At 43.6% G+C, this 269,483-nt stretch overlaps 2 protein-coding genes and 1 long non-coding RNA gene across 12 annotated transcripts; 2 read left to right on the forward strand and 1 right to left on the reverse strand.

Moving 5' to 3' along the window:
• Window positions 1–29,713: 29,713 nt before the first annotated feature.
• On the forward strand, window positions 29,714–32,415 carry LOC112059709 (uncharacterized). The gene is made up of 3 exons (XR_002888984.3): window positions 29,714–29,929; window positions 30,116–30,190; window positions 31,394–32,415. It is a non-coding gene; the product is annotated as an uncharacterized LOC112059709 (long non-coding RNA).
• Window positions 32,416–59,631: 27,216 nt separating this feature from the next.
• Window positions 59,632–109,483, forward strand: CEP72 (centrosomal protein 72). Of its 5 annotated transcripts, XR_255951.3 has the most exons (15): window positions 59,632–59,769; window positions 66,636–66,763; window positions 68,318–68,510; window positions 72,219–72,333; window positions 77,412–77,590; window positions 78,362–78,465; window positions 81,321–81,372; window positions 82,031–82,243; window positions 84,613–84,920; window positions 88,174–88,312; window positions 91,958–92,160; window positions 98,129–98,255; window positions 100,774–100,888; window positions 103,438–103,549; window positions 106,823–107,500. XR_255951.3 is itself a non-coding variant. In XM_005296514.3 (14 exons), exons 1-14 carry the CDS (start codon window positions 59,709–59,711, stop codon window positions 106,977–106,979), a joined length of 2,091 nt encoding a protein of 696 aa, XP_005296571.1. In that variant the 5' UTR covers window positions 59,632–59,708; the 3' UTR covers window positions 106,980–109,483. The 5 variants fall into 5 exon arrangements, 4 of the variants coding, with proteins under 4 accessions (XP_005296571.1, XP_005296572.1, XP_065440131.1 ...); XM_005296514.3 differs by lacking the exon at window positions 100,774–100,888 and having other exon boundaries at window positions 106,823–109,483; XM_005296515.3 differs by lacking the exons at window positions 82,031–82,243; window positions 100,774–100,888 and having other exon boundaries at window positions 106,823–109,483.
• Window positions 109,484–118,782: 9,299 nt separating this feature from the next.
• Window positions 118,783–242,411, reverse strand: TPPP (tubulin polymerization promoting protein). Of its 6 annotated transcripts, none has more exons than XM_042841973.2 (6): window positions 242,152–242,289; window positions 241,363–241,485; window positions 209,162–209,476; window positions 139,495–139,648; window positions 125,770–125,960; window positions 118,783–121,561 (listed from the first exon to the last, which is right to left on the reverse strand). In XM_042841973.2, exons 3-6 carry the CDS (start codon window positions 209,473–209,475, stop codon window positions 121,540–121,542), a joined length of 681 nt encoding a protein of 226 aa, XP_042697907.1. In that variant the 5' UTR covers window position 209,476; window positions 241,363–241,485; window positions 242,152–242,289; the 3' UTR covers window positions 118,783–121,539. The 6 variants fall into 6 exon arrangements, with proteins under 6 accessions (XP_042697907.1, XP_005296574.1, XP_005296575.2 ...); XM_005296517.5 differs by having other exon boundaries at window positions 241,227–241,485; XM_005296518.5 differs by lacking the exon at window positions 241,363–241,485 and having other exon boundaries at window positions 242,152–242,405.
• Window positions 242,412–269,483: the final 27,072 nt, after the last annotated feature.

A 269,483-nucleotide genomic window follows, 5' to 3' on the forward strand; every position in this document is an offset into this window, starting at 1 on the left:
GTGCAGCTCTCTCAATAGGTCTTGTGGGAAGGGGCAGGGTGAATGGAAGGCATTCTGGGTCCCTGCTCAGTGCCCTGTGCTGCCCTATTACTTCCTTGTTTCTTTTGTGGCATTTTTTTTTAAAGCCCCTGCTGTCTGGCTGCTTTCCCTGTCATATCTACAAGCAAAGGGAAAGGGAGTTTCAAACTTCCCAGGGCTTACAGGGGGAGGGGCGGACATCCATTTACTTGACGTCAGAGCAGCGGAGATGCTGGCCAGAGTGGTCACTTTTGGAACTGTGGGATATGCTTCGGAGGCCAAAAGGTGTTTACGCTGGTAGAACGTGTCTTCACTTTCACAACAGCACAAAAAGAACAGTGGTAAGAGCTATATGCCTCTTGTGAAGGTGGGTTTCTTTTTGCGTTGAAACTTTTGAGTTTCACCACAAAAAGTCATTAACAAGTGTAGATGATCCCGTGGTTTTAGTGCAAAACAGGACTTTTGTGCTTTAAATGCTAAGTATAGATATAGCCTAAGTGTATCTGCTTTAAATTCTTTAGAGAACGGAGAATGAGCATGCAAACAAGCTCTGGTTTGGGATTTCCAATGGAGTCTTCATCTGAGAGGCTCTGTAGCCATCCTCACAAGGGTAGGATAACTCTTCCCTTATTTTCCTTCTACCATATACCTCCCTGAAATCTTAAACCATATATTAGTGATGACTAGAGCTAAGCAAATAACTAATATTTAAGTTCAATAGCCAGATCAAAGAACACAATTTGGTAGGTTTTGAACCAAAACTGAATGTTCTCAGTTTCTCTCTTAAAAAAAAAAATTGTTCAGGTCCAATGAAAGTTTCAAAAGTCAATTTGAACTGACATTTTCTCAATCAAGTTTTAAAACGATTCATTCTGAAAATGTCAGAACAAAATATTTGGATTTTTTCCCCCCAACCAAAACTAAGCACTAAATTTAACTCAAATGTGAATAGTTCCAATGCTTCGAAAAAAACCCTATTTTTGCAAATGCAAAATATTTCACCCTGCTCTAGTGATGACCAATATTAGTATCCACCATTCCCTGTGTTTGTAATATCATGAATAGTGTATTGATGGCAGTGCTAATTTCTCTGCCTTTTCTAAGCCCTGAGGGTACAGTAATACATTTTAGCTGCTTCATGCTGTACCAGACACAGAAATCTCTACTGTTATTACTGAATCATTCCTTCAGACAGCTGATTGGTCTCTTGATTAAGACAGAGTTATCTCTCCCCTTGAATTTGCTAGTTAGTTGGTTTTTCAGGAAAAAAACAGACACAAGTTTGAATTATTTAAAGACAATTGATCAGTCTTTATGAAACCTTCCATGTGATAGAAGATTGGACACTCCCTTAATAGCTTCAGGTAATGTCACTGAAGGTAGCAATCTCAATAGAAAGTCGATGCCTCAGTGAAAATTTGTGCAATCCCAAAGTCTTCAAATCTGCTTTCAATTACACCTGTATGTAACTGAGGGTAGGATTTGGGTCTGGAATTAGAATTAGTCTCCACTGCTATGAAGTGAAATGAGTAGAATCTAGTTCCTTGTCTTATAGCACTACAAAACCAACATAGCGAACAGGAGTCAAAAGGGTATTTCAAATGGGTTTTGCCACTAGAACAAGCAGATCAGATTCTAAATACACACAGAGAGCAAATCTGGAGTAATTAAGAACAGCACTTTAAAATGGAATATTCAATCTTACACTTTCATTACTAGTGAAACAAGACTGTGCATTTCACTCAACAGACAGAGTTACTATTTATACGTATGTATACACACACACACACACACTAGTATATATAATATTACACACACACACTATCAAATTCAGCTGGCACTAGATTGCTAGTTCTTTAACTCCAAAAGCATAGGCTTCAACCACTTAGGTTAAACAAGATCTCCGTTCACTAATGGTAATGCTAGGTGCTTTATATTCTGTGTGGACTAGCAAATGGGGGATGTTGCAATACACACATAAGACAACTTGGAGAAATGACTTGAGAATCAACTGTCACAATGGAACAGCACTAGCAGTAGGATTTTCAAGGCTACTATTGTATGGGAGCTCACAATCACATCTCTTAGGTAGCTTTAAAAAACTTGGCCTAGAAGTGGATCATTAGACATTGATATTGTTACAGTTTCTGCCACACCGATGGCTAAAACCAGAATGATCAGAATCTAGGAAATCTGTGGAATCTAGTCGTAAGTGTAAGTGCTCCACTATCAACTTCTTGATAACTTCCCCTCCAATGAGCATGGTTGATGCTGGATGATAATTGACAGGGTTCTTAAAGTCCAGGGAGGAGTTTTTGAGCAAGGGACTAATCCCTGCTTGCTGAAGAGCAGCTGGCATCTTGTCTACCTCAAGAAAGCGGTATCGGTGATTGTACAGTGCTTAGCACAATGGGGTCCTGGTCTATGACTCAGGACCTAGTCCCTGCAGTAATTTAAATAATAAACATCAATAAGAGACCCAAAACTTCTGAACAGTTTTTCACCAGCCACAAGTGACATGGGATCCGATCACAGTCACTAGATGCTACTCTCCCAGCACATGCAACATATCAATAAGGAAAGATGAGCAGAACTCAACCAGGGCAGACGGTGCCTAGGACATGTCCATGTCTGGCACTGTGCCCATGAAATCAACCACCACTGATGTAACCCAGTCAATTTTATCTATGACATACGTTGAAACTTCCTCACTGCAGGAAATACTCAACTTTGTTACCAAGTGCTGGAATCACCAGTGTGCCACCATTTGGGACATTTTCACTGGTGTAGATTTGGCAGATGCTACCACAGTGCGATTGTTCTGGCCCCTACCAAAGCCATGGCCCATGAGTGCCCAACAATAGCTCATACTCACATTATCAGGTTGTGGCATACTGGCACTATACTTCTATGCTCACATTACATTGTTCTCCGAATTGGCATCACTACTTTTCTGGCTGACCAGTGCACAGCACAAAGGAGACCCATTTCTGATTGGGGCCTCTGTGTGCTACCAGAGTAAAAATATTTACTGCTCCTAATAGGTCATTAGAGCAAGCTGAAATTTAATTAAAAAACATTTCATGAAAACAAAAATATTTCAGCCATTTTTGATCAGTTCTACAGCTTGTTGAAGCAGTTCACAAATTTTACAAAGGGGGGGGGGAAATGGTTTCACAGAATTCCCCTCCCCTTTTTACCAGCTCGATACAGGACACCACTTTATGCTGACTCAATGCATCATTATACAGAATATAGATCTGTAAGGCTGGAAGGGATTGCCCCCCTGTGCTGAGGCAGGACCAAGTACACCTAGATCATATATGGTGGCAGTGTCATGCCACAATGATGCAACATTTATCCCCACCTCCTCCATTCTGACTGCTGAAATGATAGGGGGATTCCGTTCCCTCACCCTGACCAAGCTCATGGGAGGAAAGGATTATCTTCTCTTCTCCCCACAGGCTAACAGAAAGGTGTGGAGGGATTTCCACCCTCTGCCTCCTCAAGGCTGCTGAGCTGGAGGGAATTCCCTTTGCTCCTGAAGGGGGATCAAATTTGCTCGCTCCTCAGAGTAGGGAAACCTTTATAGCTTTCATATCACTAGTTCATTGCTTCATGGTTTCTTTATGTGCATGGCACTAGAGCGAATCACAAATTTTGGAAATGGTGATCATTACTTCTTGGACAATCTGCAGCAAGGGAGATTCAAGCTAGATACTAAGAAAAGCTAACTATCAGGATAGTTAAACTCTGGAATAGGCTTGCAAGGAGGTTTTTAAGAACAAGTTGGATAAACATCAATCAAGGATGGTCTAGGTTTACTTGGTCCTGCCTCAGCACAAGGGACTGGACTAGACAACCTCTCGGGGTCTCTTCCAAACCTATGTTTCTATGTCCTATGATTTTTTGCAATTTTTTCTGACACATTTTTGCAGTTTTTCAGCCAACTAATAAAGTAGTTGATGTTTCTCGAATTTTGATGAAAGTGCTCAGGAAAAAAAAACTTTTTTTCCTGCATTTTTGACCCTCTCTATGCATAATATTAAAATAGACTTTAATTAGTCAAGATTACTTACCAATCAGAGATGAGGCAGCCACTAGGATCCAAAATGTAATGAGATAAGGCACATGAACCGCAAGCCAATCAAAGGTGACTATCTGGTATCCCTGGCTGCTGCTCCCACTGCTGCTGTTGCTGCTTATATCTACAGCATTTTCTAATGTCTCTTGGGAGGTTTCAAAAGCCACATTTGGAATGGTGGATTCGGAGAAGACACTTCCAGCCAGGCTCCTTGGACGGCATGCCAACCATGCCAGGAGCACAGAGGAATACAGGTTAAGCATCCCTGCTCTCATTATCAGAAATGGCAGGAACGTCCTTTGCTTGATTTTAAACTGGCTGTCTTCTTTTCTAGTATCCTGCTTCAGCTTAATTTTAAGCTCTTCTTCTACACAGGCTTCACAGCTTTGCTTCTAGTTTCCTTGAGGTCCAATTTTTAACCCTTTTTGCTATCTACCCCTAGGCACTCCCTTTTGTAGTGCTGAACTGTCTCTTATGGAGTGTGTTGTTTGATTCCTTAATTCTGCAGCCCTGAGCCCTTAGCTCCTGATGCAGTGCTGGAGGTGAGAGACCTCTCCCAGGAGGTTCCCAGTCCCCTCTTCACTGCTGGTTCCTAACTTCTTTGGAAGAATGCAGGACACCTTTTATAAGTGAGAGTGTTTGAATGGGAGGAGGAGTCTGTCACAGCCATGTACTACTACAGTATCTAGTAATGATCTTCAAACCATTCATGACGTCTGCTTTTCCCCTTATTTATAGATCTATGGGCATGTGCTAAGATTATTATTTACTACTTCTGTTCATAACGGTTATAAAGCAATAAGTGTTGAAAGCCGGCTACTGTGAGCCGTATGACACAGACTTTGCCCCTGTTAGAAAGGAGCGCAGCTTAATGCGAGATTACTTTGTGCGTCTTGCTCAAGATAGAAAGCAAACACAAAAGATTGCTGTGTTCGATTCAGCGTATGCCATCAATGGATGGAATTCCTTCTCAGCCTTTTCATCTTTAGCTGTTTTTCACTGGTAAGCCCAGGCTTACTGGGCAAGACTATGATATCAAGGGCTAGATTTTGCCTTTAGTCTCAGCCCTGTATCACTGCACCACACCAGAAGGAAGCCTAGGAATGAATAGTGGCTCAAGAGAGTGTGCTTCCGCTGCCAGCATGTGATGGGGGGAGAACCAAGACTCTTTCCACTCCCCCACCCACTTGCTGGCAAAGGGGAGTATCAAGTGTGCAGCCACCACTCTCCCCCACCACACCCAGGCCACAGACTGGATGGTCCTGCATGGCTGGGCAGCACCTTGAGGGTGGGGCCTTACTTCCCTGTGCAGCCAGGTAGGATCAGGACACAACCAAACCCTAAGACAGTGCAGCACGATCTGAATTTAGAAAATGGATGCTCTTTTTTCTCTCTGCATGGAGTTTGAAATATATTAGTGCAGCTGGCACTAGTATTTAAATACAACCCAACGGGCCTGAGGAGTCCTTCAGCCCTGCTGACTGAAGTCCTGTACTTATCCCCAGAATATGTACAGCTGGAATTGTGGCAGGGCCAGCTTCCCCACGCTGTCTGAGCAAAGTGCCTCAAGCTGTTCTGGCGGGACCATGCTCATGGCATGTGGCGGGGGAGAGGAAGTAATTCAGTCTCTATAGCTCATTTAATTCTTGGCTTCTAAAATGAGACTGCAAACAAGGATGACAATCACTGGAAACTGATATTGATTTCTGATTTCCTGCCCCTCAGGAGCTACGTCTGGACCCACTGGCTCATAGGTCAAATAGTCACCAGTCAGTAAGATGTGTTGTTCACTATCAGTTTTAGGGACTATTTAGCAAAAATATGTAGCTTTGGAGGCACACATTTAGCTGGGGGAAAAAACATCCCTCTGTGTGGGAAGTGCTGAACTATTCTGGGAGTGGGAAGCTGTGTAAATGAGCACCTCACCCCTCATGCACCAATCATCCCAGGTCTCAGAAATCAGTCCCTCACTCTCTGACATGACCGTGCACAAAGCTGGAAAGACTGCAGTCATGGAGCTGAAGTATTCCCCTCAGACAGCTCTAGAGTGGCGAGAAGAAGAAATGGACTGATACAAAGTTGGTTTTCTTCATTTTTTTTTTTTTTTAAGAAAGAAGTTAGTTTCAGCTGGGGCCCTTCCCACCCAGGATTACTCTTGTCAGGTATTGAGGAGGGGCTAATAGCTCTGACTGGTGAACTCCCCATTACATCACTGCTGTGAGATAGGGCTTCCTCTGCTGCTTAATGTCAGTCCAGTGAGAGATGAGGAAATCTTTGGTAAACATATCCAAATGTCCCATTGCCTCTCCCTGCCTGACCATGCCATAGCTGTCAGCCAGAGAGAAAGAGTATGAAGCATACAGCAACTAGGGTGATGGTCTGCAATAGTCTATGATTCCCCCCCTGCTAAGGGGACTGGCATATGCCACTGTGTTAAGTCAATTCAGGCATTGTTTGGGTTCATTTAAGGGGGAGAACCAATCACTAGCAGGGACATACTTCCACAGTTGCAGAGTCGAAGAGGCTCCCAGGCCATGGGAATTAAAGGACCGAGCCCACGGGTCTAGAATTCCACCTTGTGTATATACCTGACTTTTCAGAGCTCTATCTAAGCAAACAAAAAACCCTCTGAACTAATTTCTGGACTAAGAGTTCCTTCAGCTTGTTTTCCAAGTGAGTTTAGTGCCCCCCCCCCCCCAAAAGGGTGGTTTTGTGCAGCTAAACTTCCTGTCAATCAAAAAGAGGAATTTTAGTCTAACTAACAATTTCATCCATTGCAGCCAAATTCCCCCACGTACAGCCCTTTTGTAGCGTGCTTAGGAAGTTACTTAGGGTATGGTACGTCTACACTGGCAGAGTTACAGTGCCGGCAGTTACAGTGCTGCTGAGAGAGCGCTGAAGGGAAACCGCTGTTGTGTGTTCACACTGTCTGCTGCCTGCGCAATAGCGTGTTCACACTTGCGGCACTTGCAGTGGTATTCAGAGCGGTGCACTCTGGGCAGCTATCCCCCAGAGCACCTCTTCCTCTTCTGCCTCTAAGAGTTGTGGGAAGGCAGAGGGGGTCGCGGGACATCCTGGGTCCCATCCCAATGCCCTGTGATGTTTTGCTTCACATCCCAGCAATCCCTGTGCTTCCGTCCACATTTGGCGCCATCTTTCAACGGTTTGTGTACTGCGCGCTCTGCTCTTCGGTCTGCAGGAATGGATCCCACACTGTTAACCAATAAACAGGGAGGGATAGCTTAGTGGTTTGAGCATTAGCCTGCTAAACCCAGGGTTGTGAGTTCAATCCTTGAGGGGGCCATTTAGGGAACTGGGGTAAAAATCTGTCTGGGGATTGGTGTTGCTTTGAGCAGGGGGTTGGACTAAATGACCTTCTGAGGTCCCTTCCAACCCTATGATTCTATGCTGCTTGCTCTCACTAACGTGTCAGTGGAGTTATTCCTTAAACTAAAAAGGCAAGAGCAGTTCAACATTGATTTCATCACACCTAGTAGCTATGACATGAGATTGTTTGTGGCATTCATAGATGTGCTGACCACAATGGAACACTGCTTTTGAGCTCTGGAAACAAGCACTGAGTGTTGGTATCACATTGTCATGCACATCTGGGATGACGAGCAGTGGCTGCAGAACTTTCGCATGAGGAAAACCACATTCATGGGACTGTGTGATGAGCTTGCCCTAGCCCAAGGACACACAAATGAGAGCTGCCCTGCCGTTAGAGAAGCGCGTGGTGATTGCACTGTGGAAGCTGGCTACTCCAGACTTCTACCGATCGGTCACTAACCAGTTCAAAGTGGGAACATCAACCGTTGGACTCATGTTGATGGAAGTGTGCAAGGTCATTAATCGCATCCTTCTCTGAAAGACTGTGACTCTGGCCAACGTGCATGACATTGTGGATAGCTTTGCACAAATGGGTCTCCCTTACCGTGGAGGGGCAATAGATGGCACGCATATTCCAATTCTGGCACCAGACCACTTAGCCACCAAGTACATTAATCAGGAGAGGTATTTCTCAATGGTTCTCCAGGTGCTGGTGGATCACCATGGGCATTTCACAGACATTAATGCAGGCTGGTCTGGAACGGTGCATGATGCACACATCTTTCGGAACACTGGTCTGTTCAGGAAGCTCCAAGCAGGGACTTTCTTCCCAGACCAGAAGATCACCTTAGGGGAAGTCAAAATGCCCATTGTGATCCTGGGAGACCCCACCTACCCCTTAATGCCGTGGCTTATGAAGCCATACATGGGACACCTTGACCACAGCAAGGAGCAGTTCAACAACAGGCTGAGCAAGTGCTGAATGACTGTTGAGTGTGCTTTTGGCCATTTAAAGGCCCGTTGGTGCTGCCTATATGGGAGGCTGGACCTGGCCGATGACAATATTCCAATGCTTATAGCTGTGTGCTGTATGCTCCATAATATTTGTGAAGGGAAGGGTGAAAGCTTCACTCAGGCCTGGACCACTGAGGATCAGTGCCTGGAAGCTGAATTTGAACAGCCAGAGACCAGGGCTATTAGAGGGGTACAGGGTGGGGCCATCAGGGATGCCTTGAGGCAGCAATTTGAAGCTGAAAGCCACTAATATTTGTTGCTATGCTCGGGAGTGCAGTGCTTGTAATGCTAGTAGGTGATTGTGATTGCTGTAGACAATGCACTATGAAGGTTTAAGACAATTGCCTGTTGCTTTGCTTTCAATTAATAAAGAGTGCTTTCAAACCAAAACAATTCTTTTATTAAAAAACAACAACCAGAGGAGAGAATCAAACCAAAAAAAACCAAAACATCAGCACTGAGGCATGGGGGAAGGGAGGAGATGGGGTCCCGGGATGGTTAAAGATTTGTGTATGTCCAGGGATCATATCCAACCTTCTCCTTTGAAGTACAGTGCAGCAGGTGCTGTACTTCAGCGTGGCTAAATTGCAGAGAGACTAGTGCTAAGTGCTGTGGGTACTGGGAGTCTGCAGTGCTGGACTGTGACCGGGAGGAGTGGAATGCAGCGAGTACAGACTGGAGCCAGGAGGTTGATAAGAGTGTGTTGGTGGTGTCTGGGCAGGTGCACGGGAAAGAGTTTTGCAACAGCGGCTGCAAGGGAGTGTGGACGCGGGGCTGCTCAGTTTGCAGTGCTAGTAGCGCCTGGAGCATGTCTGCTTGGTCCTCCATAACGTTTGAGAGCCGCTCCGTGGCTTTGTTCTAGCACACAGCTTTCTCCTTTCTGTCCCTCTTTTCGCTGTCCTGCAACTCCTTCAATTCTTGTTTTTTGGCCGCTGAGTACATCATGACATCATGCAGAAAGTCCTCTTTAGTTCTTTGTGGCCACTTTCTAATACTGCGCAGCCATTAACCTAGCGATAACAAAGAGGGAGGCTGGGCTCCCAAGGTAATATCTGTGAAGCCAAAATGCAACATTTTACAGAAGCAGCATTGTTTGCAACACACAGACCACTGATTCAGTGATTTAAAACACAGCCACTATTCACATACCTATCACTAACTGGCTGACCCCAGGCAAGCACACATGAGCCACAAGATCCCCAAAATGGTGAGTAACCGCAGGGGAAGGAGAAATCAGTTTTCCAGGACCATACTGTACACTGGGCCTGTGGTCTTGGGGAGAGCCAGCATTGTAGGGGTGGGTGCCTTATAACCATTACTGTCACATTTTCCACAGGCTGTGTTCATTATGGAAGATATCTTGCTGCTGTGGGTGAGCAGAGAATCAAGTTAGGGTCTTCTCCAAGACTGTGACTTCTGGCCTGGCCCTTATGCGGCTCGCCTGTTTGCAGCAATGGTCCCCCTCCTCCCCCCGTGATGGCAGAGTGGCGCAGGAAAGTTACCCTTAATGAGGCAAGAAACAAAGCAGCTCTGCCAAAGAACCTGCGGCAGTGGGTTTCCATGAGAGTTTCCTGGAGATCTCTGAGGCAGATTCCTGTGAAGTGAGGGAGTCAATCAACAGCCTGTTCCACATCTCAGACTAGGCATGTGGTACATGCATCATATGGACACAAGCCAGCTTTCTGCAACCCTCCTGACCCCAACAACTCGCTTCAGCGATTCCCAAAATCAAAGCCACTTACCAGGGGCCTCCTCTCCTGTTTGCGCTTTGCCAAGCTCTGACAGCTGCCACTGGCTACGCTCCTCCAGGGTAGAGAAGAGCTCCTGGCTCCATGCATCTCTGATCTCCGAGTCATCCTCTGCCTCTGGGTCCCCCACCCCCTCCACATCCTTGCCAAGATTTCCTCCTCCTGGTTTGGTCCACTCTCGACTGGCACGCAAGCCACTGAAGTATCCACAGTGGAGGTAGGGTTGCCACTGAGTATCGCGTCCAGCTCTTTGTAGAACCGGCAGCTCGTGGGCGCAGCTCTGGAGCGGCGGTTTGCCTCCTGCGCCTTGTGGTAGGTGTTCCATAGCTCCTTCATTTTGACCCTGCACTGCAATGTGTCCTAGTCATGGCTCCTTTGTGTCATGGATCGTGAAATCTGTCCGTAGGTATCACAATTCCTATGGATGGAGCGCAGCTGGGACTGAACAGCCTGCTCTCCCCAAATGTTGATGAGGTCCAGCAGCTCAGCATTGCTCCAAGCAGGGGAGTGCCTGGTGCATGGAGCAGGCATGGCCACCTGGAAAGATGCTCTGAGACTACTGCATGCCTCACCAAGCAAACAGGAAGGGGACTTTCAAAATTCTGAAGGAATTTAAGGGGTGGGGCTCACGGTTGGTCACCTGAGGGCAGGGCAGTAGAGTTCAAACCGATGATCAGAGAGGTGAGAACAGGCATTGTGGGACACCTCCTGGAGGCCAATCGCAGCACTGTAATCAACCAGCGTGTCTACACTGGCACCGTGGCACTGTACCCCCAACACAGAAAGCTCTACACCTCTCATTGGGGTGGTTTTTTTTACAGTGCTGCAACTGCGCAGTGTCTGCACCCTAAGTGGCTTGGCCGTGTGTACACCTTGGGAGTTACAACACAGAAAGCTGCTTTATTGTGCAGAAACTTGCCAGTGTAGATAAGGCCGTAGTGTGCCAAAACAAGGCCAACCCGGTTCACCTGACAACCCACACACCCAGGGCATGCAGCTGTGTTTTTTTCTATTCAAAGAGAGCCTGATTCAGGATTGGCCCCACGGGGAAAGCCACTGGCATAGAAGGCCTTCCCTGCCAGGTATGGAGTAAGGTCCATTGGCTCTGCACTCCCCCCCTCTCCTCACAATAGCATTTTGGCGATGGGAGGAGTTTGGTCAGGGCAGTCCTGTGCTCTGGCTATTTCTCCATTTGCTACAAGACATCGTAGCAGCATTTGGTTAGGGTTACCATATTTTGTGCCTCCAAATGGAGGACACTCCATGGCCCCCGGCCCCGCCCCCAGCCCCACCCACACCCCCGCCCAACCCCGCCCCCTCCCCAAAGTCTCCGCCCCCTCCCCTGCTTCCCGCGAATATTTGATTCGCGGGAAGCCTGAAGCAGGTAAGGGGGGTGTGGGGGGAGGAGGCGCGGCCCAGGCTGGCCCCCCGGCGTTTCCAGCCTGGGTCAGCTCGGGCCCTGGGGTGCCGGCCCCGGCCGACCACCCCCGGCCCGCCCAGCACTGCCGGCCCCCGGCGGCCCGGCGCACCCCCCGGCTCCCGGCCCCGTGGGCCCGGCTCCCCGCGGGCCCGGCCGACCCGGCTCCCCGCCGGCCCGGCCGACCCGGCTCCCCGCCGGCCCGGCTCCCCGCGGGCCCGGCCGGCCCGGCTCCCCGCCGGCCCGGCCGACCCGGCTCCCCGCCGGCCCGGCCGACCCGGCTCCCCGCCGGCCCGGCCGACCCGGCTCCCCGCCGGCCCGGCTCCCCGCCGGCCCGGCCGACCCGGCTCCCCGCCGGCCCGGCTCCCCGCCGGCCCGGCCGACCCGGCTCCCCGCCGGCCCGGCTCCCCGCCGGCCCGGCCGACCCGGCTCCCCGCCGGCCCGGCTCCCCGCCGGCCCGGCCGGCCCGGCTCCCCGCCGGCCCGGCTCCCCGCCGGCCCGGCTCCCCGCCGGCCCGGCTGACCCGGCTCCCCGCCGGCCCGGCTCCCCGCCGGCCCGGCTGACCCGGCTCCCCGCCGGCCCGGCTCCCCGCCGGCCCGGCTGGCCCGGCTCCCCGCCGGCCCGGCTGGCCCGGCTCCCCGCCGGCCCGGCTCCCCGCCGGCCCGGCTGACCCGGCTCCCCGCCGGCCCGGCTGACCCGGCTCCCCGCCGGCCCGGCTCCCCGCCGGCCCGGCTGACCCGGCTCCCCGCCGGCCCGGCTCCCCGCCGGCCCGGCTGGCCCGGCTCCCCGCCGGCCCGGCTCCCCGCCGGCCCGGCTGACCCGGCTCCCCGCCGGCCCGGCTCCCCGCCGGCCCGGCTGACCCGGCTCCCCGCCGGCCCGGCTGACCGGCTCCCCGCGGGCCCGGCTGACCTCCCGATTTTCCCGGACATGCCCGGCTTTTGGGGATTTCCCCCCGGACGGGGATTTGAGCCCCCAAAAGCCGGACATGTCCGGGAAAATCCGGACGTATGGTAACCCTACATTTGGTAGCTGGGTGCAAGTTAGAGCAGGGGGTTGTTAACTGTCCCTGAGGCATCTCATGATCAGGTAAACAATCTACCTCCCTTCCTTGTCAGTGCAAAGATTAATTAGGCCCAGATAACAAAGACCTCCTCCTTGGCTAACCTTTGGTGAGGGCCTATCCAGGTTAACAGCACCCTCAGCTTTGCATTTCTAAGTGTAATCCAGCCTATGCATTTAACTACCAATCCCTTGAACAGTCGCATTTCATTTCCTTAAAGAAATTTACAAACTGCAAATAGAATTTAGATCACAAGACACAATACTGCCAATGTGCTGATACAATGTAACCAGTGTACTCCTCAGCAGGAACAGGCATGTCAGGTTGCTAAAAACCAGAGAGCCTCTTAGACTGCAGTTGACATTTAACTAGCCTTTTGAAATCTTTGACATGTACAGTGCAAGAACTAATGGGGAGGTCACTCTGATAGTGGGTACTGTACTTTGGAATTATAATCTCCAAGTCTTTTGTAATATGATGGATTGTTTTAAAACAGCTTTGATGGAATTAATAAATGGTGGTGACACATAAATTAAATATTTAAGAAATAATTCTAAAGCTACTTAAAGGTGTAGAAAAGGTAATGCAAGGTCAAAAGATCTAATCAGTGAAGAGTCACTGAAGCCGTGATCCAAAGCCCACTGAAGTCCATTAATGGGTGGAATATTTGGGTTCTGTATCAACCTGAATAAACCCATAAATTGTGGCATTTGTTCAGTCCCAAATAAAGCCAAAGTCTCAGGGTTGATATTCAGTTTGCTTTGGCCAGTTGGAGGCCTCAGGTGAAGTAGCAGAGACAGCAGCACTTACCGTTGCTTCTCTACCCCTCTTCAGCAGTGAATGCTGCTGCCTCCTGGTTCAGTTCTCCACTATCTTGTGTAGTCAGTTACACCCGGGCAGAGTAGATGTAACACACTAGACACATTTTACACCCACTTTGCACAGGTGTGACTATGGAAGGTGCATGGCCCTGAACCTCCAGCATCCCTCAGTTGCCAGTAAGTAGCTATCCAACACCTGCTGCCACCCTGCTATTCCCCAATCTAATAAGAACCCTCCCTTACCTTCCTTGGAACAAGTAAAATTGGGATAGCATGCCTCTCTGGCAACAGATTTAATTATATATAACATTTGGAACCCTTATTCTCAGGCAGCAAACCCTGGATGCAGCTGCTCCAAGGCTCCTGCATTGCTTTCCCATTAGTATGATCAGAATGGCCACAGACAGGAAGTTGTTGGTGTAGCCGAGGTTAGCTTCCTCTACACACATTTTTAAAGAAGCAAAACACAAAACTTAAACGCAAAGAGTCACTAGCATAGTACTAGTGACTAGAAACCAAGCTGGCACGAACACCTCAAGGGGAGATATGATTGCTCTCTATAAATAGATCAGAGGGATAACCACCGGGGAGGGAGAGGAGTTATTTTGATTAAGGGCCAGTCTTGGCAGAAGAACAAATGCAGATAAAACTGGCCATAAACAAATTTAGGCTTGAAATTAGGCAAAAGTTTCTAACCATCAAAGGAGTGAAGTTCTGGAACAGCCTTCCAAGGGGAGCAGTGGGGGCAATAAACTCGACTGGCTTTAAGACTGAGCTTGACAAGTTTATGGGGGGGATGGTCTGATGAAGTCACCTTCAGTGGCATGTGGCCCATCAGCAACTGCCAGTAGCAAATATCTCCAATGGCCAGAGATGGGACACTAGATGGGGAAGGCTCTGAGTTACAGTGAATTCCAGGTGTCAGGCTAGTGCAGAGACAGGCAAACTATGGCCTGTGGGTCACATCCGGCCCACGGGACCGTCCTGCCCGGCCCTTGAGCTCCTGGCTAGGGAGGCTAGCCCCCGGCCCCTCCCTGGCTGTCCCCCCTCCCCTGCAGCCATGCCGCTGCACAGGCAGCGCTCTGGGCGGTGGAGCAGCGCACTCCTGCCGAGCAGAGCGGCAGCGTGTCTAGCTCCGGCCGGGTGGCGCAGCTGCCAGACATGCTGCTCTGAGCAGCATGGTAAGGTGCTGGGGCCAGGGGGTTGGATAAGGGGCAGGGTGTCCCAGGGGGCAGTCAGGGGACAAGGAGTGGTTGGATAGGGCGGAGATTCGGGGGGGGGGGTATGGTCAGGGGATGGGGAACAGGGGGGTTGGATAAGCATGGGAGTCCTGGGGGGGGGCTGTCAGGGGGCGGGGGTGTGGATAGGGGTTGGGGCAGTCAGGGGACTGGGAGCAGGGGGGTTGGATAGAGGATGGGGTCCCAGGGGGTGGTTGGGGTGCGGGGTCCCAGGAGAGGGCGGTTAGGGGACAAGGAGCAGGGGGGAGTTGGATGGGTTGAGGGTTCTGAGGGGGACAGTCAGGGGGCAGGAAGTGGAAGGGTGCAGATAGGGGGCCGGGGCCAGGCTGTTTGGGGAGGCATAGACTTCCCTACCCAGCCCTCCATACAGGTTTGCAACCCCAATGTGGCCCTCGGGCCAAAAAGTTTTCACACCTCTGGGCTAGTGGGTCTCGCCCATGTGCTCAGGGTCTAACTGATCACCATATTTGGAGTCTGAAAGGAATTCCCCCCCAGCTCAGATTGGCAGAGACCCTGGGATTTTTTCCACCTTCCTCTGCAGCATGGAGCACGGGTCACTTGATAGGCTGAACTAGAGTAAATGGTGAGGTTCTATGGCTGTGAGGTGCAGGAGGTTAGACTAGATGATCACAATGGTCCCTTCAAGCCTTAAATCTAGGAGTTAAAATGATGCAAGGAAACTGTATCAAATACAGCATTCCTCAGGGAAAGCTAAAATCAAGATTAAAAGTTGGTCACTGCTGCAGTTTCTCAACAGTATATTACAAGACTATCACACTACTCATTTTGCAAGCACTCTTTACAATGCCTACAGGAAGCATGCTTAATAGGTAATTACATGTATACATGACACTCAAAGCAGCTATTGCAAAGTTACTACAATAACTCCTCACTTAAAGTCATCCCAGTTAATGTTGTTACATTGCTGATCAATTAGGGAACATGCTCGTTTAAAGTTGTGCAATGCTCCCTTATAATGTTGTTTGGCAGCCGCCTGCTTTGCCCACTGCTTGCAGAAAGAGCAGCCTGTTGGAGCTAGCTGGTGGGGGCTTGGAACCAGGGTGGACCGGCAGCCCCCCTATCAGCTCCCCACTCCCCTAAGTTCCCTGTGCATCAGCTGTCCAGCAGGCTATCAACTGCTGGCAGTTCAGCTGTCCCTCCCGCCACTGCCATGTGCTGCTCCCGCTCTCTGCCTTGGAGCTGCTCCCAGAAGCCTCCTGCTTGCTGTACGGGGGGGAGGAAGAGGGGGGCTAATGTCAGGGTGTCCCTCCTCCCCCCTGCTCCTGCCCCCCGCTTACCCTATCTCCACAGAGCAGGGGGAGACACGACAGGGCTCAGGACAGAGGGAGCCTGCTGGCAGCAGCTGCTGTCTCAACTTGCTGATCTACTTAAAAAGGCAATGTACTTAGAGTGCGGTCAGCGTACTTAAAGGGGTAATGCGCATCTCTCTCTCTCTCTCTCTCTCTCTCTCTCTCTCTCTCACACACACACACACACAGTGTGTCTCTCTGTCTCTCTCGGTCATGCTGTCTCCCCTCCCTCCATTTGTGCTGCCTTGTAGAGTGTGAGGCTATATTAACAACGTGTTAACCCTTGAGGGCTCAGCTGTTCTAGTTCATCATTTAGCAGTAAGGCATTCCCTGGGAAATATCCCACCCTCTGACTTCACCACCTCAACCAAGCTTCACAATCATCATTGCTGTGTACAGTATTAAATTGTTTGTTTAAAATTTATACTGTGTGTGTGTATATATATATAATATAGTTTGGTGAAAAAAATTTCCCTGGAACCCCCCCATTTACATTAATTATTATGGGGAAATTGGATTAGCTTAACATTGTTTTACTTAAAGTCGCATTTTTCAGGAACATAACTACAATGTTAAGAGAGGAGTTACTGTATAGTACTACTCAATAAATCAAGGTATTTCATTAGCTAATTAATAGTGTACTGCCACTCTTCAGCCTCACACAAATACTTAGTTATCTGACCAACATGATAATGTACTAATCTTATTTTGAAAGGAGCTGTATGTATTCAAACAATACAATGGTTGGTTGATTGCAATTAAATAGCCTTGCTAAATCCCCCTTATAAAGAGCAAAAAGAGTTCTCTGGGATTGCATCTACATGCGGACAAGCGTATCTTCACACTAGCATAAGAGGATAGGGTGTTTTGAGCACAACTGCCATGAGAAAAATCAGTGCTTTTCCTCAGCTCATAATCTAGCAATTGTGGAACAGCAGCTTCAGCCATCAAAAAGGAAAATAGGAAATCAGATTTCAGAGCCATTGAGAGTGACTGTAGTTCAGTGGTGAGCTCCTGACCAAAGGGCTAGTCAATTCTCTAATCATGAATGAAAAATATGTTGGGGAAAAAATGGAAGTCAGCATAAACTCAATGGGCTTTCACCATAGAGATGGGACAGGCAAAAACAAAACCCCCTTATTTGAAACAAATTGGTAAGTCACTGAACTGCACATAATACAACTGGTGGTGGAGCCAGCATCACAACTCCGAGTATATGTAGTGGGAGAAAAGATACATGAGCTTCTATAATGCAAACATGTCCACAATTATAAAAACAGATTAGGGATGAATATGTTAGTACAGTGCTTCTCAAACTTTTTTTTTCCATGGACCACTTGAAAATTGCTGAGGGTCTCGGCGGACCACTTAATGATCTTTCCAAATGTTGTTTGTACTGTTAGCTAACTATTGTAAAGCGCTTTGGATAAAAGTGCTATATAAAAAAAACTTAATAATGAACTTTTTTTGTTCTACAAATAAAAGCACACAACTCATATTTTGAGATCAGTAGTCTTATCTTTCTAATGCGATGGATGTGCCCTCTCTCCCCCACTGTGGCAGCCCCCAAACTGGGGCTGGAAAGGGGGGTGTCTCTCCCCCACCACAGCAGCACAGAGCTGAGGCTGGGAAGGAGGGCCATCTCTCCCTGGCAGCCACAGCCCTGGAGCTGGGGAAAGTTGCCTCTTTCTCTGGCCGCCTCAGCCCTGCACATCCCAAATTCCCCCCATTCCCTCTTCTCACCCCACTGCCCCCCACCTACCCACTATTCCCCCCCAAGGCCACCACCTCACCTTACATGTGCATCTTCTCCAGGGTCCAGGCACCTAATTAGTGGAGCCACACCTGCGTGGCTCCATTAATTAGGTGGGTGGCCCTTCATTCTCTCATGTGCAGCCGCCCAGGCAAGCACCTTACAGAGAACTATCTGCAGACCACCAGAATGGAGCTCATGGACCAGTTTGAGAATCTCTGGGTTAATGCAATTGATCTAGTAATTTTCCATGCTTCATGAAAGTTCACACATTTATGCAATTATATTAGTTTACTGTGAATTTATAATTGCAAGTGCGAGCAGCTAAATAGTTGTACAAGGCTGTAATTAATTGAGTGTATACTCTGCTAATACTCAGCTGGTTTTCATATTTCTGACCAATATGCATTTACATGGTGATATGTGTTTTACAGTTGGCTGTTTTATAAGGATCTTCAAGAGCACATGTTTTAAATCAGCATTTCTCTTATTATGTAAAAAAAGTCATCCTACCAGTTCACTGTTTGGATGGCAACAGCATTCACCAGTCAGACCACTCAAAGTTCCCCATTCATTTGTTCAACACCAAGCAGTAAAAGAAGATATCAACATGGAAAATTTGCCTTCGACTGTCCATTTTCTAACAGAGAGCCACGTGCTGCAAGAAGAACTCTAGTCGAAATGATAAGAATGGAAATATTCTGAACTAACATTTGCTTTCTAAAACAACCATATTTCTAAATGAATGGCATTTCCTATAGCTCTATAACAATGAAGAACTCACACCATTTGTGCTATATCTGCTTTTTTACAGACATGCACATCCTTGCATATAGCTGCATTTCAGCTAGTCCCGTTGTCAAAGTAATGTATGGACAGCTAGGAAGCATAGGAAAACCTCAAATCAATGTGTGTGTTGTATTTAACCTTGCTCTGCATTTTTTCTACCCTATGTAGTACGCAATAAGCTAAAACTCTGTAAGAATTTAAATGAAAGAATACTTACTAGTGTACTGGATGACTAATGTTAATTTTCCCAAGCCCGAGTTACGGGAATCAAAATGTTTGTTGAAAGGGCCTTTTGTTTAACTACCATAACTTGTGCAGGGGAACAAATCATTCACACATTACTAATGTAAAGGTCCAGGAACAGTCCATTAATGGGTGGATCTTAATTCATGTAGCAGTTTCTGAGCGATTAACCCTTGCATGTGATAGAGGCACTTGCTGGTATAGCACTGAAGTACATGCTTCTGGCTGGCCATTTGTATGTGTTGTGTTTTTTAAACTCTGTTGAAAACCTCTCAAAATCAACTTTATCTCACATTTTGTTTGAGCTAAAGTATGAGGCAGGCTAATATAAATATCACTGGGATAATTATTGACTGTCACCTTAGGTCAAAGTGGCTCTGCTTCTGTTAAATGCTCCACTGCCTGGCGACAAGTACCAAAATCAGGTGAGTGCAAGTCACCTCAACCCCCCAAACAAAGGTCAAGTCTGACACAGGGGTGCTGGAACAATTTTTATAGTGGGGGTAGTAAGAGCCATTGAACCAAATTGTAAACCCTGTACATGATGGAATCCACCGGGGCGGTGCTGCAGCACCCCCCACACCCCTAGTTCGAGCACCTATGGTCTGACAGGCAAGATGTAGTGGATATCTGCAAGGCAGCCTTGAAATAAGTGTCAGTCTGTGTGTCTCTATTAAATAAAAACCAAGTGAGAGGCAGTAAGCACTGAGTAGCAGCGGCAAAAGAAGTACTCATCCGGGTATTCAAAGTGTGCTAACCAGCAGCACAACCAGTGATATGATAGCACTCTGCAATGGCTGGTACGGGGCTATCTGGAACTGGGAATGGGCGACAGGGGGATGGATCACTTGATGGTTACCTGTTCTGTTAATTCCCTCTGGGGCACCTGGTATTGGCCTCTGTCGGAAGACAGGATACTGGGCTAGATGGATCTTTGGTCTGACCCAACATGGCCACTCTTATGTTCATCCAGCCCAAAGGGAACTAATAATGCGACTAATGTTGCACCTGTCCTAACTGCATCAATGCAACAGAGTAACTGACTTCCAGGACTTGTCATCCACTGAAGATAAGAAGGACACGGTACAAGGAGGATGAGGAAACATGGTACAATGATAATCAAATGCAATCATAGAGGCTGAAGTGCTTCCCAGTGGGTACACCCGAACACGGAACCTTTTAAGTGTTGAGAAGGAATACAACTGAAACATCTCCCATGAAGAGAATAAGAATTACCTTCTGGAGACACTGGCTGGCACAGAGATACATTGTAGAATTAATGTCCAATCCAAATAAAACACTAACTGACCACACTGTACATATAGGACAATAAACAACAGAACGTGAAAAATGGAAGATGAACCAGAGCCACCATCCACCAAGAGCAGCATTTGCAAATCCCAAGCTTGTGATGAGGCACAACCAGTCAACTCGGCAGTGAGTAAAGTGACAGACATTGGTGAAGAAACAGAAAGCACCAAATGGGCACCAAACACAAAGCACTTTGGCCAGAATGCACAAAAAGAGTTAGATACTCAAGTCCCAGTTTTGGGACAGACAGGACTCTTGCTGAACCTTGTATGGGTCTAAACTCTGTCACTACCTAAATTTTGCAGTAAAAGCTTTCCAGAGACCTATGTTTCTGCTTCTGAGCATACACACTGCTGCCTCCCAGTAGGCATCTGGGCATCAACCTTCTGCATAAGCCCCTGAATAATTCACAAACCAGAGGAAGACAGGCATTCAGCCACCTAAATCACATGGGAGGCCTGATCTGGTAGGTGTGCTCAGAGGGCACTCTTGCTCTCTCTGGCTCAAATGACAGCGAGAGCGAGGCATGAGTGACTCTATAGCATGGTGATCAGAGCACTCATCTGAGAGGTGGGAGAACCAGGATCCAGTCCCTCTGCTCTAATGATGCTTTCATTATTTACCAGAGTGCAAGAGCTTCAACAGGAGAGACTGAGGGAGCCCCACATCAGAATATCCCATAGCCCAGTGGTTGGAGCACCCTCCTGAGAGGCAGCAGATCCCTATTCAAATCCGTTCACCCCCTCAGGAGGAGGTGGATTTGAACTGGCAGGGTCTCCCCCATCCCAGGTAAGTACTCTAATCACTCAGCTAAAAGTTATGATGGAGGGCCTCCCTTCCCCCCACCTTCTTGCTAAAACAGCAGAGGCACCTAATGCTAAGAGAGGGTTTGCAGGTAAGAATTGCTAGCAGAGATAAGTGGCTAAGTCTGGGCTTCAGGAATGCACCTATCTCCAAGACATGGCTAGGCTTAGCATGCACCTCTGTTGCTGGCATCTCCCACTGGCTAGTTTAAGTGGATCCCTGCTAGCATGCAGCCTTTTGTGAATCACACTCTAAGGCACCTATATCTCCCCATTCATTGTAAAGGGAGCCTAGGTGCCTAACTTAGGCTTTGTGAATGGCAGTGATTTTATAGGTACCTAAAAGTTAGACGTTGTGATGCTGATTGTCACAGTGCTTAACTCCTTTTGTGCATTCGGGCCTTCATCACTAAGAAGGAGCCTGCCTGAGCCACATTGCCCCAGGAAGGCAAGGCCAAAGCCTGAGCCCCTCACCTAGGGCTGAAGCACTTGGGCTTTGGCTTCAGCCCCGGGCCCCAGCAAGTCTAACACCAGCCATGAGAACCCCATTAAAACGGTGTCCCGATTCACAGTTTGAGAACCACTGGATCAGAGCATACAGGACACAATCCTGCTTCTCTGAAGCCTCAATCTCGTTACATAAATACTAGCACCAGATTAGGTGAGGGATGTGGCATATGATCAGTTCTGAAAAGGCAGGGTCTGCTGAAAGCCCTTTTAAAAATGGCTACTAGCTTTCTATGGCTGAGGCACTTCTAGGCTCAGGACTCTGGGAGAGTGCAAAAAGAGTTTTATCCTGGCTAAGTGGGTATTACCAGCAGCAGTCTCATTCAAACCAGAAACCCGGCCCAGGTAAAAATATGCACAACAATCCTGGGTAGAAAACCAAACACAATAGTCCCACAGCAGGCCTACCTTCCTTCAGGGAGCCTTCTCCTTTTAACTGCCCTTCCAAGTCTGACCACAAGTACAGGTGTACCAGGGTGGGATTAATGAGCCCACAGCAGCAACTTAACCTTTGCTAAGCCATTGTGGAGTATGCACACCTTATCCCACTCCCCAAGAAAATAACTGTAAATGGTCAATCATCCCAAGTTTCCAACATCATTTAATGTGGATTTGTCTGGATAGATGTATATGTTTGACTTTTTCTGAAAAAAAGACCCCTTTGTTTTTCAGAAAATGTATCTGGTTTTAGTGGTTCTTTTTTAAACACCTTAACTTGGTGCTATGAACAATCTGTAGCAGCTGACTGAGAGAGGCAGGATTTGCAGGAAGCTGCAGCATCAGTCACTGTGAAGAACACAGTTTTGTGAAAATTTTAGTCTTATGTGCCTTGCAAGGACAGTTGGCTGAGGGGGCACAGGTGTGCATAGGTACTATTTTAATCACTGGCTGTTGCAGCTGCCAAAAATCAGTCTCCTGTTTGTGCTGATATTTCAAAATTGTTATTCCTGCTGGGAAAGGGCTAGGAAATGTTTGTTCACTTAACAATGACTTCGGATTTAAGTATTGCATGTAATGTTCAAAATCCCTGCATAGAACAGGGGTGGGCAAACGTTTTGGCCCGAGGGCCACATCTGGCTGGAGTGGGGCCAGAAATGAGCAGTTCAGGGTGCGGGGGGGGGGATGAGGGGTTGGGGGTGCAGGAGTTTGCTCTGGGCTGGGACAGAGGGGTTCGGAGGGCAGGAAGGGGATCAGGGCTGGGCCAGGGGGTTGGCACATGGGAGAGGGTCAGAGGTGCAGGCTCTGGGCAGCGCTTACCTCAAGCAGCTCCCAGAAGCAGCGGCATGTCCCCCCTCCAGCTCCTATGCAGAGGCACGGCTAGGTAGCTCTGCACACTTCCCTGTCCGCAGGTGTTGCCCCCACAGCTCCCATTGGCCACGGTTCCTGGCCAATGGGAGCTGCGGGGGCAGTGCTTGGGGTGGGAGAAAGGGGCGGAGCTCCCTGGCTGCCCCTACGTGTAGGAGCTGGAGGGGGGACATGCCGCTGCTTCTGGGAGCCGCATGGAGCGGGTCAAGCCCCGGACCCCGCTCCCCAGCGGGAGCTTGGGGGCTGGATTAAAACATCTGGAGGGCTGGATGCAGCCCCCAGGCCGTAGTTTGCCCACCCCTGGCATAGAGGAATTGGTGCCATTAGTCATGTTTATTTTCCTGAAGGAAACATGCAGAGAGGTTTTTTAACACACATTGAGCAGAATGACCAAAATAATCACAGTTTTGTATTTACCAGCCGCCAATACTCTTGCATGTATTCATTATACCTGTATGTTGGCCTATACTACATTGCAGTGTGCCAGTTATTACTTCTGCACAACCAGCTGTGCTACATTGGCATTCAGTATTTAACTGTTATCTTTTAGCACACACCAAGACCTTGTCTATACTGGGAAATGATACTGTTTGAGAACATGTGCTAACTAGCACTAAAGGTATGTCTACATTTGAGCTGGGAAGTGTGATTCCCTGCTCATGTTGACATACATGTGCTAGTTCTGCTCAATTTAGCATGCTAAAATGTAGCCAGGGTAGTATGGGTGATGGCTTGGGCCAGCTGCCCAAATCAGTACCCACCTGAACTACCATAGCTACACTTCTATTTTTAGCGTGCTACCTCGTTTAAAGCTAGTGCACATATGTCTACCAGACTGGAAATTATACCTCCAGCTCAAGTGTAGATATAATCTAGTTCAACACTTGCTGTAGACAAAGACAGTCATGTACAACATTATGCATCATGTCTTCTGGTCATGGTTAATTCTAGGGTCCACTCCAGAATTAACCACACACAGCTGACATGTTAGACACCATAGCTTTTATCCACACTGAGTGCAAAGCTGTATTTAACATCATGTTAGTTAACACTTATTCCAACAAAATAATTCACACAAATCCCAGTAGGTCCTGCTGTACAAACTACCAAAAACTTCACCTTGTTTCAGCGGCTGCTGAACTGAGTCATTTGCTCAGTGACATAATGAATCAGTAGCAAACAGTATCTTTTCTTACATTAAAATGATTTCTCTGAACACCTTAAGAACATCAGAATAGCCATACTGGGTCAGACCAATGGTCCATCTAGCCCAGTATCCGGTCTTCTGACAGTGGTCAGCACCAGATGCTTCAGAGGGAATGAACAAAACAGGATAATTATTGGGTGTTGCATCCCCTGTCATCCAGTCCCATTTTCTGGTAGTCAGAGATTTAGGGACACTCATAACATGGGGTTGTGTCCTTGACCATCTTGACTAATAGCCATTGATGGACCTATCCTCCATGAACTTATCTAATTCTTTTTTGAACCTACTTATACTTTTCCAATCCTGCCCCCTGGCCACAGGCGCCAACTTTTTCTGCGCCGGTGGGTACTCATGCCTCTGGCCCCGCCCAACTCCACCCCTGCCCCAAAGTCCCCGCCCTAACTCCGCCTATCTGTGTCCCTATTGGACCCCTCCCAAAATCCCCACCCCGGCCCTACCTCCTCCCCCAAGTGCGCCACGTTCCCCCTCTTCCCCCCTCCCTCCCAGGCTTGCTGTGCGAAACAGCTGTTTTGTGGTGCAAGCGCTGAGAGGGAGGGGGAGAAGCAGGACACGGCAGCGCACTCAGGGGAGGAGGCAGAAGTGGAGCAGAGGTGGAGGTGAGCTGGGGCATGGGGGGGCGGGGAGGTGCTGGTGGGTGCAGAGCGCCCACCAGCTTTTCCCCAGCCCCGGAGCACCCATGGAGTCAGCGCCTATGCCGCTGGCCTTTATATAGGGCATGATGTGGCCTGGTATCTCTAGCACTAAAGCAGTGCAGGGAGCATATCTTTGGGCAGAATTTAGTATGACTGGAAGCCTGTACCCAAGGGCCCAGGATGGGAATATCAGGTGTGCTGAATGCTGGGACTGAGCTGCAGCAATAGAACTGTGTGAACCCAAACCTAGCATGGTAGAGTGTTGGGACTGAAGTTAACTGGCAGCACTGAGGAAGAGTGGAAATTAGCCTACCAAGGGTGAGATTCTGTGCTGTGCCTTTAAGAGGCGTAGCACAGAAATCCTGGGCTGCTCTGGAGACTGGGGTGGCCTCCAGAATAATTTAGATAGTCCTGGGGGCCTGTCTGAATTCCGCCTGAAATGTCCTCCTATGGGTGACAGCACTGCTCAGTATTATGTGCTGTGGCCCCACCGCACCCCAGGGACCTCCCCCCTACACTAGGACTAGCAAAGGGGTCCTTGGAAGCAGACTTACAGCTATCTGCCACAGTGCCTGTGCTGGAGGAACTCTCCCCCAGCCAGATCTCGGCAGTGAAGGGGCTGGCGCAGAGGTGAGAATATTACTAAGTCATCTTCTTCAGGAATATGAAATTCATAACACATTAAAAAACAAGAAGAAAAGCAAAGCTGTTATTTCTTTCACACAGACCCGCATTCTGATTAGAAATAAAGGGCTCACTTTTAATTGTTTTTTAATCAGAAGGAGCCTTCCTTCCTAGCCAGTTGCATAAATGAATGACCCATGAATTTCTGGGTCAGCTAAATACATCTTGTATTATGATAATTTGTTCCAGGACCATATTTGTACATAAGAAGATTTTTATAATTTCAGTTACCTACATTCTTCTTTCCCAGCCTCTTAACAAAAAAAACAACAAAAAAACCAGCCCACTGTAATATGAAATTTGTTGTAGCCTGCAGAGATTTGTTGTTATGAGTATCCTTAAATGAACTAGAGCTTCTGTCCAACTGATGTGTAGGAGGGAGCTAAGACGCCCAGGTATGCTGTTGATTTAGAAAGCACCCTCCTGGGGATTTTTATCTAGTAAAACTATTTAGGACATTTGCATTAAAATACTCCAGTTATCTCACGGCCTCCTAGTTCTCTATTCTTCACTTTTGCTAATGATATCAACTTTCTTCTTTTCCCAGTGTTGATTATATTCTTGATTCTAATAAAACTGAATAAATAGAATGCCCTTATCCTCTCCCTAATTGTTTCCATCATTCAGTTTTCACTCCTGACTTCTTTGGATATTTTAACTAGCCTGTATGAGATAACGTTTTGCTTTGATAGTCATTAATTAGGGTAGGGATAGGGTCCAGAGTGACCTAGACAAATTTGAGGATTGGGCAAAAAGAAATCTGATGAGGTTCAACAAGGGCAAGTGCAGAGTCCTGCACTTAGGATGGAAGAATCTCAGCATTGCTACAGGCTGGGGACTGACTGGCTAAGCGGCAGTTCTGCAGAAAAGGACCTGGACATTACAGTGAACGAGAAGCTGGATATGAGTCAACAGTGTGCCCTTGTTGCCAAGAAGGCTAACAGCATATGGGTAGGAGCACTGCCAACGGATTGAGGGAAGTGATTATTCCCCTCTATTTGGCACTGGTGAGGTCACATCTGGAGTACTGTGTCCAGTTTTGGGCCCCCCATTACAGAAAGGATGTGGACAAATTGAAGAGAGTCCAGCAGAGGGCAACAAAAATGATTAGGGGGCTGGGGCACATGACTTACAAGGAGAGGCTGAGGGAACTGGGGTTATTTAGTCTGCAGAAGAGAAGAGTGAGGAGGGATTTGATAGCAGCCTTCAACTACCTGAAGGGAAGTTCCAAAGAGGATGGAGTTTGGTTGTTCTCAGTGGTAGCAGATGACAGAACAAGAAGCAATGGTTTCAAGTTGCAGTGCGGGAGGTCTAGGTTGGATATTAGGAAACACTGTTTCACTAGTAGGGTGGTGAAGCACTGGAATGGGTTACTTCAGGAGGTGGTGGAATCTCCATCCTTAGAGGGTTTTAAGGTCCAGCTTGACAAAGCTATGGCTGGGATGATTTAGTTGGGGTTGGTCCTGCTTTGGGGCCTCTTCCAACCCTAATCTTCTATGATTCCATGATTCTCTGAATTCAGGTTTACGAACAATGGTGAATGTAGCTAAATCTACAGCTGTTGTCTTAAAGGGATCCCATGGCATCTAACTTATTATGACTGTAGTGACAGTTGAAGACTGGGATTTTCAAAAGGGACAAAGAGTTAGGCGTACAAATCTCACTGAAATTCAATGGGAGTTAGGTGCCTAACTCCTAGACTCCATGGCAAAGCCCAGCCTAAAGCAATATAAGGTATGTGAAGACTTTTGCTGTGCTGTATGTTTCATCATTCCGGACCAGATCCTAGAGTTACAAGGTGTTTTGCACTGCACTGCTGGTATACTCTGCTTGCAAAACCTGTAGAAATCAGGGCAGAAATCGTGTCTTCTTATTTGTCTGTAAGCAACCACCACACTTTAGTGTGCTATATGAAGCCCTGACTATCTGATGAGTTGTCTGCTTTATACTGCCCTTATGGCAGAAAACAAACCTGTAGCTGGTGGAAACAACCATTGGAAGATACCCCTGCACAGGGGAATCCTTGAGTGTCATAGAGCCTCTGCAGCACTCTGAAGCCACCTCACTCCGGGCCAGTGGTTCAAGGGGCATGACCAGGAAAGGGAGTGTCACCAGGACATCCCCTGCATCTGGTTGATCCCTGGCTGCTAGGACTGCTCTTAGAGGTCATTGACTACTGGTGTAGATTAAAGGAGCCATTAGACTACTTTAATTTAGGACAGGGACTGGACGAGTGCCCACTATCCCCAGGATTTGGGAGGCACAAGGTGACTTATAATCACCTTACCACACTCCCGCCCCTCTCCAGACTTGCACCGAGTGCTCCTTGGCCTGTTCAAAAAATCTTGGCCAATAGATAATATTAGAATTTCAAAACTGCAGAAACATTGAGCATATAATAAAAGCATTATATGGAAAATAAACCATAAATTACCAAATCTCCTCCCCCCCACCCTGAAAAAACAACAACTCTAGTAACTTTCTGTTGCTTCTTTCTTCTACAGAATGAAAAGCCAAACTATGCAAGTTATGAAATGAGCACCAGTCTCCAATATTTACAGACCTCCTCCCCCCATCATAACACAATATGGTACTACAGTCAGTCCTTGCAATGCCAAGATGACAGCAGACTGAGGGATTCTGAAATGCTTCGGCAATTCCTTCTGGCTTTTTTTTTACATTGTTTCAATGGTCTGAAAAATCATCACCTTTTGGTGCAGTGGAAGCTCAGAACAGGCTGAGTGAAGACACCAGTGCTGCCATTGTTCCAATGCACTGCCATGGTGCAGTCTGATCCCTGTCACTGGCAGCCAAGAAGCCAGCCCATCTATACTATGCACGGGCAATATGTGGCTGCTTAGGGTTTGCAGAAATTGGTCATTGTAGCTGACTGATCCTTGTAAGTCAGAGTTGGGCAAACTACGACCCGCAGACCACATCCATCCTGTGGGACCATCCTGCTGGCCCTTGAGCTCCCGGCCAGGGAGGCTAGCCCCTGGCCCCTCCCCAGCTGTCCCCCATCCCCCGCAGCCATGCTGCCATGCGGGCAGCGCTCTGGGTGGCGGAGTGGTGCAATCCTGCCGAGCATAGTGGCAGCGTGTCTAGCTCCAGCTTGGCGGCGTGGCTGCCAGACATGCTGCTCTGAGCAGCATGGTAAGGGGGCTGGGGCCAGGGGGGTTGGATAAGGGGCGGGGAGTCCCAGGGGGCAATCAGGGGACAGGGAGCAGTTGGATGGGGTGGAGGTTCTGGGGGGGGGCGGTCAGGGGATGGGGAACAGGGGGGTTGGATAAGCATGGGAGTCCTGGGGCGCCTGTCAGGGAACGGGGGTGTAGATAGGGGTCGGGAGACAAGGAACAGGGGGGTTGGATAGGTATGCGGTCCCAGGGGCTGTCAGAGGGCAGGGGTGTGGATAGGGGTAGGGGCAGTCAGGGGACTGGGAGCGGGGGGTTGGATAGGGGGTGGGGTCCCAGGGGGCGGTTAAGGGTGGGGGGTCCTGGGAGGGGGCAGTTAGGGGACAAGGAGTGGGGGGGGTTGGATGGGTTGGGAGTTCTGAGGGGGGCAGTCAGGGAATGGGAAGTGGGAGGGAGTGGATAGGGGCGGGGGCCAGGCTGTTTGGGGAGGCATAGCCTTTCCTACCCGGCCTCCCATACAGGTTTGCAACCCCAATGTGGCCCTCAGGCCAAAAAGTTTGCTCACCCCTGTTGTAAGTGCTGAACTGAAGTGGACTGTAATTCTCCATATGATGTATAGTCAGTCTGTAGACTACACTGGATGCCACTGAGTCAAATACTTTAAAACTGAATTTTAAAAAAGGATTGATTCATTAATTGTATGACCTTTAACAACAGTCACACTTGGCAGCAAGCTAAAATAAGAGTCATCAAATCTCATGCTGCAGGGCAAACTGCTCACTTGCAGGGCTCAGAAAGGAATTCCCACCCCTCCCCCCCACAATGTACAGTATCGCTGAGTTAGCTAGATGCATTTTGGGATTTTTTTTATTTGCAACTGAATCAACATGTGTGGTCTGATTTGTTATGAAAAATCCAGTGTTCCTTTGCCACAAGTCAAAAGATGCATCAGAACCAATAACGTACACAATATTAAAATTCATGATATAAACTGCATTCCTGCCTAGAACATTTAGTAATTTAAAATATGTCTCCCTTTTTACAATATTTCTCCAGTTTATATCTGAGATGGTCACATTTCTCATGACTAATGTAGTTTCTTCATATACCTTCTGTTTTGTTCCTGACACCAGTCTGTTTCTTTGGGCCCATCCTTGCACCAGCGATGGGGACTTTTTCATATTAGTCTATGGGCCTGATTCTACAGTGCCTGGAACCTGTGTAATCATTAACACCTGTGCAAAGTGCGTGTAAAATGCTACTATTCTGGCTTGGTAGCATTTTATAGCCACTTGGCATTTGCCATGCACATGGCAACTATACAAGGTGCAAGGCAGAAGAAACTGAGGTCAGAGATCTAATTAATCATTGAAATACCTACTCAATTCAGAATTTCTCAACTAGCCACACACTGTGTAGAAAAACCCTAGAAAACCATAAACCCATCATTGGAGAAAAAGAATGATCTAGGGAGAACAATCCTTGACATTATTGAGCAAGAAGGTGGGTCTGGTACAGAGAAACTCTGAAACCCCAATTTTACAGGCAGAAATAAATTCCATTCCCTTACCCAATCCTATATGACTACTACTGTTCCTATGCCTATCTCCTATTTATCATTCAGTGTGTTCTATGCTGTCAGCTATTTTTAGGTCTCCTTAATTCTCCTCCTGTCTTCTCTTTTTTTAGTCCAGACTGATAACTGTTTCCTGGAACATGAGCTGACAGGATTCCAAATATTATTTTAGTGCCCCTGAAATTAAGGTAAGATATTTTTAGCTGTTTTTACTTATTTATCTTTTTGGACTATTTTTATGGGCTTTGTTTTATCTTGTTTAATGTTTTCCAATTCCTCTGTCATTACATTTCTTCCAGCCAATCAGCTCTAATTTAATGTCTTCCTTATTGTTTTTTATAATCTTGCTTGAGCATTGCTCTCAAATCCACATGTTGTAATTTCTCTTGGACACACTGTGCCCTCTGCAGTTTAGTGTGTCTCAAAACCCAAATCTTTTTTTCCTCAGCCCCCTTATAAACAGTATAGGGAACATTTTCAAAGGCATAAATGGCAGTTAGGTACCCAGCTCCCATGGAAAGTCAGTGGGAGGTAGGAACCTAACTACCATGTGTGCCTTTGAAAGTCTCCCACTATGGCCTTAAACCTGCCCTTGATTGTGCAGGTGTGAAGGAGGGGAAAGGGTAGAGGTAGGCATGACTAAGGGAGGAGGTGGCATCCTGCTGGTAGCTAATAATAATATCTAGATCTTTTCATCCATAGACCTCAAAGAATGTCAGTATTGTCCCCATTTTGCAGATGGGGAAACTGAAGCACAGAGTTGTGAAATGATTTGCCCACTATCACCTAGCAGGCCAGTAGCAGGAATAGAACCCAGAGTCCTAATCCTGTGATCTAGCCACTAGACTACACTGCCTCCTTATATCTAAAATATGAACCACAACAACCCAGGGATGCAATCTGCTGTTAAAAATAGTGTGGTTAGGCAATATCTGCTGAAGATGTATGCTCCTACTCCAAGGAACAGTATCAAGTACACCAGCACCATTGTGCATAGTGGTAATCATTAGGGACACATTTTATGCTGAGATTGCAAAATGTAGCCAGCTGCATTTCAACGAGACAAGCTGCTATAGATGCTATATGGAAGTTTTACTGCTCAAGGTCTTATGATCAGGAGTAAATCAGGAAAAATTCCACTAAATCAATGGAGATACACTGGCATAAAACAGAGGAGAATTAGGCCTAATGGGTTTTTCTATGCAGGACTGCATATAGGCTACAAAGTTCTTTCTTCATAAGATCAGAAAACCTAGACATGACCTAGGCAATCCCCTTTCAGCATGTTGTACTGTTTCTGGGATGAGTGGGTCTTCCCAACAACTTTTCTAAACAGCCCTCAGATTACAAGAAATTGACAGCATTCTCTAAATAACCATTTCTTTGATCAGCTGACTTCAGACCAGATCCAGAGAGCACACCAATGCCATAGAATTAGCTGCTCACTTCTCAGGGAAGATGATGCTGGATAGCTAGTACCCAGAGAGAGAGCGAGAGAGAGATACAGGACAAAGAGCTTCGTCGCCAATTTCTAGATGTCCAAATTCACATTTGAGATGAACTGAAGAAGGTGATACAGAAGGTCTTCTATGCAAGAAAGTCAGTTTCCCAACAACTGGGCTTCACTGAGAAGCAATGTGGTTTACAGGATCAAGCACAGGCCATGGGACGAGGACTGAAACTTTGTAATCTGGGCTTTACCACTGATTCACTGTGTCGTTTAGCAAATTACATAGGACCTGATTCACTATGACTCATCACCTTGTACAGTCATTCACAGCAATGTGTAAAGTGGACATGTAACACTACCAAGCCAAAATGGTAGCATTTTACACCTATTTTGCCCTGGTATAAGTCACTACATTAGGTGCAGGGGAATAGTGAATCAGACCTTACTATCTTAACCAAGGATGTAATAAATTCAAGATAAGAAAATAATAATACCTACGTCTTACATAACACATTCCACAGTAAATCTCAAACAGCTTCATGAAGAAGTACACATTATTATCCCTCTTTTACAGATGGGAAACTAAGGCACAGACAGGTGAAGTGACTTGCCCAAGGTCACCCAGCAGGCAGTGGCAGAGACAGGAATAGAATCCAGGTTCCCCAGTCCACTGATCTATCCACTGGGCCATTTAGGAATTTCTAGTTCTAAGTCCGATGTTGATCTTCAAGGTCACTCAGGCAATATTGACTCTGGCCTTTTTCTCTCTTTTTGTCTTAGTTTCCCTAACTGCATAAAGGAATAGTACTACAATTGGCCTACATTGCAAAGTGTTATGAGAAATAGTGTTTGTATAGTGCTTTGAAAAGTGTTGTGTGTCTTGACCAGAGCTGCATGTCACTGTGAAGTGATATTACTGTTAAAAAACAAAGTCCTGATGCACTGAAATTACAATGCCAGTTTTAATTCAATGAGTAGCCTTTTTGACTTGTATACATTTGTTGTAAAATCCTAATAAAAGTAATGTAAACAGCCCCTTGCTTTGAATGGTATTATTATCTTAAAACTACATTTAAGGAGAATCTTTAGAAAACTGGCAGAACATCCAAATACTTTACCCTGTGCTTGCTTCACATAATAACAAAGTTTTGGTTCACTCCCTTTCTTTCAAAACCTGCATTAACTATGATTACTGTGTTTCTTTGCCAAGAATCATAAAAAAAGACTTTGGATAAAAGACTCTTTAACCATTTAATCCATGGAATAGCAGCTTGGAATTTGCATGAATACGTGTACAGATCAGGTTGGCTATATATTTTACTTGGTGCATTCTATCCTGGACAAACCATACTCTGGGCAAAATCTTCCTGACATGAGTTCCTGTGAATCTCTGTTCACCAACAAGTCTGAACTTGTTGGTGAACATCTAAAACCTTCCCGTGCCTATGTTTATTGTGTTTTGTGTGAGCACGTGTGCGTGCTTGCACTATGGGTGTTGTAGTTCTGGCTGTAGAAAGGATTTAGGACAGTGGCATTTCCCTTTCATCTAGTTAATGTTCACTCAGTCTGTACTCTGATGTCTGGGGGCTTGGGATAAGGTACCTTTTCTAGTTGTGACACTCACGTATGTTGATTTCAAACATTACGGCATCATAACTGGGTCCAGCCATCTGTGAAGTAGAGCTGGGCAGGAAAGAGTTTTCCCATCGTGGGAAAGTTTGAGATTTCAAAACCGTTTCTATTCCACATCAGGATGCAACTGAGACATTTTCAAATTTTTCACAAAAAAACGAGAGACCCACCCCAGAATGGCCAATAGCCACTGTGGTTAGGACACTCACACAGGATACGGGAGACCTCAGTTCAAGTTGTTGCTCCAAAACAGGAAGAGCAGAAACCTGAACACAGTTCTCCCAGAGCACAGGTGAAGGCCTTAACCACTAAGCAATAGGCTATTCAAGAGCAGTAACTCCCAACCTTTCCAAACTACTGTACCCCTTTTAGGAGTCTGCTTTGTCTTGCGTACCCCTCACTTAAAAACTACCTGCTTACAAAATCAGACATTAAAATCCAAGAGTGCCACAGCACATTATTACAGAAAAATTGCTTATGTTCTCATTTTTACCATATAATTATAAAATAAATCAATTAGAATATAAATATTGTACTTACATTTCAGTGTATAGTATATAGAGCAGTAAAAACAAGTCATTGTATGAAATTTTTGTTTGTACTGATTTCACTAGTGTTTTTTATGTAGCCTGTTGTAAAATCAGATAAATATCTAGATGAGTTGATGTACATCCTGGAAGACCTCTGCGTAACCTCAGGGTTGTACCCCTGGTTGAAAACCACTGTTCTAGGGGACAGGTCGGGTGGTGGTGTTATGGAGAAGTTTCTTTCACTTTCATTTTTGACTGGAAATTTCAGTCTAGACATGAAAAACCTTCCTAACAAAAGTTTCATCAAAACTAACGCTTCCCTGCAAAAACTTCCAATTTCAACAAATTGGTGTTTTCTGACCAAAGAAAATCCAAAAAGCATTTTGTCAAAAAATTTCCACCTGTAATCAGATGCTCGGGTATGTGTATGGTTATATGACATGCGCTAGATCAGAGGTGTCAAGCTCATTTTGGAGGAGTGGGACAACTTTCATGTTTAATCATGGTTTGTGGACTAGGTTATAAACTCAGGGCTAAGTACTCCGCACAATATACAGTGAAATGTACAGAAGTTTTCACAGAGATCAAGAAAAGAATGAGTTTTTTATATTGTAATTAAATGTTTAGTTTAGTTATTTATTATTTGTTCAGCGCTCAGTGGAAATATCGGCCCTTTTTAGGGAACTGCTATTTCAGCCTTTTGTTTTTTCTCCTTCTCCACCCTCCTTTCCCTGTATCTCTCCCCATTTCCTGTTATGGTGAGTCTCATCTGTTGTTTTCTCTGCATTTCCTTCCCCATAGTAACTCCTAACCCAGTGTGCTTCACTCCTGCCCACTACCCCCATTCCATCTGCTAAAATGATCAACAAGAAAATATTAATGTTGACACTCAATTGTCATCATTAGAGATGATACTCCACTAAGATTTATAGCAAATGGGGAGTTTGCTCTATTTCATTGCTTTAGGCTGATTGCCGACTCAGGCAGATATCACTGTATCAGTTATAGCTGGTTCCCATTTGGAAGGTTCGCTCTGCAGACATGAGGGTTGGACGAGTCTCTTCACCATAGGCAGGTCTTCTCAAGGCAAAGCTTTGCATAGCAGCCTTTTCTCATTTGTCACCCCATGCTGACAGCCATGCTGGCACTTAGCTTGTCTGCCTCATCCTGTGGCTCAACCCTCTGGCCAGGTCACTTTTAGTCCCACCCCTTCTGGGATAAACTGAGTCCAACAACACAGCAATAGTCTGGCAGCACCACACTAGAGATTCAGCCCAACTTCTTGCTTTGTAGACTTTCAAGTCCTTGGCTCTAGGGCCCTTGCACCACCACCCAAGGTGGGTGGGTAGGGGAACTCAGACCCACCCCCTACTTGGGGCTTCAGTTCAGGGACCCTGTATGAATGGAGAAGGTCTGTTTGGTCAGCTCCTCTGCTGTATCCCTTGTCTGTTTCCTACCATGGCCTGCAACTAGGCTTTTCTTACAGTCTCTTACCAGGCTGACTCTTCCATAGATCCCCAACAAGAGGAACCACACAAGTTATGGAGAACAAAAAGGCCCCACACCAGGCCTATCTACCCCAAGGGGGCTCTGACATTTAGGAGTCTCTGGTTAGAGTCGGGCCCCAGAGGCCTTCCTTCACAGGGCTAGCTCAAGAGGTCCACTCCCTCTCCCAATCAGCATCTACTGAGATGGGCTTTTCCTCTTTTAACTCCTCCTTCCAGGTTTGACACCTCATCCAGATTTAATGGGGTGGGCCTCATTGGGCCCACAGATTCTCATTAATCCCTTCTTAGTCAGTGTGGGATCTGTATACCCCATCACAGATGTTGGGTTATGTCCATTTTGTATGTTGTGTATAATTTCAGGAACCCATATTGGTTCCCAAAATGGAGTTTGTGCCCAGGTGACCCAGCTGATCACAGTTTTCACGCTTTTTATTTCTCCTCAGAAGTGGTAAACAACTTCTGGATAAAACTGGGTTTTTTTACTGCCTTTTCCACAGGGTTTCCCAGAAGGGGTTTTCTGCTCCTTCTACAGGGTTACCTGGGCAAGGTTAGATACGTCTGTCCTGAGCTCTGCTCAGAGGTTGTCCATCTGAGTGACAGCAAGGGACTGTTGCGGGTCTGACTTGCATTTACCTACCCATCCTTGTGGTAGAGAGGACTAGAGTTTTCTTTTCACAGCTCTGCCTCCACTTGGACCTGCAAGGAGAAGAGAAGGACAGACAGCCACATCCCACTTACCATCATCCATCTTCAGCTACTGTCCCCTGACATACCATCTACTCTTCTTCAGACCCAGAGGAACATCAAGGGACTCTCTGGAGCTCCTCTCTGATGGCTTTCAACTAGCTGGAGGATTGAGGTCCCAGGTAACAATTGAAGCTTAATCTATAGAAGAAGGTTTCAATTGAGGGGTTTACTTACCTGTTTATAGGGTTTATTTTGGGGAATCACTGTATTGCATAATTTTACTGTTTACTCCCTCCTTTTCTTTGCCCTATTCATTGTACACCAATTCTTCAATACACTTTATTTGTTTTTCACCTTATCTCAACTGACTCCTCGTTATTCGAGGTGGGAGGGACCCTTTGTGGGAAAATCAAACCTACCAGTTGACAGATGCTGGACAGGGAGGGTAGAATCTAAGGAAATAGGAAGCATAGGCCCACATATATTTCTTTGTCTTTCTATCCTTTCCTCTAACACAGACGGACAGAAACTTTTTTTTAAATGAAAGCTGAGACTCTTTACAATCTGGATCTATCAGGCAGGCCACATAAATACAAAGTAATTAAGATGTATATCTATTTGCCCAACATTTATTCAGGTGTGTACTGAATTTTCTCTTCTGAGTCTGAGGGCTGTATTATGTCCAGCACTACATGTGTGCATAAGGGGAAGAAGACACAAGGAACCTTCCTCCTTATATATGCTCCTGTGCCAGTGTAAAGCTGGTGTGCATGTGTTGTAGAACCTTTTCTGTGTTGAATCTATATAAGTCTGCTATAGCCAGGCTTGGCTCTCTCTAGATCAAGGTGTAGCTCTTCATACTTTTAATCCTGGAGGTCCCCAGTTCAATCCCTGGTGTGCAGATCAAGAGGGCAGCCCTCGTGCAAGGATAGGGCACAATCTGTTCCTTGTGCTTGCCTGACACAAGGCTGGCAGTAGGATTAGCCTCCCAAAACTAGAATGGGAAGGGACCAGATTACATCCCCCCAGACAGCGGAGTGAGCTTTGCCTTAAAAGTAGTGTGTGCTGGATGCTTCCAAAGCAGCTGGAGCTCTGGGAGGCACTGTGGCTATGTTAGGCTCAATGCCTCTGGGAGTTGATACATCTTCATCAGACATACAAAATGGGACTGTGCATTAAGGAGACACTAATCATTTTAATCAAATTCAGGGCAATATCTACATTTTCTCATGAAGATTTATTGATTGCAGTTTAAGGTTATAAGTTTGTGATCATCTTTTAAATCTTGTGACTGTGAGAGAATTTTTCTATTATACACCTCTACCCCGATATAACGCGACCCGATATAACACAAATTCGGATATAACGCGGTAAAGCGGTGCTCCGGGGGTGGGAGTGCGCACTCTGGTGGATCAAAGCAAGTTCGATATAACACGGTTTCACCTATAACGAGGTAAGATTTTTTGGCTCCTGAGGACAGTGGTATATTGAGGTAGAGGTGTATCTTATTTATATTTCAAAATTCTGCAGTGATGGAGACATTTTGCTTTTGTAAGTGCCTTTAAATAAATGCAGTTTTTAAAAGGTTACATTGTGAGGACTTCCCAGTTCACCATCCACAGATAAAATAGGTTGGAAGGGGGGAAAAAATACCTTACATACTTTGAATTCCATTCACTCGGTCCACTTGTTTCCCTGTCAACATCACGTTAGCTCTTGGTAATTGTCCTTTCTGCAAAGTAATTTTTAATCAGCTCTTTGGCAATTTCACATAATTATTTTCTCAAACCAAATTTCATCCCATGCTTACCTGAGTGAATATTCACTCTCCACTATCACTCTTCGAGGTCCTTTGCTTTTCTGCTGTCTATAGCAGATTGCAGTGCTTTCAGTACTTTGGCACAAAATGCATCTGAACTGGAGCTGATTGGTTATTGGTGATCCCAGTGAAGCTGATTTTGTTTCAGCTGATCTGAGTTAGCACTCCCAGAGTTTAACTTGAAATTTGGGATTAGAATGAATACTAAAATGTTTGAAAAACCCTTTGGCAAACTTGGACCATGTGCTGAAAAAAGCCTTAAATCAAACAGTTTAGAGTTATAGTGTGAACCCCAAAGGATCTGTATTACTGATCCCCACATGCCCTGTTTCTTGACTTCTTATTAAGACCCATGTCAGTAGCAGTGCGTTAGTAGTATCCCAACATGAACCTAACCAGGAATGGGAAGTAAATGGATTTTTAAGTGAAACTTGCAAGGGCCTAGTTGACAGAATTTAATCTCTGGCAAATAACTTGCTGTAACTCTCCCTGTAAAGAAAAACTTCATACAGCAACTTGATTCCAAAACTACTCTGCCATCTGCAAAGCCGAGGTCACTCAATGACTTTCTCTGATATCAACTAGAAGTTTTGGAGTGTAGACAAAACCAGAAGTCTGTACACAACATTTCATTATAAAATCAATTACAATGATTAAAAGAAAAAGTGCTAATACATCAAATGTATCACATATTTACCAGCTAAAAAACCCTGCTTATGGTGCCATATGGAAAGGTGTGTACAGTTATCTTTATTGATGGCAAAATGGATTATTATCAGTCTTTAGAAATCTAAATTAACACCCACATGATGGCATTAGACCAATTAATGACTGGACCTTGTCCCACTCGAGAGAGCCTTCTATTGTTTCTGGAATCATCCCATAGATCTTGGCCTCACTGGCCCTCCTTTCTCCTTTTATTATAAAAGGACAAAATGTTTAGGCAAGGCAGCTTTGATATTCATATGTAACCAACTTCGGTGGTTTTCTGTTTCATATATAGTCAATTTCAGGTCTTCTCCACACCCTCCTTTCCCACAATAACACTTTGGTTTCTTTCTCCCCTCCCCTGACTTGTGTGAGTATTTACATACATGTTATTCTTGTGCCAGCTAAATAGAACCTGATTCGTCTTTCATTTTGACTGATGTAATTTGTCTTGGTCAGACCAAGTGAATGGATAGTTCCTATATTTATGTTTTCTGAGGTTTGTTATCCCCTATTAAGGCCTGATTAATCTGCATAAATTAATTTTGATACTAAATTATCCATTCAAATGGCTAAAATTCTGTGGTAGATGAAATATTCCTACCAATATTTAGTAAAAAAATCAGGCAGAATGAAGGGGAAAGAATTGGATTTTTATCAGGGTTTAAAATACCAGGAATGGATGTTTTGCCAAAGAACGCGATTTAATGTCCTGATAAGTTTTTGAAATAAAAGAGCTAATTTGGGGGAAATAGATATTTATATGATTTGAAAACAGCAAAGCCATCAGTCCCTAGTCATTGTGGGTCTAAACATTGTATCACTGAAGTCTAAGACAGCTTTGCCCTTGACTTCAGTGGGCACAGGATCAAGCCTTATTCGATACCGTGTTCATTAGTCTCTATTTTGTCTTAAGCAATGGGCGTTTTGAATAGTTCCTTATCAGTTTCTTCCACATTTGGTTTAATTATTTCTTAAACATAGTTTTCACCCTGTGAGTTATCGTCAATTAATTGAAAAGCATGGTATAAAGCCCTTTGTAGTTGGCAAATATTTTACGTATTTAGTCAGGGTCATGAATTAAATGGCCTTCTATGTTCTTAGTGGATGCAACTGATTCTTTTCTTGCCTATACAGCATTTCTACCTATAATTTGTGGACTCAATCTCCATGTTCAAAGAAATATTGTCTAGAACTCAGAAGTGTTTCTGAATGGTAATCATCAGAGGAATTTTGACTTTCCCTCATCTTTTTCCATGCCTTTAAAAAGAATTTAACCACTTTCTTGATTTTTCCCCAAGGACCAGATTCTGCCATCCTTACTCACACTGAGTAGTACCTATTCAGGCCTTGTCTACACTACAAAGTTTTGTTGACAAACACTGCAATGTGACTTTTGGTGGCAAAAATGCTGTTTTGGCGACAAAATAAAACCACTCCGACAAGAGACATAAGGCTTTTTGTGCAAAACTTTTGTCGACGAAGTGCCGGTGTAGACACCACGCTTGATTTTATCACTTTAATTGGCCTCCAGGAGGTGTCCCACAATGCCCATCCTGACCGCTCTGGTCAGTGGTTTGAACTCCACTGCCCTGCAGCCAGGTAAACAACCATCCACCCCTCCCCCTTAGAAACTCCAGGAATTTTTGGAATTCCATGTCGTGTGTGCTCGGTGTGGAGAGGTCTCTCATCGCATCTTCCCAGGTGACCATGGCAGGTTATCGCAGCAAATGCTCTCCCACTTGGACCACTGCGGAGCTGCTGGATCTGCTCAGTACTGTATATGGAGAGAGGAGGCTGTGCAGTCCCAGCTGCGCTTGAGCCATAGGAATTTTGATACCTATGGGTAGATTTCTCAAGGCTTGTGCGAAAAGGTCTATGATCAGGACACACTGCAGTGCAGAGTGAAAATAAAGGAGCTGTGGCAGGCGTACCATAAGGCGAGGGAGGCAAACCATAGCTCCAATGCTTCACCTAAGACCTGCCGGTTCTATAAGGAGCTGGATGCTATCCTCGGTAGCGACCCCACCTCCACTGCCAAGAGCCCCGTGGATGCTTCGGAGGGCTTGTAGGCAGCGGAAGAGGACCTAACCTGGAGGATGAAGTCATTGATGAAGAGGTGGAGTGAGACGATGATGTGGATCTCCCAGCAGGGTCGCTCAGTGGGGCAGGCAGCCAGGAACTGTTCACCACTCCAGAAGTGTCTAGCCGGTCTCAGCAGTTGCTCTCCGGTGAGCAAGAAGCAGGAGAGGAGACGCCTGGTAAGTGGCTCTGGTTTGTGTAATGCGGAGGTGGGTTCAGGATATAGAAATGTAGAAGGCTGGCTGTGTTTCTGTGTGCTGGACATTTCCCTTTGTAGCTAATCAGTACAGCGGAATAGGGTGTTGATGAATGCCGAGATCTCATGGGAATCCTCCGGAGAGATCACCAGGAAAGTTTCCTGGAGGTACTCGGCAATCCTCTGCTGAAGGCTCCTTGGCAGAGCTGCTTTCTTTCTTCTCCCATTGTAGGAAATTTTCCCGCGCCATTCGGCAATCACTTGTGCAGGGACCAAAGCAGCACACAGGTGAGCAGCAAAGGGACCAGGGAGGAAGCCACAAGCGTGTAGTAGATGTACCCTTACTTCTCTGCTTACCCTCAGCAGTGAGATATCTGCTACAATGACCCGCCTGTGGAAAAGTGTGGGAGAATTTTAGATTTTCCCCCCTAGTCGGCTGCAACGCAACCCTTGCAGAGTGCTCTTTTTTCCATGTAGAGCGCCCCCACTCCCAGCCACCACTCACCATGCTTTGGGTATTCGCAGAGTTGTGTGCTTGCCAAGGGTCAGTGAGAAAGTAATTGTTATGTTACCAGAGGTGTATTATATTGAAATGTTTCAATACTGTGTGTGAACTTAACAATCATGCTTCTGTGCACTGTTCCTTCTGCTTTGGCAGATGTGGCCTTCAGGAACACCCCACACACAGCAGCAAAGTGTCTCCGCCAGATAAGAAAGCACCCAGTATGGCGCAAAGAAGACATGTTCTGGGAGGTACTGCACTTCTCCAATGCAGAGAAAAGGGAATGCAAGGAGTGGAAGGAAGCCGAAAGGCAGGACAGAAAAGAAAATCAGGAGTTTGTTAAGGACACTACTGAGCAGATGATTATAGTAATGGAGGAGCAAACGCAGATGCTGAAGTGCTTAATAATGCTGCCCTCTCCTGCAGCACATCCAGAACTCTTTTCCATGCCCCCCCAAATTCCGCCCACACAATCCTTTCTGCTTTCCGGGACTTCTCAGTTTCCCATTCACTCCACCCCCTCAGACAACTTTCAAAACGATAGCTGGACCTACGCACAGCTCTGAAAATCTGCCCTTTCCTGGTACCTCCTTTCCTACCAAGCATCTTTTTGTGGGTGTGTGTTGTTTCTTGTTCAATAAAAGCAAAGTTTTTGAATGGTAACTCATCTTTTTTTGTTTCCTACAAATTGAGATAGCAGACACTACCAATACATACACGGGCAGTTTAATCATTTGCTTACTAAGCAGTCTGTCTCAACACCCCACCCTTGAGCAAATCTTTCACCTTTAGCTTCACAAATTATGCAACATACAACACGCAGCTATGACCAGGGGAATATTATCCTCATTGAGGTCTAACCCACCATAAAGGCATCGGCAGCAGACCTTTAATCTGCCAACGGCACATTCCACTGTCATATGGCACCTACTCAGCCTATTGTTGAACCACTCCTTACTGTTGTCCAGATTTCCCATGTAAGGTTTCATGAGCCACTGTAATCTTCTGGTTGGGAAAGAAAGTCCCTGCTTATAGCTTTCTATACAGGCCAGTGTTCCTGAAGATGCGTGCATCATGCACCTTCACAGACCACCCTGCGTTGATGTCAGTGAAACGCCCCCTGTGATCCATAGGCGCCTGCAACACCATGGAGAAGTACCCCTTCCTATTGATGTACTCCATCACAAGGTGGTCTGGTGCCAAAATTGGAATGTGTGTGCTATCTATCACCCCCTCCAGTTAGGGAAACCCATTCCTGCAAAGCCGTCCAGTATTTCACACATATTTTCCAGAGTCACAGTCCTTTGTAGCAGTATGTGATTAATTGCCCTGCACACTTGCATTAACACAGCCCCAACGGTCAACTTCCCAACTCCAAATTGATTCATGACTGACCAGTAGCAGTCTGGAGTCGCCAGCTTCCACACAGCGATTGCCACAGGCTTCTCTACCGATAGGGCAGCTCTCATTCTGGTGTCCTTGAGCCGCAGTACTGGGACGAGCTCCACACACAGTTCCAGGAAGGTGGTTTTCCGCATCTGAAAGATCTGTAGCCGCTGCTCGTCATCCCACACCTGCATGATGATACGATCCCAACATTCAGTGCTTGTTTTCCGAGCCCAGAAGCGACGGTCCACCCTCTGCAGCTGTTCCGTGAATGTCAAAAGCAATCTAAAGTTGCTTCTATCCATATCATGAAGCATGTCAGGCCACTGGGAGTCTTCTTTAGTTAGGAACTTTGTGATTAATTGCACTGCCATCCGCGACATCTTCATGACAGTTATCAGAGTATAGGAGAGCAGTGCAAGATCCATCCTGTCTCACAAAGATGCCGGGGCGCACAGCAAACAAGGGCCATTGAAAAATGCCGTGAAAGAAAGCCGGAAGCCCATGGAATGCTGGGACAGAAAGCAATGCATCATGAGACATTGAGCCCGGTCCCAAGATACGCCGCAATCCACTCCGCCTTCCCACAAGACCTAGCGGCAGAAGGTGTCAAGCTCAACTGTGGGATAGGTATCCACAGTGCACTGCTCACACTGTCGATGCTAGTGCCCCAAGTGTGCATGTGCTCTGCTGACAGAGGGAGTGAGTGTGAACATGCAAAGCGATTTTTATTATAGCGCTTTTTGAGTGTCAACATAACTTTTGTTGACAAAACTCTGTGGTGCAGACAGGGCTTCAGTGAGTAGTCCCACTAAAGTCAGTGATTTCATCAGCACACAATACAACTTTACTGAACCTACTGTTAACCACTATCATATATATATATAGAGAGATACCTATCTCATAGAACTGGAAGGGACCCTGAAAGGTCATTGAGTCCAGCCCCCTACCTTCACTAGCAGGACCAAGTACTGATTTTTGCCCCAGATCCCTATGTGGCCCCCTCAAGGATTGAGCTCACAACCCTGGCTTTAGCAGGCCCATGCTCAAACCACTCAGCCATCCCTCCCCCCTCCTTCAGATATGTTGCATTAAAGTCTATGGGATTCCTCATGGAATAAGAGGCAGAATCTGGCCCTAATTTTGAAAATTCTTTTAGAAGTTCCCCCACATTCATGTGGTTTTTGCTACTTTCCAATTTGACTTTCAGAACCAATTTCGCTGCATCTTATAAAATGTCAATAGAAGCATCTGGGGTAGAGTTAATTTCAGAATACTCTGCTGTAGTTTTAACTGATTGATGACAAGAACATACTGGAGTAAAATATTTCCATTTCCAGAATCTGAGAATTTTTTCTGATTGTGCTTATTTGGATCCAGTTTGGTGCATGGCCAGACCAAATATTCATAGAGCCTAAGCCGATGAACAGATTTTTTAATTATCATCAATGAAAGAGAGAAATTTTGGAGTATGACTCGCATGGTATTTCACAATGTTTTGTAATTCATTGCATTTACTAACAATTTTAAACATTCTTCCTCCATAAACATTTGATTTCTAATACCTTATTGCAACATAACTGACAGGGTTAACAGTAGGTTCTGTAATGTTTTGTTCTGTGTGCTGAGGAAAGCTTTGACATCAGCTATCCATCCAAAAACAGCCATCCTAAGAGTAGCTGCAGTATGTTCCTGCAAGAACTCTTGAAATGCAAAATTCCATAGAGGAACAACATGAGGACAGACATGACATCATATGGCATCACTTACAAACTGCTTGTGGGCATTACTAGTAAAAACTGGACATCCCTTCTGTAATTTTTCCTGTTATCTTGGCAATATTATATGCTCTGGGCTGAAGTCTGAAATTAAACAGTTTAATTCTCATTATTTTTAAGGTTTTCATACAGCACTTAATTTGTGTCAGGGCACCTCTAGGCATAGCAGGTCATAGCCCCGGCACCTCTGGACTTGCTGCATTGCTGTGAATATAAAAAAATGGCTTGCACCCTGGCATCTCTTTCATTACAAATTAAGCACTGCTTTCATATTGTTCTCCCATAAGAATTCCATTGTTCTTCATTTAACTCTAGGCCCTTCATTCTCCATTCATCTCCAACTTTTCACCCCATTAGCTGTACAGAAGATTTGAGCCCGAATCAAGCATTTATATGGAACAATTAAGAGTTAAAGGGCCAGTTCCTCAGTTGGCATTAACTGGCATTGTTCTGTTGAAGCTACACTGACGTACACAAGTTGAGGAGCTGGCCCAAAGTCTCTAAGATTCTACTTCTGCATCCTTTGATTGGAAAGCTGTATAAAGTTTGTTCATAACTGTAAATAATTTTTTTAAAAATCAGTGTTTGCTAGTTGATACTTATTTTTCATTTGCTCAGAAGACGTAAGTATCTCTTTGAAACAAATCCCCAGGAGCCTAGATTTCAGTTTTTATCTATTCAAATGTCTATATGTTGTTTGATCATCCAACTTTAGGCCATAATTCCTTCATTGAGAGGTCTGTCTGTACCAAGGATCTACCAGTCCTGCCTACATTCTAACTATTATAATTGTTAAAGAAAGATTTATTTCTAAATATCTTTTGTAAACTAAGGAAAGAGACACTTCTAATTATTTCAGGTTTCAGATCAGTGTTCTAAGCCTGTTTTAAGGTCTGCCAGGGGTTCATGCACACTTTCTAAGGTATGCAGCATTTAAGTGCAGCAGGCCTTCCTGCTGATTGTCTAAAAAGAACCTCTACCCACTTAAAGGGCATTAAGAAATCCAGAGATGTCAACTAAAAACGTATTAGTATAGTTCTATCAAGCAGGAGAACATTATATTCTAATTAACACAGCTGGCATCTCCAGAAAGGAATGGAATGTACATGTTTCTGAAAGAGTAAACAGCTCTCTATGGCAGGGAGTCCTGTATTTTTCCTTGATAGACTGATTGGAAAGAAGTTTTCTCAAATTATAGGATCAGCCCTATGTGGGAGTTGGACAGCGTCTGGTTAGGGCCTATGCAGAGGGAGTTGCTGGTTAAACTGGCTTTAGGGCCTCTCTGAATGGCCATTGTGGCACAAGGGAGCCAGAAAAGAATAAAGAACCTGACCCAAAGTATAAGTAGACATGGTCCCTGCCTTTTAGGAGGAAGACACAACAAATCAAAGAATAACAGACCAAGGTGGATGGATGGATGAGGGAGGAGATGAAACAACAGAAAATTATAAAGAGCTAGTTAAGGATTGCAGGGAAAATATATGAGCAGCAAAATGGCAGGATGAGCAAACAATGCCATACGGGTGTTGTTAATAGCATTACAGCACTGTGGCTAATTAACGGCTTGCATTGTGTCTTCCAGTAGACAACTAACCAAGCTGTTACCGAGCCTAACAGTAGTGCTGCTGGGTTTTTTTCTGTGTAATGTTCTGTTTTTTTTGTCATTTCTCCTATTATACCTAGGACAGTTAAGTAATGCTGGTGACTGGTCAGTGGCTTTCTAGGTATGCAAGACAGAACTGTGGGGGAAAAAACACTAGCTGAAATAAGAGAAAAACTCACTCTTCAGCATAAGCCTTAGAAAGTCAGCAACCAAACTTCCCCCTGGTATGCAAGAAAGGCATAGCATCATAAATTTAGACAAAGTTTAATGAGACAAACAAACCTACTGCAGGACACATACCTGTCAACCAACTTCTGGTTCCTTTGTCACATTTGAAGCACCAATATGGTAGCCAAAAGACCTGATTCTCCTCAAGTTACCCTGCTTAAAGCAGAAGTAACTCCACTGAAGTTAAGGGGATTTCCCTGTCCCCCATTGCCCCCTCTAACCGCTGGTGGTCACCTAGTTACATCCAGTTTTGTCAATTTAGTCATTTTTCAACCCCGCCCTCCCCCCCAGTAAATTCGAACACCCTTCTAATTTCAATTCCTGGGGAAAACACAACTGTCTATAGTGGTGTAAAACCAACATAAATGAGAGGGGAATCAGGCCCAGAATGTTTAAGAGTTTATAGATATGCAAAGCAAGAAGTAGACATTAATAAATAAAAAGGTATTTTTTTTTAAAAAAAGGTCTTTTATAAGAACAATGAAGAGGAAAGGACAATCACTACGTAATTAAGATCTTTAAGGGTATGTCTACACTACGAGAGTACTTCGATGTCACTTAAATCGAATATGTGGAATCGATATTAGAAAGTTGAACGTGTGTTTCCACACTAAGGACAGTAATTCGACTTTGTGAGTCCACACTAACGGTGAAAGCGTCGACATTCGAAGCGGTACACTGTGGTCAGCTATCCCACAGTTCCCGCAGTCCCCGCTGCCCATTGGAATTCTGGGTGTAGCCCCAAAAGCCTTCTGGGTAAAAAAAATGTGTCCAGGGTGCTTTTGGGTAACTGTCGTCATCCGTCCATCACTCCCGCCCTCCCACCATGAAAGCGCCGGCGGGAAATCAGTTCGTGCACTTTTCTAGTCAGTGACAGCGCGGACGCCACAGCACTGCGAGCATGGAGCCCGCTGCGACCATCGCTGCATTTGTGGCCGCTCTCAACGCCTCACAGCTTATCATACACCTTTCCCTGAGGCAGATGCAGATAAGTCAGGCGAGGAGGCTACGGCACCGCGGTGAGGGCCTGAAGTCTGAGAGTAGCACAGACCTCTCAGAAAGCACGGGACCCAGTGCCGAGGACATCACGGTGGCAATGGGTCATGTTGATGCCGTGGAACGGCGATTCTGGGCACGGGAAACAAGCACTGAGTGGTGGGACCGCATAGTGCTGCAGGTCTGGGATGAATCCCAGTGGCTGCGAAACTTTTGCATGCGGAAGGGAACTTTCCTGGAACTTTGTGAGTTGCTGTCCCCTGCCCTGAAGCGCAATGACACCCGGATGCGAGCAGCCCTGACTGTCCAGAAGCGAGTGGCGATAGCCCTCTGGAAGCTTGCAACGCCAGACAGCTACCGGTCAGTCGCGAACCAGTTTGGGGTGGGCAAATCTACCGGGGGGGTTGTTGTGATGCAAGTAGCCAAGGCAATAGTTGATGTACTGCTGCCAAAGACAGTGAACCTGGGAAACGTGGAGGCGATCATAGATGGCTTCGCAGCGATGGGATTCCCAAACTGCGGTGGGGCCATAGATGGAACTCACATCCCTATCCTGGCACCGGACCACCAGGCCAGCCAGTACATTAACAGAAAGGGCTACTTTTCCATGGTGCTGCAAGCACTGGTGGACCACAGGGGACGTTTTACCAACATCTACGTCGGATGGCCGGGCAAGGTTCATGATGCTCGTGTTTTCAGGAACTCTGGTCTGTTTAGACGGCTGCAGCAAGGTATTTACTTCCCGGACCACAAAATAACTGTTGGGGATGTGGAGATGCCTATAGTCATCCTCGGGGACCCAGCCTACCCGCTAATGCCCTGGCTCATGAAGCCCTATACTGGCGCCCTGGACACTGAAAAAGAACTCTTCAACTACCGGCTGAGCAAGTGCAGAATGGTGGTGGAGTGTGCTTTTGGCCATCTCAAGGGGAGATGGAGAAGCTTACTGACTCGCTGTGATCTCAGCGAAACCAATATCCCCATTGTTATAGCAGCTTGCTGTGTGCTCCACAATCTCTGTGAGAGCAAGGGGGAGACCTTTATGGCGGGGTGGGAGGTTGAGGCAAATAGCCTGGCTTCTGATTACGCACAGCCAGACAGCCGGGCGATTAGAAGAGACCAGCGGGACGCGCTGTGCATCCGGGAGGCTTTGAAAGCTAGGTTCCTGACTGAGCAGGGTAACTTGTGACTTTTAAGTTTGTGTACAGAGAAGCTGAACCTGGCCCCGTGTCTTTACCCAGTTAATGTTGACTATCCTCTCCAGTTACATACCCCCTTCACCCCCTTCCAACACACGTTTCGAAATAAAATCACTTCTACTTTGTTAATGAACACTGTTTTCTTTACTACTGTTTTCGCAGGAATGTTTTAAAACTGGGACGCAGACTGTGTTGGGGAGGGGGTGTAGTGTAGTGACGCAAATGAAGCTTCTAAACTCAAGGATTGACAGGCTCCGCTGTGGTGGGCTGCTTCTTTCAACGGAGCCTGTCACCCCTCCTGATCGGGACTGTGTGTATGGGGGGACTATGTGACTTTGTGGCAGGGGGAGGACGGTTACAGATCTCCTGCTGCGTGGCTCTGTGATCCTGCATAAGGTCCGCCGCTTACGATCTGTAACTGCCCTCCCCCGCCACAAAGTCACAGAGCAACTCACCCACCACCACATAACATGAAAACCACCTCCCAGACTGACCAGGGTAACTAGTAACTGCACTGTGTATGTGCCCTGCTGCTGTACCTGCCCCCGCCTATGTACCCTGCCAAAGGTGACTGTCCTGTCCAATTACCAACCGCCTTTCCCCTCCTCCTCCAAAAGAACATGATGGAAACAGTAGTTAACAAAAACTTATTTTTTATTATCAACTACACATGGAACTGGGAGGTGATACTTGGACGGGGGCTTGTGTCAGGCGGGAAGGAAAAAACTTTTCAAATTTTGGGGAATGAGAGCCTTCTGCTACTAGTGCTCTCTGCAGGGGTGGAGTGAGAGTTACCACGGACTCTGCCGCCCCTCCTTCTTTGGACTTTGGGTGAGGTGGGTATGGGACGTGGTGGCGGGGGAGGGCGGTTAGAGATAGACTGCAGCGGGGCTCTGTCCTCCTGCCTCCGTTCCTGCAGAACATCCACAAGGCGCCGGAGCGTGTCCGTTTGCTCCCTCGGTAGTCCAAGCAGCGTTTGAGTCGCCTGCTGGTCTTCCTGCCGCCACCTCTCCTCCCGATCCATGTTTGCTTGGTGCATTTGGGACAAGTTCTCCCGCCACTGGGTCTGCTGTGCTGCCTGGGCTCGGGAGGAGGCCATAAGCTCCGAGAACATGTCCTCCCGTGTCCTCTTCTTCCTACGCCTAATCTGCGCTAGCCTCTGGGAGTGTGATGCCAGGCTAGGTTGTGAGACAGTCGCAGATGTGGCTGTGGGAATGGGAAAAAGGGAGTGAATTCCTCAGAAAGATAAATGTAGTTGTGAACAAAGAACATAGTCTTTCTCTGTGAACAAGACCATGCACAGCACCTATCACATGCGCACTCAGCACAAGGTCGAATTCTCGGCCTTCGCATTCAGTGCCTGGGGTCTTGCACAGCACATTTGAGAAGCGGGGCAGCACAATGGAATTTCTGTTGCAGGCAGACATGGTAAGCCGTAGACTTGTGGCAGCTTAAAACTTTAATATTAGCACTGGCCTCATTTCACATTGAAAGCAATGTCAGTCCCTGCTGCCAGCAATCCGGCAAGCAGGAACTCTGCCCCTGTCCCACCCCCTCGCGGCTGTCCCCGGGAACGATCCCTGTAGCCTGCCCCTCTCCCGCCTCCACCGCGTGGCTGCAAACCAGCGGTTACAGTTCTGTAAAGGAACGGGCAAGCAGTCCCAACACTAACATTCCCCTACCTAATTCAAAGCAGGTCACCATGAGCGACATCACCCTGATGAGGATCTCTGACAGCGAGAAAGAGAGAATGCTCCGGGAAAGCCTCCAAAGACCAGGGCCGTATGCCGCCCTGCTGTGCAGAGCAATGATTCCCGAGTACTTGATTGTCTCGTGGCGCGGCAACGTGTCGTACTACGGAGGACCCAATAAGGCCGCTCTCCCCAGGAACCTCATGCAACGGCTTTCCAATTACCTCCAGGAGTGCTTCATCGAGATGTCCCAGGAGGATTTCTGCTCTATCCCTGGACATATAGACCGCATTTTACTGTAGCTGCAGTAGCAGGGACTAAACAGTAGAGCGGCTTGGGCAGGACAATCATGCAAAACCGGACATTGCTAGATTTTTTTTCAAAACTTGCACTGCCCATGACTGAACCGTTAAGCGCCTAGGGCAAAGTAATCATGAACAACCCATTCTTTTAATTGTTAAAATTCCAGTTCTGTTAAAAATAAATGTTTATATGTTTACAACACTTACTGGCTGATCCTTCCCCAGATTCTGTGTCCGGGGTAACGGCTGGGGACGGTTGGTAGGGGATCTCTGTAAGGGTGATGAAGAGATCCTGGCTGTCGGGGAAATCAGCGTTGTGAGCGCTGCTGACTGCCTCGTCCTCCTCATCTCCTTCCTCATCTTCCCCGTCCCCTAACATGTCCGAGGAACCGGCCGTGGACAATATCCCATCCTCAGAGTCCACGGTCAGTGGTGGGGTAGTGGTGGCGGCCGCACCGAGGATGGAATGCAGTGCCTCGTAGAAACAGGATGTCTGGGGATGGGATCCGGAGCATCCGTTTGCCTCTTTGGTCTTCTGGTAGCCTTGTCTTAACTCCTTGATTTTCACGCGGCACTGCGTTGCATCCCGGCTGTATCCTCTCTCTGACATGTCTTTAGAGATCTTCTCATAGATCTTTGCATTCCGTTTCTTGGAGCGCAGCTCGGAAAGCACGGACTCATCGCCCCACACAGCGATGAGATCCAAGACTTCCCGATCAGTCCATGCTGGGGCCCTCTTTCTATTCTGAGATTGCACGGCCATCACTGCAGGAGAGCTCTGCATCCTTGCCAGTGCTGCTGAGCTCGCCACGATGTCCAGACAGGAAATGAGATTCAAACTGGCCAGACAGGAAAAGGAATTCAAATTCAAATTTTCCCGGGGCTTTTCCTGTGTGGCTGGTCAGAGCATCCGAGCTCGTACTGCTGTCCAGAGCGTCAACAGAGTGGTGCACTGTGGGATAGCTCCCGGAGCTATTAGCGTCGATTTCCATCCACACCTAGCCTAATTTGACATGGCCATGTCGAATTTAGCGCTACTCCCCTTGTCGGGGAGGAGTACAGAAGTCGAATTAAAGAGACCTCTATGTCGAACTAAATAGCATCGCAGTGTGGACGGGTGCAGGGTTAATTTGATGTAACGGCGCTAAATTCGACATAAACGCCTAGTGTAGACCAGGCCTTATTTCACTCTTACTCAGCAGTGCTTATTTCTGTGAAAACATAAATTTTTACTACGTTACTTAGCTCAGTCGCGTTTCCACACCACGGGCCCAATCTTGCTCCTGTTGAATTTAATGGGAGCAGGATCCAGCCCTATTTGGAAGCTTATTTTTCTGATTGTGCTGAGAAAAAGCTGAGTGCTCAGCACTAGCTTCTCTACCTTTATTTTATCAACAGGCAGCAGAACTTTGAACCATAATTTAGAAATGGTTCCAACACCCACTAAAGTCAGCAGAAAATCTCCCATTGACACCAGTGGGAGTTGGATCAAGTCCTTACAGAGTATTGGGCAACTAATTTTTAAAAGACATATAGAAAGTGTGGGGGACTGAAACAAATGTGGTACCAGTCTTAAAAAGAATAAAAGAGCTGTTCTGACAATCAATGTTCAGTAAGTCTAACTTCACTTAACATGGTTGTTTAGAGAGGGATGGAAGGGGGTGCTGATGAAAAGGCTAGCTACTTTAAGATGGTCACACACAGCTTTTCTTTTGCAATGAAATAAAAAATTTGATCAAGTAACAATTTAAAAAATTTCAAAAATCTCATTTACCTAAACTGGAGACTAAACCTGTTGTTACAAATTGGAATTTAGAAAGACTGAATTTCACCTGAGGTATTCAACAAAGTAAGATTTATAAGCATTCATCTGTACTGAATTCCTAGACCATAAAAAATATGTTGAGTCACAATCATATTGTTCCAGTTCAAAATCAATGCAGACCAAAGTTAAAATATGTCTCTCATAGCAATATTCCATGGCTAATTACTTCTTAGATAGCTTATCTTTCTCTAGTGTCAACAGAGAAAATGTTTTAAGAAAATCATTTACAAAGGTTAGTGAACAAGGTTGTTAAAAAATGTAAGAGCATATCAAAAGGCAGAAAGACAGAGGTCAAAATTCTTCACTGATTCACACCTGGTACTATCTCATTAAAATTAATGGAGATGCAGGGAGTGTAAGCCAATGGGGAATGAAACTCATTGTATTTCAGGACATCAGAGGGGTCAAAGGAATGAAAACAGACAACATTATTGGTTTCTGTTTTCAGCTTCTATTTTCTTTTCCTTTATTATTTGATTTTTAATAAAGGAAAGGCCCATTGCAAAATCTTAATTTTGTGTGAGCTGTATTATGCAGAATTACATCAATACCTTTATATGACACTGAATTTTAGTATATTTTTTCTCATTTTGTTGCTGTTATAAAGTTTTTTTCTCCATCCAAGTTGTATTTTGACAATTCTTTTAGCCATTCCAAATATGCTAGAGATGTGTTAGATTTCTATTTTATGAGAATTTCTCATTTTGCTACTCAGGCCTGGTCTACACTATGACTTTAATTCAGATTTAGCAGCGTTAAATCGAATTAACCCTGCACCCGTCCACACAACAAAGCCATTTATTTCGAAATAAAGGGCTCTTAAAATCGATTTCTGTACTCCACCCCGACGAGCGGAGTAGCGCCAAAATCGATATTGTCATTTCGAATTAGGGTTAATGTGGCCGCAATTCGATGGTATTAGCCTCCGGGAGCTGTCCCACAGTGCACCATTGTGACCGCTCTGGACAGCAATCTGAACTCAGATGCACTGGCCAGGTAGACAGGAAAAGTCCCGCGAACATTTGAATTTCATTTCCTGTTTGCCCAGCGTGGAGAGCACAGGTGACCACAGATAGCTCAGCTCATCAGCACAGGTAACCATGCAGGCCGATAATCGAAAAAGAGCACCAGCATGGACCATATGGGAGGTACTGGATCTGATTGTTGTATGGGGAGAGGATTCAGTGCTAGCAGAACTTCGTTCGAAAAGACAAAATGCCAAAACTTTTGAAAAAATCTCCAAGGGCATGATGGAGAGAGGCCACAATAGGGACTCAGATCAGTGCCACGTGAAAGTCAAGGAGCTCAGACAAGCCTATCAAAAAACAAAGGAGGCAAACGGTCGCTCTGGGTCAGAGCCGCGGACATGCCGCTTCTACGCCGAGCTGCATGCAGTTCTAGGGGGGGTCGCCACCACTACCCCACCTCTGACCGTGGATTCCGAGGCAGGGATAATCTCATCAGCTACACCTGAGGATTCTGCGGACAGGGAAGAGGAGGAGGAGGAGGAGCTTGCGGAGAACACCCAGCACTCCGTTCTCCCCAACAGCCAGGATCTTTTTCTCAGCCTGACTGAAGTATCCTCCCAAGCCAGTATTCAAGACCATGACCCCATGGAAGGGACCTCAGGTGAGTTTACCTTTTAAAATATAAAATTTGTTTTAAAAGCAAGTGTTTTTTTAATGATTACTTTGCCCTGAGGACTTGGGATGCATTCGCGGCCAGTACAGCTACTGGAAAAGTCTGTTAACGTGTCTGGGGATGGAGCGGAAATCCTCCAGGGACATCTCCATGAAGCTGTCCTGGAGGTACTCCAAAAGCCTTGCCACAAGGTTTCTGGGCAGTGCATCCTTATTCCGTCCTCCATGGTAGGACACTTGACCGCGCCATGCTTGCAGCAAGTAATCTGGTATCATTGCATGACAAAGCCTGGCAGCGTATGGCCCCGGTGTTTGCTGGCATTCAAGCAACATCCGTTCTTTATCTCACTGTGTAATCCTCAGGAGAGTGATATTGCTCATGGTAACCTGGTTGAAATACAGGAATTTAATTAAGGGGACAGAGGTGGCCATTCCTACTGGGCTGTTTGCCTGTGGCTGAAAAGAAATCCTTCCCTGCAGTTAGCCAAGCGTGGGGTGGGGGGAGGGGAATTGGCCCTGAGCTTTTCGCGTTTGGCTAGCAGGGATCTTCCCTGTTACCAGCCACGCGGTGGGGGGAGGGGTACAGCGATCATCCCAGATAATTCATGGCGGAAGGGGGGAGCAGGGCGGGGGGGTTAGTTTGGTTTCTGCAGGGATCTTCCCTGATACCAGCCATGCGGTGGGGGGAGTGATAAAGCGATCATCGCAGAGAATTGGATGGGGGGGGGGGGTTAGTTTGTTTTCTGCTGCTGGTTAAAAGGAAAACCGCAGCAGTCAACGGGCTTTGCTTGGTATGTGGGAAAGGAGGGCGCAGAAGCCGAAAGACAATGGCTTACCATGGCTGCATGCAAGCTGAATTCTGTTGCTCGGACCTGCGTCTGTGATCTCTAACACCAAAGCCACAGGCACTCAATATTAAGATGGAAAATGCGACCTTGTACTGAAATCACATGTGCTATGTAATGTGAATAGTGTTGTTCACCATGAAAGAGTATAAGCATTGTTCTGTAAAATGTATCCTTTTAAAAACTTCTCTCCTTTTTTTCAACCCTCCCTCCAGCAGCTGCAAATTTTTCAAGCCTCCCTCTTCCGTCCTGAAGGCTATCTCAGATAAGGCGGCGGAGAAAGAGGACGTGAGACGAGATGTTCACGGAAATAATGGAATGCACCCGCAATGAAAGAGCTCATTTGAATGAGTGGAAGGACACGGTATCTAAATTTAGGAAAGATGCCAGTGAACGTGAGGTCAGGAGGGACGCTCGAGATGAGAGGTGTCAGGCTGCAACGCTGGGGCTGCTGCGTGATCAAACGGACATGCTCCGGCGTCTGGTGGAGCTTCAGGAATGGCAGCAGGATAACAGACTGCTGCTGCAGCCGCTGTATAACCTCCCTCCCCCCTCATCATGTTCCATAATCTCCTCAACCAGACGTGTAAGAACGCGGGGTGGGGGGAGGCTCCGTGCACCCTCCCACTTCACCCCAGTGGACAACCCAACCAAAAGGCTGTCATTATATTGAATTTTTTCAGTGGCCTTTTACTTCCCTCCTATCCTCCTCCCAAACCTCACCCAGATTACCTTGTCAGTTCTCTCCCTATGTTTATAATCAATTAATAAAGAATACATGATTTTTAAACGATAGTGACTTTATTTCCTTTGAAAGCAAGCTGGGGGAAGGGGTAGAGTGGGTTCCTTACAGAGAATGAGTCAATAAAGGGGGCGGGTTTTCATGAAGGAGAAACAAACAGAAATTTCACACTGTAGCCTAGCCAGTCATGAAACTGGTTTTCAAAGCTTCTCTGATGCACAGCGCTTCCTGGTGTGCTCTTCTAATCGCCCTGGTGTCTGGCTGCGCGTAATCAGCAGCCAGGCAATTTGCATCAGCCTCCCACCCTGCCATAAAGGTCTCCCCCTTACTTTCACAGAGATTGTGGAGCACACAGCAAGCAGAAATAACAATGGGGATATTGGTTTGGCTGAAGTCTGAGTGAGTCAGTAACGATCGCCAGCAATCTTTTAAACGGCCAAATGCACATTCTACCACCATTCTGCACTTGCTCAGCCTGTAGTTAAACAGCTCCTCACTCCTGTCCAGGCTGCCTGTGTATGGCTTCATGAGCCATGGCATTAAGGGGTAGGCTGGGTCCCCAAGAATAACTATTGGCGTTTCAACATCCCCAACGGTTATTTTCTGGTCCGGGAAGTAAGTCCCTTGCTGCAGCCGTTTAAACAGATTAGTGTTCCTGAAGATGCGAGCGTCATGAACCCTTCCTGGCCAGCCCACATTGATGTTGGTGAAACGTCCCTTGTGATCCACAAGTGCTTGCAGCACCATTGAAAAGTACCCCTTGCGGTTTACGTACTGGGTACCCTGGTGCTCCGGTGCCAAGATAGGGATATGGGTTCCATCTATCGCCCCACCACAGTTAGGGAATCCCATTGCAGCAAAGCCATCCACTATGACCTGCACATTTCCCAGAGTCACTACCTTTCGTAGGTTTCAGAGTAGCAGCCGTGTTAGTCTGTATCCGCAAAAAGAAGAACAGGAGGACTTGTGGCACCTTAGAGACTAACAAATTTATTAGAGCATAAGCTTTCGTGGACTACAGCCCACTTCTTCGGATGCATATAGAATGGAACATATATTGAGGAGATATATATACACACATACAGAGAGCATAAATAGGTGGGAGTTGTCTTACCACCTCTGAGAGGCCAATTAATTAAGAGAAAAAAAACTTTTGAAGTGATAATCAAGCTAGCCGAGTACAGACAGACAGTTAGATAACAAGTGTGAGAGATTCAATGTTTGTAATGGCTCAACCATTCCCAGTCCTTATTTAAACCGGAGTTGATTGTGTCTAGTTTGCATATCAATTCTAGCTCAGCAGTTTCTCGTTGGAGTCTGTTTTTGAAGTTTTTCTGTTGTAATATAGCCACCCGCAGGTCTGTCACTGAATGACCAGACAGGTTAAAGTGTTCTCCCACTGGTTTTTGAGTATTTTGATTCCTGATGTCAGATTTGTGTCCATTAATTCTTTTGCGTAGAGACTGTCCGGTTTGGCCAATGTACATGGCAGAGGGGCATTGCTGGCACATGATGGCATATATCACATTGGTAGATGTGCAGGTGAACGAGCCCCTGATGGTATGGCTGATGTGATTAGGTCCTATGATGATGTCACTGGAATAGATATGTGGACAGAGTTGACATCGGGGTTTGTTACAAGGATAGGTTCCTGGGTTCGTAGCAGCACCTCAGTGATTGCTTTGGCTATTTGCATCACAGCAGCCCCCACAGTAGATTTGCTCACTCCAAATTGATTCCCGACTGACCGGTAGCTGTCTGGCATTGCAAGCTTCCACAGGGCTATCGCCACTCGCTTCTCAACTGTGAGGGCAGCTCTCACCTTGGTATTCTGGCACTTCAGGGCAGGGGAAAGCAAGTCACAAAGTTCCAAGAAAGTGCCCTTACGCATGTGAAAGTTTCGCAGCCACTGGGAATCGTCCCACACCTGCAACACTATGCGGTCCCACCAGTCTGTGCTTGTTTCCCGGGCTCAGAATCGGCGTTCCACGGCTATAACCTGCCCCATTAACAGCATGATCTCCAAAGCACCGGGTCCCGCGGTTTGATAGAATTCCATGTCCATATCCTCATCACTCTTACCGCCGCGCTGCCGTAGCCTACTCTTCGCCACCTGATTTTGCAGGTTCTGGTTCAGCATAAACTGCACGATAACGCGCGAGGTGTTTACAATGTTCATGACTGCTGTCTTGAGCTGAGCGGGCTCCATGCTTGCCGTGGTATGGCGTCTGCACGATTCACCCAGGAAAAAGGTGCCAAACAGTTGTCTGCCATTGCTTCCCTGGAGAGGGGGGAGGATATACCCAGAACCACCCGCGACAATGTTTTTGGCCCCATCAGGCATTGGGATCTCAACCCAGAATTCCAATGGGTGGAGGAGACTGCGGGAACTATGGGATAGCTATGGGATAGCTACCCACAGTGCAGTGCTCCAGAAATCGACGCTATCCCCAGTACATGGACGCACACCACCGAATTAATGTGCTTAGTGTGGCCGTATACATTCGACTTTATACAATCTGTTTCCAAAATTCGAATTATATAAATTAGGATTAATCCTGTAGTGTAGACATACCCTAAGAGACATACTAGTACCCATTTCTTGGCATATGTTTAAAGATTTAATTAATCTACTAAATCTAAGTATATAGACCAGGAGGCAGAGGAAGTTATATCTATTCATAATTGTTACCTTTGCATTTACTGCTCCAGTACTTCTGTAATTTGTGACAAAAATATTATGTGGGACAGTTTTTAGCTGATGATTTGTAGCATTTGCACAGTTTACTTTGATTAGCAAAACCTGAGGTATTTTGACAGTCTGGTACCCAGTAATATCTATTTAAGATTTTCTTGTGGAAAATTGTAAAGATAATGAACCGGATGTTTTACTATCTTTCTTCTTGATCTTCTTCAGTCAATGAAATATGTTTCCATTTTACCTTATATCTCATGTTAGTGCGTACAACAATGTGGTTTGTGTATATTGCCCAAAAGGTATCTTTTAATACCACATTTAAGAAAATCTTTAAATGGAGACATTTGTTTGTTTTTCCACACATAGCCTAATTGCTATTATATAATTCATAAAAAAAAGCCACATAACAGGGACAAGGCACAAATGATATATTTTGTATAAGAAATGGAACAAAACTGCCAGTAAAAATTATAGCTGTTACTCTGTATATTTGTCTTTGCAGTCACAAGTTTGTAGTATTTGTACTGTCAACTTAAACTTTTCATTGTTCCATATGAGGCTGAATATTGAATTTGATAAACCTCAGTAATACGTTTTATAATAAAAGAGCTAATTTAATCTTTGGAATTACTCGTTTTTTTTAATAGATATATTTGGGATTTTTGAGCTCTCTCATATTTAATAAAATTCTACATTTTTAGTCACAGACTATTTTGTGAAATGTGTACTGTCCTAACTGTGACATTGCATAATCTAAGAAGACCATGTGAAACCGAAACCAATGTGAGGAAAAAAAAGAAACAGGAATGTTTTTGCTCTTAGAATAGATGGTTTCCATCACATCTCAAGAGGAAGACTAAAGCTCTATTTTGAAAATATTGGATATTATTTCAAATTACCTAAGAGACTTAGGAAAGACTGGTTTGGCTATGTGTATTTTTTCCATCCTTGGAAACTACTATTTTGTAAAAATTATGTGTTGGTAACTCATCACTATCTGTTATTATAAAGAACAGAAATTGATTTTTAATATAAAAATTGTCAGAGGGCAAAATTGTTTAATGGGCAGGAATGACAGTCTGAGAAAAAAATTAATCAGATTATCTTCACACACCAGGGTACTTAGATGCCCAGAAGCAGGGCAGTTATTTTTCCAACCTAATCACTCGTCGTAGCTGGACTTCCCCTTTGGATTTGGGATTTTTGTTTTTGGATTTTTTCATACTCCAAAATACTCTTTTTGGGAAGTCAGTGTTGCTCCCCCTATAAAATAAATAAGCCAATCAATACCCAGTGAGCCAACAAGAGGAGCACAGCTGGGTAGGGGAGGTAAGGCTCTGGTCTAGGGGCCTGCTGCACATTGATTTCAATAGGCCTTGGAACAGGCTCTCAACCGGGGACTCCATAGCCCGCACTCTAGGCTACAGGCTGCCCCCAGCACAGGTCTGGTCACAGACACGTCGGGGGAGCAACTGCAGCCCTAAGCCCCGCCCCAGCACTTCAGGGGGCTGCCGCCTGCAGCAGGCCCCACCCCTCAGCGCCCCGCCCCTGCCGCACGCGCTTCCCCGCGGAAGCCCCGCCCCCAGGCCATGTCTGGTTGACCCTTCAGGAGGCTAGAAGCATCAGGACGTCAGGGCGCATGCGCAGTGTTTGAAAGCGATGGCGGCGGTCACGGAAGAGGCGATTCGGGAGAGAGTCAATCTGCGGCATCAGAACCTCGGTAACCAGCTCCCATCCTGGGGGGCGCTGCTCCTATAGGAGGGGGTGGCAGGGATGGTCGCCGGAGGCAGGAGCCTGGAGATGAAGACAGTAGCTTCCCTCGCTGGCGGTTAAAACCGTTAATACGGCGGCACTAGGCGGGTTGGAAAATAAGAGGCGGGGCTTGTGTAGTGGTCCCGCCCCCAGAGCACCGCTGACCAATGGGAGGAGACGATTGACAGCAGCTGGGGCTTCCTTTCTCGCCCTCTCCTATTCGGTGTGGCTGCCTCAGGCGGGCCGAGGGTCTGTGGGGGGCGGGGCTAAGACTCGCTGCACGCGCCAGTCAGGAGCTGCCCGACCCCTCCTATGGCGGTGTGTGAATGAGGGCGTGGCCACGCCTGGGCGGGGCTGGGGTCCCCCATCACGCTACTCTTGCTGGTGACAGCTGGGCCCTGTGGTTGGTCAGATGCCCCCCAGCACCAGGTTAGCAGGGATGCGGCGTGGGGCAAGGCTCCTGAGCAGGGACACTTTGGAGACCAGGAGCCCCCGAACAGGAACACGTCAGAAGCGGGAGCCTGCAGCTTGGCCCCGACGCCCAGACCTTCTCACAGTACTCGGCTTCCCCTGTCACAGGGCTGTGCCCATGTCTGCTGCTAGTGGCTGCCCGGCCTGCTGCTATGGCACAACAGGGGAGGGCATCACCGCCACCCCAAGTGGTTGAGGCTTGGGACCGTGGTGATGATGGTCATGGTTTGATTGCTGCCTGTGATCCTGGTGGTGGCCACGTGCATGTGTGGACGTGCTTGGTTACACAGGTAATTGCCGTGAGCCCACCCACGTGTTCAAACTGTCCTGGATTTTAAAATGGCAGCTATTGTGATCGGAGCAGCCTGAATCCCACATCGTAAGGGAGGGGGCAGAGATGACTTTATTCCACCTTTAGAGCTCCCTGATTCTACACAGGGGGCTGGTCCTGTGGCAGACAGATACAGCTGTCATAGTCCAGCTGTGCTCTGGCCGTGCCCCTCTTCCCTTGACCATGCCCACATGCTCCCTATAGCAGGGACTGTGGAGGCAGTATATCACTGGTTAGGTGTTTAACTAGAGGAATCCCCAGTTAACTGATATATGGTGATTTTACAGTAGACTGTGTAGGAGGATCTGGCCCCCTCTCATGTTTCTTGTCCCATAAATATCTGGTGGCCTCCAAATTATTAGAGCCAGAAACCATTGCTTTATGCCATCTATTAAAGCTGCTGGGAAGCCCCACTTTCAAGCAGAAAAAAGTGGAGTATTAGGGTACATCTACATTGGAATAAAAGACCCCAGCATAGCCACAGCTGGTCCAGCTCAGCTAAATTGGGCTGCAGGGCTAAAAATTGCTATATAGACATTTGGGCTTGGGCTGCAGCCCAGGTTTTGGGACCCTCCGCCCCGCATGGGGTCCCAGAGGTTGGGTTCCAGCCTGAACCGAAACATCTACACAGCAATTTTACAACCTGAGCTCTGGGAGCCTAATTCAGCTGACTCGGGCCAGCCATGGGTGCTTAATTGCTGAGTAGATGTACCCTCAGAGTCCAATACTGCTGTCACTTAAACTAGTTTTAATCCAAAGTAACTTTGATAAAATTAAATGTATTACTCTGGTTATACACCAGTGTATCTCATAGCATTATATAGCCCAGCAGCTGTAGTGGCTCATGCCACGATGAGCATAATCTTCCACTTCTTTGCAACTCATAGTCATTTATTCCAGTGCAAAGCGAGCGTAATACTCTGCAAAAATGGAATCGGTAGATGAGTACATAAGATGGAGGCCCATTAGCCAGTAAAACTACCTTTCCTTTCTCACTTCACTTCCAGTCAGGATAGTGTAATCAGACTGATCTTTTTTTCTTTAATTGGTATACCATCTGTGCACTTGGTACTATATGAAATTAGAGAAAGATCAGTTGCTGGCTTGAGTACCTCACAATCCTAATTAGACTAGCACGGATAAAACATAGCACATTGACTTACTAAGTGAAGATCCAAACTCAAAGGGATACAGATATCTTCCTTTGTGTTTTCCAACGCACTTCTCCTTTTTGCTGTTGCAAAAAAAGCAAACGTGATTCTGGGATGTATTAACAGGTGTGTTGTGAGCAAGACACGAGAAGTCATTCTTCCGCTCTACTCTGGTTAGGCCTCAGCTGGAGTATTGTGTCCAGTTCTGGGCGCCGCATTTTAAAAAAGATGTGGAGAAATTGGAAAGGGTCCAAAGAAGAGCAACAAGAATGATTAAAGGTCTTGAGAACATGACCTATGAAGGAAGGCTGAAAGAATTGGGTTTGTTTAGTTTGGAAAAGAGAAGACTGAGAGGGGACATGATAGCAGTTTACAGGTATCTAAAAGGGTGTCATAAGGAGGAGGGAGAGAACTTGTTCACCTTAGCCTCTAAGGATAGAACCAGAAACAATGGGTTTAAACTGCAGCAAGGGAGGTCTAGGTTGGACATTAGGAAAAAGTTCCTAACTGTCAGGGTGGTTAAACACTGGAACAAATTGCCTAGGGAGGTTGTGGAATCTCCGTCTCTGGAGATATTTAAGAGTAGGTTAGATAAATGTCTATCAGGGATGGTCTAGACAGTATTTGGTCCTGCCATGCGGGCAGGGGACTGGACTCTATGACCTCTCGAGGTCCCTTCCAGTCCTATAATCTAGGAATCTATGAATCTATGAATCTAAAGTGGGTTAACATTAAAAGACCCCTAGAAAAAGCATATCTTAGGAGTGCCTAAGTGTCGAGAACGAGAAGTAAGTTGGCATGCTAGACATGAAAAGAAGTAGCTTGGAAGAACAGACTGTTTTAATTCAATTGTAAATTGGGAAAAGCTCTGGGCAACAGTAACCTGACTTTAGATGTACAAAGACAGTACTGTGTGGTTCTCTTGTAACGATAACAGCTAGAAACTTCAGGACAAATTTTGCTTGCCGCTTAACAAATGTGCAATATGGGAAATGGCACAAAGAGCCTTCCCTTGCCAGCTCTTGCATGGTTCACATAAGGATCAGGGAGAATTGCATTTGCTGTACTTGAGGGGCATATAACACCCCAAAGATGCATTGTGGATGATAGACGGATCTATCAGTGCTGTACACTGGCAAGCCATATGCGAGATGGAGGAGGAAGTAAGCTGCACCCTACAAAGAAATGAAATAGTGGGCATGCAGCATCTATATCAGAGGTGGGCAAACTACGGCCCGCGGACCACATGCGGCCCGTGGGACCCTCCTTTCTGGGCCGAGAGGCTAGCCCCCGGCCCCTCCCCCGCTGTTTCCCCTCCCCTGCAGCCTCAGTGTGCCGTGCCGCCGGCACAATGCTCTAGGCAGCCGGGCAGCGCAGCTGCAGAGCCGTGGCCTGATCCGGTGCTCTGTGCTGCGCGGTGGTGTGGCTGGCTCCAGCCAGGTGGCGCAGCTGTAGTGCCATCAGCCACCGGTGCTCCAGGCAGCGCGGTAAGGGGGCAGAGAGGGGGGGGGGGGTTGGATAGAGGGCAGAGGAGTTCAGGGTGGTGGTCAGAGGGCGCGGGTGTGGATAGGGGTCGGGGCAGTCAGAGGGCGGGGAATAGGGGCTTAATGGGTGCAGAGGTCCCAGGGGGGCAGTCAGGAAGGATGGGGGGTTGGATGGGGCAGCGGGGGGCAGTCAGGGAGAAGGAGTGGTTGGATGGGGCAGGGGTCCTGGGGGGGCAGTCAGGAATGAGAGGAGGGGTTGGTTGGGGTGGCGGGGGGCGTCAGGGATGGAGGTTCTGGGGGTGGACAGGGAGTGGGGGGGTGGATTGGGCAGGGTTTCTGGGGGAAGGGAGGGTCAGGGAATGGGGGGGCAGGGGCCGGGCCATGCCTGGCTGTTTGGGGAGGCATAGCCCTCCATACAATTTCCGAAACCCTCAGGCCAAAAAGTTTGCACGCCTCTGATCTATATGCTTAGGAACTCCCAGTGGTGTAAGGGTGGTTGATTCAGCATTGCTATGCTCAGAAGCTCCCAATGTTTCCTTTAGTGTGGTATGATACCACATTTCCACTGTGGGCCTATCTACACTACCGCTTAAGTCAATGTAACTTAAGTCACTCAGGAGTGTGAAAAAATCACCCTTTTGTGACGCAGGATACAGCGACTTAAAGGATGTTTACACTGCACTGTGTTGCTGGGAGATGCTCTCCCACTGACCTCTTGTTGAGGTGTAGTAATTATGCCGATAGGAGAGCATCTTCACCAGATGCGCTACAGCTGCGCCACTGTAGCATGATAGTGTAGACTAGCACTTAGTGTGGGTTGTACCCACAGCACCCAGTTGTACCCTCTTTTTCCCTCCCTTCTTCAAATCAAGCCTGGATTCTGCAGTATTTAATGGCTATAGAAGAGTGGACTCATTACTGATGTAACCCCTTATGGCTGGGTGTGGGTATTAACTCTTTGCTCATCTAGCGCTCCCTGCTGACATCCATTCTGGCTCTGCAGTGTCTATTCTGTGACTCAGTTCTCCGGCCAGGCCACATTAAAGTCTCTCCTCTTCAACAGTATCAACATCCCAAAGGGACCTTGTCCCACACAGCACTGGTAATCAATATGACATCTCCTGCCCTTCCTGGGCTCCTCTTCCATTCCCTTTTTCTGTCAGAATACTGGCCCTAGGACTTTTCCCTGGAGTATTTTAACCAAACTCAAAAGCAAAATACAAACCAAAACGAAAGCAACTTCTGCCCCTTCCCTCAGGTTTAAATTTTTAATCCATTCTGGAGTCTCCCCCAGCTTTCCATTCTTCTGGAGAATGCTCACTCTCACAAGTTACTTCCCTGGAGCCTTGCCTCTTCTTTGGATCCTCCACTTCTGTCTGTCCCTAATATTGTCTGCCTATCGGTTATTTTTTATCAAGTCCACTCTAGGAGTTCCTCCTTTCACTCTGCCATCAGAGCCTGCCCCAGACAGATAAACTCCCTCCTGAAGTTCTTCAGTTGAGTGCCATGCTGGATTTCTTTCCTGGAGGTCCAGGTCCTGCCTTCCCCACCCCCACCGGCAGAGCATGCTCCATCCCAGTGACATCTCTGTACCTCCTGCATATGGTCTCTGGTACTCAGAGAGGGGCTGTAGAGGTCTTTCCATGTAGCTTCCTTCTGCTTTGGTCTTCCTCCTTTTACAGAAAGCACCCAGCTCCTCCCTAGCCAAGCTTCATTTTTAAATAGGCCTCGCCCACCCTGTAGGTGAAATCAGGTATGTTAATTGGCCTCACCAGCCCACCTTAACTGGTTCACCATCTGTGTGAGGTAAATGCCCCCATCGCAATGGCATTGTGCTCCCTATCTAGCATAGAAATCTTCCTGCTCACTGTTGCTTTTGTATGACTAAGCAGACTTTTTACAATAGTGACTGTGCCACCTTTTCTTTTTAACTGCAACTGCACACAGAGGAGAATAGATGGCCATTTACTTTTTTTTCATGGGTGAATACCCACTTCGTCAGATGCATGCGAAAGCTTATGCTCCAATACTTCTGTTAGTCTATAAGGTGCCACAGGACTCTCTGTTGCTTTTTACAGATCCAGACTAACACAGCTACCCCTCTGGCATTTAATTTCTTCTTATTCAATTCTGACATCCCTGAGCCAGTGGTGTAGTCCTGAAAGGGCATCTACCAGAATGCCCCCACCAGCATGAACTCACACACATGGTGCTTGTAGGGTCATGCTGTGGGGAGGATGCCATTTTGCCCTAAAATGGCATCCTCCATGTGGGGGTGACCTTGCATGTACAATTTACGTGAGTTCCTGCTGTGCAGAGGATGCCATTTTGCTCTACTAAATGCCATCTTTCATGGGGCATGACCTTGCAATGCATCATGCTATGGGGAGCATGCCATTTTGAGAACAAAATAGCATCCTCCATGCAGCAAAAGTGCTGATCCACTCTTCTGCCGTGATCCGACCTCACTACAGAACAGCCCTTTGATCTAGGGATATCAGGTCAAGCACATTCTGTGAGGGTTTGATCCAAAAGGTGCTAAATGTCTGCAGAAAGGTGCTGAGCACCCTCATGTCCCAGTGATTTCTATAGGAACAGTATATGCTCAGCAGGTGCTTACAGTCCATCACAGTCCAGCCCCACATGACCTGCAGTTGGGTTTTTTGGCCATTTGGTTATTTATCTGATGAAATATAAGCTGCTTCTGCTAAAAGAACTAGGGAAGAGGTTTTGTTTCATCACATAGACCCAGAAGACAAGTACAAAAAGGCTGCTTGGGTACATGCCAATAAATCCATTAGACTGTGGCATAACTGTTTGGTTAGAAACTAGATTTTAGTGTAGTAATTTAGTGGCTTCGTAAGAAACTGCCACAGATCTATTTAGTTGAAATAGGTATAATCTGTTCACAAGTTGATATAGATGTAATCTGACTGCAAGAAACATACCGTAATTTACAGGTGCACCCTTCTTTGGCCACATGTGAATGTCATTAGAATTTTGAGACTGGAAGCGGAAGTGTTGCTTTCTGTGGGATTGTCCTCCACCTTTGTGGCTCAATTTCCTTGCAGACAGCAAAACAGATGGAAGGTGTGTTATCTTTGTCTAGGTCCTCTTTGCAGTTCTACTAAGCAGCATATCCGCAGGCAGTTTTTAAAATCTGCCCTCATAGGCACAAGGAGGCCAATCCCTGACATTGTTAGCTCCACTTGCCAATGATAAATATTTTCCAAGTCATTGACATACACACAATCCTAAAATCACAAAAAAAATTAAACATGCATCTTGCATTGTCTGTCACTTCAATATCAGGTGTATTTAAAAGAATTAGAATAATTTCAATAACTTAATTTTTCTTATGATCAGTATATTCAGGTTTCACATTTTCTCATTGTAGCTGATGTCCGATCATTGTCTCTTCCTGGAACTTATCATGAAAAGATTACTCATTTAGGAAATTCTCTGAAAAATTTCACTCGCCTAAAATCCTTAGACCTCTCTCGCAATGCATTGGTTAGCTTGGAGGTACGTTTTTTTGTTTAATTTTTTTAAATGATTATTTAAGATGTATATAACAGGAACTGGGTTGGGTCTTGAAGTCATGGAGAAGGGACAAGAGGATTGGGGGAGTCGTATTGAGGGTTTTATGGAGGTTGGAACAATATCGGGGTTTTTTGTGCTTTGCAAACCTGGTACCTTATGGAAAAATAATGGAGGGTACAGGTGAAGGGGGAGCCAGTTTACCTTCTGATCAACTTGAAATTCAGTATCAGTAAAGAAAATAAGTATTTTGTGAGCAGGCTCACTACCTGTTCCATTACCAGCACAGCATGCAGATCCTGATTTAGTCCCTGATCGTGCAAACACTTGTGTGTAACTTTTTTTTTTTTTTCCCACAAGTAAATGGAGTTGGATGGCTTTGGAGGATTGGTACCAGAATAAAGAGAGTGTTATCTCCAAATGACAATTTTGAATCTAATTTGGATTAGTGGTCAAAAATTATTTTCTGGTGGTTGTTCAGAGCACTGTGTGAAATGATTTTGTAGTTTTAGTCTATTCCAAGTGGGCTGGAGTCCAGATTATAATTGGCACCCTTGGTCATAGTCTCAGCAAAAGCTGGCATGGAGTCTGAACTAATATATTAAACTTACAGGTTTTCTTTCTCGAAGACTGTGGCATTTCAGTGATTTAGTATGGGGAAACGTACATTGCCAAGCCTGTGCTATAGCTCCTTTGTAGTTGAAGGAGGATTTTAGTTTCAAGTGCTATCAATCCATTACCTTTTTCAGGTTAAAAAGACTTACACTCATGCTTAATTTAAATACAAGAGTTCAACCAGTATCATCGGGACTCTTCATGTGGGTAAAAATAAGCATGTGCTTAAATCTTTGCAGGAACAAAGTGTAAGTGTGTAATCGCTTATCTCAACCCTTTTTGTGAAGAACAGCATCAATATACTATATTACTTTATTTTACATAATATCTGTAACATTTCTTGATAGCTTGAAGAGCTCAAATTGATGATTGTCAATACTTAAGAGGTGCTCAGTTCACATTTAAATTTCACCACTCTTAATTAATTGTTCATCTTGCTCAGCAAAATAATGTTAACTTCAAAAATGTTTTAAGTGTCACTAGAAATTTTTAAATATTTAAAGATGCCACTAGAAGACAGAAGGGCTTTATATGCACATAACAGATATGGCATGGGCAGCAGTTATTAAGTTGTCCCCAAGTGCTCTACCACTCAGCTACAACCCTTGTCTGGAAGGAATATCTTCTTGGAGGATAGTTTTGACAAAGCCAAAAAGAATAACAAATAATGTCACTTGTGATGTGTGTTTGTGAAGTTTTTAAAAATGTTCATGTGTGCACTTGAACCTGGACTGAGACCAGCAACTCATTTCACATAGGCCACCAAACAGCTACAGGCAGATGGTAAAGACTATTAAATCACTAGTTGCCTGGCTTTGATTTATATCAATGACCTAGTGTATTTCACTCTATGAAAACGTAAAGTTTATTCAAGTCATATGTGAGTACAAACTAATATGGTTTCTATTTTCTATACATTAACAGGGTATTCAGCATCTCATATTTTTAGAAAAGCTCAATCTCTATTACAATCACATTTCATCACTATCAGAAATATTTCGACTTCATAGTTTAACTGCTCTCAAGGATGTGGACCTCCGTCTGAACCCTGTAGTTAAAAATGAATCTGATTATCGTCTTTTTGTTGTGCACATGCTTCCTAACCTTAGACGATTAGGTAAGTACAATTCAGAACTTAACTTGAGTTCTTGAAATTTTAGATATAGTATTAAGTATCTTATATGAAAGAGAAATATATATGTGTATGTATCGAGAATATGTCTGTGGCGTGTGATTTATGCAGTTTATTCCATATGAGTGCCAATGAAACCTTTATACTATGTCCACATTTATTCTTTATAGGCTATATATGTACTTTTAAGAATGTGGTTTTGGTGGTATTTCTCAAATGTATGGAACAACTTTCCGGGTGGAGGGATACCTTTGTTACCATAATAATGGCTAGCTAAATGGTCAGTAGGACTTCTGATATCCGTTTTTATTTATAACTTTTTAAAAAAATATGAAAGAATATGATTAGATTAGAGAGGAAGGCTAGGCCAGTGATTAAAGAGCTAGCCTGAGACCCAGGGTCAGTTTCCTGCTCTGCCACAGGCTTCCTGGGTGACCTTGGGCAAGTCACGTAGGTCCAGATCCACAAAAGTATGTAGGCTCCTAACTTATGAAATCAGTGGATGTAAGGAATCTAAATATATTTGTGAATCCGAGCCTTAGTCTCTATGCTTCAGTTCTGTAGCTGGGAAATAGAGAGAGAATAGTACTTCTCTGCCTCACTGGATGTTGTGAGGATAAATACATTAAAGACTGTGAGATGCTCAAATACTGTGATAATGGGGGCCATATATGTACCTAAGATATCTAGATAGATTGACTGGAAACCATCTACCTGTGCACATAGCTAACCTGTTTTTATTACCATCATGCTTGTGCTTCTTTGTGAATGCAACTTGTCTTAAATTAAACTGTAAGCTCTTTGGAGCAGGATTTTTATTTATTTTTATTTTTTAATTGTGTGTTGATTCAGGAATCAGTAGGAGCCATGTGCTGTACCAATAGCGTGAAGTGACAGATTTAGCACATAGCTCCAGCAGCATTCTGTGGCAGATGTGACATTACCAGCTTAGTGCATGTTAGGGTCTGAGACAGAGCCAATGTCATTTATCAGCAGCAGGGCTGGCTGTTGCATGAACTTCATTATTTAAGTTCAAAGCTGATGTGCAAAAACCTTCATAACATGGTTATTTGGGGGTATTCAGTACTTTGTTAAACAATTATAGATCATTCCATTATCCCATTGCAGATTTTTTTTAGTGCAAACAGTTTTATAGAGACTTTATGGGTGTGATTTTTCTAATGTGTTCACCACTGGTCTAACTTAGCTCCCATTGTCTTCAGCGGTAGAAGAATAAGGCCAACACTGAGAGCTTTTGAAAATCCCACTCTATTTTTAGTATGAAAAAAAACATTACCAAGGTTGACTTTGTGTTTTGAAAATGCAAAATACTTTTTCTGACTAAAGATGTTTTGAATAAAGGTTCAGAGTAAACATTTTGTAATATGAATGGGTGCTCTATTCTGTTATGCTTTTGTATCAATATTTTCTATGAACATATGATTTGATAAATTAGACACACAAATTAGACACACAGCTACTGCACAAATTAACTGTATACGTAAATGTTTTGATAAGAAAGCTTACTGTTTCCTCCTTGCATTTATTTGTATTTCAAACTTTTTGATAATGCTTATCAAGACTTGTGCCCACAACTAACCTATTATTAGTGGATACGTAGGGAAGAAAACCATATCCTGCTCCCTGTAGGATTCTGTGAGCTTCTGTGAAGCAATCCAACAGTTATACCAAAACAGAAGAACTAACTATTTAAAAATCACTCTGAGAACTTGTCTTTTCCCCTTCCCATAGAATTGTTCAGAACAGTGACCCATTTTCGGTAGCATCTGTAGCTTTGCGTATCTTTTGCTGTCAATAGTGTAGTTTGTGGCTTTGTAAGTTAAAAGATTTAAGTATCAGGATCCTTTAAAAGGGAATGTTGGATACATGCAGCTATATTACCAGAGCAAGATGTTAACTTAAAAAAAAAAAAAAATGCCAAATACAAACCTCCCTTTAACTACTCAACAAAGTGACAAAAGTTAATTGTCCTAATTTTCTTTGTATAATGGTCATTACGGCCATCTTCCCCTCCTGCTAGCCTTAGAACAGAATTCACTTATGTCTATGTGAGCGGAGTTGCCAGGCAGCCCCTAATATAAAGCTCTATTTTCATTGTGGAGTCAAAGGGAGAAATCTTGGCCCACTCGAAATCAATAGAAGTTTTGCTGTTGACTTCAGTGGAGTCAAGATTTCAACTAAAAGGTTATGGCTCATGGCCTCTGGTTTCACTAACGAAAAGATACAGTAGAACACCAGAGTTACGAACACCAGAGTTACGAACTGAGCAGTCAACCACACACCTCATTTGGAGCCGGAAGTACGCAATTAGGTAGCAGCAGACACAAAAACAAAACAAAAACCTCACAAATACAGTACAGTGCTGTGTTAAACGCAAAGTATTAAAAAAAAAAAAAAAAAAAAAAAAAGAGAAAGCAGCATTTATCTTCTGCATAGTAAAGTTTCAAAGCCGTATTAAGTCAATGTTCAGTTGTAAGCTTTTGAAAGAACTAATGTTTTGTTCAGAGTTATGAACATCCTCCATTTCCAAGGTGTTCTACTGTAATTCCAAATTCACATTACATGAACCCATGAGCGGTAGGTGGAGCCCCCCGTTGGGGAGGCTAGCCCCCAGCTCCACCCCTTTGCCCAAGGCCCCTGCAGCCAGAGCCCTAAGGGCCCCTCCTTGTGGCCGGAGCCCGCCCCCCCAGCCAGAGCAGCCCTGTGCTTCCCCCCTCACCCCCCATAGTCAGAGAAGCCCTGGGCCAGCTGGACCCCCCCCCCCCCCACAGCACTGTGCCTTCACAGACCCCAAGCTGCCCTGTGTGAAAATCTCTTGTTTCTTCTCTTCCGGGAGAAGAACCTTAGCTTTTGATATGCTCCATGAAGGTTCTGGGGTGGCTGAGGAGGCGGTATGTGTTACTCAGCTTCATCAGTAATCTCTCTGGAGTCCAGGGAGATTACTGATGAACCAGGAAGCTGAATTGCAGATACCCTCCTTGGCTGTCCCGGAACCTGTGTGGAGCATAATAATAAGAAAAAACTTCCCCCTCCAAACCCACAACTGGTGTCTGGAGGTCGCCACTGTGCCCGGGCAGGCTCAGCCTTCCCTGACCTATTATACCGACTGCCACATTGCTGTTTCCAGGCTTCCTTTCCTGTCTGCCATTCTCCCTTATATCCTGGGTGGAATCTAAGAAGCTATATCTGGCCCACTAAGTCAGAAGAGGCTGAACTTCAGCTCCTGATGGGGCTTCCAACACCTGCTATCAGGATGAGGAGAATCATTCCTCTCTGCTACAGTCTATTTAAATGTGATGGGGTTGTTTTCCTACAAATGAATTATGAGATAACTTGTAGATTGGTGAAAAAGGTAAAAAACCTACAAAACCCAGACATAAAACTTTAAGCCCCCGGAGAGTGGGTTGGGTTTACAAAACTTGGCTCTGGAATAGCAGTTATGTTCTATAACACTAGCCTAGGCATATGCACGTGTTGCCATTAGGAACATGTTATGTATTTTCCTTAAAACTGACATGATAAAATCTGTGCCCTCACGGATTATCAGAGGTTTATCTTCTGTAAATGAAGTCAGGTTGAAGGTGCCATGATATCGTTCTAATTTCCTGAGTTAAAAGCTATAGTGAAAAATATTAATGACATTGACTCCTTTTTGTGTGGCTTTTTTTCTAGATGATCGACCAGTGAGAGATAGTGAACGAAAAGCATCCCTTTTGCATTTCACCACAGATCATGCATTTGAGTTAAAAGATTCTTCACCAACAGCAAAAGTGAATGAAATTGAAAGGTATGAACAAAGTAACAGAAGCAGTAGATTTGAAGTGTTGGAAAGGAAATTAGGGCTTAATTCAAAAACAAATATTGCACTTAGGCAAGCTTATAAACATTTTTAGTGCAAGAATCAAAAAATGCAGCTGTGGAAACATATGGAAAATCTTCAAGGCTCTCTTGTCCCGTCAGTGTAAATCCTATGAGTTACTTTGGGGAAATTACTCAAGTCTGTGTCTGACAAACCTTACCAATTTGTTACTTGTGCATTAAATTCCTCAGGCAAATTTCTGTGTGTTTTGAATACCACAGGTCTCTGGTTTAGGAATTCTTGCTCATTACCAGTTACATGATTCCTCTTTCTTCATTTGTCAGTTAATGCTGTTCATATTCAGTTCTGTCTTTGTCGATTTCTTGCTATAAGTAAGCCTTTCTCTGTGCTGTGCCCATCAATTTGTATTTTTATAATGGCACTAATCTCTGGTATCTGAGTGTGGGATCTGTGAAGGTACTTAGGCATGTAAGGTCCAGTTTGGGCTTGGCTGCAATCCACAAAATGCCTGCCAAACAGTGGAGGCATCAACTCACTCAGTGCCAAATTTTTCAGAGTAAATGTTCCCCTCTCCCCCCTTGCTTATGTTCCTGCTTCTGGGTAGGCATGCTGCTGCTCAACTCTAAGCTCTTGGACACCCCAGACATATTCATGAACCAGGGGAAGATAGGTGTGTGACGGGTTCCCTTCCTGGTGCCACCTGATGTATTGGGGTACCACTGAGCCCGCCTGTTCCACCAGGCTGGGCTCCCTTACTCTGTCCTGCTGAGCCAGACCCTCAAGTCTCCTCCAATACACACACAGGTAGGGACACACCCAGCTGCAGAAAGACACAGACACTGCAATCAGCTCTGCGTGGGTAGGCTTCAGCTAGGGAATTGCACAGCACTCAAGTGCACACCCCCTCTGGAGTGCAAACCCAAAATTGTATCATCTTGCACTGCACAGAAATCTGTACAGAGTAAGCTCATGAGATTCACTCCCTCCCTCAAAGTGGTGAAAGATATGCACAGCTTTTTTGCGCCCCCACCCCACCCCATTATGAATTCCACAAACTGGTTTTAAACAAAACAAAGTTTATTAACTACAAAAGATTATAAGGGTTACGAAACAGATCAAAGCAGATTACCTATCAAATGAACCAAACACCCAAACTAAGCTTAAGATACTAAAGAAACTGGTTACAAGTAGTAATTTCTCACCCTAAATGTTGTCTTTGGTAAATTGCAGTGGTTCTTGAAGGCAAGCTGCTCTTACTTGCAGCTTAAAAATCCAGATATTTCTTTCACAATCCAGACACCTTTCTAGCCTGGTCTCAGCTCTTCTCCCCCCGCTTTGTCTTCGTTTCTTAGATATTTCCAGCAGTCATTCTGGGTGGGGATTCAGTGAAGAATGACCCTGATTATGTCACTCCCCTGCCTTAAATAGGTTTTAAATATAGCAGGAGTCCTTTGTTTTCCAGTGTGGTTCCCCACCCCACCCACCCTGGAAACATATTGGTATTCTATCATGAAGTCCAGTACCAGATGACTTGATCATATGACCCTGCAGTGTCAAAGCAGCCATGAGTCAGAGGTTTTTTGTAGCATCCCAGGAAAGCTCAGGAAGGTGGGAGATTAGCATCTTCAAAGACTTATTGTTCTCCCTAATGGTCCATTGACTTGTTCCCAGCTAGCCAGCCAGACTGATTGCATTCTGTCTGGTAGTTGTTCCCCAGGTGCAGACACTTTTGTAGTACAGATGTATTGTCAAAAGTCCTAACTTTAGATGCAAAAATGATACATTCATACAAATAGGATAATCCTATTTTGTAAATAACCTTTCCAGTGATACCTCACATGACCTATCTTGCATAAAATACATTATGATTGTGTCAATCATATAATATTACTCTGAAAAATATGGGAAGCAGCGTCACAAGGTGTTCATCTGTCTAAGTTGCATGTGGAGCCCAGTAGAGCAAGCATGTTGAGAGGCCACCTACCAGATCAGGTCCCATTCAAAATCTGGTTGGAGGTGGTGGTGATAGTGTCTTCCATTTTATAATTTTTGTCCCAATAGTTAGGGTCTCAATGGGAGGCCCAGGTTCAATTACCCACTGTGCTGGAGGGGGAGAAAGGATTTGAACGGAGGTCACTTAACTCTCAGTAGAGTGCTGTGCTATGTTCCCTGTAAGCTGCACGGCCGCACAACAGTCTCTCAAGGCCCGCCAGAGCTGCTGCGGCTCGGGAGAGGAGCCCCTTCCCCGGCCAAGGCCTGACAGAGCTCACCTGGCCCTCAGCTGCTGCGTTGAGAGAAGGCTGCACCCCAAGTTTTTTGTTGAGGTTGATGGATTTCCAATCCATACGGCTAAATTCAAAGCCTTGCATGCTGTCAAGTATCAGGGGGTAGCCGTGTTAGTCTGTATCCATAAAAACAACAAGGAGTCCGGTGGCACCTTGAAGACTAACATATTTATTTGGGCATAAGCTTTCGTGGGTAAAAAACCCACTTCTTTTTTTTGTTCAAGTATGGCTACTTTTAAATCTGTTATAGAATGTCCAGGAAGATTGAAGTGTTCTCCCACTGGCCATCACATACAGCCCCCAGCTAAAACCTCTCCAGCACACCATCAACGATCTACAACCTATCCTGGAAAACTATCCCTTACTCTCACGGACCTTGGGAGGCAAGCCGGTCCTCGCTTACAGACAGCCCCCCCCAACCTGAAGCAAATATTCACCAGCAAGTACACACCACACCGCAGAAACACTAACCCAGGAACCAATCGCTGTAGCGAAACTCGTTGCCTACTCTGTCCCCATATCTACTCTAGCGACACCATCGGATGACTCAACCACATCAGCCACACCATCAAAGACTCATTCACCTGCACATCTACTAATGTTATATGCGCCATCATGTGCCAGCAATGCCCCTCTGCCATGTACATTGCCCAAACCGGACAGTCTCTACATAAAAGAATAAATGGACACAAATCGGACATCAGGAACGGTAACATACAAAAACCAGTAGAACACTTCAGTCTTCCTGGACATTCTATAACAGATTTAAAAGTAGCCATACTTGAACAAAAAAACTTCAAAAACAGACTTCAAAGAGAAACAGCAGAACTAAAATTCATTTGCAAATGTAACACCATTAATTTGGGCTTGAATAGGGAATGGGAGTGGCTGGCTCACTACAAAAGCAGCTTTGCCTCTCCTGGAACTGACACCTCCTCATCAATTATTGGGAGTGGAGTACATCCACCCTGATCGAATTGGCCCTGTCAACACTGGTTCTCCACTTGTGAGGTAACTCCCTTCTCTTCATGTCAGTATATAATGCCTGAATCTGTAATTTTCACTCATGCAGCTGAAGAAGTGAGTTTTTTACCCACAAAAGCTTATGCCCAAATAAATTTGTTAGTCTTTAATGTGCCACTGGACTCCTTGTTGTTTTTGTGGATACAGACTAACTCGGCTACCCCCTGATACTTAGCAGAGATAGGAACCACTCTACAGCCTGGACTTAAGCCTCGTCCCCTGCCCAGAGATAGGTGGCTAGCACATACCCGTCTTTGGCATCTCCCATTGGATATCTAAGATGGATCCCTGCCTAGCATGCTGGCTTTTATGGATCGCCTTTGAAGGCGCATATTTCTTCCCCCTGCATCGTATGGGGAACCTAGGTGGCCTCGTGTTTTGCGGATCACAGTGTTACTGTGAGTTTGTATGCGCTAAAAGTTAGGCAATTCAACAATCAGTGTCATAGCACCTAAGTCCCTTTGTGGATTCCACCCTGAGTGCTTGTTGGCTTGTCCAGCTCTGGATGTGGAAAGACATCAGATCATTTTCTGAGAGTGAAAATCATTACAAATGGATTTATAGTGGAAGATTCTTGTATTCAAAATGCCTTTTGCCCTTCTGGACTTCATTTTAAAAGCAGTTCAGTTACTCTTTCTTAACCTATTATGTAATTAAATTGTTAATCTGCAATCTTTTTGTTGTGTGTTTGTACAGTGCCTAACAAATGGGGCATTGATCGGGCACATGAGAAGGAGATTCACAAAAGCCAACAAGCTGAGCAGCCAATACTGTATGAGAGAGGTGTGGCTTAACTGGGCAGGAGAAATGTAGGGGACTTTATTGGCAGAAACTTAAATACCTAGGGAATTTAGACACCTACAGGGTTATGCAGTAGCTGCATGGGATTTTGGAGATCTGGATTTTGGACTTGAGAACCTAAAGTAGCAGTTAATTTCCCTTTTACTTTGGTGGCTGAGGCATCCAACCCCAGTTCAGCTGTAACTACTTTTCGGGAGCTGAAGTGATTGAGCACATATCTCCAAAAATATTATTTAATTGAAAAAATTGGTTCATGGTACCACTGTTACAAACTTTACCTGTACTAGCAGGTGTTAATCTTGTCATGCTGTAAATTTCATGTGCTGTTACTGCTTTTTTAAATCTTAAGAATTGAATTCTTTCAATAATCAGTCACTAAATATTTTGAAATTTACAGCAAATTTAAAATTTGTTGTAAAAGTTTATAATCAACCTTAAATTAGCTGGGAAGTTGCATACAAATCATACCATTTTAATTTTACTTCTAAAAATGTGCTGGAAGATTCCTTTCAACATATTATCATTCATTCCCCTCCCCCCCCCCCCCCCCCCCCCCCCAAATAATTACAATATAGATTGGAGTCAGTTGCGGACAAACACAGACAAAAGGTAGAAGAAAGACTGTATTATTCCCATTTCATAGATGGGAAACTGGGACTCAGAGATTAAGTGAATGGTCTAAAAATCACACAGGAAATTTGTGGCAGTGCTAGGAATTAAAACCAGATCTCATGAGTCAATCTAGTGCTTTATCCAATATCTTGTAAGAAAACAACTAATCTTTTACCTAGAATAAAAAACTGGGCTGGTCCACTACTTATTTTACTGAGTATCAATGTTAAAGTTGGTTTTTATCAACACAAAAAGGATCTTTAAATACAGGGAACCACAACATTAAAATAAGGTGACAGTGTGACAGCATATTTTCCTTAACAGATCTGGCCAGCCACGGATAGCATATATTAACTCCATGTCAAGGAAGTGTTCAGTGATGGATGAAGAAGATGAAGCAGTGCTAAACTTAATTACAAAGTGTGAATGGGACTTGAGCAAACCTCTTGGAATAACAGGATCTGCTAAAAAGGACCCTGAAGTAGAATTTCACAGTTTACAAAGTATGTTGATATACCTTTAAAAATTAGGTAATTAGTGAATAGTTTAAAAAGGAGATCTTCAGAGTTTAGGGGCCATATCTTCTCTGTCTTTGAATATTTTCAAATGCATCACTTTAGCATTTTTAAAGCAGTCAACTTACTTTGCTTGCATAAAATAAACAAAAGACTAAAATTAAAGATTTTTTTATGTATTGAACTATATGTAAACATTGATATTCTTTGCTTACTTTTCCATTAAAATCTTTATTATGTATCATATTTTATATGAAACGTGCTATATGGAAGAGAAATTGAGTAAAACTTCCATTATCTTGTGACGCATCCCTTAGGAGAAACTTTGAAAAATACTATGAAATAAAATACTCCTATCAAATAAAAATCATAACGTAAGTCCAAAAGAGTTCTGTAGAGGTGCAATAGTAGTACTTTCCCTCCATGCAAGTACTATATCCAGAAACTTATATTGGAGCCCTAAGAATTCTGGGCCATGTCACCTCCCCCTTGAGCTATTTTCACATATTGGAAAGAAAAGTGTTTTGAGGGACTTTCTTTTGCATTTGGGAATGGGGTAGGGCTGGATTGGACCCCTGTAAAAGTAACAGGAAGATTGACTCCTCAAACTAGTGGATCAATCCTCCAGGATCCAGAGAGGCCCTGTGACTCTCTATAACTACACTCTCTTCACATGTATATCTATTATGTTGCAACCCTATTAAACTTAGCCTGTTTTATAAAACTACTAAACTTTAATTCAATCTCTTATTTCCCAAGGTATTCGCAATATTGAAGATAATGTTGGCATTACTATGAATAGGAAATCTGAAACCAGACCCATCAGCCTACAAATGCGGAAGCAACAAGCAAATATGCCTATGGTAAAAAAAAAAAAAAAAAAACCCAGACAAACAAACTTGTATTGTGTTGTCTTTAACTATTTAAGCCTGTAAGCTACTATACAGATTTTAGGAGAAACACTAGATGCACAAGTGCAGGCATGTAGGAATACCCTTTCTCTGGCTGTAAATGAAGTGATCTTAAATGTTTGAATCTAGTCTTTGTCGGGTATATTCAGCTTAGTTCAGTTGATGGTATTGGTTCAAAAATGGGATGGCTACCACTATTGGATCAAAACCCTTGTGGCTACCACTATTTTAATCACATTCAGTCCTGCTCTGAGTAGGGTTAGGTAATATGATGATTAAAATGCTGGCAGTTAGACTATACTAACCCTCATACCAATGCTACCACCAGTAGAACTGCACCAGTGGTAGCAACAGTGGGAAATTTTAGAGCTCCCTTTGCATACATCTGCACTGTGATGAGACCCTCCCAGTACACCTGCAACTGGCCCAGTCAGCTGACTCAGTACTGAACTGCAGTGCTATAAAATTGCAATGTAGACGTTAGGGCTCGAGCGGGAGTCCAGACTATGGGACCCTCCCCCTTTGTGGGGTCTTAGAGCCCTGCGAGCCAAAAAAAAATAATTAGCTGACCCAGGTCAGCCATGCATCTTTTATTGCAGTGTAGACATACCCTTAGTGTTCTGTGAGTTGGTTAGTAGAAAAAAAGTTCAAAATGGAGCTCTGCTTTTATTGTGTGGTTGGTTTGTTTTTATTAATATAGTTCCAAAAGAATGTGAGGTGCTTGACAGGCAAAATCTCTTTGGCAGAAATGGGTGGATGCCGATTAAAATCAGTCGTAGAATCAACACAGTATCCATTAATACATGCAATTACTAATGTGCAGGTTGGTTTCAATCCCCATTTGGCACTGACCTGGTACGTGCCAAAATCCGAGGAATTTAAATTTTAATGCTCGGAGCCATATATAATGACCACTTTTGCCTGAATAGATTTCAGTTTACATTCACAAAAGTGTCTTTTGTGTGTAGGTGCCTTTGACAGGTAATGGAAAAATATTAATCAAGACAAGTAACATAACATTATCCACGTAGCCAAAATTAAAAAGAAAAAATAAAGATATCCTTCTCCAAATTCTTGAGCAAACAGAGGTGTTTTCAGTGCCTTGAAGGTAAACAGCTTTGGACTAATTTGGATCAGGAGGAGAGTGAGCTCCAAAGCCTAGGTTTCCTTCATGGAGAAGGCCCTGTCGGCAGCCCCTTCCCTTTTAAACCAAGGCTATTCTGGTTTTGGCACTTCCACTGCTTAGTAGTATTGCTTGCATGCAAAGAGAGGCTAATGCAGAATGAGGGCAGACTCAGTGGTATTTTAGAAAAGGACGATTTAAATCTACGCTCCCGAGACTTCATTTGCTGCCAATTTATTCTGGATACAGTTCAAGATACTGATTTTTTGCTCAGAAATTCATTATTGGTTTGGGCCCCAACTACTTTAGCAGCCACCTCTCTCCTTATGCTTTTGTCTGACTGTTGAGACCATCAAGTCTCCTTAAATTGACTGGCCCCAAATTTACATGAGGGATCTCATGGCAGGGTGTTTTTCAGAGGAGACTCCTCAGTTATAGATCTTGCTCCCTTCTTTGGGAAAGAGAGAGCTTAAGGTTCTTAATCTGTGGGTCGCATTGCAAAGCCCATCTGTTTACTCAGGTTTTTTTGTGAGGAAGTTGCTGCTTTAAGTAGGAGGGTGCTTTCTGAGTCATGGAGAAAAATAGTATTTGCACCTAAAGACTGAGTCTGGCCCAGAATAACTTTTTTTTTAAAGGTAAGATATGAGTTGAAGTGAGAATAGAGTTTCAGAAATTACTCTTAAATTATTCCCTAGAATTTTGCACTAATGCAGGGTAAGGGCTTGTCTATATGAACATTTAGTTTGCAGCAAACAGGGGTGTGAATCTTCCCTGCCCTAGCCTGCCATGGACCAAATGTCCATGTGGACCCTGATAATCCGTATTAACAGTTTGTTAGTGTGCTTTGACGTAGTTCTCTGGACTAGCTCAAAGTGCACTAGCAAACCGTTAACACCCATCAGCAGGGTCTGCATGGACAGTGTAGTGTGTGGCAGATTCGCACCCCAAGATGCCATGAACATCTTGCTAAATATTTCACTGTTCTGGTCCAGTAATAATAAGCTGAGTACTGTTCTGTATCTATAAAATCTACTATTAGCTTCAGCATTTGTTTTCTATCTCCCTTTTGAAAGGGGGAAAAACTAGTGAGAGAAAAGGAGAACTCTAGACAAGCACTTTGGAAATGTTTTCTTGTTAATCTATCATTCACTTACATGTTCTTATAGGAAGTACAGTTAATTCAGGGAAGACATTATCTGCCAAAATTTCTACTGAATTGTAAACTCTAGGGCCCCAATACTGTAAAGATTTATGCAGGTGCTTAATTTTGAGCATGTGTGTAATCCATTTGAAATAAATCGAATTGCACAGATGCTTAAAGTACAAGACTTTATGGGATTGGAGTCTAAGTGGCGGTACACTTTACGTAAAGATGAACTAAAGTTTAGAAATTTTTCTTAATAAATTGTTCAACATACCAAACCAGTTACAATGTGTGCTCGAAAGTGCAACTATCTTTGCACTTTAAAAACAATATTATTTTAAAATACATACCTCCTTTATTTACCTGTACAGAATCCTGGATTCTGTGGTTTTCCTATAACAGCTGATTATTTCGTTTTAAGAGGCAGAATAAAGCTTTCAAGGCATAAGTCTTGATTTGAAGCACTTTATCAGATTTGCAGTATAGTTTCCTGAGTGCTATGTTTTCATACTGATTATGTATTGATATTTTTAAACCTAGGATGTTAGTTCAGAAACCAGAAACGCATTGAAAGTTCAGGAAACTGACGAAGGTAACAGTTGTTTGTGTGTTAATCTTGTGCTGTATATTATGTCTATGTACAAAGAACAATCTTTGGTACAACAAATGAGTAAAGATTATGTAGTTTTTAATCTTATTTGTCAATTATAGGATATTCCAATTTAGCGGGACTATTTACCATTAATTTTACTGCTATGGGAGTTTTACTGACAAATAAAGGAAAAGCCGACAGCTTTAACATGCATTGAGAGAATAATTTAATCTATTCTAGTTTTTAATCATTGACTTCTTGTTTGTGTCAGATATTTTTATCAAAGATAAAATTACTCATTGTTAGCCCTGCAATAGCATTTGAAAATATTTCAGGTTCATACCTTTTGCAAATAATTCTGCATCCTGTGTATTGCTATTATGTGGAGATCTACAGGAGACTCATTGCAATGTTAAATTAGAAATTTATAAAGCTATACACACCCAGTTTCCTGAATAAAGATTCAAAACTTGGATTAATTGCAGTGCAAAAATAAATAGCCATTACTTTACCATCTTTTAAAAAAGTTTATTCTGATAGAAAATCACCAAGTATTCTATGTTACAAATTCCAAGATGTGTGTTTATTATGTTACTTCCTACCATCTAATTTAAGGAGATTAAATACATTTTTAAAACATAATATAATTTGTTTCTAGAGTACAGAAGTTTGCCTGATTGTTCACCAACTCTGCCTGTTGTACATAATACCATTAAGCAAGGGAATGAGAAAAGGAAAAATAGTACCAAAGTTACATTTTCAGACAATAAGAGTCAAGATCTTCCTAAGAGAGACCCTAATCTGAAATTTCAAGATGAGGCTGAATCTTATAAAAAAATTACAATCCATGCCAATTTCACACCCCATCCAGGTAACCAATGCAGAAGTTTTGTGCTTTTTCTTGAGTTGTTCAGATAACTTCTATAATGCAAACTTTCATTGTCCGCTGTGTGTTTATATGGAAGTGTCTGGTTACAGCAGTTCTGCTATCTCATTTGTGGTTTTCTGAGTGTATTTCTAATCTTTTTAGTCAGACCTCTGTTAACTCCAAATGAAAAGACAAACAAACCCCAAACTGTCTACAAATCCAATTCATTTCCATATGTTCTGTATTCGTTAGTCAGCAAAGTCAGATTATAAACAACTTTTTGAAATTCTAGTCAAGATGTGACTTGTGTACATTTTTATTTACTCACAGGTTGGTGAAAGACAAGCGTGTCTCCCGCACCTCACATCTGGTGGCATATAGGAGTCATAATGGAACTGCTTGCAGGCCCCAGAGAGAATTTTCCCTGGTGCAGGACCAGCATGGGACCAACGTACCTGGCTCCGTGCTGCCCCTCCCAACCTTACAGTGCCCGGCATAGGGGCATGGCAGAAGGGAGATTGGCCATAGCATTTGGAGCAACATGACTAGGGGTTGCTCTTTAACCCAAAATAGCTGGAGAGGTTGCCATAAATTAGCGAACCCCTTGGAAACACTCTGACTTACACTAGGGGCTGTAATGGCCCTTAGAACAGGTACAATCTGGTAGACGCAAAGATGCCTGGTGGGGTGCCATCTGTGCTGAGCTTCCTGAGACATACACCAGAGAATCTAGCCCAATTGCTTATTTCAGTTATTTGGGGGAGCCTCTGACTAACTCTTCCTCTCCCCCTCTTTTCTAGAGAAAACAGAGTTAGCGCTCGGTGAAAAATCATAGTAGAGACAAAGCATCGGTAGCTTTTACCTCAACGTAGCTAGTAGAGGTCAAACCTGTGGGGGCTGCGAAGTAAAGGGTAGAGCAGAGTGAATAACTGATTTTTCAGTTTAGTGACTGAAATGAAAACAAGGTTTGTTTGAGGTCAAAGTGAAATATTTTGTTACTTTTAAAATTTATTTAAACTAGCAAAATATCAAAATGAAACTTTGTTTCGAAAAGTTGAAATGTCTCTTTTAAAAAACATTGATATGAACAATTTTCTTTTGACTTTTTCTCATTTATTCGGCTGAAGCTATTTGCTGAAATCAACCCAAATTTGTAAATAGATTGAATAGACCTAAAAATGCATTTTTTGGCAAATAAGGAATTGGACTGAAAAATTTCACCTGGCTCTAGTAGAAAAGTACCAGTGTATTGTCTCCACTATATGGACAGCCATCTCAAGAGAAAAAGTAAATAAAACCTCCACACTTTTTTTCTTGTGTAGTGAAGACATAGTCTTAAATCGGTTCTAGGAGGACTGTGCAGCAGCCACAGTCCCCAGAAGGAATTTTGGTTGAAATCTTCTTGGAAGATCTCAGGTTTAATATCTGGTCCATGTCAATGGCCCCACCTAGTGGATTTTTCTAATATTGCTAAATAATGTTTGCCATTTGACAAGGATTGTTTAATAAATGAACTCTCCACTCATTTCGTGAAGTATGTACCTATATTCTAGACTATAGTAATGAAATACTTTTGTTCAACTAATGTCTTTCAATTTAAGCACAAAGGGCTGTTGTTGGCCACATTGTAATCAGCTCTCACTTAAAGAGCACTGGTGCCAAATATTAGTTGGTTTAACTTACTCAGTCTTCATTGATTCCATAGCATATTAGGTTAGCATGAACATCAGTACTTTAAAAGTTCTAAATGATACTGTCATGAAATAACATTTGTACTAAGCCCAAGTAGTGACTCTGTGGTTAAAAATTTTTGGGCAGTTTCCCTTATAAATTTAATTTTGATATTCAATCTTCTATGCAGCTTACGCTTAGGACAGAGGTGTTTTTTGTTTGTTTTTTAATTCAGTAAATTTAAATTTGGGCTTCAATCTTAACCTGCCTCTAGTTTTTTAAACAAACATTTTATTGTAACTATTACAATAATATCTCTACATAATGCTTGCCTTTTGGTTTCAATAACATATAATTCTAAGACAGAGTGGCACTGTACATAATATTGAATGACTAGTAGACTGGAGGTAAATCTGTTATTCATTTTGAAATAATTTATATAATATATACTTAGATGTCACTCAATGAAAAACATGCTTATTTCAAAGCTGAAAAAAGTTAAAATTTCCTGACCTATCCTAGTAGTAAACCTGTTCTCTGGACCAATTAACTTTATAATCTCTTTACCAGTGTTCAGAAAAAAATAGTTCAACCCTTGTTTAAAAATGGAATATTAATGTTTTGTTAATTTTGACTTTTGATGCTAATTTAAAAGAACAAGGTCATTCTGGTTAAGTGACTCTGTATTTTTTCTTTTGGAGACTCTCAAGAAATTTCTTCTCCAGTCCTCTCCTCTCCAAAGATGCATACACAGGCTCAGAAGATTTTTAATACATTATCAGCATCTAGATTACTTTGTAATAGAACATCACATAATGGAGGAAACCAACCAGTTCAGAACCAAACTTACTCTGCAGCTTTGCAGAAAAATAATGGACAACCTAATGTTAGTGTGAATGTGTCTAAACAAGAAACAATGCAAGAGAGTGGCAGAAACCATCCTCCTTCCATTCAGGGACCTGGACCTGAAGAGCAAAGGCCAAATAGCAAAACTACAGATGTCAGAGAGGTAAACGCTAGAACAGAAGAGTTGGTGATTTCTTTAAAGTGTTTAGTTTCATTATTTATTATTAGATTGAACTATTAAAATGGACAATTACTAAAGACAAAACAAAATAGTGTTTAGTTTTTCCTCAACCAATACCAGTTTGTTGTCGTCAGTGCACTGTCTTTATCTTGCCATGAATGAGTGCCCATAACATCCACAGCCATTATTATAAAATAGTAATTTAGCTTGCTCATTATCTGATCTGGCACTGCAGAATGCTAACACGGAGGAACATGGTTTAGGAGTGACTATTAGTCTCACTGATGCAGTAAAAAGACTGAGGATTGTCAAGATGATATACTGACAGTATATGGCAAGGCCCTGTGTGCTTTGTTGTATACTGGACCTAACCTTTGCAGCAAGGCCTCCTGACTTGTGTGGCATAGCAGTGCAGAATTCTGTGTTGCCCTGGAATTTCTGCAGCAGCTTCAAGTTAGTTAATAGATACTGTTAGATCATCCTCTCCAGCTCCCTAAAAATGCAGGATTGTTTTGTTCCTTACAGTAAATAGAAATTGTGATAAAGTTGTGGGAGCTGGCAAGAGTCCTTTAAAAAAAAAAAATTAAAGCAAATGCCCCATGCTTATTCACAATTTGGCTTTGTAGTTCACATCTCAGGGAGATGAATTCCTGTCTTTGCTCTTGCTATTCTTTGGCTGGAGAAAGTTTTATTCTGTAGTGGCTGCAACTTCACGAACAGAGACATGCTTTTTAAAAATGAAAAATTACAATGTACTAAATATTGCAATAGTCAGTAAACACTGCAAAAAGACCCTGTTCTAGCGGAATTCATTTTTATATGTATCCGCTGTCCCTGATGTTATGGTTGTCTGAGTGAAGATTTTTCCGTGTATGTGGGGATGTATCATCCCTACACCAACCTAATGAAAAGTTCCATGAGGAGGTAAGGGTCACGATGGGACACTTGCTAGGTAAACAAATCATGGCCTTATGTAAGGCCCCCTGGTGGTCTAGGATTATATAAGATGATCATGGTCTTATGTAAGACCCCCTGGTGGTCTAGGATTATATAAGATGATCATGGCCTTATGTAAGGCCCCCTGGTGGTTTAGGGATTATATAAGATAAGGTAAACAAGGTAATAAATCATGGCCTTATGTAAGGAACGGTTGAACCAATCGGTGTGGGGCTATACATGTGATAAACACATGATTCTCCTTCTTGTCCAATCCGTAGATGTGTAATTATAGCCTAATTGTGTTATGTAATGTTGAGAAAAACTATAAAAGAAAGCTTGCAATAAACAGAATTCGGATTCAGCTTGCAACCACATTGGTCGTGTGCTTTATCCGCTCCGCATGGAACCCCACACGTGTATGTTTAGTAAAAGCTACTATCTCCCTCCTGAAAATTGTCCTAGAGCAGATTGAGGTAACTGGGCACTGGACCCTTGGCTAAGTTGAGAGGGACTTAGTGTCAGATGGAGATGGAGCTTCACTAAGCTCTGCTGAAATTTAGTAGATGCTGATCTGAAAGCTCAAAAAAACCCAACTTTCAATCACTTACAACTTTTTACTTTCCCACTGCCCAAACCAAGCAGTACTGTGTGTGTATGGTGTTTCAAATTCCATTTGTTTTTGCTGTAACCCTATGAAAAAATGTTTAATTACAGTAGTTGTCCTGGAGAAAACACATTTTCTCCTTCTATGTGTATATATTACACAAGAAAAACTACATTAAAAACATTAAGCTTGCAAACTCAAATACTCAAAACGTTAGAATTAATGTTGCCTGGCCCCTTCCATGTAGAGGTTATAAATAATACACAGTCTTTAATTATGTGATTTAAATGCTGTTCCCCGCCCCCACCCCCCCCAGATCCCTTGCCTCATTCACTGCAAGGGAGCTTGCTCTGGGGATGAATCAGGATTGTGTAGTGAAGGAGGCTGTTGTCTGTAGCACTCCTGCCTCATTTGTTGCAGAAGTTGGAGGGCGTGTAGTGAATGAGGCAGGGGATTGCAGGAAGGGAAAGGATGGTCTCATGGTTAAGGCAGTTAAATTCTGCCCTTGGTATTGGATTTTATCCCTGCCTATGCCTCAGAGTTCCTGTTCAGTGTTAGGCAAGTGACTAATCAAGTGATAGGGATGGTGCATGGTAGTCTGGTCAGCACTAGGAACTGAGAGAGGCTCAAGCATGCTCAGTGAAGATGAAATTTTTGGAGATTATGGTAACAGAAGTCTAGGAAGCCTCTACTGAGCATGTGCAGACTTGCATTCCCTCCTCTCCCCAAAAGGCTTATAAATTGGTCAGATTTGGGCAAATTTAAGGGGGCAAACAATGCATTCCTGACACAAAGGCCACATCCTTGTCAAATTTCAGGTCACCATTGCAAAGCATGGGGATGCCAGAGCTGTTCAGAGAAAAGACTGTCAGAAGTTATTAACATGGGCAAAATGTATTTTTTCAGGCTGGGTTTTTGGAAATGACCTAACTATTTTGGCTGCAATTCCCCCCCTCCACCCACCCACCCCCCAAAAAAACCAGGCAAAAAAACACCCAGCATATAAAATTTCAATTGAAATGGTTAAAGTTTGGCAAAGTTATAAGCAACTGAAAACAGTGTCTTATAGTGGGAAGTGTCAGGCAACCTTAATAGGCAGTACTACCAGCCCTGCCTGTAATGATATTATCCTGTAATTATCCCTGTAATGATATTTTACCCTCCCATAAATCAAAAATGTTGACAAAATTGTGGTCAGAATTTTTCCTAGACAGTTCACCTTCAGGCAGAAACCAAGCATAGGTATTTTCAGACCAAAAGTTTTCAGAAATAAAAGTGTGAGAAAACTGGGAACTATGAAGGAAACTGCATCTTTAAAATTAGCTGGTACTATAAGGCCACCACCATAATATTAGTATCAGAGGGGTAGCCGTGTTAGTCTGGATCTGTAAAAAGCGACAGAGTCCTGTGGCACCTTATAGACTAACAGACGTACTGGAGCATAAGCTTTCGTGGGTGAATACCCACTTCGTCAGACGCATAATATTGGTGTTATTTTCTAGGTGTTTTTTAATAACCAACACAAATTTTGGGCCAAAACTTCCTGATTGTCCCTTTAAATTCCTCTCTTTGTTGCATGTCACATTTCTGCACTTTAAAGGTTATATGGACCAAATTGAAAACATTTGCAGTTCTAGTGCATGAAAGATATATATATATATATATATATATATATATAATTTTTTAATTCAGGTGTTTGAAACGCATCAAGTAGCAACTCAGTCAGCCAATAAACATCTGTATGAAGCAACACCTATGGAACATCTTCTGGACTTAGTGGACAAATATTGGAATGGTTACAAATCACTCCACTGCAATGAGAAATTTCTTTGTAAGTAAGAAAAAGATATTTTAACAGAGATTAGTGAACAACCTAAGATTTATATAGAATGTATAGAAAAATCATTATTTATTGGGGCTTGCTTGGAAACACAGGAGTTTTGTGTATTAACAGATTAGTGTGTTTTCAGGTTTTGTGAGTTTGCGATATAATTCCATCTTGACTAGTTTAATTTAAATGATAGATTTTAGCCTCTGTCTATGGCATGATAATCAGTAATCAGATTTCCAGCACCTAATCTGATGATAATAATCCATTCAACACATTATGGACTGAAGACCGACATAAGCAATTCCACATCCGTGCATAAGGTGGCTTTTATTTTACTTATTCATTGGACATGAAAACCAGAAGCGAATAAAAATACAGTGTTAGAATGGTGGTCTCAGGCCAAACAGAAGTAAGATGTTGCACCACTGTTAGACCAACTAGCTTTGATCTTAATTTAGGCCTACATTACAACCCAGCAGTGCACTGGTGTAAGAGGGCAGGAGGTATCTCTTTGTTTTTCTGCATCAGATATTCACATAATGGGGAACAGCACAGAAAGGGAAGCATGCTCTTCAGAACCACTATGTCCCCTGCTTTGTGCAAATGGATGGGTGGGGGAAGAGTAGGGGGAAGGCTTGTCTTCCTCACTCCGCCACATCCAGGCTAGCATAGCTGTGCTGGCAGGTCAAGGAATATATGATGAGCTGGATATAAACCTGGCCCAGTAGTGAAACTCCTTCAGCGAATTACACTCTTTCCTGGGCTGTTGTACTGGCCCCTTATTCCGGGGCCACAATTGAGCCTTTAGCATTTGTATTACCCATAAGGGATAGCATTGTCTTTATGGCTCAATCCTCCCAACCCCTTTGCAGAATTTAGATTTGCCAAGATTGGACTCCTAGACCAAACTCCAGGTATTTGTGATGTAGATTTTCTCTTAAAATTTTATGTACAATTTTGAACAAAGTAAGTAGCTTTTAGAAAAGTGGATTCAAACGTATACTTTTTTGTGGCTATTTCTGGGGTGCACGTGGCTGCCAGCCCAACTAGTTTCTCTTTAGGTTTTTTTGTCCCCCCCCCCTCCACTTTTGCTACAATCACCTATTAAAAAGGAAACTAATTCATACATTTTATTTTACCTCCACCTTAGGTACAGTACTGCTGTAATGGATCTACTACTATCTGTATTGCTAAGGTGTCTAAGTTATGTAACTTCACCTTTGCAGATAGAGGTCTATAAAATCATGAATAGTGTGAAGAATGTGCATAAGGAAGCATTATTTACCCCTTCACATAAACACAATAACTGGGAACTAGTTAGTTATAAACAAACGGAAGTACTGCTTCACACAACACAACCTGTGGAACTTGTTGCAGGGGATGTTGTGAAGGTCTGAATTGTCTGGCATTGGCAACTGTCGGAAGGCTGTATACTGGGCTAGATGGACCATTAATCTGACCCAATATGGCCATTCTTCTATAAGTAGAATGAACAATATTAAATAGGAAAGGAGTGATGCAACTCAGATATTTACAGATCAAAACTTCTGTGTTCTGTCAAATATCAGAATTTCCATGTGGGTTAGAAGTCACTTAGATCCTGATGGATGCAGATGAAAGTTATGAGAATGCATAATTAAGCAACAGGTAGGGCTACTGAGCATGGTGCTTTTTCTAAAAAATTCATTTTGTGTATGCGACAGAATGTATGCATGTCCACACCCTACACATTGTTGTAATAACTTTATGTACAATGTATGCCTTGTGGGGTATCATTTGAAAACTCATAATTTGCTGGGCATTATTGTCCCAATAAAATGCGTGTGGCAACATTGCATGTGAAGTTACAAGATTTCACTGGATGTTATTAACACATGTTCCAAACTGAGATTGACAAACAGCTCTCTCTCTCTCAAACAAAGGAATGTATGCTCTGCTTAATTTGCATTTAAGCAGTAATCAGAGTCATCAAGCAGGAAGGGTAACAAAGGGTGCTTAAACAGGCTAGGAAAAGCAGCAGGGAATATTCTTTTCTGTAGACTCTGTCTCCTGAATCTCAGCTGGAAGTGTTTTTCAAGAGAGAGACTATAAAAAGGAGGGACAAACACCCTAAGAGGATCTCTCTCTTCCCCCCCCCCCACCCCTCCACTATTGTATTCATGGCACCAGAAGTGACAAAGGAAGCATTCGCTGGACTAGAGAAGGGATCCTGACCTAAGATATTAAGCCAGTAAGACTGCTGAAAGCATATGGTGAGAAACTTTGCTTGAACCGGATATAAATTAAGTTAAGTACCAGCAGTGTGTTAACTTTATTTTCTTGTAACCTTTTCTGACTTTTGTGCCCCATTACTTGTACTCACTTAAAGTCTCTTTATAGTTAAACTTGTTTTATTGTTTGCTCTAATCCAGTGTGTTTAAATGGAAGTGTCTGGGAAACTTCATTTGGGGTGGCAAGTTACGTGCATATTATTTCTATTAAAGCAATAACAGACTTTATATAAACTTGTAGGGTCAGGAGAGGGCTGGGGAGTACAGGACATATATTTCGGGGGAGAAATCTAAGGCTACATCTTCACTACGGGGGGGGTTTGCTTTAAGATATGCAAATTCAGCTACGCGAATAGCGTAGCTGAATTCGAGGTATCGCAGCCGACTTACCCCGCTGTAGGGACGGCGGCAAAATCGACCTCTGCGGCTTCCCGTCGACGGCGCTTACTCCCACCTCCGCTGGTGGAGTAAGAGCGTCGATTCGGGGATCGATTGTCGCGTCCCGACGGGATGCGATAAATCGATCCCCGAGAGGTCGATTTCTACCCGCCGATTCAGGCGGGTAGTGTAGACCCAGCCTAAGACTGGGTGCGTGTTGGGGTCACCTGCAGTATAACCAAGGCTGTTAAGAGCCAAGATGTGCAGGTTGGCTGCAGCATGCAGACAAACATAGCTGGGAGTGACTTGCATGCTGGAGGCTACAGCAGCAAAGCATTGCACAGGGCACCGTAGGTTAGAGGTCAGGGATGACACAGCTATCTATTAGTCTGGATTGTAGCCTGATATGTCACAGTATAGTAAACTGAAGGGAGTAGGTGCTGCAGGCTATTTGGTTTGTGAACGCTCTTTATCATATACCATGAGGAATGGAGCCGCTGCCTGTGCTGGTTACAGTTTTCTTGGAACCCTCAATACATTCCTGTGGAAGTGCCCTGCCCTCGAGCCTTATGTCTGTCTTCAAGCCTGCCCTTGTATAGCTATCGCTTTCTCCTAAGTGCAGTTCTTGCACACACTTGAATGAGACACTGCTGCTGGTTGGCAGTGGGAGTAACTGAAAATCCTAAAAATTAGCCATTAAACGTGTAATTTGCATTGGCTGGATTTTGAGTACTTGCATGATTTATGACATCATCCAGTTTTGATACTACCTTTTCATTGCAGAAATATAGCAGTAGGATGTGTTATCAAAAGCAATTTTCTTCAGTCCAGTTACACTTACTGAGCCAAATTCTGCAATAAATTACTGTAGCGTAATTTCAGATGAACTCCATTGAAGTCAATAGAATCATTGATTAGATTTTGTACCATTATCACCAACTGCAGACATTGTTTGAGACCCTTGCCTAATCTGCTCTGTTCTGTTTTTAATTCACAGCTCAGGCAGGACCTGTTTTGTCTGCAATGCAGAAATCTGCACCTGCGGATCAACAAAAAGATTCTGCAACAATGTGTCAGGAGGTGAATAATCTGCTTGTAGAGAAAAAGACTTTACAAAGTCCTTTGTCTGAACAAGATCAGCAATACAACATAAAGATTAACAGTCTGATGTCAGAACTGAGCAACTCTCGAAAAGACATGGTGATTATGGCACTTCTATTTTCTTCTAATGATTCTGTGGTGTGGATGAAATTGAATGCACGTGTGGTAAAAGTTAAGTGTTTAATCATATCTGAGTTTCTAATTCAAACTGGAAAGATCTTGTTAGTGAGTATAGTTAATACACTAGCTTTCAATTGTGGCAATCAGAGTTCAAATTGATTTTGATCATTGGAATATGTGAAAAGCCTGAATCTCTCTGGACTACAGAGACCTAGTTTGTCAGTCATCACTAAGAGTATGTCTACACTGGCAGAGTTACAGCGCCGGGAGTTACAGCGCCGCTCAGAGAGCACTGAAGGGAAACCGCTGTTGTGTGTTCACACTATCCGCTGCCTGCGCAATAGCGTGTTCACACTTGCAGCAATATTTGGAGCGGTACACTCTGGGCAGCTATCCCACAGAGCATCTCTTCCTCTTCTGCTGCTAAGAGTTGTGGGAAGACGGAGGCGGTCACGTGGCATCCTAGGTCCTATCCCCTGGCCCGTGATGCATTGCTTCGCATCCCAGCAATCTCTGTACTTGCATCCTCATTTGGCGCCATCTTTCAACGGTTTGTGCACTGCGGGCTCTGCCTCTTTGGTCTGCAGGAATGGATCCCAAAGAGTTGACCAGTATATGCTGCTCGCTCTGACCAACACGTCATGAGTGGCAGTGGAGTTTTCCTTAAACTACAAAGGCCAGAGGAGTGCAACATGCATCTCGCCACACATACTAACTATGACATGAGATTACTTGTGGCATTCACGGAGGTGTTGACCACAGTGGAACGCCGCTTTTGGGCTCGGGAAACAAGCACTGAGTGGCTGGATCGCATCATCACACACGTCTTGGATGATGAGCAGTGGCTGCAGAACTTTCGAATGAGAAAAGCCACATTCATGGGACTGTGATGAGCTCGCCCCAGTCCTCCAGCACAAGGACATGCTGCCCTGCTGTTGGAGAAGCATGTGGCGATTGCACTGTGAAAGCTGGCTACTCCAGACTGCTACTGATCGGTCGCTAATCAATTCGGAGTGGAAAAGTCAACTGTTGGAGTCGTGTTGAGGGAAGTGTGCAGGGCCATTTAATCGCATCCTGCTCCAAAAGATCATGGCTCTGGGAAACATGCGTGACATTGTGGATGGCTTTGCACAAATGGGCTTCCCCAACTGCGGAGGGGCGATAGATGGCACGCACATTCCAATTCTGGCACCAGACCACCTAGCCACTGAGTACATTAATCAGAAGAGGCATTTCTCAATTGTTTTCCAGGCTCTTGTAAATCACTGTGGGTGTTTCGTAGACATTAACACAGGCTGGTCCAGAAAGGTGCGTGACGCACGCATCTTTTGGAACACTGGCCTGTTCAGGAAGCTGCAAGCAAGGACTTTCTTCCCGGACCAGAATATCACAGTAGGAGAAGTCAAAATGCCCATTGAGATCCTGGGAGACCCCGCGTACCCCTTAATGCCGTGGCTTGTGAAGCCATACATGGGGCACCTTGACAACAGCAAGGGGCGGTTCAACAACAGGCTGAGCAAGTGCAGAATGACTGTTGAGTGTGCTTTTAGTCGTTTAAAGATCTGCTGGTGCTGCCTATATGGGAAGTGCAATGGAGAGGCAAGTGAGTCCACAAATACTTCCAAATATTTGTAAACTGCATACCAAAGCCTGTGCTTGGGTGTATAACCTGAACTCTTTTGGAAATCTAGGTTTAATTACACTTACCTTCTGATCAAACTCCCAGTAGCATCCTATCATATCAAATGGTCAGACAATTCAGAAGAAAGATTCAGATGATCTTCTCTTTGCTCATTAGCATGCACTGTGTAAGCAGCTTGTATCAACTTCTTTTTCCTCTTCAAGTGAAATACTTTGATGCCAAGACTAAATAGTTGCTAAATTTAAAAACAACTTCTAGTTCCCTTTATATTTATGAAATATATTGTGTGTGTTTTAGAGGGATTGAACCACTTTCCTCCCCCCAATTATTAATACTATGATAGGCTTTCAGCCTATTAAATTGAGGATTTAACAGTGATCATGCCTAATCTTTCCAATTTTGCCTAGATAATGTTACTTTGATGTTTGTGGCATTTCTTGTATGTCCATATGCTTAATACTTGCAGTACTCCCTATACTAAAGAAGGTAATTTATGGCAATTGACACATTTTTAAGCTTGACCACTGTGTATATACACACTGGGCAGCTTTTTCATAGAATCTAGAAGAGACTTATTTTCTTTCAGCCAATTTAACAGTGCCCATACTCTTATTATTAATTCAGTTTATTTTAAGTATCAAATGCTTTACTAAAATCCAAATATCTGTCTTTTTCATCCCTTTAATTTTGTAATTCCATCAAAAAAGCATTCAGGTTTGTCTGAATGTGTTCTTTTTGTGAATCCATGTGGATTATTCCTGGTTGTTCCATTATTCTCGTAAAACAATGGTTCTGAATTTTGGGCTCATGATCCAAAAGTAGGTTGCCAACCCTTCTCCTTTTCTCCCCCCTCCCCCCCCACATGACAAGAGTTGTTTTCTATATAATCTAAACTTGATGTTAAAATATTTATTGCGTGGTTGTAAAATTAGCTGCCTGAATGTAAATGGTTGCAGTAATAAGGTTTGAGTGTACAGTTTTCAGGACTAGGCAATTTTCAAAGTTCTCAATGTGCATAATTTGTACCTTGATATATTTTAAAGTGTGCCATTTGTCACCTTTGTTTTCTGAAGGTAAATATCTGCTTGGCTCAGTAAGGCACAATGAATTTTAAATTAAGTTCTTATTTATTATTGCACATAGATTTGCTTTAGTTTGGGGTTTTGGGGAGATTGGGGGGGGGTGTTGGAGGTTTTTTTTTTTTTTTTTTTTTTTGCTAAAAGCACAATGAATTCTGGAATATAGGGGTAATGGAAGAAACATGGGGTGATTTTGGGGTCTCAGAAGGAAAAAGGGGTGTTGCTTAAGGCGTTATAGGTGGAGGAAGATTGAGATCTAAGACCCAAATCCTGCCTTCCAGCATGCAGCCTGAATGTTGGTCCTAGCTTTGACAGAAGGAACACTCACCTGTTCAGCAAAGTGGCTTTGCAACTCCTCTGTGGCCATTATTGCATTAGATATCACAGTCATAACTTACTCTTTCCACATTCAAGAGGAATGGGAAATCCATGTAGTAACATATCTTCTGGTCCCTTCCCTGGTTAGTCCATCACCTGCTCCATGCATAGTGACTGAACATTTCCCTTTGACCCCAGAGGATTTTTCTGACTGGGTGAGGCTTTTGGTATCAAGTGAGGTCTCCATTTAATGGAATACACTTCCCATGTTCTGAACAAGATCCAGTGTAGATATCTAGTCTTATCAGGTGATGTGTACACCTAAGCCATTCTGTCCTAGGCCTCTCTGGGTATGTCTACACTACAATTAGACACCCTCAGCTGACTTGGGCTTGCAGGGGGCTGGGTTGTGGGGCTGTTTAACTGCAGTGTAGATTTCCAGGCTAGCACCCAGGCTCCAGTCTGAACCCAGAAGTCTACTGCAATTAAAACAGCCCCTTAGCTCCAGTCCGGTGAGTCCATGTCAGCTGCCAGGGGCCAGCTGCAGGTTTTTAATTGCAGTGTAGACGTACCCTCAGACAGTTCCCACCTCAGTGGTACCTCCTTGTGACACAACGCATCCTGTCGTGTGGATCTCTGACAGTCAGTTGCCACCTCTCACAGGATCTGATGCAGGGGTGCCTTAGCCCTCTGGCTAAGGCACTCAAGTCCTAAGAGTTAAGAACTCAAAACAGGGTCATCTGAGAGTCTTCAGCAGGACTCTGCCCTTCTAGTCAGGGATTGTCTTCAAACAGCCACTCCTTTTGATCAGTTTCCCTGGGCCCAGTCATCCCATTTGGTGGAAGACTTGTCCAGCCATCATGAGGTCCTGTCCTCCAAGGTGCTTGCATCCCCTCCCAGCTTGGAAAATGGAGTGGGGAGAGTGCTTATAAAATCTGCAGATGGCCCCAAGCTGGGAGGGGTTGCATGCGCTTTGGAGAACAGGATTAGAATTCAAAGTGACCTTGATAAATTGGAGAATTTGTCTGAAAACAAAGATGAAATTCAATAAAGACAAGTGCAAAGTACTACCCTTAAGAAGGGGCGGGGGGAATCAAATACACAACTACAAAATCAAATTACTGGTTAGGCAGTGGAACTGCAGAAGAGGACCTAGGGGGTCATAGTGCATCTCAAATATGAGCAGTTGCAGAAAATGCTAATATTACTCAGGGGTGTATCAACAGTAGTGTTGTAAGTAAGACACTGGAGATAATAGTCCCATTCTACTTGGCCCTGGTGAGACCCAGCTGTGTCCAGTTTTGGGCACCACGCTTTAAGAAAGATGTGGACAATTGGAGCGAGTCCAGAGGAGAGCAACTAAAATGAAATGTTTAGAAGAGCTGACCTCTGAGGAAAGGTTAAACTTTATCTTTAGTCTTGATAAAAGAAGACTGAGGGGAAACCTGGTAACTCTTGAGACAAGTTGAGGTGTTACAAGAGAGGACAGTGATCAGTTGCTCTCAGTGCCCACTGAAGGTAGGGCAAGTAGTAATGGGCTTAATCTGCAGCAAGAGAGATTTAGTTTAAATATCAGGAAAAAAAACCTTCCTAAACTATAAGGACAATTAAGTACTGGAATAGGCTTCCAAGGAAAGTTTTGGAATTCCTGTCATTGGAGATTTTTAAGACCAGGTTATTCAGACATATCGGGGATGGTCTGACTCTAGGTATACTTGGTCCTGCCTCAGCAAGAAGTTGGTGGGCAGGGCTGGACTAGATGACCTGTCAAGGTCCCTTCCAGCCCTACATTTTTATGGTTCTGTCTCTCAGACTCTTGGTTGTAACTGGGCTTCTTTCATAGAGAGAGAAGCAGAGCTCTCTTCCCCTTCCTGGTCAGCCAGGAACAGAGCTAGAATTTGATTTAACTCCACTCCACACCTGACATCTACTGCAGGTGTAGCTGGATGGGGCTAAATGGATCCACAGGCCCTCATTAATCGACTTGCCAGTGTGTCCCATCACAGCCTCCTATATGATCTGTAGCCAACCAGGATAATTCTGTCAAGACTTCACTTGGCACTGTAGGTCAGTCCAGGATACTACCTTCCTTCCCTACTTGTGAGTCTTTCCTTTCCTGTGCCATCCTGTACCTTCGTCCTCAGTGCCTGAGAGCAAAATGAAAGAACACAAGCAATTCTCTGCTATGGAGTTTATGGCCAAGAAGCCAGATTAATTATACCATGTGAGTGAATAGCACTATGGAGTTGTTGTTGTTTTTTTGGGGGGGGGAGGGGGTTGGACTTAATCCAGTCCTTGATCTTCAGCAGCGTCAGCTGTTGCTGAGCAATCCAAAACAACTCCATCTGACAAGGAATCTAGGAAGATGGATAAGTTTGGCAAAAAGTTGTCTCTTCTGCTTGGCTGTGAGACTGCCATTTCAAGGCAGTAATGGCCAGTTACAATTACTCTGTGAAATAAATTCACATCACAGCACTGTGAGCTGTGGACCCATGAAGAAAGTAGTTACCATTGTGACTATATGGACTCACACCATCTGGAAAATCCCTCTTGCTATGGACAGTCAGCAGCTCAGTTACCATAAAGGCTGTGAATCTGGATCCCTGTCGATATCATTCCCCTGGGAATCCATCCAGGGGAATACCAGGCTTTCCCAAGTTCTGGACTATTGTGATTCAATGACTGCTGTAATGTTTGTTTTCCATGGAACCAAGTTACAGAAAACAAAATAAATCAGGAATACCAGGTCTTGCCTTTTTCATTTTCAGTAGTGATTGCTTTATGATTTACTGTGTTACAAAATCATGTTTAGACTTTCAAAGAATAATTTACTAGGAAAATGTTCAGTTGTTATCAATTTCCTTTTTAAGGTTTGTTCTGTTTTTCTTAATTTTTTAAATGTCACTAGGATATCTTGAAGCAACGTTTAGACCAGTTGTTGGAAGAGAACACTAACTTAAAAGCTCATCTGTTAAATGTGGAACAGAATGTGAAAAATGCAGACAGTTCTAGTTCATTACATTTGCAACTTACTGGTGAGTTTTTAAAAACACTTGTTTTAATAACTGTTGTGTCAAAGGCAAACCCATATCTGTGTTCTGCCTTTAGGTTTAATTTGTATATTATGGCCAGATCATGATGCCTTTACTCACACCAAGTAGTACCTCATTCCACAAGTACTTCCATGGCAATTATTATTTGTATTACCTTAATGCCTAGGGCCCTACACATAGACCAAGACCCCATTATGATAGGAGTAGTACAGCAAACAAAAAGACAGTCTCTGCCCCAAAGGTCTTACAAACTAAGTAGGAGACAATAGATGAATATAGACAGGAGTACAAGGAAACAATGAGACAACCTAGGTCAGCATAATAGGCATTGGTCTGTGCACACCAGCAGCCTACCTGTTGTCAAGTTTTTTGTAGGCATCACAGCAAAGGGGGGATTTGAAGGTAGCTAATTAGGTAGCTTTGTGCACATTTACAGTGAGTGCCTCCCAAGCATGTGGGGCAGTGTGGTAAAAGGCACAAAGGTGCTTATTTGAATATTTAACAAATGGGCAGTGGAGACTGGCATCATGGGCTGATCAGAGGCAAGCATGAACAGATTGACAATGAACAATAGGTAACATGGTAATTGATTTGTGAAGGGCCTTGAAAGTGAACACAAGCAGCTTATGCTTGATGTGACAGAGAAGGGGAAGCCAGTGGAGAGATTCAAAGAGAGGGGCAACAGCAGAGCGGAGGATGTAGCTCACTGTTTTAAAGATATAATCAACAATTTCTCAGTCAAACCACATTTAAAGTGGACAAATTTTCTCTTAATGCTTACTTATTTAGTGTGTGTTTGCACATCCAGCATAGATTCTAAATTTGCTTAGACCAACCAGAATAGAATAAGGACACATAAGTATGGGTTAAAGTCCACTGACTGCAACCTTATTAATAAGTCTATTAGCGTTAAGATATGGATCTTACTATTAACCTGGTGACATGATACCCTCTGGTGGCCCTATCAATAAAGTTCCAGTATGCCAAAACAAAAGATGCACTTCATCCACTAACAGACTCTACTCCGCCCCCACCCCCCCCATGAGTAAGTATCAGGGCAACAATGAGGCATACCATGTAACAAGGCCTGACATGCTAGTGACATCAGTCTAGTGTCAACACATTGAAGTGCCCAGAATCTGGGATAAGGGATAAAGAACACCAGTTATACAGGGATTACCATTTATACTTTCTAAGACCATTTCTTCCCACTAGTCCCTGGGAAGCCAAGGAACCCATCCAATCAGGTATGAATGCACGAATAAGCGGAGGTCTACACTTAAAATACTGCAGCAGTCCTTCAGTGAAGATGCTAATATGCTGATGGGGGAGCTTCTCCTGTTGATGGAATTAATCCACCTCCACGAGAGGTGGTAGCTATGTCCACGGGAGAGGCCCTCCCATCAACATAGTGCTATCTACACTGGTGTTAGGTTGGAGGTTAATGATCTGGAGGATGGCGTGGACTGTACCCTCAGCAGGTTTGCAGATTACACTAAACTGAGAGGAGTGGTAGATACGCTGGAGGGTTAGAGATAAGAGGATTGGACCAAAAGAAATCTGATGAGGTTCAACAAGGACAAGTGCAGAGTCCTGCACTTAGGACGGAAGAATCCCATGTGCTGCTACAGACTGGGGACTGAATGGCTAGGCAGCAGTTCTGCAGAAAAGGACCTAGTGGATGAGAAGCTGGATATGAGTCAACAGTGTGCCCTTGTTGCCAAGAAGGCTAACGGCATTTTGGGCTGTATAAGTAGGGGCATTGCCAGCAGATCGAGGGACGTGATCATTCCCCTCTATTCAACATTGGTGAGGTCTCATCTGGAGTAGTGTGTCCAGTTTTGGGCCCCCCACTACAAGAAGGATGTGGAAAAATTGGAAAGAGTCCAGCGGAGGGCACCAAAAATGATTAGGGGGCTGGAGCACATGACTTATGAGGAGAGGCTAAGGGAACTGGGATTATTTAGTCTGCAGAAGAGAAGAACGAGGTAGGATTTGATAGCTGATTTCAACTCCCTGAAAGGGGGTTCCAAAGAAGATGGATCTAGACTGTTCTCAGTGATACCAGATGACAGAATAAGGAGTAATGGTCTCAAGTTGCAGTGGGGGAGGTTTAGGTTGGATAGTAGGAAAAACTTTTTCACTAGGAGGGTGGTGAAGCACTGGAATGGGTTATCTAGGGAGGTGGTGGAATCTCCTTCCTTAGAGGTTTTTAAGGTCAGGCTTGACAAAGCCCTGGCTGAGATGATTTAGTTGGGGGTTGGACTAGATGACCTCCTGAGGTTCCTTCCAACCCTGATATTCTATGATTCTATAACTGTCACTCAGGGGCATGGATTTTTCACACTCTTTAGCGACTGTTATACCGATGTAAGTTTATTGTGTAGACCTGGCCTGAGTCTGCTCCACTGTCACGTTGATTAATTCTGTCCTCCTTGAAAGCACTAAAGCCAGGATAATACCTGTCACGCAATTTCACACTTCCTTCTTGCGCTTTCAGCGCAAATTCACATTTGCAGAAGAATGTGACCTTTTTCCTTTCTGTGAACATTAAAATCATAATTTCTTTGGACAAATGTTCATAAAAAATGATGGAAGAGGATTGCAGATGCCATGTAAGTAAACTTACAGTTTTTATTTGAATGAATACTCTCGTTTACTTTTTCAGGAACCAGGCAATTAGCAAATATCAGCATCTCTTCAGGCAAACAAACATTCTCATATATGGCAACGATAGCTGCATCCCATCAGGAAGAGACATATATAAACTCATAGAAATAACTGGTGAAAAAGGCCTGTTAGATCATCCAGTCCATCCTTCCTGGTCAATGCAGCATTGTTCACTACAACAACATTCACCAGTGCTTTTCACCGTACTTTCTACATGACACAGTTTCCACCATTTAGTACTCACTGTTAGGAAACTTTCCTTTGCTCGGTTTAATACTGAGGGCATTTATTACAGATGATTGTATTGCACACACCAATGGTAATTTATTAAGTAACAAATGTTATAAATTGTCCCTTTAGATTTTTATGTTATTTGCATTTTGGGTCCAAAAAAGATGGACAGAGTCCCTTTTTAAAATGATTTGGTGCCTTATTGAGCCTTAGTAGTCTTCAATACATTTCTCATGCTTTTTTCATCTAGACACTTTTACTTGTTACCTACTTCAGTACCAAAGAGTAGGAAACATAATTTACCTGAACACCCACCTACCCACCTCCAAAAAACAAAGCCCCACTCAGTTTGAAAAATAATAATAATAATAAAGAAATCTGAAAGTGTGTTTTAGAGAATCATAGATGTGTAGGGCTGGAGGGACCTTGAGAGCTAAATAGTGGAGTCCAGCTAAAAAGCACTCACTAAAATTATACCTCCTTTTAGAAAAATTGTATTTTCACTCACACACACATCCACAGAAGTCTGAAAGTCAACATTTGGGAGACCCAAACAGTCCCCCTCTGCCATATAACTCTTCAGAATCACAGAAAGATGAGTCTGTTTGGGGAGGCAGGTATGTGTTAGGCTAGCTTCCAAGTTAACTATGGAGTGGCCACTCCCAGCATTCACCTTATCTGTAAAGAAGGGGGATCTGCAGTAAATTAGGCTCATCATCGCTAGTTCTAAAACTATAAAAATAACGTTTCCTGATCCTCTTCCTGTCCTCCCACCAATATAATGCATTGTATTGGCATTTTGGAGCCTGAAGATTTTGGGGTGCTAACCAGAAGGCATTACTTTAGGCTTAGGGAAATAAAAATGTGTCTGAAGTTCATAATACTCTTATATTCATATAGCACCTTTCAGCCTGGAAGATCCCAAAGCACTTTACAAACTTAACAAGCTACTATATTACTATAAACAATTTAAAACAGCAAGTGAAAATACAACTTACAATGGTGTCATAGGGCAGTCCCACCTGAGCGCTGTCCTGCTGCAGGATACAGCATGACAGGTGCAACTGCTTAAGTTTCCTTTCTTCAGACTTCCCAGAAATAGTTCAGTGCATCATCCCAAGTGTAATAATAGCCCTTGTGGGGTCACTTATTCCCAAAGTCCCATGAACATAAATTATTACAAATGTCCCACAGCCATAGTTCATATTTCCCCACCATAGTAAAAACAGTACATGCAACATACTGGTCCAGCATCCCTCACTATGTCCCAGCCATCCAGTGCCATCCTCTCCTGACCTTACACCAGGACAGCCCCCCAACCCTTTCCAGTGGAGTGCCTGCTAGGGAGAGCTGGGGGAACGCCCACAGCCTCTCTGCTGGGAGCTTCGTTGCCAGGGAGCATCGTGATTGTGTGAAGGATGATCTAGTCTGACCTTCTACACATTGCAGACCACAGAACCTCACCCACCCACTCCTGTAATAGACCCCTAACCTCTGGTTGAGTTACTCATTTTCTTCTGGGTCCAGCTCTGCAGGTCTGGAAATGTCAGCAGGTAATTTGCTCCCCTGCCTTCAACCTTCTCTAGCCCTTGGCTCCAGCTCTCTGGCTTGAAGCCAGCAGGCTGCTTCTGCTTATTCTTCTCCTTCTCCTCATCCTCCCACCACCACCCAGCAAATCCCTCTTGCTGTTCTTCTGGCCTTCAGCCTTCTCCCACCCCCAAATGTACAGTCTGCAGCAGCTTACCTGCCTTCTTCTTCACTGCCAGGCAACCCTCACCTGCCCTCATCTTGATAGGTTCTGATTCACCAGCTCTCTCTCGCTCTCTGATCCTTTATAGCCCACAGGTGCTGTCTCACCCTCCTAAATTGGCAAAATGGGAACACTTGCTCTGGCACAAGGGAGCTGGACCTGCTTCATTCACAGGGGCCAGCCAGATGGAGACTGCAAGGGGAGGTTTATAGTTAAAATGTAAGTTGAAATTTGGCCAGGGCACTGGCTTTAATGCCCTTAATTTTGGAGATCAACCCAACTGCACTGAAATCAATGGAAAGCCTGTCATTGACTTCACTTCAGGCTCATGAAGAATATTTTGGGATCTTTAACTGGCACAAAAGGTCAGGCTCTCAACTGTAAGTCTCATCCAAGGGGTGAATATTCAGTCTTATTTTATGTTACTGTACAATATTTACCCCTCTGAGGTTAGGTTGAATTTTCATCGAGAGATGTAGCCTCCTTAAGATATTTTGTCTCTTTGAATTTTAGATCTGCAAAACGAGAATCAACAGTTAAGAAGTGAAAACATCAACTTGAAACAGCGTCTTCAGCACTATGATCAGATTCAGGAGCTCACAGAGATGTTGCAGGAAAGTCACAGGTATATTGAAGATCCTGGTCAGAAATAAAAGAAACTACATAAGAAACCCTTTGGCATATTGAGTACTTTGAAATTTTAAATTCATTCTATATTAATGTACCAGAGCTTCTCAGTTAAATGTTTACTATGAGTGGCAGATGCTCAATACATTTAAAATGTAAACATAGTAGGCCTTTTCGTCTCAGTATTTAATGAACAACAATGGAAAGTTTACATAATGATTTCCTTACTGCTCCATAGTACATTTTTAGTCCAGAGTACGGAGTTCTTTAGGTTCTGTGGAGGCAGAGGCAGCAGAAGATGCTGCTTAGCAACCAGTCTGCTCAGCCAGCTCTCTACCTCTTAAATTGACAATCTATAAAACTAAATCAACAGCAACATTTTAAATATTTCATTTGTTTTTTCAAATTTTAAACTGTGAAGATTTATACTCAGTTGAAAGTTGAATAACTTACTATCCTGGAGGAGGGTGAATGGGATGAATTAAAATTTTTAATTACAGAAGGAAAATGATCAGATACAAATTTTCCATTCCGCTTCATGACATCTCCACTAGTGCATAATTTTGAGAAATAACAAGCAGCAACAAATTGAGATGGGTGGGTGGGGGTCTGAATTAACACTGTAAGTCAATTAATGGAGTTAGTCCCAAAAATGTAGAATTCCTGCCCCCTATGGAAAGCAGGCCCTGGGCCTATATAAGGACCACTGCCTGAAGTATACTTCTACCAGAGAAGGGCTCTCTGGGCGGGATTGAAGTCTGTCTTGTAATGTTTTATAAAAGTACACAGGGATGACTACATTGCTGCTTTTCAGATTTCTTCTGGGAGTGCAAGTGCATTCTCTACTTGTTCCTTTAGCCATCAGGTGACCATCAATCTGCCCATTGAAGCTGGTACTGTGTGCTGTGATACCCTCTGGAATTAGTTGGTTGGAGGCCTTGTGTGCCTCTCTGATGCAGCACTACATCCATTTTGCCAGCGAGGTGTAATGTGCTAGATCTCAATCATTTTTCGCAGAAGGGGGAAGAAAAAGGATGATGGATTTCCTTCTAGGTTCTGTATAAATTGAGATGGAATGTTAGTGCTCTGCATGCATACCTCTCAGGGGGAAAATCCTGAATTTTTGTTTAAAGACACTAGCTGAGAGGGAGAAATTGAGGCTGGCCCTCCCACTGGAGGAAAATAGCTGGGCAGCAAGAGGAAGACAGGACAGAGCAGATGGGTTGCTAAGCAACAGCTTGAGCGGCCTCCAGTTTCACTGCTGAAAGGAGACCCCTGACTTGGGCTAACTCACTGGAGAGGTTGTGTACAAGAGAGACTAGAGACATGTTTTATGAAGGTGTAAATATTGCTCTATTTTATTATTGTTTGAATGAAAGGATTGGAATGTGTAATGAATTATTTTATTTTAATTACGTGACTAGTGGTGCTCTGTCAAATTGGGAGAACTAGAATCTGAAGGACGCTGTTTATCGCCAGAAGAGATAGCGGCAGAGGTATTGGCAGTGCCAAGTGCCATACGCACTGGCCTACTAATGTTTTATGTTTGTACAGTGTCCAGGGGATTAGATGGCTGATTTTATGAATTGAATAAATAAGTTTCAGCCATATTCTGGCGGGATCATCTCTTGGGAGCAGAAAATATCTTCGTCTCCATGCCCATTTAAACATTTTCCCCTCTGCCAAAACAGTCAGCGAGGAGGGGTTGAGTACTGTGTGGTTTTTTGTGATGTAGTTACATGCTATTTGAGAAGATGAACTTGAAACAACCAATTTATTTCAGTGTAATGTAGGCCTTCTGTTCAATGGTAATGACTTTCAGCCATTGATCAACGTGGGCTGATTTAAACCAGTGGCAGATACTGTGGCAAAAATCCTATAGGGTCTCATAGAAACAACTCATTTTAATCAGGCCCTGCTATTCTACAGAAGCTACAGATTCTCTCTACGAGGTTGATGCAGCTGTAGCATCCCTCACAAAGGATTTGAATCTTCTTTAGCAGCCCATAGAGCCTCCCTGTTAACCACAACTTGCTGGAGTCAGAGTGTCCTGGTGCGATAGGCTAAAAAACATCCGCTCCCAGAACTGTGATTAACTCAAGTCAGTACTAAAGAAAATATACCTACCGACTCCGTTTGTGGTGGATGGACTATGGATTCCAGGGGCTGATGGTGAAACTCTGGCTAGGAGCCAAGTCTGGCATTTTCTGGGACTGACCTTTGTCCCCAGTATAAATCACCTGAAACAAGTTCTCTTGGCCGCTAAATGGTCACCTTTTTAGGATCTGTAATGTAGCGAACAGTTTTATATTCTAAACTTGTAATACATGATATGTGATGTGATCTACTAATAAGAAATTAATGTTTCTGTCCAGTTATAGAATAACTCATTTGGTGAGAGGATAGAAGGGGCATGACCCCAGCCCCTTTTTGTTGTGTTTTTGTGCTTTAGTAAGTTGCTCTCTCTCTCTCTGTGTTCTGGGGAGATGAGATTTGGGCCTTATTTTGAAATGGGCATGGTGCATACATGCTAAAAAAAGTTCCCCTTATAAACTTTGTTTTTGTATGACTTATAATTTTTGACACTTGTTCTTAAAATCAATGTCAGTATATATCTGAAAGATTGCTTTGTATAACTTCCTTTCAACATGATCTGGAGATGGGACAAAACTAGGGGGGAATCTTCAGCTTCAGATAAAATGAAATGTGGATCTGATAAATCCCAATTTTGGATTTGGAAAAACAAAACATCCTTGGTCTTGCCCATCGGTGTCCTGAACATATGGGGTGAGAGTCTGTGCAGTCCTCTGAGTGGGGAGGGTTGCCATAATAAGGTAACATAATACAGTATGTCTATATCTTGGCAGTTATGAGGATTTCAAAATTAACACAACAGCTTCTTTTATAGTTGTTTCAGTGGCTAAAAAATAGTTGGCCAGAACTTTCGTAATGTAAAATACTATTTTACGTCAGCTGAGGATTTAGGCCAATGAAGGCAAACTTGTTCATATGGAGAGCACTTCTATTTGAAATGTATTATTGAGATAAATCTTTCCGCTAAGGAATGTTTACTTGGTCATAAATTATTCCTAAAAATCTCTCTCTTCTTTTATACATTCAAAGTGGGGAAAAATAGCTCACAATAGCTTATTCCGTAATAGAATTACAAAGAAATAGTAGTACCCAATAGAAATGTGAAAGGAAGTAAAAAGACTTTATAAAATGGTTGAAATAATAAGCACAATTAGATGTTTGGATTGTTTATTTGCAGAACTTTGGTTTCTACCAATGAGCATCTCCTGCAAGAATTAGCAGAGACACGTACACGGCACAGGACTGAAGTTGAGCAGCTACACTGGAGTTACAATCAGTTAAAAAAAACAATGGATAAACATCCTCATAGCAACATGGACAACAGCAGGTGTTAGTGACAATCCAAGGAAGTTTATTGTAAATGATTTATAAGAGGTGACACCCTTGAGTTTATCTGACTGTGTGAGCAAACATTTACAACTGCACCATGAGTTGATGTCTTTGATACCTTTTATTTATTCAAAATTGTTTTTCTGTCGTTATGCATATGAATTGTTCAGCAGAGACTTCTCCAGAACAAATCTTCACTTTCTTTTTTACAGAAACATGGATGTGCATGATGGCAATTTAAACCCAGTCAGAAATTTTGGTTGAGCACTTTCAGTCCAGAACTCAGGGCTACCTAAAGCTAAATGTGAGTTCAAATTTAGAGCTATTATTTTGAAATCAGGACCTTAAGTGCCAATGGCTGAGTTAGTTCACAAGGACATAGCTCATATTTTTATATATAAATGTAGTATAACGTAAGTTGAATTATAGCACTGATTTGTACTTATGCGCTGGGTACTGCTGTCCATATTATCAAATGTAATATTAAACATGGTTTAGAAGGGAAACTTTTTAGGGAAATAGAAAATATTCACTGCTTGCTCTTTCAATTCCACTGTGGGTGAGCACCTGTAACAGGTGAAACTATACAAAGAATGTATCTGTGATAGTCCTTTGGCCTATGTGTGATTGATAGTAACTTTAGTTATTCCATTACAAATAACACTATCAAATATTTTCCCTAAACAGCCATCATTGTCTAAGGCTTTTATTTTACTCTCCATAACTTTACTGAGTATGAGCTGTACTCTGGTACTCTTTCACCTACTAGTACACTAAGAGTCACATTCTCTACTGAGATCCGCCCTCTTTGGTCTCTCAGGCAGCACAAAAAGGGTGGATTCTAGCCAGCAGAAAATTTCCCCGTCAAATGTGCATTGAATTCTGCAGAAAAGGACCTGGGGATTCCAGTGGATGAGAAGCTGGATATGAGTCAGCAGTGTGCCCTTGTTGCCAAGAAGGCCAACGGCATATTGGGCTGTATTAGTAGGAGCATTGCCAGCAGATCGAGGGAAGTGATTATTCCCCTCTATTCAACACTGGTGAGGCAACATCTGGAGTATTGTGTCCAGTTTTGGGCCCCCTACTACAGAAAGGATGTGGACAAATTGGAGAGAGTCCAGTGGAGGGCAATGAAAATGATTAGGGGGCTGAGCACATGACTTATGAGGAGAGGCTGAGGGAACTGGGGTTATTTAGTCTGCTGAAGAGAAGAGTGAGGGGGGATTTGATAGCAGCCTTCAACTACCTGAAGGGGGGTTCCAAAGAGGATGGAGCTCGGCTGTTCTCAGTGGTGGTAGATGACAGAACAAGGAGCAATGGTCTCAAGTTGCAGTGGGGGAGGTCGAGATTGGATATTAGGAAACACTACTTCACTGGAATGGGTTACCTAGGGAGGTGGTGGAATCTCCATCCTTAGAGGTTTTTAAGGTCAGGCTTGACAAAGCCCTGGCTGGGATGATTTAGTTGGTGTTGGTCCTGCTTTGAGCAGGGGGTTGGACTAGATGACCTCCTGAGGTCTCTTCCAACCCTGATATTCTGTGAATATCTTGTCTGATTTAAAAAAAATAGCAGTTAATATCTGATGCAGTTACTCTCTTCTGCAATAAAAATGGATCAGGTATAATCTATTTTTAACTATAGTCTGATCCATAACTTTCTTGAACATTTTTCTCGTAATCTTTTTCTAATAAAAGAAATTCAAATTATTTGATCTCATACTAATTACTCAATTCTGATATACAGTAAATACAAGTCGCTTTTACTAACAGCTGTTCTTGAGTGAAGCAATAGTAAAAGTGTATATGTAACTTTAAAAAATGAAGGGTTTTTTGTAGTTGGATTAGTCAAAAGGGTTCTCTTCTACTTGAGACTTCCCATAAGTATTCTGTAAGAGAGTCAAGTATCAGAGGGGTAGCCGTGTTAGTCTGGATCTGTAAAAAGCAACAGAGGGTCCTGCGGCACCTTTAAGACTAACAGATGTATTGGAGCTTAAGCTTTCGTGGGTGAATGCCCACTTCGTCAGACGCATGCCTGCAGCGGGTTGGACTAAATGACCTCCTGAGGTCCCTTCCACCCCTGCTACTATTCTATTCTATGTGCTTTTCCTTTTTGGAATCTTTCCAATGAACTTAATACATAAACAAACCTCAAAAATATCATACCTATGTACTCCTAGCAGTCGCCTGCACGTTCATGGTAACTTAAGCCCTCATTAATCATATTCATCATGTGGGCTGTCACTGGGTTATGACTGGCAAGAATCCTGGCTAGTCTGAATGTGATAAGCAGGGTTGGGTCTGGTTCCTATTTAGATGGAAGCTGTGGAACAAATTCCCATGATGCTGCCTGGATGTAGACAACTAGGCTGTGGGATTGGGTTAATAAAGGAATGAAACGTTGAGCTTTGAACAGAAGCTCGTTTATCTCATTTTATTAAAATTGGACAAATTTAGTCATGGTACAAAACTATTCATTAAAGTGATATTAAACAGCTGTTTTTTTTAAAAAACTTGTTTTTTATTGAGGGGTAGGGGAGAAGCTAAAGTTGCCTACATGCCTATGCTTCAAGAAAGGCTATTGGTGATTCAGAAAGTTGCCCTTTCCCCTTGGCTGGTACTGAACCTCTGTGTTAGCATAGCATTAAGAGTGCCTCGAATGTGAATGAAGCTTTCTTTCCAATATCCTGCCAGCTTACGCTCACTATAGATACCATGGCCCTGTATGCAAGGGTTGAAGGGCTAGCCCCAGCATCCTAACTAAATCCCAATTTGAATCATTGTCCATCAGGACAATTCCCCCTGCATCTCCATTGGTTACAGGATTCTTCACTTCCTGTTTTAAATTGATGTGTAGGGTTGCTTTGTGCTGTCTTTCACCCCCCTAGATCCATTTCAGTGGTGGTTGAAGTGACTCCTGTAAATGATTTGTCTCTCTCACCAACAGAAGTTGGACCAATAAAAGATACTGCCTCACTCACCTTGTCTCTCTAATATACTGGGAGAGACATAGCTACAACAACACAGCATAAATATAAATGATAGTCTTTAGTGATACTCCATAATGCATAGTGCTGTATAAATACATTGTAAATACTAAGATATTGTGCACATAGTGTAAAACCAGCAGATCACTTTTTCCTGGTGCAAATTTCCACCTTAATATTAGCATAATATTTACATCTTAATTGTCAGAGGTAAGGCCAAGGAGCACGCTTTTACAATGGCCAGAGCTCAGTAAGAGTGATGTAAACACATTTGCAAGAAATTAGCCAAACCCTATTTCTAAGCTCCGAGTGATTGTTGCTGTTAGAGGGGAAAAGGGACTTGGGTTTCTAGCTCGGTGGGAAAGATGGTGAATATGAGAAACAGGTAAACAGAAGTCATTTCAATTACTTTAAATAAGGGGGTGGGGAGGAAAGGAAAAGCACAAAAACAAAGTGAAGAGGAGCAAAAGAGAAACTAGGGAAGAAAAGAAGTCTCAATGCCTAGAAATTCCCCATCGTCTGAGGGTATGTCCTCACAGTATAGTTAGCTCAGGTTCTTAGTCAGGTGTTGCCCCTGTAGCCCCCTCTCAGCCACACGCACATCTCACCTGAGTTTAGTGGTGCTTGCATTCAGGGACAGCTGGGAGCATGGGTTAGAGCCTGCTTTCATTCTGGGTGGTAACCAGCCACCCTTGCTGTGAGCATGCAAACTGACTCACTTCAGCACTGATAGTCCTCCACCGCCTTCCCACAATTCCCTCCATCTGCCCAGAAGGACAAACAAGTTTGCCCATAATTCACTAGGAAAGAATCATAGCACTTACAGCAGCACAAAGAAACATGAGATATGCCTCCAGAAGCTAGAGTGACAAATGGAGAAGTGCAGCACTATTGATGACAGAGTAACTGGGGTATGGCTTTGAATTGTGGCAGCTCGCACCTGGGCTACACTAACTCAGGGCCTCAGACCCAAGTGCTGATCACTTAGGGTACCTGTGTAGTGAAGACATATGTTAATAATATGAAAACAAATAGAAAAGTAAGAATCAGCATCTAAGCCAAAGTGAGATGTAGCATAAGCACTATTTTCTGCCATCATTTCATGGCTTAGGAAAGGGAATTGGTCCTGTCCGTCTCATCTATGTTATTTCTTAAATCCATGGACTGAGTTGGGGAACTAGACCAGGGATATACAACTGGACAAACAAGAAGCTGCAGTAGAGCTAGTGAGTTAGGCACACTTGCCCAAAGTGTTCCAGCTACAGTAACAGCTAAAACTTTACCTTTGCGTTTGTGCTTGCAGCATCCTTTGATGTTGAATGATTTTTGTATTTGCAATTAGAAAAACAAACAGCCAAAAATGTGCTATATGCATAATGTATTCTTGAATGCAGAAACTCACGAGCGCAAAGCACATTTATGGCATACGCGTTCACTGAATGGTCAACATGGTCTGGCAAGAGAGGCAGGTGTACTAAGCACCAGCCTACTTTTAAATGATTCTATACAACTCCACCAACAGTTCTAGGCATTCTAAGCTGACTGTAAATAAACCAGCAGATGAGATCAAAAGGTGAGTGGGCTCTAGCAAGGGAGCTAGTTTGCTAAATCAGCTTTCAGATAACACACAACAGTCGCTTATTATAGGACAAGCACATTTTGGCCCCAAATGCCCTTTGACTAGGAATGGCAGGGTGGACTTCGTTTGGGCTTATTTGCTTTGTGCTATATAAAAATGTCCCACTTATGAAGGTCATTTATCATTGAAATGTTCTCATTTTTCTAAAAGTGATTCTCTATTGCCACATTGCCTTGGATACATAAACAGTACACACCACTTTTGCCTTATCAGTATTTAATTAGCAGAGTCAAACAAATATTTATGTAGTTAGTTGTGAGGGAAATAGTCTGTGCTGGCCAAATTCTGTGTTACGCCTGCACAATCCCACTGAAGTCATAGTGTTTGTAAAGCTGTACAAGAGGGCAGGATCTGGCTTAATGCTTTTGCCACAGACCCAGGCAGGCTTCCTTTGCTGGCTAACTCCCAGTCTGCTGTGAGGAACCCACCCTCTGGAGTCCCAGGTATTTTAACCCCCTAGAGGCCAGTCATTGTCTCAGTCTTGGGGTCCCAAAGCCTCTGTCTAGCACTCCCTCCTGAGAGCTGGAACCTGCTGTTCAGCTGCCTTTAAGCATATGCTTAAGCGCTTTGCTGAATAGGGATGGATTTAAGAAAATGCTTTAAGTTAAGCACATCTGTGCTTTGGTGAATTGGGGCTGTGGTTACTATGCTGTTATCATAACCACTTAAAAGATGTTTGTCTAGTTTTAGAGCCTTCAGGCTCAGATCATTTCAGTCTCATGAACACATTTCAGCCTTATACACTCTGTACCTCAACCAGATGGGTATGCCATAATGCAGGGGTTCTCAAACTGCAGGGCGGGACCCCCAAAGTGGTTGCAATCCCATTGTAATGGGGTCGCCAAGGCTGGTGTTAGACTTGCTGAGGTCCAGAGCCCAAGCCGAAGCCTGAGCCCCACCGCCCCAGGGCTAAGGTTATATGCCCCTGCCCATCTTTGCCCTCCCCCCCAACTCAGGGTGGTGGGGCTCAGGCTTTAGTCGCCCCCTCCTGGAGCTGTGTAGTAATTTTTGTTGTCAGAAGGGGGTCATGGTGCAATAAAGTTTGAGAACTGCTGCCATAATGAACTTGAGTTGATTTAGCAGTATCAGGCTAATTAAGGAGGCCATCTCAGGGCTACCCACAGCCCTGGTGCAGTAGGGGAGGAACCAGAACATCATGCACTCTGAAAATGAATTTGGCATATGGACCCTAGAGCACTGGAGCTAGCAGCTGTGGTTTGGCTCAGCCCCCAGCTTGTTCTAAGATGTACGTGGGGCTGCAGTCAGGGGGATAATCATGGAGCCATAACCAGCTCTCTGACAGATTCCCCCTCTCTGATGCAGCCCACAGAAGCTAGAGCACAGAGAATCTGGCCCAGATAATTTTACGTATTTTAATTAAATAATACTATGTCACATACACAGTATATATATCCTGCATGCACATATACATACATGGAATTACACAAATACATAAACACAGCTCCTTGAAATGGGCCACTGAAAATCCCAGGCTTATTCTGTCAGTCAAAGGATGGTGCAGGCCATCCTCTTGAAATTCTGTGGGATTTGGACCCTCAGTTCAGTTGGGCTCCTTTGAAAACCCTAGCCTTAATTTCTAGATTCTCAGTAAACTGGATTAGTGGACTGTAAAACACCCTTTCTTTAGAGGTTTTTGAGTTAAAAAACTGACCTTTCCATCAAAAAAAAAAAAAAAAAAAAAAAAAAGCTCCAAAAAGTCATGTTTTATTTGATTTCTGCTGTTCAGGTGACCAACCATACATGCTTAGGGATCACCAACTTCACAAACGACAGAGTTCTTTGAGGCAGTCATGTTGGGTCTGAGGCCTCTATGGAGAAAGAAGGTCATCGGAGGTTTTCAGTTCTACTTATCAGATTTTAGCCAAAGACATTTCCATAGGTGTGTTTATTGAGGAAGTGATTGCAAAAATAGCATTCATTCCCATAGTATGTATGGGACAATTCAGTGGTATGTTGCACTATAACATGTTCAATCATAGACTGATATTAGTATTGTGATAAAGTAGGAAAGTACCATGTACAGCTTCCACCATAGTACTTCTACAACTCTTAAACAGCACAACGTTATTGTGATATTATCTGCTAGCACTGTTTTAGTGTATGTTCTGATAAAATAGCTTCATTCTATTACTTTTTATCATACAACTGCGAGGCATTGAGGAATATTTATATTTATGGATAAAGGCTCTGTGATTATGTTAAAAACCTTATTGAGCACAGACTACTTTTTTTGTTTAAAATAAAACTAAATAATGTTGCAATGTTAAAAAGTCATTGAGGGCGAGCAAATGCACCATTGATAGATAGTTACATCTGCCCAATCATCCAACAGGCAAGACAGTTCCTCTCTCCAAAGTCCATTTGCTCCACAGAGAAAAGAATGTGTTTGCTTTTTCAGAAGGAATTATATTTATTGACAGCTCTTCCTGGGAGTAAAGCATTTATTGTCACAACACTTTCTGTCAACAGTAGAGTAGCAGCCTAGGAGCTTGAGATCAGAGACCAGTTTAAGTACTGTGAATATCCAAACTTTTATTCATGATGAACTTGTATTCATTTTTATATTTTCAGAACTCCAGGACACTCATTATATAGTCCTAGTGTCATAACAAGATGCTTAGCTCTTCCGCTAAGCATAGCTTTTCATCTTCACAGCACTTTGCAATCATTAACGAAGCCTCACATTGCCCCGAGTAAGATAAATAGGTAAGAATAATGATCCCCATTTTGACAGATAGGGTAACTAAGTCTGAACGGAAATGTGTCTTTCAAAGCTAGAAGTGGGAAGTGTCAGTCAGTGAAGTGTTTTTAACAGTAGTTTATACATTTATTGCCAATTACCTTAACAGCTAAATTACAAAATGACTTGAAACAGACAGTTTAACTAATAGTTAGTATCATTTACTTTATGAAAACAAGAGGCTAACATGTATTAACAGATTTATTGATCACTTTACCGACTTAAGATACAATTTTATACAATCAGTAGCAATAACATACATTATGAAAAGCAATACTCCTTAGAAACAATGGCGTATACAATACGAATTTTACTAAAAGTTTTCAAACCAAGCTTTTACAGTGCTAAACAGACTACTGCCATACTTAAACTTTTCCTCTAATCATCAGGAATAATGTTGTTTACTTGACAAAGTAGCTTGTCCATGGTTAATGTGGTTTTAGAAATCAGCAAGACAACTTTAAAAGGTTTAAACATCCATAACATTGTCATTACTTTAACATTCACACTGATAAAGTGATATATTTAATACTTTATAGCATTATTAAACAGTGTAAAAATATATTGCATATATATATATGTTTCCTTTTTCCTGAAAAAAAAACCTAGTACAAACTAGTAGTATATGATTCCCTTTCAAGTTTCTTTCTTTATTTTTTTTGTTAGATTGAATAGTAGTTGAAATGAAACTAAGATATGGGAACAGAGAATCACTGATGTGCTCCCCTCTAACCTCTGTCATAGCTACTAACCCCTTGGCGCACTGGTGGGTCCATCTTTCCTGCCATTAAAGCCAGCAGATGAAATCCTGTCCCCATTGATGTCAATGGACATGGACTTCAGTGGGGCCAGCATTCTGTTTTCTGCCGGTGTTTTCTGCAATGAAAAATGCCTGGCTCCCTTCACCAAGAGATTAAATACCGCAGTATGTTTAGCCACTACAGTAAAAATTAAGAAATGCTACACTCAAATTGTTCATTTGCAATAATGAAAAAAAAATCAGTGATAAATTAGTCAGAAAAAAGTAAACTTGTAAGGTTAAATGATCTTAGGTTTTTACAATGTTGAAAATTTCACAGTGGACACAGTATGCTAGTACAGATGAATGTTAATGTTTGCAATGTTTGCAATACTAAACATTGAGTATAAGGTAATCATAAGTACACAGCAGCTTCCTGGTTTTCTGGGCCAAGACGAAAGACATAACAAAACAGGAACAAGAAATGATAAGATTAATTTTAGCTACTTATCAGGCTGTACACGGCTCCAAGGAAAACAAGAACAAGACCCATCTCCATGTTGCAAACAACTATCTAACACAGATTGCCGCTACTACTCTAGCCAAAGCAATTCTCCTTCCACACTAGTGGGCAGGTCCTGACAGTAAGCACATCCAGACATATGTAGATCCAAGACAATATAAGCCAAATCAGATGTGTATATTGGAACAGGATGAGACAGATAAAAGATGTAATTAAAGAGCAATGGATAATATGCATAAATAAATGGCCATGGCTGAAAATGAATTATAAAAAACACCCAGAAACTGAATTCAAAAAATACTCTTCTATATAAATATATATTTTTTCCGGTGATGTTTAAATTTATGACATGATTAAATCTTGGTAAGGATAAACCTCAACCTATATACCCATTATTGACCATTTCTTTAATCGGCAGCATTTTGAGACAAACAAACCATCTTATACTATTGGCAATATGGGGGAAAACCTCCCAGTGGAGTTGTCGGCTGAGGCTAATATATTCTGAATCCAGCACAGAGAAAAAACACTCATGTTACACACTATAATTTGTTGTTGTCTTTGACTTTGTGACTTCATGTAATTCATTGCTTAGTGAATGTACTTTGTCAACAGGTTTAGGTTCTTGTGTGTGTGTCCAGGCTTTTACACAAGGCCTTTATAAAAGATGTGTGTATATATAGTTAGTAAGAATAATTTACCACAGAAAAATAAAAAGCTATATTTGATGGCTCCATTAACGCGAACTGTCTTTAACAGTTGAACTATTTCACATTTTTAAAATTACTTTGTTTAGAATAGCACTTGAGCAAGTACCAACACAAATTCATCTACTGTAAACTGGAACCTGAAATAATGCACCATCATCTGGAAGTAGATCACCTTTCTGTCTTTCCTCATTTTTTTTAAACCATCCATAGAATAACTCCTGATTAAAATGGAGAGTTATGTGAGGCACGTGAGTATATTTTTTCAAGGCTGTATTTTTAGTTAATTTGAATATAACTTTATTCATGTGGCACTAAAAATCAAAAGTAATTGAATCTTGAGCATGCATTATTAAGAACACTGGCTGAAATAACCACTAAGTGACGGGTCTCTTTAAAACATATATTCAGAAAAACATTAACAGTACAATGGAAACGGCTTCCATCAAGTGCCATGTACTTTTCAGTTATTCAGGAAGTTAACAGATGCTTATACATATATTTCAAACATGAACTCATCAACCAATGAGTGATTGACTTCAGTGGAGAGTGCTGGATGATCAGCAGTTTTCAAAATCAGGCCAGTTATTTGGATCTTAAAGAGGAATTTAGGAGCTTAACTTTAGACAGCAACTTTGGATAATCTTGGCATTTGTTTATATACTGTTTACACTTGCCCAAATAGATCTGTATACATGAGAAAAGATGGTACAGTATAATAGCCATTTCAGAATGGCATTAGAACACTTCAGTAATACCATGCATGTGTCAATATCCAGCAAATGTACTCACGGCTATTTTCCTTATTTTTAATCAAATTGCTTTGTGTTATAGCAAAAATCCACTTCCCCCACATAAGCAGGAAAGAGGAAGGTAGTTTGAATGAAATAAGAGCTAATCCAAAACCCAAACTAATTCCAATCCTTTTTTCAAGGTTAACAAAAACTAAAATTAGACATGTCTTTTTACCTTGTTTTGAAATCCACCTCTCTGGCTTCAGAGCAATATAGATGAGGAAATATTGGAAAACTATGAAAAATAGCTGTCCTTGCAGTATTCCCACAGCTCCTGATGTCATGATCAGTTCTTGGGCAATGGAGGTTCTGTCTGCAGCGCATCCAAACCTTCGGAGGCTGCCCCATCACTAGTTTGAAAGTCAAAGTTTCAAGAGCTTCCTTCTTATATTACCATTGCTTTGGGGATCTAGCAAGTGATTGTAATGGTGGTAGAGTGTCTCTTGCTGGCTTTATGGATAAAAATATGAAAACAGTCTAGGCACTATTTTCAAATATTTGGGTGCGCCAATGGGCATGTGGGCACCAAGTGCCAATGTGGGATTTATTTAGGTGTCCAGCTGAGGCACCCAGTTCAATTATGTGACTTGTAGCATTTATTATGAGTTTACTGTGAGTTTGATCTCTCTGCACTGATGTTTCATATTTTGAACGTTACTTTTTGGTCTAGTGTAATAATTATGGGCCCACACCTCAAGCCCTGTTCCACAGGAGTAAAAGGACACATTATTAGTCCTCCCCCCACCCCATGATTGTTGCTGAGGATGGCTGGCCTGGTGTAGTGTTCTGTACAGTAACTGCAGACCTCCTTAACAAAAAAAGGGGTGCAAAAGTGCATGAGGCCAAAGAGCTCAGAGTATGAATCGGGGCTCCCTGTCATGGATAATTGTAAAATGTTGCCCGGGGGCATGTGAGGGCATCCATTCTGATGACCTACTGTCCTCACCCTGACTGACAGCTGTTTCCTTTCCCAGTGGACCATCAGGGGGGAAGTGCTCCTGTGATGTTACCTCCTCTACTCTGCAGCTGCCCTGCAATGTAGTCCAGTGAGGGACAGTTGTGGACACGGCCCCCCAAAACCAGGAACGGGTTAGACATCTGTGCAGGAGCTATAGAGCTGCCCTGACCGGGATTTCTGTCCTCCATTGTATGGAGAGGGCTTTGCAGTGTCAGAGCCAGGCCAAGCCACACAGCTCTGGTCCGGTTTGGTAGGAGGGCCAGGATTTGGCCCCAATAGCTTTAAGTTTTGGATCAGCACCCAGATGGCACAAATACTAGTTACATCTACAGTGTAGGTACACACACGTACACACCTGCTTACAAAACATGTACAAATCTTGTGTATAGTATTACTCACTACTGAGTAATTGGCAGGGTAAATAAAGTACTTATAGTTTGCACTACAAATAGAATGTACAAAAAGGTGTGGTTACTTTGGCACACACTGAAGACTAATAGTTTGGAGGGCATGTGCTAATGCATGCAACACATTACATTTTCTCCTTATTATGAGGTCAAAATGGTTCTTGGCCAATGGAGGGCAGAGAACACTTATTCGGGATTACAAACAGGACACAGATAGACGCCCCCAACAAGTACATACATACATCACCATAAGGCAGGATTATGCTTTGAACAGCAGTACGGCATTGCACACCGAGGCACAAAGAATCAAACTTTATTTTGTAACAGTTAATAGCCTAAAAGAAATAAAAATTGATTTTCAAATTAGTTTTAAGATGTTTTGGGAAGGATAATGCGTCTCTAGAAAAAACATATGAAGGTACAACCAGCACTGCAAACCAAGTCAGTAAAAATTACTTCTAGATCTGAAGCATGAAATGAAATGTCAGATGCTGTAAATTAAAAAAAATTAATAGAGCTACTGGAGGGAAAAAACCAAGCATTATTCAAAATATTTATTCAGGGTTCAGGCCTTCTATAACCCCAGCATGTTTTCTTGTCCACACAGAGTCAATAAATGCACTGGTGCCGTGCTTTAGCCAAAAAGATCTTTGGATGGGAATGCCTAAACTGCTGAAAACTATGAAGAGGCTTTTGAGTTTAAAGATACCAAACAGAAAACCAACAATAAATCTCTTACTGAAGCCACACAGTTACTAGGAAATTTTGGTGAACTGCAAATATAAATCTGGTGGCTTTATCCTGGCCAGTCTCCCCTGTGTAAAATATTTACTTAATCTGGACTCATAAAAATATTTGATTACAATTCATCATGTAATTGCTCATGCAGAAGAGTTGTTAAAGCAAAATTGCCCTTTTAAATGCATGCGATATCGTAAGGCTGTTACAGCTTCCGTGGCCATAAATAAAAGGACAAAAACTTTCATTACTGACTGCTTTATATAAATGAGATTACAGGGAAGAAATCCTAAAGCGTGAGAGAACTATGCTGACTAAACATTAGAGCACATCATGTACTCAAAATCATTTATTAAACTAGCACTAAAGCAAGAATCAAATCTGATTTTTGTGTAACTTCACTTTTTAAAAATCGATTTGTTTCCTGAATTTCTTGGGCCCTGATCCTGAAAAGACTAACAATGCATGTGCTTAACTTTGCACACAGGGCGTAAAATTAAGCACATGTTAAGGCTTTGCAGGACTGGGCCCTGCCTTAGTGTTAATGGAATCGTAGGCATAGTATGACTTCTATATTTTGGGAGGAAGAGGGCAGCTCCAGTCAGGCCCACAGTGCCTGCCCCAAGCTTGCAGTTTGGGGAGTGGGGGGAAGATGCAAACTATGCCCATGAATGCAATTTATTTTTAAATTGTGTTTGATTTGTTTTTAAAATAGAGATTTTGATATCTGCCATATCACATTTGAAGTATCTTGTCATGTTTCAATACTATGAACTTCAAAGGATGCAAAATCAAATTATAAATTAAAACAAAAGATGAGGACTGCAAGATTTGTACAGTGACTTTTGTGTGTGTGTGTGAACTGAGAAGCATTGGGTGCTTCAAATCAGACTGACATGAATGTCCAGTGAGATGGAACGGACTTAGATGCATGGAAAAAGATCACAAGCAGAAAACCTGCAATGTACACAAATCCTGACACGGGACCATGCCATTTACCCTGCCTAGAGTAATGTGTACAATAGAAGCATACCTACTACTACACATATAGCTGTTATCCTCCACACACCCTGCTCTCCAAGTGCAGGGGCTGCAACTGTGCCTGGCCCTCATGCAGGCTACACAAGGGGCAGGCTCTTTGCATCCTTCTCACACTGAGCACCTTTGTAAGGGCTAGGTAGACACTGAATCTGAGAAAGTAAGTGTCTGTTTTGTGTTCTCACCTCCAGTTAGCAGCAGAGAAAAGACTCATCCCAAAAGATTTTCTTTCCTACTATCTCCCCTCTTCACCCTCATTTGAAAGTAACTTTTCTTCACCTGTTCTATTTAGCTTTTAAAAATTGACAATTGAAAAAATATTAAAATAAATACGCATTTAACATATAAATGCTTCTGTCAATCTATAATGTTGCTGTCGGTGTTATTTTCTTAAGGCCTGATCCAAAGCCTATTGAAGTCAATAGGAGACTTTCCATTGACTTCAATGCTCTTTGGATAAGGCCCTTTTAGAGCATGTTTCTTTTGGTAGGAACTTCGGTGGGCTTGGAAGGATTCAGTTTTTATCGTTATATGTTGGTAAACGTCCATGTCATCGCACACACGAACCAACAGAAAATATTTCCATAGATAATCATCAAAATTTATCAATAGGCAACGTAAGAAAAATGCTGCTTGACAACTTACTAGAATTTAAGGATATTTACTTTGTGTATTATGACATATGATGTTGATTTAGTTGGGATTAGGTCCTGCTTTGAGCAGGGGGTTGGACTAGATGACCTCCTGAGGTCCTTTCCAACCCTGATATTCTATGATTCTACAATTTGTGTTTTAACGGTTGCAAAGCTACCTTTTTTGACTTGCAACATCAACTGTCATTAAATAATTGTCTGACCACCCCCCAACTGGGAAAGTTTAACTACAACCTGCACCCACTAGCCTTAGGGTCCGAATCTGCACACTCTCCAAACATGGAACTCCTATACACAGTCAGTCCCTTTATGTTGTAAGGCTTCTCAAACACCCAGAGCCACAACTTTGAATCTCTTCACTTCTGTGCCCTGCCACACTTGTGTAGCAGTAGAGCACAGCAGCACTCTTTGAAGCCTTGACACTCTGTGGGATCAGCAGCATTTCAAAGATGTGACAGCTCCTACATCTCGCCCTGCAGGAGTGGGTACAGCCTGTCACACTAGCTGAGGCAGCTTCCTAGTGATGAACAGTGAAGTCAACAGGAGTTGATGGGGCTCAGCAACTTGCAGGACTTGGCCTTCAGTTTGGGCTTGATGCAAATCCCATTGACTTCAGGTCAGGATCTCAACGGCCGTGTGAACTAGGGCTGTCAAGTGATTAAAAAAAAATCACAATAAATCACGTGATTAAAAAAATTAATCGTGATTAATAGCGCTGTTAATAATAGAATACCATTTATTTAAATAATTTATGGATGTTTTCTACATTTTCAAATATATTGATTTCTATTACAACACAGAATACAAAGTGTACAGTGCTCATGTTATGTTTATTTTTTATTATAAATATTTGCACTGTAAAAAAAAAAATAGTATTTTTCAATTCACCTCATACAAGCACTGTAGTGCAATCTCTATCATGAAAGTTGAACTTACAAATGTAGAATTATGTACAAAAAATAACTGCATTCAAAAATAAAACAATGTAAAACTTTAGATCCTACACGTCCACTCAGTTCTACTTCAGCCAATTGCTCAGACAAACAATTTTTTTTTTACTTTTGCTGGAGCTTAATGCTGCCCGCTTCTTGTTTTCAGTGTCACCTGAAAGTGAGAACAGACATTCACATGGCACTGTTGTAGCCGGTGTCACAATATATTTATATGCCAGATGCGCTAAAGATTCATATGTCCCTTCATTCTTCAACCACCATTCCAGAGGACATGCATTGATGCTGATGATGGGTTCTGCTTGATAAAAATCCAAACCAGAGCGGACCAACGCATGTTCATTTTCATCATCTGAGTCAGATGCCATCAGCAGAAGGTTGATTTTCTTTTTTGGTGGTTCAGGTTCTGTAATTTCCGCATCTGAGTGTTGCTCTTTTAAGACTTCTAAAAGCATGCTCCACACCTCATCCCTCTCAGATTTTGGAAGGCATTTCAGATTCTTAAACCTTGAGTCTAGTGCTGTAGCTATTTTGAGACATCTCACATTAGTACCTTCTTTGCATTTTGTCAAATCTGCTGTGAAAAAGTGTACTTAAAATGAACATGTGCTGGGTCATCGTCCGAGACAGCTATAACATGAAATATATGGCAGAATGCGGGTAAAACAGAACAGGAGACATACAATTCTCCCCCAAGGAGTTCAGTCACAAATTTAATTAATGCTTTTTTTTGTTTGTTTTTTGTTTTTAAAAGAAGCATCATCAGCATGGAAGCATGTCCTCTGGAATGGTGGCCAAAGCATGATAGGGCATCCGAATGTTTAGCATATCTGGCACGTAAATACCTTGCAATGCCAGCTACAAAAATGACATGCGAATGCCTGTTCTCACTTTCAGGTGACATTGTAAATAAGAAGACGGCAGCATTATGTCCCGTAAATGTAAACAAACTTGTTTGTCTGAGCGATTGGCTGGACAAGAAGTAGGACTGAATGGACTTGTAGGCTCTAAAGTTTTACATTGTTTTGGTTTTGAGTGCAGTTATGTAACCAAACAAAAAGAAAAAATCTACATTTGTAAGTTACACTTTCACGATTAAAGAGATTGCACTATAGTGCTTATATGAAGTGAATTAAAAAATACTATTTTATCATTTTTTATTTGTAATAAAAAATAATATAAAGTGAGCAGTGTACCCTTCGTATTCTGTGTTGTAATAGAAATGAATATATTTGAAAATGTAGAAAAACATCCAAAAATATTAAACAATAGAATACCATCTGAAATTTATTAAACTGTGTGATTAATCGCGATTAATTTTTTTAATCACGATTACTTTTTTGAGTTAATCACGTGAGTTAACTGCAATTCATTGACAGCCCTAATGTGAACTTTGCAATATTCAGCTTTGATAGTGTTTTACAAATAATTCAAGGTTTGTTACACATCTGTTTGTTGTAGTAAAATGACTGTCCAGATTTGTAGCTTTATGGGACATTTCAGGAAGGAATGTATTCTCTACACTTTACCAGTTACTCTGTGTTCCACTGCTTTTCTGGAATAAATTTGGCCATAACAAATATCTGAAAGTGGGTTTGTGCTGTTACCTCTCCTTTAAGGGGAAGGCAGGTAGCCAGTATGATGTGTAAATGGATAACTAACATTTCCTCTTCCAGGAACTTGAGTGTTCAGGAAAAGTGGATAACTTTGAAACACTTGGAAAGGCTTCATAAACAAATACTTCCACACTCTGACAGACCTGGTGTATCTCTAAAATTGTGTCAGGTAACCAGAGCCACCAAGGAGGGCTAAAAGGGGGGAAAACACATATAAGACCTTTTAAAAGCATGCACTGGGTTGGGCAGACTTCCCTCTCTCCTGAAATCCAAAAATCAAAACAAACTATAATCAAACAAAAAATTCCAGGCTCATGAAGGAGTTCTTCCTTTTGTTTATTATTATTTTGGTTTCACGTTCATGTGTTGATTTGAAAGGTCAGTGGTGGCAAAGTTACAGAAAAGGCTTCTATAGAAAATCAGCAGAAAACAAAAGACAATCTGTTCAAAGGCTGAGAACCTGTGTTCAGTGTCTGGACATGTGCCAAATACAGGATGTTGGCCTGCATGAAAAACTAGCATATGTTACTGCTTACTGCATGTAAGTAGCTCACTAAAGCTAGCTGTTCTGTATACATTAGAACCCTGACACAGATGGTGGCAGAGAGGCAACAGAGGTGATTAACCTGTACTATCTGGAGTTATAAAGTTAATGCTTGAACTCCATTTAATAGAAAGCAAAGCAGAATTTTAAACGGTTATCAAATACCCAACTAAAAGTCCTCCTTTATCGTCTTATATTATACAATGTGGTGCTTATTCTGCTTTGTGGAATATCAATAACCACATGTAGAATATAGAGATCAGCAAATGAGCCCCTGCACTTTTTCTGTATGGATATTTCTCCCTACTTTTTAAGCAATATCAAATGAGTGAGGTTTTTTTAATGATTTATCAATTAATACCACTTGTTATGTGGGCCATATATGGGATACTTAGTGGCCAGTTTGTTAGATCATTAAGACTGTGGTCCTGATTCTCCTCTTACAGCAGCTCTAAACCAGTGAAAATTTATTGCCTTCAAAGAATTATTCCTGACTTACACTGGACAGTCCAAATAAGAGGAGAATAGAGCCCCTAGCTTCAAACATAGAACACTTAACAAATCAGTTAGCTAACTTTAGTAATATATCTTTAGAGGGGGTGAGATGCACCTAATTGTGAATAAAGGACTAACAAATTACTATTTTGTGGGGATAATTTAGTTGTCCTTACATGAACTTATGTATTTCAGAGTTGTCACAGACCTTCCTTAACACAGTCAGAACTTAAAAGGAGCAGGTGCCTGTGTATGTGTGTACATGTGCATGAGAATTCATACCTAGCTCAATGAAAATCTGATCAGTGGTGTTCACTCTTAACAAAGTTTAAAAAGTACAATCCATCATCTTAATGCCCCCTTCATTTTCACTGTGCAAACCAAAAAAGAAATTGCAACCAAGATTAATATTTCCATCAAGACTTCCTTAGCAATATATCTAGTTCCTCTATATATCATGTTAGTATATTAGCGCCTTTTATGTCCTGTAGTTTCAGTTAGAACCATGCTACCAATATACGCGGTAACTTCAGGAAGTACAGTATTGGTTTTGAGAAGTCCTGGGTTTTGGGGGGGGGGTAAGGAAATGAGGGCTAGTATCTTCCACATCTTTCTGCTGACAAATAAATTGGAACCTAAATAGGCTCAGCAAGGAGGAATAAGTCCTTTGTTGTTCACAAATGGTGTAGGAAAATATATTTCTTTTCAGGATAGCAACCTGTTATATTACAGCCATTTACTTCCCACTAGTACAATACTGAATTTTTGTCTTTGAGGGCAGAGCTGAATCCTCTTTAAGACATCTTTCAAATAAATAAGTATTCAAATCACACTACATAAATATTGGGGCGCTCTTCGGAAAGGCTGCTATCACAGGAAGATTTACAATGACCCTCTTTTCAACTATCTGGAGAGCGGTTTTCTTCTATACCCAAGAAAGAACTGGACGTTTAGGAATGTTTGAGATCTTTTACCAGTATTGACAAAGTGTGGTAGAACAGCCCTTGCATTTGGTTTCTTGTCTAAAGCTCAACAACTTTGCATTTTATATTTTTGCCAATGTAAGCATGAGGAATGTAATGAAGTGTTGCTGTGCTGCAAGTATCTCAGCAGATGTTGAAATCAGTTCCAGTTCCTGAAAACACTTCTCGCCAACATAGTCTTCGTATTCACGATAACTGAAACATATGGGATTCATCTACATCATTCTTACAGGTATATTCTCTCTCTTTTTAACTCCCCAGGCTTACTTGCTTCCTTGTACTTTATGATCATATGTGCCTGCGTGCTTGTACCCAGGCACGTAGCCCGACGCGTCAACCAGGTCTTCTCGTCCTGCTTTGCCTCTTCCTTTCCCACTTGGATCAAACCTCTCTTTGTGGGAACCAGTGAATTTTGACGTGTCTGTAAGTCGTGATACAGTTGGAGATGAAATGGTTTTCTATTGGGAGAAAGACGACAAAAGAAAATACTTTTCATTGAAAAGAAAACTACTTTTAACACTATAAATCATTAACTACTGTTGATCTCCGAATTGCAGAGTAGTGATACATTTTAAGAGACAGGAAACAAATGAGAAATGTTGGTTTTGTGGCACTGGATGTAATGACTTCATTAGTTACAAATTGGAGTACAGAATGGCTTTGGGCATGAAGGCCAAAATTTCAAAAGTGGCTCCACATTTCGGGTGGGGAGGGTGGAACATCTGGATTCATGTCCCTACTCCAATGAATATCCAGGTAAGTGCCCTAATCATCAGGCTATGGAGTCATACATTTTCTGGCCTAATAATAATTATTTTTTTAAAAGTGGAAAAGCTTCAGCAGAACAGATTTAGAGAGCCCTGCCCCAAAATATCCCATAGCCCAATAGTTAGGGTAGTCTCCTGGGAGATAGGTGACCTGGGTTCAAATCCCTGCTCCATAGGAGACTAGGAGAACCTCAGTCTCCCACATCCTAGGTGAGTGCTCTGGCAACTGGGCAAAAGGAGGGGTGGTACCACTAAAACCACATTTTTTGGCAAGAAATAGGTGACCTGGCTTTTACTCAATAGCTGGGATGAAAGGAGAGAAAAAGGTATTGCACGAAGCCCTATGGGATCATGAGAACTTCATTTTTGACCAGAAGCAGAGGTAAGATAGTGGCCATCTTTGACAATTCAGTTTTGTAGATGTATAGTTGAGTCAGAGGAGAAGAGAAAAAATACAAACACGCAGTTTACACCTCTGTGTTTTTTGCATTGTGACAGAAGACAGAGAAGGTGGGACATCTTTGGTGCTGTCAGTTGATGCACCTGGCACTAAGATGATCAGTGTCCAATAATACTTGCTAATCTATCTCATGTGGGTGCTGCAGTATTAGTAATTGTTTATACTGTATTTTAAAGACAAAGTGCCAATACTATTTTTGTGTGGCCCAGTGCATGTTAGGGGAAAGAGTGCTTTCTTTGAGATAAAGCAACCTTCAGAACAAAAGATAATAGTTAACATGCAATTGTTTGCTGTCTTTTATGTTTCTTTCTTGATTTACAAAATACAGTACAAAGGAGTCTTGACATGAAACACAATCTGATAAAAAAATTATAAAAAAAATTCACGAAAGATTTCATAATTTCAAAGTTGTTTCTGTTTTTGAAAGACTTTTTTAAAAAATCAAAAATTGTTTTGATCTAAACTCAGTTTTCAGCAAACCAATGTTGATGATAATTTTGATAACATTGGGAATAAAATTGATAAAAATCACCAAAAAAACCCACCTCTTGTCTAGACTTCAGCAATGCAATATACCTTCAGCCCTTAGGAAACTTCAATTAGCACAAAATGCTGCAGAAGGTTACACAGGTGACTGAGAGCACACCAGACCTGTCCTCTGCTCTCTACACTGGCTTCCCAGAGAATTTCTGATCAAGTTCAAAGTCTCAGTCCTTATCTTCAAAGCGCCCTGGTGTGGGCTTGGGATATCTAAAAGACTGCAGGCCGTAACTGACAGTTACTCTCCTCTGGTACAATGGAACTCTCAACAACAAGAGTAAAGCTTTTCTGTGCAGGAAACAGAACCTTCTCTAGGGGTGATCTCAGATCATGGGATGAACTCTCCCAGGAACTAAGCATCATCACAACCTCACCACTCACCTTCTCTAATATAAACACACAGCAACAGGTACATTTAACAACAACACCCTACCAAAACAAGACACTCCATCACACACGCTTCTCCCTCTGGGGAGCAGATGAGAGAACAAACAACACGACAGATGTGTAATCACACTGCTTAATGCATTACTGGAAGACGCTCAGATACTACAACAATAAGTGCAGTATAAAAACCTACACAGAACAGAAACAAAAATCCCACAACCCCCTCCCTCCACCATGACCCCAAAATACCCCCAAAGTTGTTTTCCATTTAAAAAAAAAAATTTTTGTTTGTTTAATAAAGAAAAATAAGACTATTTATCCACAAAATAGTTTTGTTAGAAAAAGTTTGACCAGTCCACCTGGTCACATTAGCAGGTTTTTATAACAACACATTATAAAAACAGACAAGCAACTTCCATTAAATACAACACAACTCAAATACGTACTCCCTTTGTCAAGAGAGCTGAGAGAAGAAAAGCACTACTTTCACTTTGTCCTAAAGGTCAACACACAGGTTTTAATACACCTGTAATAAACATACAGCTAAGGGTAGCATAAAATCCTTCCTTACCCTGTAAAGGGTTAATTCCTCTTTTACCTGTAAAGGGTTAAGAAGCTCAGATAACCTGGGTGACACCTGACCAAAAGGACCAATAAGGGGAGAAGATACTTTCAAATCTGTGGGGGAAAGTTTTGGTCTGTCTCTCTCGAAGACAGCCAAGAAACCAGGTGGGGAAATTACACCTTTTTAAGTATATCTGAACTAAGCATCTGGTCTTGCAGAAATAGTAAGTAATAGCAGAAAAGAAATGCGTTAGATTACATTTTGTTTTAGCTTGTGAATTTTTCCTGTGCTAAGAGGGAGGTGTATCCCTGTTTTTATAACTTTAAGGTTTTTCCTAGAGGGGAAATCTTCTATGTTCTTAGTCTTTTGTTATTCTGTAAAGTACCTACCATCCTGATTTTACAGAGATGATTTTTACCTTTTCTTTAATTAAAATTCTTCTTTTAAGAACCTGATTGATTTTTCATTGTTCTTAAGATCCAAGGGTTTGGGTCTGTGTTCACCTGTACCAATTGGTGAGGATATTATTCTCAAGCTTCCCCTGGAAAGGGGGTATAGGAGCTTAGGGGATATTTGGGGAAGGTAGGGCTCCAAGTGGCCCTCCCTAAATGTTTGTTTAAATCACTTGGTGGTGGCAGTGATACTAAGGCTAGAAAGGAATTTGTGCCTTGGGAAGTTTTTAACCTAAGCTGGTAAAAATAAGCTTAGGGGGTCTTTCATGCGGGTCCCCACATCTGTACCTCAGAGTTCAGAGTGGGGAAGGAACCCTGACAACACCAAAGGCAGATATTATCTCCAATGTCAAGGACCCTCCACCACTGAGAGCAACCTGCCCCCATCACCAGTTAAATAATGAAGCTGAATGTTTCCAAATTATATTTTGCTTTATATGAATGACATTTGATGGGGACATGCAACATAGTGGAGGTGGCCTTAAAAAATTATGTAAACTTTTTGTTAGATATTGAATAAACCAATTTATACACTTCTCCCCTCCCCTCCATGCAAACAAACCCAACGCACCTGAAATGTCTGTTGAGTCACTGTGAAATGATGGAAACCGCTGCAAGTGTGGTTCAGAGCTATCTGTTCAGAACACCACCAGGTTCAATCATCACTGGGATTCCTTGTCTGCTATTGTTCACTTTTTAAGTTTTCAGCCATTTTGACTTTATTAATTATATCTGTGCAGTGTACAGCTACAGTAAGGCATGGAACTATGCCATGCCAAGAGTCAGACCATTGTGAGATCAGAGGTAGCTCAACCAATCACCACCCTTACTCTGCAGTTAGTTTGCATGGAACAATTTCATTGATTGTATGAGGAAGACTGCACAGATGGTGGTTTACTTGGTCCAACTGCCATCCGCACAAATCAGCACAATTCTCCCAAAACAATACAACCCCCACACAAATTAACACACCCACCCACACAATGGGATTATTGTGTGTGCTGGTTGTGGCAAACATCATTCATGTTTGCAGCTTTTTTTATTCGTATGACTTCACTAATTATACTGGGGAGACAGGACACGCATTCAGCCATTAGTACACAGAATAAGATGTTCTACAGTGCAACTTTGGGGCTTGGTTTTGTGGTGGAAGGGTTAGATCATGTGGAAATAGGCCAGCATTACAGAAAACGTTGGTAAGAGCTGCAAGAATGAGGCTTCTGGAGTATTTATTTCTCAAATAATGTTGTTGAAAGATATTTGGGCCCTTTTTGACACTTTTTTTTAGCTTTATTCCTATATGAATCCAGGGGTAAAGCTCCACTTTACCCTTGGATTCATACAGAAATGAAAATGCTGGCTGGGAAGAAGTGCCACTCTTGCAAATATGTATATTTTATTGGTTTGTTTTGGCATGGCAGTATGGGGCTTTATTTTGTTTGTCCTGATTTATCACAGATCACCCGTACACTGCAGTCACAGTGATAGTAGGAAATACACCCCCATCAGCACTTGCCTTAGCTGCACAACTAGACAAAACCAAAGTGTAATAAAATGAATAAGCTCAGACAACAGGACAGCAGAGTTGGACTCTTGGCCTGATGCCCAACAAGGATCTTACTGTTGTTAATATGTACCCAAAGCATTAGTGTATCTGACATGTACTCTGTATATAGATAGTCACATGCTGGCGGGTGGGCAGCTTAGATACTCCACAGCTACTTGTATTAATGCTGTCCACTGCTGCAGCTGTCCTAATTCACAGCTGACTGGTGGGGGAGACATGCTAGACCTCGGGCACAGAGTTAGCTTGTTAATTTCCTTGTAGCAAATAACCCAGTTCTGCTTTCTTCCAGGCAGAACACCCATAGAGTTTTTGAAATGGGATTGTAAGAACAAGATTGTTGTGTGGGCTGGCGTCCATATCCACACCTTGCACTGCATGTAGATTACTTGCATATGTGTGTACTATTTGTAGAGCTTTTTCAGCACATCCACAATACATTACCACCTACTGCAAATGCAGCACTCTCAGGATATGACATGCCCGTCAGGAGCAGCAGGAAGCCAGGGGTTCTTGCTGCAGAATTCAGGACCAGTTTACTGTGGAGTACCCAGGCTCCTGTGTCTAGTCAAGTCTCCCCTCCAGCCCCCGCATCACTTGCTGTGAAGATTTCAGTGGGCCAAAAAACATTGATAATTGCCAAAAAATAATTTAAAAATACCAATGTAATTACACAGAGCATGGAGTTTGCAACAGGTGTGAGCAAAGGGTTAGTCAGGGCTTTGGTGCAAAACACATGGCCCTTTCCTCTCCATCCTCCACCACCCACAGACACGATTTTCAGTATAAGGAGCAGCTAAATTAGGTAATTGGTGAGCAACAGCATGTGTCCCCATCTGTTATATAGGCTGGAAGTGGAGGGGAGAACCCCTCATCTCAGCCCCCCGGCTGCTCAGAACAACAGTTGCAGCAGAATATCAGCAAAGGGCAGGTTGTAAGACAAAATGCATTTGGGGCATTTATTGGTCAGGGTTATTTATAGGTGCCTAATTCCCTCTCTGTAAGTGAGAACCAGGAGCTTCCTGCTACAAGCATCTCTCCCATTTGGACAGTGCTGACCCAAGCTCATTAAAAAAATAAAGAAGCCAGAGCAGATTGTATGGTCTGTGGGATGAGCGAATGACCCCAAGTAAGCAGAAAAAAAGTTAATCAAGCTGTGATGCTTGCCGAAGTATCCTTCAATCTCCCCGGACACTGGAAGCAATTGTAGTGGCTGTTGGGGCTGGAAACTTGCAAAAAGCAAAGCTTATTAGTAAGTAGTCAAAGGGGTAAACTTAGTTTTTTCCCATATGTGTTTATAGAACATTGTTGCTAAAATAGTTCTTTACCCTCACACCACAGGATGCTACCAACAATTAAGGCTGTTTGTTTTGTAAACAGAAATAATCCACATGCAAGAGAGAATCTTTTCAGTGTGAAGTTATTTAAGATCACAGTCCCTATTGTAAAACACACACGTTGTGTAGTACTCGCCTCATCTTCATCTCTGCTTACTTTGCTAACTTCGGTTTTACATGTTATACATTCTCACGTCACGAGACGCCTTCTACGTTTTAGGTGACTTCCTTAAACTTCAGCAGATTAGTCTTCAGGACAGAATTCAGTTCTGATGGGTTGTAAGGGCACATCTCAAAGAGTTGGATGAAAAATGATATGCTCCAACTTTTTCTACCCCCCCCCCCCCCCCCCCATGAACAGCCGTGACAAGTAGAGGTTTAATAGACTTGTACATATAACCCAATTCAAGCCCTGGGATTGCTGAAGTTCGGATGGAACACACACACAGAGTCAATTTCTGAGCAGATGTACAATTGATTTAACCCCACTGGTTTCACTGGGACTGCAGAAGGTGTACGTCAGTGCAGAAGGTCTCCAATGTCAACGCTACAATGCACAAAAAAATAGTGCTACATTTGTTTTCTGAAGTTGCCAGTCATTTATCTGGGAACTTTCTTCATTTTGGGAGTTATTTCCCCAGGTATCTACATATTTTTCTATTGTTACCTCATAGAACCCCAATGCTAGGCCTAATGCACATCAACAAAAAGGTCCATACGTCTTCATCGGTAAGGATCAAACCCATTTTCAGTGCCATAGCAATACTCTCTAAGTGTGGTAGATAGCAATAGATGTAATAAAACAGCCCTATCCTACAATTTAGCAACTCTTCCTCATTTCTCTAATCGTCTAGTTCAGCGTTTTTTAAAGTTAGGGTCACGACCCAGTACTGAATTGTGGCATGTCAGGCGCTGGGTTGCTCTGGTCAGCACCACCGACCGGGATGTTAAAAGTCCCCTCGGCGGTGCTGCCCAGCTAAGGCAGGCTAGTGCCTACCTGTTCCGACACTGCGCTGCGCCCCGGAAGCAGCCAGCAGCGGGTCCGGCTTCTAGGCAGGAGGGCCACAGGGCTCCACGCGCTGGCCCTGTCCTGAGCACCGGCTCCACACTTCCATTGGCTGGGAACCGGGGGTGGGGAGGTTGCGGTACCTGCAAGCGAGAGTCACGCACCTCCGCCTAGGAGTCGGACCTACTGCTGGCTGCTTCTGGGGTGCAGCACAGTCCCAGGCCAGGCGGGAAGCCTGCCTCTGCACCCTGGCTGCGCCGCTGACTGGGAGCCGCCAGAGGTAAGTCAGTGCCCCAACCCTACACCCCAATCCCCTGCCCCAGCCCTGAGCCCACCCAAAACCTGGAACCCCTTCCTGCACCAAACCCCTCATCCTCAGCCCCATCCCAGAGCCTGCACCCCCATCCCAGAGCCCTAACCCCTTCCCGCACCCCAATCCCCTGCCCCAGCTCAGAGCCCCCTCCCACTCCCTGAACCCCTCATTCCCAGCCCCACCCCACAACCCTCATCCCTGCACCCCAACCTTCTGCCCCAGCCCTGAGCCCCTCCCACACCCCAAACTCCTCATCCCCAGCTCTGTTGGGTTGCGGGCATCAACAATTTTTTTCAACTGGGTGCCCAGAAATTTTTTTGAAAACCACTGATCTAGTTTTCCAATAAATTCAGGTCTGTGGACTTTGCTATAGGTCTTCACATCAACTTGCTAATGATTTTAAACTCTCATGTTGTAAAGTCACCAACCAACCACAATTCCCAATGAAGCCATTGGAAAACGAGGATGCTCATTACCTCTGAAAAATCAGGCCACAAGCCTTCAAAACAGTGTATCAATTTCACAATCTTAGAACAAAGAAAATAGTGATCCCACCCATTATGTTCATTTCCATCACAAGCTGGAGCCATCTATTGAGAACAGTTCCAGCACCGGGGAGTCAAGAAGTATATGTAAGAAACATAAAAGTAGTATCCATGGAGACTGACAGAGTCTCTCTCCAAATTAACGGAGTAATGCGTAGGTCTTTTCTCCAATTGTATCTGAAGGTATTGAGACGAATCCCACCCTTGTTTGTATTACAAGCAGGTGATGACAAGCCTGTCTGGCCTTCTGTTAGCACAGTTTCCCAAGAGACATATTGATTGTCCACCATGCTTCCAGAAGTGCGAACATCCAACAGACAGAGAATTCTACCTTGGCAATTTCATATTTCTTTTGGATTTGTTCAAAAGACAAACAATAGCTTCAGTTTCCATTTCTTTGTCTTCCAGGTTTTCTTGGTCCAGGTATGTTCACAGATTGTGAAATTTGTACATGCTCAGATAGACGAATACTCAGACGATACTACTTCTGCTACACTTACTAGTTTTCTAAATGCTTTGTTTACATTAACAGAACACTAAAGAAATAGTGAAGTTGAGTGTAGACCATGTCTTTGAAAACAAACAGATAGCATAGGCAGATTTAGTTCCTTCCACAATCTAATTTGCTCTCACTCTGTAGTGATTAATGAATGGGTTTCTCATTCTTATCAAAAGATCAATCCAGAGAATTTCACATTCGCTGCTATACAGAATTAGGAAATGCAAGATGCTCCTTTGGCCAAACTCATTTACTTCTAATGAATTCTTGGTTAATATAAGAATAAAATACTTTTCTACATCCATGAAACAAATGGCATTGGAATGTGGGATTGGGAAAATGTGGACAATACGATCATGGTAAGATGTACATTTTCAAGCAGATCTGTTTTCCTACAAAGACAAGGACTTTCATCTTTCCAGGTCTCTTCTGTCAGAGGTCAATTGAGATACCACAAAGCATGATTTGGTTAAGGTCAATTGTTCTTTATATATCCAGGTATTTAAAAGAATTAAGCAGGCCAATAGAAACACTGGTCTTCAATAACTTTTTAGTATTCTGACTTAACTACAACTTATACTAAGCCTGGACTAAAAAAAATATCCAAAGTACCTGTAAGGCAGGGGCCTGAACAAGAAGATTTTTTTCAAAGCAAGCATGTGGTTGTTTACACAGACTTATTTTAGCCTCCAGAAAACCAAACTGAGTCCCCCATATTGCTTCTTCATCCCTGCTATTCTGATGCAAGCAAGGAAAAGAGGAACTCTTGCCTTCAAATGAAAGGGATCCAGTGGACACTAGTTTGTTATAAGTAAACCTGTAGGATATTTATACAGCTTCTTCAGCTGGTTTATGAGACGTTGCAAATTTCAACAGAACTCCCTGTATGTGCTGTTGTGTATGCAACTTGCTCTATCAAAGTGTTGTCTCTTCAGCCATGGACAAAACTAAGTATGGGGGCTGGACTGGTAATTGGTCCATGGATAAACTATAGGTGAGAGCATGTTAACTCTTCTCAGTAGCACATCTGCGCTATACAGTATGGAGCAAAGAAACAGCTTCCCCTGCATGGACTCTTCTTCTGTACAAGTTGTTTTTTAAATTCACATTAGTAAATGGCCTGCATGTTTGAGATGATGGCCAATTTATTTATTTCTAATTTTGTTTTGCCATGTGAGCTATAACTTGGTCCTGCTAGTGAAGGCAGGGGGCTGGACTCGATGATCTTTCAAGGTCCCTTCCAGTTCTAGGAGATAGGATATCTCCATTTATTTATTTATCCACTCTACTCCTTTATTTGTTCTGAGTAGGCTCTTTTGAAATACAGAAGGTATGATTTCTGCCCCAAAGAGTTTACAATCTAGGAAATATCTTATAGTCTAAAATATTGCTATGTAATCTGAACCATGTATCTCTTTGTCTGGAGTAAATTGGTTTTATATCCCACATGGGACAGGGGTAGGAGTTCAAACAGGTCTTCAGCCTGATAACTTGAACTTTAGACAGTGCTTTACAATTACAGGGGATTACAGGTCTGTAGATCACACCTTCCCAATACATTCATCATTATATGGCGATATACCTATCTCATAGAACTGGAAGGGACCTTGAAAGGTCATCAAGTCCAGCCCCCTGCCTTCACTAGCAGGACTGAGTACTGATTTTGCCCCAGATCCCTAAGTGGCCCCCTCAAGGATTGAACTCACAACCCTGGGTTTAGCAGGCCAATGCTCAAACCACTGAGCTATCCCTCCCCCAGCTATATCTGGTAAATACCCATTTGCACATGTAATTACCCCAACTTGGAACGGCACAAAGCTGAACAGAGCTCCTCTTTTAAAAAAAGATTAATTAAGTTATTGAATCCAGCATTTTCCTGCAGAGCAGAGTTAAACTTCTAGCCCTTCTACAAAGAATCCATTCTGGATTGCCAAATTAGCTGCCCAAGGCATTTTCTGAAATATCAAGAGCTGCTTGGTGTAGAATGGGTCGATAAAGTGCTGAGAGACACAAAAGACCCATGACAAAGTCTGGGTCATCTTGATTTGTCACAGGCACTTTCCCAAAATACCACTTACCTCTTTCACCACAAAAATTGGAATGGAATTAATTTATGGGATTCTTTGGACTCCCAAGAATTACCTCTCTTCCCTTCACTCAGTTATCTTCACTCTCCCAAACATCTGAGCCATCAGTTGCAATTTCGGTTTCCATGCTTCTGCCAACATGAGGGAAAACCCCTTTACAAAAATCAATGTTCCAACACATCTGTTTGCAATGCATAACCATTTGATAATGTTTTGCAGGAATGCTGATGCAGCTCACATTCTAGAATACAGATCAACATTTCCACTCATCTTCGTATCTGGCTGCCAACTGTTGTCTTTCCAGTCACATCAATCAACAATATTATTTGGGCCCCAAAAATGGCCCCCTGAAGCCTAAAAAGACCATCAAATACACATCCCAAGAAATAGAGATTCTGTCTTCAGCAGAACTCAATGCACAGCCCTGATATGCACACACAAAATCAGTTAAAACATGAACAGTCAAAAGCATCAGAAAACGAAAACAAAAATGTAACCCTTGGAAAACATTTCACTGGCCTCTCCACTAATGTCTTAAAATGTATTGCTCCTCTCTGCATGGTGGTAAATCTCAACATTAAACTAGACTGGCATGAAGAGCTGGTAGGATCAAATCCTTTCTGGGTGCCATTGCAAACAACTTTGTATCTCAATTAAATGTCATTCTGGCTACTAACTCTCCGAATAAGCTTTTATTCTAGAAACCTGATGATTGAGGAAAGTATCTGGAGTTACTGGATTAGTAGACAGACTACTGTGGAAAGCTTCCAACTCCGGTTTACACGATATTATAGGTGTTGCATCTGTTAATGCCTCATGGTCACCAAGAACAACAGGTATGCTATAACCCCTCCTCCAACATTCAGGGGAACAGAATAAAACTGGGTTCCACCTCAATCAGAACCCTCCCCAAAGCAATGATGGAGAGCGCCTCACAGCATATTTTAAGAACCACAGGATCCCATCTGAGTTTCACTTATGAGATCATAGCTGTTAAATGTATCAATTTAGAAGTCCTGCATAAGGAATAAAAGCTAATTCAAATCGGCCCTCATTTCCCCGGGTTTGATTTTCTTCCACCCCACTCCCCAAATTCCATTCTCTCCTCCGCCCCCTTTCCCCTCATGTTATCTATGCTATAGCTTGCCGATACAAGAGGGAGCAATGCAGGGGAGAGTCATTCTGCCTGCCTATCACAGAAAAAATCATAAAGAGATGTCCAAAAAACCAGTGGTGGCATCTGTTCATCTCATCGAAACAGCTTGGTTTCTTGAAGCTTCATTGGTTTAGAGTGAAAAATAAATTAAATGGTTTAAAAAAAACCAAAACACTACTGTGTTGGCATATCTCAGTGAGAATACTAAGCACTTACACAGTGCTACACTGTGCATCTGCAAACAATTCAATGCTCCTCAACACATGCAGGAAGCAGGTATGTGTGCATTGTTAGCCATTGCTCATTTAAGTACCTAATTACTGACAACACCAAAGATTAGAAGGGGCCTGGAGTAAGCTTTATAGAATGTGTACAAATCAAAGTAAGTAGTGAGTTAGTTAATATAGTTCACAAGGTTAAGCGCTCCAGCGAGGCTGAAATGTAACATAATTTTGGAAGATGTCAAATACGATAACGGATGAAATATTTATCCCATTTCAGTCAATTGCAAAGTTACTACTGATTTCAAACAGAAACAAGATTTGGCCATTAATTAATCGAATCTTAGAACTGCAGCATCATTATAGTTATCACAGATTTCAAAGATCCTGTAAAAACCTGGTAAGTACTACAAGGATTATGAAGATTGCTCTCTCTGAATCGGTCTCTCTTCTCCAGAAACTCTCACTGTGTATTGGCATTTGTCCCAGAACCTCTCCTTGGAAAAACTGTTTAAAATTAAAGTTTTAATTAAAAGACCTAGGCTCAGTTTCAGTAAGATAGTTGAACACATGCCTAACTTTAAGCAAGTGAATTGTCCCATTGACTTAACTTCAGCGGGAGTACTCAGATACTTAAATTTAGGCATGTTTTCTTCCAGAAACTGGTCCTATGTTACTTTTTATCATGTATGCTATTTCATTTTGCATTTCACTCAGTTTTGATAGTGAAAATAAATGAGCCCATGTAACTGGGCCAGATGTTACATTGTTTGGGTGACAACAGTAGGGAAATGGGGTGGAGAGGAGGAAAGCAACGAAACTTGACATTAAAAATAAACAAATCTATCAACACTAGGCTTTGTAAAACTTGATTTTGTTACATAAAACCTATCTATTGGGACTAAGCTATCTGACAGTATCTCTACCAATATTAAAAACACTGAACAACGTTATGGGTCTCACAGTCTTAAGGGGGGGAAATAGATAAATAGATTTAAGAACAGACCATACAAAACTGAGAATTCTGCCCTTAACATTCCTATGTCCCATATCATGCGTTAGGTTTATTTTAAGACTTAAGTCCTTGCTTTCTTTTGGTTTTGTGAATTTAATCAAAACCTTTTAAACTTGTTTAACAAGTTTTGTCTTTAACTCCCATTTTTCTTGCAGCACAACTTATAACGAATATTACTCTGCTCAGATCACATGCTAGAGCTCTCTTAACTATTTTGACTCTCTTTTCTTATTGGGTGGTACTGAGCAGCATAGCAGGACTATGTAGTATCCTTTGTAATAGTGTGATACTGAGATATTTCATGAGCTTTGTTGCCATTTATTTCAGCACAAACATTTCAGCAGCAAATATCTGCAATGACCAGTGATGGGACACTAGATGGGGAGGGCTCTGAGTTACTTCAGAGAATTCTTTCCCAGGTGTCTGGCTGGTGGGTCTTGCCCACATGCTCAGGATCTAACTGATTCCCATATTTGGGGTCGGGAAGGAATTTCCCAGGTCAGAGTGACCCTGGTTTTTTTTCACCTTCATCTGCAGCATGGGGCATGGGTCACTTGCTGGTTTAAACTAAAGTAAATGATGGATTCTCTGTAACTTGAAGTCTTTAAACTAGGATTTGAGGACTCCAGTAAATCAGCCAGAGGTTGGGGGTCTATTTGAGAAGTGGGTGGGTAAGATTCTGTGGCCTGCAATAGAAGATTCTGTGGTCAGGCTAGATCAGTAGTGGGCAACCTGCGGCCCATCAGGGTAATCTGCTGGCGGGCCACTAGACAGTTTGTTTACATTTGCACGGCCACCCGCAGTTCCCCTTGGCCAGGAATGGCGAATTGCAGCCACTGGAAGCTGTGGACAGCCATGCAAATGTAAACAAACTGTCTGGCAGCCCACTAGTGGATTACCCTGACGGGCCATGTGTGGCCGGCGGGCCGCAGGTTGCCCACCACTGGGATAGATGATCACAATGGTCCTTTTTTACCTTAAATAAAGTCTCTGAGTCAGTGTTTAGACTCCTAAAAGGAAACAGCTTTGGAAAGGAGAGTGAAATTTATTGTATGTCACTACTCAAGTACTACTGTACCGTTACTCCAGATATGATCGGGGCTTTTCCTTCGATTAGTTTATGTATTTCTTGAACTGCTTCCTCATTGCTCTTGTCTTTAAATCGTTTCTTGGAGAGTTCTTGAAGAGCTTCCTTAAATTGATCAAAAGTAATCGTCCTAGAAGATTTCCCCCTGGCAAAACACACACACAAAAATCAGAAGAAATTACAAAAAGGATACACAGTCCTCCAAGAGAAGGATAACAGATGCAGTCTGCAATAGTGAAGAACAGCCAACATACAAATACTACATAAAAGGAATTGCCCTTCATCCCATTAAGACTTTCAGTGCAGCGCCTCCCCAAGACAGCTTCATCTTACTTTCTTGAATGTCACTGTAACAGTAATGAACCTCACTTGGCTAGGCTTCAGAATTAAGGAGAACCTAAAGGAATTGGACTACTGCTCATACTTCTCTCGGAATGCTTGGACCAGTCTAAACCAAGGCCTAAAAGTACAAACTAAAACTTAGCTCAACCTAACTACATTTCTCAGGGGGTGTGAAAAAAATATATCACATACCCCTGAGAGACATATTTAAGCTGACCTAAGACTGGGTATAGCCAACCCTAGGCTGATGGAAGAATTCTTCTGTCAGCCTAGCTCCTGCCTCTCAAGGGGTGAATTTACTACAGTGAGAAAAAAAAAAAACACTTCCATTCCTGTGCTGTGGTAGTGGTTGTAGTGTAGACGTAGCTGAAGATGTAATCTAATTTGGGTAATTATTTGTAAACTCAGTTTGCATAAATGAAATGAGTGACAGGAGTTTAGGCCAGGTCTACACTAAAAAGTTAGGTGGACCCAAGCTACATCACTCAGGGGTGTGAAAAATCCATGCCCCTGAGCAATGTAGTTAAGACGACCTAACCCCTGCAGTAGACAGCACTAGGTCAACAGAGAATTCTTCCATCAACCTAGCTACTGCCTCTCAGGGAGGTAGATTAAATACCATGATGGGACAACCCCCTCCCATCATTGTAGCGAGTGAGTGGTTTGAATATAGACATAGCCTTAGTGTTGAACGCAAAAGGTGACTTAGATGATATTGCATAGGTCTCCTCTTTGAAATGATGATTAGGACCTACCCTATCACACAACATGTATTTTGTGATATGAGCATTATGCAAATCAAGCTTAAACAAATGATAAAGAAAATATGTCACTTAACTCCTCATCCTCAAAAAGCAGCATACAACCCATTAGCACTGCATGTCTGATATCATATCCTATTAAACAAGTTAAATAATAAACTTATTTTAAAATAGGACTTCACTTCTCTCTGTGGTGTCCCATTTATGAGACAATATTCACAAATAAGAATTCATGGAAAAGGTTATTTGAGGGCTTGATATTCATGAAAAGCACAGAAATTCATAGTTGAAGCTGAAACTCTATCATTAATTCTTCGTGTTGTCTTGATAAATGATTAAAAGTGAAAATGAAAGGTGCACCATATTTCCAGGCTGGTGACTTGCTTGGTTGTTTTTATTTGCTAGAGTGGAACAGTGTGCTGTAGAGGTGCCTATGGGTAGACTTTGATAAATTATTGCTTCTGAAAATACCTTTTTAAGAAGAAGTCAGTAAATATTTAGACACTTTCATACATTATACACCTGACAGACCATAGTGACCCATTTAGAAGAGCTCTGAAAGCTCCTAACAAGAATGTCTGAATAATCACTGTGAAGATGTGTTTAGCCAAAAGGGCATTTATGTAAATCTGCCTTTTGGCAGTTTAAATCAAAGTGCATTTCAGACAGAGAGCATAACTTCAGTTCACAGATCACTTTCCAATAGGAAGGCACGTTCTGATTTTTAAAATCAGACTAATTTAATTTTAAAATGAAATTATTAGACCATAGCAAGGGGAAATTACTTGCCATAGCTTAATTTGTATGGACGTTGTTTTGAATTTTGCTAACAACAAAAACTACACCTCTTAAAGTGGATATAAATATATATCTTTCCACTTGCCTAATTTAGTTTCCCCAAACATTTAGACCAAAATGTACACTTCTTGCCTTTGAGCCATATAGACATATAGACATATCCCAGGCTAAAATTTAACGTACTAAGGGTATGTCTATGCTACAGCAACCCAGCTACAGCACTGCTTCTGTGCTGCAGTTGCACTGTAGTACAGATCCTTCCTACATCAAGAGAAGAGGTTGTTCCGTCGATGTAGGTAATCCACTTCTCCAAGAGGCAGTAACTAAGTCAACAGAAGAATTCGTCCATCAATTTAACCCTGAACAATGCAGCTAAGTTGATCTAAGTTTAGGTGTATACCAGGCCTAAGTATAAAATCTTTCCAGAAAAGCTGATAGTATTGTTAATGCAATCCCCAAAAGCAGCATCTCTAATATAGAGGGATCCATTCCAGTACTTACAAAGTTAGGAAACTCTCAAAGTCAAAAACTGTTTAATACAGAGATCTGTGTTGCTGGGCAACATCCGTCCAGTTTGCAGCCCAAGTGTTTCTTTTTGTGCCAATTTAAAGAAGTGTCTTGACAAAATTAGCAAAAAACCAGACAAGTCCTTTCAATGATGACAACTGTTTATACAGGTGTAGGTGATGGATGGTGAGGACAGGGAAAGTGTGTGCTGGCAACAGAAAAATCAGGCTAGAGACAAACTGCACTCAGAAATCTAATTTGACTTTAATGACTAGATGTCATTATCATCATAAACAATAATGTTAGGTCCTTGCAGGACCTCAAAAAGATGTTGGCAAACATATCAGATTCAACTGCTAATGTCATTTTCTGTGCAACTATCCTGTCACGGAACATGCCTGACACAAGCAGGCATAGTAGAATGAGGACAATTCTTAAGCAGATTTGTAAACATGCACTCCAACGGTCTCTCATCAGAAGGGATGATAAAGAAATTGAAGCTAGATTTTGGTTTGAATTAAGGAAGGCAGTTTGTTAATGTATTCCCCCCCACCCCCACCCTGCAACAAAACAAATGGTGAGAATCTAAGATTTAGGGCACTGGAAGTGACCTAAAACAGCAAAGTCCAACAATTCTCATTTCACTTTTGTACACTCTAGTACTATTTGATACAAAATAAATCTGAAATCCTCAGGCATGAAGAAAAGCTTTCTATGAACTGAGGCCCAAAGCCCACAAAGTTTGCAACACCTAACTTTCAGATGCACAGCCACCTAGTGGAATCCACAAACCTCAAGTTAGGCTCCCAGACTCCCTATACAATGCATGGGGAGAGGGAGAATGAGATCCATAAAAGCCAGCACGCTAGGTGGGGAGCTGCCTGAGCTAGCCAATAGCAGATGCCGAGGAGCGGATGTGTTCTAAGCCCCCCCCCAGGTAGTTAGGCACCTATATCCACTCACAATCCAGGGCTGGGATCCCTCTCCTGGGGTCAGGCACCAAAGCAGTTTCTTGTAAGATGGCAGCACTAGACACCTAAATCTACACAGATCAGCCGAGGGAGGACGATGACTTCCCCCTTATAACCTTTAGCCCAGTGATTAGGGAACTCACCTGGGATACGGGTCCGATTCCCCCCTCTTCCTGATGAGAGGGGATATGACTAGGGAATGGCCACCTCTCAGATGAGTGACTTACCCATGCTAGGGAATGTTCCCATGTGGGGCTCCCTCAAGTGCTGCTGTTGAAGCTGTTCATCTGTGCATATATAATTAAATAGTCACTGGGCCAGACAAAGAGAGAGAATGACTCTATAGTCCAGTGGTTGGGGCAGTCATCTGAGAGGTGGGAAACTTGGGGCAATACCTACATTAACATGGTGTGAAGATCATGCTGGAGCTAAGGCATGAGATAGGTGTCCAGGCACCTAGGCTTCGTGTTGTGCACCTGCTGACACGCAGAAACTTAGGTGGCTAGTGGACTTTAATGGTATTTAGGCACAGATGGATTTTAGGCGCCTCCATGGTAAGGCGGCAGCTGAGCAGGGGATTGATCTTGATGGCACCTAAATGTTGGACTTCGGCACCTAATGTCCTTTTGTGGACCTGGGCCAGACTCTCCCTGCACACACCACTGGCTTTTCACTTGACATGTCTGTATGCTCATTAACATGTTTTTGCGTTTGAAGGAACAGAGGTTGGTAGTTGGCAGAAGCATGTAAGAACTGTCAAGCACGATTCACTTATCCTGTCATAGTCAAGGGTCGCTTCCTCTGGTAGTCATTGAAGATGAGTATCTATGACAGGATTTGTGCTTGTGGTTCCAAAAGGGAGGTGGGGAGGGAAAGAGGAGAAAAGAGCAAAGAGAGGCCGAAAGAATAAATACTGTAAAGATGGTGTTATCTAGTGACTACATATAAAACTCTTGGGGTTTTTAGAGAAAGAGGAATAAATTGTTTCCAAAAAGTGAATATGTTTATGCAATAATATTTTACATATGCTTTATATAGGGAGCCTTTCATCTCAAGAGAACCCCAAAGCACTTAATATTGTCTAAGTTCTGCTGTATGTACACACACACACACACACAAAATGACTTCAGCCAGTACTGAAATGCCTCCATCTTTGCGACAGAACACAGTAGCTGTTTGTGACTACTCACGTGCTAACAGAACACAGTAACACTAGATAGCATGTTTTTTAAAAGACAGGAAGTGAAGAAGAATATGATCTCTAACTAAGACTGCAGGGGACTAAGGCAGGCAGACTGTACTGTAATTATCCACCTGGAATTTGGCCAGGAAGCTCGTTAATGGGATTAACATCCCTATTCTTATCAGAAATGCTAAGGGATCTTTAATGAGCACAATAGGTCAGCACCTTGTCTTGTGTCTCATCCAAAAATGCAGCACCTACAGCAATGCAGTGGCCCATCATAATGCCATACCAAGGCACAGGTTCAGCACTGACTCACAGCAAAAGGGGCTGCTGAGAGAATTTCCAACACTACTTTTTAGATGTGAGTTATACCTGGAGGTCTCCCATCCAATACTGCTTAGCTCATGAGGTCTGACAGAATCACAATCCCAGCTGAAATGACTGCATATAGTCAGTATAATCCATGGGAATTAATAATGTTGACTCTCTGCCAAACAAATTTTATTCTGGCATGAAAAGAACTTTTATCAATTACATTTTTTTCACAGCTGCACTTAGTTGATAAGAGAGTGACACTGATTTACCTTTTTTGTTTGGTTAAATGGGGAATAGTGGGGAAAGGGGTATGCAGATCTGACTCCTTCCAATCAACAAAATGGACAACCCTATCTCAAAAAGTCTGCAGTGTTCACTCTCACATTATAAGACAAGAAATACCTAAGACATAACCACAACATATATTCTAATTCCCCACCACAAAAGTGCATGCTGGAGCCACCACAAATAAATGCCTGAAAAAATGAAACAGTTTAATTTAGAGAGATCTATTCCATATAAACAGTGAAGAAATTAACGCATGATTGGCAATATGAGCTATGCTATATGGTATATAGTGTTGTAGCTGTGTCATTCCCAGGATATTGGAAAGACAATGTGGGGGAGGTAATATATTTTATTGGACCAACTTCTGTTGGTGAGAGAGACAAGCTTTTGAGGTACACAGACCTAAGGAAGAGCTCTATATAGCTCGAAAGTTTGTGTCTCTCACCAACAGAAGTTGGTCCAATAAAAGATATTGCCTCACCCACTTTGTCTATGCAATACTGGCAGTACAACTGGCTTCTAGGGAACTCCTCACCAAATTAACTTCTGGGCTGAATTCATTATGCTTTCTTCTCAGTCCCAAAGCCGTTGTGCCCCCCACCACCACCCCACAACCACTCCCAATATTATTCAGTTATATCTAATAGCTTCACTAACACAAAAAACTCTGGATGGTATTTTCAAAGGGAAATAATGGAATTAGATGCCCAGTGAGATTTGGGCACCTAGACTATGAAAATCCAAGCTTCTGTGAATTTGACCAAGTGACTATACAGAGGAAAGAGTGAAGCTCACTATTATTACTATTTGCAAGGTGGTAGCACCTAAGAGCCCCAGTCATAGACCAGGACCTCCCCGTGCTAGGTGCTGTACAAACACAGAACAAAAGGACAGTCCCTGCCCCAAAGAGCGACAATCTAAGACAGTATAAGACAATACAGGTTGTTGTCAAATTCACAAAGCAGGGGTAAAAAAAACTCCAAAGAAGCCAAATATTTTCTCTCATTTTTTCAAGTGTGGTAATCTTAGGTGTTATGTGCAATGCCAGTAAGTAAAATACACATGGGATCTAAAATGAAATTCGCTCATTTTTAGCTCAGAAAATGTAAGATTAAGAACAAATTTAACATGTTATTTTCTTTACTGATTTAGGGCTTAATTCTACCCCCATTGACTTCAGTAGGAGTTGTGTCTGAGCCCTTAAACTACAGCATTGTTTATCATCCAGAAGCATCAAGTAATGCAGCCACCCCCGCAGCTGCAAGGACAACTCCTGGTTTATGGGTTAGGGGCTCCACCCCATGGACAAGATTAAATGTCAGTGCTAGGTTTACTGCTCATGGACCAGTGCTGGTGGTGTTAAGCACAAGTCACTTCATGCTTATTGTGAGGTCTCTGATGGTATAAATCTAAATTCAACCCAGGTGTAACATCATTATAGTAAATGGGATTATACCAGGGATGAATGTGGCCCAATAACTTGAGCTCCTTGGGGAATCAGAATATCACTTCCTTTATCTTAGCTTTGGCTGGACACATCCCAGGTGTCCTCTCCCCACCACCTATTTAATAGGAAACTTCCATCTACTGTTTCTCTCACTCCAACACACAACAAACCACTTTTTATTTTGGTGCATCCGATGGAATTAAGCCTCTTCCAGCTGCCATGGCATACTAGCTTGTGAAAGATGGGAGCAGAAGAAAGTTGCACACTTGATTCTGAACCTTACGGATAAAGGTCCCAATCAAATGAAATTGTAGGAGCCCAGGTTTGCCTGATCCAGCCCTGACACACACACACACACACACACACACCCCTCCACACAGTGAAATACAAAGTGAACCAATCAAGCAGAACCAGTCAGACTCAAATGGTCAACAGATCTCCCAACAACCTTGGATAGGACTCAATGCATATCACTGGTGAGTCACCCCAATCCTGCAGATTCTCTCTATTTACATTTCAGAGGATGACCCAGCAGAACCGACTGTCTTTCTACTGAGACTTAGCTCTGAAGTTTCAAGGTTTGTTTTCTGAGGCTGTAAGTACTGCACAATGTACAAGACAATCAGGGCCTCTGGGTGGTTCCTGCTTTTTCAAAGGCCCCATTCACACAATACAGTTGAAACCATTTCCATCCATATGGTGCACAAGGGCCAAGGAGTTAATGTACAAAAATAGAAAGTTTCCATTAAGCAATTGTTATAAAGAATCAAACTCGCTGTGTATGTTTGTAACTTGTTTTTAGGAGCTCATTACAAAATAACTATCTTGTTTCCATGGGAATAACAAAACAAATGTATTAACTTCCATGTGTTAAAAGTTCATAGGACTGTCTCTTCCCACTCCAAATGGGCTGACTCCAATTAAGTATCCCAAAGAAGAGATCTGAACTATTTGGTCTCTTCCCTTTGGTTTTTTACTTCAAAGGGGTTAATGGAAGTCTGGGGAAGAAGATAAAATACTCACTGAAAAGAAAGGACAAAGAGGAATGCACTGGAAGGAAAGTGTAAACAACCCATTACAATATAAATACAATGACAAAATCAGATAGAGGAAATGCAAATTAAAACTAATTGACTAGAAAATGAAACCAACAGGAAAATCTTTACAATGGGGTGTGCAAAACACCAAGGCTTTTATGAAAATATTGAAACAGGAGAGGTGGTGTGTTCAATTAAGAAAACAAAACAAGAGAGTCATGAAAGGAAACATGAATATCATCAACTTAAAAACCTCTCTGCGCTTGTTTGTGACATGAGGAAATCTTTATCTTTAGGAAGGATACATTCTTACATACCATTCTATTTTAAGCTCGACTTCTTACACAAGCTGAATCACTCAAATATATCACCCTGGTGCACAGAAAGCATAGCTGAGCACATAATTCACAATATATTTGATAAATGTGGGTTTTATCCCCATTTGTGAACAAATTATACATTCTTAAAATTGGTTATTCAAAATTAGTCATTAATTTTTTCTTCCTCTAGTGGGTGAACTACATAGCATGCTCAGGAGGGCAGATTCTGAATTTAGGCCTTGATTCTTCACCTGGTTTTCTAGAATCTAAATTTATACCAGTGAAAATCTTAATTCAGATCCCTGACATCAGTGCAGTGTCTCTGACCATATTCAGGTGTAAAAAGATCAAGAACTGGCAGAGGGCAGATTGTAACTGCAAGTTTTATTTCAGTGATTATTCAAGCTTAACTTTCAACTTTTGAAAGTATCTGCACTAATGTAATGCCTGAGCAATCTCACATCACAGGATGTGAACTATGTTGAAATTTACACGAAAACTTTTGTAAATATTCACATATTATTTCTACTCTTTGCTCAACTCCTGTAATAAAGAATCTAATTTCAGCAAATTAAGGGTTCAACTTAATAGATGAGAGAAATTACGCAGCTAGATACATTTCACCTCGGCATGAAGACTTTCCGGTGCAACCTTAGCTTTAAAAATTTCCTGACTTTTAGTGCCTCATCTAGCACATGTAATGTTTCATAAATGGTAGGTTTTGCATTTAATTTCCTAGTTTTAAGAGGGAAAAGAAAACCTGGGAGCAATCAAAGAAACTTCCCATTACCCTATAGGTTTCTACATTGCACAGTTCACAAGTTCCTCTCTCAAAGCCAGCAAAGCTTGTACATTTTGTGGCCTGAGTGCACACTTAAACAGAGATCCACTGTACATGCAAAGGCAGGATCCATGAATCTGGCCCTGATGTGAAGGGGCTCATCAACCCACAAAGTGTGGTTCTGAGGGAAGCACCACCAAAGTCTGACATGGGGATTGGGGACCAGGAGATAGCATTAGTAGAGCTGGGAGGCCATAAACACTTTTGCAAGTGGGGAGTGAGTTTTGTTTGGATTGGATGCAGGCCTATTTAGTCCACCACTGTGGTTGTGTGTGCAAGTCTGTTCTGCAGCCACTGTTAAAACTTGTCAGTGTTGCCTTGAATAAATAAATAAATACAGGTACATTCAGGGGGCATCTGCAGGAATTTAAATTTGACCACTTTTGGAGGGGCATTTAAACACATGATGTTATGAGGAAATCCAGTACACCCTCACTATAACGAACCCCTGGGGATCCAAGCCATTTGGCCATTATAGCCAGGGGTTCATTATAGCAAAAAAGAGGAGGTGGACAGCTCCTTCAGTCCCAGGGTTGTGGTGTGGGCATAGAACTCCTCTGACCCTGGGGCTGTGGCAGGGGGAGAGAGAGCTTCTCTGGTCCCGAGGCCAGAGGAGCTCTGTGACCCTCCCGTGGCCCTGGGTCCGGAGACGTTCTGTGCCCCTGCTGATTATTTGGGGGGGGACGACCCGTGCCCCTTCTTTCCCCCCTCCACCCTTGTGCACGTCCCTAGGTACATCAGTATTTGGAGTATTCCCTAGATTTACTGTAATAAGAGCGCAAGGAATGTAACAAATACTGAGGTAATTTTATTTAGTTATTCAAGGCATCTGGCAAGTTTAACAACAACTGATGAAATTCTGGACATAAGGAATTTTATGTATTTGTTTTTCAGTGCGTACGCTCAAGATATAATTTGTAGGCAATAATATCTGTTGTTTTTTTCTCCTACAACTAACACATGCACAAGCCCTCAGTGAGGACAGTATTCAAGCTTGATTCCAAACTTCAGCTCTCCTTGCTTTAGCCTTGTCTAAAAAATGTGGCAAGGGTATTGTGACAGACCCAGACCAGTGGGGTACAGGAGTCTGGTAGAGGACAAATATACTGGTCACTGGATGAGTAGTTTTCTGTTCCCTGAGTGACCAGAGCAGGGGCTGCACTAGAGGAATCAGGAACCTGCTAGAACCAGTTAAGGCAGGCAGGCTAATTAGGACACCTGGAGCCAATTAAGAAGAAGCTGCTAGAATCAGTTAAGGCAGGCTAATCAGGGCACCTGGGTTTTAAAAGGAGCTTACTTCTCATTGTGGTGTGAGAGTGAGGAGCTGAGAGTGAGAGGGTGTGCTGCTGGAGGACTGAGGAGCACAAGCGTGATCAGACACCAGGAAGAAGGTCCTGTGGTGAGACTAAGGAAGGTGCTTGGAGGAGGCCATGGGGAAGTAGCCCAGGGAGTTGTAGCTGTCATGCAGCTGTTACAGGGGGCACTATAGACAGCTGCAGTCCACAGGGCCCTGGGCTGGAACCTGGAGTAGAGGATGGGCCTGGGTTCCCCCCAAACCTCCCAATTGACCTGGACTGTGGGTTCTTCCAGAGGGGAAGGTCTCTGGGCTGTTCCCCAGCCCACATGGTGAATCTCTGAGGCAAAAAAATCCGCCAATAAGTGCAGGACCCACCAAGATAGAGGAAGAACTTTGTCACAGTATGTATGTGGGCTTTGAGTTTTGGGGGGTTGGAGGGTTGTTTTTTGGTTGGTTGAGGGGTTTTTTGTTTGTTTTTTACAGTGAATAGTAGCTTTTCTTTCCCATCCTCAACAAACTAAAGAATTGATGGGATTTTGCTCAAACTTTCCAGAAATTTTTCATTTTTGAGCACGGCTCAAACATTTGTCAGCCTGAGTTTGACTTTTTATCCCTGTATGAAATCCAGGAGTTAAAAGTGCAACTTTTTTCAACCCTAGCTACAGCAGCACTACCAATCCCCTCTGGTAGTATTTCAGAATGTGCTAAAGGCACTAACGTCTGTTCATTCATCAGTATCGTACCTCTTTCAGGTATTTTCTAGCCTGCTACTGCCAAGAGCAGTGTCTCTCCTTGATGTCATCTATAAACACAAAATACATTAGCACCAGTACTTTGTGGCAGGTGCTCTGGACTGACTGGCACCAAAATGGGATTTGAAAGAAAAGAGTTGTATAGATCTGTGGATAATGCAAGCATTTGATTGGCAAGTTTATTCTTTTTGTCAGGAATATTTGTATTAGTGGCACTGGCATGGAGTCCAAGGCTAATTTGTCTGTGTAGCAGGAAGTAGATTATACATCTACCCACCTTGTTTTGTTTCTCTTTTCATTGTGCAGCTTACACATTCCACTTTCAGCTCTTTTGAGGTTAATAGCTCAGTACTTTTACAGCCTGTGCACTCAACAACTGACTGCTACAATCAATGATACTCTTCCTGCGAGCTAGTTAAATCCTTGGTGTAGATAAGTTAATGGTACTCTGTCAATGCAATTTCTCTCGACTGGCTGTATTTACACGTTCCGTGAAGCTGCATTTTGTATTTCCACCAAAAAGTAAATCACAAAAAAGTACAAAGGCCACAGTCATAAAAGATGAACATTTCCAAATGAGAAGAGGGTAACATTATACACTTCCTGTGTTCAAACCTATCAGAGCAGAACCCACCCTAAGCAAAAACTTACAAACAAAACAGACAGAAGTGAAGACTAAACTATTCCAGTGATATAACCCTTTCAGACCTTATTAGGCAATACTCTTTATTGCTCCTCGGAAGATGGGACTAGGCTGTCAGAGAGATCAGCAGGCAGGAATAAGTCAATGAAGGTAATATAAAGAAAATCAAAAGGATAACAAAAACCAATGGCTTGCCCCCAACCAAAAGCCTCTGCCCACAGTCTATCCATGGTGGAGACCTGGAGCTGGGCACCTGGACACTGGGGCTTATGGAGTCTGGATGTGTCAGTCAGTACTGGGGGGACAAATGGGTGTCATCCTGAAGGCACCTGCAACAACTGATTCCAGGAGCAGACTTGGGTTCATAAAGCCAGAACCAGTAATTTTCTGCTAAAATAAGTCACTCAAGATGAACAGGCAGCCTCGAGTGTACAGCTCTTCACAGGCAACTGCCTGCCCTACAGCAGCCAAACAGAAGAACTGGCCTAAAGTACAGAAAGCCATTATTGCTTCTTTATACACATGTGATCTCTCTGGCTCCAGCATCTCTGCCAAGTCAGAGATAAGGTGCTGTGACCTGGAAGAGAAATAAAAAGGCTGCATTCCTTATCACTGTGCAGTTCCACCAGCTTTCTCACTGCACTAGAGAAGAAAGGCATCAGAATGAACTGTAGAATGATAACAAAGGGATTGGAGATCCTCATTTGTATTTTTAACAAGGATGTTGGCGCATACAATAAGGAGCTTCTCCTTTACCTATTGAATGCCTGACCTAGATGCAAAGGGCTCTTTAGGGATATCACAATGATCGAATCAGCGATGCAGAAGTCCCTTTGGAGTCAGTGACTAAGCAGCACAGGCAGGAGAACATATGCCATATAGAAAGCCACCAAACATCATGGCATTGTTTCGTCCTTGCCATTTGAAGCCAGGAAAAGTATTGCGCCCTCTGACATGTTAAGTTTCCCACAATGGTGTCATTCTAATGATAAGGCTGAAAGACCCATTCCAATCCAATCCATATGTTTTAACCCCTTTTAGTAGTGTTAAAAACTTCTTTTGGCTTGTGAATTGTCACACACAGGCTCAGAGCGGACGTGAAAGAGTTTGGAAAAATTTGAAGCAGGTCACCCAAATGGATTTTGGGGACCCACCAATAGCAGTAGGGATCTTTATGCTCTTCTCATGCTAACTGGGAAAACAGGAGGCGGATGTTTCTTTGGAGGATTCTCCTATAGCCCCTTCTCTGCTTCACTTTTCTGGTGTTTCCTTCCCCTGTACTTTGTTCACATTAAACGCTCATTTTCATTAAAATGAATGGCTAAAAATACATGTTCACCAGAGATGGGTGAGGGGGAAGAAGGCAACTAAACAACAACCTGTGAAGGCGTGCAGGGAAAAACAAAGGGAGTGCAAAATGCAGACTGAATTCAGTGAAAAGGATTAATGGAAATCAAGAGGGCTTATCAGGTGAAAAGGAAACCTAGGCAGAAAATAGGTCAGTTAATAAATGATTGGGGTAGGGGCTGTGAAATGAAATCAATGACTCCAAACTGGCTGAAACAATTAATTTGTTTCAAGAAAAGAAACCTAGGAAGTTAAGAAGCAGGGACCATGTAATAATAGCTATTCATAAAGAGCAGGAAAAGGAATATTTGGAAAACTCGAATATCTAAACATAAGGCAGACTAGGGACGATACATGCAGATCTGCTGCTAAAGGGATTTGCTAATTAACCTACTGCACCCAGTGTTGTACTCGACCCTAACTTACATTTGGAGAGAGATGCTGACCTGGGGAAGTACCAAAAGGCTGGGGAGGGAGGTGGGGGGAGAAAAAACAAAATGTGGCACCAATTTTCAAAAAAGTGAAGAGGAGACATTTTGGCTGCCCCCACTCTGGCCTCTCTCCCCTAAATTTCCACCAAAGTGAGAGGCATGCGTGAACTGCACAAAGAAAACAAACACTTGCGAATAACAAGAGGGACACATACAATAAGGAAGTTGTAAGACTAAACATTACAAACGCTGTCCGGGGTATGTCACTTTAATCCTCAAAATGCTGCCTAGTGGCTGGTGCATGAGTCCTGGAAATGGCATGTTCTTTGGGGCATATCAGGAGGGGGAAATTTGGAAGGTGGGAGCAAGGAGGGCTGGCATCACTGGCTGGTGCAACTGGGAGGGCAGGTATTCAGACCAGTGTGCGTGCCGGGGGTCTGATAGTCACAAGAGAGTTTGGTAGGGTAGGCTCACTTGTCAAGGAGACTCTGTGAGAGTTAGATAAGTGAGAGAGGATTGGAAGCAGAACCTTGCCATGAGATGGGAGCTACTAAGTGGATTCTTAAGTAGGAGACTGAGTGCTTCAGAGTTTGAGAAGGGTGGTGGCAAATCAGGCATTTGTTGTGTCCTACTGCAGAGATGAGCACAGCCATCCTCCATTATTAGCAAGAAACAAAAAGAAATAGGCTCTTATTGGCCTCCATGTTGTCTGGAACACACATGTCGACTGCATGAAAAGAAGGCAGTGTTAGTAAACTGCAGACATCCAACAACCTACCATGGTGACAGCTGCCAGAGACATCTTTAAACACACCAAAAATATGAAAATCCAAAAGGGTGAAGTCATAGTGCCCCATGTAGATAATGACAGTGGTGGAGACTGCTTTCAACAGCTAATCATTTTACTATTCAGTGTGCCTCACAATGGCCAAGTTCTGACTAGTTCTACATGCATTAGTGATAAGAAACTCTTCTCTTGTAATAATACTACTTAGCACTTATACAGTATGACAGATATTGCAGCCTTGGCGTCTTTGGGAGCCAATGTATTAAATGTATGAATTGTTTATGTCTGATTGTGCTCTGCTCCATGGGGAGAGGGTTGTCACAGCTCCTCCCAGGAACTAAGAACACAGGGGTGTGATTAAGGCAAGTCACTGAGACTAAACAACTCTAGAAAGATACCAGCCCCTGGAGAGATTCATACTAGGTTTTTCAGAGACTAGGACACAAAGAAAGGGCTTTTGGTATACAATGATGAGCTTGAGCTCACAGACGGTCTTCTTCTGAACCAGCAAATGGACAGGATCTTCTATCCAAGGGAGGCCCCACCCGGGCGGAAGGGTTAGAAAGACTTGGGCCTACTAGGGCACAAAAGACTAGTGGGTGGTTCTGGGTATGGATTGTGTTGGTTTAAATCTGTATTGGTTTTGTGATTTTTTTTTGTCTGTAATGTTTTTACCTTAAAAATAAATGTGCTTGCTTAGTAAGATCTGTATGATAACTCATAACTGCTGGCAGTACACTATTCATAGCCCTTGGAGAGAGAAAGCAAAGCACAGACGCTGGCCTTTAGACAAACTGGCTTGCTGGGGATATCGCAATATAAGGCCGGGAGCTGTGCAGCCTTAAAATCCCATCAGAAGAGAGAGATGTGGGTGTCTACCCAAGAGAGATGATGGTTAGAAACTGGACATCTTAAGTGGGTGTCCTTGAGGGACTATGGAGGGGAACCAGAGGTGCAGCTACCCTGAAACACAACACTTTACATTTCAAAGTGTCGTGCTAACTAGTTAGGAGACTAATACAGTTACCATGTGCTTGGACTGCTCTTTCTGTGATTGGAAAGCTACAAACCAGATCATGGCAAAAGACATTACTCCTAATAGAATAGCTGAAATCCCAGGGCAGATGACAGACTAAAGACCCAACATCTGTACTTTGTCTGCCAATCAAACAGTACATGCATTCCAACACTGAATGCGTAGGGAAAGAAGGTAGGCAGCCACAAATAAGGAATCCTTCTAGCGTTAATGAGCAGTTCAATGGGAGTGGATAAATCACAGCCCTATGATGGAAAAATAAAGACAGGTTAATAAGTGCATTTTGATTCACTCTCCACAACAGTGTGAAAATATTTGTTTAAAAAGGAGCCCAGTCGACATACTAGTGAAAATATGCTCAACACAAACACTGCTGAAAGGAAGCTGGAATACCATCACAGGCTGAGTAAGGATAACTTTGAATAACCAAACCGAGTGCTCCAGTAACAAGGAATGCATTTTGCCCCAAGCAACAGTCAACTATCAAATAAACAGACTACAGAAAACAGCTTAAAAGTAAACAAAACAGGAAATAAAATTTTCAGAACAAAAAAATATGATCAGCTGTTTTTCGTAACTTCTGGTTTTTATCAACCTCTATATTTTATTGATACATGGAAATTAGAGCTGGAAAAGACCTAGCTCAGTTGTCCCCAATCACTAATATCAGTGTTGGCACTTCAGGCTTTTAATGATCAGTACCACTGCCTACCTTAATGCAGCGCTTCTGCGCTGAGCACCTACATGCTACAACTGCCCATGTCCCAATCAGTGACGCTTGTTTTACCCCGGTTACCTAATAATTGGGGTCTTGTGTGTTGTTTGCATTGGAGGAGAAATGGAGTCAGGTATTTCTTTGATTCAATCCTGTTTATTTAAAAGAATGTACATAAGTCCTGTTTTTCTCAACACAGTAGAAATCAAACAGGAGATGGTGCCTTTGCTCACAGTTCAGAACCTCTTTCTAGCCAGCACTCCACCCAAAGACGCTCTCGCTCAGCTTTTTCTCAGACTCATGCTACAAGCGCTGTCTGTCTGTTTCTAGGGCTGGCTTGCATGCTTCTTTGTGTGTGTGCTTCTGTGGTATTTCTACTTTTTTCTCTCTCATTCACTCCTATTGTGTGGCGGCTCCTATTGTCTCAGATATCTACTATAAACATGGCTAACGGCTTTTTACATTTATCCTGAATGAAGGACAGCTATTACAACCACTAGCTTCAGCAAGGTTTCAGCTCCAGGGCTGGAGCACCGATGGAAAAAAAATAGTGGGTGCTCAGCACTCACTGGCAGCCCCGTGGATCAGTTCCTCTCCCTCCCCCGCAGCGCCTCCCACCCACCAAGATCAGCTGTTCAGCGGCATGCAGAAGGTGCTGGGGGGGAAGGGTCGGAGCAAGGGTGGGGCACACTGGAGGGAGGAGGCAGAACAGGGCTGGAAGAGGCAGGGCAGGAGCAGAGAGGGGGGGCAGGAAGAAGCGGGGTGGGGCCTTGGGGAAGGGGTGGAGTGGGTGTGGCGCTTGGGGGTCGAGCACCCCAGGGGAAATGAGGAAGCCAGCGTCTATGGCTTCGACTGCTACAATCCTGGGGTTCTAGTAGTGTTTCTCAAAGGGCAGCATGCATTCATCCCAGGACTCGCTGGAGCCCAATGAAGAGGTATACAGCTCAGTGAAGTAACTGGGCAGGAAGAGCTTCATTTTCCCAAAGAGTGCCTCAAGCTTTCAAATGGTTGGAAAAAAGCATTGGGTTAGAGCACGCACAAATGAATGGGAAACAACAGACACTAGCTAATCAGCCTACTCTGGACTCACAAGACTGTTGGTGTAATGTCCATACATCTTTAACCGCCCTCCCTCCCTCCCTTCCCATTCAAGAGACCTGTAATGAAATTCTGCTTTGCACTGTGAGCAGGTGGGATTCCTATCCTGCTTCACACAGATTATACACACACTGTATATATCACACATTTACCTCCTTCTTGTAGTTTAGCTTTATGGTAATATAAGCAAAGACAACATTTCCCCCTTCCTCCCAGACATCACCCTATGCTTTCTCCCTAAATCTGGCTCTTCCTAGCATTTCCCCTAAAGAACATATCTTTATCCCTAGCTCCTTCTGCCTGAGAAAGACATTCCCAGTGCTTCTATATAGAACTCCTTGCTTGGAACTCATTGGATAGATTTGATCTAACTTCAGTGTCTTGGCAAAAATAGTCCCACATCGCCATACAAGGTTCAAGCATCTAACATCAGGATACTCAACGGAAGAGCCTTACATCCCTATGAAGGATCTTAGGGCTTGGCTACATTACCACTTATAGATTTATAGATTCATAGATTCTAGGACTGGAAGGGACCTCGAGAGGTCATCGAGTCCAGTCCCCTGCCCGCATGGCAGGACCAAATACTGTCTAGACCATCCCTGATAGACATTTATCTAACCTACTCTTAAATATCTCCAGAGATGGAGATTCCACAACCTCCCTAGGCAATTTATTCCAGTGTTTAACCACCCTGACAGTTAGGAACTTTTTCCTAATGTCCAACCTAGACCTCCCTTGCTGCAGTTTAAACCCATTGCTTCTGGTTCTATCCTTAGAGGCTAAGGTGAACAAGTTTTCTCCCTCCTCCTTATGACATCCTTTTAAATACCTGAAAACTGCTATCATGTCCCCTCTCAGTCTTCTCTTTTCCAAACTAAACAAACCCAATTCTTTCAGCCTTCCTTCATAGGTCTTGTTCTCAAGACCTTTAATCATTCTTGTTGCTCTTCTCTGGACCCTTTCCAATTTCTCCACATCTTTTTTAAAATGCGGTGCCCAGAACTGGACACAATACTCCAGCTGAGGCCTAACCAGAGCAGAGTAGAGCGGAAGAATGACTTCTTGTGTCTTGCTCACAACACACCTGTTAATACATCCCAGAATCATGTTTGCTTTTTTTGCAACAGCATCACACTGTTGACTCATATTTAGCTTGTGGTCCACTATAACCCCTAGATCCCTTTCTGCCGTACTCCTTCCTAGACAGTCTCTTCCCATTCTGTATGTGTGAAACTGATTTTTCCTTCCTACGTGGAGCACTTTGCATTTGTCTTTGTTAAACTTCATCCTGTTTACCTCAGCCCATTTCTCCAATTTGTCCAGATCATTTTGAATTATGACCCTGTCCTCCAAAGCAGTTGCAATCCCTCCCAGTTTGGTATCATCTGCAAACTTAATAAGCGTACTTTCTATGCCAATATCTAAGTCGTTGATGAAGATATTGAACAGCGCCGGTCCCAAAACAGACCCCTGCGGTACCCCACTCGTTATGCCTTTCCAGCAGGATTGGGAACCATTAATAACAACTCTCTGAGTATGGTTATCCAGCCAGTTATGCACCCACCTTATAGTAGCCCCATCTAAATTGTATTTGCCTAGTTTATCGATAAGAATATCATGCAAGACCGTATCAAATGCCTTACTAAAGTCTAGGTATACCACATCCACAGCTTCACCCTTATCCACAAGGCTCGTTATCCTATCAAAGAAAGCTATCAGATTGGTTTGACATGATTTGTTCTTCACAAATCCATGCTGGCTGTTCCCTATCACCTTACCACCTTCCAAGTGTTTGCAGATGATTTCTTTAATTACTTGCTCCATTATCTTCCCTGGCACAGAAGTTAAACTAACTGGTCTGTAGTTTCCTGGGTTGTTTTTATTTCCCTTTTTATAGATGGGCACTATATTTGCCCTTTTCCAGTCTTCTGGAATCTCTCCCGTCTCCCATGATTTTCCAAAGATAATAGCTAGAGGCTCAGATACCTCCTCTATTAGCTCCTTGAGTATTCTAGGATGCATTTCATCAGGCCCTGGTGACTTGCCGGCATCTAACTTTTCTAAGTGATTTTTAACTTGTTCTTTTTTTATTTTATCTGCTAAACCTACCCCCTTCCCATTAGCATTCACTATGTTAGGCATTCCTTCAGACTTCTCGGTGAAGACCAAAACAAAGAAGTCATTAAGCATCTCTGCCATTTCCAAGTTTCCTGTTACTGTTTCTCCCTCTTCACTGAGCAGTGGGCCTACCCTGTCTTTGGTCTTCCTCTTGCTTCTAATGTATTGATAAAAAGTCGTCTTGTTTCCCTTTATTCCTGTAGCTAGTTTGAGCTCATTTTGTGCCTTTGCCTTTCTAATCTTGCCCCTGCATTCCTGTGTTGTTTGCCTATATTCATCCTTTGTAATCCGTCCTAGTTTCCATTTTTTATATGACTCCTTTTTATTTTTTAGATCATGCAAGATCTCGTGGTTAAGCCAAGGTGGTCTTTTGCCACATTTTCTATCTTTCCTAACCAGCGGAATAGCTTGCTTTTGGGCCCTTAATAGTGTCCCTTTGAAAAACTGCCAACTCTCCTCAGTTGTTTTTCCCCTCAGTCTTGATTCCCATGGGACCTTACCTATCAGCTCTCTGAGCTTACCAAAATCTGCCTTCCTGAAATCCATTGTCTCTATTTTGCTGTTCTCCCTTCTACCCTTCCTTAGAATTTTAAACTCTATGATTTCATGATCACTTTCACCTAGGCTGCCTTCTACTTTCAAATTCTCAATGAGTTCCTCCCTATTTGTTAAAATCAAGTCTAGAACAGCTTCCCCCCTAGTAGCTTTTTCAACCTTCTGAAATAAAAAGTTGTCTCCAATGCAGTCCAAGAATTTGTTGGATAGTCTGTGCCCCACTGTGTTATTTTCCCAACATATATCGGGATAGTTGAAGTCCCCCATCACCACCAAATCTTTGGCTTTGGATGATTTTGTTAGTTGCTTAAAAAAAGCCTCATCCACCTCTTCCACCTGGTTAGGTGGCCTGTAGTAGACTCCTAGCATGACATCTCCCTTGTTTTTTACCCCTTTTAGCCTAACCCAGAGACTCTCAACACTTCCGTCTCCTATGTCCATCTCTACCTCAGTCCAAGTGTGTACATTTTTAATATATAAGGCAACACCTCCTCCCTTTTTCCCCTGTCTATCCTTCCTGAGCAAGCTGTACCCATCCACACCAACATTCCAATCATGTGTATTATCGCACCAAGTTTCAGTGATGCCAACAATGTCATAGTTGTATTTATTTATTAGCACTTCCTGCTTATTCCCCATACCTCTCGCATTTGTATATAGGCATCTAAGATACTGGTTTGATCTTTCCTCCCAGTTTTGTCCTGACCCTCCTTTCTCTCTGACAATATAGCCCACACTCCCTCTCGTTTCCGACCCATCTCCCCGGTCTCCATGTTCCCCACTTACCTGTGGGCTTTGCTCACTTGTCCCCGTCGAACCTAGTTTAAAGCCCTCCTCACTAGGTTAGCCAGTCTGTGTCCAAATAGGGTCTTTCCTCTCCTCAAAAGGTGAACACCATCTCTGCCTAGCAGTCCTTCCTTGAATAGCATCCCGTGGTCTAGGAAGCCAAAGCCCTCCTGGCTTACTTCGGTATAATTTACATCACGCAGGGGTGTGAATAATCTACACCCCTAAGCAATGAAAGTTACACCGACCGAAGCACTGGTGTAGATAGTGCTGTGTTCGTGGGAGAGCTTCTCCCGCTGACATAGCTACCACCACTCGCGCAGCTGGAGTAATTAAGTTGACAGGAGAGCTCTCTCCTGTCAGCTTAGAGCATCTTCACCATACACGCCGCAGCGGTGCAGCTGCACTGCTGCAGCCCATCTAGTGTAGACTAGCCCTTAGAATCTGTCACGCTGGTAATTAAGCCTGTAACTGTGTTAACCCATTCCACATATGAGTGATATGAAAAAAAACAAGGCCGGGATTTATTTATTTTTAATTGAAGCTACTCATGACAAATACAAGTGCAAGGTCAATTTGAATATTTTATTGGTCAAGATCAACACAGAGTAAGAAAGCAAAGTTTGTTCTCATGGGGAAAAATGTCTGGAACCCTTGGTTATATGGTGATATACCTATCTCATAGAACTGGAAGGGACCCCAAAAGGTCATTGAGACCAGCCCCCTGCCTTCACTAGCAGGACCAAGTACTGATTTTCGCCCCAGATCCCTAAGTGGCCCCCTCAAGGACTGAACTCACAACCCTGGGTTTAGAAGGCCAATGCTCAAACCACTGAGCAACATCAATTTTTTTGCCCCTTAATGAACATTTTAATTTGTAAATTTGATTTTCCTTTAATTTTCCATTTTTTGTTTGAGAGCATAAGTATAGGGACAATGATTAACGTTACGTGTAAAATAACTGCCACCCTTCCCCAAAATACTCGTAGAAGATTATCGTTTGAAAACTTTATGCCGAAATGAATTAGCATGGATTGACACCCACAGACTGTTTTTTTGGGAGTTCATTGCTTATAACAAATCTTGCAGCCAAAACTACAGTGCCTTGGTCTAATCCAATACTGAATTTCCTTTTAAAATTTAATGACCTGTATCTTGAAATAAAATACCTTTAGTGGTACAAAACTAAGTTTGTTTGTTTTTTTGAAGTTTTATACAAGTGTCTCTGTTCCAGCTGATTTTACACCCACAACATTTCACAGGATGTCAGAGGGATGGATATTTTTCATATAAAATCACATGCAAGCATGAAAACAAACTTCTGAACAAAATGCTCCCAAAATATTAAGTGGGATTATGGCCATCTTTGATTATTTTTGTTTGTGTGTGGTTTGGGAAAAGAGACAGCAAAGGAAAGTTTTATACGTATGAGCATGAGCACATTCTGTTTGTGATACAAGAGGGGAAAGCAGACAGGAGGAGGGGGTAAAGAGGAGATATAATGGGTAGCTGATGGTAGAGAATGAAGGGGTCAGAGTGTTAAAGCCAAGGGTATCTTTCACACAGGATAAGCAAAGAGGGCTGTGAAATTATGCTTGCTGTACACGCTGAGGGAAGGAGGTTAACCTTGGTCCTGGTCCATGCCCAGAGGCCCTGTCACTCTGGGGACATTTCGAGAGCTTCCTACAAAGAGTTGTACTTGGAGCATCAGGTTTGGCGCATGGTCAAAAGAGAGCTCACAAGCACAGCTGCTGCCAGGTGGATTCATCAGTGATTTACTTCCCAGATGGCTCCTCAGACAAGATCCATAGGTACTCTTAAAGAGCCAAAGGCCATGATACAGCTAAGGAGCATTACAAACAGTGATGTCAGGCTGCTGACTAGCCTCCCCCAGCCCAGGAAGAACTAATGCCATGCCCAATCTCTATCAGGCCCTTCTCGGGTTGCCAACTTTGGTTGGACAAATTCCTGGAGGCTTCATCACATGACATCTTTAATTAAAGATTAATCTTTAATTCCTGGAGACTCCAGGACAATCCTGGAGGATGGGCAACCGTAGACCCTTCGGGGCAATTTATTAAATCAAACAAAAAATTCCCAAAGTCACACAAAACAAAGTCATCCCCAACGAACAGAGGCTGCAGGGGTCCAGAGGCCTTTCACACTGTCCCCTTCTCTCTGCTCCAGGGTCAGTCACAGGAGCCAACCCCTCTCCTGCAGTTCTCCTCCACTGGAGCTCTCTCAGCCCTTTATAGGGATCACCTGACCTCTTCCCAGCAGGGTCCGATCAGAACAGGGCTGGCTGGCCCTAGGGTGACCAGACAGCAAATGTTAAAAGTTGGGACAGGGAGTGGGGGGGTAATAGGAGCCTATATAAGAAAAAGCCCCAAAAATCGGGACTGTCCCTATAAAAATCAGGACATCTAGTCACCCTAGCTGGCCCCTAAAGTGGAAGGCCACCTCTCCGACATGACCAGTGCACTGCAAACAGGCACAGCAAAGGGTAGTGCAAAAATACTGAAGAAGGCCCTCTCTACTTTGGATTGCAAAGGTGAAACTTAGGCAGAAGAGGAACAGTTTATCTCAGGCTTATTATTAGTCACATTTTACTGATTTTGTTTTAGTTCTCCTCAGTCAACAATGAAAAGTTTCAGAGTAGCAGCCGTGTTAGTCTGTATCCGCAAAAAGAAGAACAGGAGGACTTGTGGCACCTTAGAGACTAACAAATTTAAAATTTAAAATTTGTTAGTCTCTAAGGTGCCACAAGTCCTCCTGTTCTTCTTTCAGTCAACAATGTGATCTCATTGAAAAATAGAGATATGATTATGTAAGAATAGAATACAAGCCAGAGGCGTATCTGAGCTCCAGTCCCCCAACTCTTAAAGGTAAGCTCCTTTAACAGATTAATTACCCTGCAAACAACCTCCAGAGTCCTTACAATAGGAAGTTCTGAACGTACCAACAAAACTGAAAGAGAAATTAAAAGTCATGGTTGGCGCACTGCCAGCAAGTGAGCTCTGTTGGGAAGAGCCAGGTACAGCACAGATGGCAAACAAAAAATTACAGTAGAAATGCTGTTAATTTCACTGTCTAAATTGCCTGTGTGGAACAGAAATGTATGTATTGTATTTACAAATGCTGCAAGTATTCCCTGCCCCATTCCAACCCCTTCCCCAAAGTCCCCGCCCCACCTCCACCCCCTCCCTGCCCCTATTCCAACCCCTTCCCCAAATCCCTGCCCCAGCCCGCCTCCTCCCCTGAGCGCGCTGCATTCCCGCTCCTCCCCACTCCCTCCTGGAAAGTCCTAAGCACCACCAAACAGCTGTTTGGCAGCGGGAAGTGCTGGGAGATAGGCGGAGGAGCGGGGACACGGCACGCTGAGGGAGGCGGAGGCAGGGGGTATGGGGAGCTATGGTGGGCCGCAGGAAATAACTTCACGAGCCGCATGTTTGAGACCCCTGGATTAGCGCATCTGGCATGTAAATACCTTGCAATGCCAGCTACAAAAGTGCTATGCCAACGCCTGTACTCACTTTCAGGTGACATTGTAAATAAGAAGCGGGCAGCATTATCTCCCATAAATGTAAACAAACTTGCTTCTCTTCGTTATTGGCTGAACAAGAAGTAGGACTGAGTGGACTCGTAGGTGCTAAAGTTTTACATTGTTTTGGTTTTGAGTGCAGTTATGGAACAAAAAAATTCTACATTTCTAAGCTGCACTTTCACAATAAAGAGATTGCACTACAGTACTTGTATGAGGTGAATTGAAAAATACTATTTCTTTTGTTTATCATTTTTACAGCGCAAATATTTGTAATCAAAAACAATAATATAAGTGAGCACTGTACTCTTTTGTATTCTGTGTTGTAATTAAAATCTATATATTTGAAAATACAGAAAAACATCCAACAATATTTAATAAATTTCAATTGGTTTTCTATTGTTTAACAGTGCGATTAAAACTGCAATTAATCACGATTAATTTTTTTTAATCATGGTTAATTTTTTTAGTTAATCGTGTGAGTTAACTGCAATTAATTGACAGCCCTAGTTTTACCTTTTTTTTTCTTGTAACCAATTCTGACCTATATGCCTCAATACTTAGATTTTAAGTGACTATTTCTGTAGTTAATAAATTTGCTTTGTTGTTTTATCTAAACCAGTGTGTTTGGATTGAAGTGTTTTGGGATAACAAGATTTGGGCAGATCATTTTCTATTAACAAATGACAGATTTTGAGCTTGTATTGTCCAGGTGGGCACTGGGCAGTAGGAGACATACATTTCTGGAGAAAAGTCTGGGACTCGAGAGTTTGCTGGTATTGCTCTGCAGTGTAATTCATGGTATGGCTGGCTATAGCACTCCTACAGTGTAGCTGGGATTGATTTACATGCTGGAGGTTGTGTCTGAGCAGACCAGGAGTGGTTGTTCTCGCAGCAAAGCAACGTAAAAGGTACATCGGGTTGGGGAATTGAGGGAACACAGCTGTCCATCAGTGTAGATGGGTAGCCTGACCAAGTTTGTTTTGCTGTTTGGTTTATTATGGAATGACTTTTTATCATTCCATAGGTCTTCTTTACAGCTTTAATAATAAGCCTCGTGAAGCAGTCAATGTTTTCGGGCTTTGGTGGCATTCTATTGATGGGGGTTTTTCTTTTTTTTTTTTTTTTTGACAGTGGTGGAGAGACCCATCTCAGGTTTCAGTGTGGAACTGGTGTGCTGGTAATGACAGGGAGTTTGAGACTGATGCGTACCACCACTGGCCTGTGCTGACTGTGCGGGAAAGGGTCCAGGACAGTTCAAGATGCAATGAGTGGTGATCCGCTGGAGTCTGTGGACACAAAACATAGGTTATGCGTGTATTCGTTCTTCCATCAGGAAGAGCGGAAGGTACCTTTTTGCTTTGCATCAAACAGCAGGTACTGATCCTGTGCCAATGCCCACTCAGTAAACTGTTCATGTGAAACATCATTAATTGAATAGCCCCATGTTGTATGGTGACTGTTGAAATCACCAAGGTACACAGATGGATGTTGTAATTTTGGTAGGTCTCGTAAGGACCACTGCTGGATGGGCAACTTATACACATTATATATTGTCAGCTCACTGGCTGGGATACCAATTGTGAAACGGTTGTCTGTTACTGGCAGTGCTTTGGCTATGTCTTTTAGGTGGCCATGACATTTTGGATAGTTTTGTTTAGAGGGAAGGATGCCTCCTGGTACCTTGAGGTGGGCTGAGTCTTCTTCCGCAATGTGTGTTTCTTGCAGCGCTATGACATCGATGTTATTGTCCATCAGCAGCCTCGCAATGACATCAGCCTTTGAACAAGACAGGCCCTCTACATTGTTGGCACAGACAAATCGACGGGCCTATTAGTTGATCAGTGTGGCTCTGAAAAGAGCCTTTCTTGGAATAGTTGCTATTTTGACCAGGAAGTCGATGAATGATCTTCCATCTCCAAATGGGTGGCATTACATTGGACACATAGGTTAAAGTGTACTTAACAGGGAGGACGACGTGAAGGTTGCCACCATCACTCCCTAAGCTCCTCCATGGTTACGGGAGCTACTTTATTCCCCTCTGGAGGCCAAAGAGCAAAACATTCCTTAGGGAGCATGAAGCTACTGGTGACCTAGATTTAGCCACTGCTCTCCTTCAATCACTGCACTCTACAAGACAACAATGATGGATGGAAATGGTGGAGGCCACAGACTTCAGACATTAAAGCCACAGTGCATGGGCCCTTCTGTGGCACCTAGGTGGAGCAGTGCCATCACATGCAAAAGCACCACAAGTCACTGCTGACAGCATCACCAGCCTCTGGCTAAGAACTTCAAAAATGACTAAGATGACCAAAAAAAAAGGTGAAAACAGCTCTTAAGGAATCCCGCGCAAAAAGGTTTCCCTTCATCGTCTCTGTCAATCCTTCACAAGACCAGAGATTGATGCTGCCCTCTTTGCTAACAAACAGGAGAAGCAGCTGGCAGTGGTGGCATCCTTCTGGACTTCATGTCCTCTCAGCCCGAGATATTTCAGGAACGGATGGCAGCACTCATCACAGAAGTCATCACCACTAGCAAACTCCCAACAACTTGGAATCAAAGGTAATGACCATTTTAAAACCTGGAAAGCTGCCTGATGACCCCAAAAGCTACCATGCTATATATCTCCTCTGTACAACATACAAATTATTGGAGTAGATGACCCTGGCAAGGCTTGCCTCCATTCTGGAGACTGCAATCCCCCCCGAACAGGCAGGTTTCAGGGCAAGGTTAAGCTGTTGTGACCAAGTGCTTGCACTGACTACACATTCTGAAGCTATTTTCCGGCAACGACCACAGCTTCTACTGACTTGTCATCAGCTTATGACACTGTCTGCCACAAGGGCCTACTGCTGAAGCTATCCACCCTACTTCAGTGGGACCAGACATTTTGACTCACAGGTCAATGCTTTTGGACAGAACGTTTTGTGTCCATCTCAGATACAAAGGCCTCCCAACAGGGATCACCACTAGCACCATCCCTTTATAGATGATGTTCCCATAAACAACATGCTGCAAGTTCATTTATGCTGACAGCCTGGCGCTAATGATGTAGACTGCAACACTCAAGGTAGCTGAAGACATCCTTAATGTTGATCTGAAGAGGACAGAAAACTGGCAGCTCAAACCCAATCCATCAAAAACCATGTCATTGGCTTTCCATTTCAGCAATTCTGAAACGAAGAGGATGGTTAACGTAAATGTCTTCAGCAAGGCTGTTACCTACGATTCTAACCACTGCTACCAAGGAGTCACTCTCGATCACAGCCTTAACCGATCAACATCTGAAGCAGGTGAGCCATATAACGAAGAGTTGTATCAATATCATCCAAAAGCTAACAGGTTCTACGCTGGGGTTGTGACGCTCAAAATGCTACAAATGGCAATGCCGGCTTTAGTTTATTCCACAGCCGAGTACTGCACACTTGTTTGGGAAAGGAGCTCACATATGAACTGCTTCGATATCCAGTTAAATGTGACAACGAGACTTGTAACTGGTGCCCTGAAGTCCAGTTCTCGCAAACATCCTTCCTCCAACCATCTTGCGAGAGATGGCTATGTTGTGAGAGTACAAGAAGCCTTTCATTAACCAAAAGCTCCTGCTCCATGACCACCTTGTTCACCTGCCTCGCACTCATCTTAGGTCCCACTGCCCATTCTGGGAGTTGGAACAGCTCTTGTTATCCAACTTCGACACAGTGGATTCAATGGGCAGGCTCGGACATAAACAACAAGCATCTCAGAGATGATCCCACCATCGAACTGCCTGGTTTCTTGCTCCACCGAAAACAGTGGACAACCATCCATGGTATTAGGATGTTACATGGAAGATGTGTATACCTGATAGACAAAGGTATAATCAAGGATTCACCAGAATACAAATGTAGAGACCTCAAAACCAAACCATTGTGAACAAGTGCCCCTTCTTGTCTTTTCCAGGAGGTATAGCAAAGGTGCACTCTGCATCTTCTGAAGCCCTCAACTGGATTTCAAACTTTTCTATTAACTTGTAAATGTCGCTGTTTCCATATAAAATTGAAATATTTCATAGTTAAGGATGCAGCTGACTCTCTGTTTGTACCTGAATTTTGCATGCTCCTTAAAGCCCATCAAAAACAAAAGTCAGATTAAACTGAAAATTGGTAGGTCAAGTCAAGGACCAGACTCTGTGGACAAAGTCTAAAGTCATTTGAACACGGGGTTTTCAAGATAGCACCCTAAAAAAACTGAATGGCTTACAAAGAAGCATTAGAAGATTGTTTACTTTTTTGTCCACACTTAGAGAACAAACACACAGGAGACTCATGAAACTTATATCACTGGTATCCTCATACTGAGATCCAGTGCACAGAACCAAAACCAAAGTTCATAGCCTAAAACAAGTAAAAAGGTTATTTGAGCTTCACTTTGGAGTGTTCCAATATCAGTGGAGACCATGGAAGGGAGGGAAAAATGCATGGTCAGAAGAGATCTGCAGACATACCAACCCCCTCGGAGTGCACCAATCCTCCCACCATAATCCGAATCCCTCTTAACACATTTCTAGGCTCACTACACTCCTCCAAACCCAGGAAAGTCCTGGGCTCCCCAGGCCAAGTTTTCATGTGCTGCAAAGTTTACTCCTGTAGCTTTAGTTGTGCACGTTTTGGCATAGACTTCTTTGCAAGTTCAGATTTTAGCATTTAAACATCTAGCTACCAGACTATGCATATAAATCCAGATTTTGGAAAAAGTGAAGCTTTGCAATTACACACTGAACACCCCAAAACCTGCGTAAGTAATACTGTGATCCAAATGGACAGATCATTTTGAAAACTGCTCCCTGGTTTAAAAAAAATTATTCCAGAAAACATTTAAAATATCAAAGTATGTACAGTTTGCTTATTTTCTGATATTTTATCAGAGCTATGAAGAGTCCTAACCACAGTGAATACTGCATTGGTACCAGTACCGATGAGCAAGTATGTCTTCAGAACAGCCATGCTAAATTCTTCTTATGCAAGATCATATAATACCTGCACATTAATCTCAAACCAAAGGGCAATCAAAAATAGTTAAATCACATCTCTATGAAAGATACTGTCAAAAGACAAGTCTACAGAACAGTTGGAAGTAGTCTACAAAAAATTGCAAAGCTGCTTCCATTCAAATCAAATGATAATGTAAAAAAAGGTCTTGATGTCAAATGAAGACTTATTTAGACATTAAACAGCAGTGGTATTTAGCTGTTCTTTTCTGGATCAGAGAAGCAAATTTGGCTTTGTTTGTTTTGAGGTCAGGCATGTGCTGTACTCCTTGGAAAACCTTAACTGAACCATATTACAAAATATCTGTACACACATTTAGTGTGGGCTTTTCCAATGCATTCCGCATTGGCCTAACTGCTCCTACAGAAATCAATCGGAGTTCTATCATCAACACCAATGAGAGCAGAATTAGGTGATTCTGAGCTTTTTTGGGGGCGGGAGGGCGGGAACAAAACACCCTTCGTCTGCAGGGGCTGTAGTAAAATAACCATGTGAGTGTGACCTCAGGATAGTTGGAAGGTAAGTGGTTTTGGATGTGGAAGATTGAGTCCTCAAAAGTAGCAACAAGCCCTTGCTAGCATTACATACTGAGGCATTTCCATCTCTCTCCAAATCATGTATGTAACAGAAATTACTAAACTCATCTGTCCTTATCTCTTACTACATCAGGCCTTCTGTTCTGCTAATGATGCTGGTCTTGTTTTCCCATTTGCCCACTTCTCCCACTCAGGGCCGGCTCTGGCTTTTTTGCCACCCTAGGTAAAAAAGCCACACGCCGTGCTCCCCCCCCCCCCCCCCCGGTCGCCAGCGCAGCAGGGGAGGGCACCAAGCCCGGCCGCGGGCCCGCAATCCCCGACCGGCCGGGGAGCAGGGCGGAGAGCCCAGCCGGGGCTCTCCGCTCTCCCCGGCAGCCAGAGCGCCGGGAGGAGGGTGGAGAGCCCACGGCGGCCACAGTGCCGGGAAGAGGGCAGAGAGCCCGGCTGGGGCTCTTCGCTCTCCCCGGCGGCCAGAGTGCCGGGAGCAGGGCGGAGAGCCCGGCTGGGGCTCTCCACTCTCCCCGGCGGCGAGCCCCCGGCGGCCAGAGCGCTGGGAGGAGGGCGGAGAGCCTGGCCGGGGCTCTCCGCTCTCCCGGACCGGCCAGAGCACCAGGGGGAGGGCGGCGAGCCCGGCCAGGGCTCTCCGCTCTCCCCGGCAGCCAGAGTGCCGGGGGGAGGGCGGCGAGCCCGCTGCAGCTCCGCTCTCCCCGGCAGCCAGAGCGCCGCAGGGAGGGCAGCGAGCCCAGTCACGGCCCCGCCCTCAGACCGGAGCACCCCGCCCTCGGGCCGGAGAGCCCCGCTGCGCCGCCCCCCTTCCAGGCGCCGCCCCAAGCACATGTTTGGTGGGCTGGTGCCTGGAGCCGGCCCTGCTCCCACTACTGTCTGCACACTTTCATCCATCCTCCCACCACGAACAGATGACCCTCTCCTGGCTACTCCATAAAGCCATAAATGTCGCTCCTCATTTAAATCTCTCCTGAAGACACCCACTTCTTCTGACACACTGAGCTAATTTCTTTTAACAAAGTTGCCCACTTACTTACAACATTTATTTCAGCAGTCAACTGCTCATTTATATGGACTTCTCACCCCCAAATAATGTAATGATAACAAGTTGACAAGGAACACTTCAATTGAAATAAAGACACATCCTATTATCAGGATGCATTTCTTTTCAGTGCATAACCTAGCCCACAAGCGCCAAGAATAGGTCATAGAATATCAGGGTTGGAAGGGACCTCAGGAGGTTATCTAGTCCAACACCCTGCTCAAAGCAGGACCAATTCCCAACTAAATCATCCCAGCCAGGGCTTTGTCAAGCCTGACCTTAAAAACCTCTGAGGAAGGAGATTTCACCACCTCCCTAGGTAACCCATTCCAGTGCTTCACCACCCTCCTAGTGAAAAAGTTTTTCTTAATATCCAACCTAAACCTCCCCCACCATAACTTGAGACCATTACTCCTTGTTCTGTCATCTGGTACCACTGAGAACAGGTCCTTAATTTAGGCGACTGACTGATGGGTTGGATCACAGAAACCCCCTTGGAAGCTGCCACCTAATATACCAAGACTACTTCTATTCTTGTTTTCCCTGCCAGCTCAGGACTCCAGCACCCTGTTTTGCTGAGCCAGACACTCCCGTCTGCTCCAATACAGACCCAGGGTCTGAATTACTTGCCCCAAAGCTGCAGGTTTACCTGAAAACAGCTCACAGAAGTGTGCCTGTCTATAGCACTCAGGTGCCCAACTCCCAATGGGGTCTAAACCCAAATAAATCTGTTTTACCCTGTATAAAGCTTATACAGGGTAAACTCAGATTGTTCACCCTCTATAACACCAATAGAGATATATACACAGTTGTTTGCTCCCCCAGGTATTAATACACACTCTGAGTTAAGTACTAAGTAGAAAGTGATTTTATTAAATACAGAAAGTAGGATTTAAGTGGTTCCAAGTAGTAACAGACAGAACAAAGTAAGTCACCAAGCAAAATAAAATAAAATGTGCAAATCTATGTCTAATCAAACTGAATACAGATAATCTCACCCTCAGAGATGCTTCAATAAGTTTTTTCCTCAGACTAGACACCTTCAGGCCTGGGCACAATTCTTTCCCCTGGTACAGCTCTTGTTCCAGCTCAGGTGATAGCTGGGGGATTTTTCATGATGGCTCCTCTCTCTCCTTTTGTTCTGTTCCACCCCTTTATATATCTTTTGCATAAGGCGGGAACCCTTTGTCCCTCTGGGTTTCCACCCCCCCTCACTGGAAAAGAACCAGGTTAAAGATGGATTCCAGTTCAGGTGACATGATCATTGCAAGACTTCATTGCCCACTTGTCAGCACACACACATACAGGAAGACTCACAGGTAAAACACAGCCATCTGCAGACAATGGTCCTTGTTAATGGGAGTCAAAGATTCCAAACCACCATTAATGGCCCACACTTTGCATAATTACAATAGGCCCTCAGTTATATTTCATATTTCTAGTTTTAGATACACGAGTGGTACATTTATACAAATAGGATGATCACACTCAGTAGATTATAAGCTTTGTAATGATACCTTACAAGAGACCTTTTGCATGAAGCATATTCCAGTTACATTATATTCACTTATGTTTTTATAAAACCATATAGACTGCACAACATCACATTGACATTATTCAAAGAAGACAAAACTCCCCCCCATCCCTAGCACAACAGCACCATTACCTGGGTAATGCTGCTTTACAAGAACTCTTCCAAAGTCCTTTTTACTCATTAGGAGCAAACTGTGTTGCACTGGGCACAGTTAGAAACGTGAGACATGATCTGAAAGAGTTTCTTTATCTGATAAACTTAGACCAAGCAAACTACAGCAAAGTCAATCCTACAGCCTGTTTTAAGAACAAGTTTTAGACCATTCAAGGTCCAAAGCCTATTCAAAAGTCATCTGGATTCTGGTGCAGTCCTTGGATTTTTTTAAGGAGAGGTTGTTCCTGTCTTCTTTGTGGACAAACAGGGAAACAGAAATTCACAGATTGGTAATGGAAGGCATCCTTGTATAAAGAGAATTTGCAGGTGATGGCTGTAATACTTTGTGAGGACTACAAACAGGCAGTGAACAAGTTTCATTATGGGAGTGTCCACACAAACATTTAGTTTGTGGCAAGCTGGGGTGGGAATCAACCCACACTAGTTTACCAGATATTAACTGTGTGGAGCCTGCTTATGTGAATTAGTTTGTTAATGCACTCTGGTTTAGTCCCATTTCTAAATTAACACAATGTCGCTTCCCCTGGATTAAGCGCTTGTTTATCATTCCAGCTGGAGCTGAACTATGAACATTTGTATGTAAAGTTGGACAAAGAATTGTGGAAATTTACGACAATTAAGCACAGACATAAAGGCCTATTTATTCCAGACAGCCTCTCAATCACATAAATGCATTTGAAAGGATAATAAAGGTTAATCCATACAGCCATCTACTTTGATGACATCATCATCATGAGCTAAAATGACAAGGAACACCTGGAAGCCTCCAAGAAGATGCTGGAATGCATTCTGAAAGTAGGGATGAGACTGTGGAAGAACAAGTGCACATTCTTGTGGGATTCTGTGACTTATTTAGGGCACCAGCAATCGAAGGAAGGTATCAAGTCAATGCCAGAAAAGATTCCAGCAATTTTGGAAGCGTCTGACATGACGTCAGTGACTGCACCGAGGAAGCAGCTAGAGTTACTGAACTATTATGGGAAATTTCTGGCAAGTTTAGCCTCCTTGTTACATCTGCTGTCAAATCTATTGGGAGACAGGGGGTAGGGTTGAGGCAGAGGCTGATTCTTCAAGAGTCAAATTGAGCACTTCTCCCCACAGACATTTTGTTGCATTGTCATTGCCATTAAGTATCCTTAGGGCCTTACAGCACTGAATTCCCTGGTGGCTAACCAGGAATTACCCTCCTCAAAAGAACAGAAATGGAGGAGGAGCACAAACTGCCCTTCAGGTTTCCACCCCCACAACAGAACATTTTTTTAGTCCTAACTGACAGGATATGTGAGTGCCCTCTCCACTTGTGGCTTTCACAAGGGGCACTTCCTGTTTGGTTGCCATGGAGCTGTAAGCAATATTCAACAGCTCTTGGTTGCTTCCTCACCATGCAAAATCAGAAAGAAAAGCTTTACAAAATTTTCAACGACATCATATGCAAAAATAGATGATTTCCCACAAATCAACTGCAGGAAGAAGCTTTGGGGCATGGATGGCACTAGTGAAATATTATTTCTGCAAACTGTGATTTGTAATTTGCAAGCATTGTGGCAGCTTATGGTGAGGGGGTGAAAGAGGTTACCATTTGACATTGCCCCTTCCCACAAAGCACTTACCTCAAGTATGTTTCCCTTTCAGCTGCTTTTAACTAATTTTCTAGTGAAAAAGCTAACCCAGGAGATGTTCAAAATTCAGAAGTTACATTTTATAAAAGACTGAGTTAAAATTGACTGCTGGAAGATAAACTTCTGCTTAAATGCCAGCTGGACATCTGGGAATAAGGGCAGAGAGAGAGATCCAAATAGTCCATAGAACATCAAAATGAAAGAGTTAGAAAAAACTGATGAATATGTTCAAAACAGTAAATAAGTGGCATTCATAACCTGTTCCCTCCTATTTGACAAGGAACTAACTTTTCAGACTGGAAGCATATATTGCATAAAGCCCACTAAAATGGTGGTTTATTTAAAAAATGAAATGTAAAATCAATAAACCTTACTGTAATAGCAACAAGTCATGACAGGTATTGCATTAGTAGATTAGTGAATTTAAATGTTTGAAGCACACTTACATATGCACCAATCACCTACTAATAGGATGCAAGTCTTTCTGTTAGAAATAAGGAAGGTTTTTTATGGTACATTATACTTTTCACAGTTAGGCTTTAAAGTATGTTGTGGAAAGGCTGGTTTCCTACCATCTGACATGCCAAATTTTGCCCTCGATTGTGTACATGCACATATGTAACTGCCATTGAACTCATTGGAACTTATGAGCAGGCATGCAAGTGCAAAATTTGCCTCCTACTTTCCTAGCCAGTATTTCATAAGAGGGATTCTTGACCAAAGAGAGAGGCTATCTTTTCCTTTCACCCTCTAACACTCCATGCATGCATGTCTTTTTCTATGCAAATTAACTGTAATTCAGAATCCTAGGTTGGAAAGTAGTTTCTAGTTTTGCAAATCTGGCCAATTTGTCCAGGCCATAAATGCTGCAGCTGTTTTATGTTCCACTGAATTTTAGAACGAGATCATCATCAACCATAATCGTGTTTTGCAATTAAAACAAAATAAAATTCTAAAATAAAACATAAGGTTGCGCTCAGTTCATACTGGAAATGGTAATGTCAGTCGTGAATCTCTGTGTGTTCTTTGAGACATGACATTAGGTAAAGGTCTATGAGCACTAGTACATACTGTACAACAAGACTGAAAAGTGACTCCTGCAGGGAATTATGGGAACTGGATTTAGTACAAAACAAAGCCTACACACTTTTACTACAATAAAATAAAACTCCAAACCCACCCAACTTCATTTTAATCTACAAACACTGAATCTTTGTCACCAAGGTAATGGCTCTATAGTCCACTTGTTCACTTCAGTCTGTGGGTCAGTAGTTTCCCACTAGGATTCTTATTTCCAGTCATTATAATATATGTCTATTCAGAGCTGAACACTTTTCAGTTGGCTCATTCTCACTCTATGTACATGAGTGTCAGTTATAAAATGAGAGCCAGTGGAATGACTGGATACATTGGGCCAAACTGTCAATTACACTGGACTAAATCTGAAGTGACTCCTCTGTTATCAATGGAGTTGTTCTATATTTATTCCCAGTGTAATTGACAGCAGAATATGCTCCATTATTCTTTATGCTTACACATTTAAATGTCTGATTCATTTAAATTATCTGAATGTGGAACCTCCCAATTGTTTCCTTCTGAAGTCTAATTCTTTATCTGGGCTGGTCATCACTCAATCTAGTAGCAATTACTGTAAGGTGGGTCACTTCATTTTAAAAGATTGCAAATCTGATCTATTACCCCAACTCTGCTATAGCCACCAGAGTGATATCAACTCCGGAACAGCCTGAGTAACTTGGCTACTCGTGGGTGGAACTAGGGATGTAAAAGTTTAACCGGTTAACTGATAAGCTTGATGCTTATCAGTTTCAGTTCCACTGCTGGCCACAGGCACCCGGGGTCCCAGCTGCTGCCCAGTGCCCAGGACTCTGCTGCCACCCGGCATCCCAACTGCTGGCCCCGGGGCTCTGCTGCCTGCCCTACTGGATTCATTATATGTTATAATAGCTATATTGTCAATTCAGATATATTACTTACTGGTGAAGTTTATGGGATCTTATCTTGCAGGGTTTTTAGAGAAACTAAAAAGCACACGTGACCAGAGTCTTCATCTTGTAATGACAGGAAATTGATCATGTGGTCTCTGGTTAATTTTCTTTTGGAAGGTGAAAATGGTCCTACCAGTATGTCCTTGTTTTACCACCCCAAATACAGCGTTAATACTATGGATGTGAGTAAAAATCACTGCAATAAAACATCTAACCCTGCGCTCCCGGCCCCTCCCCGCCCCTAGCTTTGAACCCAGGCTCCACTCCCTTACCCCTGTCCATGTCCTCCCTCCTGGAGACATGACTGTGCTCTGAGCCCCAGCTGGGTGGGAAGGACAATAGGAGGGGGCTGGCTTTCAGCAACCCCACTACTAAAAATGTTCCAGCACCACTCGTTCACACTGAATCTACCGCACATATATATTATCTTCGTCAAGTGCCTTTATGAACAACAAAAACAAACAGTCTTATGTGTAAAACTAAAACCCACTTTTTTGTTTAACTTTTTACATAAATATCCCTGAGCCATCTAAAAACACAAAATGTCCGATTAGAATTTCAACTATACTGATTTTTTTTAAAAGAAAAATTAACATGTTTACATGTTCTGGTGTCAGTCTTGTGTGCAGCCCATTAACAGTAAGGCCAGCGTTGGAAGACACACGTTCTGCAGGCACAGATGATCCTGGAATGCACAGGTAACTCTTGGCCAGTTTTCCAAGCCTTGGAAAACACTGCACATGGACCTTCCACCACTCCAATGGACTGCATTCCAATGTAGGACAGGGCGCCCTGAAGTAATTTTCCAGTTTGTTTTCTACTGCATTCTCCTCATTCTCCTTTTTGGTGTAATCTTCACCTAAAAGCATCACTATAGCACTCCTCTCAGTTTCACGCATTTTTTTCAGCACTGGCTTTATTGGCTCGTCCAGTTCAGCACTTCTCAGTTCAGCCCTGGCACATGGAGGTTCTTCTATTTCTAACCTCGATGCAAGTTGCAGAAGCTTTGATTTAGCAGCGATCTGGACAACAGGTGAAAGAAACCACATGTGTTTAGGGCGTGGATCTAACAAGGAGGCAATAAGTACAGGTTTGGCAGTTATAGCAGGACCGTTGGGTTTCATGCAATGCTCCAGAGAGCGACGAACAGCAGCCTTGGAATCAGCGACTTTTCCATTTTCGACAGGAGCTTTGCTTCTGAGGTGAGTTTAGAGAAGACGGTTGCAAATGGGATAAATATTTGAAATTGACACTGACTGTTCAGCAGACATGGCAGTTGTAGCACATTTTAAATTGGAAAGTCGTGGTAAGATGTCCTCTATGAATGGTCATTGCTTATCTTGCAGCTGAAGCGTTTGGGCATCAGATGGTTTTGTTACAGAGCTATCTGAAAGCGCAGTGGTGATAGCCCACGCCGGGATGCTGGGTGGCAGAAGAGCCCAAGGCCTGGGGCCGGCAGTGGGGATCCCCAAGTGCAGAGCCGGCGGCGGGGCCCCATGTAAAACGTGGGAGTGCTGCAGCACCCCCACACACATACCCAAGTTCCCCGGTTAAACGTTTAACTGATAGAATTTTAATTGGTTACACGGTTAGGTTTTTTACACAGTATTTACATCCTTACATGGAACACAGGCAGCCCAGGCAGGTTAAATCCCCCCCCACCTGCAAGGCCAGGACCAGACCATATAGATTTCCAGGCAGCTTCCCCTGCAGGTACTAAAGTGGCAACCACAGACCTTCCCAATCGTGCAGGATGTTGGGTTCAGTGGGTCTGCATAAACTGAATCTATATCAGGCTATGCAGGGCTAGTGCAGAAACCCCTTCCACAGGGGGTGGAGGTGGTAGACAGGCGCTCTCGTCTGGCTGCTGCAGTGGTATTGCCATCACACGGCCCCAACGCAGGCATGAAGTGTTGCAGACGACCTCATTCTGGCTTTCTGTACCACAGATGAATTTCACTCTCCGTGACTCTGGCTAGATCACTAAGTCACGCTCTGTGTCTCTTTACCTACTTGTAAAGCGGGCAAATGACCTACCTTCTCAGGGTATGTCTACACAGCAATGTGTGCAGCACAGGTAGACACACCAACGTTAGCTTTAATGTAGCTAGAACAGGTAGCAACAGTAGCGAATATATGGTGGTATGGGTTGTACTTAGGCTAACCACCCAAACACAAGCCAGTCAGGGATTCCAGATACATACTCTGGTTGCTAGCCCACACTGAAGTCCATGACGCCCCTTCTTCACTACAACTGTTACCTGTGCTAGCTAGATTAAAGCTTGCATGGGTGTGGCTGCCCAGGCTACAATCACACCTTCACTTTGCAGTGAAGCCAAACCATCCGAAGCACTGGGAGAAGTAAATCATTTACATAACATCCCAGGAGGGAAGGCACATATATAATAATACTATTCAAGTCAAGTCCTGTTATTACTTTTATTCACCCAAGTAGCCCCATTGACCAACATGTGGAAGCTGAGCAGAATTAGAGCCAGAATTTTTTTTTCAAAGTTATTTTTTTGGAAGGACAAATCAAGCACACATTACTTTCTTCATTTCCTTTAAATTATAAAGTTTTAAGTTAAGTTATAAAGAGAAACCCAACAACACCAAGTTGTCAAAGGGATGGTTAGCCACCAAAAATATCTATTTGAATTTCCTGTCCTGTCCCAGAGAAGCTGTGCTGTTCAGTAAATGTGACCATGTTTTTCTAGGATTAAAAGCAGTACTTGCAGCAACTGTATGCAGGAAAGGACACAATATTTGAGATTGCAGCAGAGTCCTGTGGCAGCTTATAGACTAACAGACGTATTGGAGCATGAGCTTTCGTGGGTGAATACCCACTTCGTCGGATGCATGGGTACGTCTGTTAGTCTATAAGGTGCCACAGGACTCTTTGCTGCTTTTACAGATCCGGACTAACACGGCTACCCCTCTGATATTTGAGATTATTACACAAGAAAGCATTTGGGTAAATGTATTCTAACACTTCAGGCCATCATCTTATTACCTCAGCACTGACAAAAGCAGATAAAACCACTTAAAAAACAAATGCCATGACATATACAAAGCACAAAATGAAACTGATAAAATGAAAAGCGCCTTGTACATAAGATGGCTCAGACATGTTTTTAAAATAAAATCATCATTCCACTTCTAAGTTTATAGCTGCTTCACTGCTGTTGAACTCCTTGCCTCTAAAGAAACCCCATTCTTCACAGGCAATCCTCATATCCTGGGCAGTTGTTGAAGCTGTGGTGAACTTTCATTTTTTTTCCCCAGCAGAAACACAAAGCAACCCCAAAACAGAAGAAATTCAGATTGCCCTCTCACTCCAGATGGTCCTCCTTCACCACACCTTTCAACGTTAATATTTATTATCCCTAGAACTAGGCAAAAGCCAACCAATGACTGACCTGTGTGTTGTGGCTGGACATCTGTGCTGTTGGCTTTAGAATAAAGTATCAAATTCTAAGCAGAATGATTCAACCCAGGCAAGATAGCTTTGTTTAAAGTGATCAAGTTGTGATTTGGGGATGGAGCCAAAGGGGTTAGGAGGTCAAACTCTAAAAACCGGCTTAGAAATCAAAGCATGGAGCACTGACTTCTTGTAAGTAGTGTGACAGGGTGAGAGCAAATTAACTTTCTTTAATTGGCTGCTCTGGGGCCTTTCTACAGACCATCTTGACTGGGCTGGAGGACAGCCAATAAGTCAGAGTCAGTTGTTTTGGCAGAAACTGGGACCAAGCTAATTTTGCATTGTGTGCATTTTGCTTTAATAACCACCAACTCCTTCATCATACTCATCGTGATACGAAGTGTAATTCTCCTAACCAATTACATTTCTCCCATGTCATTCTTCTGTGGAGATGGGTGGATTAGTATGCAGGTATCTGCAGTAGCAATTACTATGAAAATGCAGTTTATCTCCAAAATTGGCAATCATGTCTTCTAAAGATGACTAGATGATTTCTTTTGTTGATTACAAAGAATTGTTTTAAGATCTGATGAAAGGGAGATGCGAGTTTGGAAGAAGATCTGACATTTCCCCCTCCTCTGCTTATGTAAAGAAGTAATTTGTATTGTCAACAATTCTGTTTATCTTTACGATAAAACTACTCACTAAAATGCAACTGACAGCTTATAGACCCAAGCCATTTATGGTCATACTAGTAAAAACTGACCTACTGGAACAGAATGCTTTGGTTGTTTTTGTCAAAATCCCATCAGTTATCAAACTGAACACACACTACAATGCATTCTCAACTAGTACTAGCCCTTCCATTTCCTAATGTGAGCAACAAGCAGATTGCATAAGTGATTATCAAGGTCCTTACCACCTTTAACTAATGGGGCAAAAAACCACAAATCCAACCATAGACAAACCACCACCTAACTTCACATAATCCCAATAAAAAAGGGGGTGTTTCATCACAGTGTCTGAAAAAGTTACCTATTCACCTTTGGATACATTCAGGAATATCATCCAACATGGTTATCAATGATGAAGTATTTATTGCCCTCCATCTGATCTGCTTTATAGTACCCACTCATCCCAATCCAACTTTCAAATCTGATGAAATTCACAGCAGGCTTTTTCTTTGGAGGTTTGGGCAATGTCACCAATTTACATACCATTCTTGATAAAATATGAAATGTCAAATCATCCCCTCTTCAGTAATCTCTTGAGCTAAATACACACAGCTCCGCTTTTACTTCTTTCCTCATAACTCAGTCCCTCTCAATTCATCAATAATTTTTGTTGCTCTTCTCTAAAGAACTTCTAATTTGACAATTTCTTTCTAATGTTGTAGTTCTAATAAATAAATAAGAGATTTTCACCAGACCAGTAGGAAAAGCTTTGTATGCAATTGATAATTAACTATTTTTTTAAGTGCTATTTCATGTTGCAAATTAGTTTATACATTTGCTTTTCGCTAACATCCCTCCTGGAAATATTTCAGCAAGAGCTTTCCAGGCTCCTCCAACTCACTGAATCAATGTGTTTCTCTGTACTAGGGCTCGTCAAACACTTCTGTTGAAAAAAAATTTCCTCCACCTCAGGAAAAAGAAAAAAAAAAAGATTTTACTAATTTACAGTTTCATATAAAATGTTGTGATGAATTTTTTTTTAAAAAAAGCAAAATTTCCCACACTATTTTTTTTAAATTATTTCCAAATGGGAAGGGAGATAAGAGTGTTACTTTCTATTGTCCTGCGTATTTTGAGAGACTTCACACATGCGCGCGCACACACACACACACACACACACACACAACCACTCAAAAAAAGGGGATGAATAAAAATAATCTTTTAAAAGTGTGAATTTTCCCACAACTTTTGAAATTAAAAAAAGACTTCCATCCTTAACCCCAGCCAACAGTGAACCTCCACTTGGTTCTTTAACATTCCTAGTTCCTCAAGGCTACCATATCTGCTGGACTGAAAGTAAAGAATCTCCCCACACAGAACAGATTTTGTTCTCTAAAATTTATTCTTTTCTGCGTTACCCATTAGATTCAGATTTCAAATGCACAAAAAATAAAAATAAAAATATCCATTCTACAAACTAGAAAATTATGAGCTCAAAGCTCTCTTGGTTCACTGGCATTAGATTCCCAACAGCAAGCCCCAGAAAATCCTTTTTCTGCTGAACTGATCCACTTCCCTTCCCAGTCTGCTTTATTGTAATCAATACCACCTTCTAATCGACATTGCTGCAATATCAAAGCTTGCATCCTTCTCTTTTTGGCTTACCTTTACCGGATACCATTTACTAACTAGATGGAAAAGTTTTACAAAAAATTAATTATGGGCTTGGCTACACAAGAATATCATCCAAATGTGATTCACATATACAGGGCATTTATTTTTCTTTTCCATATCATCTGGAAATACAAATGATCTCTACACTGCCTTCTGAACTCCTTTATCTGTGTCTTAATTTCCCCTCTTAAGAAATGCCAGCACATTTCTGTAAGGGAAAGTATTTTTCATGGAGATGCCCATAGTAAAACTGTAAATACAGTACAAAATTCTGAAAGGTGCTGAGCACCTGTGATTTCCCAGTGACGACATGGAAGTTGCAGATGCTCAGCACCTATCAGAATTTGGCCCAGAGTGGTGGAAGCTTTGAGCTGTTATTCCCACTGATCTTGGGGGCACTGCTAGGTGCTCAGCACTTTTAAAAACGGGCTACTTATCTGTGTCTCTAAATATGAATTTAGGAACCTAAAATTGTAGACTTATTTTAGAAAATCTTGGCTGTATTGCTAAAAATCATTGCTGGATTGTGGCAGCAGTATTCTTTTAATAACACTGGTCTACAATTTTTGAGAAGTCGTCTGCTTCAGAGATAAAATGTGCGATTTATTATGTATTTTGATGTGCTGAATTCAAATATGACAATTAAAACAACTGATTGGCTACTGTTTCTAAGATATTTAAGTTTTTACATTTTATGTCTATGTATATTGTGTAGATAGTAGAGTTTTAATCATAAATTGTAAACCTAGGTCTTTTCATGTGTTTATGGTTGCTTTACATGATAATATTTCACCTGTCCTGTTTATGTAACACTTTAAAAATCAGCAAAAGGGTTATATAAATAAAATTTATTATGAAACAAAAGGCAAAAAACTATTCTGTACATAGTTTAGTCCTATTCAGTATCTACTCGGCGCTTCTTGGCTTGTCTCTTGTATTCATTAAATGGAGCATCTCTTGTCACTGTCCAGCAATAGTCTGCAAGCATTGATGGGCTCCATTTGCCCTGATTGCATTTCTCCATTGTTGCAATGTCCTGGTGAAATCGCTCGCCGTGCTCGTCGCTCACTGCTCCGCAGTTCAGTGGAAAAAAATCTAGATGAGAGTGCAAAAAATGTATCTTTAGTGACATGTTGCAACCAAGGCTTTTGTATGCCTTGAGGAGGTTTTCCACCAACAACCTGTAGTTGTCGGCCTTGTTGTTTCAGAGAAAATTTATTGCCACTAACTGGAAGGCTTTCCATGCCGTCTTTTCCTTGCCACGCAGTGCATGGTCAAATGCATCATCTCGAAGAAGTTCACGAATCTGAGGACCAACAAAGACACCTTCCTTTATCTTAGCTTCACTTAACCTTGGAAATTTTCCATGGAGGTACTTGAAAGCTGCTTGTGTTTTGTCAATGGCCTTGACAAAGTTCTTCATCAGACCCAGCTTGATGTGTAAGGGTGGTAACAAAATCTTCCTTGATTCAACAAGTGGTGGATGCTGAACACTTTTCCTCCCAGGCTCCAATGACTGTCGGAGTGGCCAATCTTTCTTGATGTAGTGGGAATCTCTTGCACGACTATCCCATTTGCAGAGAAAACAGCAGTACTTTGTGTATCCAGTCTGCAGACCAAGCAAGAGAGCCACAACCTTCAAATGGCCACAAAGCTGCCACTGATGTTGGTCATAGTTTATGCACCTCAAAAGTTGTTTCATGTTGTCATAGGTTTCCTTCATATGGACTGCATGACCAACTGGAATTGATGGCAAAACATTGCCATTATGCAGTAAAACAGCTTTAAGACTCGTCTTCGATGAATCAATGAACAGTCTCCACTCATCTGGATCGTGAACGATGTTGAGGGCTGCCATCACACCATCGATGTTGTTGCAGGCTACAAGATCACCTTCCATGAAGAAGAATGGGACAAGATCCGTTTGACTGTCACGGAACATGGAAACCCTAACATCACCTGCCAGGAGAGTCCACTGCTGTAGTCTGAAGCCCAACAGCTCTGCCTTACTCTTGGGTAGTTCCAAATCCCTGACAAAGTCATTCAGTTCACCTTGTGTTATGAGGTGTGGTTCAGAGGAGGAGGATGGGAGAAAATGTGGGTCCTGTGACATTGATGGTTCAGGACAAGAAGTTTCATCCTCTTCCTCGTCTGACTCAAGTGAGAATGATTCTGGTGCATCAGGAACCGGCAGTCCTTCCCTGTGGGGTACTGGGCGTATAGCTGATGGAATGTTTGGATAATGCACAGTCCACTGTTTCTTCTTTGACACACCTTTCCCAACTGGAGGCACCATGCAGAAGTAACAATTGCTGGTAAGATCTGTTGGCTCTCTCCAAATCATTGGCACTGCAAAAGGCATAGATTTCCTTTTCCTGTTCAACCACTGGCGAAGATTTGTTGCACAAGTGTTGCAGCATATGTGTGGGGCCCACCTCTTGTCCTGATCTCCAATTTTACAGCCAAAATAAAGGTGATAGGCTTTCTTAACCATAGTGGTTATACTGTGCTTTTGTAATGCAAAAGTCACTTCACCACAAACATAGCAGAAGTTATCTGCACTGTTCACACAAGTACGAGGCATCTCTGCTCACTTTGGCTAAACAGAAATGTGTCCCTTTGCAAAATCAAACACTGACAAATAAGAGAGCATGACACTGTGATTTCTAGAGCTGATATAGGGCAATTTGTTCAGCAGAGTAATGTAAGCTTCGTTATGATTGCATCATCCATGACTTCTAGGAATAACATGATGCAATTCATATCATGTATGCCGCAATACCAGCTTCAGATTGCATCATTCATTGTTTTGCCTAAAAAGCAAGTACTGTCCAAACCCAGTCATAGATTTATTCATAGATCCAGTCAAAGATGTATTTTAGTCATTTCTGGTTTAAATTGAGATCCCTTCCCTTTATAATTCACTTATCCTCCGCCATTCCCAAGTCAAGGGTCGTATATACTGACCCAATAGCATATCTTGAAAACTAGAGCCAATCAATCAACAATTTTGAGCATCATTTTCGTTCTCAGTGACCCAGAATTAGTAAAGTTTGACTACATTTATTTCAGAAGCATTTTGGCTGTAGAGCAGTGTAATGGATCCTTGTTTAAAGTTAGATCAGAATCTCCCATCTTCACTTAAAATGATCATCAACTACACTTAACATTTTCTTTAAAACTATGATTTTTTTAAAATCTTAATCACAGAACAAACTCTTATTGACAAAATCCTCTTTGAAGACTTACACAATTTAACAACGTTTTCATTGTTTTTCTTTTTGGCAACAGAAGATTAGACCAAGATGGTTTGGGGAGTTTATTTTATTACTATTGCAGACACAAACATACCCAGGCACTTGCACTGTGGCATTGCTGGGGATGTCAGAAGGAATGTGCACAGCTCTAGTAACTAACAAATGTCTATGGATTCAATGTTTTGGTGCCTCCTTTCTCTAGTGGCATAGTTTGTTAGGTAACTGCTGCTATGGAACACTAAGGCTATGTCTATACTACCACTTACGTCAGTATAACTTACATCGCTCAGGGGCATGAATAAGCCACCCCCGAGCGACATAAGTCACACCAACCTAAGCACTGGTGTGGATAGCGTTATGTCAGCAGGAGAGCTTTCCCTGCCAATATAGCTACCGCTGCTCATTGGGGTGGATTAAATAAAACAAACAGGAGAGCTCTCTCCTGTCAGCTTAGAGTGGCTACACTAGAGAACTCGGCCGGAATGGCAGCGTGCATGGTATATTCCGGTGCTATCACAGGCAAAAGAGGATAGTAACTGGATGGTCCAGCGGTTGGGGAACTAACCTAGGATTTAGGAAACCTGGGTTCAATTCCCTGTTCTGTCACAGACTTCCTGTGTGATCATGGGCATGTCACTCATTCTCTCTGTGCCTCAGTTACCCATTTGTAAAACAGGGTTGATATATTAAGTACCTAAAGATAGATATTAAAAACATCCCTTGCAGCTCCAGAGCTGGAAAAGGACAACTCATACTTCCTCTCTGATTCCACACAGAGTGTCATGGGGAAAAGCTTAAGAGCAGCCACTACACAGGCATTACCAGCCGTAATGGATAAAGGTGGTTTGTAATTCAAAGGGTGCATTTATGATTATACTAAGTGAAATCAGTGTCTTCAATTAAATTCCTAACTGGTCCAAGATGATTTACTTGGTAAAACTGAAGGAAACAGCCTCTTCAAAGAGGTATACTTTAAATGGATCTAAAAATCTTGATTCATGATAGGTGAAAGCAGTAATCATTTCTAAATAGAGACTCCTCAGAGTAATCAATCAATATATCACATCCTCCCAGCTGCCAAGCCTTCCCTCAACCATATCCCAGCTCAATATCCTGCATGCCTGTCCCACTTACCTACCCACACCACACACCACTCCCCTCCTAGCTGCCATGTGCCTCAGGCATCAGGCATGCTCCCAGGATCCAGGCATCATCCACTTTGAAATTATATGAACTTGAGAATGCACAGCTGGAAGAAAGGCTACGTGTTCACTGTCACAGTTGGGTACATGAGGCGATAAGAGCACAAGGGCCTCTTTCCCAGTGCACCCACATGGGAAGGAGCCAGAATGGGGCTGATATCTTCTCCAAGCATGAGGAGCAAGTGTGGCAAGGCAACACTCAGCACTCTAAAAGGACAGCGATCAGGCAGGCTGGTGACAAGTTCAGGCACTGTCTGTCCTGAGCCAAAAGCTAAGAGGCTGCACTGGGGGATGAGAATATAAACCTCTAAAAAAGGGCTAATACATATTGGACACAATCCTATGGCTGTCCGCAGCACTCCTGGAGCCATCTGCCCATCTCTGTCCTGTGCAGGCCATATGCCTCTGGCCACTACTGCTCGCCTGCTAGGCCACCTCACACTGCACATCACTCTGGGTCTCAAAGTCATAATTTCATGCTCAGTTATTAGTGAAAAGTGCAGTTAACAAGGGTAAAGGATTGAATGGATAGTATGGGGTAATGCCATATAATCAACTCCTCTGATCCACAGCAGGCAGCCAAACTGTGGATTAACTGGCATTACCCTGTGGCCTGTTGTGCTTTAATGGTAAGTATGTCTAAAGACATTGCACTTGTATACATAATCTGCTTCTGATTATTAAGCACACAGCCAGTCTGTTTTCTAAACCAATCAGAACTCAGATTTTCAATAATGACACAATGAGCAGCTGTCACGTTATGGTACCATTCCACGGATTCACTGCTTTTGCTTGCTGCAAGAAACAATTATTCTGTGACACACTTTGCTGATGACGTTAGAATTTACCATCTTTATTGATGATAGGATCCATAGAGCCTAAGAAAAATACATCCACTCACTCCACAACTACTTCTCTTATTAGTCTACATTATTTTGAACTACAATATTTGGAGATGGAGGGCATGAGAACAAAGATGTTTTGTTAGAACATTGGATGGTGCAGTGAATAGCTGTACTGAGATGCACGCCCTTGCATCCATCAGTCACTGATGCCTATCTATCCCAATTTGCTAACCTTCACAAATGGCACTAACTGTCATCCTTGTTGGCAGGCTCAGCAAGGACAAGGAAATAAGCGACTATGGAGGATTAAGTATCAGAGGGGTAGCTGTGTTAGTCTGGATCTGTAAAAAGCAACAGAGAGTCCTGTGGCACCTTTAAGACTAACAGATGTATTGGAGCATAAGCTTTAGTGTCTGACGAAATGGGTATTCACCCACAAAAGCTTATGCTGCAATACATCTGTTAATCTTAAAGGTGCCACCGAACTCTCTGTTGCTTTTTATGGAGGATTAATTTCTCTCTCACTCAGTTATGAATCTGTGTCCTCCTAGGGGTCTTCCTACACTCTTATTCAGGGAAGCTCTTTTGCATGTTAGTTGAATAGTGGCCAGCATCTGTCATGGAGTCTTAGCTGGATGCAGGAGAGCCTCATTAATAGGTAGTGCCATTCTGGAGGGCGTTGGTGACTGCAAAATATCAAGCAGTCTGTGGGAGTCTCTGGGATGATTTCCTCATCTACACTAACCTCTAACTCCTCAAACATCTCCTTCTGCTGTGAAAGGATAGAGGGATGATGTGAAACCCTGGTCTCCTGCAGGGAGGGTACTGGTGTTTTACTGAATTGTTGCCAATAGGCAACCCACAGGTCACAATATGGCCATTGCAGAGATGCATAAAGGAGCAGAGGTAGCATAGAGAGAGTTCGCTCCACCATCCTGTAGAAGGGGGCATTCCCAAAGGGGTATGTAGGAAAACTACTAACAGAAATCAAGGAGACCGACTGGGAGCCGTCTTCTTCCTCCACGTCCTCACATTGGGGCACAGCCAATGAGAACAGAGTCCTGTGCTACAGAGTGCCAACTCAGAGACCAAGGACTTGGTACCGTGACAACAACGGGGACTCTGGTTCACCTGACACAGAGATCCCTGGAGTATTAGAACTCCTGCATTACCAGAGCAAACCCCGGTACCAACACCATAGCTGAGGTTGCCATGGCAGGAGTGGACAGTAGCAGTAACAATAAAGGAACCATGAGCTTTGTCAGACACTTACTAAGTACCAACGGTACCACTTGTACAGGCATCCCCAGCTGAGCTACTTGCGTTGGCATTAATGGCTGGGTTAAAGCACACAACAGAACCAATGGGGGATGCTTCAGTACTGATGATGGGGCCGAGCTCAACGATAACCTGTGCTTACTCTCCTTACTAGTGGAGGGTACAGGCACCTTATTAGAGTCATGCTTCCTCTACTGGGATCTCTGGGGCTTCACGGGCCCACAGGTACCAGAGAAAAAGTGTCCTTGGCCTCAACAGTACCCTTGAAGATTAGGGACCTGGTCTTTTTTGGGGCTGACTCCTCAGATACAGAGTCCATGCTCCTCTTTTTGAGAGTCTTGCTAGGATATTCCGAAGGCTTCCCTTTCTTAGGAGAAGCATTCCTCGAGGCTGACTGGCCACTGGATCTGTTCAGGGACAGATGTATGGGGCAGAGGGGGGTCTCCTGACCTGGCTCAGAGGCCAGGGAATGTTCCATCGTCAACACCCTGAGCTTTATCTCCCTGTTCTTCCTAGCTCTGGACTTAAAGGCTATACAAAAGGAGCACTTCTAGGAGATGTGGGACTCCCCCCGGCAACAGACACATTTGGACTGTCCATCGATCACTGGTATAGCTGACAGGCAGCATTTGAAGCCCGGCAACCTAGGCATATCCTGCCAGGAGAGGACAAGTCTCCTGGGGGAAAAGAGAAGGAACACAGTCCTCTCACCTTAACTAACTAACACTAACAACAACTCTAAACTAAAAGGATGGTGTTTGCCAGAAGTTGGAAGTGGATGACAGGGACACTAGTTGAAAAAAAGTTGTTTTTAACCAGATACATTTACAACTGTGTCACAGGCATTCACCCCGCTCTCCTTTTCCTATATATGATATTCAGCTTCAAGAATCCTTCCTTATTATCCTCTCCACCTCTAGACAAGATATAAACAAACGGAGAAGGAACAGGCTGGAAAGGAAGAGCAGGGTGAGACAGATTCAATTTTTGTCACCCTTGAGAAATGTACTCAAAGGTTTACTGCAAAGGGACTAAAAGTAAAAAGAAAGTGGGTGGGGTGGGGAGGGGAGGGGAGGGGGAAATTGTGAGGAAAACATGTTCTGATTTCAGTACAGCTTAATCTGGTAATTTCCCAAAGTAAATTGTACCTGTGTATATTAGAAGTTAGTACTGGTGTAACTAATTCAAAAGTCTAGAATTGGAAGGGGTTGGACTACAATAATATTACACATGAAGGCTAGAAATAGGGCATATTTGTTAAACAGTGAGAGTATTTAACCAATAAAACAACTTCCATAGGGATGTGGTACATTCCCAATCACTTGCAGTCTATGTCAAGACTGAAAACTCTTTTTCAGAGCTATCCAAAGCTCAAACAGCAGCTATGGGCTTGATGCAGAGATTACTGGGAGAAGTTCTTTGGCCTAAATTAAGCAGGATGTCAGATTATATTATCATCATGGTTCCTTCTGGCTTTAAAAAATAAAAATAAAAAAATTTATGAATGCCATTTCAATCTCAAAGAAGGAGACCAGCAATGAAGTAGTGGAGGCAAGAATTACAGTCAGACCGAAGTAGTGGCCTGCATACATATACCACCTTTTAAACTTTAGCTTGTGGGATATAACAAAAAATAAAATCAATTTAAAAAAAAAATTCACAGCATAAAAAGTGTTGGCCAAATTAGAATTTGGATGGGAGAGCTACAGGAAGCAGTACTGGTTACTCAATAGGTGGTTTTATTCCTCTATTGGTATGTCTTCGCAGCCCGTGGCAGTAAGCCTCCCAGCCCAGGTCGACAGACTCATGTTCGTGGTGGGGCTCATGCTACTGCACTAAAAATAACTGTGTAGATGTTTAAGATTGAGCTGGAGCTCGGGCTCAGAGGCCTAAAAAAAGGGGTGAGCTTGGAGCTGCAACTTCAAAGCTCTGTCCACACAGCTATTTTTAGCGCGATGATCCAAGCCCTGCAAATCCAAGTCCATCAAGCCAGGCTGGGAGGCTCATTGCCAGGGGCTGTGTAGACATACCCAAAATAACTCTTAACCCAGGAGCAGTGCTGTATCGCACAGTAACAGCATGGTGCTTGTTGGGAGTGTGTTGTTGAAAATGCCGATTTTGGATAGCGGGGTCATTAAAAAGCCCAGAGCATTTTTTCCCCGTGAGAGGAGGGATGCTAATCCAGGTGTCCTGGCTACACCCCAACTCTAGTAATTATGTTCAATCTACCTAAATTCCTCATTAAGTTTAAATTCAGTAGCTTCCTCCATTTGCTGCCCTAGCCTATTGTTTAGCAGTGGTAAAACAGCTGCTGTATTTCACCCTAGAGGGGGTTGCCACGGAGACTCATATACATAGTGTAAGTATTCTGGGACCTATCAGGATTACCATCACTAGATAAGTACAAGCAATATCCACATTATTATTACTAAATTATTTATATTACAATAGCAGCTAGGAACCCTAGTGAATAACCAGGGCCTAGAGTTGATTCAAAATTGGGAAAGTTTTGTCCCCCATGGAACATTTTTGAAATTTTCCATTTTTTGACCAGCTCTATCAGGGCCCCATACAAAAGTAGTACCTGCTTTTTTCAAAATAAACCACAGCTGCATAAGGTTTAAGTCTTGAAAATTACTTGAAAGGGGTAAGAATTATCCATTTTACTAAAGTCAGTGCAAACACCCTCAGAGGAATGGTTTCAAGTAACATTAACTTCAGTGTTTCAGCACTGCAAGTAATTCTATATACAGCCTCCAAAACTGCTCACCAATAAGTAGCCAAGCTAGCACATGACCAAATTATGGAAAGAAGGCATCTTCTTGACGGCATCACTTCCAGTAACATGCTGAAATTAATAAATTACACCCAACACTGCCGATGTAAGATCACGTCGTGTACAACTCTATGGGCCGGATCATGTGCTGCACAGTTAGCATTTACAAATGAACTTTTCCATTCCTCCTCTGTAACACTAGCTCCAGATTCCTGCTCTCAAGTATCCCAAGATCCCAACCAGTTACAAACCAAGGGTTCCAATAGCATGATTAATGTGAGCTTATGTACAGCTGAAAATGTTCTTCTACCAACCTATTTCCACAAGAGAGCCTCACATTAATTCGTGACACAAACGGAAGTGGGAGACCATGTAACACATAAGCTTCAGCAATCACTCAAGCTGGATTTTTGGCTAATCCTTCCTCAGTTTACTAGTGCTATCAATATCTAAAGAGGGTTCAGAAATACATTTGAAAATAGAGGTACAACACAGCCTCCCTCACTAAGCATGGCCATGCAGATTGTTCTGGTTCTATTACAAACACCCTAAGCAGCTCTGGATAACAGGAACAGCACAACAGCTGTGCCACTGACTCAGGTTAGCACATGCATTTTTCCTTTAGTACAGTAACATACTTCTTCCCCAGAGAGGGACCATATCTTTTATTTCTTTTAGCGGTTATCTGGCCAAAGGCAGATTAAATAAATTCCAGGTTACTGCTCTAATGGTATGTTAAAGTATCTATTTCAGGTGGTTATAGTACCCTTTCCTAGTTGATCTAGTTACTTTATGATGCACAGACATTAGATATATCTTTCTTCCACTAATGTTTTTCCTCTAAAAATAACATGTATTTAGCTCCTATAAACTTCAAGACAGAACTTAACCATTTTTACAAACCTTCAGGAATAGTGTGAAGCATATAATCAGGAATATTTGCAGCTTTGGCTGCACATGCAATACATACTGTCCGGTAACTTTGTTTCATGTCTAGTATAGTTTGTTGTATGAAGCAGTTCTGGGTTATTAGGTTTAGGTATAAATGCAAGACATTAATCTGGCTAATAATAAATCCCACCGCCTACAGACATACCTTATGAGGATCTCAGCAAGTCATCTGAGGGGATTTTAGAGTAAACATTTTTATTAAGACTCTAATCAGAATTCAGGAGCAATGTGAGTTTTGAGGATTCTTCCTTTTCTAGGAATATGAATTCTACCTACATTTATCCATAAAACAACCAACATTTTTGTGAAAAAGGTGCTTAAGGAAGGAGCAAAATGTTAGAGGCAGGCTATCCAGGCAGAATTTGTTTTGCTAAATTCCTTACAGGTAGACTAATCCTGCTAGGTTCCTTATAGATTGGCTAATACCTTATTTTGTTTTGGTTTTGTTTCCATGGAGAAGGGGAGGGACACAAACCTTGTTATTGATCTAGAAAATACTTATTTGTTATCAGTAAACAGGGTTCCAGCTTTTAGCTTTTATAGTTAAAAACACATTTGATTTGGTTGATTAAATAAGTAAGAAAAAAGTTAAAGTCTAAGTGGAGTAATATGAAAATGCAGTTCTACTTGAAGTGATGAGAGCTATATGAGAGCCTGTCTGATATCAGAGCCCTATTCTTATTCTAAACCAAAAAAAAAGCCCTTATCCAGAGCTGCTTCATGCAAACTGTACTGGACAGCAACGCTGTTGGACAATATGTACTACATGTGATGTCGTGTAAGCACACAAAGGAGCTGGGAAGTTCCAAGAAAACATGTATTCATGTGAAATATGTTCACACAAAATACTATTTTTAAAATCATAACTATCATACGTTACGGACCTATACATTTTATATTTGTACAAATTAGACAGTATGTGAATATTTATCTACCTTCCCAGAACTGCCCACTTCTATGCCTGTAAATACTTAGGTTGTTTAGGTTTTTATTTTAAACAATAACCATCATCACCACCACCACCACCAGCTGCTGGGATACATACATAATAGCAACCTTAATTTAGGTCTCTGGCTTCTTGGATACTACAGTGGATTAGGCAGCCCCATCTGAATTGTAGTTTCAATTAACGAACATATCTGAAGTGTGCTGAAGGAAGAAATAACTATTTTAAATCACTTTCTGCTGTAATTTACCAGCTTTTTCAGCCTTAAGTTGTGCCCTTTCTCAGTCAGCCTGAAAGTCAGAGATTGATTAATACAGATAATTCCCTAGGTACCATTCCAAATCCAATTAGTACTCATTTCCCCATATAGTGAGATACATAAAACAGACAGAACAGTTATCAGGTGGGATTCTAAAATCAAAATACTAATGCCACTTTGAGAATAATTCCAATAGGAAAGATGACAATTTTCAATTGCGTATTACTATAAATATGCTTCATTTGCCTAGGACAGTTGATTTGGAAGTCTCCCTGAATTGCACAATGTATTTATAAAAAGCCACAAGAGGCATCAGAAAGTGTTTATTAAACAGGACGTTCTTCAGTCCAACTTCTTGGGAGGACTTTTGAATGAGCACAGGTTTCAAAGTGCTGCTCTTTTACAAGTGTTTGAAGTAATATTTTTCAATGCAAATAAACGACAGCTGCGGTTGTATTTCGATCGTCAAGTGGGAAAAGCATTCTCATCCTTGCCAGGAGTTTGAACTAAGTAGCTGTGTAGGCTGATCACATCTGGTTTAATTCTTCCATGATTTTACCACAGCAGTTAGCTACTGTTGAATTAAAACCCAGTTGGCCTCAGGTAGAAGCATTACTTGTGAGACTTAGTTGACCCGGACTGTGGGAACTAGGCTAAACAGCTGACTTGCAAGTATGTTAGAACATGGGTGGATCTGTTCAGATCAGGATGTAGCACAGTATATTGTGAGGGTTCTCCATGGGAACAAAAAAATTCCTCTCTCAAAAACATGGAGGAGAGTTTTCTGGTCTTTAGAATACATGGCTTTCTTGGCAACAATGAAACATGTCAAAGCAATGTCAGAAACGATTACTGGAATTTAAGAGTACAATTATGCTTTGATTGATTTTTTGCTGCACAATATTTTTGGAGGGTAGGAGAGGTAAAGTATATTTACAGGATTTCTCTAGTTTAAACAGGAGTCTTCAGTAACAAACTGGTATAGAACCACAAAAAAAATTGTTTAAAATTTAACACATAGTAACATCAAAACAAACAAATGTTTCCATGGAGACAACTACCTAAATAAATGTTCACAAGAGAGCCAAGGCATGACGTCACCCAGGCCTGCCTGCATCCATAGTAACATGCCAGTATAAACAGAAATATTTTGATTTTTCTATAAAGTAATGTCATAGAATTAGCAATTTTATGGCAGTGCATAAACCATTTTCTTACAGTGTTAAGTGCTTGCATTTCTAAAATAAGGGCAATGATATTTATATCAGGGCTATTATTACCACCACCACATTAACTGCATCCAACAAGTGGAGCATGTGTATGGCATATCTAGTGTATCAAATTCCCCTGAGCAGTTGCTGACCCCAATAAACAAAGAAATTTATGTTCCCAAAGCAACACGTCGGAATGCTGGTCAGAGGGCAATCACATCTATTCTTCTTAGATATTTTGCTTTCCATAGCTTGAAAAAACAACACTCCCAGACCTGCTGTCACAGCCTCAATGTTTTGGTGGACTAACAGGAAAATCCAGACACATTTTATATTTTTCCACTTCTATCTAGTCATCAATTAGCCAGCTTTCTCTAGGGCCACTAGACTCACCAAACTCATCACACTGTCCCTGCAGGTACATGGCTTAGCCATTACAAGAAATGCAGATGAATAGATTTTAGAAATCAGCTGTCAGCCCTGAGGAAGAAGCGACATAAGACTAGGAAAAAAAAAATCAATGAAAAAATGGTTACTAAACTTTCTGTAATGTTGCTCTTTGAGATGTGTTGCACATGTCCATTCCAATGTAGGTGTGCGCACGCTCTGAGCACAGATGCCAATATTTTCCCCCTTACTGGTATCTGTTGGGTCAGCTCTACTGCCCCCTGGTGTCGCACACTCATACCATTGATATAAAGGGCCCTGCCAACCCTGCTCCCCTTCAGTTTCTTCTTGCCGACCGCCTCCAAGAGAGGGGACAGAGGGTGGATTTTGGAATGGAGATGGGCAACACATCTTGAAGAATAACAGTTACAGAAAAATTAGTAACCATTTTTCTTCTTTATGTGCTTGCACATGTCCATTCCAATGTAAGTGACACACAAGCTGTTGTACTGGAGGTGGGTTTGGAGATTAAGGACAGGCCAACCGTAACACAGCCTAGCTGAAGTCGGCATTGTCTCTGGCCAGTTGTGTAATGGTGTAACGTGTCATGAACGTGTGAACCGACAACCAAGTTGCCACCCTGCAGATGTCATAAATTGGAAGTTATGCCAAAAAGGCAATGGAGGAGGCTTGAGACCTTGTAGAATGGGCCGTTATTAGCTGGGGGCAGAATATCTATGAGCTCCTAACATGCTCCGATACACAAAGTAACCCACAACGAAATTCTCTGGGCAGAAATGGGGAGACCTTTCATTCTTTTCGCTATCGCTATGAACAGGTGAGTGGATCCACAGAACAGTTTGATTGTTTGTATGTAAAAAGACAGGGCACGCTGAAATGTCCAACAAATGGAGGCACTGTTCCTCTCTATTTGCATGTGGCTTAGGGTAGAACACTGGCAGAAAAATTGCTTGATTGCAATGGAACCGCAAGACCACTTTTGGAAGGAACGATGGGTGTGGTCTCAACTGGACCTGGTCTTTGAAAAAGACTATATATGGGGGCTCCAGGTGAGGGCTTAGAACTTCGAAACCTGCCTGGCCAAAGTTATGGCCACCAGGAAAGCTACTTTCCAGGAGAGTGTAACAGCGAACATGTTGCCAGAGGTTTAAATGGGTCATGAGCTTTGACAGGGCAAGATTTAGGTCCCACGTGGGGGTGAGTATACCCTCTCCAGACGCTTGAGAAACCGGATGACCATGTTGTGTGAAAAGACAGAATGGCTGTCAATCTTGAGATGGAAGGCTGAGATAGCCACTAAATGTCCTTTGCTCAGTCAAGGTCCTAGACCTTGTTGTCTGAGCAGAAGCAGGTAATCTATAACAAGTTGCAGAGATGACTGCAAGGGCAGGACTTGACGCTGGGAACACCAGATGGAGAATTGCTTTCATTTTGCTGGGAAGCGTGGCTCTGGTGGATTGCTTTCTACTGCCCATTAGGACCTCACTGACTTGCTCTGAGCAAACTAGTTCCTCCGGATTCAGCCATCAAGCTTCCAGGCCATCAGATGAAGGAATGTGAGGTTTGGATGCCGCAGCCAGCTGCAATTCCTGGATATCCAGTCTGGGTGCAATGGAAGCTGCAGTGGTGTCTCCACGGACATGCCTAGGAGGATGGAGAACCAAAGTTGTCTGCGGCACGCCGGGCTATGAGGATGACCTGTGCTCGGTCCCGCTTGATCTCCATCAAAAACTTGTGAATCAGTGTGATAAGAGAAAATGCTGGAATGCATCTGCAAGAGACCCTGAGCTGTGACCTCTCAGGCAGCAGAACTGGTAGCATTTCCTGTTGGTTTGGGTGGCAAACAGATCTCTAAAGGGAGTCCCCCACCATTGGAAGATGTCCTTCATGATGTCTGGATGGAGAAACCACTCGTGGTGAGAGGAGAAAGATCAGATGAGGTGATCTGCCAGCTGGTTCTGAGTCCCGGGAAGGTAAGATACCTCTAGGCTGATGGAGTAATTGATACAGAGCTCCCACAGGCGGATTGCTTCCTGGCATGGGGGGGGAAGAATGCGCCCTGCCCTGCCTGTTTATGTAGAACATAGTCATATTGTTCGTGAGAGTCAAAATGCATTTGCTCACCAGGTGGGGCAGAAATGCCTGGCAGGCTAGACGTATTGCCCTGAGTTCCCTGACACCGATGTGCAGGGAGAGCTCTTCTTGGTTCCAAAGACCTTGAGTTCTGAGGGACCCCAGGTGGCTCCCCAGCCGAGGGCCAATGCAGTGCATATCAGAGACAAGGATGACTGGGGATTTGAGAAGGGTACCCCCACACATACTGTCTGGGTGTCCAGCCGCCATGTCAGCGAGTTGAGGACCTGTTCTGGAACCGTGAGCACCGAGTCCAGGTGATGGCAAGAGGGGGAGCAGACTGCGGCTAGCCAGGATTGTAGAGGTCTGAGTCTTAGTCTCCCGTGTTGCACTACGTGTGTGCATGATGCCATGTGACCCAGGAGGCTCAGGCACTTTTGCATTGTCATGATCTGACGATCTTGAAGAGATTTTTTCAGTAGGGCCCTACCTAATTCATGGCTATGAAAAACGCATCACGGACCATGAAATCTGGTCTTTTGTGTGCTTTTACCTTATACTATACAGATTTCATGGGGGCAACCAGCGTTTCTCAAAATTGGGGTCGTGACCCAAAAGGGATTTGCAGGGGGGCTGAAGATTATTTTAGGAGGGGGTCCACAGTATTGCCAACCTTTCTTCTGTGCTGCCTTCAGAGCTGGACAGACGGCCAACAGCCGCCGCTCTCCGCCGGGCGTCTAGCTCTGAATGCAATGCCCCGCCAGCAGCAGTACAGCAGTAAGCGTGGCAATAACATACAATGCCACCTTTACTTCTGCGCTGCTGCCTTCAGAGATGGGCAGCCGGAGAGTGGCAGCTGCTGACCGAGGGCCCAGCTCTGAAGGCAGCAGCATAGATGTAAGGGTGGCAATACTATACTATGCCATCCTTACTTCTGCCCTGCTGCTGGTAGCGGCTCTGCCTTCAGAGCTGGACTCCCGGCCAGCAGCCACCGCTCTCCAGCCACCCAGCTCTGAAGGCAGCACCGCTGCCAGCAACAGGGCAGAAGTAAGGGTAGCAGTACTGCAACCCCCCCCCATACAATAACTTGTGACACCCCCCCCCCCCCCAACAACTCCTTTTTGGGTCAGGATCCCTACAATTACAACACCGTGAAATTTCAGATTTAAATATCTGAAATCATGACATTTATGATTTTTATAATCCTATGACTGAAATTGATCAAAATGGACCGTGAATTTGGTAAGGCCCTACTTATCAGGAACACAATCGAGAGTAACCAGTCGTCCGGACATAAAGCCCATGCTTACACCAAGTCGAGTAGTGCTCCGATGAACTTTATCTTCTGAACCAGGATCAAGGTGGATTTCTGGACATTTAACAGAAGGCCCAATGCTTTGAAGGTCGATTGGATGAGCCTCCACTTGAGACCAGACAGTCGTTGAGGTATGGGAACACGTGGACTCTCCTTCTTTCTGAGGAAGGCCGCTACTACCACCAGGCACTTCGTGAAAACCCACAGGGCGGCCACCAGGCCAAACGGGAGCACCGCAAACGGACAGTGGTTTCGGTTCATTACGAACCTTAGGAAATGTCTATTTCTATATTTCAGGTTTTCCTGGTCACAGACATCCTTTAGATCGAGGGCAGCATACCAATCCCCAGGATCCAGCGAGGGAATGATGGAAGCCAAGGAAACTTTGCAGAACTTCAGTTTCTTGAGATATTGGTTAAGACGTTGCTGGTCTAGAATGGGTCAGAGACCACCTTTAGCTTTCGGAATTAGGAAAGAGCGGGAATAGAACCCCTTTCCTCTCAAGTGAATGGGAACCTCCTCCACAGCTCCGACCTGAAGGAGGGACTGGATTTATTGCTCCAATAAGGGCTAGTGAGAAGAGTCCCTGAAGAGGGACATGGGGAGGAGGGAGAGGAAAGGTGGGTTAGGAAGGAATTGGATGTTGTAAACCCAGTTCTATCGTGCTAAGAACCCAGTGGTCTGAGGTGATATGGGTCCAGGCATCCAGGAAGTAGGAAAGGCGGTTGGAGAAAGGGGGGTAGCTGGATCCAATACATAAGGGATTGCAATATCGACCTTCAGCATCTTGTCAAAACGAGTGTTTGGACGACCCAGTGTGTCTGGGGGCTAACTGCGTAGGGCCTGTACCTAAATCCCCATTCCTCCTCCACTGTTGGTCCTGCCTGGCAGTCTGCAGGATCTAACGGCTCATCTGCTGCGGCCTATACTGCTTCCTTGAACCTGCTGGTACATAAAGTCCCAGGGATTTCAAAGTTGCCTTGGAGTCCTTAAAGCTGTGCAGTCTATCCTCCATCTTCTCTGAGAAAACCAAGGAGCCCTCGAACTGGAAGTCCTGGAAGGTCTGTTGCACTTCCTGGGGAAGCCCTGAGGGCTGTAGCTGCCTGCAGGGATGCTCAAGCCATGGTCTTTCCTTACCCAATTAGAGAGGAAAACTCCAGCCTGGGGAAGTAGCTCCCTAAATTCCATCAGCGACTCCCACATATTAAAGTCACAGCGCCCCAGCAGGGTATGCTTTCTGCCCAAAGAGGTCCAACTTCTTAATATCCTTTGCTTTGGGTGTAGAACCCGGCTGTCCATGGTGATCTTGCTCGCAACCACCAATGACCCCCAGGGGGCAGGGAGGGGGGAAAGAGAGGGGAGTGCGAAAAAAGAAATGTGTACCCTTTGGCAGGAACAAAGTATTTACGCTCCATGCACTTTGCCATTGGTGGGAGGGAGGGCTAGGCTTTGCCACAGGGCCTTAAATCGGTTCCATGATGGCATCGTGCAGTGGTAGACGCACTCTAGACAGGCCCGCTGGCGAAAGAATGTCCAGGAGGCCATGGGTCACCTCCTTGACCACCTCTGCTTGGACCCCTAGGCTTGAGGCTACCCATTTCAATAGGCCCTGGTAAGCCTTATGGGATCATCCAGAGGTGGGGAAGCCCTGGTGCCATCACGGCCTCATCTGGGGAGGAGGAAGAGGAGGCTAATGTTGGACTAGGCACCTCAGCTGGTTCTTCAGCATCCACAGGAGCCTGCAGGGCTTCCTCTTGGGGCTCGGTGCTGTGTTCGGTACCGGAGTCCATTTCTGGGGTATCCCTGTGCGGTACTGAGGGCACGCTGGCTTCTGAAACAACTGAGTAAGAGCATCTCAAGAGATGCCCTGAGGTGGGGGAAACTCCCACGGGTTCCAGAAGGGCCACCACCTGGTAGGCGGACCCCATGGATATGATGGCCAGGCTCCCGGTGAAAAACTCGGTGCCAAGCTGGGGTAAGAATGGCTTGGGGAGCAGCAGGGTCAGCTGCGTTGATGGGGGAAATACGATCCCACTTCCGAGTCCAATGATGACGAGTTATGCTGTGGAGACCAGAGCCATGCCGTGCCACTTGGTGCCTGAGAGGGTCACCAAGGAGATCTTGCAACTGTCAGCGACAGTTTTCCCTTGCACAGCTATTGCAGCACTGGGCAAGAAGCTGGTGGAGATTCCCTTAGGCACTGCAAGCCTGGGAGGCGGGAGAAGTGAAGCAGCCACGGCGTGCTCGGGAAGGAGACGGGGCAGGGGTGATCTGGGGCGGGGGGGGTGCCTCAGGGTGGTGGGTGGGGAGCTGCCGCAGGGGGGGTGCCTCAGGGCGGAGGGGAGGGTGCCTCAGGGCTGGGGCTCGGGGACGGGGGGGGCGCAAGGTGAAAGTTTTGCCTAGGGCGCGAAACATCCTTCCACCGGCCCTGGTGCCATGACCACGCACAGCGCCGAGGCCAGTCTTAGGGCCGCCTCCATGAGGAAGACCTTCAATCGAGCAGCTTGGTCCCTCTGAATCCAGGGCTTAAACTCCTTGCAAATTTGGCAGTGGTCTTTTCTATAAGCTTCCTCTGAGCACTTGAGGCAGCTTGAGTGCGGCTCGCTCATAGACATAGACTTACTGCACGAAGCACAAGGCTTGAATCCCGGTGACCAAGGCATGCCTAGCACCAGGACGGTGGACAACTCCGCTATCTCAGAGCGGAGGAGACCAAACTATCTAGAAACTCCTAAAACTACACTAACTATGTACACTAAAAATGAGAGAAAATCCACTAAGAGAAGGATTGCCTAGACAATGAGGGTTCCAGCAACTGTCACGAGCAGTAAGAAGGATCTGAAGGGGATCAGGGTCAGCAGAGCCCTTTATACCGATGCTATGACTGCACAATGCCAGGGGTGCTAGAGTTGACCCAATGGATACCACTAAGGGAAAAAACTCCAGCAACTGTGCTTGGGGTGTGCCAACACCTACAATGGAATGGACACGTGCAAGCACTCAAAGAAGAAGAAATCTTCTAAAAAGGAAGGCAGCTGCCCCCAGTGCTGAAAAAAGCCTAAGGAACCCTCCATTCCAAACTTTACCTAGTGTTTGCTTGATGTGTTTCTCTAACAACTTTACAGGACTGCATTACAGTGGTAATGCAGACTTTACAGCCTGCATTACCACTCTTTTTAGTATGCCAATCATAAAAGAAACATACCTCCTAAATAAAGCACGGAAGGTGTAAGAAAAAATAGCAGCGATCAAGTGAGCTAATATTAAATATTTTCTATTAAAGCAGAGTATTTTAACACTAGCCAAGCATACAGACAGAAGTACAGTTATCACAGTTATAGAAACATCCATGCTAAATAAATGACTTTTTAAGGTTCTGCTATGAAAATTCACTATCCAATATCTTAAAAAAGTGTCTCCCTTCTGGTGGGGCACTATTGTGGCTGTGCCTTGCTTTGAATTACAGCATTAAATATGCAAAGAGTGATTGAGGACCTTTTGAAAAATTACACTTCCCACAAGGTAAACCTTGGCTTCTTTGCTTATCAGTGGTATGTATAGGTTTCTGTTTTTGCTGGTTTCATACACGACAGTAAAACAATTATAATAAAAATCACACATGAGGAAATTGAAATCCAAAGCCATCTTTAAAACCAGGATTCTCCTTCAATATAAATAAGTGCACAGGCAACATACCATAGCATAAAACCCAGGGGTATGTGGGAAAAAAAAGACTCTGTAGGCTGTGATGACATTCTGAGTCTACTGTCTCCCATGACAAGTTGAACTTGTTCATCTGATAAATATCATTTACATAGTTTTGCTGGTAGCTTCAGGGAGGCAATGAGCATTTCCACCTAACAGTTCTCTCTATGAAAGTGTACGTGGCAAGGAATGCTTTCACAGTCTTGGTTTACTGGATTTAATACATTATTTTATCCCACAATGCATTGTAAAACTTTATCATTCATTTATAATAATTCCACTTGCCTTTACAAGACAAGAAAAAATGAAATAGCCCTGTTCAATATCCATATGATGTTATAGATATTGAGAAATGTGTCTGAACTTTTTGTAGCATGTGAAACATGTAAATCAGAAATCTGTTTCCCTATTTGTGGTCTCAGACTGAATTTAACCCTTTTGAATCAAATGGGTTTGATTATTTGTTGTTAATTTAGTTCTTTTTCCTGTTCGGAATCCCAATTTCTACCAATGAATGCTTTATACAAATATTCATCTGTGTGAACAGCCTTTGAATTGTTCTCAAGCTGTTCACTTCAACTATTTACAGTCTGTAACTAGTCACCTCTGCTTACATTCTCTGACTGGGTGACAAAGTTTTTAAATTGGAGAGTAATGAATGGTGATCAAATAGCAAATAATTAAGGCCCTTCTTGAATCGCTGGATGACTGTTAAATAACTGTGGCTGAGTTACAGACAAGACATGGAAAAAATCACGGAAAAGTAATAATGAACCTTTATTAACTGCGGTAATGTGGAAAAGCCAGAGAAGACCTATTTGTTTAAGAAAAAACTGCTGGAATAATATAAACACTCAAGTATTAAGTTATGCCTAATTTTTTGGTGATAACCAGACATTTTGCTGCAACTATATTCAGTCATTAATGCGCAGGGGTGACAGCCCAAGCCCCAGCCACCCGGGGCTGACAGTCCGAGCCCCCAGCCACTATCAGTTTGGATAAATGAGGTTCTATTACACTAATGGGGAAAAAAGTGTGTGTTGCAAACCCGAAAATGCATGCAAAATTGTGGACTGCACAGCAAGCTAATAAATATCAAAATTGCACTGGAAGCCTAATATTGAGGAATCCGCAATTGCTGCACTATCACAAATTAAGAAGGGCCTTACACAATACATTTCTGGAATGAAAGTTTAGACGATAGAAATTTGTGCTAAAATCCATCAAACATCTGGGATTTATGAGTGTTTTCTTAAGTGTCTGTAAATATCCGGATGATTATCAAACAAAAAATACATTCCCATAAATAACAATGAACTCAACTCACGTCTTCTTGTAACACACAAATTTTTGTATTTTTCCAATCATCTCGACTTTTGTATGTTCTTCATACCTACGCTTCCCCTTCCTCTTACCTTAATGTACACTCAGAAGCCATCCACTCCCAGATCGGTTCAATTTATCTTCTACCCTGTATATCATCCTCTCACACAAGGCCACCAGCATAACTACAATCCAGTCTGAATTTATATCCTCATCTAGAGACTGACAGTGACTCCAAATTTTTCATTTTAATTGAAATAGTGTAACCAAGCTACCACACGGCTTCATCATCAATGCTAAGTAATATAATGAACCTTAGCTGAGCTTCCTTTAAAAGCTATAAGGAAAGAAAGACCGACATTTCCAGCCTTTCAAACAGTGTAGATTCACTATAACTTTCATAGATTAAGTTTGCTTAGTCCAATAAATGCTGTTCATGTTGAGAAAAGATTACCAGATCCTACAAGGTGTTCAGCACCTCCCAGGGAAAGTTCCAATGTGTTCTATCAGTACCAGCACTCTGCAGGGGGGAGAATGCTTTCCTGTAGCAGAAAAAGGCATCTCTGAACAACTGAACCAACTCCATCACTCAGATGACTTTGAGCAAAGGAGTCAGCAGTGATCACCTACTCTTGATTTTTAGAAGCTATTCTTCATCCCAGACTAGCAGCTATATATATGTAGATATACTGATTCTGACTGTAGACTGATTTCACTAAGCTTAAATTGTCTCTAGATTCCAGAAAGTTTTCCCAGTTATACCCTAAGAGTACAGCTGATCAGAAAATTGTCCCCTCTGAAAATTCCAGCTGAAAATCCAATTTGGAAATGCCTCCTTGATGCCTTATGCCCCCATTGTTCTCTATGGGCCTGGCTCCCTGACTAGACTACATCTCCCACGGTGCATCATGGCTTCCCTATTGCTGAGCCATCATAATGCACCCTGGGAGTCCTTGGCCATGGTGCATCATGGGAGACGTAGTCCAGCTGGGGAACCCAACCCATAGAGGAGAATGGGAGCTTTAGGCACCTAAACTACAACTCCCATGAGGCACCACAGTGGTATTCCCCTATCAAAATGTTTCCATTTTCAGGTGCTTGATGTTGAAAATTTTTGTTGAAAAACAGTTTGGATTAAAAAATTTCAACCAACTCTGCCTAGAACCCACATACATACACTGATTATTATTACCTTTCTCTGGAAATAATCCCACTGGGGGAAAACGGGACTACTCACAACAAAGTATGGTTCTACTTAATCTGTGAGTAAGGGTCACAGAATCTGCCCATTGATTTTTTGGTCAGGTATGGAGAGGAGGAGAAGGAAAGGAGATGTTGCATTTGTTTGAGCACAACCAGTATACACCAAGCTTACACACGTCTCCCAGGTGTCCAGAAAGTGACTACACTGCCAGTGTTCCAGCAGTTGATCCTCTTAGCCTTTTACACGTATAAGATTTCATTCTAGTTTTTATTTAAGTTTTTTAATGTGTGCACTGTTCAGCACTTCGCAGGATTTCACTGATCCTGTTAACACACCTGTCATAATTAAAATGCTACATGAAATATATATGTGATCTCTAGTGAAAATTAAAGCGTCCGTCACAATGAACCAACTCCTCAAAACAAAAAAATACAAATCACAAAAACAAGTTGGAAAAATAACTATTGAAAAAGGGTATACAGAAATGATATGGTAGAATCTTTTAAGGAAGGCTTGAAATATTGAAATTTTCACAGTTAAATGACAGTTATTGCCTATTTCTCCCTCCACCGATAAAATACAAAAATAAGTGTCATAGCTAAAAATAATAATATATACAAAGGGAACTTTCAAAACTTATGCTGCACTTGCCGACAATGGGTGGGCAATTAGTTAATAAGGAATTAATATTCTAAAATAAATTATTTTATCTTCCAATTATTAAACATGCAGTGACTTCAGGTATCAACAGACAACAGTATCTGAAGGAAGAACAGGAGTACTTGTGGCACCTTAGAGACTAACAAATTTATTTGAGCATAAGATTTCGTGGGCTACAGCCCACTTCATCAGATGCACAGAATGGAACACACAGTACCTGAAGGCTAATCCTGTGTCCTGGCACCTTTGCGTAGAAGCTTCTGAAAGCCACCCAACCAGCAGTGGCTACTCAACACTTACATCCTACTCATGACTCCACCCCGCCTGGGCACTGAGGAATGACATTAAAGAGGCAATGAGCATGCATACGGTCTCCCAAGGTAATGGAAGACTGGTTTCTCCAGTTGATTGACAGGGGGGTAAGAGGCCAAGTTCCCTTCTTCCAGCACTGTCCTTGGCTGACAGCTCCAAAAGGAAACAAGGTGAGTGACGTAATATCTTTTACTGAGCCAAATTCTGTTGGTGAGAAAGACAAGCTTTCGAACCACAGAGCTCTCCTTCAGGGCTGGGAAAGGTACTCAAGAGTGTGACAGCTAAATGCAAGGTGGCACAGATTGTTTAGCATAAGTAGTTAGCAAATATGCTAAGGGACCATTCAAGGTAAAGTGACTCATTGACACCTCTGCAGTCATAGGACAAAGAGGCAATTAGTGGATTATAGGTTGTTGTAATAAACCATAAATCAAGCATCTCTGTTCAATCCATGATTTTTAGTGTCTAGCAGAGTTATGAATTTAAGCTCCCAGGCTTGTCTTTAGAACGTGTTGTGGATGAGAACTGAGAGGTCAGATACGAAGTGATAGCTGAAATGTGTTCACCCACGGGTGGGAGGGTGGTTTTGTCTTTTATCATTTTTCTGTGTGAGTTCATTTGAGAGCATAGTGATTGTTTGGTTTCGCCCATGCTGAATAGATCTGGGACCAGCACGTCTACAACTACACTGCATAGCTCCAGAAGGAAGCAGACAGCCAGGAGAAAAGACAGGGCTCTCTCAGGCAGAAGAGCCAGCACCCCAGGGCAGTCAGCAGAGGAAGAACCCAGTGATCCCCATTCCTAAAGAGGGAAGCAATTAACCCTGTAATAGCTGCATGGGAGTTACTGCAGCTCTGTCGTTCCAGCAAAGGTTGAGACATCAGGAATTCCTGGGCTGTTTTTATACAACAAAACACGTATTGGTTACCTCCTTGGGAATAGGGAGCACTGGGGAGTGGAAGTGGCCTGTGTTTATATCAGTGTGTTCTCCCTCTAGCCCCATGTCCCTAACGCTCCACACAGTGGTGCAAACAGAATTTATTTCTTACCGGTACGCAGCACCAGCTAAGGGGGGGGGGGAGAGAAGAGGCGCATGACGTCCCCATGTGACCCCACCCTGCCCCCAGCCCAGGGCCCCACACTCTCCCCCTCCCCATGATCCATCCCACGTTACCTGGAGAGGGGAGCGCTCCCATGGGTGGACATGGCACAGCTGCTGTGTGGGCTACTAAGAGAAGAGCAGGGCTTGCTCTCTGGAACAATAGCCACTTCACAGTCACACCTGCTTTGGGAATTGCCAGCAGAAGAGTTTCAAACCAGCTCCCTCTGACAGCAGAGAATATTTTTTTCAGACATGCTGACAACCGAGCCCGGTGCGGCTGCACTGCCCCCAGCCCCTTCCCCAGCCCTTCCACGCAGTTGCGTCTGCTGAGTCCTGTCCGGGATCTGTACAGCAGCCCCACCAGAGGACAGCGCTGGGTGGACAAGGCAGGGGGCAGTACAGCTGTGCTGAAGGAGCTACTGGCATGGGGTTCTGCTCCTTTTGTGCTGCAGGGCTCTTCTGGAAACTGCAACGGTGAAAGCACCAGACCGTGGGACCTCTGGGTGGCCCCATGCCGGCAGCTCCTCTGGCACGGCAGCCCCGCCCCCAGCCCTGTCCTCTGGCGGGACTGCTGTACAGACCCCGGACAGGAGACGTACACATGCAGCTGTGTGGAAGAGCTGGCGGCGGTACAGCCGCACTGGAGGAGTTGCCACCCTGGGGCCACGCGGTGGCCACATTCTGCTCCTCCTGTGTCTTTCCAGTACGCCGTACCAGCTATAAATAGCTTACTGGTACAGTGTACCGTACCGCCCTACTTGCACCACTGGATCCACACCTCACTCCCACAGAGCATAAGTGAATCCACTCCACCCCAGTAGGCATCAGGTCTGAGTCCTCGGGATCCATCAATCTAGTGAACAGCCAGTTTCTGCAATACTAAGGGCCCATCACATCATTTACTGCATGGAAATTGGCCTGAGAAAGTAGCCCTAGGATTTGTCATTTCCTGTTAGGCTAGCAACAAACAAATATTTAAGTTTATCAAAACCAAATACTTGAAAATAAACATTGACATCATCCATCAAAATTCATTAAAACACAAAACTGAAAGCCCAAAGACCTCCAAGCTTAGCCATCTACTACAGTGGGCTAGTTCGCTGATAAGATTCCACTTGAAATACAGAGATTGGTTATGGCAACAGAATCTCCGGAAAAATACTGTCACAGGAGCAGAGATGGCAAGAGGCTAACCCAAGAACAAAAGGGTTGGAGTGCCTATGCTGGCTTGTCAGCTGAAGACAGAGCAAGAAGCAAACAGCCGTGAGAGGAAACATACTCACCACAAACAGCATTTTTTCCCCACTCAGAAAAAGCCAGTGGATGAGGTTGTTCAAACAAACAATAGATTAATTCAGGAATTAATGACATGATATCCTATGACTCGTGTACATCACATTGGACAACCCATAAAGGGTAAAGGGTCCTTTCTTCTCTGTATTTCTTATCTTTGGTGGGCTCTAAGGGTCAAATTTTCAGCAAGTCTCCCTAATTGAACCAGCTGCCTCAATTTGCATGGCCTCAAACTAGCATTTACACATGAAACTGTGGGTTTGGGCATGTGCAAACATATACTCCTGCAAACTATTAGCACAATTAAGGAAACTGGCTGAAAATTTGTCCTTAAATAAAACTAAGTGTTGTGCAACTTAAACAACTTCTAAGGTAATGAAGGACAGAGGGCATAATTAGCTGATATGTTTGTGTCCCCACATCTGATCAAATTTAAGCAGTTTGGAGGGGGAAGCAAGTAAGATAGCAATTTTAGGTCTTGATGCAAAGTCCGCTGAACTAACGGTCTTTCCATTGACTTTATTTGGTTTTGGAACAGGCCTTCACTAGTTTTTCCCCTTGGAGGTTAGGATTCCAATTTGGCTGAGGTAATAAATAAAATTTGCTTGGCAGCATAGGCGCCGACTCCGTGGGTGCTCCGGGGCAGGAGCACCCATAGAAAAAAATTGGTGGGAGCTCAGCACCCACCGGCAGCTCCCCGTGGCCCTGCCCTGCCCCCCTGCTCCAGCTCACCTCTGCCTCCGCCTCCTCCATGAGCACGCCGCCACCTCCTGCTTCTCCCCCCTCCTCCCAGCACTTGCACCGCGAAACAGCTGATTTGCGGGGCAGGGAGGGAGGGGGGAGGAGGGGAAACGCAGCGCGCTGGGGGAAGAGGCGGGGCCGGGGCAGTGATTTGGGGAAGGGATCCAATAGGGACAGGGAGGGGAAGGAGTTAGGGCGGGGACTTTGGGGATGGGGTTGGAATGGGGGTGGGGCCAGGGCCAGGGATGGGGTGGAATCGGGGCGGCACGGGCACCCACAAGCGCTGGAGAAAGTTGGCGCCTATGCTTGGCAGTGCCAATCTCTGGGCAACAGGCGCATGCGTCTTCATTACCAGTACACCATCCAGTTTTTGGTGGCTGATAAGTAGAAGGCTTCAGCCACAAAAAAATGGATGGCGTATTTGTGATGTAGATGCATGCCCATGCCACACAAGATTGGGACCATCAAGAAAATCTTATTTATTACCTCAGTCAAACTGGACTCTTAGCCTCCAAGGGGAAAAAACTAGTGAAGGTCTGTGGCCGCTCTTTGGACTGCCCCAGCTGGTGAATCTGCCTTCTGGCTTACAAGTGTGTTTAAAAACTGTAAAACTATGCATGGCTGACCCCTCACTTACAAACACTGTAGCCTGACTTGAACCAGAGCTCCTTTAGTACAAGCATTCATGACACTTACCCAACACTTTTTTTTTTTAATTAAAGTTAGCAGCTTGTAGTGATAAACATGCATCTTTCCTGAACATACTGTAGCTTAAGACATGAAACACTCAACTCAGCTAAGGACAGCTGCTCAGAAGTTTAAATAGGGTGACCAGACAGCAAGTGTGAAAAATCGGGACGGGGGTGGGGGGGTAATAGGAGCCTATATAAGAAAAAGACCCAAAAATCAGGACTGTCCCTATAAAATCGGGACATCTGGTCACCCTAAGTTTAAAGGACATTTTCAAACAAAGTGTCATAAAGCAAATATGAAAGGGTGTAATTGTGGCAGAGGTACATGTGTGCTGTACCTGCTATTGCTCATAAAATGTTAATTCTATGAGTCAAACCAGCTTGGGGTGGGGGGGAAGAGAATATAAACCTGGGAGGAGGTGCAAAGTATAACAAGACAAGGGAGCGAGAAAAGGGAAGGAACTTACTTGATTTTACTGAAGACGATGTCAACATCCGTGATTGTCACATTCTTCCCATCTATCACATGACAGTCCTTACATAATTTTGACCAGTTTTTCCCATGCAGTTCTTTTCCTGTGGCTCTGGTATCTCCGTGGATGGCAAATTTTCTAAAAGCCTCTTCTAGAGCACTAAGCTCTGCTGCCATGGCCCCTTCATGGGAACTGTTTGACTCATAAGATAGCCTTTTGGCTGCTCTCTCTTTTGCCGGATCTGCAGGAGACTTTGGAGGAGTCTTGTTTGCAGGTTTAGTGGACTTTGTTTTATTGTCAGCCATCATGCTGCAAAGAGGAGGGGGAAAAAGATCAATGCATTCCCTGCAGATTAATATGCATAGTTTACCTTCTTTATTAGGTTGTCCCTTGAGAACTAGACTTTCCACATGCTACAGTCCATGTTACAATCTGTGAAGGGAGCTTACACTACACACTTAGTAGTAACTTGATACTTTCTAGTAGGGTTTATGTACATGGAGAGCTAGTGTGTGGCAATCCAGGGTGCAAATCTACAGCACGCTAGCTGAACTCAAAATGACAGCATTAACCCTCTTACTGCACACTAAATGTTTGAAATAGCAGTACGTCAAAACACACTATGGAACTTTTAGTGCCTAGAAGCAAGGTCCACACGGCCAGGGATTCTCGTTAAATTCTTGGACAGCGCCCTTCTGTTAGCAAAACTAACTACGAGGTAAAAGATCTGGGCACTGACCTGCTATAGCATGCTGGATTCAACACCTGCAGGAAGTAGTAGCACTAGAAAAGCATGTTCCTATTCCAGATGACGCTGTTCAGATTTGATTTCATCTGGTCCCTCTGCTTTACTTTCTTTCACTCACAGTCTGATATCAGGGGTGCTAGAACAATTTTTATAGTGGGGGTGCTGAAGGTGGAAACCATGTATCTGGTTGTTATTACTACTTCAAGCCAGGGGGTGCAACAGCACCCACAGTACCCCTAGTTCCAGCACCTATGTCTGATATGCCCTTCTGGAGAAACTTGAGCACGCTGCTAGTTAGCATAACACCTGTTTGCCGGCAGTATCAAGAAAGAAGAAGCAACAATACAAAAGAGCAGTACAATTTCTTACAATTAGAATCTTCCAACACTGGTTTATCCAGAGCACTCATCAGTAGTAAGGGGAAAATACACAACTCCAATCCAGTTCAACCCTCTCTGGATATGGGCTGGAAAACTGTGTGTACTTACTCTGTGTTTGCTTCTGAAATGGGTAAGAGACCACAATCTTTTAATATAGTTTAGTTAATTTGTGTAGAGAATACCACATGTGACCAAGTGTGGGTTTTACTCCTGAATTACGTGCAAAGTCCTTTTTGTTTGATCCCAGTGCTCACTATGGTGAAAGTGTGAAAAATCAGGACAGGGGTGCGGGGGGGGAGAGAGCCCATATTTAAAAAAAAGCCCCAAATATCAGGACTGTCCCTATAAAATCAGGACATCTGGTCACCCTAGTGCTCACATATGACAGCAATGAATAGTATATAATGCCTAGATTAGATTTTGGCACAGCTTCTGCCTCCCCTCAGGCCAGTCACCAAATTATCTGATGTAACCTCAGAGGACTCAGACATACCCACATTTCTCCTTTTCCTACTTAGCCTGAGTCCCACACTCTGCAACAGCAGCTGACCATCAGCTATTTGTTGTGCAACACCTGCTGATCTATTTGGGGCCTTTTCCAGGATAGAGCCTGGGTTCCAAGGACATGCCCTTAACCTGCCCCAATACGCACCAGATACAGAGACACCAGGCTGTATTCAATCTCGAAGTGCAGGTACAGGTTGTAACAACATGCAACTAAAGACCGTACCACTGGAATTCACACTCTTAACAAGGCACACAAATTTCATGTGGCCAATGATTAGCATCTCCCACCCTTAGGCAGAAGGGGGGAGAAAACAGAAGGACAAAGTTTAATATTGGAACAGTAAATTTCCTTTTTTCTAGTATTTCAGATTTCTTGTTTAAACTATAATAATGTAATTCTCATTTGAATTTTCTACCTTAACTCATTCTTAAATTTACTTCCCAGACAAAAATATTTAAGAAATCACTATATTATTTCACATTTACCAGCAGGACAATACATTTTCAGAATTGTAATTCTTACTCTTAATAAAGTACCTAGGTTAGTTCTACACAACTCTCAAGACCCTCACAGATTTTCCCAAACATCGCTTTGGTTCTGTTAACAAAACTATATACAACTATTGCATATATCTTTACCTATTTTCAACAGAGCACATCCTCTCTGTAGGAGTCTTTGTTGAGAGCTGAGAGAGCACTCTATTGTGAAGTAGGAGGTTAGAATGAACTTCTTGAAGCTAGAATTTTGTAGCCCTACACTATAGGCAATCTTGTAACAAAGACTACTACAACAAAGGGAGCTTTGTACTGGCATTACATGATAAACTTGCATCACATAACATGTCCATAAGTGATATAGCTCAGACTTTGAAGCAGCACTGTATATTTTTAAAGGTTTAAATAAAGACTCAGAGATTCAAATAAATTACATTAAAAAAAGAGAGGTCTTCATACTATTAAGAACATAAGAATGGCCACAATGAGTCATACCAAAGGTCCATCTAGCCCAGTAACCTGTCTTCGGACAGTTGCCAATGCCAGGTGCCCCAGAGGGAATGAACAGAACAGGCAATCATCAAGTGATCCACCCCTTCGTCCATTCCCAGCTTCTGGCAAACAGAGGCTAGGGACACCATCCCTGTCCATCCTTGCTAATAGCCATTGATGGACCTATCCTCCATGAACTTATCTAGTTCTTTTTCAAAACCTGTTACAGTCTTGGCCTTGACAACATCCTCTGGCAAAGAGTTTCACAGATTGAGTGTGTGTTGTGTGGTAAAAAAATTCCTTTTGTTTTTTTAAATCTGCTGCCTATTAATTTTATTTGGTGACCCCCAGTTCTTGTGTTATAAGAAAGAGCAAACAACACTTATTTACTTTCTCACACTAGTCATGATTTTATAGACCTCTATCATATCCCCCAGTAGTCATCTCTTTTCCAAGCTGAAAACTCCTAGTTTTATTAATCTCTCCTCATATGGCAGCTGTTCCCTACCCCTAATCATTTTTGTTGCCCTTTTCTGAACCTTTTCCAATTCCAATATATCTTTTTTGAGATGGGGCAACCACATCTGCACACCATATTCAAGATGAGGGAGTACCATGGATTTATATAGAGGCAATATGATATTTTCTGTCTTATTATCTATCCCTTTCTTAATGATTCCCAACATTCTGTTTGCTTTTTTGACTGCCACTGCACACTGAGTGGATGTTTTCAGAGAACTATCCACAATGACGCCACGATCTCTTTCTTGAGTGGTAACAGCTAATTTAGACCCCATCATTTTATATGTATAGTTGGGATTATGTTTTCCAATGTGCATTACTTTGCATTTATCAACATTGAATTTCTATCTGTCATTTTGTTGCCCGATCACCCAGTTTTGAGAGATCCTTTTGTAGCTCTTCGCAGTCGGCCTGGGACTTCACTATCTTGAGTAGTTTTGTATCATTTGCAAATTTTGCCAACTCACTGTTTACCCCTTTTTCCAGACCATTTATGAATATGTTGACTAGGACTGGGCCCAGTACAGACTCCTTGGGGACACCACTATTTACCGCTCTCCATTCTGAAAACTGAGCATTTATTCCTACCCTTTGTTTCTTATCTTTTAACCAGTTACCAATCCATGAAAGGATCTCCCATTTTATCCCATGACAGCCTACTTTGCTTAACAGCCTTTGGTGAGGGACCTTGTCAAAGACATTCTGAAAATCTAAGTATACTATATCCACTGGATCCCCCTTGTCCACATGTTTGTTGACCCCCTTAAAGAATTCTAGTAGATTGGAGAGGCATGATTTCCCTTTACAAAAACTATGTGGACTCTTTTCCAGCAAATTATGTTCTTCTACGTGTCTGACAATTTTGTTCTTTACTATAGTTTCAACCAGTTTGCCCGGTACTGAAGTCAGGCTTACTGGCCTGTAATTGCCGGGTTACCTCTGAAGCCCTTTTTTAAAATTGGCATTACATTAGCTATTCTCCAGTCATTTGGTACAGAAGCTGATTTAAATGATAAGTTACAGACTACAGTTAGTAGTTCTCTAATTTCACATTTGAGTTCCTTCAGAACTCTTGGGTGAATACCATCTGGTCCTGGTGACTTATTACTGTTTAATTTATCAATTTGTTCCAAAACCTCCTCTAATGACACCTCAATCTGGGACAGTTCCTCAGATTTGTCACCTAAAAAAAATGGCTCAGGTTTGGGAATCTCCCTCACATCCTCAGCCATGAAGACCAATGCAAAGAATTCATTTAGTTTCTCCACAATGGCCTTATTGTCCTTGAGTGCTCCTTTAGCATCTCAATCATCCAGTGGCCCCACTGGTTATTTAGCAGGCTTCTGATGGACTTAAAACATTTTTTGCTATTACTTTTGAGTCTTTGGCTAGCTGTTCTTCAAATTCTTTTTTGGCCGCTGATGCTAGAACAAGGGTGACAGATTTTAAGAAAACCCCCAATGCTGGTGCAGCCTAAGAAAAGAGGCACTAAAACCAAGCCACAAAGATCTATAAACTTCAGCTCTGTCAAACCAGAGGGAAAAGTGAATTCTGGAGCAGAAGACTCTTCAATGAGAATGCCCTGCTCCACGTCCACAGAAGTTTTTGAATCTAGGAGCTATTAACTCAGGTGCCCCAGCTGACCTTAAGTGTGACAAAGGTTTCCTAGAGAAAGGAAGGGTCTCTGATAGCCAGCACTACGCCAAACAGGATTTCATAGGTCAGTATTAGCATCTTGAATTGTACCCAGCAACAAACAAGAGGAGTGAAGTTGTCAAAGACCTGCTGTGGTAGGACACCAGCAGCTGACATCATTCAGCAGCCCCACATTGCACCAGCTAATTCTTCCAGGAAGTTTTCAATGGTCATCCCATGTAGAGCACATGACAGCAATCCAATCTAGAAGCCATATAGGTTCAGAGAATTGCGACGAGGTGAGTGTGCCAGTTTATAAAACAGATGAAAAACAGCAGCTTTGTTTGGCCACTGAGGCCATTTGGTGGTCCAGAATCAATCTGGGATTCAAAAATCAACACTGAACGTGACACACTGAAATTTTCTTGGACGAAGGGTAAGCCAGGCCCCACCACAACCGCAAAATGCTTCCGCAACTGACCAGCATTGCTTTCATTCTGTCCAGATGGAACTTCATCCAGCTTCATGTCAACCTAGCACTAAGCAAGCACAGACACCACAGCCAAGGTTTTTGATTACAGCCTAAATAGTCATTAGTGATGCTGGGTAACCAGTTGAAACATGTCAAAGAGGCCTACTTCTCAGAGATCAGGTGTTCAACATTTTCTGAAACAAGTTTGATTTTTTTTAAGTTGACGGTATTCTTTTAACTTACACCTTTTTCAGTGTGTTAATTACACTTCTTGAGACCCTCTTGCACATATTGGTAAATCTGCATAAGTGCACTTCAGAGACTAACTTACATATCACCTCTGAACCTGGCCGCAAGAATTAGTCAAAAAAAATATACCCTACATTATTCTGAGAAAATCATGTTTGAGAATGGTCTGTGAGCAAATCAGAGATAAAATATACTAATAAATTAACAAGTTATTGGCATAGCTAAATGAAGGAACATTCATGGCCTTGAAATAATTCCTTTCTGAGGTGAACTCTATTTCTGGCCCATAAATAAATCACCCTCATACCACAGTATTTTCAATGAATCGGGAAAAGCTATCAGAAGGGCTCCAAATCCATACACTTTGAAAGTCAAATTTCAGATGAAAAGCAAGCTAACTTCAAAGAACTTCTCTGACTGACTATCTAAAATACAAGATCCAAGATCTTATAATTAGGGCTGTACCTTTTCTCATGGCTGGCACAGATTTCCATGGAAAAGCCCTTTTGACCACCATATATCTATAATTAGGGCGGTCAATTAATCACTGTTAACTCACATGATTAACTCAAAATTAATTGTGATTAAAAAAATTAATCACTGTTTTAAATCGCACTGTTAGACAATAATAGAATACCAATTGAAATTTATTAAATTTTTTGGATGTTTTTCTACATTTTTCAAATATATTGATTTCAATTACATCACAGAATACAAAGTGTAAAGTGCTCACTTTATATTATTTATTATAAATATTTGCACTGTAAAAATGATAAAAGAAATTGTATTTTTCAATTCACCTCGTACAAGTACTATAGTGCAATCTCTATCATGAAAGTACAACTTTAAAAAGTAGATTTTTTTTTGTTACATAACTGCACTCAAAAACAATGTAAAACTTTAGAGCCTACAAGTCCACTCACTCCTAATTCTTGTTCAGCCAATTGCTGGGACAAACACATTTGTTTACATTTACAGGAGATAATGCTGTCTGCTTCTTATTTACAATATCACCTGAAAATGAGAACAGGCATTCACATGGCACTTTTGTAGCAGGTGTTGCAAAGTATTTACATGTCAGATATGCTAAACATTCATATGTCCCTCATGCTTCAACCACCATTCCAGAGGACATGCTTCCATGCTGATTAAGCGTTCTGCTCGATAACGATCCAAAGCAGTGCAGTCCGATGCATGTTCATTATCATCATCTGAGTCAGATGCCACCAGCAGAAGGTTGATTTTCTTTTTTGGTGGTTCGGGTTCTGTAGTTTTCGCATCAGAATGTTACTCTTTTAAGACTTCTGAAAGCATGTTCCACACCTAGTCCCTCTCAGATTTTGGAAGGCACTTCAGATTCTTAAACCTTGGATCGAGTGCTGTAGCTATCTTTCGAAATCTCACACTGGGACCTTCTTTGTGTTTTGTCAAACCTGCAGTAAAAGTATTCTTAAAATGAACAACATGTGCTGGGTCATCAAATATATGGCAGACTGCGGTTAAAAAACAGAACAGGGAACATACAATTCTCCCCCAATGAGTTCAGTCACAAATTTAATTAGTTGATTTTTTTTTAAACAAGTGACATTATCTCCCATAAATGTAAACAAACTTGTTTGTCTTAGCGAGTGGCTGAACAAGAAGTTAGACTGAGTGGACTTTCTAGGCTCTGAAGTTTTACATTGTTTTGGTTTTGAGTGCAGTTATTTTTTGTACCTAATTCTACATTTGTAAGTTCAACTTTCATGATAAAGAGATTGCACTACAGTACTTGTATGAGGTGAATTGAAATAATGTTTCTTTTGTTTCTTTTTTACAGAGCAAATATTTGTAATCAAAAATAAATCTAAAGTGAGCACTGTGCACTTTGTATTCTGTGTTGTAATTTAAGTCATATATTTGAAAATGTGGGAAACACCCAAAAATATTTAAATAAATGGTGTTCTATTATTGTTTAACAGCGCGATTAATCACAATTTTTTTAATTGCTTGACAGCCTGATCTATAATTTAGATGTACAAATCCTTGGTTACACTAGCAAAAAGGCTACCTTGTATCTTGTTTAGGAAAAAACCTGATTCATCATCAACTGAAGCTACATCCTTCCAGGCAATACAAATAAAATACTTCTGTAAGCTTTCAAGGACAAATGTTCACAAACCCCTTAAAAACAAAAATTAAGAAATTTAATCAGGCACGAATAGCACAACAAAACATGAAAGCTAAGAAACCAACTCCATTAATTTTACATTATTTTTCATTAATCAAAACAGAATTTCAATTTAACTTATCAAAAACTATGTAACCCAGCACAACCATAGGAAGGAGATTTATATTCCTAAGTGAATATGGACCAGTTGTGTATTTTTAAAAAGTCAAGCATGGTTATGAATTTAGGATTAACTAAAAAGGATTTTGATTCTCCTTTACATACTAAGCAATGGAAAAGGAAAACAAAAACACCAACTTCTGTGCAATGTTAAGGGAAGAAGAACTTGAGAACACTGTATACTTAAAAACCTGAACATTAGAAAGTCAAGCAATTCTAAATAAAGGTTGAATTACACACACACATAATTGTATATTTTCATATTTTGTAAGGTTACCCAAACAACTATAATTTAGTTTTTCTTCCCTCAACACCACCCAAAAAGCCCACTGAATTGGGGGAGAGAGAGAGTGTGTCATCTAAAACTTATAACCTCCACAGAGACAGCCTGAGCACTTTTTAGCAGGCCTGAGAACCAATGTTTTGCCACCACTCTCTTCCCTCACCCCACCCAAACATCAGTCTACCAGGCTCACACTACTATGCCACAAAGATGGCCTTAGGATATTTTTGTCCCTTCTTGGGGTTTTTTTGTTTTTATTTTTTTTTTTGGAGGGTGGGGAGGAGGAAGAGGACAGGGAGGAGAGGGAACAAGGTTAGTTTTTGGGATGCGCCCCAAATGTAACAGACTTGTGTTAAAAAAATATTATTTGCATTTAGGTCTCTGCTCCTTTAAGTCTCCCATTGTTGGATCCCATCTCTGTGCATAGCTGCCAACATTTTAAAAAAGCTTTGTAAAGGGACAACTGTTCAAATGAACTGGGGTTTCAGGAAGCCCTTGGCCCAAACAACTGGAGGATTGTGTGTGCAGCCCAGTGAACAGTACATATACACAATCTATCGTCTACAGCCAAGCGCTGAGGTACAACCGCATTTGCTCCAACCCCTCAGACAGAGACCAACACCTATAAGATCTTCACCAAGCATTCTTAAAACTACGATACCCAAACGAGGAAATAAGGAAATAAATCAACAGAGCCAGAAGTGTACCCAGAAGCCTCCTGCTGCAAGACAAGTCCAAGAAAGAAACCAACAGAACTCCACTGGCTATCACCTACAGTCCTCAGCTAAAACCGCTCCAACGCATCATCAGTGATCTACAACCCATCCTGGGCAACGATCCCCCACTTTCACAGGCCTTGGGAGGCAGGCCAGTCCTCGCCCACAGACAACCCACCAACCTTAAGCATATTCTCACCAGCAACCACACACTGCACCATAGTAACTCTAACTCAGGAACCAATCCATGCAACAAACCTCGATGCCAACTCTGCCCACATATCTACACCAGCGACACCATCACAGGACCTAACCAGATCAGCCACATCATCACCGGTTCATTCACCTGCATGTCCACCAATGTAATATATGCCATCATGTGCCAGCAATGCCCCTCTGCTATGTACATCGGCCAAACTGGAAAGTCCCTACGTAAAAGGATACATGGACACAAGTCAGATATTAGGAATGGCAAAAACCTGTAAGAGAACACTTCAATCTCCCTGGACACACAATAGCAGATTTAAAGGTAGCCATCCTGCAGCAAAAAAACTTCAGGACCAGACTTCAAAGAGAAACGCTGAGCTTCAGTTCATTTGCAAATTTGACACCATCAGATCAGGATTAAACAAAGACTGTGAATGGCTAGCCAACTGCCAAAGCAGTTTCTCCTCCCTTGGTGTTCACACCTCAACTGCTAGAAGAGGGCCTCATCCTCCCTAATTGAACTAACCTCGTTATCTCTAGACTGATTCTTGCCTGCATATTTATACCTGCCTCTGGAAATTTCCACTACATGCATCTGACTGAGTACTCACCCACGAAAGCTTATGCTCCAATAAGTCTGTTAGTCTATAAGGTGCCACAGGACTCTTTGTCACTTTTTATAGATCCAGACCAACACAGCTACCCCTCTGACACCAGTACATATATTGTGCTTTATAAATACTATTTCATTCTCATACTACAAACTGTTGTTCCTCCTTCCAGTTTGAGGTAGGTAAACATTATTGCCCATTATAGAGATGGAAAAAGTAAGCTGGAAAAGGTAAATGATTTGAACAAGGCCATAAAAAGATTCATGTTAGAACTGGGATTATAATGTGGAAGTCCTTTATTTACAGTTCCATGCCTAGTCCACTAGATCATGTTCCCTCCCATGTTACTGAACTGCCTTTCCTTGTGGACACAGATTGCCCAGATTAGTCACACTAGGCCCAAAGGTGCCAACTCAGCTGCAGGCAACCAGCCCAGAGCATAGTTGTCCTAGTACCATCAATGGACGCCACATAATGATCTGGAATCCTCCCAAAAATGCAGGAACCAACAGCTAACATTTCCATGCATCCCAACTGCCAGTGCTGGGTAGTCCTAGAGGATGCACGAATACTCTGTGATCATTAGGACACTGAAACTTTCAGCCCTAGTGATCAGTTTACAAAGATTTACACCTGTTTATTTTGCAAGAAAGAGGGCTGTACACTTACTGCTACAGCCTTGGAATTTTTTAAATGAAAACAGAGATTGTCTTTTATATTTACCAATCCTCAAATATGGAAGACCTGTGGGCTTCACTGGCTTTAAATGTCCTGTGGGGTTTATAATTTCAGTAGCTTACAAACCCTGCAGAAACATCTGTGGGTCTTGCATGTTTTAAAGCAGTTACTGCAGACCGTGTCCAACCCATCCCCTTGTGACCTGCTGCACTAAGGCCCTGATGTATTGTGTAGGAAGCAGCAGAGCAAGTCAGTATATTTTGTGTAAAACAGGCATGAGCCAGCATGAAGCGTTCGGAACATTGATGTTCCTAGTGTAAGTATTGTTCGGTCTCCCACCCCACACAGAACTAGACAAAGGTATCATTCCTCACTAAGGGCAGCCTATTAACTGAAATGTAAGATATCTACACCAAACCATTTTTGAGTTACAACATTAGAGATTTTTCTAATGCTGTTTTGTAAAGTGAGATGGCCTACATTTTTGAACCTCCCTATTTCCTTTCCCAAATACCTTGTCCAATTTGTCTCCAGCTTTCCAGAAATATTCTGGGCTGGCATAGGACCACATTTAAGATTTCAAGTAGCTTGCTTTCAGATGGGTGTAGTGGGTGTCACCACAGGTTTATAATGGAAGCCTTGTTTCAACATTAACTATGGAGACACACTAGCTTTTGTATCAATTGAAGTGTATTTTCTAGGGCAGAGGAGTCAAGGGATTAGAGCAATCCAACCAGTTTATTCTACTAAATATGCAGTGTATAATTATTTACAGCCTCAGTTTCTTAGACACAATCCAGCTAGCTGAGAGAGAGAGAGAGCGGTTTTGAATTATTACTCTCCTTGCTGATCAGTATTTTTTTTTCTTTAAAACTATTCACCAGCTGGCTGCGACAAGGTCAAAAGTCTTGTGAACTAAATAAGTAAAGCTTTCAGTCCAGATTATTTACAGGAACAGAAGACATTTTTAAAGATAGGCATACAGGGACAAATCCTGGTTGGACTCTCCACTGAGGCTGGGAGAAAAGAATCAGCAGTTTTACCAGCTACAGTCTCCCTTGCAAAGGATTTACCATGACCTTATCCACCCCACCTCCAGCCCCTGCTTACTCCAAACCCTAAATTGCAATGACACAGATGTGAACCACTGCTCCATGGGAACCACTGTGAACCACTGCTCCATGGGACACCAAAGAATGCAGCTTCCCTTGACTGGCCTCTACATAGCCTGCTTCCCACCCAAAGGAGAGAACTGTGGCAATTCTGCTGCAATTGTCCTACAGGTTGGAAAACTTCATCTCCAGATTGCAACAAGTCCTTCAAGCATTATAACCTGGGGTAGTAATTTTTTTTCTAGCAATAGGTTCCTACTATCAACTTCACCTCCAGTCATTAGTGTATGCCTCCCAAACAACTCTAAGCCTCAGATCATAGGCCTTCTCTTACTTCCACTGAAGACAAAATTGCCAAGCATATATGCCAACCCACTGTGTTTTCAGACCCTGCTATGAGTTTATGGAGAGGAAAAAAAAAACTAGTCTATAGGGAAATCCCACCTGTTTGGCTGCTCTTCCCCATTTCCCTGTCTGCTAAATAGGATAAATGGGAACAGTCTTTATGCAGATCAATGAAAACATATGCATATATTTGTTTAGTTGGCTGAGTGGCAACTTGGTGGCATTTCTCTGTCTGTAGCATAACAACTTTTGAACACTGCAGGAGATCAATTCCAAAATGGTAGGGAATATCCTAGGCATCAGTGAGCTGAACTCTGTTGATTTCAATGAAAAATCAGAAAAACCAAAGGTAGGAAATGGGGAGAGGAGGGGTACGCATAGGGTATGTCTACACCTGTGATGCCAGCTGACTGGGGCTCCCAGGGCTCAGGCTAAGAGGCTATTTAATTGCGGTGTAGAAGACCCTCCCACATCCTCAGGTCTTTAGAGCCCAGACTCCTGCCCAAGCTCAAATGTCTACACCGCAATTAAACAGCCCCTTAGACTGAGCCCCACAAGCCCGAGGCAGCTGAGAGGGGCCAGCCACAGGTTTTCAATTGCAATGTAAACACACCCGCAGAGCCAGCAGTTTCAGTCACCTCAATAACTCTCTATAGATTAAATAAATGGTTGATGGCAACCATTAACACCTTCCAGCATAATATCTGCCCATCCTTCCAATAGTTTAACATGTTGACATCATGAAACATTTCTCTCCCAGAAAAGGAGTTAAAAAAATGCAGTAGTAGGAGAGAAGGTGTGTGCGAGGGTTGGGGGGGGGGGGGGAAGAGTCGCCCAACTCCTGGCATGGGGCAGTGGACAAATAGGTAGCCCTGGCATAAAGGAAAGTAGGGATGAATGGGGGACAATGGTATGGGGGCAGGGGACATGGGTTCACTCAGAACCCCTTATATGTGGCAAGGAGGAGAATAGTGGGACGGGAGAAATGATAGGGGCAGGTGGAGTGCTGGACACACAGAGCCCCTGGCACATGGTAGGTGTTGCAAGGAGTCCCTGAAATAGAGGAGGATGGAGAGGTGGCAGCATACAGGGAGGTTTTTTGGGGGGCGAGGGGTGTGGAACAGATGGGTGCAAGGAGTCCAGGTGCATGCAATAAGGTGCAGCCTACAGAAGCAACAAGGAGTGCATAATTTTCTGTCAGGACATTTTTCACCTTGCCTTCACAAATCAATTTTACTCCCATACAAGTCTGTTTGGAGTTTTCCTCTCCTTGTCTGATTTCACTGTCAACAGTTCCAGCCTCACCTTCCACAGCTACACGGTCAGTTTTGGAGGCCAGCCAAGCAAAGATTTCTGCCCCAAAATACCTTCTCAGATGGTCCTTAAACCTGAAAAGCCATTTGTACTTAAGCTGGATAACACACAGTGCTCAGCCTTCATCAGTAGCAAAGTGTGCAGCCCTCTAGTTTTATGTTCATTACAATCTTGTTTGTTTATTTTCAAGTATTGGCAGGTATGCCATTGACTTCAATGCAAGTAGGATCAGAACTTCAAATTCTGAAGCAAAATAGATCAAAACGTCACGTTTGTCAGCACTCATTAAAAAAATATTAGGCACAATTAACAGGTGTATCCAACACTACTTACATCTGTCCGAGCAATCTAAGCAAAAGGCAGAAACACAATTTTTAGCAGAGCATTCTAGACGCTGTTTATACAAGAGAGATTTTAACTGTATGTAACTATAGTATCCTTGTGGCCAAGATGGAGACTACTCTGTGGGCAGCTCCTTCCCAAGAATCTCCCTTTCGCCCCAGCAGCACCTGTTCCTAAGCCCCTGGAATAAATACACACACACACACACACCTCGGAATAGTACAACAAATACAGGGAAGGGAAATATAGATTTGCAGAGTCATAAATGGGGAAAAATAAGAGAGATAGAAGATAGGGGGAGAGGAAGAACAGAATAACATCCAACACGAGGACCCACAGGGACCAAGCCCTGCATCTAGACTCAGAGTTCCAGAATACTGGGCAGAGTTCCAGTCCCGCAGCGAGTCTTGGTTGTCTTTGGTGCCAGTAAACTTTCTCCAGCAAACCCCTTCAGTGCTCTCTGCAAACCCACACAGAGCAACAACCTCCCAAGAGGTGCCGCATAGGGGGAGGAAGGTCACGCCCTCCCCCCCCCCCCAGCTTTCTGCCAGGGTTATATGCATTGTCCTAAACCACGCTGCATACCACCAGAACCTTTAAATCAGAGGTTTTCAAACTGTGGGGCATGCCACCTGAGGGGGCACAGAGGAAAGTTCAGGGGGGCCAGCAGTATGCCAGGTGGCTTGGGCTTCAGCTCGGTACAACGGGGCTCGGGGAGGGAGCACCACGTCCATCCCCGACTCACCTCTTTTTGTCTGGGTGGGAGGGGCATAACCAAAAATTGTAACACAAAGGGGGGCTCAGCTCAAAAAGTTTTAAAACGGCTGTTTTAAATTGTGCCCTCCCACTATCAAAAGTTATGAATTGTCTCTGCCCAATGCAAAGTCACAACCCCCCGTTTTCACAGCCCCATACGGCTGTGCACGACAGCGATACTGGGTCCGGCTCCAATGTGTCCTTCTCAGAGGATTCCTCCCTGGCACCATGCTCATTTGGGTCCCATTCAGGGGCGTCCCTAGTCAGCCGCTCTGTCCAGTCTGTGCTTTGAACCAGTTCTTGGCTACATGGGCAGCGAGTGAACCGCTTCCTCAGTGAGACTAGCCTCCAGCCCCATCCCTTCTACCTGAGGCCCCCTCGCATGGCCGGAGGAGCCCTGAGCCCCACCTCCTCCTGCAACCAGAGGAGCCCTGGCCTGCCTGCCCAAGCCCCCCTGGGGGGAGAAGGGGAAAATGAGGGCAGGGCCTTAGGGTGGAGCGTGGATGGTGCTAAGCCTCCCCTGGCCTACAATACCCATTGCCATGATCAGCTGCTTTGCTAAATGAGGATCTGCTCGCTATAGACCCTCTTGTCTGAAACTACTGGCACACACATGCCCCTGTAGGTCCTTCTCCCTTCGCCCCCTGGAATAAACAGCCCTTCCTCTCCTCAGGACCAGGTTTTAAAGGGGCCATGCTCTCTAAACCCCAAGGGGGGGGTCATGCTCTCCCCCAACAAAAATAATTCTTGTTGTCCCCAGTAAGGTGGGCAACTCTAGGCAGCAGATCCCCAGCAGCAGACCCAGGTCCCCTACTGGTCAAGAGCATCCCCAGCATCCAACCCCCTGTACAGGACCCAGGCGTAAGCAGTCTGGTGTAGAAATCTCAGCTGGGATGAGGTCTGACCACCAGGGATGGGAGTCACCAGGCAGGAGTTGGACGAATGGCAAGGCCAGGTCCCATAAACAAGAATCAGGGTCAGTGTCAGACCAGGGTCGAAGATTGGATATCAGAGACAGGACCAAGTTAGAATCAAGAGGCAGGAATAGGGGTTGAAACCAGACTGGAATGAGAGGCCAGAGATCAGGAGACAAGGCAAATTCTGGCGTTGCAGCAGACTGAAGTCTGTGTGGTGGCCCAGAAACTTCCTGGGGTTAAGTAGGGGCACTTGGCCAATCAGCGGGCCACAGGGTACTGTTACTCCAGGTCTCTTGGGTGATATTTCCTGCGGTGCCTACTGTCCACAGTGCTTCCTGGCTGCAGCTCTGCCTGGCCCCCTGGTGACACTGTGGGAATACCAGCCACCCCAGGCTCCACAGACCTGGGCTCTAGTCCCTGGGTCCTTACACCCACAGGCTCCTAAACGTGGAATAGTTTCCCACAAGGCAACTTGCTCCTTCTCCCCTCCCACCCCCCACCCCCGTGGTATAAATGATCACACATCAGCACCTGCCTGGGCTGCCCTTCCTTGGAGGAACAGGTAGGCTGGCTATCAGGCATCAGCTGAGGTGCTACCACTCACCATGGAGGCAAAATGACAGGTCCCTAAGGCATGAAATCAAGGGCATGCAGGTTTAGAGTGGCCATTCGAAATACAGGGTTCTCTTCCCATATTGTCCCTTCCTCATTGGGCCCTCTGCCCTCCCTCCCCCTGCCACAGCTTTGGCAGTGGAGCCACTGGGACAGTCAACATGGGTTCTCCACCTTCACCCTCCCTTTGTGCAATGACAAGGGGGACCGATACTGTGGGAGCCTCCCAAACAGGCTTCATCTTCACTCTCCAACAAGCTGGGCATCCAGACAGACCAGGTAGATCATCATCAGGAGCACGTCCAACTCATGGGGCTGGCAGGCTCAGAATCCATGGAAACATCCTCATTAGGGAACAGTCCCACAAGTAACAGATGATTCCAGCAGAGAGATCTGGCGGGGCTGTGACTGCCCTCTGAGCGTATATAATATACTGGTAGGTCCCCAAGTTTCTCCTCTATAACATATGGGTGTGACTCCCATCAGCCAGCAACTTTGTGTTTTCCCTGATTCCAGGCCAAAACTCAATCACTAATCTGGAGCTCCTGTTACCATAGGTGCCGATCCCATGGGCGCTCCGGGGCTAGAGCACCCATAAGGAAAAATTGGTGGGTGCTCTGCACCCACTGGCAGCCAAGCTTCCCCCCCACCCAGCCTCACCTCCGCCTCCTCCCCGAGCGCACCACGTCCCCGCTTCTCCTCTGAGGGCTTGCTGCCGCGAAACAAGCTCTGGGAGGGAGTGGGGAGGAGCGGGAAAGTGGCGTACTCAGGGAAGGCAGCGGGGAAGGAGTCCAATAGGGGCAGGGAAGGGGCGGAAACTTTGGGGAAGGGGTTGGAATGGCTGCGGGGCAGTGGTGGAGTTGGGGGTGGGCCGGGGGAGGGGGGAAATCGAGCACCCACCGGCGCCAGGAGAAGTTGGCGCCTATGCCTGTTACCTCACTCACCAGTCCTAATGGGTTTTGTTCTGTTGATTCTGATGACTCGAGGCTTGTGTCGCTATCTGATATGCCTCCTTCAGTTGATCACTCAGGCAAGTCTCATACCCCAAATATGTTTCCAGTAGTGCCCCATGTGAAGAGAGACTCAGATCAACTGGCAATCGGGCTTCTCAGCCAAACATCAGCACGTATTGTACGTACCCAGTTGCATCATGCCAAGTGCAGTTATAGGCATGTACCAAGTGCTCCACATGCCAGCTCCAGTATTTCTTCTGCTGAGGCTCCAGGGTTCCCAGCATGTTTAATAATGTGCGGTTCACTCATTCTGGCAGCAGATCCTCTTGCAGATGGTAAGGGGTGGCATGCTACTTTTTGATCCCCATGATCTTGCACGGTTCTTTTATTAACCAGCTCCCAAAATCCTGTCCCTGGCCTGAGTCTAGTCTCGCATGCAGCCCAAAGTGAACTAAGACCTTCTCACACAGGACCTTGAAAACCATGGACGCTTTCTGATCTTTGGTGGGGTAAGCCTGGGTGTAACAAGTTTAATGGTCAGTCACCATCAAAGATATTAGCAGTACCCCGGGGGTCAGGCGCTAGACAGAAAATCCATAATGACAAGCTTCTTGGGTGCCAAACTTGTGATGTTGACAAGAGGAGCTGCCTGCCTAGGCAGTCTTTTGTCAGATACAACTGGTGCAGGTGTGAACATGATGGGCAATGTCACCCCCCAATCCCGGGCCAACAGAATCTCACCTTAACCAGGGCCTTCAACGCCTCTACTCCCAGGTACCCTATTCGACTGTGGCAGGGCTCCAACACCTCTCACCAGTACTTCTGTGATAGCACCAACTGCTTTGGGTGATGTCGCTGGGTATGCTTCTGCCCTCATTAAAAAGTCTCCTGTCCCAAACCAATAGGTGGATCCATCCCTTTAGCAAAAAGACCTCCCTTTGGGGGACTCACCCACTTAGCTTTGAGGTCCTTTCCCCTTTCCAATACATAAAGGGGATCCTTCATCTGTGAATCGGCTCACTGGGCATGCTCCATCTGTTCATCCCTCAGTCTGGGCAGCAGAGGGTCCTGTAGTCTAGTAAAACTTGAGTAGACTGTGGGTGTGGCTTCCGGTGGTACCACAGACAGTCAATCGCTCGTTCTTCATTAGCTGTGGATTTATCCTCCACATCAGATACCCGCTGGCATAATGCTCTCAAATCAGGAATCCCCACATCCATCCAAGCAACGAGTAATAAGTCCTCAGTTTAAGGCCAATGAGACAAGGCGTCTGCATCCATGTTTGTTGCCTGGACCAATAATGCATGGTGAAATCATAGGCAGAGTGCGCTGCTAACCACAGGCGCCCTGCTACAGATAATTTTGCTGTTCTCTTGACATACATCAAAGGGTTATCATCAGTCTTTATAATAAACTCAGCCCCATAGAGATAGTCATGGAACCTCTCACAGTCCACTTTAATGCCAGGAACTCCACTTGATGAGCAGTGTCGTTCCTTTTAAGGGCTGTGAGGCCTCGACTTACAACAGCTACTGGCCGAGATTTGCCCTTGTGTTTTTGATAAAGGACAGCTTCTAACCTAGTGTAGCATGCATCAATATGAAACATGTGGCTGGGTGGGATCAGCGTACAAGACAGGGGCTTGAGTGAGTTGTCAAATGATTTTCCAGAAAACTTCTTTGCACTCAGCAGTCTACCACTTTCTGAAAGGTGCACTCACAAAGGATTGATCCTGGTGTGGGTTCCCCTTCCTATTTGTGGGGATATCCCTTGGTGAGCTCTGTGACTGGATGCATGCACGATGTGGGGAAAATTCTTTAGCAACCTGCGGTAATTGCCACAGAATCCCAGAAATGACTAATTCCTTGAAGGTCATGGGCCTTGGCCAGGTGGTTAACGCCTTCACCTTCTCCAGGTCCATGACCATATTGTCTGTAGATGCTGTGTGTCCCACATGCCTTACAAACATCTGGCAGATGATGCACTTGTCCAGGGATAAGTTGATGCCAGTCTCTTCCAAAAGCTCCAGGACTTTGCATGGCCAAGCCTCATGTTCTCCTAAAGTGTGCTTAAATACCACGATGTCATTCAGGTACACCAAACACTCTAACAGGTGCATGTCCCCTACCATCCACACCATGAATTGTTAAAATGAGGCCGGAGCCCTGGACACCCCCCAAGGCACGTGATTAAATTGGTAAAATCCCAAGGAGCAGATGAAAGCTATCTTCTCCCAGTCCTTCTGTGCCATGGATACTTGATAGTATCCACTGCAGAGATCAAGGATAGAGAACCAGCAACTGCCTTTCAGGCTATCCAGGTATCACTGGCCCAGGTATTATGTACTGGTTGCGGAGTGTCCACCAGTTCAGAGTGCGATAATCAATGCACATGTGCACCTTGCCACTTTTCTTTTGCCTTACAGCAATCTGCCATCTTTGATGGCAGCGGGGGATAATCATGTTGACCCCTCTTGTAAAGGCCAGCTGTCCTACATTTGGACATGGTGCTCCACATCTTGAGCACAACTTACATTCCACTCGTGCATAGCGAAAACAGCCTTCCTTTACAGTAACTTCTCACATAGGCAGTCCTTCCACTCAGCAGGAAGAGAGGAATCCAACTGGAAACTATCCCTCCCCAAGGGTTTAGCCTCCGTCTCCTCTTGGGATGGGGGTCCCCTCACTCTCCAATATGCAGCTTTTCATAAAGTATTCATTGGCAGCTCCTGCAGGTAGTTGTTTCCCACCATGTCATGGAACTTCCACACCAATCTCTGAAACAGGTTTATATTTGTCCTTAGGATCCAGGGTGCACACACTCTTCTTTCCGGATCTGAGCAGACCAGCACCAACATTTCTATTTTCTGGGTTGCACTGTGTTGTCCTTCAGAAATTGGACCTTCAAAAGGGTATATCCCTGATAAGGGCAGAAGTCACAACCATTTCCCAGTCTGTTGGGCCGGACAGGAAGTGCAACAATAAATACCGCAGGTATTCTCAGTAGCAAGAGTCCTAAAGTATCATGATCTGCCATCCGCTGTCCAACAATGCCTCACACAATCATCCTTCTATATGGATGAACTCTACAGCCTGGAGTCCTATCAGCCCATTCAGGTACCCCGTCTGTGGTTTTTCCTGGGGAGCTTTGAACTTTCAGCGTTTCCCTGAAGCTCCCCAACAGTTCACTACAGTTGTTGGGATACAGCTGCATGGTCTGTCTCATTCTGGTACTCCGAGGCATAGTGCCCAACTCTCTCTCAGTTGAAACAGAAATCTTCTTGTGGACTATCACCGCTTCGATGGTCCTCCCTTGGCAGCCCCCTACTGCTACTTTCCCCTCTTGCAGGTGGCAAGGTATGTCTGAGTCTTCACCATGGCCATTTCTCAGGTCAATTCGCTCAGAGCCACCACCACTGATGGGGCCTCTTCCCTTTCTTCAAGCCCTAGTAGTGTAACTCCCTGCCATCTTCAGCTGCACCACTGGGTCCACCCACAATGATCACTCCTCCTCTTCAGGTCTTCTCAAATAAGATCGTGGAACAGGGAAGGGTTTGGGGCCTGCTTCCACAGCCACAGTTGCCACATCATCCCATCTTGTTGGGTGCCCAGAAGGATCTGGTCCAACCCAGTGGAATCACTACCTGCTGCAGCAAGTCCTCTAGTCTTTTGATGAAACCTGACAGACATTCACGGGGCTCCTGATCGGTGTGGTGGAAATGATAATACAGATCTTCATCACTGCCAGTGTCGCTGTAGATGCTCTCAAGAGTGGCTAAATAGTCTTGCACCGTTGCAGCCAGTTGGGAGTCTTTCAGGGTTTGGACGATTCGGATGGTAGGTCCATGCAGACTCTTGAGCACCCATATCTGCTTCTGGGCATCCGAGCATTCCCACTCTTGGACAAGGGGTACTGCAAAATCCCTCCAGGTCTTATAATCATCCTTCCCCAAAGGCATGGGTGACACCCCTGAGAAAGAATGTAACCACTTGTACGGTGCATTTTCATACGCTGGCTTCAATGCATCTTTGAGGGCATTCTCCAGCTCATTAGCCCACTCTAGCACTCTGGGTGCTGCAAGGGCCAGAGCACCTCCCAATGCTGAGATTAATTCCTCTGTAGTGAATCAAGTGATGCAGGCGTACCAAGAAAGGGCAGTTCTGGTCCCAGGATTTTCTAGGGTGTAACTCCCACTTGCACCTCTTTGGGAGCCTTGTCCAGATACTTCCTTGGAGTGAGTATATAGAGATACCAGGCCCTTCACTACATAGATGTAAATACAGCTGTGTATCTTCACTATCTCCAGTATTCCCACTGCATCTAGGCTCTCCTCAATTTCACTGGGTTCCATCTCTTCCAGAAACCCCACCAACAGCACCTCTTTGGTTTCTGAGATTTGCATCCCTTGGCACAGGGATCTAGTAATCGCCTCTCTTTGCTTTTCTAACTAAGAGAAATCACTCAGGTGTCTCTTTGCTCCGCAAAGTAGTGCTCAGGGTGCATGATGTCCCTGCGTGCATGTGTGTACTGCACATACCCATATAGGGTCAGCAGCAGCAGGGATCAAACCTGGGACCTCTTGATCTTAATGCATGAGCTAAAAGACATTCCTCTATTAGCCAAGTCTGTAGCAGGCTCATTCAGCTCTAGCAGGCCTAGCCACCACTAATGGGGGACAGAGTGCTACACCAAGGGCGGGGAAGCACATCTCGAGCTCCAGAGACTTTCCAGTTGAAGTCCCCATATGGACCACCAGATGTAACAATAGGGCCCTCGTGTCCAAGATGGAGTCTGTTCTGTGGGCAGCCCTGGACAAGAAAAGGCATGCTCTGGAATGCAGCAAAACTCCCTTCCAACGCAGGGGCATCTGCTCCAAACCCCCTGCAGTAAAAAAAAAAAAAAAAAACCACACACACACACACATTATATATATATATATATATATATATATATATATATATATATATATATATATATATAAAGAAGGAAAATATTTATTTACAGAGTGATGAATGGGGAAAAACAAGAGGGGTAGAAGATAGGGAGAGAGGAAGAACAGGGTTACATCCAACATGAGGACCCACAGGGGCCAAGCCCTGTGTCTAGACTCAGAGTACAGGAATCCTGGGCAGAGTTCCAGTCAGGCAGTGAGTCTTGGGTGCTCCTGGTTGTCTTCAGTGCCAGTAAACTTTCCCCAACACACCCTTCCAGTGCCCCCTTCTGCCCCACTCTGCAAACCCAGAGCAACAGCCTCCCTCCTTATTTCCAATGCAAAGTCACATGCCCACAGCCCCATACAGCTCTGGGTGACAGTAATACTGGGTCTGGCTCTGGTTTGTGCTTCTCAGGGGATTCCTCCCTGACATGGTGCTCCTCCTGGCTCCTGTCCTGGGGTGTCCCCAGTCAGCCACTCTGTCCCTCCCAGGCTTCAGACCAGTTCTCGAGTGCTTCACGACATGAAAGCCTGTTCACTGTAGGCCCTCACTCTCCTGCTCTCCCCTCCCCTCAGAACAACCAGTGCTTCCTCTCCCTCAGGATGAGGTTTTAAAGGGGTCATGCTCTCCAGGGGCGGCTCCAGGCACCAGTGCAGCAAGCATGTGCCTGGGGCGGCAAGCCGCGGGGGGCGGGGGCTGCCAGTCGCTGTGAGGGCGGCAGTCAGGCAGGGCCTTCAGTGGCCTGCAGGAGGTCTGCCAGTCCCATGGTTTCAGCGGCGGGTACGCCGAAGCCGCGGGACCGGCAGATCACCCGCAGAAACGCTGCCGAATCTGCGTGACCGCGGACTGCCCGCAGGCATGCCACTGAAGGCTGCCTGACTGCCGTGCTTGGGGCAGCAAAAAACAGAGCTACCCCTGATGCTCTCTAACCCCCAACATTAGCATACAGCACTAAACCCTTTTATTTTTTCTTGATTGCATATCTCTCTCTCTTTTGCTTAGACAAAATTTGATCTTGCTGTTTTAAAAATATTCCATAAGTGCATTTATAGGGAATTCTATTTTCTGTCTGTAATTATTTATGTCACATTAAAGCAACAGAGACAAAACTCAACAGATGGAACTTTTTTCCTCATTTTTGGGTCAACATTTATACTGAGTAAAGGGATTAGCAGCTGGAGAAATGAAATCTTCTCCTTATTCAGATGTAATTGCTTGTGGCAATTCAGTGCAAGCTTCCCTTGCAGTGCCTCTATAGCTATCAATAAGAATCAGAGTTAATGCAATCCTTTTGAGCTCTGCTCTGGACTGAATTTCTTCTATTTGGGCCCAAATCTGCACTCAAGTTGGTCAGCAAGTGACATGATTGCTGTGAGATGTGGGCCATGTACTGTTCACTGCAGAGTGAAGCCTAAAGATCTTTTCCACAATTTTTCAAAGCATTGTAAAAGATTTAGTCATGCAACATTCATTCATTTCATTGGCTTTATGAGGAACTGTGTGGCTAAAAGTGTACTTGTGCCTAGCACTATGGACAGGGCAAGGCAGGGTAGACTATACAGAGCTGCATAAAGACCACGGTTGAAATGCTCATTGCCACCAATTCACATACACAGTAATAATAATAATAAAACTGATTACACACCTTTCCTACTGCTTCTTTTAGTTCGCAAAACAGTATTTCAGACTTTTATGAAGTTACACATGCCATTCAAGAGAAATGCTTTAGATTTAAAAAAAAAAAAAAAAAAGAGAGAGAGACTTGATTCTGATCTGAGAACCAAATGGTTGTTGTTGATTTATTACAAAAATCAAATCTATCTACCTTTATAATTTATAAATGTTGCAAGATTGCTGATGTACATAAAGTAAAGTAAGTTCAATTTTCATTATATTTCCACAAAGAAAATAGAAACCTTCTCAGATTGCTTAAAGGGGAACACACCCCTACATAAACCCTTAAAAGCAATGATATATCCAGTTAAGATATCCTTCTTTAACATACCTTAACACAACACACATACATATTCACTGCTAAACTCCACCCCACTGTAAATAAGCCACATACACCTCTGGCACGTACAGTAATATAATACACACACAACATTCCTCACAATCACACTGTAACAAACATTTTTACTCCAACCTGGCAACATCAGCATGTCAGTATGCAGGTGAATTGTATGATGAGTTATTCTCCACCATACTAGCTCTGCATCACCTAAGGATTCCTCCTACATTGGAGTCAATTCCCAGATCTACTGGGTTGCCATTTGCTGGCAGAGTAGCTCCAAAGGATTGTAGTGGAACAAAGAATCAAACCCGCAATATTCTGCAATTGTCCAAGCATAGGAAGGAAGCAAGCCAACAGATCCACCACAGGTTTCACAGAAACATATGAACAATATTCCACTATTTGCAATGAAAAGATTGGGTCCAAATTCACTTGGTTAAAATACAGTATGAAAGGAGCCACAACAATTCAGTCCAGTCATTTCCTTGCTATGCTGTGAGGAAGCGGCTGAACAAAATAGTCATACGTGATAATTTCAAGTATTTTTCTATTTTAACCTGGTAGCTCTTCTCAACTGTTTCCTGTATTTCATTAAACAAACAGCTCCAGAGTTCCAGCAACAGTAGCCTTTAATTCCAGATAAGATCCTGGGCCAAATTAAGTCAAGCCACTAACCTTGGGAGAGCTTCTGTATCAGCCTAAACCACTCATGTTATGACCTCTTTTCTGTAGTATACTACTATTTTGAACTTCTTTAGCACCTTTTCATCCATGGATCTTAAAGCACTTTTCCAAAACATTGCTTAACAAGGACTCAGCTCTCCAGGGAGGTAGATAAGAGATCATTTCACCCACCACTAAAACAGGGAGAAGCACAGCAGCTGTTCAAAAGCGTACAGCAATTCTATACAACTATTTAGCACATGGAGCATTGTGAACAACTAAAAATCTAGCAGGAAATCAGTCAGAATGTAATTAACAGAAATGGAATTTGGTCAGGAAAATGGAGTTAACAGCCCTATTATTACAATAAGCACTGTGGGATTTTTAATGGCCACAGTACTGACCTGTTGAAAAATTGGTCAGGATGCAGAAAAGAGAGACAAAAATGATTTGAGGGCTAGAGAAAATGTCTTACAGTGAGAGACTAAGAGCTCAATCTGTATAGTTTATCAAAAAGAAGATCAAGAGGTGACTGACTTGATCATAGTGTATAAGTACCTTCAAGGGAAGAAGTTACTAAGTATAAAGGGCCCTTTAATCTAGTTGAGAAAGGCATAACAAGAACCAATGGCTGGAAGCTGGAGCCAGACAAATTCAAATTAGAAATCAGGCACACATTTTTAATAGTGAGGATGATTCATCATTGGAACAAACTACCAAGGGAAGCAGTGGATTCTTCAGAGCAAGACTGGATGCCTTTGTACATCAGTCAAACACAAGTTATTGGGCTCAAAACTGGGTGAAATGTATTGGCCTGTGATATACAGGAAGTCAGACTATATAATCGAATGGTCCCGTCTGGATTTAAACTCTATGAATGAATGGCCTCATCAGTTTTACCTCTAATCCATAAGAGCAAGCACATCTAGCAGCATACAGTGCAAGCAGTGGTTCAGTACCAAATAAGAATGGGGGGGGGGGGACGACACACATCGCTGAATCATCAGTAGTGCTTTCTGAAACCACCTGTGAGTTTCTTTAAGGTCAGCCATTCAAGTACTGGTGCACCCCAACATTGCTTAACTTGAGAGAGTGGCGGGGGGAATGTCTGCACTGCAAGTGAAGGCATGATCATAGCAGGGGTAAGTATAGCCTGTCAGTTTTAGTCAGGCTAGTGTGGATGACAACAACGTGCAAATGTGTCAGCACAGGCTTCAATACAGGCTAGTAGTGCAAGTACAGCCCTCCAGCAACCATGGGTATGTACTCTGGTTGGTAGCCCATGCCACTGCATGTATGCTGCTATCCTTACCTGTGCTAGCTAAATTAAAGCTAGCATGGCTATGCCTACCTTGGTTACCTGTATAAACAGACGCTAATACAGGCTGCCTGAGGGATTCTGTTCCAGTCCTTTTCTTTTGAGGGAAGTCAGCCGGCTACCTATTGCAGACATTGTCTCTAGTTGGTGCTCCTTTAAGCCCTTTCAAGATAAACAGAGTCCTTAACATTTAACTTCAAAGCCAAAAGCTCTCAGGTCCTTCCAATATAGGGATTCCTTTGTCAGCAGAGTTTGTTAGGACTTGCACTTTCAAAGCACTAACTGGGCTAAATACTCCATTCAATGCTGTACTTTAAATTTGCCTTTAATATCTTATCAGGAATAGGCATGCTGTTTCTATGTGCTTCCCTCAGTGAAACAGGCTGTTACCTTCAGGGGCTCCACTATATGGTCAGTTTTCTTCAAACATCTCTCTAACATGTTCATTTCGTTTGATATCCCCTATATTTAAACTTTGAGACACAGAAGTACACTGAAACAAGTAATATTTGCCAGCAATTAGTTCTGTGAGAGCTGTAGTAGAGCAAGCTTCTCAAAGTTTTTCTTTCTGAGCACCGCCCCCCCCGTGCAACTTGCTATAAAAACTCCAAGGCCCAGCTATGCCACAACTACTGTTTTTCTGCATTTAAAAGCCAGGGCGGGCATTAGGGGGTAGCAAGCAGGGCAATTGCCCAGGGCCCTACACCACAGGAGGCCCCGCGAAGCTAAGTTGCTCAGGCTTTGGCTTCAGCCCCGGGTGATGGGGCTCGTGGCCCCGAGCTGCAGTCCTGCATGGTGGGGCTTTGGCTTTCTGCCCTAGTGAGTCTAACACCAGTCATGCTTGGAGGACCCCCTGAAACCAGCTCACAGCCCCCCCGGGGGGCCCCAAACCCCAGTTGAGAACCACTGGGGAGGACAGTAGCACCGTAGATGCAGGGAAAGCTTCAGCAACTGCATTAACTACATGGACCTTGAAGAAGTCTGGCCTGTCACTCTTGCTCTTTGGCATTATTCCAGCAGCACCAGATAAAGTCCACGTTTAAATGCTTCGAGACCGCACAAACGACATGTACATGCACATACGTGCAAAAAGAATAGCAGAAAAAGAAGGAACAGCAAAGAAACCTAGAAGAGCGGCACAGTTTAGGCTCCCCCTTATTTATCTATCTTTTAAAAATCCAATTGTATACCTGCTGCCTGGTCCAAAGTCCTGAAACAGCTCCTCTTCTTGGTAAAAGCAGATTTAACTGCCCCACCCTCCCTCCTCTCTGTGTCTCATGCACATGTACCACAAGCACAAAGAGGCTGATTTTCCACTTGTTCAGATGAACTCAAAACTTAGGTCTGCTCTACATTTTAAATTTAGGTCAACATAGCTACGTTGATCATGGTGTGTGAAAAATCCGCCCCCCTGAGTGACATAGGTCTGCTGACCTAATCCCCAGTGTAAACAAAACAAGGTCAACAGAAGAATGCTTCCATCGACCTAGCTATTGTTGCTCAGAAAAGTGGTGTTCCTACACCGACAGAAAACCCGTCCATCACTGTATGCTGTTTCTACCCTACAGGGTTACGCCAGCATACCCCTAGGGTATAGTCCCTGGAGAGTAAACATATCCTGAATTACTGCATGCCAAGGAAACAAGGCCAGCACAAAATCGGCCTGAGAGACACTGTATCACTAGTACTGTAGATAAATCCCCTTGGGCAGAAAAAGGCCCTTGCAGCCTGGCAAGACTTGCTAGTACCTGTGCATTCCGATATTCAGCCACACACCGAACCCAGAAAACCAGCAGATCTCATTTCCAGGGACAAAGCAGCTGACAATCCAAAAGCAAAAAAAACCCAAACACAGAGCAGAAATAGAGTACAAGAGAGCAGAGCCATTTGGATTCTAGCACATGTACATCGCCATCGTGAAAACTGTTAAACTCAAGCATTTTAACTGGCTAGAAGAAGCATGTAAGAACCTCTCCTGCCTATATGTACAGCAATGATCTCCATTTTTAATCTGATAAAGTTCCTCCTCAACTCACTGAACTCAATCTACTCCAGCCTTGTGCCCATTTGAGGCCAAAGATAACTTTCATTGCAGAGAAGATGTCTGAGCACATGAGATTTCTAAAACAAACAATAGTAACAGACACTTAACTATAGTAGGTCTTCAACTCAACTAATATTAATCTTTTCTCCACTTTGAAGGCGTTTAAAGCAAGCATTTAAAACACAAGTGTGTGAGAACTGTCTATTCACGACAAGCAAAATTTTAATTGTTTCTCTGACCTGCCAAAATATGACACACATGCCATAATTTATGAGAGTTACAAAGAGAGGCATTTCGAGTGAAAAAAAAAAAAAGACATTTGTTTAATTTCATTGAAATCCACTGCATGAGAAGGTCTTTTCAGAGAGAGAGAGAAAGGAAAAATTAAAAATATTTTGCTAAACACTATTGTCTGTCTTCCTTAAATAGGGTCAGCAGGTATGCATACACAAGTAAGATGGTGAAGTAAGTCATTTGGAGTAAGGAATTTGAAGAACGGCTAGCCAAAAACTCCAAAGGTAATAACAAAATGTTTTTTAAGTACATCAGAAGCAGGAAGCCTGCTAAACAACCAGTGGGGCCCCTTGATGATCGAGATACAAAAGGAGCGCTTAAAGACGATAAAGTCATTGCAGAGAAATTAAATGGATTCTTTGCTTCAGTCTTCATGGCTGAGGATGTTAGGGAGATTCCCAAACCTGAGCTGGCTTTTGTAGGTGACAAATCTGAGGAACTGTCACGGATTGATGTGTCACAAGAGAAGGTTTTGGAATTAATTGATAAACTTAACATTAACAAGTCACCAGGACCAGATGGCATTCACCCAAGAGTTCTGAAAGAACTCAAATGTGAAGTTGCGGAACTGTTAACTAAAGATTTGTAACCTGTCCTTTAAATCGGCTGCTGTACCAATGACTGGAAGTTAGCTAATGTAACGCCAAAATTTAAAAAGGGCTCTAGAGGTGATCCCGGCAATTACAGACCGGTAAGTCTAACATCTGTACCAGGCAAATTAGTCGAAACAATAGTTAAGAATAAAATTGTCCGACACATAGAAAAACAAACTGTTGAGCAATAGTCAACATGGTTTCTGTAAAGGGAAATCGTGTCTTACTAATCTATTAGAATTCTTTGAAGGGTCAACAAACATGTGGACAAGGGGGATCCAGTGGACATAGTGTACTTAGATTTCCAGAAAGCCTTTGACAAGGTCCCTCACCAAAGGCTCTTATGTAAATTAAGCTGCCATGGGATAAAAGGGAAGGTCCTTTCATGGATTGAGAACTGGTTAAAAGACAGGGAACAAAGGGTAGGAATAAATGGTAAATTCTCAGAATGGAGAGGGGTAACCAGTGATGTTCCCCAAGGGTCAGTCCTCGGACCGATCCTATTCAACTTAAACATAAATGAACTGGAGAAAGGGGTAAACAGTGAGGTGTCAAAGTTTGCAGATGATACTAAACTGCTAAAGATAGTTAAGTCCAAAGCAGACTGTGAAGAACTTCAAAAAGATCTCACAAAACTAAGTGATTGGGCAACAAAATGGCAAATGAAATTTAATGTGGATAAATGTAAAGTAACGCACATTGAAAAAATAACCACAACTATACATACAATATGATGGGGGCTACTTTAGCTACAACAAGTCAGGAAAAGGATCTTGGAGTCATTGTGGATAGTTCTCTGAAAATGTCCACGCAGTGTACAGAGGCGGTCAAAAAAGCAAACAGGATGTTAGGAATCATTAAAAAGGGGATAGAGAATAAGACTGAGAATATATTATTGCCCTTATATAAATCGATGGTACGCCCTCATCTCGAATACTGCATACAGATGTGGTCTCCTCATCTCAAAAAAGATATACTGGCACTAGAAAAGGTTCAGAAAAGGGCAACTAAAATGATTAGGGGGTTGGAACGGGTCCCATATGAGGAGAGATTAAAGAGGCTAGGACTCTTCAGCTTGGAAAAGAGGAGACTAAGGGGGGATATGATAGAAGTATATAAAATCATGAGTGATGTGGAGAAAGTGGATAAGGAAAAGTTATTTACTTATTCCCATAATACAAGAGCTAGGGGTCATCAAATAAAATTAATAGGCAGCAGGTTTAAAACAAATAAAAGGAAGTTCTTCTTCACGCAGCGCACAGTCAACTTGTGGAACTCCTTACCTGAGAAGGTTGTGAAGGCTAGGACTATAACAGAGTTTAAAAGAGAACTGGATAAATTCATGGTGGTTAAGTCCATTAATGGCTATTAGCCAGGACGGGTAAGGAATGGTGTCCCTAGCCTCTGTCCGTCAGAGGATGGAGATGGATGGCAGGAGAGAGATCACTTGATCATTGCCTGTTAGGTTCACTCCCTCTGGGGCACCTGGCATTGGCCACTGTCGGTAGACAGGATACTGGGCTAGATGGACCTTTGGTCTGACCCGGTACGGCCTTTCTTATGTTCTTATGTTCTTATCATTATACTGCAGAAAAATCAGACTTGTATGACAAGTAAACTATGTAATGCAAGAGAATGCTTGACTTTCTATGGCGCATTGCTATTTTACCTGGTAAAATTGCATTTAGTTTTTCCTCTCAAAGCCCACATTTCAGTCCAGCTAGTTACCCAAACTGAAACATTAGATGGATTATCCTTTAGTCAGTATATACCTAGACATACAATTAAGTCTGTTAGTCTGTGAACAGATGATACACAACCATCAGATAGGCTTAATGGCCTCTCCTCAAGAGCACTAATTTGTCTTTGTTGTTTTAGTACAAAGTTGAGGGCTCTAACAAAACAATGTTTAGGAAAAGCCACATTGCATTTGGCTATATGTAGTGTAGCTAGAATGTCATAAATAAGAATAGCAGTTTTCAACGCAGTCAATCTGTAGGCTAAAACATGTATTAAAGATATAATTATAAATAACTGCCATACATAAACTTCAATGTATACAGACCTTTTTCCAGTTACAATAATCTTAAATATAATAGTGGGGTGGGGGGAAGATCTACATGATCTGTGAATTGTTCTATGCATGGCTCCATAAAACCTAATGCTATTTTAATACTTAACAGTGGACATTGCACTTAGGCCGTCACAAGTGATACACTGGTTGCAGTCATATGGCTGTGGTCCATAAACAGACACAAAAGAGCTCAGTACAACCATTAGAGAAAAAAAGCTGTAACTAATTTTGAAAGGCATGTAGCTACTGGCAAGAAGAAACAACGATTGCTGAAATGTTAAGAACCAAAATTGAATCTTTTCATATCTGTGCTCTTGTTAACAATCATCGTTTAAGCCTGAGAACACAGCCTACAAAGAAAATTCTTTACACTTCCCCATTTGTTCTCAATTTTTCATTTTAACAGGAAAAAAAAATATCTTTAAATCCCACTAAGATGTGCAAATGTTATAAAGGACAAGCTATCTAAAGACATAAACAGAGCTGTGTGAAAAAATTCTCCCCTGGCAGCAAGATCAGTGAAAATAAAATCATTTTCTGTAATCACATTTAGAAGTTTTCCTGGTTTATGTCAAAATGAAAGGCAAGCCTTTGCACAAACTTCCCCAGTGACATTTTGAAGCGTTCATGGTGAAAAAGCTGGGGTTCCCAGGGAACAATTACAAAATTATGCACTGTAGCAAATTTCTGAACTTAAAAAAAAAATCCATTTTCATACTTGAATATTCAAACACTAATATTTTGCAATACTAATGGGAGAAAAAAAATCCTACTTGCCCAAAGTAGAGCTGCAGCCATGCACAAACCACCCGTTTTACCAGAGGTTGAAGTAGTAATTTCAACTATCAGAGGGGTAGCCGTGTTAGTCTGAATCTGTAAAAAGCAACAGAGGGTCCTGTGGCACCTTTGAGACTAACAGAAGTACTGGGAGCATAAGCTTTCGTGGGTAAGAACCTCACTTCTTGCATCTGAAGAAGTGAGGTTCTTACCCACGAAAGCTTATGCTCCCAGTACTTCTGTTAGTCTCAAAGGTGCCACAGGACCCTCTGTTGCTAATTTCAACTACTTACTTTTATAATTAACTAGCTCTGAAAAAGGTAATTGGCTAATTAAAACATGTGTTTTCTCACTTTTTTCCTTCTTGTATACTGTATTTTGCTTTTCTACCTGCTGTCAGTCTGTTGTCTGTGAGGGTTCTTGTATGCCAGAAGCTAAGATTTTTGGAGGGCTGTTTAGATCTGTTCTATGTAGCTTTATGTGACAAAGCTCTAACTAATACTGGAATGTTTTTAATAATTGGATCCTTCCTACCCACCAAATGCTTTATAAAGTGACTGCCTGGTCTGTATCAAAACACAAAGGGTTTCATAATGAGAGACTTAAGAAGCGCTGGGTAAACAGGAATAGGTAGTTTTACGTTAATAATGTGGAATAAAACTAAAACCTTTACACAATTAATGCAGAGCCAGATATCATCTGAAACATTTGGGTGAACAAGTCCGATGAAGGCAGCACTCTCTTCTGCGTGGAATGAAGGGAGCATTGCTCGACTCAGGCTAAACAGTCACCCATGGAGTGCTACTAACATCAACCATGCAAGAATCCAGCTCTCTCCAGGCCAGGTGCTGTTGCATGTCCTCCAAGCAGGGGAGCGGGAGGAGGAGGAGTCCTACTCAAGGATGCAGCTGCCAACGCTCACGGGCTCCATCCTGCAGTGTTAGACAAGATGCAGCTGGAGCAAGATCCCAGCTGCCTGGCACTGATCTGACGGCCGATCCAGAGAAGGGAAACAGCTTTACACTGCACCTCTCTCCTGCTCCTACCCCAGTGAGAGAGGGAACGTCGCCCAAATAAAGAGGGCAAAAGGCCAGGCCGGGAGGTTGCTAAAGACGAGGTCCCTGCCCGTTTCTCTATCCCCCTCCCCCCCCGGGGGAGATGGTTATATAATGCCGGGAACGTGCAACAAGCGCACCTAGCTGCTCTGGCACAGGCGCCTCGGGCAGGTTGCGCGCAGCGATCGCATCCTGCCGGTTAGCCGGAGCAAAGGCTGCTGCTACCTCGGGCGCAAAGTCCACCACAAACGCCGCTCTCCGGCGCGGTGCCACCCCGGGCCGCTCTTCTAATGCCACGAGAGAAGCGCAGCCAGCCAGTCCCGGAGCCCAGCGGCGGCTCCACGTGCCGCCCTCGCTGCGGCGCGCAAGGGGATGGCGAGGGGCTGCAGCCTGCGCTGCGCAGTCCCGCGGGCACCCCCTGCGCTGTGCCTCAGTGGCACCAGCTGACCCTTGGCCAGCCCCAGGCAGCGCCCTGAGCTCCCGCCTGCCCGCCGCGGGGATGCCTTACGCTGCCCTCGCCCCCTTGACAAGGCGCCCACTTACCCCTCGGCTCTGAGCGGGCGCGGGTCCCCCCAGCCTGGCAGCCACCCGGGAGCCGACGCACGCAGGGAAACCCAGCCACCGCGAGCCGGGCGCCGCCGCTCCGCCCCCGCTGGGCTGGCATTGGTGAGCGGCCCGGCGCCCGCCCCCATAGGCTGTGCGGGGAGGGCCCCGCCCTGGCTCCCGTCGGGTGTGAGGTAATGAATTAGCGCGCCCAGAGCCGCTGCCTTAAATGGCTGGTTGCAAGCCGGAGTGCCCGGCCACCGCGCCTGTTATTTATACCCTCGCGCGCCTCCCCGGCGCTGCCGCTGCGCCCGGGGCCCGGCGGCAGGTGCCCGGGCAGGTAGGGGGCAGGCAGCGAGCAGGAGGCCAATCACAGCGCCGAGGGGCGGCGGCTCTGCTGCGGGAAGGCTGGAGCTCGGATCCTGGCTGCGCTTTGCATCCTGGCCCTCATTGCATCGGCGCCCCCTGGGAACGAGCCTCGCGGCTCCTGCGCCCCCCTCCCCCCGCCCCATCTATCCTTGCAGAGCGGGCCACGTTGCCCTGGGGCCGGCCAATTCTTGGTCCCGCTCTCCCACATTCCACGGCCTCAGTGGACCCTGGTTAGCTGCTGCTCCCAGCGCCTTGGAAATCTGACCCTGGATGCCCCCACTATCCCAGCACCACAAAAACCGGGACCTGGCCTCGGGAGCCTGGCAGAGTTTGGCCACAAATGCAGAAATGGTACCATCAATATCGAGAACAAGTGTTGCTTCTACTGTTCCTCTGAAAAATCACCAGACACACACACACAAAATGTGCTCATTTTGGTACCTGGAAGGTGGGGAAAGGGCTACTCTGGAGTTTGTGTCCTGGGATCACGATTTTTAAGCTTCAGAGTAGCAGCCGTGTTAGTCTGTATCCCCAAAAAGAAGAACAGGAGTACTTGTGGCACCTTAGAGACTAACTAAATTTGATTTTTAAGCTGCAGCAGAAGCAGCTAAACACATTTAAGCAGTGGAAGTTATGAGACTAGGGCCAAAAATTGGCAGGATCCAGGTGCCACATCCTGGATTTTGTGTTACTGCTGTACTGGAATGCAGCAGTGGGTGACTTCACTTGTTTTTTCTTTTTGACAGTACAGTTTAAGGACTTTGGTCCAAAATTTGGCAGGATCCAGGTAGATCTAGCCTGTACCTCTCTTCCTCATATTATGAGCGCAGGAAACCTAGTCTCAGAGGCACTAACTAGGGGTAAGGAGAGGTCATATATCACAGGTGTGCTTAAACAACAAAAAGTTACTCATGGAGGAGCATCCTGGAGCTGGAGCCCTTAAATGCAAAGGCAAGAAAAGGGGCAAGTATAGAGCAAGTCTACATAATAAGGATACTCAGCCATATGGTCCCTATAGTCTATAGAAATGCCATTGAATAGCAGAGAGGCATGATATGGGCTACACATAGCATCCTCGAAATCACCACTTGAAGGAGGTGTTCTCTTAATGCTTAATAAAACCCCAGAAGACTGTGCACTGCTGATCAAAGTTCTCTTCCTTACCAGGCAGGTTGGCTGATAATTTCTTCAAGAATGCATTGTAGTTCCTTTGATAGACGGGTGACCAGACTCTTGGACAGGCAGGAGTTGAAGTAAGGTGGCAGGGGAGATTAGAACAGCTCTCCCTTCTCCACTAAAATCCAGTTTGGGTGAGCAGTGCTGCCTCACAGCTCCAGCTCCCCCTCCTGGTTCAATCTGCTTTAACCACTGGGTATAGATTGCTAGAACTGGGACATAAAATGAGCCAGTAAACCCTCATTCTGCTCTCAAAAGTTTTCTTCTACTTTTTAGAAGACTGAAAGTGGAACCTCAGGTCTAATAAAAGGGAGGTTATGATTCTTAGTAATGCCGAGAACCTACTTTCAGCAAGGGAAAGTAATGCTATTGCAGTCAAGCCAGTAATTCTCTAGATCTGTGCCAGATCAAGATCCTATTAGCTTCAAGCCAGTCTCCCTCCTTTAGATTTTGTTACTTGATTGACTTTGGGGTTGATCCTATCCCTATTCCCAGTCTGGTGTTCTGGTAAATTATATTTCTCGAATAGGACTTTCCGCAGCATGCAGAGATCTATGACCTCAACTTCTAGGATCAACCATATAAGTGGTTGGGACAGATTAAGCCCTGGCATAAATTAATGCCAGGTATGAATTTGATCCAGCCTATATACTTGAACCCACATTAAGAACCCACTTTATTTCATCTTATTACAGTTGAGTAGTTCCTTGTCCTTGAAACCTTTTAAAACAAAAATAAACTTACTTTTTGACCATACTTTGAAAACTCCCACCCACAAATATGAAGGATCCTAGGAGTTGCCATGCAAGGTAACCTCCCTCCTTTCACAAAGCAAATCTTAAGAGTATTTGCTATTGAAGGGTGTGCCACCAGACAGTTTTTAACTGAGGAAGATAGGTGAGTCATCAATAGGAGTGTGATCAAGGGTACCTCAAGGCAAACATGTTCTGCCAGTCTAATCCTTGCTAGCCCCCACTCCTCTCTTAGCCATCTAGCCAGATAGCTAACCCTCAAGGGACAGAAACCTTACAATAATATTAATAATAAAATAGATAGGAGCGGGTTAAGGCTCTATTCTCCTTCTGTAACCCAAATTTGCTAATCTGGACACTGATCTTCTGCCCCCTCCAAAAAAATATAGAAAATTTCAGAAAATCCATTTCAAGGGATATCTCAAAGTTTGCTGCAATAAGTGATGTAATCATGGCATCATTTCCACACTAAACAGATTAAATCCTCGCATCCTTGAAGCCAGAAGATTAGACTATCTTTCTGAATCTAGAACTGTCATTTATTATTTAGTCCTTTAGGTTTAGAATATAAGAAGGCTGGTATCCTAGGCTTTATGTGCCTTTGACATTTCTTTAAAAACTCAAATCAAAGCATAAAGATAAATCCAGCAGCAAACTCATGTATCTTTATTATGGTTTCCTGCAGCACCCATAAAGTTAGCATCCAAATATGTTCCAGTTAAATTAAATCTACATGGCGAGGTCCCTAAAATGTCAGTGAGTTTTCTGTTCTCCCTCCCTGCATAAGGTAGGAACAACTCTTCCCTATTCAGGGAAGAAAGTATTTAGTTAGTTTCATGCTAATTTGGGTGGAAATGCTTTGTCAAAGAGGGGGATCTTGCAGCAAGCCCTGAAAGCGGTCAGACTCTGGATTAGTCTGATCCCCTCTAGAAGTTTATTCCATAGCCAAAATTCCATGACCACAAATCTTTATCTCCATCTCTCACCAGCTTCAGCCTGGACTTTGTAAGATACATTTTCCTAGAGGAGCACAGCTGAGTTTGTAGGCCACAGATGTAGCTGGAGGATGAATGTTTTCTCTGATACATCATTCATTGGCCCTTGCACAAATCAAGATACCTGAACCTGATGGTTCATTGGTCTGACCTAGTATTTTAAAATCTATTTTCCTCTTCTAAATAATCTTTGGAAATATAAATGGCATGGGTAGGGAAATTTATAGTGAAGGTCACCTAAGTATTTCTATTCCAAAGGGTAATTTTCCGCTGCTTATAACTTTCTCCAAGTTTTACCTTTACAGCTAAAATTTGTGATGCGTGAGTCGGGGAGCAAATGTTTTTGTGCAAGTTCCATCAGAATGGTTGAGACATTTTAAATCACAGAGGAAGTGAAAAACAGATATATAGTTCTTCTGCTAAGAAAATGTGTTGCAATCAGTTTCTGAAAACTTCTAGCACCTCTGGCAATGGTGATATAAACTTGGAAATTATCAGAATCAGTCCCCTGGGTTTATGCATTTTTCACTGATCTGGTGAAAATTGGATATGTTGTGGCCAAGTTGTAAAGGTTTTTAAACATGTACTCTGGACTATGTTAAATGGTAAAGCTAACAGTTTTCAATACACATGCATACACATGTAAACTGAATGGGAATTTCTATTGAATAGTGTCTGAGGATTCCAGTAGATGTCCACACAAAACAAAATGGAATAGAATTGCAGTTTTCGTAAGCAGGGGGATTTGGAGTATCAAAAGTACTTCATATTGGGACTGGAACTTCCGTTGTCTTTGTACAGCAGCTAGCACAAGGAGGCCCTGCTCATAATTGGAACCTTAGTAGTACTGCGATACAAATAAGTAATTAATTAATAATAACGGTGCATATGGGGGAGGTGGAGTTGTGAAGAAGTCCTGCCTTTTTCTATATGGTATAGAAAAAGTACTTGAGTAATATGAGGATGATAATCCTCCCTTATCTCCCATTGGTCTGGTTGGGTGAGGATATATTCATTAATGTTGGTGAGACACTCAGATACTACCCTGATGGATACTACAGAAAAGCCTATAGAGAAAATTTTCTCATTCAGGGGAGAACTTGGCTGTTGTGCAGAGTACAAAACCAGCCACTGAATAATGAGAATAAAAATAAATATTGAACAGCTGCCTCATTCACTGAGCATTGTTCATCTTGTGCTCTGAATATGGCAGGCATCCTTTGGGGAAAAAAATAACATGGTTATGTAATTAAAGATTGTAGGTGGAATTTCAAAAGCACCTACTGAATTAGGAGCATATGACTTTCCATGGGATTTGTACAAGTCAGTTAGGCATTTTGAAAATCAGACCCTGTATCATATTTCACAAAGGTTAATAGTTAAGTTTGCACCAGCTACTTTAACTTTGTAATTTTTTGATTTCTGAGTGCTTCACTTTGCAACCTTAAAAATCTTTTCATGCAGCTTTTTGGTAGTGAATTAGATCTGATTCATTACACACACATAACTATGCCCTCACCTTTTAGTTTACTCTGAGTTAATGTTTTGCAGGTATCAAACTACTATCACCTAGAGAGAAGCAAGCCATAAATGTCTTTTCCCCTGCAGTCCTATTCCTGGAAAGAGAAATAGCAGCCCTCGAATTTGCCAAGCCAATAGAGAACTGCAAGGGGAGAGTGAACATCAGTGTAAGTCCCCTGGCCAGAACTTAGGCATCAGCTGTGTTAGGACAATAGACAGAACCTGGACAAATATGTGGGGTATTCATATGCAAATGAGCACACCAAGCTTCCCACAGCAGTTGCCATAGTGGAGACATTCATTCAGTAACCTTGCTCCAGCAGTGACCTATATGTGATGCTTCAAAGGAAAAAAGAAAATAATTGCACTTTCCCAAATATACCAGGATTTCTCATAGAGGAAAAAAGTGTCTTTCTGGCCCACTGTGAGCAATTGGCTACTATACCGTGAAGTAATTGAAGAGTGGGTCACTGTGATTACTGCCTTTTTATTCAATATCTTAGCCTAAAATAATCTGTTTTTAAGATACATACAAAAAGTGTTCTTTCCAATTCCACTAATTTCTTTCTCTCAAATCTCACGGATTTTCCTTGGCAGTGGATTCCACAGATGTTCCTATATGCTGTGTAAATTAGTATCCTTTCAATTTGGTACATTTGGTAGCAGACAATTGTTATTAAGTGCTCCTTGTTCTCATGAGATGGGATGAAGTGGATGGAAATACTTTTAAACTAAATCATTCATTGTTTTGTGAGCGGCTATCTTGTCACATCTTACTTTTTTTCTTTATAAGATATCCCACAACCACCTGCAGAACTCTTAGCTAAGCTGTTCTGTATCTTTGGCTACTTCTCAATGTTCTTTTTCAGGTAAAACAAATAGAGCTTTGTTAGGGCTCATCCCTTCAGCATGAATGAACACTGATACAGCAAGTGGGCTTATTGTACATGAAAATAGATACACAGGAGGTGAAATCCCCATTGAAGTCTGTGGGACTTAGGGTGACCAGATGTCCCGATTTTATAGGGACAGTCCCGATTTTGGGGTCTTTTTCTTATGTAACCCTTCTGCCCATCTAAGTTGGCAGCAACAAGGGCTGGGTTCTGTATCTAGGGGTTCCATTTCAATAACGCAATGCAAAACTGGCTCGAGCCCCCACCCAGTGACCTGGGACAATTACATACCACCCCCTGGCCACCTTTAAGAGGCAATACTTCCCCTCTTGCAAGCACAGAGTCTGAGTGTAGCAGAAAATGTTTAATAACATGAGGTAAACGACATCAGCATTAAATTGGAAAAAACACCACAAACAGGATTCCTAACACAAACCATGAGCAAAAGACCCACCCCAGCAAATTGGGCCGTGTCCTTTCCCTTTGGTTCTTGAATTCAGTAACCCAAAAATCACCCAGAGTCCCCAAAGTCCAACACCCCCAAAGTCCCTTGGGTCCAGCAACCACCCAAAGTCCCAAAAGTGCAACAACCCCCAAAGTCTCTGTCCCTGGTCAGTGCAGCCCCAGAATAAAAGGGGGGTACGCAGGGTATTAAGGGGCACCTTACGTGATCCGAGGCCGACTGGCCATCTCTCCGTGGGGTTCCGTCGCAGCCTTCACCACGAGCCAGTCCACTTCCTGCCATCCCACAAACTGCTCTGCTCTACAAGCTGCTCCGCTCCACCCCGCTCCCTGACCTGTGAGCCGCTCCAGCCGTCCCCGCAAACAGTTCCACTTGCCGTTCCTTAGGCCACTCCAACTGTCCCCACAAGGCTCCACGTCGCTCGCTGCTCCTCCAGCTGTCGCCGCAAACTGCTCTGCCAGCCGCTTAGCAATATAGTTTCAGGCTCCCCCACTAGTTAACACAGCACTCAGTGATCTCAGCTCTTAGTAACTTTAGCTCTTTTGTGATTTCAGCTCATAGCAGGGGAGCCCCAGTGCACCCTTGGCCCAAAGTGAATTCAGCTCAGCAACCTGTAACTAGACTCCTAATAGAATCAAAGTTAGCTCTGACATTCAACGGGGGGGGGGGGGGGGGGGAGGGGAAGAGGTGCAATTGGTGTTCCAGGCCCCCAAAAGGTGCCCACACCATCAGGTACAAATACCTGTCCCCATCCTCCCTCCCTCCCTCCCTCCCTCTCCCCCTCTCTCTCTCTCTCTCTCTCTCTCTCTCAATTCATTGGGTTGTGGAACCCATGTCCCTTGTCTAGTGAATGTTACTTAGGTGATGGTGAGATCCTCTGTCATAAAACAGTTTCATTGTCCTTGATTCACATAATCAGGGTAACAACACTGTATTCCTCCTGCCCCAATAACAGAGAAACTGGGGATCCCACTCCATCCAAAGTAACCACTATCAGTTGCTGTTGTCTCATGCCAGGCGCGTGGGTGTGCCTATGCAAACAAGATCAGCCCCTGGAGTTCTTTTCTACACTCGCCATAATTCACCACCAGATGTCAGGGTAGAGCTCATCCTGAATCTGCTTACACTTATATAGGCTCCTATTACCCCCCACCCCTGTCCTGATTTTTCACACTTGCTGTCTGGTCACCCTAGTGGGAGTAGTGCCATTGACTTCAGTGAAGCCAGGATTTCATCCTCGATATGTAGCCACCCCTTACCTCCACATTTGTGGAATGCTTTACCACGTTTTAGCATGTGTAACTTTATGGAGTGTAAGTAGGTTAATGACATTACAAACCTATATGGGCTAGGTACATTTACTACAGTGACATTTTATTTCAGTGGTGTATATTGCTATTAAATGTAAGCCAGAGGAAATCCAAAGTATTAAAAACTGATTTAATCTTTTACCACAAAGTATCCTTCTCAGAGAGTCAATGGTTCCATGTAATAAGAATCGGAAAGCTGTACAGAATAACATTTATCCACATGTTGAAGACCTTCTAATACATTACAGCATTATTTGATTTAGGCCAAATGTTCAAATGTTGATTCCTGAAGTGGGATTTTCAAAAGGTATCCAACTAAGCACCTATCTGCCTCTTTAGGTGCCTAAATACCTTTAAATATCTGGCCTCACGATCCTAGATTTAGACTCCTAAATAAATGGCCAGATTTTCAGGGATGCTGTGCAGTGACCTGACTAGGCTAGGTTAGGCTATGCTAACTGTGAGGAGTGGCAGAGGCAAACCAAGACAAAAGCAATAATTTTACATTTTTAGAACTTTTGTAAGGGGAAAACCCCCAAATTGTACCAGAAGCATAAATAATATAGAATATTACCAAAGACTGGCTGACTTTTAATAATAAACTATGGTCTAGGTTTAATGGATCCTGCCTTAGCATAGAGGGCTGGACTTGTTGACTTTCAAGGTTCTTTCTAGTCCTAACTTTCTATGATTCTGTGCTGTGCAGTTAGTACCATGTGCATTATTATTAACATGAACAAAAGAAATTACTCTACAACATACTGTGTCACTTCAGAGAAGAATCAACTTTTCTTCTCCTTGGCTGGAAGTCCAACTCCACTCTTGGGCTTTGTCTACACTATACCGCCTTTAGCGACAGGGCCGTGTTGCTAAAAGTCGAGCAGTGTAAACACTGTTTGTCGGCATTTTGCCGACAAAGTACTTTCACCCCCTATGAGCAGGGTTTGCATTGTTGACAGGTGAGCGCTCCTGCAGACAACGAGCCGTTTACACTGCCACTTGCCGCGGCAAAACGTTTGTCTTTCGGGGAGGAGGGTTTTTTTTAAGCACCTGTAAACAACAAAAGATTTGTCATTCAATTGGCAATGTAGTCAAAGCCTTGCTGTCCTGTTCTTAGCTTCTCTTCCGCTTTAAGTGCTCCTTAGATTCAGTGTTCCTGTGGCTGTCCCTTTTTTCATCGAGTTTGTCTACAAGTGGGGCTTCCTTAGTGGCCCTCACTTGCTCATTAGGCACCTTTGAACTGTATTCTTTCCTCCTTCTCACTTCCAAGTCCCCTGCTTTTATTCTCCTGTTCCTCTTTTATTTTATCCCCTCACTTGCTACCCCAGCTGTGGTTCATCCACTAGCCCCGCATCGCCACCCTTCTCTAACAGCTTTTTCTCACTGCCCCTTTGGGTGGATTCCTGCGCTCTCCCCAGCTTGAGCTGCGCTCTCCCTGGATGTCTCTCCCCCCAGGACGGCATTCTGTACTGCCGCATCACAATTGCAGCAGGTGCTAGTGCCAGGATGTGAGTTACTACACTCACCACCACCCCTTAACATACGTGTCCCCGTGTATACCTAGCTGGCACTCCATTAAACTAACTTATACTCCTATCATCATTTGTATTAATTCTCGATTAGAACCATTCTATTCATTGTTCACTTTCCCCATAGGTACCGTACACTCATAAGGTTGGTGGGGTTCCACCACTCCCATTCTTTTGGTTACTGTGCATTTCTTGCCTCCTGTAGCAACCTTTTTGGAGGTACCCCTTTTGTAGTGCATTCAGAGCATCTAGGTACCTCATCTGTGTCAGTTGTTAGACTTATAGGTTCCTTGTGAGCTGACATAATGTCCCATTGCATAATTGGGAAGCCTAGCATTACTGCTTCCCCTCCCGATTACTTGTGCCTCTCCTTTATAGCTCTGTGGTCAGCCTTGGTTCCATTTGCACCAGGGTCCACATCGAAGCAGCAGAGCTTCAGCGGGTTGCAATGTACCACTTTGGTCACAGCCATATCAGACTCCATCTGTATTCTGTAGACTGGTAACTCAGGATAGGGAACTACAGGGTTCCATCTGCTGTCTATCTTATTGCACCTCCGTCATCTCAGCAACACCCGCTCTCCAGCCATCATTTTTTTTTATCACATTGTTCCTTTTGTTGTTGTTTTGCTTTCTTTAGGTATTGAGCTACTTTTGTTCCAACTTCCTTCATTCTCTTATGATGTTCTTCAGCCCATTTGGCTACCTCTCTCCTTTCTTTATATCGAGGCTCATTTGTCACTCCAAATAGCATGTCCTGAGGCAACCTGCCATGTCTGCCAAACATGAGATAATATGGAGTATACTCGGTGGAAGACTGTTTTGTATTGTTGTACACATAAATTAGCTCAGGGAGCAATTCAGGCCAGTCCATGTTATGGTCCTCCTATAGGCTTCTGATCATATGGATGATAGGTTGGTTCATGTGTTCACACAGGCCATTAGTTTGGGGATGATATGCAGTGGTTCTGAGTTTGTGACTCCCATACATGCTGCACAATTCATGGAACAACTGTGACTCAAAAGCAGGTCCGTGATCAGTCTACACCTGCACTGGATACCTATAGTGCTGCACAAAATGTCTCCAGAAGACTTTTACCGTCGTTTTGGTGGTCATGTCCCCTTACCGGAACAGCTACTGCAAACTTGATGTCGTGATCTATCATCACTAATACATGGGATGGTCCATTTCTGCTGGGTTCCAATGTCAAGTGATCCAGCGCTACCAGTTCTAATGGTGCATTACTTTCCAGAGAGGTTAATAGTGCATTGGCTGCGCTGCTGTCCTTCACACTGCAGATTTGACAGTTTTCACACCACTGAACAATGTTATCTTTCATACCCTACCCCTACCCCTACTTCTAATGTTCAGCTCAGTTTGTCAGCATCCAAAATGCCCAGAAGAATTATGGTATGCTTCCAATACCATTTTTGAATTTGCTTGTGATGCTGTATGGAATTTGGGTGACCATTTATAATATTATTGATACCAACATTACAACATTGCAATGAATCTTACAAGATATGCTATGTAAGGTATCAGTGGAAAAGCTATGATTTGCTAAGCATGATAATCTTTTTATATGTATCATCTTTGTATTGTAAGTTATGAATATGTATAGTATATTGATATCTCAAACTTGTGCTATGTTTCTGGGTGATACCTCAGACAGATTGGCATCAACATTATCTAGCCTGTTGGATTGCCCATCAAGGGTAATCAGCTGACAATGAACCTATTAAAAGAAGCCAGGGGCTACACCTATGAGTCAGCAGAACGTGTAGGGACATGTTGGTGGATAGGGGACTCCAAGTGCTTTTCCATGCCCATGTTCTGTGAGCTTGAGTTTGGGACAAAGAATGTACAAGCCGCATGGCAAGGATATAAAAAGGCAGCTGTATCTTCTCCATTTTGTCTTCAATCATGTTTCTTACCTCTGGAGTAACTTCTCTACAAACTGAAACTCTGAATAAAAGGACTGATAGACCCATCCAAGCTGTGGATGTGTTCCAGAGAGACTTTACAAGCCAGCAAACTCACCAATGCTGCTAAGACCCTGATATATGGACTCTGAAGTAATGTGTATGAATCTGATTGCTGGGACCATTTAACATCTCTCTTCTCTTTCTTTTCTTTTATAATAAAACCTTTAGTTTTAGATATTAAAGGATTGGCTGGCAGCATGTATTTTAGGTAAGATCCAAACTAGTATTGATCTGGTAACGTGGCTGGCCCTTTGGGGATCAGAAGAACATAACTCCTCAACTTACTGGACCTATTTGCTGATTGGGAGCCCGAGAACTGGAATGCAATAAAGGGGGCTGTGTGATTTTTTTTTTCAGCTTCTTGATAACCAGTGTGGGAGATCAGGAGCACAGTTTGTGAGTGGTTGGTAAATCTAACTACAGGGTTAACCATTAGTTTTGGGAAAATCTGCTCTCCTTTTTGCAGCCTGCTCTGTCCTTGACATTTTCAGCGCGGGCTACCCTAGGCACCTCATTAGCCTTTGGATCTCAAATTTTCCCATCCATTCTTCCCGGTTCTTCACAGAGATACACTCTCTTTCAACAGCTTTAATATCACATCAGATGCCTGTTGTCTGTATTCATGGGTAAACCTGCACCCTTCAATCAGCATCCCTTTAACCTCTTGTAACACAGAACTTTCCTATTGTAATCATGTCCATATATCTTGAGACCCTTCAATTTCAATTGCCTCTTCTCTCATCTTGTGGTTTGTAACAACACAATGCTGACAGCAAGCTAGTACAACCTCTTAAAGGTGCATTAAGGAAAGGTGGGACTTCCAAATCCTCCTGCACCTCATCATAATGTTCTGTTTCTGGCATGGGAGGCAGTCTGGATAATCAGCATTGGCATTATTTTTCCTAGGGCGATATTTCACAACACAATTGAAGTTGGCTAGTCTGGAGGCCCATCTTTGTTCCACCGCCTGTAGCTTTGCTGTGTTAAATGTGCTAATGGGTAGTTGTCAGTATGTACTTCAAAGGTGGTTGCCATCAGATAATTCTTAAACTTTTCAGTGACAGCCCAGACTAGTACCAAGAACTCCAACTTGAAAGAGCTTTATCTCTCATCATTCTGTTCTGACCCACGTAAACCTCTGCTAGCATACACCGTCACCTCTCTATACTGTCTTGCTGTAGGGCTAATACAGTCCCCCTCCTTTATTGCTAGCATCTACGGAGACTCTGAAGGGCAAACTGTAGTCAGAGTAGGTCAATATAGGCACTTCCATCAGCAGAGTTTTCAGCTTTTCAAAAGTAAGCTGAGAATTTGTCATCCAGGTCACATGACTACTTCTCGTTATTTTCCTCTCTTCACTTCTCCTCAATCATCCATGCAAATGTACAGTGTCAAGAGTCCATGAAGGGATCCAAAAGAGATCAGTACTAGAAAAGCCGAGGACACACAGTGGCAATGGTGCTCCCTTTTGTCTGCTTTAATTCACAAAATTAGGCCATAACAGAAATTTTAGAATATGTATGTGTAAAACTTGAGAAAGAATCAGAGGCAGAGAGGTCTTTATAAAATAAAATAAAATAAAATAAAATAAAATAAAATAAAATAAAGACTAGCATGGGTGGCAGGTTAAGCTTCCTCTTGGGGAGGGTAGCCCTCTGCCCTGCCTCTTAACCCAGGATTGTGAGTTCAATCCTTGAGGGGGCCGTTTAGGGATCTGGGGCAAAAATCTGTCTGGGGATTGGTCCTGCTTTGAGCAGAGGGTTGGACTAGATGATCTCCTGAGATCCCTTCAAACCCTGATATTCTATGATTACAGCTATGATTCTGGCCAAGACCCCATCCCCGCTCGCTGCTCTCAGCCTCACATGGCCCAGGGATGGAGGGGACTGAGAGCTCGGCCCGAGCATGCCGGAGCTCTCTCGGTCCTGGCTGGAGTCCAGAGCCCATTCCACCTCTTTCCCCTGCCCTGTTCTGCCCCCACTCCACCTCTTCCCCCTCTGATTTTTCCAGAGGCTCCAAATCTGCCACTTCCTCTCCTTCCCTCCCACCGGTGGCGTGAGGTTTGGCCTCCATTACATGCTGCCTATGCCAGCTACCCTCTGTAAAAGCATAATCTTAGCAGTGTTACTCTCATCCTTTCTGCAGCATTTCCTGCCTATTGCTTGTCAAACCTACTTGTAGCAGCTTGTCTCAACTCTAGCTTATAACATCTGTAGTGCAGGGACTGTCTTTTATTCTGTGTTTGTACTGCACCTAGGCACAATTGGACCCCTATCCCGACTGGGGCCTTCAGGTAATACAGATAATAATAAGGGGAGATATGTTAGATCTAGGAAATCAACCGGAGCAAGTAAGGGGTTGAAAAACAAGGATAGCAATTTTGAAATGGATCCTGAAATAAACTGGGAGTCTGTAGAGTTACTGGAGAACTGGAATGATTGATGTTGCTAGGGGACTTGGAAATTTTGGAATAAATCCCTGGGGCACATATTTAGGCCATACATATAGAAGGAGGACCGACTCCTGGAATGCATTAACTCTGAAAAGGATTTAGGGGTCATAGTGGACAAGCAACTGATCATGATTTCCCAGTATGACAAAAAGTGCTAATGCAATCCTTGGATGTATAAAGTGGGGAGTAGGGAGGTGATTTTATCTCTGTGTATAGCAGTGGTGAGACTGATATTGGAATGCTGTGTCCAGGTCTAGTGTCTACATTTTAAAAAAGATGTTGAACAATTGAAAAGGGTGCAAAAGAGAGCCACAAAAATTATTTGAGGGCTGGAAAAAAATGCCTTAAGTGAGAGACGTAAGGAGCTCAATATGGGTAGCTCATCAAAAAGAAATTGAGAGGTGACTTGATTATAATATATAAGTACCTTCAGGAGTGAAAATACCAGATATAAAAAGGCTCTTTACTATAATGCAGAAAAGCATAAGAACCACTGGCTGGAAACTGAAACCAGACAAATTAAACTTAGAAATAAGGGACAAATTTCTAACCGCAATGGTAATTAACCATTTCAAATTGAGTAAAGTCAGAGGCAGCCTAGGCTAGTTTCTACATATGAGATAATGCATAAATATTTCTCAGTGAACAAATATACCTGGGCACTGGTATCATGTATAAGGGTAAAATAAAAAGCTCTGATTAAAAAAAAAAACCCTAAGAATTATTTAGGAACTTATCCACTATCATGGACCCCCCAGCGGCTGGGAGGAGCAATTGCAAGAAAAGTCCTGCTCAGACCCTGCAACCCTAAACTGGAGCATGCTCAGTGTAGACATAATCTTTGGAGAATTTAGCTGCTGAACTCTAACAAGTCTTTACTGAGCATATGCAAACTGAGACTTTTGGCCAAATATGAATTTTTTTTTTCAAAAGAACAGCAAAAGACACATTCCTGACACCAGGCTGACATGCACATACCCTGCCAAATTTCAAGTCCGTTCTTCAATGCATGGAGGTGCTAGAGCTTCTCAAAGAAAAGCTTGGGCAATTTTTTTTCCCTGACTGGGAAATTGTATTTTTTCTTAATCTCAGAAACAGCTGACCTGTTTTGGTTGAAATTTTCCCAAAGAATTCAGCCTGAGGCAGACACCTGGCATGGAAAATATCAGTCCAAATAATTTAAGTTTAGCAAAGTTTTATAAGCAATTGAATAGAGTGTCTTAAGTAGGAAGTATGAGGCCATCTTAACTATAGGTGCAACTCCCTGCGCTGCTTACAACAACTTAGATGCAGAGAATTACATGAATTGCTGAAGGTCATACAGTGACTCATTAGCAGAGTTGGAAATAAAACCCAAGTGTCCTGGCTGAAAGTCCCAAGTCCTACCCACAGGCCTTCCTTCCTCTGAACAACCTGTTGTATATCCCAGACTCTCTGTGGTGAGAAAGGTAGATTAGATAAACTACTATAAAATAGATACACTAATGGCTATAAAAAACAAATGTATAGAATTAAACTATCCATATACATGTAAGACGCCAAACTCTGGAAGACAAAGTGATGCAAATTTTTTCTCTATACAACACAATCATGTTTTACACAGAAAAATTACTTTACACAGGAGTTTGCAACCAAGCAAATGTTACACATAAGCCACCTGCGTATTTGTAATGGACTGGCAAGCAGGAGAGAGGTACCTCCTCTCTTTTCTGCTTCACCTCACTTGCACAAACAAAGGAGAAAGAATGGAAATTTAACAAAACATAACCTGGCAAAGCCAGCCATGGAACACTCCCAAAAGTTCATGTATGGCAGGCAAACATAACAAGAGATAAAAAAGAAAGGTGGAGGATTAAACTGCACAGTATGGGAAATATTGGTACAGTACATGGTGTCACAAGTAGCAACACAGACCTTCTACTCATAGGTTGCTCCAGGTTCCTGCATGTTAAAGTCTTCTCCAATTAGCACACTTGACAGGAGCAGAATTTAAAGCATGGAAAGCCAGATGCATGGGGTGATATGTGACATTTTCCTGAAGGACTCTGGGATCAGGCTCTAATATTTCATAACATGGCACCAAATGGGGGAGAAATAGTTACTAGTAAACAACATTTGAGATCAAAACAATTCTGCTCTGTATAATTGACTAATAGGATGAGAGAAAGTTTTAAAAACCTAGATAGGTGCTAGAGATGGCAGAATTAGAACACAGTTCCAAATCATGGTTTTGAACCCAATTCTGTGCTCCTTTTTCAGATAAAAGCCCACTGCCATCAATGGGAGTTTTGCCTGAATCAGAAGCGTGGAATCAGGCCCATCGCCCCAGGCTTGTGCATATTAGGGCTGAGTGCCACTTTTTTTTCTCCCTTTGGGGCTAAAAATTCCATTGTCATGGGACACAAAGGTGAAAAATCCAAAACCATGTGAGTAATCACCATTTTTTTAATGGAACAGTCAGGTGAAATTTGGTGCCAAATACATTTGGTAAACAACATTTTACATAGGCTACAACTAACAGAATTGTTTTAACTCCACTGGAAACATTTAAAAAAACAAACCAAAAACCACTCTACTTCTGTATTTGCAACTCAAATATGACAGCATTATGCTAGTGCATGAGAACCCGAAATGGCCTATATACAACAGAAAACTAGGTGTGTGTAGTGACATAAATGGACTCAAAGTTTTTGAAGACTGGGTAAAGTTCCAATGGTTATTAAGTTTACCACTCAGTGATGAGACATGGTGCTTTTCCCCCTTCTCTGCCAAACTGAGCCATACTACCTAACGGCTGGTCTATTACATCAGTCTGAAGCCAGTATAGCTAAAGGGTACAAACCTCTACCGTGGACGCAGCTATACCAGTTTAAAGGTGCTTATATAGTCCATATTCCAGAACGGGAATAAGCTATACCAACAGAAGTACCTTTATACATATACAACTGTGTCTAAGTTAGGAGGACTGTACCACTTTGTATTGATTTCTAAACCAATATAGCAATACAAACTCTGATTACAATCTCTAAGGCTTGAATGGAAGTATGTAACAAGGGAGGCAGATAACTCCTAAAAAAATTTCTGAACTCCAAAGTCATTTTGCTCTAATTCAAGCCACCCACCTCATTAGTACAAAGTGCCACTGGAGCACTTGCACTTGGCTGGCATCATGGTCTTTATCACACTGGCATATTATTAACACTGTGAATCAGGTGGTTGGAGGAGCCAGATTTCCCCAGTCATGTATAACCAGCGTGCTCAGCCTGGACTCATAGACTTTAAGGTCAGAAGGGATCATCTAGTCTGACCTCCTGCACATTGGAAGCCACAGAACCTGACCTACTCCTGTAATAGACCCCTAACCTCTGGCTCAGTTACTGACATCCTCAAGTCATGGTTTAAAGACTTCAAGTTACACAGAATTCACCATTTACACTAGTTTAAACCTGCAAGTGACCCATGCTGCAGAGGAAGGCGAAAAACCCCCAGGGTCTCTGCCAATATGACCCAAAAGTAAATTCCTTCCCAATCCCCAACTATGGCTACCAGTTAGACCCTGAGCATGGGGCAAGACCCTCTAGCCAGACTTCTGGGAAAGAATTCTCTGTAGTAACTCAGAGCCCTCTCTATCTAGTGCCCGTTGGATATATTTGCTGCTAGCAGTCACACTGGTTGATAGGAATAGTGAAGCTACTACTGAACCCATGGGGTGTAATCATCACAGGTAGGAAATCTAGGTGAAGGAAATCTCATGAGATTCTCCTTACAGTATTTTACCCATATTGATATGTCACAGGTGTAGGATTTGCCTCCTCTATCCAGAGCATGCATAGATTCTGGCCCTAAATCCCAGTTGGCAAACTGATTGGCATTTGAACAGTGCAGGCCCATTAGAACTGTGTGACTGTATTATGTCCCTGGTGGATTTTATGACTGTTTTTATTTTTGAGAAGTTTGTAGGCAGATCTGCCTTTTCCCAGCTCCCCAGTTAACCATTATTGTATACAGTCAACAGGGGGAGGGGCCCATTTTCCATTGTGGCCTGAGGAGATGGACATTTTTTCTACCTAACAAAATTAGATTAGCTAGGTCTGAATTTATAGTGTGGCAAAGTAGGCTGAAAATCTTTATTCCCAAGCAATTCAGTTGCTTGAAGTAAGATCTGAAAATTATTATTCTCTCTCAGGCCTTGGCTACACTTGCAGATGTACAGCGCTGTGAGTTAAACCTGACTTCATGCAGCCGAGTAGGGAGAGTGCTGCAGTCTGTCCACACTGACAGCTGCCCAGCGCACTATCGTGGCCACATTTGCGGCAATTGCAGCGCTATTGGGAGCGGTGCATTATGGGCAGCTATCCCACAGAGCACCTTTTCCCATTCTGGTGCCGTGGGTTGTGGGAAGGGGACGTGGGTGCGGGGGATTCTGGGTCCTGTCCCAATGCCCCGTGATGCATCGCTTCGCATCCCGGAAATCCCTTTGTTTCCGTCCACCTTTGGCGCCATCTTTCAACGGTTTCTGTGCAGCGCGATCAGTCTGCGGGAAATGGAGTCCGAACTGCTGAGGTGTATGCTGACGAGTCTCACCAGCACATCACGTTTGGCTATCGAACTATTCCTTAAGATCCAAAGTGACAGTGAGAGTGAGGGTGAGGATTCCGACGATGCTATCGAGACGCGTAACGCGTACGACACAAAATTGCTTGTAGCATTCACGGACATGCTTAGCACCGTGGAACGCCGCTTTTGGGTTCGGGAAACAAGCACCGAGTGGTGGGATCACATCGTCATGGAAGTCTGGGATGACGAGCAGTGGCTGCAGAACTTTCGGATGAGAAAAGCCACTTTCATGGGACTGTGTGAGGAGCTTGTCCCCACCCTGCGGTGCAAGGACACGAGATTGAGAGCTGCCCTGCCAGTGGAGAAGCGGGTGGCTATTGCAATCTGGAAGCTGGCAACTCCAGACAGCTACCAGTCAGTCGCAAACCAGTTTGGAGTGGGAAAGTCGACCGTCGGAATCGTGTTGATGCAAGTTTGCAAGGTCATTAATCGCATCCTACTCAGAAGAACCGTGACTCTGGGTAACGTGCAGGAAATAGTGGATGGCTTTGCACAAATGGGGTTCCCTAACTGTGGAGGAGCGATAGATGGGACGCACATTCCTATTCTGGCACCACCCCACCTAGGATCCGAGTACGTTAATCGGAAGGGGTATTTCTCTATGGTTCTCCAGGCACTTGTGGATCACAGTGGGCGTTTCATTGACATTAACACAGGCTGGCCTGGAAAGGTGCATGACGCACGCATCTTTCGGAACACTTGGCTGTTCAGGAAGATGCAGGCCGGGACTTTTTTCCCAGAGCGGAAGATCACGGTAGGGGAAGTTGAAATGCCCATCGTGATCCTTGGAGATCCCGCTTACCCGTTAATGCCGTGGCTCATGAAACCCTACACAGGGAGCCTTGACAGCAGCAAGGAACAGTTCAACTACAGGCTGAGCCGGTGCCGAATGACTGTGGAGTGTGCCTTTGGCCGTTTAAAGGCCCGCTGGCGGTCTCTGTACAGGAAGCTGGACTTGACCGAAAGCAGCATCCCCGCGGTTATGTGTGCCCTCGCATCCCCACAGCATCCCCGCGTGCTGTGCCCTCCATAATATTTGTGAAGGGAGGGGTGAAAGCTTCACTCAGGCATGGACCTCCGAGGTTCAACACCTGGAGGCTGAATTTGCACAGCCAGAGAGCAGGGCTATTACAGGGTCCCAGTGCGGGGCTGCAAGGATTGATGCCTTGAGGGAGCAATTTGAGGCTGAAAACCAGCAGTGATATCTGGTGCCCTGCATGGGAGTGAAGTGCAGTAGTTCCAATCTTTAGGTATCAGTGTCTGCTTAGCAGACAAGCAGACTTGCAGTGCCTGTTTATTTCCTGGGCTAAGCAGTCTTTTACTTTATGCAATAATAAAGAATATTTTTAAAGCCAAAGAATCCATTGATTGAAAAGAAAAAAAAATTATTTATTGAAAAGAAAAAATGGGGTGGAGTGGGGAACAGTACAATCACAGATTCGTGTATGTCCTGTCTGGTGTGCTGTGCAGTGAGGGCTGCACTGCAGGATAGCTATACTGCATGGTGATGGGGGTTGAGTGCAGAGGGTAAGGGTTATGGTCTTCAGGGTTGGGTGGTGAAGATACTGGTGTTGGAGGCAGCGGGTGGCGGGAAGAACACGGAAGTTGGGGAAAGTGGGTTGGAGGTGACAGTGGGGCACAACGGAAAGAGTTTTGGGACAAGGGCTGTGGGAGGGGGGTGGCGTTTGCGTTTTCGGTACTGCTCCTCTTTCTGCATGGCTACCAGCTCCTGGATAGCATCTGCTTGGCCCTCCAGGATGCTGATGAGCCTATCAGTGCTTTGCTGCTGGTGCGTGGTGCTTTGCCGCCGGTGCACTGCTTTTTCCTGGCAGATCCTGCTTTCCCTCTCCCTCCAGTCCTGTGCCTTCTCGTTCTCTTTAATAGATTGCCGCATCACTTCTTGCAGCATGTCTTCTTTGCTTTTTCGTGGTCTCTTCCTGAGTCTTTGCAGTCTCTGAGCAGGCGATAAGAGGGACAGCTGAGGTCTCAAGGTTGATGCAGCTGTATAGGCAAAACGTAACATTTAACAGAGGCAGCATTGTTTATACCAGACAGAGTAATGATTCCCCCCGCACTTAAGGAGTAGAAAACACACAGGGTCTACACAATAGCATAATTTTCCCATCCGAAACAGAGCACACATATCCCACTGGAGCCTCAAAATTATGAGTAATGGGGATTGATTGTTTCAGGGCTGCACTGTCCTCTGGGTTTCTGTGCCTTGGGGAGAGCCAACGGCTTCAGGGGCACCTACACTGAACACTGTCCCAACATTTTCCACAGGAGTTCGTCCTGGACGATATCTCGCTGATGAGGGTGACCTGGGACGCAAGGGAGGGTCTTCTACTGCAATGCAGCTTCCGCCCTGGCCCATATTCAGCTTGTCTGTGTGCAGCAATGGTCCCCCCGCCCCTCGCAGCACAGTGGCGCGGACACGTTAGCCTGGCTGGAACGAGAACCACGGTGGCTCTCCCTATAAACCTGCGCAAGCGAATTGCACACGTTCTGGATGAGACATTCAAAGAGATTACTGAGGCTGATTACCGCAATGTGATAAACCACATCAATGCACTATTCCGCATCTAGGCATGCATGCTTAACCCTCCTCTCCCAAAGAGCCCGCACCGAAAAAATTCCTTCCCGAAAACAAACAAAAAAACGCTTACCAGGAACCTGCTCTTCTGTTTGTCCTCCACCAAGTACCGACCGCTGTGACTGGTTACCATCCTCCTGGCTCAAGAAGAGCTCCTGGCTGCATGGCTCCAGGGATTCCGGGGTGTCTCCATCTGGCCCACCACCATCACTCCCATTTTCCTCCTCCTTCTCCTCCTCCCCCCCACACTGGCTCTGAAGTGTCCATGGTGGTGCTCGGAGTGGAAGTGGGGTTAACCCCAAGTATCGCATCCAGCTCCTTGTAGAATCTGCAGGTCGCGGCGGGAGCACCCGAGCGGCCGTTTGCGTCGCGGACTTTGCGGTAGGCACTCCGCAGCTCCTTGACTTTAATCCTGCACTGCAGGGCGTCCCGGTCATGGCCCCTTTCCATCATGTCCTTTGATACCTTCCCGAAGGTATCGTAATTCCTACGGCTGGAGCGCAGCTGGGACTGGACAGCTTCCTCCCCCCAAACACTGATGAGGTCCAGCAACTCGCCATTGCTCCATGCTGGGGCTCGCTTGGTGTGTGGAGGCATGGTCACCTGGAAAGATTTGCTGATAGCACTCCACGCCACGCTGGGCTGAGCAAACAGGAAGGGGATTTTTAAAATTCCCGGGGAATGTAAAGAGTCGGTCACATGGTTGATTACCTGATGCCAGGGCAGTAGAGTTTGAACTGATGACCAGAGTGGCTAGAACAGGCATTGTGGGATACTGTCGAATAATTCTGGAGGCCATTCACAGCGCATTGGGTGGCCACACTGGCGCCGCAGCGCTGCAGCGGCTGCGCTGTACTCGCTATTCCTCTCGGAGAGGTGGAGTACATGCAGCGCTGCAACCAAGGAGATACAGCGCTGCAAATGCCTTGCCAGTGTGGACGGGGAGTGAGTTACAGCGCTGGGGGCGGCTTTACAGCGCTGCAACTCGCAAGTGTAGCCAAGGCCTCAATCTCCTCCCCACCCTGTTTTCTTTTGGATGTCCATCATTACATTGTTTTAAAAGGTCCACAGTGCAGTGGGTTGCTTTGTTGCAGTACACACTAATCTCCCAGCATTAAGGCCCAGCACACAATACAAGTCTTAATGCTGTCAATCTATTTCTACTCATTAGCAATTCCAGTCCCTGATAAAACAATCCAGTTCTCTACCACACTAATCCAATTTTCTACAGCAGCAGCATTATGGACATCTTTAATCAGAGGAGTTAGATTTAATTACAACTGGATTTTTTTAAAACTAAAGTTAAGTTGGATCTAGTTATTTTCTATAATCCCGGTCAGGCATTTAGTAAAATGTCATACAAAATGATAGATGAATAAGTATAATAAATGATTTCCAATTTAATAAATTATTTTCAAGACCACTGGAGGATTTCTGAATCTGTGCCTCTTTCAAATGATTAGTTTAGAGCCATTTTTGAGAAATAAATAACGAGGAGGCATAAGGTAGTTAGAGACTCATGTCTAAGAATCTGAATAGATTACAACTGGACTAAAATTTTAATTCTATTAAACTGCATTTAGGAATAGCTAGTGGCAGCAAAGCACATAGTATCTTAGTAATTGCCAGGCCTGTCAGATGCGTTGGTGATCTTCAGAATACATTCATTCTCAATCTGTGTGCCTTCCCCTCATCCCCCTGCATATGGGATAGCTCAGCGATTTGAGCATTGGCCTGCTAAACCCAGGGTTGTGAGTTCAATCCTTAAGGGGGCCACTTAGGGATCTAAGGTAAAATCAGTACTTGGCCCTACCAGTGAAGGCAGGGGGCTGGACTCAATGACCTTTCAGGGTCCCCTCCAGTTCTATAAGGTATATCTCCATATATTATGATTGTAAGATATTCCTCTCTGTTAAGATCAAATTTAATAGTGTGCATGCACGCACACAAACATCTTTATAGCTATTAGGAAAAATGCCAAAAAATATCAAAATATGGCTCTCCATCAAAAAAGTGGAATAAATTTACAAGACCATGATATGTGTACAGAGACAAATTCTTTGGTTTTTCAAAGAAGGAAAGAAGAATTTTTTAAAAACATGCTTTTTTCAATATTATCAGAAAAAAAAGTTCTCTAGTGTGTTAAGCATGAGAAACTTGTGGCTGTATCTTAACTAAGTGAAAATACAGGCCTTTAACTCCTCTAATTTTATTAGGAAGTTGGTTTATGGGATAAACATGTACTTAGAATAAACAGCAAGAATACAATGAATAGACCACAGTGGAAGCCAGCAACTCCCCCTAAAGCCAACGATAGCTGATCCTTGCAAGATCAGGCCTTTAAAATTCTGTGCCTCAGTCTCCACATCCGTAGAACATATCCACCTTTGTAAAACCCTTTGACTGAAGGGTGCTATCTCAAATAACATGACCATACTTTGGATTTCTATAATGCTCTGCATAATATTTTATAAACATCAATACAAGAAGGCAACAAAAACTATCAATATTTCTTTTCTCAGCTGCTTTGAGCTATGCTGTGCAGAGAGGATGCCAAATAAACATAAATTGTATTGTGTTAATTAGTTGTTAAATCACATGCCCTTACTACAGCAGGCTTCTGACCACTTTAAAACACTGAATCCTAATGTGTACTGTTTAGGATGGCACCAGAAGACTCCTGAGAGTGCTACTACCTTATTCAAGAACCATAAACTTTGAAAATGATCACCAAAAGTGTTGACATTTTAATTGCATACTAGAAATGACCTGCATAGGGAGTTGTTGGAAGGGAGAGAGGGGGAAATTAGGAAAGGGAATATTTCATCATCTTTGATAATCACACTGGAATTTAGACAAGAGTGAGGTTACAGAAAATTGAGAAGCATCTGAGGCTTTAGTGTTCATTAGTCTTTTCATAGAATCTCAGGGTTGGAAGGGACCTCAGGAGATCATCTAGTCCAACCCATTGCTCAAAGCAGGACAAATCCCCAATTAAATCATCCAACAGATTTTTGCCCCATATCACTAAATGGCCCCCTCAAGGATTGAACTCACAACACTGGGTTTAGCAGGCCAATGCTCAAACCACTAAGCTATTCCTCCCCCTTTGCATGTATAGTACATAGAACTGAAAGAAAGCTGCAAGCACAGATCTCCTGGGGCTACATTGCTTAATGACTTCATGAGCATTTAATTTCGCATGTCAGTTTGTGTTTTTACATCCCTCCCATCTTCTCAGCAAGGTTTTGCAGAATTTGCTTTAAAAGAAGTAAAATGTTTTGCCACAAAATCATGACCCAGTGGTATGATTACTAGCTCTCTGCTGTGCTCCTTTGATGCAGGCAGGCCACATGCCAGCTCATGCCATGGGCCCCAGGTCTCACCTGGACACTGACCAGTAGGTGCATTGTTGAAATCTGTCTGGCACAGATGCAAATTAATATTGATAAAATAGGTATTAGAATTATAAGAAAGTTTTTAGTGTTTCAACTCTGTTGACTATTTGTGAGTTGCTACATGGATTAATCTTACTTGTAATATCTGTATTCCATATTGTGACACTTTGTACCTTGAAACAGCACCCTGGAACCCCCTTATTCACCATGGTGATATTATGTGTTTTGTCCAAAATATGCCGTGTGAGGTATCATTTTAATAGTCTTGACCTGTTGAACATTAATATACCAATGGATTGTATGTGCTATCATTATATGTGAGGTGATGAAGTATTGCTATATATGTTACTGAAATATGTTGTGAGGTTGGGAACACCCACAGCCAGCCTTTCAGGTACAACAGTGGAGTAGCCAGACAGCATTAATGGCTCATCAGCACCCATCAAGAAAAGAATCCACTATCCCAGAGGTTTCTCAGAGGAGGAACACACGCCACAGGGGGTGGACTAACTCACCTCACAGCAAAGATCTTTCCAGCATGCTAGAAGAAAGTATAAAAGAAGTGACAGCAGAGGCAGCGATTGCAGGTTTTGGCAGTTGGCACAGAGGAAGTTTTTGCTTATTGTGTGCCATGCAGGTTCCGGGGTGGCTGAGGAGGCAGTATCTGCCTTTCAGCTGGAGATTACTGATGAATCCAAGAAGCTGAGTAGCAGATACCACCTCCTCAGCTGCCCTGGAACCTGCATGGCACATATAAAGAGCTCAGGTTCTTCAGAAAGGGACAAGAGCTTTTCCCGCCGAGCAGCTTGCGGTCTCGGGAGGGGAGATGCAGCATGGCTGGGGCAGGTTGGGCCAGCCCGGGGATCCTCCAGCCATGGGGATGGGGAGGGCTCAGAGTTCCGGACGGCCCAGGGCTCCGGCTGGGGTGGGGCCTCTGGGCTCCAGCCAAGGAGGCCTCAGTTAGAAGTGGTGGGGCCGGGGAGCTAGCCTCCCCGAAAGGGGAGTCCACCTGCTGCCTATGGGTCATCACTTGCCCTCACTTCCCCCACAACTCAACATGTGGAAACATCTGGAGGACAAAGACTTTGAATGGGGGAGGATAGTCCCAGGCTGGAAGGCCGTTCCTGCCAGTGTATTTAGGATCTGTGACTTGTTTGTACTACCTGAAAGGGTAACACACTGATTGATTCAAATCCTGTTTAGTTTGTAGAACTCAGACTGAGCATTTATTTATATTTCTTAGGTAACCAACTTTGATCTCTACGCTTACTACTTATAATCACTTAAAATCTATCTTTCCATAGTTAATAAATCTGTTTTATATTTTCCCTAAAATAGTGTGTTTTGGTTGAAGTGCTTGGGAAATCTCAGCTCAATATACAAAGGCTAGTGGGTGTCCATTCCACATCAAGGGAGGGGTGGACTGGGTAATGAACTTACACTGGACAGACTTCAGACCAGTGCAATACAGGACAGTTCTGGGGTTCAAGGCTGGGGAGTTAGGTGGAACTGGCTGGAGCCTCCCCATCGATGGTTCATGAGTGGGTGGGAGATCATGTAATTCAGTTGTGCCTATGGATGTCTGTGTAAGTGCAGTGCCTATCAGAGGATTGTAACTTGACAACAGCATCACAATGTGAGAGGGATACCCCAGGTTGGTGGAACAGATGGCTCAGCCGTCCCACAGTCCAGGCTGCACCTGGGGACCCCATCACACCTTTTAATATAATATTTGAGTGGGCATATTGTGAATCTCTGTGACTGTCTGAATCACCATACAGAAGAGAGGCACAAAGCGTCATGAGCTGCTCTTTTACAGAAATTGTTATACCCCTCCCAAAAGAGCATCAGTACCAGAGGCAATGGGTGGATCTTACAACTGAAAACTCCCCACATCTGGATTGAGAAACCATCAACAAAAGGAGTAAAACCGTTGTTGTTTTGCTGTCCTCCCAGGGAAGATAAATCATGCAAGTAGATTCCCATTCATCAGCTGAGTTTGCAGCTCAGAGCACGTGGCAGGAGGGGAATAAAACTCGCAAACATAAGGACCTAGTTATCTCTATGCTGCTTGGACTCAGGGGGCAGGAGGGAGTAAAGGGTTCATAGGCAATAAGTAAGACATCCCCAGCTGCTTAGCCTGGTTGGTTTAGCCCTAAAAGTCAAATAGAGCGTGCTGATTATAGAAGCCCAGATTACCTTTTGAAATTAAAGGCTAACTCATTCACATATCTATATTTTATTTACAAGGTTAAAGCAAGCACTCTCTAGTTTCCTTTTCCTATTTAAGGACTCTTCATATAGTTTATTATAGGATTGGCTGCAAGTGTTTTCTTTGGTGTGAGACCTAAAGCACAGGTTAGCTGGAGTAAGTGGTCCATTGGGATCTGGAGTAACCTGAATATTGCTGTGTTTCTGGGTGCAAAGGGCCTCTATAGAGATATGCTTACCTAGCTGTCAAGACAGATGCCCGCGTATCCAAGGGCTTGTCTGTGACTGTGTGCTAAGGTTGTTAAAATGCCTGAGGAGTTTTCACTGGGTGCAGTCAGATGGTGAAATCTAAGTTTAGAATTCATAGCCAGTTTGGGATTTGTGTCCTGGTTTCTAAAGAGTCTGCCCTGGGGTGGGTACTCATGCGCTTTCGTCACTGTGGGAACTTCAAAGCCCCTATTATGACAGATATTTAAAAAAAAAAATTGAGGATCTCATGCCTTCTTAAGCAGGGTTTAAAGGAGTCAGAAAGAAACCCTGGATCTGTTGTCTTACAATGGTGTTTCATTCACTCATATAGTTTTAGGGCTCAGTTTATTTCCATACATGTATAAAGTTCCTGTGAGGTCAAAAGGATGGTAAATAGACACCACTAACCAAGTGGATACTCAGAGCGAAATAATCTGGAAACATCAGTCAACAAATGTTGTATGACTGTCAGCCTACTGCTAGGATAGCCCAGAGTAGCCAAACATGGCTGAAATGACTCTTCAGGGTTGGGAAATGGTGGGATTTTCAAACCCAAGAATTCCAAAATTAAAAGCAAGATTTATTTTCAGCCTGATAAGTATGGAAATTTCATCCCCTTATCATGTATTTGTGTATTAGGATCCATTGTTGGTAGCATCACATTAAGGGGGGGAAAGAAATGAGAGAGAAAACTTTGGAGTGAGGACAGTTGACACAGGCAGTAAGCATTCTATGGCCTGGTCTACACTGGGGGCGGGGGGTGAGAATCGATCGTAGTTACGCAACTTCAGCTACATGAATAACGTAGCTGAAGTTGAC

This window comes from Chrysemys picta, chromosome 2 (assembly GCF_011386835.1).
Source record: "Chrysemys picta bellii isolate R12L10 chromosome 2, ASM1138683v2, whole genome shotgun sequence".
NCBI lineage: Eukaryota > Metazoa > Chordata > Testudines > Emydidae > Chrysemys > Chrysemys picta.

Bases quoted from the DNA above. Each gene is read 5' to 3' on its own strand.
- TPPP (XM_005296518.5), bottom strand. From the start codon at position 242,300: ATGGGGGCGGGCGCCGGGCCGCTCACCAATGCCAGCCCAGCGGGGGCG. The intron at 209,477-242,151 runs GTAAGTGGGCGC...TCCTCTTTGCAG, and splicing joins CGCCCGCTCAGAGCCGAGGG to CATGATGGCTGACAATAAAA. The intron at 121,562-125,769 runs GTAAGCCTGGGG...ATCACTTGACAG, and splicing joins CATAAAGTACAAGGAAGCAA to CCCTAGTTCACACGGCCGTT.
- CEP72 (XM_005296514.3), top strand. From the start codon at position 59,709: ATGGCGGCGGTCACGGAAGAGGCGATTCGGGAGAGAGTCAATCTGCGG. The intron at 72,334-77,411 runs GTATGAACAAAG...TTTCCTTAACAG, and splicing joins AAAGTGAATGAAATTGAAAG to ATCTGGCCAGCCACGGATAG. The intron at 103,550-106,822 runs GTATATTGAAGA...GTTTATTTGCAG, and splicing joins ATGTTGCAGGAAAGTCACAG to AACTTTGGTTTCTACCAATG.